The sequence below is a fragment of the Falco rusticolus genome, chromosome Z, assembly GCF_015220075.1.
Source record: "Falco rusticolus isolate bFalRus1 chromosome Z, bFalRus1.pri, whole genome shotgun sequence".
NCBI lineage: Eukaryota > Metazoa > Chordata > Aves > Falconiformes > Falconidae > Falco > Falco rusticolus.
In genome coordinates this window covers 70193266-70481623 of record NC_051210.1, presented here as the reverse complement: position 1 = coordinate 70481623, position 288358 = coordinate 70193266, and the positions used below count along the sequence as shown (strand labels likewise).

Sequence of the window (288358 nt, the reverse complement as noted above, 5' to 3'; positions counted from 1 at the left end):
TTCTCACCACCCAAGCAAGCTTTTGTTTTTGTTTTGTTTTGGTTTGGTTTTTTTTTCCCAGTAGGCCACATGGGTATTGGCCACATAGAGCAGGTAGGGAACTGGATCTTTTAATCACTGAGCTCTTTGGGTGCTGTGGAACACAGTTCATCCATGGGGACATACGGTTCAGGCTGCCACTGTAATGGCCTGAATCTGTACAGAACCAAATGACTTTTGGGAGGTTCTCAACACCTTTAGGTTCTGCTGGTTTAGTGCATGGGACACGCCCACCATCACTGGTATTTGTTCGTCAAATTCATAGATCTCAGTTGCCTGGAAATCATTTATAAATTTGTATAAAATTCAGCAATTTGTTTCATATAGAAAAAAAAGTATTTCAGGAAAGCATTGAAATGCTGCAGCCTGATATCTTTGAGGAACAAAATTCAAGCAGTCGACTGTGTTCCATTCAGTAGTGTGCATGGATTTACTGCTACTAAAAAAACCCCTAAGGTTAGCTTTCCCTCCCATTGGAAATGAAATACATCACTTGAAAGACATTTTTGCTTGTTTTTCAGGATAACAGTAGAAAGTTTTGGCTCAGGGTGGTGTTTTTTTGTTTTACTCAGCTCTCCTAAATCAGTTATTCACCCTGATCTACTCACCAGTGCAAAATTTCCATAGGCCCAGGTCCTGCTGCTGTGCTCTGGTGAAGGCAAATGGGCTCTGGTGTACATCTGCATTGGATCTGTACTGCAGTAACGTGGCACCAAGTGTAGGTGTGTGCCTTTTGTCCTTGCAGAAACAAGCATCGTGCCATCATGATTTCAGGACTAGGGTTATCTTTCGTTAAGGTGTTCTGGGTTAGTTTTTGCAGGGTAGCTGTAGTAATTTTCAAGACCAGACTGACGGCAAATGAAAGCAAGCTCTGCAAGGCTTTTCCTCTGGAAAATACTAAAACTTATGGGCAAGTTGGGTGCTAGGCAGTTCATAGACTGACTATGGGTCTGTGTATGGATGGAAGTCGGTGGCTCAGAGACCCTGCAGTAGCCTCCTGTTCCCCGCTGATCTTTAAAAGTGGGTATAGAGGCAGCAACTGTGGCTTGTACAGTGCCTGGTCTGCTGAGTGTGTGTGAAACAATGTGCAATAAAAATGATGGATAGCAAATGTCATATTGGGTTATAAATATGCATTTTTCATGGTTCAGGGCAAAAATGCATCAATCAATAGTAAACACATTCTTTTTTTGCAACACCTGTTCTAATTAATTCTGGATAATTAGTTATATTTTTTTTTTATTAAAAACAACAGCAACATGAGCATTACTTATCTTCATTTTCATTTTGATATCACACAGGTCCTTTTGGTTTTGATTAAGGACTTGTAAGCTCTATAACAGGTCCATAACATAGGTCAGAGAATTCGTCTGACATAGTAAGAAGCTGACTGTTCAAGAACAGGTTATCTTGATTTGTTAGTCTTGTTTTTATTTCCTTTATTTCTCCCCCAGTAAGAATTTAATTATCCAGGGGTGGTTTAAATGCAAATGCTGCAAAATAATGTTAAAAGTGGATAGTAATTCTTCAATCTCAGTGTGATAAAGTACTGTTATTTAAAAATGCTTAGCCAATATGCAGCATTGGAGCCACATGTTACTATTATTCAGTCTTACAAATGTAGCTCTGTTCAGGATGATTCTCAAGTATGTCTGGAAGTAGTCAAAGTTTTCTCATTTATATGCTGCAACACTTATAACCCAAATACAATGGGTTCAGAAATTTTCACTGCTAGGGAGCCTTCAAGAGCAACATCAAGCTTGTTGGGTTTCTGTTGTGCCCATCTTTTTACCATTGTCCTGAACAGCAGAATTCAGTCCTGATATAGGCAGCTAGGGATGTCTGTCCAGTGGGCAAGGAAAGGACAGGAATGTTAACTTGGGACACCAAGCAAAGGGCTGATCAGAGAAGCTGATGATGTGGGAAGCCTTTCATCCTACACTCGAAGAGGCTTAGGCAGCTAACTCTGAAGGAAGGTGCCTCCGACTCTTCTTGGCATTCACAGCCATGAATCCTTTCCTGCAAGTAGGTGGGTGGCCAAGCCTTTCTCACATAAAGTGCAGCTGGAATAGGAGGAGGGGAAGGAGCGTGTGGTGCATTTGCACTTCTGGCAAACAGCTCAGTCAGCAGAGATCTGTCTGAAATAAAGGAGGGTTGTGTTCAGGCTCCTGCTCCAGTGAATATTTAATTATCTATGCAAAAATAGGTAATTATTTTCTTTAGTCTGGTGGTCTTTCAGTTCAGCAAACCATCCCAAATCAGTTATTCACACAGTTCTCATTCGCTCCAGTATCACAACAGCTTCAACAGGAGAGACAGCGTTCCTTCAAATGCTCAATAGCCTGGTGGTTAAAGCATTTTCTTGGAAGTTGCCTTTAGATCTCTGTTTCAATTTGTACCTTGCACATTTTTGAATTTGGTTTATTTACATCCCATTCCTTTAGTACTTTAGTTATAGAGCACTTTGATCTGCTCCACATCTTTATGTTATATCTTATATATCTTATATATATATCTTTTATCTTATAAAAATAAGAACATGGTTCTGGCATCATCTTCCATTTTGTGAGTTGTGAAGTGCCCTTACAGTACTCTTTTATCCTTAAAATGCAGACACCGCCTCATGTGTGAAATCTTAAACTGTGGTTTAAACCTGAGCGATGAACTGAGCTACACCGTACAGTCATGATCTCTGCACATATGTGTGTGGCCATCAGCAAAAATGGATTTACCTCAGATACTTTCCTGAAAAATTTAGGGTTAAGCATACACAGGGCAATACAGATGTGCATGTCTCCTGCACTCTGATATGGTAGTTGATATGGCTTGTGCCCTGGAACAGTATAGTTGCAGCAACATAGGTCTCTGCTTGAGCAAAAAGTAAGTACTTGTAGAGGTAAGCAGAGCACTGAAGGCTTAAATTCTGCATGTAGGTACCCATCTCTAAGTCTTTCGAGTGCAAACAAGAATGTATTGTAGTGTGTCCTGATGGTTCTGAGCAGTTTCCTGGAGGATGTCAGAGTAGGATTTCGTGTTACTAAGCTTCAAGATCTAGAATACATAGTGAAACAGTAGGAGCTTATTTTGTTACATGCTGCAGAAGCAGCAGAAAACTGCACCAAAGAACCTTGAAATTTAAATGTAAGATGAAAACAAAGAAAGAGTTAGTTAATTATGGTCTTAGCACACTAGTTAACCTAAGCCTGATTATTATCAAAGTTTTGGTAGAATGTGTGGAACATGCAGTGAACTGAGGTAGGAAAAATGGGTTATTTGTCTGGTACTTACAGTATGTGTGAGATATGCTACTGGAGAAAGCCAAGAGACATTAGAAATGTTAACAAGTAAACCAGGCTGTCTGACAATCTGGGCAATTTGGAGGTAGACACTGATATCTTGATGCTGAAGGAGGTAGTACCTAAAGGATACTAAAGGGCATTTTCAGTATTGGTCTCCCTTGTTGTTCCATTTGTCGCAATATTCAACCATGAGGATCAAATAAAATCAGAAGTAGTTGTATAGCACCTTATCTCAGGTGACTGCACAATACATATTATTACCTTAGTATCGTATTAACTTTTGAGACTTAAGACAGGGTTCATTAAAGGCAGCATATTGTGCAAGGACCTAATAAGAAATACCATAATGTAGAGAATATCATATGCCTTGCTCCCAAAGGGATTAGAACTCCCAGATCTGGAGGAAAGGGCCTGTGTTTCCCACCACTTCAGTAATACTTTAAATCATAGTCCTCTAACCTAATCCATATCAGCTGTGCTCTGAGCAGGCGAAGACACTGTCCTTCTGATAAGACTCATGGCTGTAACCTGTAGTCTGACTTGCATGGAAAGAAATGAGTTGTCTCACTGCATGTTTTAGGTCTCAGTTCACCCTGACACCTGGAAATCTGCTTTTCATTGAAATCAAAGAATAATTTCCTAGGAGAATGATGCATTGAAAAGTACTGAGGGGAGGATGTCAGCATCAACTTCATATTTTCTTGGATTTCTCTGGTTGCCGAAGATTTAGCATTAGCAAGGCATAGCTTTTCTGTTGAAGATGTCAGGGAAATGACTTTTCTTTCTTTGGTATCAGGATGCAGAATTACGTTATATTTAGCTAACTTGTGCTGTAAGTTTTGGGTTTATTTCAAATTTAATTTAATAAAGGTGGGTCCATTGCAGTAGCTAATACAGATTGATCTGAAGTTGTGCAGGAAAATGTTTGAGGATATAATCTCTGAAATACTCTGTATGGAACATGCACCTGTTTTCAATCTACCTTAAGACTGCTTTTTATGTAGTTTCTAAAACTTGAAATGGAGAAACATTAGTTTTTAAGAGAAAAATAGTCAATGCAGCATATTTTCAATATAATTAAATGAACCTTGTATACATGTACAATGTGGATTCCAGATTCTTTAAATTTTACAGTACTAAAATCTGGTAAGGTGCCAGAAGAAGTTAATTGAGAAGGAGATACTTCCTTAGAAAACGCATAATATGATATCTGTGCTTTAAAAGAGAAACTCATTTCTGATCCCTATCAAGCACAAATTCAACAGATTCCACAGGATGAAACCAGAGTGTTTTGTGACAAGGCTGCAACAAAAATTTACAAAACCAAGACTGGGCTAAGAGAGGAAAGCAGGAATTAAAAAGCACTTAGAATAACCATACTCTGCTTATGCAAGCAACTGTGAGATGACATCAAAATACTTGTCAGGCATTAAAAAGGCCTCCCAACAACTTCATGAACTTGCTTATTGCATTCATTTTACAGATGGGTTAAACTGAGAAAGCATGAAATTTAAATGGCTAGGTCCCATGAGGAATCATTGGCAGAGCTGGGAACAGAAGCTCTCCTCCACAACTGCTACCCAGTATTGACAAGAGCAACCATTTTAAAATAAAATCTTTGAACTTGGCTAAAAAATCATAACTTTAAAAAAAAAAATTGAGATAAAATCCTCAATGTTTCTTTAATAAAAAAAGAAATTGGTTTCCATGTCCAGAAAAATGGAGAGAGGGCAGCACTAGCTGAAAAGAAGATGGATTTCTCAGAAACTATTATCGGGTTTGTTGTGAAGCCATTTCTAACCTTTATGCTAGAATTTCTGGTTTTACTAAAAAGACCAACTTTTTCCCATAAACTGGAGTGTTGGTACATCTGAATTTGTACAAAGGAAAAGATGGGAAATAGAAGGTCAGCCTACCCTTGGATTCAGAGAATACCAGCAAAACCACAGTTTTGGTATGGTGCCAATGTAAGCAGATTTACACCAAATATCCTATCCGGAGTGTTCATAACAAGTTGTTCCCTGAACAGAGGAACTGAGGATTCCTATGGATTCCTGATCTGTTGTCAGTACAACGCAGGCCCTGCTGCAAGACCCCTGGTTCCTTCTCCTTGCCCTTGCCACAGGTGTCTCTCTTCTTTGTGTGTTTTGTACAGCTTTACTGGCATGCCCTCAGTTTTGTGGTGTTTTCCAGTCTCCCTTCTCCTTTAATAACCCCAGGTCTGGCTCTTCACTTCTTTGGGTACCACAGCTCCTCAGATCCCCCATCACAAACTGATGTCCCTCAGCACCTTCTCCCCACCTCTATCCTGCTGGTCTAGCACCAGGCAGCATGTGCAGTGATGGGTCAGGTTAGCTGCCTGGCCTACCCTGCTCAGTAGGACCAAGTGAATGAGGAATTAGAGCACCTTGTCTTACTGTCAGCAGAGGCAGTAGTAGCAGATCTCTCTCTCTTAACAGCAGTGAACTTTCTGTTAAATTCAGCTAAGATTGGTAAAAGTATTTGGCTACTATTGGGGGAGACCTGGGAGACAGATGAATAGCGTCATGTTCATACAGATATCATGGCCACATAAACATCATTTCCCTATGCAAAAAATAAGGCACTGGTTTATGAATTACGCTATTCAGACACCTACTTGATTAGTATTATAAACTACCTGAATCAATAATAATAATAAAAATAATCTAATGAACTTGTGATAACAGGGCTATGTGCAGAAATACAAATGGCAGGAGTAAACATACCCATGCTATCAAAATTCAGTGTTCTTCATGCAAAGACAGGAGAAAGGAACCTGTTCAAGAAGCTCTGAAGCCCTTCGTGATGGTGTGGACAGAGAAACAGGGGTATTCATTTATTGTCCAATAAATCAATGTCTATGATACAGCAGAAGTGTGATGTATTTCTGTGGAAAAGTGCCCTTTTCTCATTGGAGATGCACAGAAGTTTCAGGAATCCAAAAGAAAACTCCCAGTCACCTCAGCAGACTTTGAAAAAGTACAGAAAACCTCCTCTTATCTTCCTGTGCACTGGTGTCACTATTCCAAATTATTTTGCTGCAGTGACAAACTCTGGATGGAGAAGAAGCTAAAGCTAAAATAAAAACAACCCCACTAGTTCTATTTTTAAAGCACGACTCTGCTGCCATGGATTTGCTCCAAGAAATTTTTGCCCATCTGTCCACAAAACAGTTTGCCCTGGCCATATTTCTATCCTACCCATAAAAGACATTTCACATCCAGTTGAGTGTCATTAGCTGCCCTTACTGCACCCAAAGTTCTGATGTTTTCTCACCTCCCACGCTTGGGACAGAAAAAGACCCCATCAAAAACATCAGCAACTTTAATGCCTCCTCTGCTTCCTTCCTTTTTACATTCTACAGATATAAGGCAATGAAGCACAGCTGTAACTAAAAAGCAGGAATAGCTGTATCACCATTAGTGATTTGACTTTTGGGGGAAATACTCATTTCAGGACCGTGAGATTGCAATAGGCTTCAGCGGGTTTTTTGCATATTTTGCTTTGGTTTCCTATTGGGAATATATCAGTGTATGGTCTTGATATAGCTTTCTGGCTTGCAGATTACAATGCCACTACTGGAAAAAGATTTAAACCTAAAAAACATGTTTAACCTATTGTGCCTATATTATGACAAAGTTTTATTTGATCTTGGCAGGTCAAAAGTCTTTGGGGAACCGTTGAAAACATCTTTCTAAACTTATTATTGTCAGTCTAAAACAGGCCTCAAAGACTAAATAACTGCAAGCTTTGGTGTAAGGCAGATGTACATTTGTTAGACACAACATTATGCAGCAGAAATAGAGCATCTTAGATTAGCCAGTCTGAAAATGTTTTATATTGTTCTGATGTAAGTGAGATTATGTGATATCTGGTAACAAAATGTTTAAATGCATTTCTAGTAGAGTACATAGATTAATATTACAGCCTTATCAAAGTTGAGAAGCATTCTGGATTTTCTGTAATAGCACTAATGTATGCCAGTGGAACAGGACAGGGCCATGAGAGGTACCAAGTAATGGGCCAAAGGAAGGCAGAGAGCCAGTTGTGGCAGTTCTCTCTCTAATCACTAATGGAAAAAACCTGTACTGAATGCAAAGGTTAACACTGAAGAAATTAGCTTAACCACTGAAGTTAAGATTGTGGAATTGAAGAGCAAGTCATACTGGAAACGAACAACAAAATGATGTGGCTGAGGTGAGTCCAACATATCTGTGAGATCCAGAGCAGAGAGAGACCAAGTATTCCAATTAACCAAGTGTTCAAACACACTCAAGTTCAGCCTGTGATGCCATTAATATTTCTGAACTTAATGTATACAGAACTGGCACTCTTAAGGACAATTATAGAAGGTCTGGGCTTTGTAACTTAAATAAACTTCTTTTCTTAAAGGATACAAAGAACTGTAAGCCCAGACATGACCCAGCTCTGGCATACAAGGAGGCCTAGAATAATCAGGAGGCTGAAGTGCCAGGTCCTGTGCTCAAACTGATCTCAAAGGTGTTAGCGAAACAGCAGTCTCTCCTCTGCCACCTCACGTGGTACACACACCACATCTCATGCTGGGACTAGCAGGAGTTGTCAGAGGCACCTCTGTCCAGGCAATATCTGCAGCTGGAGGTACACAGAGGTGTTGCACGGCTGGCAAGATGTTAAACCTGCCCATGAAGTGAGCTCCCTCCCCTGGCTGGTCTGGTTGCGCTGACGCTCTCCGGATTCCTCAGTGTCCTTGGCTTACTGGTGAGCTAGTCCTGAGACATCAAGGACGTTCATGCATGGTGCAGACAGCTGCATGTCTGCTCTCGGGAAGGTAGGATTTATAGCCTGGACTCAGCATTACACTGATGCAGTCACATGGCATCTGGATTGCAGCTGGTTATGGAGCAAGCTGGGAGTGTTCACAGGACTGTAGAGGTGTTCCGATTATGCATGTGAAGATGATTTTAAGGAGCTCTTCCACAGAAAAGTTGAGGGTTAAGAAATTCTCCAAAAGAAAGGAAGAGTAATAAGTATCAGTTATCTGCTTTGTTGGCTGCGCTCCCAAAAGGCCAATGAGCTGCTATTCTGTGTATTTCTTCCACGTCACCTGAACAAAAATGAAGCACTGTGAATTAATTACACTCAAAAAAGCTCCTGGGGTTGGGCATTTGGTGTAAACTCCCGGGCTTCTAACTATTAGCACAGTCCTCTGGCGAATTCAGGGAACTCTAGCTGTATATCACCTGTATCTCTGGAGAGGGAGAGAAACACATACACGCAGATTAAATATTCCTGAAGAAATTAGCTAACAAAACCCTCATGGTAGAATTGTTCATTGAAAATAAGTTTTGTTCTCCATTTTGAGTAGTAAAGTTGCTTTTAAAATGCTGGGATTTAGAAACTATTTTATATTACCTACAGAAAATGTCCCTATAATTCATCATTTAATTTTGCCAGTTAAAGAACACATTTGTGCAGCCCAAAGGTTGTCACTTAAAAGAAAAATGATCTGTTTAACTCTTTCCAAATGCTACATTATTTTTTAATATGTACTTTAATATCATATTGCAGGTCTTTAGGTAATTGCATCTTCAACTAATTGCGTCATGGATTTATGACATGTTTTGTATGGTGCTTGTTCCTACAACTACCTCCTCAGTTAGGATTCATTCTGCTCTGCTGTAATTATGTAGCAATATGGTTTCGTACAATGTTCTTCTCTGTTTGGTCCTTAATGAGCCAAACCTTTCACTTCAATTTCTGCATTTATAGTCAAAGAATTGCAAAGTAAAGAGCATTGGTCTAAAAAAGGCTTGCAACAACAATCGTAATTTGAAAACTACTTCAGTTAATGCACTAATACAGATGCTTAGTGTATTGGGAATTGCATGTATCTTGGTTCTTTTGTATTTTCCTTTCATGATATGAACTCATGGGATTATTTTCTAGAAATCTATTGCATTAAATGCCATTCTGCAGCCATTAAGATTATTTTTTTAAAAAATAAGGTTTATTTCTGAACCAAACCTGTTATTGACTAACAGGTTTCCCTTTTAAATTAATAGACAAATACAGTTAGACTGTAATACTGAAGTGGATCTACCCAGCCTCTGTGTGTATATGCTGCTTAGAATTTGCAGTTGTTTTCATTCGTGTTATTTGTAAGACACCCTTATGCCTAAGTATCCTATTAAAATGCACCCAGTAATAATAGTATAATCCCTGGGTTATGGTCTGCACACAAATGCAGTTTGCATATGAGTTTGTTATCTGTCAAGTCAGCTATTGCTTGATAGCATACATGAGAAAATACATAGTGATATACATAGGTACCCCTTGCCTTGTCACAAATACAGACAAGCATTAATAATTTGACCCACCCATTGTTTAGAGTGATTGTGTTGGCCTGGGATCAATTGCTTGGAAGGCAAAGGAAAATCCTAAGGAATTCAGAGAGTTGGCCTTCTTTCTGACAGACAGTCCAGTTCCACTGCAGTCTGTATACACTGGTGGACCCATCTAGGTCTCTGTTTAATAGCCTTGAACGCTTAATATTGTGTATTTCTAATGCCATCATCATTTACACATTGATATTAAACTTACTCAGGTTTATCACCTGAAGTAAAATAAAGACAACTGCATTGAAATGTTAGAGGTTAACATCATGGTGATTGATCTGGATTTCAGACTATCACACACTGAAATATGATCTTTTTGATGAATGGTATTCCTTAGGACGAAAGAACATTTTTGTTAATTTTTGAATAAAATTAGAACAAAAATAAAACTGAAATTCACCCAGCAAGACAACAAAATGAGTGAGTGATCCCACTGCATTAATACTTATGTGCTCAGAAATAAGCATTCATTAAAATACCTTCTTGAAGGGTTCCAGATACATTGCTTGATTTTATCTATGTAAAAAATGGGCAATAGTTAATAATATAGAGTGTAGTGTCTAATGCGGAGGTGGTGTATGAAGCTTCCTATTTCCTAAAATAAGAGCCTTGAAACCACAGAAGGAAAACACATAGGGGAAATGGGAGAGCTACTTGAAATGGCAGACTTGCAGAGTGGGACACAGCAAGAAAAAAATTACTGTTACTGTCTGAAAATATAATTCTGATGTTGCATTTTTATTTGCAGAGGATAACAGATTAATTTAAAATAAAAAACTGAAATGGGAGAATAAAAACTTGACTTCCAAAGTAAGTGACTGCTATGCACCGTACACTCATTTTTATGGGCTTAGTACTTGGCTCTGTTTTCCAAGGGCAAGCCTGTGTTCTAGCTGAAGTTGTTTGAGATATCTCCTGCATCAGCAGTGAGAGCAAAAGTTTCTGCTCCTTTGCAGTGAGTTGCTCTAAGGTTAAGAGGGTTTTTCTACTGGGTAGTTCTGTCTGTTACAAGGTGAAGGGAGAAGAAATGGCAGAGGACTGGAAAGTGGAAATCCATCCACTGCCCAGAGTCCTGCTCCTGGGTCAGCTACCATTCTGGGTTTTTTATGGAGGAGTCATGACAATGATGGATGTGTGTAGGAAGATTTAAAGTATGAGACTGGCAGGAGCTTTCAGGGAAAGGAAGCTGTATCAAAATATCAAGTAATCTTAGAGACCCTGAGCTTGGCATGATTCTCTTCCACATAGAGTAGGGTCTGTACAAAGCATGTCTTAAGCATCCATGCTGGCTGTTCTGTGTAATGTTTGCTCAGAGTCCTTTGAGGAAGTATCTGAATGTCCCAGGGTCAGTGTGGTAAAATGGCACTGAGAAAAGGTGCTAAAGCAAAGGGAGAGCTCTTCTTCTATACTAGAGCTGTTCTTTTATTTTATATTTGCCTCCTGAACCTCTGGACGTGTTTATTCTCTGAAGAGAAATCATCTTCTTTATCATCAGCTGAATTACCATCGGCTGGAAGGAAATCCTTCACTGGTATTGCAGTAGGAGCAGAGAGCTGTGGTCAGTCAGCTTTGGTCTGACTGCTGTCACCAGCACTGTTTTTCACATTAATTTCAGTGACTTTGCTGGCATTCCACTGACGTGATTTTAATATACTATCATGGATACGAATTCCATGTGCGCACAGTCTGGGCAGGGTTTGTTTGTTTGTTTCTGTTTTGATGGTTTGTTTGTCTTGGAGATTGTTTTAGGGCAGGGCTGACATCCTCACCCTGTCCAAAGCAAAGGCAGACTGTAGCCTTACTGCCATAGTGCAAGGATCCCATTTGAATCTTTCTCCTCTGCCAGAACAGGCAGCCAAGTTATATCACGGAATCTGACAAAAAAACTTCCTCAAGTTTCTCTTTGTTTTTTGTTGTTAGTTTTTTGTTAGGTTTTTTTGTTTGTTTAATTAAGCCATCTTGAAAGTATGCATGCCCTACCATATGCATTCAATGGAGAATTAATTTCACCATTGTGCATGCAGGTTTGTGCAACTTCTATATATACTCTGAATCACGATTTGAATCATGAAGTTTTCTGCTTTCTCTGTTGAAAGAGTGCACAATACACAACAGCATCAGTTAGACTAGGTGAATAACCCCATTTTTTTAATGTGCGTTGAACAGGCAAAACACTGAATTATTATAAATGTTACAGGGTTTTATGCCATATTCTTGATGAGCATGGATTCTGCTTCGAGCATAACTGTTTGCTACACAAGGTTGTTACAACATCCAGCCTTTGTGGCAGCTCTGTATATGTAACTCAGCGGTTCTCCATACATTGGCAATTGTAGAATTAGGAACCAGAGTGAAAGTGAACCTTTCCAAATGTGAGTAAGAGGGGAGTCCTTGGAAGGCCTCCTTAAGGAATCATAGAATGGTTTGAGTTGGAACTTCCATGGGCAGGGACACCTTCCACCACACCAGGTTGCCCAAAGTTCCATCCAATCTGGCCATGAACACTTCCAGGGATGGGGCATCCACAGCTTCTCTGGACAACCTGTTCCAGTGTCTCACTGCCCTCACAGTGAAGAATTTCTTCCTAATACCTAATCTAAATCTACCAGCTTTCAGCTTAAAGCCATAAGAGTTAAGAGGGCTGCATGCAGAAGTAACTGGGCTTTGTTGCTGTCTTCGTACCAAGGCTGGGGAACTGATTTGAAGGCTGTGGTACTTTGCTTCTCTGCTTTCAGTGCAGAGTAAATTCTTCCATGTCTGGTTCTGCTGCTGTTTCATTCAGTGTTCCTTTCAGATGGGTATGCTGTTTCTGTTCTCAGGAGCATGGACTTCTCTACTTCAGCCTGCAGTGCTGCAGTAGTTTGACTCTATATGCCCTTTGTGACAGACAGCCAATATCTGGGTATTTGAGAACAAGATGTTTTTTCAGCACTTTCAACAGCAAAAATTCATGTGGCAATATGTTCAGCTGTTTTCTAACAGAACTGGAAGCAAATCCAAAGTGTTTTGCTGCTGTTGTGAATCATACTAGACACGATTTGACTGATTTTTTTCTTAAAACAGGCAATGAAACACTTCCTGTCCCACAATTCCATCTGCTATACCAACACAATGTACACCATTAGTTTGATCATTTCTGTTAGCTGTGTTGGCTAAACATATTTTTAAGGTCTTCAATCCTTTCCAATCTCAGAGGGAAAAAAGTCTGTTATAAAACATGTTATTTTGGATCATTGTCACATAATTTAGTGGTTTATGTGTATATTATGTATTTTCTTCAGTGGAGAAAATTCACGTGATAAGTTCCAAAGTTTACCAACAAAAGGTCATAATTCTGCGCTACAGAGGTCAAGAACTTAATAAGCATTACGTAATTTTGATTTTTGATTCTAACCTTGAAGCATGCTTGTAGTGACTTTTGGTCTTCCATCTCATTGATTGCAGCTCCAGTCCCAGTATTTAAACAGACGTGAAGAACAACAGGGATTTAGAAGGCATTTAAGACAGCCAGAAGGATGCAGACATTTCTGGAAATGGATGCAAGTGAAGCATGAGACGAGACTGCAAAACCCAACTGACCTTGTTACCAGTTACTGTCTCTCTCTTCCCCACACAAGCAGACTGTAGTAGATTAACAGAAGCCAAGAACCTGATTCTATGTATCCCAATTTATTTTATTTTGTAGATAGGATCAAACACAAAGCATTTCAAAACACAGATTGGTTTAGACATCCACAATTTTTTTTGATATTTGAAGAGACTAGCAATGACTCAATCTTTCTACCTGCATTAGGTCATTTTCTATCACTGTTCAATACAGCAAAACTTGGTGTTGTGCCTGTCCACTTTCACAAGGCATTTTCTGATGCAAAGCACAGCCTGCTGAAATATAGGTCAAATGCAGTCTGAAATGTTGAGAAGCAAACTTCATTATTTATAGTTAACTCAAATGGTGCTATGCACTGAGTAAGCAGAGCAGGGGGCAAACACAAAGAGCTTACTGCCTAAAAACCTGGGATGGGGAAAGGAACTAGTGAAAAAGCAGAGCAGCATAGAAGCTGTAAGCATCATCCTAGTTACATGGATTTTTAGTCTTTTGATTTCGAATGGAATTCTTTTTCTGTAACTTAAAAATCTGGTCAGAGAGGTTTAGGCAGTGATTATAATGAAAGACCGAGAATATAAATTTGAAAATGTCACTTGCTTTGAAATACTGTTTTTCAACATGATTTGTGATTCAACATGACTTCAACATGACTCTAAAATCTATTACTGAAACACAAATATTTAAAAGCTCCAAATATACGTTACTTTACTTTCTTTTGGTTTTCTTTCATCATTGTTCACTGCTGTTGCCTGATAGCAACGAGCTGAATGTAGCTTTCTATTCACAAGGTGCCTTAGAAAACTCTGTGCCTTGTAGCACATTAGCTTTCTTCATCACATATGCCTGGTGCAACATGATACCTTGCAACTCAGTGGAAGTTTCAGATAATGTTTTTTTTCTTGCAAAGTCCCATTTCTTAAATCAAGACACATTCTCCCTGTGATTTGTTTTCATTTATTTACAGGTTGAAATGTGAGCATACACATTTAGTACTCTAATTGCATCTTTGTTGTCCTGGTCACAAAAGACATTGCATAGCCATCATGGTAACAAAAGTAGATCTCATTTTATACTTTCTGCTAAACTTGCACATGTCTTGGTTAGAGAGAGAGGGGTCCCTCCCAGAGGACATAGCTGAACATCCACACAGCATTAGCCAGCTTCACTTCAAGATGAAATTAGTAGTAGAATGGATTTCCAAAAGAACACTATTAGTATAGAAGAGCGCCATAAAATGATTTAAACTGGTGAAACAACAAAAGGGAGGAGCTGTGGGTTTCCTATGACAACTAATTTGTTGTCTGTTCCTCCGACTCATGGTGTCTTGTAAATTTTTATTGTTTTCCTTTTTAAGCACGTGAAAGGATACAATGGACTGAACTTGTGTGATCAAAATGGTGTGTTAAGAGTAGAGGGGTTTTTTGTGTGGTTTTTTTTTTTTTTAAAGATACTTCTTTTTTTGGTTGCTAAAGATCCCATCATTGCCACCATTGTTGCTTCTGCCAGAATGGTTGAAGAGTGCCGGAAGCTTGAAGAGTTGTACATTATGTATTAAAGTTTGATCAAATGCTGTAAAAGTGCAATACTCAGGAGCTTTCACTCACTAGTGGCTTCAGTGTTAGGGTTTCTACCTTGGTACTTCTATCTTGTTTGGGTCACAGATTAGATCGCTGATTTGGGACAGCTGTACTTCAGTCTGCAGAGCACAATCAAGCAAGTAAATGCACACAGCATTTGGAGGATGAATCCACAAGGCTACAGTTAGCTAACTGGAGTAAAAGCATTACACCATGCTAATGCTTGGGTTTACTGGTGCTGATGCTTCGGTGCAATAGGATGTCACCAGCCTTAGTTGTAGTGCAAGGGATTACAACATAAGGAACAGTGATTCCTTAAGTAGATCTTCATTAATGACAGAAAATCAAAGATACTCTGGGAGGTTTGGAGCTTGAATACGGCTTAACATAGTATCTCTGGGATTTTTCCCACTCAGGTTGAGACCCAGTTTGGAGGAAGCATTGGGAGTGATTCAATCATTATTAGTAAATATAAGGTCCAATCCTGGTGTTTTATATTCCTGTAATTAGTTCTCTTTCAAATACAAGGAAATAGTTCCAGCTGCATTATATTTCCTGTTGATGTTGATGGACTTGATTTTGATTTTGAGAGGATTTTTGTCAGTAGTCAAATGTAGTTTAGCGTAGTAAATGGTGCCTCTGCAGTGCTAAGTATTGCTTCTCTGCTCCTTTGAAACTACACAGTTCAGCACTGCACAGAAATAAATTGCACTTAAACAACCAGAGTAGGGAGAGGTGCTTTTCCTGCTCACGTGGGACAGCATTGTCAGGTTGCTGAAGTGGTTAAAGGTGTTGCAGGTGCCTTAAAACCCCATTCCACACTGGCAAGGAAGTCTTTTTCATTTTACTGAAATATTTTTGAAAACAAAGATATACCTAGTTAATGAAATGGGGTTTTATCTATTTGTATAATCTACTGTGTTTAATAACTGTTTGCAGTTAAGGAAATATATTTAGCTTTCTGGTATGTGCCAAAAAATCCACAGTATTTAATTTTCTCAGGAAGTTAATGTTCCTGGGATGCATTTGTTTGTGATGAACAGATTGCTACTGCCTTCTGGGGTCTTTTTATTCATGGACTGTGTTTGGGAAGCTTTTGCTTACTTCCAGTTCTCCAGAGCCTGCAGCTGATTGCATCTCTGCTTTGCTTGTGAAAACAGATTCAAATGCTCAATTGCCCATTACTAACAGGCAACATAATTGTAGGCAGTGTTGTGCTCATAGTCTGGTAATCGGGGCCTGTTCTCTGAGGTCTTTTCTGTAAAGGGTAGGTGCCACCATGCATACATCCCCTGGTGCATGGCAGCATATTACTTTGCCCGGTGCTTATGGTGAAAACCAGCTACACGTGCACCTCCTTACAAGAACTACAGCATTTCTTTTTAGTAGTGGCTTCCTCACTCACCTGGATGAGTTTGGATCAAGGTGTACTGCTGTCACTCCAGGACGAAAAGCCCATTCTCAGGTCTCCTGCAGCTGAACAGGCTGTGCATCTTGTGTGCACAGTTAGGTAGCTACATCAGGGTTCTGGTTACGTCTGCACACACAGGCCAAGATCAGAAACCTGACTGTGTGAGCTCAGATGTTCAGACCACACTTCCCAGAGTCATGCCTCTCCAAAGATAGGCTAGCTGGTGAAACACATTCGGGTTTGGCTGTCTGCATCTCTAGCAATTTTTCTGCTTGCAAAAGAACTCTAGTTGTATAAGAACTGGAGGGGTTAGAAGAATAGAACTTACAGAACAAAATACTTATAGAACTTCTAGAACAATAGACCTCCCTTGCAGTGGTACAGAAGCAAGGCCAGCACCTGCCAGCATCGTTCATGGGATCTGGACTGTTTCTTATTCATAGTTCATCATACTTGGGTTTTTTTCACTTCAGATGGAATTTGACAATGTTCTGACTATAAAACTGTGGTTAGAGACTCCCTGCATCTTACTGCCAGAAAGCAAAAAGGAACTGTACAAGATAGGCCTTGGGAGGCGTACCTCAGCTGGGGTGTGTTGGTAGTGGGCTCTGATTTGGCCTGGGCTACTAGGAGAGGGAAGAGGGCTGGAGTCCGGGGGGTCCTACTTCACTTTTGTACTTACTTCACCTCTGTTGAAACCACAAAGCTACGTCAGTGAGGCTGCACAACAGACATCAGGCCAGGGACTGCACCATGGCAGGAGCACAGAAATTCAGTCTGATCTTACTACGGCAATCAAACCAGAGGAATGACAGTGAAGAGCTGATGTTGCTACAGAAACTCAATTAGCAGAATGACAGTGGTATAGAGATGACTTTCCTATGAGATCTTCTGGCTATTGTGTGTTTAATAGACAGTGCTGGGCACTGGACCATGACCTTTGGTATTGTTAAATTGTTAGAATGGCACCAGGCATGACTTCTACCTGGGTTAACTCTCCTAAACTGTAAGTGGCTTGGGAGTTCGTACAAGAGCAGGGTAACTCCAACGGGCAGTTTGGTGGCCATGTGGGTTTGATAGCTTAGACTATCATGAGGAACACAGAGGAGGTTTTCAAGTGGCTGTGTCTTTAGTTTCTTGTGAATTTTACTAATATATATATCTATACATAGATAGATGGATAGACAGACCAATAGGTAATATAAAATATGTTTAACATTAATTTAAATGTCATATGTATGCAAATAGATATATGAAGAATTTTAAATAACATTTTTTCCCTTTTTCATTTGTACTCCCCAGAATTCCCACATGCTTGAGAAAGTGGAAGAACCACAGTTAACATACATTTTTATCGTAGTTTTCCAAAGCCAAAACTAACTGAGCGGAGGAAAGCTTAATGGCCCTGGAGGGAGTCCTAGAATATTGTTTTATTTATATTAGAAAATATTCTTTGCTGCAGTCATGGAGTTTGCAGGCTGTGCTGCACAAACATGGGTAGCCCTGTGTGGTCATGAATACATTCACTGTAGCAAGACTGTAACATTTCATAGATGATCTCTGGGGGACGCTGAAGCTGGAAATTTCAAGGGCTCAGGGACCTAATTCTCTTTTATCTTAACCCTTCTGTCCATTATTAAGAAATTGGCTGCTCTTTTCTTGATTTTAAGAGGAGGTGACACAATAAAACTGTTTTGCATCACAAGCCATTCTGAGCTGAGTTTGTTGCCACCCAGACACAGATCTCATGGTTAGGATTGAGTACCTCAGGAGCACAACCCTATGGCAGTACACTTGGAAATGGTAAACAGGCTGTTTGTGATCAGCAGTGGTGCAGCAGTTGGGATGCAGCTATTTGAGAAAGAATGTCCATCTCTTGGAAGTCTTACATATCCCTTGCATCTCCTTTTAGTCTAATTTATCTGTATTGGCTGAGCTGCCCCAGGAGTCCTCAGACAGCATGTGTACTGCTGTATATTATTTTCTATGATGCAAATGAGAATTTTGTTTCATCTTTCTTTGATCACTCAGGCTGTAAACTATGTTTTGGTAAGTTATAATTCAGGACCTTTATGTGCAGTACAACCTATATGAATGACTAATCCTAATGCTTCATGGAATGATTATAAATCAGAAACGTGTCAGTTGCTAGAGTTTTAGAAAGTCTGCTTCTGTAGTTGTTTGGTGTAAGGCTAAAAATCCAGATCCTCTCACTCATGTAAGCTCCTGCATTCAGAGATACTTTAAGTAGCTTTCTTCCACTGATGCCCATCATCTGCCATGAGTGTGCCCTCAATCCTCTTGCTGAGAGGAAGAGTCTTGTGATGTGTAAGCTTTTCTCTGCCTGAATACTAGGGTGTGTCTTGATCTACAGTTTTCAGTTTGCTTTGGGTTATTACTGGCTTCAGGACCATTCACAACAGCTGTATGGCAGATTGCTTGGACACCACTCCAGCTAAAGCAGCATTGGCCGTGAATTCTTACATTCCCCTTAATCTGTGTCATTTTGTTTAGCTGAAAATTATCAAGACCTCTCTCTATATGACCTATACTCTATTTTTAAGCCCTCCAATTCAAGCTGTGCATTTAACTGTGTTTAGGTACTATGAGTGGGTTTCACCTCCTCACCTAACTTGGCTATGTAGAAGTGAGGCATCCAGGCTTAGGTAGTAGTTAGGCTCCCTCTGTAGTCAGTATCAGATACTTAATTTAGCAGATTATTTTCTTTTGGATCTACCTTTCTAGCTACCTAGATGAAATGCCTGTATGACTACCGCAGATTTAACAGAGGAAAAAGAGGCATCTAACTCTTAATCTACTAACTCTAATAGCTCCAAAACAGACAACATTAAGATACTAACTATAACTTACAACTGGCAAAATCCTAAGAGATGCTTGATCCTCTTGACTTAGGATAGGAGGAAAAAGTGCATTTCTCTGTTGTATGTCACCTCTGTAACAGCTTCTTAAAGAAATTCTGAAAAGGAGCTTTTTGTTTCTTTCTTTCTTTCTTTTCATTTCCCAGATGGCATTATTGATATTAAGGCACAGAAGAACTGCAGGTTGGCTAAAATCTGACTAAGTTTGTGAACAGTGAAGTTATGACCCAGATCTCCCTCCAGCTCTCTTGGTCAGTTGCGCAGTCACCCCAGTCTACAGGCGGGTGCTGGGCAGCTGTGACCACATCAAAAGCTGGTGTACCACATGCCAGAGCAGGCAGCTGGAATGGGAAGCAGAGGTTGTATATCTACAGACATAAGTTGGGAACAGAAGAATTCAAGTGACAAATACAAATTATTCCAAGGAACTCTTTTTGTAAATCCTTTACCATAATTACTGATTTATGTGAATGATTATAACTGACACAATGAGAGTACTGTAGGAAATAAGTATCTAAGGAATACAATTGCTTAAAATAAACAAAAAAATCATCTTAATATTGAAATTCCTGGATGTGTTATGATGCTAAAAAAATAATCAAATTCCTGCTAAGGGGTCTTTAAATATGAATTTGATGGGAAAGGAGGATCTATTGCATCTCCAGATGGGAAGTATGAGCATCAAATGGGAAGATCGCACCTGTTTGTTCTTCAACCTCTAATGTAAGGTTCCTTCTATAAAATATGGCAAATGCATGTACTTAATTTATTAACTGTTTATAGGCATACTTGGTCAAGCCTTTAGCCTTAGTTTTTTGTTTTGGTTTATCTTAGCAGCTCTGATCTTGTTCATTGCTTAGTTCTAGCTGTGTAAGTAGTAAATTCATTCCTTCTGTCACTCCTGACTTGTGCCTGCTCCTTCTGAATCTTCTTCCATTGGCATCTCTTTCTGGCCTTAGACTAAAAGCATTAATTTACACAGCATTTGACAAAATATTTCCAGAAGTCTGTTAGCATTATTGTCTTCCCCTCCAATGAACTCAGCACTTGTTTGTACAGCACGTACTGCATAAAGTCTAAAAGGTGTTGAATATGAAGGCTCCTTTGGTTTCCAGAATATATCTGTATCATTGTATCTAATCAGAGTTGTCTTTCTCATGCCAGGCTGGTTAAAACTGAATTGTCACAGAGCTCAGTGAAAACTAGTTGTTTTTGCACGTGCATCTTTTGTAGCTGTTTTTATAAAACTGGCTTCTGGATTGTTTGGAAGGCGGTCCCAAGTATCTCCAAAGAAGGAAAGCATTACAAAAAGTAGAGATGAATACAAATATTAATGTTGCCATTGCCTGTTTAGAAGCCATAGTATTTGACAGCATCTGGGAGAAGTTTCCTGAGTGCCTATATAGTACAGGCTGCAGATTCTAAACTGGAAATTTTGTGAAAGCTGAAAGAAGTTGCTGTAATATTTTTAAGTATTTTGAGGACATCATATTGGGATCTAATTTGTGCCTTCTCGGAATGAGAGTACATTTAACTCCAGCTACGCTAAAAAATTTATGAAAGTGTCCTCTTGCTAATCCAGCGCTTCCAGTTCATGTCAGCATTGGTTACACTGCAGTGTTTGACACACCTGCACCAACTTTAAACCTGTTGAGGGAACTAGGTAAGTACAGAGACTATTTGGCCAGGCACAGTTTTGCTACTGAGATTTTGTTGCCAGCTATAGCTGAGGTGTAAATTCAAGTCCGGCTCGAGGATAATTTCAGAAGATGCAGTCAGCTTAGCAAAGGTCACCTGGGAGGAGAGGGGAGACTGCTGTTTAAGCAATAGAGCTGACACAACAGCTATAACACACTTCCCAGTAGCTGAACTGGAAATGCTGTCCTCTACTTTTAGCATTACAAAAGGTTAACCTGCCTTGTTGTGAAAATCCTTTTGACTAGCATGGCTAATCTATTGAGTTTCCACAGCCAACTAACACAGCCATGTGGCATGGCCCACAGCCAATGCCTTTGACCCTCCTGTCTGAGTGACCAGTTGCCCATTGATTAGGGGATGAATTTATTCAAGTTCAGTCTTATTCCTGTAGGTCCTGTAGCAAGCTTGACTATGTGTGAACATATGTGTAAACACATATGTATATACGCATCTGCTTTTAGCGAAGACATCCTCTAAATTCCCTGTAGAACTGGAAGTCAGCCTTCATTTTAAATATTGTGAGGTTAAGCCCTCTCTCCCCTATCCTGTCTCCTCACCCTGAAAAAAACCTGTACATTCCTACATTACATCAGCATTTAGGATTCCCAGAATAATGAATAACAATTGTATCAGATTGTCTGAGTGCAGCTCATGCCAAATTTGTGCAACAATTAGAAATGCAAAACCAAATGTTGTCACGTTTCTAGTATGAAAACAATGTAGAATGATGGGAGAAAAGTGTCCACTCTGAGCTTTGCTTTGCAAAAAACCCCTCAAAACCTCTAGCCCCAAACACTTAATCCTGCTGAATTTTTTAAGCACACACTCAATCCCATGCGTGTGAATAAACCGATTGGTTTTGGAAAATACATAAATGGACTTTAAGCATTTGCTTAAATGGTTTGCTGGAGGTATCATTAGGGATCTACAAGACAGAGCCCTTTCTATCTGTCTGTCAGATCTCTCAATGGCATTTTTAAGAGCAGCTCACTAAAATTTTATGTCAAAGCTGATCCAGAATGGATACAAATTGCAGAGATTTTAGGTAGAGAAGATGCATGGTAAGGGTGCACAGAAATCTGTTAGTTTCCTGAGACGTAATATCCTTTCGAAGTATTGAAACAAAGCTATTTGATGGATGATCAATTTACTTGAAACACAGTAGCCTGGCCCATCCAGAGAGGTGATATCCTTGAATAACTTTTGACAGCACTCCCAACTGTTCTTTGAACAGGCAGAGAGAAGTATGTCAGATGCTGTGGTTTTGCTCATGTTGAGCCTCCTCCAAGATACCACTTATGGGCTTCTGAGTCAGTGAGGCCCTTGCTCCCTACAGGGTATGGTGAGAGCACAACGCACTCAGGCCTCCAAAGTCACTCGTTCAGGGAGGAACTGCATTTGTGGTAATCAGGATAGCAGAGGGAAAGACAAAGGAAGTAGCTTAAGGAATTAATCTGAAAAAAAACTCATAGTTTAGGGGTTTTGTTTGGTTTGTTGGTTTTGGTTTTTGGTTTTTTGTTGTTGTTTTTTTTCCCGTTTGTTTGTTTCTTTAGGGTTTTTTGTAGTCAAGGAAAAGGAAGGAAACAATGTAAGCATCCAAAGAGGTGTGCATAGGGTATGTCAAATGTGCTGAGCCCTGATGTAGGTAGCAGTTTTAATTCACTGATGAAACTCCCCTACGTTCATTTTTATCAGAACACTGACTAGGATAAAATCATAACACAGATTCCTTACTTGTTGGGTTTTTTTCATATGTCCTTCAACCAGTACAAGGGGTCCAGTCCCTGAAGTCAAATGACATGTCAAATTCATAAGAACAATCCATGACATTCCAAGAAATATTGTTGCAAGGTTAACTCACATTTTATTGCTTTGAAGAGAGAGAGACTACAGAAAAAAAAAAAAACAAAAACAAACAAAAAAACCAAACCAAAACAAAAATGGGCAGAATGGGCAGACACAGATTTGCTTTACAAAGACTGATGATGCCAGTTAAAAAAAAAAAAAAAAAAAAAAAAGAGTAAATCACACTACTCCCTCTACTCCACCATCTCTCCAAATAAGATAAAGGGGGAATACAATCAGTTTATTTCCTGAAGGCTTTTAATGTTCTGCTTTTTCAATAAGGACTCTGATTTTTGTCATGCAGTACATTTTCTAACAACAGCAAAAGGGAAAGAAGACATACTGTACCAGGATGGTACTGTGCTAGCCCCACACCTTTATTTCTTTATGCATGTTTTATAGGTACCTGGGTGATACAGTCGTACTGACAGCATGGTTGTGGGTCTGACAGAGAAAGCTCCAAACACGTTATGGAGTTATGTAAATCAAAAGTAATATATTGTAGATTAACATGAAGTCTAAAGGCAATCTGTTATTTAGCCCTGTTTTACAGTCTGAGTTCAAGTGAATTACTGGTTATACATAATGTGCTAGGAAAGAAGTATTACAAATGTCTATTACACTATGTCAGTTCAAAACGTGTTGGAGTTCAGTAGCATAGAGCACTTGCCAGATTAAGATGCTAGTTAATTTTGTCAAAGAATATTGATAAGGAAGGTAATGAAGGAGAGACCAAATCTCAACAGTTCCACTCGAGAGTGCTGTTCACAAGTGGAGTTCTATTAAGGTCACTCTCAGATGTGGAATCCAGTGTTTCTATGTGAGAAAAAATACATCTTTAAGGTTTGGCTGAGATGACCGTATAAAAATTAAATGATGGCAAATGCCAGCTGTCAGTGTTTCATACAGAGAAATCCTAGTAGCATAACCTTTCTATAGGAAGAACATATAAAGTACCACAGAGGATTAAGGAAGAGAAACCTGAAATGAAAGCAAAATTCCATGAATAGCCCCTTCAGTCAGAGATTACAATAAAATGTCAACTGGCTTAATGGGGCAGGTCATCTACCACTTCCAGTAAATGTCCTAATTAAATTTGTTCTCTGCAGAGAAGCATTCTTGTTCAGGGGTCACTACAGCAAACTGAACAATCTACCTGAATTGAATTGCTACTACTTAATTATGCTCTTCTGGAAGGTGCATAGTTCTAAGTAAATATGTGGACCTCATTGCACAGCATTCACATAAATCACCTCAAGGGTATATGAGGAATGATTTAAAAGTATATAATCCCCTTCCTCCATAACCTCATGTTTGATTTCCTAGCTAGAATTTGGGAAGTATTGAACATAGCATCTGTAAATATGAGCTGCGATTTAAAAATTGGTGGGAATCAGTTACGATTTTCTGCCTCTCTAGCTTTTTTCCTGTAGACATTCAAGTGAAAGACTTTTGCTAGAGCAAACAAGAATTTTAAATAATATATTTTGAACTGCCTAATGGGTAACTGTACTGGGTTCAAATATTTCCCCAGCTGGCTTCCAGTCCCAGTTTTAGGCCTTCTGGCTCTTAGCCACGTGGTCCAAGCCACCCAATTTGCCCCAGTCCTTTCCATTTTTTCCCCCTATTCTTGCTAGCCCTGCTTCTAGCCTTTGGGTCTTGTCTCTTCAGGTTAAAATGTGTGCTGCAAGGATAGCGGGTGGTAAGGTGGTAAGTACACATATGCTCATGTGTAGCATAGGCTCATTTTTTCCTGTCTTTTAGATTGCTCTGAAGGTCACCTAAAGCCTGAATGTTACTTTGCTTCCTGGCAATATGGATATCAAATGTGTTGGACAATCATTAATATAATCAAAAGTCCAGTTGCCATTGCAAGTCCAAGGCACTTAGTACCTTAGGTGCCTGACGGTTACTTAAAAGTATAGTCAATAACTTTTCAGTCCCATTACGTGTAATGCTGTAAAACAGCAGCATGAAAATAATCCCTTTTCTCAACTTTTCCTTCCATTGCCTCTTGTTCAGCAGATCAACATGCCTTAGAATATGTCCTGCTGACCCGTTTATCTGTTTTGCAGCAGTGGATATATTTTTAAGCACCTGGAGAACAGGAGCAGAATCTGAATCCTGTATTTCTGCAGGGCAGGACAGCTCAGCTGAAAGATCCAACAAACACCCAGTGACTAGTGGATTGGGGTGTGTGCTGGGGACAGGCAGGCCAGTGGGTCCTCTGCAGTTGCTGCCTGACAGCTGAGCAGATCAGCTGAAGAAATTGGAACCAGTCAGAGCTCAGGGAGGAGGTTATAAATCTGGGGGCTGATATCAAACCTATGGGCTGATTAATTGGGATGTGGCTGCTGAGGAACTGGTGCTCTACTGGCTTTGGTGGCAGGCTGCTGTTTTTTCAGTCCACTTGGAAAGCTGAGGAGGTAGTTTCTGTTTGCTCTGTGAGTCTTGTGCCAAGCAGCTGTTAGCACTCTCCTCAAGCCCGGAGTATCCAGGTAGGTGTTTGGAGGCCGTGTTGTAGGAAGAGAAAGCTGGAAAGGACCAGTTGGGCTGTCTAAAACTGCAGGTGCTGCCTTACAGGCAGTCTTACTTAAACTCCCTGATCTTAGTCTTAAATGTAGGGAGCTTTTCTGCTTCTGCTCCTCTTGTTGGAAAGCTGCTTAATTGTTTTGGGGGATGGAAAGTAGAGGAAGCCACACCTGTGTGCTTGTGTGAGTGTCAGCTTCTGCAGGTGCAGAGGTGGGTATTGAAGTTGTATTGCCAATTGACCAGCTTGCTCAAAATAAGCAAGATCACAATGGAAATGTTTGCTCTAAGTATTTTGTTCACTAAGTTGTATGGTTCTTTTTCTGAAGGTGATGCAATTCTTCCTGCTGCTTTCATATAGAGATTTACATATCATACCTCTAAGGCTGCAATACAGGAAGATGTTTCTTCTCTGTTCTTTAAAGTTCAAACAATACAGACATAATCTTCCTTCTTTTGTGTGGATTGGGTCCCATATGACATTTTAAATCATGTATTTTACACTTGCTAAGTTTTAATTTAAAACATTTTCAAATTATCTCAAAGCCTAAAGATAAATGAATAAATAATGACATCCTCCCCCAAACCAACAAACAACTAATGTGTTTACAAACTTTTAAGAAACTTCCTATATCTAGGGCTGTGCATGAATGGTTGCAGGACACGTGCCTGACTTCAGCTGAGCTCAGACAGACACAGAACTGAGCCCAGGCTGTCTACTGGTTATCAGCAATATCAACCTCAAATGTGATTATGCCATGATGTTTATGACAATGTATTTTTGTAAAGCCAGCAGATAGTTTTGATGCATAGTTCTAACTGATCTCCTTCTCCCAGCTCTGTTAACTGGCTACTTTTAAACAAAATGAAATTACTTTGTGATTTAAGGAAGTGAGATTTGGAGTCCTAGTGTGCTTCTACTTAGCTTAGTGAATGGACATGTGTCTTTTTCCACTCATAATGCAAGAACAGTGATTAAAAAAAGTATTTTGAATGTTTGGATGCCAAAAAGGAAATTTCTATTTTGCCAAGTTTCAATTTGGTTGAATTTGGATGGCTGAATAGCTAAGTCCCTACTGGGAAACACACGGGTATTATCAAGAGATCAAAACCAACCTTAACCACAGCAGCATCCTTTAGCAATTCTGTAGCTGCTGTATAAATGACCTCACAAGGCCAGCTAGCACATGTCATATGGTCTCCTCTCAGTGTCTTGTCCTCTGCTGCCCTTTTACTGCATTTCTTCTTAGCAAGCAGCGTGGTTGCTACTTAGCTCCCCTGTGCAATGTGTTTCCCTGCTGATATGGAAGAGGGACATACTCTCTAGCTTTTTTACCTCCTGCCTCCCACTAGAACCAACAAGAGAATTAGGATACAGGAAACCCTGGTGAGTGGGTTGCATTGGCACTTTTGTGCGGCTTTTGCCATACTCTCCTTCTACCTGCCAGGCTGGCTCCCAGGCTGCAATGTCCAAGGTTTTCTTCTCATGCCTGGGGCTGCAGCCAGCGGTTGCTCACCTGGAGCCTCTCAGGGCAGGCCCCTCTTGTGCTCACTTGCCCAGATCACATATGTAGTCTTTTTTGTAATTTATAATTTAGCAGTGTATGTGGCTTGTCATCAGGCATCAGCCAAGGAAACAATGCAGGAATCTCTGTTGTTAATACTTTTCTTGCTTCTTTCTATATGACGCTTTAAAGTACACTTGGGTTTGTTTGAGCTTTTTAGGTGTTACTTTCATTGCTGCCAAGAGGTTTACAGTTTTCATGCTGACTAGCTGAATTTTTGACATATTGCTCTAAGCTGGCAAATGTCTGATCAACAGTTGCCTAGATGCAAGAAGACACTGATCTTACAATGTATAATTCTATGCATTCATAGCAAACACAGTTGTTTAAGAACATTTCTCAGAGTTACAGTAATACTGCCTGTCAACAGGCAGACTGAGCTGCACTAGGATTCATTTACAGCACAATGAACTTGGAGGTGTTTCCAGTAAAGTTTAACCCTTGACTTAGTTAAACAATATTTTCTTTACATGCTTTGGTATAAGCATTATTTAGAAATGAAGCAATGTCCATTTTTGCTAGCTAAGATGCTCCCCTACTGCTTTAGATGAAGATATGTAAATAAACTTTAATGTAGTTAACTAAATGTAACTTGAGTAGACCTTGGTGTAGTGGTTGTGTGTCACATGCTTTGAATTTAGAAGTGGAGGTGATAAGATGTGGGCTTACGTGTTTGGTTTTGTACACTCATGAGGTTTTACCAATATGTCTGATTCATACTAGTATTCCCTGTCACCTCAGAGAGCAAAGCCCTTACTGTAAAACTTCTATAAATAAATCAGTTCCAGCTCCCTCCTTATTTGTGAAGGGAACAAATGTTGTGTGACTGTTTCCCATTTTACAGCTTAGCGACAAAAAAGAGAGTGCAACTGCCAAAAGGGTAGGGCCAGGTTGCCAAGAGGCTTTTCATCCCTCCTTCCTTGTCCCAGCCTTTGTGCTGATTAGCCAGGGAGAAGGAGGAGGCATCTTCCTCCAGGCAACTCGCTGCAGATGTTCTACTTAGCTTTATACGACACAGGTAAATGCAAGCCATACTTCATGAAAAGGCTTTGTTTTTCCTTCCACCTATTGTGAAATAAATAGGAGAGATGAATAGTCATGGCACAGCAACAAACGCTGGGAAGGCTGGATGGATGGGTGTGATATGTTCCCTTCTTGGCTGTGGAATGAGTCTTAGCGCTGGAGCGTATAGTCAGGCAGAAACCAGGGAGTCATCCTATGGGATGACTCTTCTGTCAAAACATTTGGGGTCATCCCAATGCCAGCTGGGGTTTTGTGTGTGACACAGAGGCTCTTACCCAGGTAGTCCCAGTCAAGAGCAAATCCTTCACCTTGCCCTATTTTGGACCCTGCCCCCTGGCACTTTCAAGGGCACCAAAAGGCACAAACACAAGATTGACTGGAATGGGATTATTTATGAGAAACAACATTGTAATTTTTCAGAAGTCCTAACTGGAAGTTGAAAATTGTTTTTAAAAAATTGAATATCATATTGGGGAGATACTAAAAAGATGGCTCCCCATCTGCCTACCTGGGGAGCTGGGCTCAGTTCACTTGCCGTTTGTAGTATGAAATGGAGCTGGTAGGTGCATCCATGCCAGCCAGAACAGAAACACAAATACATTGATTAGTATTTTTTTTTTCCTCAAAATCTTTTCCACAGTATTTTTGGTATTTTACTTTTTTTCCTATGATTCAGGGTATTTTTTATTATAGTAGGGGTATTCCAGTTCCTTGGCAGTGCTAATACAAACTCCAATTCCTAAAAGAAGTGTTACAGGGAAACTCTGTAGGAGATTCCATAAAAGTTTCTTTCTCTGCAAACTCATTCTTTACTTGATCTGGCTTCTCTTAACTTTGTCATTGCTACAGCTTGCTGAATCTGTGAGCCTTCGTAATGGTGCCTGTCTCCTGCTGAGGCTTCTTTAGGTTAATTCTGAAGATTTTTTAATGCACGTGTTTGGATTTTCTATCTAGTAAAAACACCTGCTTAGCAAACCACATAAAAAGACACAATGGACTCAGCTATGCAGCAAACTATCAGGTCATAGTCATTATCTTTGGCCCATTAAAAATCCATGTTTACAATGAAATAATATATTGCAAACTATTACACTTTTCTAATGGTAACAGAATATCTGAGTGACATTACCAATCTTTGTATTTACTTTTGCTTTTTCTATTTTGGAAAAGAGTTGAGTATCCTTGGCGTTCTTATCTGAAAACAGAAAGTGAAAACAATGGATTTCTTGAACACTTTTCTGCAATTTACAGAAAAATGAAGTTCAACTGAATTTAAGTATTCAGTTGAAATCTCTCAATGAAAGTCACTGCTAGTATGCAGTCATCAGTTCTACCCTAGGGAATAAAACTCTGATCTTGTCAACAAGATTAATTGTGAGTGTAAGCAGGTTTCATTGATTTCTTAATTTTCAAATGAAAATGGGTAAGAATATTGAACGGCTCTGCTTATAAAACCAGCTACCTAGCTCCCTCTTGAGTCAAGATCTCTGTGCTCAGGACAAAGTGAAATACTTGTCTTTGTTTTGGAGAATATATTTAAAATTTGCTGGATTTATTTTGTATCTACTGATGCACAAATTACATCAGAATCTCTGCCCTGTTACTTTGTAGGTCTCAAAGTGATGCTTCTCTGCAGCGGATACACATTTTAATTTTAGTTCTTTGGTTTTACATATCGTGGGCTGAAATGTGTCCATTCTTATGAACTTTATTTTCTCACATGCTAGTTTATATAAAAACAATACTCTGAAACACAAAATCAGGGGGCCAAATGTTCAAACCCACAACAAACAGTATAAAATGTGGTGGAAAATATCTTTTGCAGAGTTCCCCCTATTTTTGTAACAAAATGTCCATATTTTAGATCGTGAGTTACATGCTGAGTATCTGCTAGTGATATATGGCCAGGCTTGTAGGAAGTACAGTGTATCAGTGCTGCGTGCCTGTTGTTTCTCTACACAGGGGACACGTTGGTGTGGTTTAACCCCGGCTGGCGGCCAAGCCCCAGCAGCCGCTCGCTCACTCCCCGCTAGTGGGGTGGGGGAGAGAATCGGAAAAGGGAGAAAACTCGTGGTTTGAGATAAAGACAGTTTAATAGGTAAAGCAAAAGCCACGCACACAAGCAAAGCAAAACAAGGAATTCATTCACTGCTTACCATCCACAGGCTGGTGTTCAGCCATCTCCAGAACACCTGCCCTGGTGACCTGGGAAGGCAAACGCCATCACTCCAAATGTCCCTCATCTCCCTTTGTTCTCCCCCCAGCTTTATATGCTGACCCTGACATCGTGCGGTCTGGAATACCCCCGTGGTCAGCTGGGGGCAGCTGTCCGGGCTGTGCCCCCTCCCAATACCCCTGTGCCCCCCCAGCCCCTCGCTGGTGGGGTGGGGTGAGAGGCAGAACAGGCCTTGGCTCGGGGTGAGCGCTGCGCAGCTGTAATGCAGACAGCCCCGCGTTACCAGCGCTGTTTCCAGCACAAATCCGTAACACAGCCCCACACCAGCTTCTGTGAAGGAAATCAACTCTGTCCCAGCCAAAACCAGCAAAACTGCGCAGAATGAAAATCATACCTTGATTGTCTAATAGTGGGTAATGCACGCAAATTAAAAAAGCAGCACTGTTTTTCCCTGCTTGCAAGAGGAAGGGATTAATTAGTGAAAGGCATCTCCTGGGGCACTAGAAAGACTGAGGGGAGCTGGGCAGTAGCTCAGACTTGCCTGCTGCATTACCTCACAGGTGCTGTTGGAGTGTGGAAGGAACACCTCCTGGCCACTGCCGCCTTCATTCCCTCTGGAGAAAGTGAACCTTAAACCAAGGCTTCAAGGACTTCCAAGATATCTTCTTTTGCTTTGCTTGTGCTTTGCAGGGTTTTACTTTGCCTGTTCCTCCCTGCTAGATTTCCCACTTCCATCTGGTTCTGGCAGCCTCCAAGGGGCTGTGAAGGGCTTCTGTGGTATGGGCCAACTGAATCCAGAGGGGATTTTCTGCCTTTGGAGCCTGTGCAAGACACAGTGCTGCTTTCCCAAGGAAGTGTGAGGGGAACAGCTCCACATGGTCAACATTTCCCACACTTGCTGCACGATGAGGAGAGCCTTGAGAGGTGGGACATAAAGATCCCACCCCTCTAGTAGACCACTGGCTACTTTTTGGTGTTCAGCCCTGACTAAACATCTTAGGAAGAAGCCTGGTGTTAATTACGTGCTGTGCCTGGATCCCTGTCCAGGCTTGTTTGAGACAGGCTGTGTTCTGCCTGTGAGAAGAAATGTCGTGTTGGGAAGGTACTGGGCTCAGCCTATTTTCCAGACAGCAGAATCCACTATTTTTCTGTTTGAATTGTTTGCTTATTTAAGATTCTTCTTGTAAATATTATTCCCCAGGGAAAGGGCCTTTTTTTCCCCTGTTAAATCTTACCACCAGCTACTAGTCTGCCCTATAAATGTAATCTGTATATAAAATAAAAACAGGACCAGATGGGGCAGACACATCAGTGTTTTAGTCCATATTTCTCTCTTGTGACGGTTTTTGCCTAGTAAAGCTTAATGACCTAATGTCTTCTGGGGAGGTTACGCTGTAGTGGTATTGTACCTGCATAAATCTTTTCCTCATTCATTTTACAGTATGGAAGTAATGAGGACTGTTAACAGGAGATATGGCTCTGGCAAGATTTTTATTCAGCTTTAATTGCTCTGAAATTTGAAATCTAGAATGGCTTTTGTTCTTTATTAGTATAATGGTGCTCTTACAGCTGGTAAGAATAAAGATGGCTGGTCCTGCAAACATTGTCCTGATGATTTCTATGCTAATTAACTTGTGCTCTGTTACTGTCCTGTCAAGTGATTGTTATGAATTATTTTTGACTGCATTTAAAGAAATATTAACCGCATGCATTTAAATACACAGAAGTTTGGGTAGTAGAAAGCTGTATACCTTTGCACTTCCTGTGTGTATTATGCTCTATATGTAATATAAGCAGAAATGTATTAATGAACACAGTTAAGTGGATATAAAGAATGCTATGTTGTACAGCTGAAAGAAAGTGGGTCTGAGAAGCTTAGTTTTTAAATTCTTTTCTTTTGAATATTTATCTTTATATGTTAATTCCTGTGCATTGAATTCTGGAAGTTCCTTTCCTGGCACAAAAATGTTCCTGGGTGTGAAAATACATATATCTCATGTATCCAGCAAAAGAGGATCCTGTTTCTTACAGACCTTCCAAACCCTAATGTAATAATTTCTTCAAAAATCAAAGGTACCTCTGAGTGTATATGAGTACACTTATGAAGTCAACACACATTCAGATGGCTTTGATTAATTCTGCAAATGATAGTTGTTTTCAGAAAATGCTTTTGAGTATTCTGTTAAGTAAAAATAGTCTGAGTGTGGTCACTTGTGTTTTGCAGGGCTGTTAAGTTTTAGTTATCAGGGATTAGTTTCTAGCTTTTATTGTTTCTTATCTGTGGCAGTCATGCCTGCTGTTCTGAATTTATTTTTATTTCCTTCTTATATTACATTTTGTTGACAACTTGTTAGATTTTTCATTTCTAAGTAAAGCTTTCAGTCTCATGCTTTCAGCAAATAAATTTTAAAAGTATATTGGTTTTAATGATCTCACTCACTTGGGGAGTTGTTGTGTTCTCGAAATGATTTGTGTGGTCTAACTGAACTGGTGTAACTATATTTAATACTAACTTGATTACCTGTTCTGTGCTGTTTTGCAGATAGATCGTACACTCAAATGTACCCACATGCTTCCAGGGACTCCACATGCTCCCATTGACTGTGGTAAGATTTGCAAGCAATGTATCTAATTGTACTTTTCATTATGTAGCCAATAGGCATGTAAGTTAATTGCACGGACTTGCTTTTGTTTTAAGGATATGATAAAAATTGATTTTCTCTCCTTCTGACACTCAGTAATTGGGCAGCACAAAACTGCTTCAACAGAGATGAATGTCCAATGTTTTCAGTCACCAGCATTCCCACTACTTTAACAGTGGAACGAATTTTTGGCATGATGTATAGTTAGTTAGGTGATATGTTAGGTGATATATTTAGGCTTGCAGATAGAGTCTTACTCCTCCCTCTTTGAAGTGTACTCTTAGTAAAGCTGTGGGTTTGTGCAATACATGGTTTGCAAGTTACTGTTCTTTCCCCCCTCTTTTCTCTCCTCACCTTGAAAAGCCCAGACTGGCTGGCAGTTAGCAGCAACAGAAAGGAAGTGCATTTGGTCCTGTGGGCACCTCTCTACCTGATTGATATAAATATACATTAGAACAGTTCTCAGAAATTGCTTTGGGGCTCACTGAAAGCAATCAAGTTAAAAGCATAGATTGCTCATAAAAATATCTCACATACCCCATTAAACAGTCAGTGTACCATATTTTTCTGGCTCTTCCTTCCTGTGAGGATGCCTTGACCTGTTCACTGGCTTAGCCATGTAAGCTTTTTCTCTGTTAGCCCACCTTTCTCAGCACCTCAGTGTACTGCCGTTCTCCAAGTCTGGCCAGTTTGCTACAGCTCCCCTGTAGCAAGCAGCCTCCACTTGCCATAGGCAAAGCTGATGTACTCTGTGTGACTCTGTATCCATGTGGCAGGAGGTCTACATTGTCAATGTTTATTGCTCTTGGCAGATTACATACAGATATGGAAATTAGATTATTTGATGATGATTAGTCATAGCAAATGGCATGCATGTTGGCTACTTGTGACTTGGTACACTTTCCAGCTTCTTTGAGCTGCCTGATCCAACACGGTAAGAAGTAATGCTACCTAACTCCTCTAGCTTGGAGCTGTGCTTCAAACTATGTACATGTACAGAACTTTAAGATTTCTGTCAAATTTAGGTGTAGCAAATGACAAAGTTACTTCCCCCAGATGTCTGTCCCATTAGCTTGTTGGAGATATTTGCCCACTGCAGTAAGGCCAGCAAAAAACTATCCATAACTGTGGGGACACATTTACAACTGGGACACCTTTAAGTGACTCCTACAAGACTGAGCATTTGCAGCAGGGAAAGCACCATAGTTCCTTGGGAAACAAAAGCACAGGGAGTGGGCTGTGGACCAGTGTTACACATTCTGCTGATTTGCAATTGGTTTGCAGGTTGTTTTCCAGATGGCTATGCCAGGGGCAAACAAACATGGCTCCGATCTTCTAGTTAATGTGGAAGATCCGGGGTATGTTTTTGCTATCTATCTCTGCTTAAGCATGGAAGATTGTAAGAGAAGATCTGAATGGCATTCATAACGTTCATCATAGGGCAGCTTAAGAAAAAGCAAGAAGAACTAAATCCAGACTTTTGGGGGTCCATGTTGATCTCACAAAGCTAGCAGAGAAGATCATATGGAAACTATTAGCAGACTGCTACGAAACCTCCAGCCAGGTGATTGATTGCATCTATGGCTCGGGATGGCTACAGTGACTGAAGATGATGGGCATCCAAGTATTTCCTGTTCCTTGCAGTCACAAGGGGTCGTGTTCCAGCCTCTCTTGGTTTAGGTGTGTATACACCTCCCAGTTGGATAAAGAAACTGCAAAGCTGTGGGATCAGCTGTCAGTACACAGGGGAAGGGGAGTCAGTGCATGTAATTGAAGGAGGTAGCTATGATGACTAATTAATGACATTTTCCCCTCTAAGTCAGGTAAAATTAAAACTGTGGTTTTAGTTAAACCTGGGTGCAATCAGAGAAGATGGTCATTTGGATCATGAGTTTGGATCAGCTTCTCTTGATGTTAGCAACCAGTGGAAAACTTTGGAACTGAAATCATATGTTGGAAGATTTTCAGAGCTGGGGTTTGGGTTTGTGCATTTGTTTGGGTGAAGGTCATTGCTGAGTTTTGAGAGGTGATGTGACCAAAACAATAATAACTTATTGTCTAAGGCATTGTTAGTGATCTTTGAGGTCTCTGCAGTCCTATTGTCCCTGATGGACAGACTGATGTTGAAAACCATCTGTCCTCATGTTACTAATATCCAAGATGTGTTATTTTGGTCACTGAAGTCCTGTGAAGTGGCTGCATGGGCTGTGTGGCTGAACATGGTAAAACATACTCAGAGACATTACTGAAGAAAGTCCTAACTGGCATATCCAAAAGAAAGTTTGAGTGGAGTGAGCTGGATTTAAAAAACTGTCTCAATTACTTTTTTTCACAAATAGACTTGCATAACCTAGAAGCTAGGTGTTTGCTGATTTGTGTCTCAAAGTAACTAATGTTTGGGAATAAGCTGTGGCAGACATACTGACTTTCATGCTAAGTCATGGGCTGTAGTGGGAGAAATTAGGGAAAAAGGATAAACAGTGTTATAAACAGAATACGTGATGGTCTGTTATGCTACATATTCTTACTGGCATGTATTGGTGTGATGCTATTAATCATAAACAGTAGACTTACCTGTGAGTTGTGGTTTTTGAGCCAAATGACTGGCCAAAACTTTTTTGCCACATGCTATTAAGTTTTAGGAAAGCTGAGTGAGTCACACCCATGAGCTGGAGAGCCCTGTGATAAACTATGCTTTTGAAGTGGCTTGCTGTGTGCTAATACACCAGTTGTCTAAATTGCTTTTGAAAGGTGTCATGTTAAAACAAAAAAACCATAAACCCAAGCCAATAATCTGTTTGTCCTCAAAATGTGACCTACTAAGCCAAAATCATACCCATGTATGGCAAACAATAATGGGTTATGAGAGGGGAGTTTGACACTCATTACAACTGGAGATGGAAACAATATGCAGTCAAAAATCCAAGAGGGCACATTTCCAATAGTATTAAAGTACTTGTTCCTAGACACAGTAGATCATGAGATATTGGATCTTAATCTCCTAGCATTCCTATATGCAAGAACACTATTTCAAGACATTAGAAAGCTTTGAGAATGTTTTAATGATTGTTCTCCTTTCACTGACATTATTTCTGGCTGATTTCTTAAAAGCACTCTCAGGCAGTTGTTTAAATAGTTGTCCTTCAGCATGAGCGTATACAGTAAATAGTGGTAGGCTTTTTGAGGAAGCCTTAACTTGTCAGTACAGATACCATGACTAAAATGTAGTCTCTTCCCTACTTCTGCCAGTTAAAATGCTTTCTTTCATGCCCACTTACCATGCGTCTCCATGGCTGTCTAAAAATTGTGTCTTCTGCAGCTAATGTGCTCACTTCAGTGTAACAGTGGCATCTGGCTAATGTATCACAGCCACCAACCATGCTCAGGTTATGAAGATGCTTTGGGCCTTGTACTTCTTAGCAGGTGGCTGGGAGGGCAAGGGTACCACTAAAAAGCCTCTCCTAAGTATAAGACTTGGACTTGGCATTATTGCCCATATTTTATGTTTGCATCGGCTGGGGCTGTGAGTACGGCTGTTTTCTGATTGAAGCAGAATTTGTAAGACTTGTGTGTGCTGCCTCTGGAAGCCTTGGCTTGCTTGGCTGTTCCTGAGCTATCAGCAGAAGTCATGTGTAGACATACTGTGGGTTCTGGACAGTCCTCCCTAAGACCTGTCCTGCTACAGCTTAACTTCTGTACATGCCCCTACTAGCCTGGGTATATATATCTCCCCTGCAGCAAAGCTGAGGTCACGGCTCCAGACTGCAAGAAAGATACACTGGTGCTCAAATACAGAGTAGCGTAACTGTCCTTGGCTCCAGCTTTTACAGGGCTACTCACTGCTCAGGACATTTGGAGCTTGTTTTCTCAGCCAGTCTAGATGATTTAAACAGGTTTGGCAGCCAGGCAACCTTGAAATCCCTGAAGTCAAATTTTATTTTACCTTGAGAGAGATTGTGAAAATAAAGCACAACTGATGGAGCAATGGAAATCTTTCAAAGGAAGACACATGTTCCTCTTGAAGTGATGCATCCTATCAACAAATTCTTTGCTATTTCTAGGCCAGGATGCTTCAGAGCTGCAGACTGTGTCCATATCTTACAATACAGTTCATAACTTACACTGTCTTAGTCTTAGGAGTTATTTTCAAGGTTGTTTGGGTGAATAAAAGCTTAAGCATGTGAAGAAATTACCCCAGATTATCAAGTTTAGCTTATCCATTGGTTATCTACTGATGTCAAAATGGTACCATTAGTTTCATTTGCAAAGGTGTCTGAGTACCTGTGTGGGCTAAAGGAGCTCAGAGACAGTGGCAATGGCTGTCTGTGTAGTGCAGTCCAGAGGTTTTTCTGAAAATGGTGATGTACGCCTGAATGCTAGTAAGTGATCTTCATAGTTTCATAAGTGTGTATACATTTTGTCACACTTGTGAATGAACTAAGCTGTTGGAGAAAATGAGTGTGAAATTTAGATCAAGCTGGCTTGCAGCCCTACCTTGCTTGTCTGTTGTTCTGAAAACAGAAATGCAACACCTGTGAGGCCAGACAATGGTGGGACAGGGTAGTGTTGACCGTGGCAATGTTCTTCTGCAGGTCTCATGTCCAGGGAATGGCAGATGCCGTTTGAAGATGACCTCTTGTTGCCTGATCTCAGTTTCCATCTGCTTAAACAGATGGCAGTCTGGCAGGGAGGGCACCAGTGATTTTAATTCATGCACAGGTTGCCACTGCCTGACCTGCATTTACTGCAGTGATGAAGACTGGCTTCTGTGAGATGAAAAACCTACCTACCACTTCCTCCCCCTCAGTAGTGCTGGTGCCTAAACCACTGAGGATGTTAAATCAGTGATTTCTTTTCAGTAGAATGATCCCAAGACATGTTACAGGCACAGTGGTGAGTTGCTTTGGTACAGTCCTCCTTAGATATGTGGTAGCAAATCCTGCATTTGCAACCTTCCCATGAGCTGGTGGGCTTTGCCTGCTTCTGGAAGACATAGAGCAAAAAGTGTCTATATCCAGCTGCCTTTGTATTTCCCAGGGATGATACAAGCAGTAAATTTTACAATACCCTAAATTAATCCAAGAAAGGTTCACTTCATTGAATTTTAGAGGCCGTGAAATTGCTAGGCATTATTTAAACATATGTGATACTTCAGAAGTGTGCACTGACAGGAGCTGATCCATCTAGGAACCGCTATATTAACGGCAACTTCCAAAGGTGCAGATCTGGTGTGAGAAAGTGCAGGACCGTTGCATGCTAGGTAAGCTCTCATTTTTATACACCAAATTCTTTTTACTGAAAACAAAATAGTCTGACACCCACACAATTCCTTTACAATAGTGCTGGAAATGCTCTGCTCTATTTTGCATTGCTGGCTGCCATGCTGCATATTTCCTGTTGGTTTTTCTATGCTAAGTATATTTTAATGAAATTAATGATTTAACCACATTTCAGTTTAAATCAACTGACTGGAAATTATTTTGTTTCCATGTCTGCTTTCCTTAATCCTGGTTCGTAAATGGGTATTGGGAGTTTTGCAGCTCAACAGCAGAAACCTTGTATTCAAGCATCTTTGGTGTCCTTTTGAATGAGAGTAAATTCTGGTAGTACTTCATGGTTCTGACTGAGACTGGCCAAATCTTGTACAAATCAAGAGGCAGTCTCTGCTCTAAAGAATGTATATTCTAAAAAAATTCTGTCAAACTGGATTTACTTCCCATTTTTTCATTGCCTTTGTTTCAGAGTCTATTGTGCTTTTTTTATTATTATTATTATTAAGGGTTACTATTGGCTCATTCATCTCAGATTCAGTTCCTGGTATCGTATGTTTTTCATAAAACCAAGTGTATGTAGTCAGGCTTGCAGAATTGAAATGTGCCTGTTTTAAAAGTGAGTTTCTGAGTGTGTGATTAGGGAGACTGTCTTGGAAATGGCATTCTCAGGCTCAAAACTGAGAAAAACCAAGCTCATTGATACCAACTGTGATATTAGGACCTAACTTTTGATTTTTTAAAGTCTGACGTTTGTGGTGCTGAAGAAAACATATGCAATGGAGTTTTATACTGCTATCTTGAAAGAACTATGCTAGAAATTTAGAGTGAAATGCTGTCAAAAAGAAATCCTGAGTACTAATTTAATTCAATTTGTTACCAATACATGTCACCACCATTATTAACTCAATTATTAAAGCTGACAGTCGCTTGGGCATTAGAGGGGCTATGGAAATTCCTCCATTCTGTGCATGCAGCCTTTGTGAATCTAGTAACTCTACACTTTATTTTGGAAAAGAACAGAAAGGTGACAAAACAGTGGAGGCATCTAATATGTAGAAATGGCTTCTCAAGCAAAATGGATACCTTGTGGTTCCAATTTTATACCTGCAAAGTTCAGATTTATTGCGGTTCCTATCTAGAAGCGTGGTTATATGTCCTTGCATCTGCCCTGTCTATTGTGAGTGCAGCTTTGAAGGGAGGTGAAGTAGGGAGAATTTTAAGCTTGCTTTGTGCTTCTTGGTGCCATTTGAGGAAAAGGTATTGCTCTGCATAAGACTATGTTCCAGAAAAAAAGATCATACCTCTTTATAGGAACAAATAATGAAAATCAGTATCAACTCTAGTTGGCAATCTAGTATCTCCTTTGTTATTCCAAGAGCTATTTAACTTCCAGGATTTGTAGAAATACAGCTCTAACATGAAAACTTAATTTCAAACTGTCAAGCTCCAAGGGGTGTTGCAACAAATAAAGGATATACAATAACAACATCTATGCTCAATTAAGTTCAGGCTACAGACAAATTCTGCCCTTGGAAATACAGTGAAGCTAGGAACAACAAACAAGTTAGTTAATCAATTATTCGTTAATCAATTACAAATCACTGACCATGTCTTTTTACCAAACTTTCAGACATCTTTTTTTTTTCTAGGACTTACATCAACGGCATCTAAAATACTGTAATTCTTGTCTCCTCACCATGAAATGCCTTTATGAGGCACAAAGGGCTGTTTCAAAGTGAAGGATTTGCTCCTAGTGCATCACCTATTCAGCACAGGGAGCTCTGACTGCTTGGTTTAGCTCCTCAAGTACTGGAAGTCAGTCACATACAATTGTTCAATAAGTGTTTGCAGGGCCCATTTTCCCAAGCAGATTTTTTTCTAACCCACAGAATAAGTAATTCAAGTCTCCAGGGGTGTCTGAGACATACTGCTGATTATTATTGTGCTCTACCCACTACTTTCTAGACCTTCTGAACTAGAAGCAGGAGATTATATCGTTGTGGCAAGGCAAGGGACCACACACATGTAAAGAAAGCAGGGGCAGTTGGGGAAGGAAATTCAACCTTGTGCAGCAGGTCAGACTAAAAACCTGTGTGTACCAATGGGAAGCAAGGGGCTACATTGATACTGAGCTCTGCTGATGCAAAGGGGTTATTTTCGCCTGTCTAGGAGCTGGTTTTCTCCCTTTTCACATCCAAGCACTTGCTGGGAAAATAAAAATGATTCATAAATGGAGGAGAGACTTGATCTGGAATATTTGCAAATTCAGCTCTTGCAAATCTTTCTTCCCTTTGTATCTTTCATGTACCATTTTCTCTGCCTTGCTTCTGCTTCCTGTGTCCACAGGGTCAGGTAGAGATACCTGAGCTGACTTTAATGATCTAGGAATACCACTGAAAGCAGCTTAGTGTCAGCAGCCGAGCATGCCAGACTGACTCCCTGGTTCTGGTAAGAGAAAAAGGCCTGTCCTTTACCTCCAAGTAAGTGTTGATAACATAAAGCCTGAGGGACATGATCCGTCCCTGCAGGGTTCCCAGATCAGGCTCTGCTTGGTCTCTCACTTCCTCAACCACGTCCGCTCTCAGTCTCACATGCTCGCACCTTCTTTTTTTGTCTCTTTGGGGACATGCATGACAGTAGGGCTAAGAATACTTTTGGCCGAGAGCTTCAAAGCTACCGCAGGAGACAGATGCATCATTCTCATTGAAGTTCATGGGAGCTGTGTGTCTAAATTCTCCATGCTGCTTGAAGAGTTTCTTTGTAGTGGCTGATCTACCAATACGACTGGAGTACTGTGATCTGAATAATATGTGCAATCAATGATATCAAACCGACAAGCTGCTGATATTATCCTGGATGCTTGTTTGACTCCTACTTTGGGCTGCCCTGTGTAGCCTGGAATGTCCTGGCTTTGTGCTGTCCTCTGCCCTTCCCGTCACCTGCCTCACCTGAGCTGCCCTCCCTGCCTGCCTGCTTGCCAGCTTCCGCTCTGGAGGAAGATCCTCCCTTTGCCTAGCAAAGCCCCAGTGCGGAGCTGCTATGCAAGGGGAGATCTACAGGGTCAGAGTATCCTGGCAATGGATAAGTTTTCTGGAAGTGATTGCATGTCCTTCATATCAAGGGGGAATATCAGAGCCCCATATACTCCAGTCCCTGTCTCTTCGTAGTGTCCCTAGATAATCTTGGCCTCACTGGGGAAAGGGGGCATGGACAAACTCCTGCCTCGCTTCTCCCGGAGGCTCAGTGGTGTTTTGATGCCTTTTTTGGTATAAGTAAAAGACTGGCATGGTATTGCCCATCACTAGTCTGCATATAATTAAACTGCTTTCAGCTTTCTAACTGTTTTACCTGTGCTTTAGTCATACAGCCATTATTCTTAAAACAGCTGAAAGATGTATTTGTTAGCATCACTGATCCTTTATGGTTTTCAAAGACTCCATTTTATTGAGAATAATAAAAGTGGAATTAGGATGCAAGTGTCTCTGGTCTTGGTTTTATGCATGGATTTAGTGAACACTGTGTGCTGCTTTGTCTAAAACCCCTTGTACTGCGATACTAACAAGAGTAATGCTAGTAAGGGAATTTAAAGGGAACAAATCCTCATTTCTCCATTAATAATACAAGTGGTACCTGATCTGGCATTTCTCTTCTTTCAAGTCATCACTCTGTCTTAAGTTTCTTGCAGGTTCATTTGCGCACACACAAAAATATGTTCCAAGCTTTTTGTGAAGACTGGAGATAGAAATATCTGCATTTTTTCACATGTTCTTTTCTAGTGAAATCTGCTGCTTGGATCTAAAGGGCAAATCTTTATGATCTGCAGTGCTGGAAACCTGAAAATAAAATCAGTTTTGATTTTTGCATTTTCCCTCCTGTTTGGACAATGCAAAATCTCGTCATCTCCTGTCTAACAGCAATAATAGAAAAAAGCCCAACACATCCCCCAAAAGAAAGCATGACATTGTGAGAGAAAGATCTTCTTTTGAACCTCTTTTCTAAACATATCACTGTCTCCTAGCACTGTGATGATTTTATTAAGTTTTTTCTGCATTTTCCTGTTTGTTTCTTACCTAATCAAGCTGCTTAGATTGGGAGCTGTTTGAAATGTCTTTTATAAGAAAGTAACTGAAAATTCTGCATGGTTGTTGAAGCCTTCTAGGTTTTGTTGAAGATGTGCTACTGCCAGCTCCTGGAATGACTCATCCCAAGGGAATCACAGCTGTATCAACAAAGCACTTATCTGTACCTGAGGCCTCAAATACTGCAGACATTGTAAAATATATTTGCTTTCTGATAGGATTTTGCTTTGTCTTTATATATGCAAAAAAGCTGCAACAGACAATATCATGGGTTGATTCAATTAATGATGTATTATACATTGAAAGAAATGATTATTCGGCTTCAGAGAGGAAAGGCTAGTTGGATGTCCCGGGGTGGGACCTGGGCATGTTGCAGATGGCGTAGTAATGTGTGACTGTTCTGTAACTTTAAGGCACCAAACTTTTTAGCCTTTGATTGTCTGTAACTACTGTCCAATTGAGATGACTGCCTCTGTTCTGTAGGTATGAGGGGAAGATGCATGTATAGAGAAGTATCATCTGTCATGGAAGTACCCAACAATGAAAGTGTAGTGGCTGGAATTAAACCTATTTGTTCTGTAGCTGATTTACTGGAAAGTTGCTATATACGTTTATAGTTCTAGGAAGTGTCACGATTGCGTACTGTCGGAGACCAGCCCATTTTGAGATTGAAACGCCCTGAGAAATCTGATCTACATTTGAAGTTGGCTCTGCTTGGAGCAGAGAGATGTACCAGGTGACTTCCAGAGGTCCCTTCCAGCCAGAATTATTCTATGATTCTGTGGAAGGTTCCCTGATCTATTCAGGGACGTTATTCTGTAAAGCCTCCATCTGGCCATGTGTTAATCTTGGACTGCATGGGCTACACAGAGAACATCAGTCTCTTCCATGCTGAATCTGGCAGGTGAAGAAAGAAAAGTTACAGTATGTTTGCAAACCACGTGGCCATACCGCACCTTACAGGTAAACCTAGAAGGGTTAGAAAAGGCAAAAGGAACATCTCAGCTCTGAGAACAAAGACATTAAGAAATGCAGTGAGTGTGCTTTCCCGTGGTAGAGCTTCATTGTCCTGCATCTGACCAAAGATACTGGGTCAACAAGTGATACTCACTCAGCATCAGTCTATAAGTGATAATGGATTAAAAGCATTCCCATTTTTCAGCTACAGCAATAGAGAATTTGTACATGATAGCGGCTTGGAATAGGAATGGAGCATCCAGCATTTGTATTTGGCACATAAAATGACAGAAAAATAATGACTTTGGAGCAAAACCTCTCCTCCCTGAAGCTGAAAAGCTGTAAACTCACATCTCGAAGTAAAAGCAATGTCTATAAAATCTTTCCCATTGTATGGTATTTACTGGATTATAGTGAGGCATAAGGATCCTAGCTGCTGTTTAATAGATTTAACACAGCTGCATAACCCTGGAAAATGTCATGTCCTGAACCTTCTTGTTTGCTCATCAGATTCTGTGGGGAGAAAATAAAATGTCCTGCAATAGGAAGGGAGCATCTGCCTAAATTAGGCAGGTCCACAGTCCCATTAAACCCCTTTCTGCTCAGCTGAGTGTGTGGTATGCCGTAGCAGGCTCTTATCAATGAAAGAGGCCAGACTTTGAAGAGCACTCCCCAAGGAACTACTTAAATATGATACTTAAACAGAAGCTTTGAAAACTAGTGGGAATTGTCTGTTTGTTTTCTTTAAACTGTTAATCAACATCATCTGTTCTTACTAATGGGCAATTAATAAAGACAATACAAATTCCCAAGGGAATAATACATGTGACTTCCAATAAAGCTATTGCAATAGATGCGCAAGTGCAAAAACAAATCAAAAGCTTCTCAGTCTGTGTGACCACTGCTATGGAGCACAAGGGCCAGGGGAGGTGCAGGTGACAGCAAGAAAAGGAGGAATTCCTTTCACAGCTATAGCAATTGTCCTGATTTTGGCCATAACATAATAACTATTTTTCTTTGATTAATAGGACTTGCAAAACTAAGAGGGTTAGGTCTCTGTAGTTCCCTGCTCCACAGTATCTGTCCACACTAAATTTTTAATTTTTTTGTTACTGAGGCCGTTACTTCAAATTTAAATTGCCATTTATTCATGTTGTAGAATAGGTCACACTCCAAGCACTGAGAAAATGCTAAATGGAGTCAAGAAAAAGATGAGAGTGTGATGAAGATGGGAAATGTGTAATTCAAGTAATGGAAATGAGGCCAGGATGATTTATGTGAAAAAGAAAGTTTGGAGGAGGATTGGAAGGAGATTGGTAATCGGGGTATGGGTGATAATGTCAAATGCTGGAAGTGGAGTAAGAGTGTGAAGCAGCAATAGGAGGAAAAGAAGGACATTCTTTTCAGTTCATTTTAATTTTCCCACTTCTTAAAGTTAAAAAACCCCAAAGCTTTCTGAGTAAAGAAAAAAAACACACCAAAACAAAGTTTCAGTGGTGATCATGGAATTGGTACTGAATTTGCTTAGGTCCATTATTAGCAGTTTTTACATGACAGTATTTCCTCAGCCCTGGCTTAGGAACAGAGATCTATTGGACCTGGGTTACTGCAAGCTCTTGGAGATCCACTCTTTCACTCTCTAGTACAAGGAATTGTTTCCTTTTTGTGCAGTAAGTCTCTCCCTCCTGGGACAAGATGGCTTTTCTCAGAGTCTATTAGCTAAGCTGCAGGAAGGACTAAAATTAATTATTGAAGGGGCAGGGAGGTGTGCAAAACAGGCTGGAGATTGTCCAGCACAAAGCTAGCAGAGAGAGAAACCGGAGACAGCAGTTTTATGAGACAAAAAGAAGAAAAAAATCAGAGTCCCACGTGAAATCTGGATGTTGTGAGAGGATCTGTGGAAACTCAGTAAAACACCTTGGTTTATAGTTTCTTTTCAGTGGCCCTGATTCATTCTCACTCTACTGGCTCTGTCCAGGTAGTGTCATACAGACGAGATAATGGGGTAATGGAAGTTGTGCGAAGCAGAATATTCAAGTGATACATGTAGATATAGTTTTGTGATACCATAGCTAATAAATCATGTTGAATGTACTACTTTCTAGCACTCCTCTGTGCAGGTGTATATGCTATAAGATGGCAGACAGCACATGCTGAAAATATACTGTATCTAATGTATATGTTTCTATGATTTATCTGTGTGCTTTTCTGTACTGTACAACACTTTGAGACATTTTTATAAATTATGGCACTCAAACCCATACGTAATAGTACTTTAGTATTTACCCTCCCGTAGCATCACCTTGGGAATTCAGGGGATATAATACTTCCTTTGGAGGAGAAATATCTATCTATAGCTGCATCTGCAGCAGAATTTGTAGCACTTGAAGGGAATGTGTTAAAAAAACCAAAACCCCCTGTCTGTTCAGACTTACACTTAAATATTTGGGTTTACACTATATTTAGGACTGGCTGGCTGTCAGCCAAGACAGAGCCTATCACAAATCTAAATCACTAGCTGGAAAGATCATGTGAATGGCAGTTAATTATTTTTTTTTCCCAAAATACATCTTTTGTCAGTACATCACTTGATACTGTGCTGTTAGAGTGTATGGAAAATGGTGTTACTGTAATTTCTTCAGAAAATATCTACCAGGCTTTTTTACTCACGTTAAGGGGCAGTTCTGTTAATGGAAGATTTGTTATTTCCACCAAGACAAGACATGTTGTTTGCTACTGTGAAACGTCCTAGTGCTCAGCAGTATTTTGCAGGTAGAGTTTGACACAAGAATGAAGGCAAGATGATGGGCTACTTCCCCAAGCTGTGACAGACTTACAATAGGACTCCCAAGCAGATTTTCAGTGCAACTCCAGGTGACTTGCTTTGCTGCTTCGTCTCATTGATGTGGCAGTAGAGGCAATTCACAGGTACGTTGCAAGGCCAGTAATTACAGACAGAAAGGTCTGAGCACTGAAGAGCTAAGTATCAGCAATGTTTAAAGCCCTCCCTCCCCAAATGTGTAGTCTGTAATTTTAAGATGAAATGGGTGGTTTAACTGTCCTGACTGGTTGGTGTGGATCTACTATTTATTATAAGAGATGATGCCTCTCTCAGTGGGAATTGCTATCCCCCAAATCCTCCTGACCTTTTACAGCATGCTTATGGCCTCTTACTTGGGAGCCTGGTTCCCAGTTTCCCTGTCTTTCAAGGTACTTTGCCTCTTTCTGTGCTACCCTGTGCTGCAGTCATATTAATTAATGTATGCACGCCTTCTTCATAGGGGTGGACAGCGTAACTAATCAATCCTCTGAAGAACTTGTGTGTAGAAAAAGTTACAGAAATACAAAGTTTTATGATGACTTCAGATCCATGCTGCTCACTTAGCAAAGTTAGAAGGGAACAATGTGCCTTGACCTTCACTTGGGCAGATGTTGGTTCTTCTCTGGCACATATGTATCTGCTCTTTTTCTCACATATACACAATGTAGAAGTTGGAGACTGAGGGGAACATTTTTAGAAGACTAACTGCAGGAAACTACGTATGTTAGTTTGGGACCAGTAATCCCACTTAAGCATTTGGATGCCTTCAGCACCTTTTGCACTAAGATGTTTTACAAAAGTCTTTTCCAGGTGTTATGGGCCAGGCTCTGTTTTTAAATGCTTGACAAAGGCAAGGGAGTTCTTGTGTCAGCTCTTGGAGAGGCTTTATTTTAAGTTTTTAAGTTTAGGCATAGAGGAAGATTTCCCCTGGAAGATTTGAGCCAAGAAAAAGCACTCTCCTGCTGCAGCGTCTAGCCCAAATAATGGTATTCTTCATCACCCTTACGGCACTGAATGCTCTCTGCAGGCATGCAGGGCTGGCAGGAAGCACTCCCTGACCTTCCTAAACTGCAGGCTAACCTACCCAGGAATGATCTTAACTTGATACATCACCACCTTGCTCCCAGGGCCCCACCCTGTGCCTGCAGCCATCTCCGGGTAGAAGGCAGCAGCTGGTTAATAGTGCGGAGGAACAGTACATGATTGTTTAGGACAGGAAGTTGCAATATCCACTTGCAAGAATGTAATTGCTTTTGAGCTGGAACAGGGCCAGGACGGTTGATTCCAGCTGGTAGGAACAGCTGCAGCTGTGAAGGCAGCCAAAACCAGGCCTGCTGCACGGAAGGGAAGAAGAGAGATGGAGCTTGCCAGCAACCTTCTGAACCCAGAAGTGTGCAGGGGAGGGCCCTACTGAGATGCCTCATCCTCCCTGCTGCCCTGCACCGTCCGTGGGGAAACCTGCAGAGGAGCTGGCCAGAGACCGCAGCCAGCCCCAGCCCAAGACTTCTGGCATTCAGAGGACTCTCCTGAGTGTTGCCTGGACTCCAGCTACCCGTGCTGATCGCCTTGTTTTCATCCACCCTCCCATTCCCTTTTGTTCAGCTTCTTCAGCTCAGTGTCACTCCACCCTCATCCCTTTGCCTACCTTTTTCTACAGCAGCTTTCTCCCTTTCCTTGGCTAAACCTTCTCCCCAATCACCCTCTCTAATGCCAAGGAACTAGTTTTGTGTATGTTGTGCTGTCCAAGGGCTTGTGCGTTTCCCACCACTAGGTCTCTACTTGGACCATAAGGTCATTCTGTGGGGCCATTCTGCTGTTCTCTTGGTGTGGCAGCAAGCACAAAGCCTCATTCTCCACTGGTTCTTAAGGAGAAATGAAGATTATAAGCAACAATGAACTTTGTTTGCATTGTGATAGTGTCTTGGGAATCTGACTGTAGATAGAGCATGGTGGCTTAAATGCACAGCAAAACCTAACTCTGTGTTCAAAGGATTTTGCTGCCTTTGATACTGAATGTTCTTTAGGATAGTAACTGACCACATGAATCCAACATACAGATTAAACACAATCGTGCACACAACTATTTTATTTTTTTTTTAACTTGAAATCCCTATTTGAAAACCTCAACAGAAAAAACATGGGTCTGAAGTGGGTATCATGCCACTCTGACAGAACAGTGGCTTGATTTTGTGGTTGGGCTGTGAAACCACAGGTTTTGCACACGCAAAACCTTCCCAGGTTTTCTCCAGCTGCACTTAGATTTTCCAGGGTTGGTTTTGCAAGTAAAGAGGTGTGTGTGACTTCTAAAGTGTTAGAAAGCTTAGTAGGTCTGCCAAGCTGTCTAATGATGTCTGCCATGTGCAAGCATGGAAAATAAAAATGCTTTTCCCTTAGAAAAATCTCCTGTATTGCCTGGAGGCTCCCTGTGATCAGCGCTGCTTCCCACCACCTCGCTGTATGCCAGAGAAGGCTATTGCCACAGGATTGCTTCTCCTTCACCATAGTGCCAAGTCTTCAGTTAGCCCCTGTAGCTTCTCCAAAGGCAGGTCCTTTACCCTTTGGCTCTCTTGAAGTATCATGTTGGGAAGCTGGATACTTGATACAGTTTCCTAGTACTTGGGTGTTTTTAATTCACTGTAGTCTTCATGAAAAACACTTTGATCTTACCCAGCTACCTTAGCCTGGTTTAAATTAAAGGAGAGTTTTGGGAAGAGTGCCAGGAAAAGTATTTACAGCATCCAGTGTAGGCAACACAGTTACAAATGTTTATAAAAGAGGCAGGTGAAGAAATTACAGAGAGAGAACACTTAATCTAATCACAGCAGGCTCGTATCTAACAGAATCTTTTGTGTTTCAGCTGACTTGTCATTGCCCCAAAGCCCTTGCCAGGGTTTTTGCTGCCTTTTACATCTGCAGTTCAGGGAGTGCCCTTCGGTGCCAACTCTGTCCTGTGTGAAGGGATCAGCTCTGTAGCAGCTCTTTCTTACAGACTTTCTCTCACTGTCACTCATGGTCTCACCCCCAGGCTGAGCCAGCTTTATGTTATGTCCTCCATGAGTTTGACACTGCTCAGACGGGAGCTGTGGCCTTAGTGCTTCCCTTTGGTGGCGGGGCTGGCAGTGTCTATGTTTCTGTGGCTCACAGCTTCTGCCCACTGTGCCTTTGCATTTCCTGCCAATGTGTATTGTAAAAAATGTACTTGCTCTAAACCGATAAACAGGACCAGTGATGATGATATCTAGCTTGTGACTGAGATTAGGCACAGGGATAATCAACCACATAGGAGAAATAAAGGTTATGAGACAATTAGCCAAACCAAATCTAACTCTCAAAAGATGCTCTAACATTCACTTTCACCCAGATTAGAAATTAATATTTTCTCTGTCAAACAAGGTTTATGGTGAGATCATTCAAAAAATGATAGGCTCCGTTTGAAGATAATTAATTCTCAATTAATTCATATATGGACATCTGAAAGTACAAGGCCAAGTAAGATAAGAGACAATGCTATAGAAAAAATTGTGTTGCATGGTGTTCCCTTTCATACCTGGGTGTCGCCAAGTGATTCTGTGACAATCTTGCACATGGAGAGACAGGGGACTCATCCAGGCATGTTGCCTATACTTGCTGCAGCCTCCTTGGCGTAAGGCATTGGATCACCCTGTCTGGCACCAGCTGCAGATAGCTGCATGGAGTATTATGAAAATCATCAAAAAGAGTATTTATGATATTTCTTGATCTACTATCAAGATCCATTGCCAAATTTAATAGTTTTCCTGCTAGTTGGATATGCCTAATAAATAAGAATAAATGTAAGAAACCAAGATAAAGAAACAGCCTGGTCGGCTCATTGCTTTAACATATATTCTGGGAGGTATTGTATTTTTTCCAGGTTTTGAGTAGTTGTTGAAAATGTCCATTGATACCTCTTTGCCTAGATCTCATTCTTGTGTTCTTTGCTGTATGTCCTGATGCCTCACTTGGGAGCTGGGACTGATGTTATATGGTGAAAAGACATGACTCCTTTTCCACATGCAAGGCTGTAACCCTCCTGTCCTCTACAGTGAGTTTTGAATACAAAATCTCTTCCGGTTGAAGTAAGAGTTTGTTCTACAGCTGTTGGCATTGACTGACTTCAGTTACTCATCTACAGAGGTTTGTAGAAATGACCTGATAATGTGCTGTGACCCATTAGGTCTCTATAGCAGCACAATTCTGGGGAGAATGCAGAGCATCCATTTCCATGAATGGAGCCTAATTTTTAGACCAAGAATAGAGATCTTTTTAAACATTGACATACTGCTATTCAGAGGAACATGAAACTACTGACACTCCAGAGGAAATTCACTGTAGTGTTAAATTTATAAACATGAAATCCAACTAGTACTTCTCCAAAGGTTTGGTTACCAGCATTTCTGTAGCTCCATGCACTGCTGAGAGAGCAGCAGAGACCTTGCAGTCCATGGCCACCTCCTGTCCCTTACTGATTGCATGACACAGGCAAAATGCATTGGTGTGAGCATAGAGGTAATCCAGATCACTTCTTTCCTTACCTTTGAACAGTTATTAATTACGGAACTGAATCACAACCATTTACATGCAAATAAAAATGTAGTAGAAATCAATAGCAGCAAACCGTTTTGTTCAAGTTCATTCAACATCAAAGCCGAAATTCAGTTCAGCCTGCTTTGTGTTTAGTTTCAGGGATCAGCAGGAGATTGTGATTTGTGAAAACTCATGTGAGTGAGTTGGCTTGCCTTTTTATAATGACTGCACAAAGCATGTCTTAAATTGCAGTCAATGGTAATGTTTTGAAATTCATCCTACAATGGATAGATACAGAGTTGTCTGACTGGGTAGGAGAAAGCCTTCACAATCCATACTGTAGCACTACAATGTAAGCTTTTAAATTACACATTTTATAGAATCATATGGTCACAGAATGGTTTGGGTTGGAAGGGACCTAAAAGATCACCTAGTTCCAACCCCCCTGCCATGGGCAGGGACACCTTCCACTAGACCACGCTGCTCAAAGCCCCATCCAGCCTGGCCTTGGACACTGCCAGGGATGGGGCATCCACAGCTTCTCTGGGCAACCTGTTCTAGTGCCTCACCACCCTCGCAGTAAAGAATTTCTTCCTTATATCTGATCTAAATCAAACCTCCTTCTGTTTAAAGCCATTCCCCCTTGTCCTGTCACTACACACCTTTGTAAAAAGTCCCTCTGCTGCTTTCCTGTAGGCCCCCCTCAGGTACTGGAATGCCACTGTAAGGTCTCCCCAGAGCCTTCTCTTCTCCAGGCTGAACAACCCCAGCTCTCTCAGCCTGTCTTCACAGGACAGGTGCTCCAGCGCCCTGACCATCTTCATGGCCCTCCTCTGGACTTGCTTGAACAGATCCATGTCCTTCTTATGCTGGGGCCCCCAGAGCTGAAGGCAGTACTCCAGGTGGGGTCTCACCGGAGTGCCGTAGAGGGAGAGAAGCATCTCCCTGGACCTGCTGGCTACACTTCTTTTGATGCAGCCCAGGATTCAGTTGGCTTTCGGGGGTGCAAACAGAATTCTAATCGCTTTACAAACTACTGCAGCTTAAACATTATTTGCTGAAGAAATTTTGCCCAAAACATGAACCAGCTTGTTCTGGTGGGTACACAAATGAGCAGGGAGGAGCAGCAGAGGGTGTGGGGACTAAGCAGCTGGGGCATGGTAGACTCTTGTATTTGAAACCTCAGTCCCCGGGGAGTGGAGTATATATGGGCAAAGGAAGAAACGATAGATAACCAAATTGTTCCGAAATGTGAACTGCTTAGGTATTTCCTTATGAATTGCTTTCTTGTGTATACTATTGAATAACCTGATGGTGAAACATTGGCTTTAAATAAAATCTTTTTTGATGCAGTCTTCCAGAAACATAGGATGTAGACAGCTTCAGAACATACTATGATAATAAACACCTAAACCATATGTATTTACCTGAGAAACACTTTCACTTCAAAAGACTCATAAATGCCTCACTGTAACATTTCTGGGTTTTACTGAACATGTGAGCAGAAAATACAATAAAACAGTATTCTAAGTGGGTTCTTTGTGTTTAAGGAGAATGCCATAAAATGTTCTTTTAGGTCTTATTGCTTGAGCAGCGATGCCGTTGCTCGTTACCTATCTGTCAACTTCTCTGAAATGCCTCTCTGTGAACATAAACAAGGACTGAATTTCCACAGTTTGCTAAGAAGAAAAAAGGCCAGTATTAATTATTTATTGTTTTTTACTCACCAGTCTGTTCTATTCTAGTTTAAAACACATCTGTTTTTCCGCAAGGGAGGTAGTCAGTTGAGAGTTTGCTTCTGTGAAGGCCTTTTACAGCACTTGAGAGGAAACTTGTCCACTGGCATCTCCTCCTCACAATGTCTGCTACCCATCCACAGCTACCAGAAAAACAGTCAAAGAAATAAATCTGTAAAAAGCAGTGAGTGCCTGTAAACAGCTCCAGTAGAGCAATAGGGTCCAGATCCACCCATACCTGTATTCAGATGGATAAATGATTCAACCAGCTCCCTAAGTGTGTGCAAGCTGGAAAGAGAAGTAGATGTTACCACCAGAAAAGCAAAGGCTGAGCAAATATAGTGGCTGGGGAGGACAGAGGGGAGCTGGAAGCACTCTGTCCTGCTGCTGTGCCTGCCGAGGCCCAATCCCACTCACGTTTCACTTTCACAGCTCACACTCCATGCCCGTCGTGTAGGGAGTTGGCTATGGCACAGCCCATAGATGCTTTGCTCCTCTGGGGACTCTGTGGCAGTTACTGACTGGCAGGAGCTGGCCTGCTGCTCCTGGGTGGGAGCAGAGCCAGGCAGGGGACCCTTAGACCCACAGTAGCCTAATGACATTCTGTCAGTACATAACCTAGTGTGTTTGAGGACTTGCATGTCCTCTGTCCAAGTGAAAGGTTTGCCTGACCTTCTCATCTGTCCCAAAGGATGAATCTCATATGATGGGTTTCTGATAACCCATCTGACTTTGATGCTGCTGCTGAGGGATGGACTAGTGGGAGACCTGTAATATGCTTGACTGCCAAGAACTCAAGCAAGTTTACTTAATTGAAGGTTTCCATCAAAATCTGCTGCAGTCAATGGGAGACTTGCATCTTGACTCTAGAGCTTTTTGGATCAGGTTCCAAAGGTTTATTTCTTCATCGACAAAGGGGAAAAAAAGAGATTCCACAGAGTCAGGCCTGGAAGAATGACAAAATTTGGTCCTATAACTGTAACACTAATTATAAACCAAGTTACATGGTTATATAGCCTCTAATTACCTTGTAATCTTCAGTGCTGTGTGAAAAGTAATATCTACATACCATGCAGACATATAGTATGATTGCTGTGTGCTATGGTTCTTTAAGTACTTACCCTTCCAAGGGATGTCTGTTGAAGAGTGGAACAAAAAAAATCATGGGAGAATAAAGTTTAGCCCCCAGGAGCAACTTCCAAGTGCATTGCTGAAACTGCCACAGTTAGGTATGATATAAACTGCAAAAATGCTGACTAAGCAGGGAGATGGGGAAGGGAGAAGAGATAATATGAGGTAGAAGAATGTGAGATTGGAGGACAAGGACCCTGAGCTCAGATACCTTAATTTGCAGCTTTCAGCTGAACATTTTTAGTAATGCCAGGTTTAATTTTGTGCTGTTACAACAGTGAGGGCATAGCCAGACAGAGGAGAGCCTAACAGGCAGGACATTCAGCAAGATCAAGAGGATATATGCGTTGTCTAGTCCCAGATTTATGCCTGTATTTTACATTGCACAGTTGACATGGCCTTAATACAGCTTCTTTGTGCATTGATGCCAGACTTGTGGGATTCCTAGGAAAGGAAGCAAAGGTGCTTGCTTTTGCTGACTATTGGTGAACGACAGGTTGTATCTGAAGGCATTCAGCTGTTGCCTGCTTGGGTGGCACCAGAATTCTGCCAGCAAGGGCTCTGCTCCAGTGTGCAAAGCCAGTGCATCAAGTGCATCTTGTTTGCATGTGTGGGGCAGTTGTTACTGCGTGCAGCAAAGCAGCAGGATTGAACACAGCCTGAAGGACACGTTCATTATAGTCTGAGTTCTTGTGTATAACAGAGCAGTGCAGCTCAAAGACAAACTCCCCTCTCCTCTCTTAGCCATGTCAGAATTAAAATGTGAAGTAGCATCCTTCATAGGTGCATAAGTAGAGATCCAGCTGCCAACATCTACCTGAAACTCATACGGGTCCAACCACTGTTTTTTACATTAGGGAACTGAGGTCCTTGAGTTGTGTTATGAGGAGGAAACATGGCACCTTGCATTGCCATTGCATCTAGAGGAAGTGACAAGGGAAGAAAGATCCGTGCAGACATGACATTGCAGCTAAGAGTGCTACAGGAGCCAGGTTAATGCAGAAAGCCTCTTGTGGAAATCATGCAGCATTTCCTTCCAGAACAGGAGTTCCCAATATGCAATTTTTTTGGCCACTGGAGTCCCACAAAGCCAATTATGAGTAGTCTGTGAAGGGTTTTCAGTTATGGATATTTGTGATGGAAGCAGCAGATCATCAGTTTCACAGTCTCTTCCATCATCCCTGGGGCTGGAGCCAATTACACCTTGAACGGACCATTGCAGCTGTCAGTCAGCAGATGATGTCAGTCAGCAATAACATATTTGTATATATATACACACATAATATTATATATGCATAATATATATTTATATATATATATTATATATATAAATAGTGGACCCTTGATACAATTTTTAAAATGTACAAGAAATAAAAAATGTGTTGTCTGGAAGTCCAGGGCTGACCTGCCTTTAAAAGGAATATTCAGAAATCCTGGTCTAGTGGGTTGGGCAGAGCAAGTGCCTGCTAAGACAGAAAGGGACTGCCGTGTTACAAAACATTTGTTTGGATCTACCAGGATAAAAACATTCTGACTGACAAATTGTAAAGGATAAAGACAGCGGTAATTTTATGTGGTGGCCCTGTTGTGTAGAATTTGCAGTGTCAGTCAGAAAAAGCGTTTTCACTCTATGTGCATTGCCCAGGACAGAGGACAAATGAACGAGAGATACCATGGCAGTCATATGTGCCATGTCAGAGGAAGCCAGTTAGTGACATTTGTCCACACTATCATCTTAATGATGTCCTGGCTACTGCATACTTGCTCTTGTGTAATGCTTAATGCTTCTCTGTTCTCTGCGTGGTTGTCTTTGTGCCTGACTGATGGCTTGGGACCACGTGTCTCATCATCAGGTCTTGCTGCTCTGGAGCTAGCACATAAAATAAGCTGCTATTGAGTCCACTCAGGTCCAGCCTGAGCGCAGGCCATTTGTCCATAGTAGCACTCTATGCCTGGAAGCAGGAGAAGTTTGATTCCTATACCTGCAACCCCAGGCAAGGAACACTGTGGTGACTAAATCTATCATCTAGGATCTTCCAGATTTTTGGTTAGCCCTTCTCAGCTGAGACACAATGGCTTGTGTGAGTGCTTTGATTCACATTTGAGCAGAACAGGGTCACTTCAGCTGCATGTTGATTTGAAACTGCTCCACTTTCTTCTGAAGTGGTCTAAGTGCTCATGTGGCAGTTATTTCTTCTTAGCTGGGAATCAGCAATGGACAGCTGGAACATAACTTAGACAGCTGAGCTGTCTTGCAAGTAACCCTGTGGTTTGCCACTGCACGTGAGCACCTTACAATTAATATAGCAGTTGAACAGAGAGCTTAGATACTTTTCACAGCCCTGGCAGGCTTTTGGTTCCCTGGAGGCGAGAACTTCCTGAGGTGCCTGAAAACATGACCTGGCTCAAGGCAAGAGGTTTGAGTGGTGAATAGTCATTGGGTCTGATGTCTGGCCTCCTCCCAGGCCAGCGTGAATGTGCCATTATTAGTGGCTTTGACAGGAATCCAGCTCAGTGTCTGCTCTCTGGTCTGACTCCACAGACTCTCTAGTGTGAAAAGCTCAGCTGCAGAAAAGCAGACCGAGTGAAAATGGTGAGCAAGTGCTGACCTATCAGTGGATAATGTTCTTCCTATGTTCCCAGGCTCCATTCTCTGTCCTGACAGGTACACATGTCTATGACAAGCAGAACTAAATAGATAGAATATGAGCAGCTAATTCACACCTAATTGTTATATTTGAAGCTACAACATTGCTCAGGTCATGCACACTCTGATCGACTGGAAACATGGTCATGTTTCACTTTGTTTCAGTAACAACACATGGTATCCTAATTCTGCAGTTGGAGAGTAGGCAAGAGACCATGCTATGTTGGCCAACGTACATGTAGGTTTATGATGTAAATGTTTCCAGTTGCAACATGGAATGTTTCCCATCCCCTGTCCTCCTAGCTCTTGCAAGCAATCTGGAAATATCTGCAGTAAAACTATCTATGCCCATTGTTGTCCTAAGCCACTTACAGCCTTACTGCTGTAAACAAAACTTCACAGCACAAGGGGGTGGTCGCACTGGGGAGAGAAATCTTTGTGGGCAAGGGATCCCCTATTGAAGGTAGTCTGGGAGTGCCTTTCAAAATGTGGTGGAGGAGCATCAGTTTTCTGCTTCCAAATGCTGCACTGCTGTTTTCTATTATTGGTAAAAGTAGATTCATTTTTACCCTAGAGGGTGGGCTTCCATTATTTTAATTCTAACAGTTCATAGGCTGCACCAAGTTTTATTTTTAACATATGTTCCCTGGTATATCAGTCAGAACAAATTACACCACTTTATAGAGTCATTTGACCCAGTACAGGGCATTTTTTTATATACTAGTTGTTTGGAAATGTTAACACTCCAATGATCATGCATTTCCTTTGAAGTGAACACTGGCCTGGAGATCAATTGCTGAAATTAGCACCTTGGTTGTTTTTGCTTTTTTTCTGTCTGCTTGACAGACTTACTTTGTAACATGTGAGTTCATTGTTTTACAGCTTGGAGGTTATCTTTGACATCTAAAAGGGCAAATCACTTCATTTTCTTGTCTTGCTAGTTGGGGGTTGGAAGTAGAGAAGCTCTCAGTCTTCAGTCTTCAAAATTTCCCTGTCTGACAAATTTGATTACAGCAATTTTGATTCAAACAACCAGGACAGATATTTTGTTCTTGGGCAGGTAATGAAACATGGAATCTTCAAAGCACCAAGTTTGTAGGTTATTTGTCACACAATGTCACTAGTAGGTTGCACTAGAAGTTGATGTAAGAGAAAAATCTAGTGAGTTGGAGTGCCTCCGTGTTAGATTGGCTAACATAGAGCACCAGCAAGGCTGCTATTTTCAGGCAACACCTTAAGCCCTGGAAATCAGACCTCTTTATGGAGTCTCAAGGCACCTACAGTCATCAGTCACTTTAAAAAAATCCTGACTCTTGTTTGGATAAGGCTTAAAGGGTACCGCAAGGTTATTTTCTTTCTTGTTCCCTGCTCTCAGAATAGAATATGTTCCTGAGGAGCTTAATCTTATGGAAAAGCAAGGTGTTTGGTGGGTTGCAGATCATTGCTCAGACAATTCATACAAACCTTTTCATGAAACCAAGAAGGAATTACACCTCCCCCAAACATTTATCCCCTTTTGCTAAGAATGTTTGCAGATCTTACCTATGTTTGCACAAGAAAAGACACATGCCTCACTGTGATTTATTTGGGGTGTGATTTGTTTCCCAAATATATAACACAATATTCCACAAGCTTCATCCATTATCTCATGCTCTGAGGTGATGGCAACCTACGCCCATCAAAAAGATTCATCAATAAAACTTTATTTGGAATGCAGTACTGGAGCCACATATAGCGGTTTTGTGAATGTATCAGAAAAGCCAGCTTTGTGGCAAATACAAGATACCTCCCCAAAACAGCAGCAATACAACCTTTTCAGTACACAAATGACTACATTCCTTAGAATATGCCTGAACAGCTTAAGATAACATGAGGATGTGTCTAAATCTCTGTCAAGTTAACTGTGTCAGAAATTCGACACAAATCCTTCTTTATGAGGTCCAAAGTCCAAAATCAAACCTGGAGGCCATCAAAGAAAGGAGTGACTCTACCTGATGTGAGATAGCAGGAGGGAATTCAAATTAGTCACCTACAGTAGTATGAGAGATTTTCTCATACTTTCTGCTAAAGCTTCTGGAGTTTATTGATATTGCCAACAACCACTTTAGTTCTTCTGTGACTGTGATGCATTGTGACCTTGGCAACTGTTAAGGAAAAAAGACTCATGACTCATTTGAACGCTCTTGTGAAGTGCTCTGTTAGAGGAAGAGACTTTCTACTATGCAATAACTGTGATTTTTGGAGGAATGTGATGTGGACCTGCTTGCCTTCTCCACTTCCTAGGCTTAGTGTATCTCTGGAGGAAGAAGGTCATTGTACTGATTTGAAAAAAGAATCCTGAACTGATGCTAATTTTGAAAAAAGAATCCTGAACTGATGCTAATGTGGCCAGCCTGGGCAAAGCCAGAAGTTTAAGACCCTGGTCCAGGATGTGCAATTAATCCTTGGAACTCACTTCCTCAAGTTGTCATAGAAGCAAAACAAACTTCATGATCTGAAACAATTGTATTTGTTGAGATCATATAGAAATTTAAAAAGGGAAATAAAGTCTCAGCTGTCAATTAAGTGCCTGTCCTTAAATGGATGAAAAAGAAGCTTTCTGCAGAAGAGATTTCTTGTGCTTGAATGGTGGCTCTGGTCATCGCTGGAAACAAGACGTGAGCAGGATGATTCACAGAAGCAAAACCTCTCCCCATGTGTTGCACTGCTGTGTTTACACATAGGCTACAGAAGATGTGGTGGTGGTTTGGTTCTGCTGTACAAAAGCCTTGTGCGGGAGCCACCTAGCTAACACCAGGCCAAAGCCCTGGAAGTCTTTAATTTACCAGTCTCCAAAAAATAGGGGAAATTATTCTCAGGTTTCAAACTTTCTGAACTGCTCTTTGATTGTTAATTGACTTCGGTAGGACTAAACCCAGGCAAATACTCGAAAAATTTGCTGAATAAGGGTCTGGGGAATGTTAAGCTACCAGCTGGTTCTAATTTGAATTACTGTCTTAATTAGTCACTCAGTTAATTTTGGCACATCTAAAAGGTGCCCTTACTTGGAGTAAGCTTTCTCTTTCTTCTGACTGGTCTCTTGTTTCTCAGTCCTCCTCCACAATTTAATCTGTTCTTCAAACAGCAGTATTAGAGCAAGAATGAAGAGCGCTCTGCCCTTGTCAAGACTGAACTCTGTATAATTTTCCTCCCTTCCTGAATCATCTATTTGAAGGATGCAAATTTAGGAAGTTATTTTTAAAATATTATCTCTGTGATGGAATATGGCATCTTTGATGTGGGTGACCCATTCAAAAAATACATTCTGCTGGTAAATTTTAAGCCTCTCATTAAAGTTTAATCATGACTTCGTGATATAGATGTCAATACATTTTATTTTAACTTATATGTCATAGATGGTTTTGGGTTAGAAAAGTATCTGGCATTTCAAATGGTCACACATAACTGTTCTGGAAGAATAAAGCTCCAAAAGTTTATTGGAAAAGTAGCTGATGTTTCAGTGGTCCCATGCGACTGTTCTGGAAGAATAAAGCTCCAGTATTTTATTCTGCCACTGTGCAAGACTGTGGCATAACTTCTGGGTCCTATTCCCCAAAACTCTGCATGTACCCATAATGGGGCCAGCACAGGAAGGAGATGTTCCTTCCTGATGGGAGAGTCTGTGCATTGTTCTCTTGCTACCCTGGTGAAAATGCTATGTGATTCTTTCTCAGTTTGTTTTAATTTTTATGCCTTGTCAGCTCTTGTACATCCCTGAAATATTCAGAATGCAATGAAATAGATGTGATTTGTTCTGGAGCTAGATGAAGCTATTCATAGGACAGCGTATAAGAAAGATTAAGCCAGCCTCTAGCAGTTTTCCTGAACTGTGTCTTAAAAAATCCTAGCACATCATAGTTCCATGATTTTTAATAAATTAATGAGCACCGTATGTGAACTCTTGCTTAGCACATGTCACAGAATTTAACCAATGCCTTTTTTGTCTTAAGCATGAAGCTTCTGTTTCAATTCAGGTGTACATGTCTGAAGGGTCCTGGTGAAAAACTTCAAGTGGCATAGAATTCACTAGTCCTACACAAATTGTTCAGCGGTTAATTACAGCTGCTGTTTTGGCTAAACTCCCATAGTTAATTTTGAGGAGATATTTTTGTGTCATTAGATATGTGCAGAGAGTAGGCTGAGGAGGCCATGACTGAGCTTTCGATACTGTGTGGTCTTTCCTGTGCTGCCTGACCTGATAGACTGTTTTGAAGCCCCCTTTTCAGTTTCACTCAGTAAATCCGCTAGGTGAAAATATATGGTTACAATTAATTACCAGGCTAACTTAGACAAGTAAATGGAACTGCACTATGAATAAATTTTACCCATTGTTTAGTTTTTAAAATCTTTGCTTCTCTTTTGATTAAGCACAAAGTTCGCAAGGTTGCGGCAGCTCCAGAAAAAGCAGAGCCCGAGATCTTTTACATTGTCAAGTGCCAAGGTTCCTGCAGTTGGGAGACAGCTTAATATATATGTTTTCCAAAAATCCATTTGGTAACTCATTTATCATCAGTTGATCCCTCCTCCAATTTGACTGAGTCTTAACTGAAACTCTTCCCTAATGTTCCCTTATCTCCATCAGCTTTGGACTTTTAGCCTATGTGTCCAAATATAAACAGAGAGGATGGAAAGGAAAATGGTTTAGTTAGTAGATTAAGTTAACATGCAAAAGTAGGAGGAAGCTGTAATTTTATTTTGTATTTTTAATTTATAGCCATATCCTCAAGAATAAAGCCTAGGTTCAAGAATAAGCTCATCTGAGGTACGTGTATGAGCAGTTCAAAAAGAATGGTGGACTTTGGCAACACATCTGCCCTAAAAAGTCAAGCAACAGACTGTGAGTTGCTTTTTATTCCTTTTTTTGACAAAATTTTTAATGTAAGAGTCTAAATAAACATAAAGAAAAAAAGAAAAAAGCAAAAGGCAATGTTCAGTATTTTCACCCTTATAAATGAGTTAAACTTCTATTGCGACTTGTGGTCCTAAAAGCAAGAGGAACAGTCAGAATATAACTAACGTAAAAAAACCTTTTCCCTCTGGTGACAGTGACAGCATGATTTCCACAAAGTCACCTCCAAATGCACCATTTGAAGTAAAACTGTTCACCAGATACTTGGCTATTGGGAGTTGTCCTACAGAATTTCAAGCAAATGATGGTCTTTTTTTTTTCTGATAAGTTCATTATTTTTATATAGTAAAAGAATAAAATGTGTTTGATCCTGTGATAAGAATGAATCTACTAGTGTAGACTAGGCATCCACACTGAAAAGCAGAAACTTAGTGAAATCAGATCATATTTCTTTGTTCCTTTCTTACTCCAATGGATTTTAATTGACCCAAATCTGTGCAAGCTGCAATGTGTTCTGATGGATTTTTTATGAAAAAACAGGTTTTTATGAAGACATATGATATTTCTCTTTGGATTACTGCTAATACTTCATAGTTAATGCTTTCTATTTCTATTAATAATTCTAGTGTTTTTATAGTATGTGTTTTCTAATGCTGGCTTTGTGCAGCTCAGTAAAGAGGAGTTGAAATAGGAAATTTCCCTAGTTTGGAGCAGGGGAGATTTACTTTACATATGATTTTAGAAACTTTTATCCACAAAAATAAAATAATATTACACTGACCATTCTGAAAAAGTGAACACACAAATCATACAGAAATCATCCACTAAAATATGTATTAAAATACTGATACACTTGGTCCAGCTCCATGTAAGAGCTGGTTTAGGGCCCGACCAACCTCCCTGTGGCTCGCTGAGCTGCTGGTTTTCCTTTGTGCCCACCTAGTCCCAGGTATGCCACCACGTTTTGGAACAGGTGAGATGGTTGGAGGGGCTCTTCCGTCTTACTTGTTGCAGAAGCCAGTTTTGAGTACAGGGATCTGAATACTGAGAGTGCTTTCACCAAAGCAGCTTGTTGGGTCCCTGGGTAGGAAGGCAAATTAGAAGGAAATGACTGCCTTTACCTTGCCCTGTGTGAAAATGCAGAAGGTTGCCACTGTGCTGCCCATGAGGTGGGTGAGACCAGGTACTCTTTAGCGTGGAGCAGAAGTGTTTCATGGCCACAACATAAAAAAGTAGCATGAACATCGAAGGCACATGTGAGACAACAGTTAGGTCTATGCTTTTAGCTCCACTAAGTGGAATTTTAAAGGCTTGGGCTTTGATGGATACTGACTTTAATGAAGGTTTCCATCTAACTGTTGTTCTGTATTAGGGATGTCTCAGAAAGCACTGTGATTAAAATCTTGATACTGTGCTGTGAAGACCTGGGTATAATTTCCTAACATCTGACAGCAGCCACCTGATCTCCAGCTACTGCTGATCATTTGTTCCCACAGAGACAACTGTTATCATTGACATTTCTAACATTTCTTCTCAAGACTGAATACTTCGCAGGCTGCATCAAACAGCAAGTAGTTTAAAGGCAGATCTTGCCATTACATAGCAGGTAGAATGTTTTTTTAAGCTTCTACAGGCTCTACATGTGCTCAGCATCAAACTAATCAGACTCTGTTATGCGTACTGCTACAAGTAGATGAACATTTTGGACAGGATGCTTAACAGGAATGTATCTGTCAACGGGTCTGTCTCTTGTTTTAGTTGCAAGAAAGCTTTATTTTCTTTTCTTCTTTTCTTCTAACAGAACCAAACTACGCAGAAGACACCCTTTGGAACATCTGCTTGTCTAGATGAACATCTGACTCAGGCTGCTTCTGCCCCGTCTGCTGGGCCTCTGCTGCCACCCACCGTGGGTTGCAGGGGAAAAGTTCCAGGTGTGTGATCAGCTGCAAGTCTTTTGTATCTGTTACCCAGACAAATTGCAAAATTAATCACCCAAACAATGTGATTTACTCGGTATGCAGAATTTTGCGGTGGAACAATTGTTTTTCTATAAATGAGTGAATCTTTAAATCTTTTAAAGGGCTATTTGCATTCAGAGGAGTTGCTGGATATTACTGCTTAAATTCTGTAAAAACAGAATTTTAAACCTGCTAAACTGAGCTTGAATTATAATCTCTGGAAATACAGAGTAGCTTGGGTCATCTTTTCCTTACATTAGTCTCTGAAATAGTGTAGGCACCTTTGAAAATGTCATCCTGTGTTAAACTCCCATCAGTTGTCCCTGCTCCATGGAGAGCTGATGTTAGTCACTGCTCTTTGCTCCGATGGAATCCAGGACTTTCCAACTTGAACCATCACATTTGGGTAATGACTTAAAATCACTCATGTCTGAATAGTACTTGGACAATTACATTAGTTACTTAATTATTAACCCAGCAGTTCATCCCAGCCAGTTCCTCAAAAGCGGTGCCTTGTTTGTCACTGGCAGGATGCTGCTTGCATCCCCAGAGGCAGGAGGCAGCTGTCATCCTGCCTGCAGTGAGCCTGGGTGAGCTGCTGGGCTGGGGATGGGCTGCTGCACCACTTCTGTGGGCACTGTTCCACCAGCAGGTCTCTTCAGACCTGTTCTCACGTCAGCTTTCCCACACAGTAAACTCCTCTGATATAAAACAGTGCTCTGCAAATTTTATTGTCTTATGTCAGTAGTACATGCCAAAACAGTGTTAGTGATGAATCAGTTAACAAAATCCTTCACCCTGTCCTTTTAGTGTCCCACCTTCCACGTAATGTTTGGGTATATGGGCTTTTTAAAGGCTCCAGCGATAACTTTCATGAGCAAAGACGTGCACAGCCTTAGATACATGTAGGCAAGAGAAGGTCACTGACAGGCTGGGAAAATCTGCTGCCTCTTCACTGACGGCAGTCTAAAAATAGTATTCTATCTAGTCTGTATTAACTCCTTAATGTCCTCATTCCTTCTCTTGTTCATGTGCTTGGTGACCTATTTCAAGTGAGTGGACATTCCGTTTTCCCTTTGAACATCTCAGAAATGTGTGATCTGTTGCCTCATGGCTTTTAGCATGTTTAGTCATGCATTGAAGCGCAACACTTGGTAAAAAGCCCTCACAGATGTTTTTTAAGGAAAACAGGCTCTGAGATATTCATGCCTTGAGTTCAAACACCCTCATCACAATAAGCTGTGGTCAGAGTTCTCCAGTGCCCAGAAACAGGACAAGGAGAGGAGGGTGGAGAGGTGTGTCTCCTTCTCCCTGCGAACTGCTGAGTAACGACTGGGCCTCTGGGCAATCTCTCTTGCCCTCCTAATGCCTTGCGCTCCCATATCTAGGAAGGGAACAGCAGTACAGCTGCACACCATGAAGGTTCTGCTGGGAGGTGACAGTAAAAAATAAACATCCTGTTGTGGCTGGCACAGCTCCACAGCTTTGACTGGGGTTCACCTTAGGCAAGTGTGACCTTGGCATCAGGGAAAGAAGCTGCTCCAAGCCATGCAGGGCAGGAGTGTCACATTGCAGGCTTTTCTCAGGATGATCAGCAGGCACTTAGTTCTGCCCTGCAGTGCCTTGCTGGGCTGCTCTGCAAATGGTAAATGCCCTCTCTGAGGGCCAGTCCTAGGGAAAGCTGTCCAGATGAAGTGGACCCAATCTACACCCCAAGGCTGTGGTACATCTAGCTGATAGTTCATGTTTCTGGCACTGCTGATGGCCCATACCTGTGGCCAAGCCTGTCTTTCATTCTCAGTATGAAAGCATCTTCCCATCAAAGATGCCTTCAGCAGCACCTGCTTTTCACCTGATGCATTCTGGAGAAAGCAAAACCTTTTTCCCCTGACTGTTCTGAAGGTACAAGAGAAATGCCCAGCTCCACTATGAGTTACGTCACTTTAGATATGATTCACACATTTCTGGCTGCTTCCTCCTGTGAAACTCTTCCATTTGGCATTAGAATGACATAGGGCTGGGAAAGAAAAGTTTCCTCTTGGTGGGAGCATGGATTTTGATTTGCAGGTGAAAGGGCAGTAAAACCAAAATATTATAAGGCAGAATTAAGACCACGGATTAAACATTTCTCATGTAAATTGTGGGGAAAGTTTACCAGTCACCCTTACTGTATCCCCTTCAGCCTCTACAGCACAAAGCAAGAAAAAGGACAAGATCCACAGGGAAAGGACATGATCAGATTGCTGCTAACAACAGTTTTATTAACAGATATGTCTTGCAGCACAAGTCATTACTGTGCATGCTTAACTGAGAATTTGAAGGTCACTAATGTGAAAAATGCATGGTAAAAATTTATTGATAATTTGCAGGTGATCACAGAGAAGAGTGAAAAGCTTTATGTGCTACTAGCATAAAACAGTTTTCAATCCAGTGACAGCATTGATTCCTTTGAAACCCCTCAGGGTCAATCCTGTAAGAGTGTCCTCAAATGCCCAGGATCCACACGTCCCTTTCCATCTGGCTCTTCTCTCAAAACAATTTTATATTGTTCTACTGACTGCAGTGCATGTATCTCCCTGCTCAGATCTCCATGAGAGTAGAACTGAGTTAAGGGACTTCCAGATAAACTTAATAAAGTTTTGAGTGAGACCAGGTGACAGGAAAGCATTTGAAAAGGAATATTTTAAAGGCATTTAGGGAAGAAGTTGGGGCAAAGAGGAAAACATTAATAGGACAGAGAAAATAAAATCGTTATTTTGGGGATCCAGAATTAAGTCAGCATAAAGAAAGGTAAAATTACATCCTGAAAAAAGATGCAGAGCATAAAACCATGTGATTGTGGTTTACATGTTCTAGGTAGGGAAAGGGAAGAAGGGAAGTGATTTAGAAGGGAAGTGATTTATCTAGCATTACTAGTAGGCTGCTAGCTATGATCATTGAAAATGGGTTATTATTCCTAATTTTAAAAGCTGAATGGGCTTTTTGGATATGTGTTAACTCAGAGAGTGACTCCATATGAGTGGTGTGTGAGTGACAGTTTGCCGATTCCAATCCTAGTTGTGTGCGTGACATGGTCTCTCATTGCCTTTTTACCTTTGGTGCACTGGAGCTGTTCGCTCTGGATTAAAATGTGGCTTGGAGTTTATGGAGAGTTTGAGACCACCAAAGGCAGTGGAGTCGGTGTTATGTTGGTCTAATATATCTGGGAAGCATTTGGATATGTTCACATGCTTACCTTGGGGCTGCTGAGCCCCGATGTCTAAAAGAAAACTTCTTTTGTCCCAGTGAGGAACCACCCAAACTCTGCTCAAGAGCCAGAATCTCTTGGTCTCTCCTGGCTGAAACTCAGTTTTGGGGTTTTAAGGGATAAACACACAGGGCCAGATCACCAGCCGTGACATTGGTATTTTGCCTGTGGATGGGCAGAGCTGGCATCACTGGGCAGGGGTGATCAAACCTGAAGGAGCAGAGGATGTGGGTTTCAGTGTGTTGGAGAAGGGCACCAGAGCTGTCCAGTCTTGAAAATCAGACCGTCACAAACCTGAGCAAGAGGTGATTTTCAACCATCTGGATTATTAGTATTTGATGATAGGTGAGTATGCTGTTTGGATTTCTCTCCCTTTCTTTAGCTATCTAGTTTTAATGAAGAAGTGCTTATCCTCGTCAGCCCTTTGGTGCCTGTCTGCCCATTCCTATTTTCTCAATGGTAAGGAGCCCCTCACAACTTGTATTTTACTCGCTTTGGGGAGTTTGGAGAGGGCACATCCCTGTCCTACAAAGAAATGGTGGTACATAAGAAAAGTGCACAGGCTGTCATGGTGCCACAGAAACAGACCCTCATGTTTGCTCATCCTTTTTGAAATAAAGCATTTTGTAGCAGCAGTGCTTGTGTTCTCATTGCCTCCCACTTGAGCATAGCAATTCTCAGTCGGGTACAGCATCAGATTGCAGCGGGGTTGACATGTGGTAGCAAGGATGATGCTGGGGGGCCTGAAGGAGGGAGAGCATTGCTCTAATTTTAAATCACTGAACTGGCAGCTTCATCTTAGATCATCTTACCCAGACTCAAAGGATATCGCTGTGATCTATTTAACTGAAATTAACCTCTACAGATACGAGGCAATTACATTCCAAACTCAGCAGTGAACTTCTGCTAATCAGTCCCCATTTGACACTGTCCCTAGGTTTAGGAGCGTTACTTTCAAGCTGTGAGAAAAGTTTTTTAAGCTCAGCCAACTTGTGGGCTGCTGAGTGTGTTGCACAATTTTTAATTGAATATATTCTGCCATGAGATGGTTTTGCAGAGCAGGCTGAGCCTGGCTTGTGGTTGAGCTCACCTGGCTCCTGGGCACTCTTATCCTCAGGAGGGAGGAGTAAGGTAAAAACCCTCCTTGTGTGTCCTCTTCCTGTGTGCAGTGAGTCCATCCACCTCCCACAATCTCTTCCCTGTGTAGTGCCAGCGCTACCATGGCCTCAGCAGACCTGCCCTAAAGGTAGGCAGGAAGAGACTGGGAAAGGGCTGAATCAGCCATCAAAGCAATTCATGTTCATGGGTCATGAAGGAGGACAGAAAAAGGAAGCCACCTTGTTCACATCCTCATTTAACAATGACTTACAGACACAGGAGAGGAAACAGGTATTGAATGGCAACAGCAGGTGCCAACTCAGTTTACTCTGTTGTCTGAATAGGTGAAACCAAGTGGTTGTCTTCAGAGGGTGGTAGAGTGTCCTAGAGAAAGGATGTGTGGATAAAAGCAAGCAGGTCTGCTTCTTACTCCACACCCTATCCCACAAGCCTCTGTTAAAAGATCTTCCTAAAGAATGACATTTGGAAATGGGGACACCTGGTCACTTAGAATCTTGTGGGTTTGAAGAACCTGTTGAACTTACTGATATTTAACTGTATCTAAATGTCCAGAAGCTCCACATTTAGGCAGTTGTCTGGGGACACAGGCGAATCAGGACCCATGTGTTAGTGTCCACATGGCCTCCTGTTTTATTGTAGCGGTTTTCCAGACAGGCAGCTTTTCTGAAGATACTTTTGGATTGAAGCTTTTACCTTTGCTAATGCTCACATTGCTGTGATCCTTTCCCTTCTTTTAATATTCTGTGACAACCTACAAGCTGGTAAATATTCTTTACGTGGCCTTAGAGTCTGCGTGGAAGATTTCTTGTTGCATCTTGTTTTCTGATTCTCATCTGTGGTGTTCCTTAAACTGTATTTGTTGAAGGCTTAGGGCAACAAACTACTGTACATTCCAGTAAAGACCTTGCATGACTATAAGGGAAGGTAAGTGGGAGGAGATGTAAGTACTGGCTATTTAAACTTACTGCTAAGCCTTCTCCAGCTCAGCTCCATACCCAACAGGTTCACTCTCACCATCAGACCTTATAGGTGCTGGCAGTGGTGAGTGTTTTGCATCGTTCTCTCTAGGCTGCTACAGGACACTTGTTTTTCTTTTTTAAGTTTCCTTGGAAGTCCCCCTACAAAGTGGGTCTCAGCAAACCTGTTTCTGCTTGTGTCATCTTCAGTCCAGGTTCAGATTTTGTCTGGAAGCAGCTCAGCATTTTGTGTACCTCAGCCCATGTATAGAGGAAAGCGGCTTACTAAAGTCAAGACCCATCACCAGACCTCTGTATTTCTACTGAAATAGGTATGATGTGGGAAAAGATCAGGCTTTGTTTATTTAGGGCTGAGAAAAGATCTTGTTATGGCTGAGACATAAGGCAGCAGGGTATATACATCTAAATGTAATGCTGCTAAGGTGCTTGTAGAAGCTCAGAGCTGCCAAGCATCCTGATTGCATTCTAGTGTCTAAACCAAACACAGTGGAAAAGTTCCTTTCATTAAAGTGCTTTAATGACCTTTCCTGGGGTCACACTCTAGTCCCATTCATTTGGGGATGTAATTCTTTTTTTTTCTCTTTTTCCTTTCACCAAGTGTTTAAAAGTTAAAGTTCATTGTGAATCTTGGATGAATTTCTGTACCCTTCCGAAAGACTGCTGCAGGACTCCACCTCTCTGTTACCTGTCCGTTGATGCTGACCTGCTACATACCTTATTTTGTATGAGCTCTCAAATAATGCCTGCTTTGAGCTCCCTGCTGATGTTCCCCATAAAAAAAAGCTTTAAGAATCACAAGAGCCTGGGTAAATATAGTAGAGTATTGCTCTTGTAGGATGTGACTCCTGTGTTCTAAGTCCAGTTTGCTCATTGACTCACTGGATGACCTTGGAGAAAGTGTACTGGAACAGGGATTGACTTCATCAGGCTGGTGACTAACTCATCTCATCTTGTACTGGTAAAAAAGGGGCCTCTGTGTCAGCGAGATACCCCCAACCAGACCTATTCAGCTGGTTTCAGTGCTTGTTGGACTTTACTCTGAGTTTTCTTTGAAGAAAACAATGCCATCTTTTATGATTGAGAGGAGCAGAGTTTGTCAGAACAGAGTGATATAACAGAGAGACTTTCATCTGCTAAAGATTCAATCCAGCATTGTTGGGAAAATCTAAATGAAGCTCCTGCAAATGTTACTGATATATATTGCAATATTATTTGAAACAAGAAATGTCTGCACATTCATCTCCATGCTTGTTCATAAAGGACTACCCCAGAAGCTTACATCTCTTACCCTTGATTATGAAAGAAGTATCTAGTAGCTTTTTTTCTATGCCATATTTTGATAGTGAGCTTGGAGAGTGCTTGCATTGGAAAATTGCCCAGAGAGCATTTTATTGGTCGCATTCAATTTTAAAATTGTTTATATGTCCCTAAACCCCAGGTTTACAGTATTTAATATTACTAATGGGATGGTAAGTTTTCTAAGCATTTATCAGCATAGGCATATCAGAATGGAAATAGTAAAATGACACATTAATCTTTGAGTTCTCAATATGTCGCCACAGAAACACCCGCTGCCCATTATCCAGCTGTTATGAAAATACCAAGTTCTTAATAACAGACATGTTGGAAGAGAGGTAGAAGTGCTGAGGAATGAATATTGCAGTTGGCTCAAACATCCCTCTCCTTGTTCAAGTTCAGTCACAACCAGTTTGGTCTTGCGGGCAGCACTGCCTGCCTCCCATGGAGACAGGTCATTGCCAGGCTGTATTTTAAAGGGAAGATAAGAGACAGTTTGTTTTGTTTGCTTTAAAAAAAAAATATAAAAAAACCCCAAAGCCACATTAAATACTCTTATGTAGGATACTTGGTCTGTAATAACAGCAGAGCTCCCATTGGCTTCACTGGCACTAGATGAACCTCTTGGGAGACCTGACATTTATTGCAAACACTGGTGGCAGTTTTAAGGGCGAACGGGAGATGAAATTGTGGGCTGCCCATGATTTGCAGAGCTGTGCTTTTGCAGTTAACACCGCTTCAAGGCTTGGCCCTCTCCCTGTTGCTCCAGGTTCTGACAATACCCGTAGCCTATTCTCCAGGGTATGAATGTGAAAATGGACAAACTGCTCATCTGAAATTCCTGGCTGACATCTTTACCTGATGAAAGGAGAGTTACCATCAGCAGCATTTGCACCTGAGCCTGTATGGGCCTAAATCCTCCTGCCTCTCAAACTGCTTCCCACAGGCTTCATTGAGTAAACAAAGTTTACTTAACTGTCACCTCATTAAACAGCCTGCTTCCCTCTGGATGGTAAAGGGTCTGGAACTGAATAATACATGTAGAAATGGGCTTCTGCCTTTTACTACAAGCAAAAATAATTGGTCTCTTTCTAATAAGTAAATCCAAGGGAAATTTATTCCCTTATGACTGGGGAGGTGGAAAATTTGTCTGATACCAAATCTTTTGGGATACACGAGAGTGATAATCTTTCCTTAAGAAGGAAGGCCCTTCTCATATGTTCTGTAGCATATGTAGGAACAGGCAGTCCAACCTGAGTAGCTCAGCTGTTTTTGGCTCCGTTTACTCCTACAAACTATCCTCTCGTGAAGGAGAAGAAACAACTGTTCCCCAGCTGGGGTCAATGCACTACCCTTGCTTGGACCAGAAACTGTGCCAGAAAGGGTAGTCCACCGTGCAGGCTGATGGCTCTGGCAGCATCTTATCCGTAGGTTATGGTACCAGTATTTTCCAGAGGCTCTTAATGAGCAATGAAACTGCTGCTTTATAACTTGTCTTCATGCAAGTGGTGATGATTTTATTTGTGGAATAGGCAGTGGAGTGAAACAGAGAGTCTCTCTTTTAATCCAAATGTTCTCAGAAATAGAGTGTAAAGGAAGTTATATGTGGGGTTTGTCTGTTTTAATATGTAGCTCTGCTTTTTTATGAGGAATGCACACACACACTTTCCCTGATAAACGAGGGATTTGATGTTAACTGGTACATATTCAAGTTTACAGTTATTTGGCATGTCTCTTTAATAGCACTGTTGGCCCATCTCTTCCAAAATCAGATCCCACATGCAAAAGTGTGTTTAAGTCAAACTTTCTCTGTGAGCCATTTATTTTAAGCTCCACAGAGGCTTTGCAGGTGTGTCAGAAATAACCAGAGCTCACATAGCTGCAGGAAAAATAAAAAGCTCTGTTTATTCACTTAGTGATCTGGCTGCTTGTGTCATCCATGATGTCAGACAAAAAGCCAGCATTTCTGTTTAACTCATGTTTCCAGTTTTCACAGACCTGATATCCTTAAGTACAACTGATGCCTGCTGTATATCATACAAAGAGTCAAAAGGCATATCTGAAAATCACAGAAGTTCTATATGAGATCTAAGCATTCATTCAATGCCTGTGCATTAACTTTACCACTCGGGGCTATCCCACACAAGCATGTATAACAGATAGTAGCGAACCTTTAGGTGCATTTTAGAATGGAAAAAAGCCCCAACTACCAACCTTGTAGATTCTGTGATGTTACTGCCCAGAGCATTTTATTCAACCAGAATAAACACTGTGCTGAGATGATGACCTAGTGGAGCACATTGCCGGGGAAATCATTAATGCCCACACATTTGTTCTGTTGGGCACCATGGCCTAAGAATAAAAAGTCATCTGCGGTGATGCATGTGCACTTTGCAGGGATTAGCCCATCTGTATCTTTCCATTTTTTATTCGAATGCCAGCTACATGAGTGTTTCAGCACTCGTGATGATTACTGTGTTGTGCATCTGCTAAAACTAATGAGGCAAGGAATTTCCAAAGTTCAAACATTTTCTTCATTTCCTAAAGCTCAAAGCTAGAACACTTCTGGGAACTGAATGCAAATTTCTGAATTGAATTAGGAGGAAAATTGGATTACGAGGGTTTTTTTTTTTTCATGTTCTAAGAAATGAGAGTTAAATGTCCTACCACAGCAAGACTACACACAGTAAACCACAATTCAGAACTAGGTAAACAAAAGGCTTGATTTATGTTTATTTCTGGATGTGCGGAATGAGTCAAAGCATCATCTTCTCACTGAAATGAATGGAGTTCTGGTTTGTTTTTTCTTACTGTGGATATGGTACCTGTTTTTCTCTCAAATAATCCAGTCCATTGTTGTATATACATATTTTTTTCATTTAATAAGGATTAGACTTGCATTCTAGGCATACATCCCTGTCTAGACCTGTCTCTAGCCAAGGACTAGGCTGCTTTTGCCAGCTCTGTAGTCAGCCAGTTTGTTTTCCTGACCTGATCACCTTTTCTAATATAAGCTAACTGCTGAGGCTGCCTGCAGCAAGGCGCCCATTTCAGCAGAGGGCTGGTCTAGGCAGGGAAGATACTGTGTATTGAGGTGGTGTGTGATTTATATTTGCATCCTTGCTGTGCATTAGATGTCTGTGGAAGTGCGTGCAGTGAGCAGATGGTATGGAGAACAACTCCACCCTGAAAGTGCCAAATATCATCCACCTTTGAAAGCAAAGGAATTTCCTTGTATTGGCAACTGCAGGGTTGCACCAGGGCTGGTTTTGTTCTTGCTAAGAAGAAAGTAACTATTCCCTGTCACAGTACCCTAAAGTAAACTCTTACCCATCCATCAGCTGACCATTCCCCTGTAGTGCCCAATAAGAGCTGGCAGGGCCCAAAGATCCCAGACTCTATAGCTGCTTGGATGTTTTCAGAATCAGATTCCTAGTCCAGAAAATCTCCTAGTCCTAACTCACTCTTAGGGAAGGTTAAATTTTGGGATTGCTCTTGCTCTCAAGGGAAGGCAGTGTCCCAGACAGCTGAGGCCCAAGCTGTGCCAGACATTTTCAGAGGAGCACCTTGCACACCTGCACAGAGGCAGTAATGGCAGCCACTGTAATTGCAGTAATTGGACGATCCCTGGTTAATGACATCTTACAGAGGTTCAGCCACAGCTGGATAAAAGGAGATTTTTGCTAGGCATAGCATCTGAAACTTTAAGAACAGTTTCTGAATAAAAGACATCCCAAAATACTTTCCTTCCCTTGAGTGAGTGCAGTGCAGTTTCCCTTATCATCAGAGGTAACTTCCTAATGCCCTCAACTCCTCCTCTCTTCTTTTCTGTTCATCTTCAGCTTTCAGCTTCCCTCTCCCTATCCACATCTCACCTATGTCCAGTGCTAGAAAACCTGCATGCTTGTCTCTGAGAATGGTGGAACTGCAGCCTGAAGTGTCTGAAGGTAAAACCGGCTCATTTTGGAAGCTCATATAGTTTCATATTCCTTTCCCTTCCAATAGGGTTGTGCAAAGTATGATACAGGGTGAATGAAGCTGGACAAAAAAATGTAATCACTATCTTAGAGTATTCACTTTTCTGAAACATGTCTTAAATAAAGAGAATCCTGCAAACTTCTATAGGAATACATTCTTAATAATGTGAATTTTCCACTTAGATTCAGCAGCACATTCAATGGTAGCAGGCACGAAGCTGAGCAGTAGCACATTTCTGGGTCATACCCTAATGTTGACAACAAGTTTGCCCTAAGTTTGGAAGCATCTGGAATGATGTGGTAAGACTGTCACAGTACTCCCATGTCTCTAAGGAAATGGCTTTTCCAGTTCTTTTGGCAGGAAGAATATCTGAAGGACCTTAAGGAAGGGAGCTCCGTGCCTGTGGTGCAGCTTCACCTTGCTCAGTGGTATCTCCCCACCACAGCTTTGCTCTGCCCTGGCAGGCAAAAGCATAGCAATTCTAAACAATTTTTTATAAAGCAGCTTCTGAAGCCCTGGGACAGCTTGAGAAGAAAATCAGGATTTACAAGACCTAAGTAGGAGCCTGAATGGAGATTAGCCATGGTCCTTTCAGCCTTGCAGGGATTGCTGCAGAGAATTTGTACATCTGCATTTCGAAGCTTGTGGTACATATGTTTCTAATGGTCTGGGTTGCATTATAGACTGGAGGTCTGAATTGGGATGCAGACTGGCATGTCTGACTGCATAACAACATTAAGACGTGCTCCAGTTCCAGAGGGCACATTGTCCTGTGTTTGGAGGTGGCTGCCATGTCTCTACAGACCACTTCGGTAGCAGGCTGCCACATGGGCAGAACAGGTGGCTGTGGGTGGTGGTATCATTTACCCACTGTCATTGGGATGGAGTCACCACGCCATGCAGTGAACAGTGTCAGTAGCAGTTGTCTGCCCAAGATTATGATCCACATAGGCATGGGATTAAAGCAGATTGCTGGTGACAGCCACCTGAGTGCCAGAGTCCATAAGCTGCTCAAATGTGAGTGATACTGTGGTAGGAAATGGGCTGTAGGTTTTGCTTTCTCTCTAAAAATATTTGTATTCAGTATGCTTCACTTAGCACAACACAGCAGAATACAAGCTGGTAGTGATGAAGAAACCTACAGAAATGCTTTTAGCATGCTAATAAATACATATACCCTGAAGAGGAAACAAAAGTAACTTCAGGGCCAGCATAGATTGCTCTGCAAACATCTTTAAGAAAACCAAACCTGGGAATATTTTCCATGTAAAATTCTTTAAAGATGGAAGGGAATAAATGAAATACTTCTTTCCCACAGGAACGAGCTCTGTTCCATGTATTTCAGCACAATGCAGTCTTCTATTGACTGCAGATGTAAAAGCAAAGCTGGTGGCTGGAAGGTACCCAAGCTCCAGAACTGTGCTGGGCAGGCATAGAGGTAGCCCAACAGCAAGTGACAGCAGGAAGAGACAGCGCTGCCTGGTACTGCTGCAGCTGCTTGGTGTGGGCATCACTGCAGTAATTCCAGGACCAGATGACCAGGGATCTGTGTGAGGCCAAATATTCTGTTCACACAACTTCACAGAAAGTCTTGGTTTAGCTAAATCTGTCAACTTGTAAACTCATCCTTCCATCTCCCAGAGTACTGGGGACACTCTTTGAATCGTATAAATGTAACCCAACGAGTGATGTCAGTGGGAAAAGCTGATATTTAGCAATAAGCTTACACGTGGTTGCTATGAACACCAACTGAAATGTTAAAAGTACAGGATGTTGTAGTAGTACCAACCTGCTTTTCCTCTGCAGGTAACCTCTAACTATGTTTCTTTCCATGTTGGGTCTGACAGTATGTGACTGTTTCATTAGGAACCATTGGATAAGACACAAAATTACACCAGGGGTTTTGATAGAATCTAGGAAAAAATTTCTTCACCGAAAGGGTGGTCTAGCATTGTAACAGGCTGCCCAGGGAGGTGGTGGAATCACCATCCCTGAAGGTGTTTAAAAAGGTTGTCAATGTGGTGCTTAGGGACATGGTTTAGTGATGGACTTGGCAGTCCTGAACTAATGGTTGGACTTGATGATTTCAAAGGTCTTTTCCAACCTAAATGATTCTATGATACTGTAAAAACATATGAAAACGGTCCTTTTAAAGTTTTAAATAGGATTCAAAGGTGTCTGTACACAATTCTGGTATAACTTCCATTACCCTTGAGTAATACACCACCAACTTCAGTTCACAGGTTTGACTTAACTGAGTAATTTTCCATGATGCTTTATGGAAGAACCACTTTGACAGACGAATTCAGCTTTGCTTTGTTCCATTTTTATAAAGAGATCAGCACGTGAAGTGATTTTCATAGAGCTCATAGGAGCTCAGTTTTACAAGGGGCCAAGAATCTCTGGCAGGCATCTGACTACCATCAACTCTGTATTTTAACTATAGGTTTCCAGGAAATAGACAGTACCTTGGAGAATTGAACTCAAAATGAATCTTATCAGGGAACACAGCATGTTGGCTCTGAACCTGTAATTTATGTGAATTTTTGCTACTTTCACTGAACAGAAGGATGCTCGGCACCTTCCAGAACGTTAAAGAAGAGTCTGGACAATCTTGTCAGAAGTGTTTCATTATAACAGTCTTTCTCTATCAGAGGTTAAGGATATTGAGTAAATTGCAGAACTGACCCTGAACATGGATTTATTTCATAGAAACTTAAAAAGATTGGTGACACTTAACAGCCTTGTTTACTGCAAAAACTGTTTCAAATGAACACTTACCTAAATGCATTTGTTCCTGAAGGTCAGCACAAGGGGAGGAACAATATGTCCACTGATGATATCCCTCAGATATGTCTTCTGCTGTTTATTCTTGCCTCATCTGGATACTGTACCTTGTGTTAGTGGTGAACCACAAGAGGAAAGCTTTTCAGAAGCAGTGAGTGGTCTAGCAGCCTCTCATCGTTCTAGGATTGCATGGCTGGTTTCTGGTGCTGACACAGGCATCTGCAAAGATCATCACAGGGTTAAATGCACATCTGCAAAGATCATCACAAGGTTAAATGCTACTCTTTGATAAATAGTCTAAAAAACTAAGACAGTGACAGAGCCACTTGACATTCAGCAGAGCTTCCATGGTTAAGCTAAAAGATTTTAGCTCATTTATTTGTGGTAGGTAGTAGAGCTTGAGGTTAACTACAAAACCAGCCCCAGCTGTCAGCAGAATGAACACTGCCATTTAAGTGCTCTGTTTGAACCTGCCTTTAAATTCTGGCCTGGCTGAAAAGCAGGTGTGCTATCTCAGTAGTCACGGCTTAACAGCAGCAGAAATGCGGGTAATGCACAGAAACCTGTTAATGATGCCGTGTATTGCAAGAGTTCTGTCAATTTTGAAGGCTTTGGGTATTCCTGGGAACTACCAAAAGTGAAGTGCTTCAGACTCCAACTGCTGCTTTTTCTCACCATCTATTGTGTATGCAGAGGGCCAAATTCAGAACTGATGCAACTCTCCTCATTTTTTGGGATATGGCTGAGATAAACTTTGCCCTTTTAACTCTTGTTTTTCTTTCAAAGCTGTGTTGAAATACTTTGGTCCTGTGTAGCTTTTTATTACAAGGAAAACATACTTGCTCTGCATCTCTTCATGTCACCATTTTGGTGTACCAACCCCTTGTTTTCTCTCCAGGCAGTCTCTCGAGAGGCTGGAAGAGTGTAACAGCTCATTGACTTGCAATGTGATTAATCCTTGGATTAGTCAAAATATGATGCAAACAGATCCTGACCCAGTGCTGAATGCTGTTCTTGCCTGTGCCTGCAGTGTTAGGTACCTTACAACTGTCTCGAATTGATCAGGACATCCGGATTTTGTAACCTCATTTTGTAACTGTTCCTCTCTCTTGAATTCCGTCCTGTGAAGTTCTGAGGATATGTAACAAGAAGCCACCCAGTTACTATTCCTTGCAGCTATCTGCCAGTGTCACCTGCTTCTCTGGCATCATCATGCAAGCATGCACTGTCACACTCCCCGCTGGAATCTCAGCTCGCGAGTTGAGATTCACACCATCACTCAGCCTGACGAAAGTGTTGACTCCTGGAGCCAGAGCTGTGTTTGGGAGCACATAAAAGCACCAGAGTCCCCTACGTCTTGGCAGGACTTCAAGGACTATCCCAACGAAGAGATCTTGACAGCATAGTTGTAAACTCCACAGGCCCCAAGGGCTCAAACACCATGATATTTATGCTGCAGCCTGGATTGCCAAGATAGTATCACTGTTATGCAGACATTGGTCTCTGGGTAAGAAGTAGCATTTCTCACACCTGTTAATTGGCATTTGAAAAAATTGAGACTGACTGGAGTGGGCAGTGTGACTAAGAAAGACAATGCATTCAAAGGGTCTATCCGGTGTTTCTTCTGTTCTCTGTTCAAAGAGACTTCAGATGCATGGGTACGATGAGTATCTGTGAAAGTCAGTATTAACTGAAGGAATTCCTTACTGCATTATTGACATTCCTGATATATTTACGACTGTGCTTTTACACTCTTTCCAGACTTTATTGCAACCTCAATCTCTGCAAAAGGTAAGAAGTCCAGAGCTTTTAAATTAGAAACAGGTTTAGTAAGCACCTTATTGTATGACAAACCACTGTGAGATTACATGCAGGCTTTCAAATTAAGCATAATTCTTCATGCTCCACTCAGCTCTATTATAAAGGAAATCCTGTATCTAAGGTACGTTCTCTACTATGTTTCACCAGACTGGTCTGGTTGTAGTAGTAAGCCCAGTATTTTTGTATTAGAAGGCAGTTAGTAGAACATTAAAGACAGAGAGGTGAAGCTGGAGGCGTTTTGGCCGGTAGTCTGGCACTTCAGGTAGCACGATGTGAGTGCAGAGGCACTGACATCAGTTCATGAAGTGTCGGCAACAGGTTTCAGACTCAACCTGTTGAAGTAAATAGGGCAATCAACACCTTTGGTAACTAATTTTTAAGGTCGCTTGTGGGCAAAAACCCTTAAGAACTGCAGAAGACATTATTGCACTACTCAGCCCTGATCTTCAGTATCTTTCCCTGAGAATCGCCAGGGTTATATATTGACAGAATGTTTGAAAAACAGTGGACCACAGAGGGCATAATTCTATGACCAGGCAGACTGCTCCACAAGCAGAACAGAACAGAATACGCAAGATCCCGCTAACAGCTCTTAGCTCAATCCTTCTGCTCTAAAGACCTGATTTTCTTTCTGAACAAAGCCATTTTAGTTTGGAACAATTCCATTCGTTTCAAACAAGTTACAAAGAAAATGAAGCCCGTGTCGGCCATATGAGAATCTCGGCCATGGGATGGCAAAGCCCAAGGCAGCCCGAAACCATCCAGCCTCATCACGTACCGGGGACGCTCCCGCCCGGCGGCCAGCAGCGACTGGCCGGGCTCTTGGGAAAACGTCTCCCAGTGGGTGCAAGCACAGTGGGAACCAAGGGTACCGTTTTCACAGGTAGCTGAGCACAGGCATCCTAAACCTGAGCATCTGCAGGAACTGTGCACTAACGCCGCCGCTCGGGCTTTCTCCTGGTTTTGTCCCTCTTCCCAGCAAGAGCGGGGAGCGGCGCCCCAGTACCCCCCCTCCCACCCCTCCCCCGCATGTGCCCTCGGGCTGGTTGCTCCTGCCGCCTCTGTTACCCCAGGCAAACCGATCCCATTTATTCCACCTTCCTGCGCCAGACCGCCCGTTGCAGGCGGCCCGCTCCCACCCCCGGGCACCCCGGTCCCTGCGCCGGCCGCGACCCGCGACCTACGCCTGGGTGCGCGCACCGGGAGGGGGGCGCCGGGGCCGGGAAGGGAGCGGGGGGGGGGGGGGGGGCGGGCAGGGAAGGGGCCGGGGGGGCGGCGGGCAGGGGGCGAGGGGGGGCGGGCAGGGAAGGGGCCGGGGGGGCGGCGGGCAGGGGGCGAGGGGGGGCGGGCAGGGAACGGGCCGGCGGGGCGGCGGGCAGGGGGCGAGGGGGGGCGGGCAGGGGCCGAGGGGGGGCGGGCAGGGAAGGGACCGGGGGGGCGGCGGGCAGGGGCCGAGGGGGGCAGGGGCGGGGGCCGGGCCGCGCCCGCCACGTGGGTCCGCGGGCCAGCGGCGCCCCCTGGCGGTCCCCGGGGCGGGGCGGACCCGGCCTCCCCCGCGGCTGCCGCCGCTGCCCGGTCGCTCCGCGGCCCAGGCTGGGCGCTGCCTCGGCGCGGCGGGTGGCGCGGCCGGGCTCTCTCCCCGGGTCCCGGTCCGGTGCCTGCCCCGCGTTAGTAAGCGGGTGGAAGCGCTGGCAGCGGCCGGCTGCCCGGCATCAGAACGGAACAGCGCAACAACGTCTGCGCGGTGCTAGCGCGCGGTGCGGCTGCGCTACCGCAGCCCGACAGCTGCCCGTGCCTCGGCTGAACGCTCTCGCCGCAGCGCGGCCGTGCGGGTTGTGTGCGGCGCCAGCGCTCGGCGCAGCCCGCGTTCGCCAGGCCGGTTCGCGCTGCCTAGGCAGCCCCTGCCCTTGGAAATTGCTGCAAACGTGTGTCGAGCCAAAACTTGCGATACTGAACACTGGAAACGTTGCCCCTGACCTGAGCGTTTGCTCTTGGGCCAGTTTCTCTGTTAACCTGGGGGTTTTCAGCCCTTTCTGACGGGTAGAAGCTCTCACTCGCAACTGAAACCCGCTGGCAGCAGGCCTGCTTGCTCAGCCGGTTTTTGACGAACTGCCAGCCTGGACTCCTGGACTTGCTGGGGCTGAAGTGATGGTTATCGTACAGATGGTATTGTTCCTTCTCCAAATCATACACCTTGTGCATTTGCAAGTTTTTGACACCATAGTAGAGCACAAAACTATTCCAGTTGCTTCCAAAGCAGTATAAGAGAGCACTTATTTTCTGTTCCAGCTGAAGCTTTATTCAAGAGAAGTGTCCTCTGCACACGGCTCGAGGCAAAGACCTTGCTGCAGATATTTCAATTCATCTGAAGGTTGAGCATAAAATATTAGAGAGATTCCTTTAGCAGTGTTGAAATAGCATAACTGAACGTATCTGATGCTGACCATGCATATGATATTCGCAGCAACTGACTGACATGCCTTCAAAAGATCAAATTCAGCCGTCCTTGCATGATGTAAGATAAAAATCTGGCCTAGGATTTAACTGTAGCTGGTAATTAAGTTTAAAGAACAATAATGCCCCGCAAACCTCTCCAGGCCTACAGTAAGCATGCTGGAATCTCGGTTGCCATTTCTGCAAACTGTTTACAATTCACATAGCTCTGCAAATCCAATCCTGAGCTCAAATTGCTGCTCATAAACAACATAGCAGAGATTTGATGTATGAGGGCATGTTCTGAATTCCCCTTCGCTAGTAGTAGTGGGGCTGACTTCTAGCATTAAAAAAACCTCTTATGTCTCATTGCAAGCAGTGCTCTGTTAACTACTTGAATACATCTCTCAGCCATATTTATTTGATTTTTTTGTGACTGGTGGCAAGAAAGCAGATGTAACATGCTTTATTCTCCTCTTCTTCTGCTAGCTGCCTGTAAATGAGTATTTTTCCGCAACTGGAGGCAGGGCAGCCTCTGTTAACTGTACCAGAATTTCTCTGGCAGTCCGTCAAAGCCAGATGTTGTTAACCTTCAAAGCATGATACAAAGCTGATCTTTCAGGCTGTGCTCTTGCTTAATCTTGACACATCAGTGTTTGTGAGTGAACCTTGGTACTGTAGTGGTAATTGAGAGTAAGTAAACCCTCCTGTTACATGTATTGTATTTTTAAGAGGGAAAGGAAGGTCTTTGCAGGACATTCCATTCAAATAAGAAAGAAATAAATTACTTCCCTGCATTTACCTGACTTAACAATATACACAAAATTAAGGGCTCTATCCCCAATTATTAGTTGTTTCATGAAGACAGATGAGCACCCCCCGACACATATGTTACCCTGGGGGACTCAAGAAATTTTGCAAAATACATTTGAGCAATTCTAAAGAATTGTGTTTGAAGAAAGATTTAGGGGAAGGAGAACTGGGAGAAGAGAACTCGAATGTACAATACTGAAAGGAGAATTGTGCAAGGTCAAGAACAGAAGCAGGTCTCTCGCATTTTACCTTGCTCTCATTTACCTCTGTTTAACCTGATACATGTTTTATGAGCTCACTGAAATCAGGGAGAAGGCTTCTGTCCTGAGCTGGGATAGTTCCCAGTGCTCATTGATTTAATGTTAAGTTATTTCTAAGAGAGAAGGAATGGGGGCCTTAAAAGAACCAGAGGTATCAAATAAGCATTCAAAGAAGAATACTCGTCTTTCATGCAGCCTGGTCTCAGAGCTGTAGAAGCTGGTTGTTGTTGGCCTTCTTGGATTGTTTTGTCCCCCAAGGGTGGGTTTGCTCTTCCTGGGGCAGCCACTGGGGTAAAGGATGATGTGAAAGTGTGACAGAACAAGGGGAGTTCAGCCTGAGCTCTGTGGCACCACTGCAAAATGGCCTTCTTCTTCACAAGAATGATGCCTTAATCGCAGAACATTTTCATTTTCATTATGTCTCTCATGTCCATGTCAAACTCATTTTAGCAAAATGGACATGAAGCTTACACTTGCTTGTGCTTGGGAGGTGGGTAATTAACACTTCATGGGATACATCATCTGGCATTAGGGAAGTGTGTTAGCAGCACAGCACAGGAACCGATCAGTGAGTCTGAGTAAGTCTTATCGAAACGTTGGTAGAAGCTGGGTTGAAAAATTAGATCTAGTAGAGATATAGATTTACATGCCATGTTGGAGAAAGTTGGGTGTGACTTTACAGGAAGAAAATAGCACCTGCGGAATGTGTTGGAACTCTTTGAAGAAGGTCTTGGTTATGTGAGCATGTGCTCATCTCCAGAAGGCTTTTGATAAGATTTTTCAAAGTGTCAAAAAAACCCATGATGAAGAACATGACAGAATGAGATTAAGGGTCCTTCATGGATTAATAACTGGTTACAGGTAGAAATAAAGAGTAATAATAGAAGTTGTTTTTTTCAGTCCTCTGGGGATCTGTCCTGGGACCCGTACAGTTTGACATACTCATAAATGATGTAGATAAAGGGAGTGAAAAGGGCATGACAGATTTTGCCTGTGATAATAAATTACTCAGGGCTGTAAACCCAAGGAACAGCTATGAAAGACTACTTGCCTTGCAGAAAGGTCTCATACCATTGGTAGGCTGTAGGATACAATACCTAGTGAAATCCAGTGTTGCCAAACATGAAACAATGCACTTGAAGAAAAAAAAGTCACAATGATGGATTCAGCACTATTTCTAATCCCCCAATAAGGAAATCCATAACATACTTCTATGAAAATGTCGGCTCACTTTGCAGTGACAGTTAAGCACAGAATAGTAAGAGTTACTAGGAAAGAAAAAGTAAGCAAAAAAGGGAACACCATTATGCTGCTACAGAAATTTGTGGTGTCAGTGTATCCTGACCACTGTTTCCAGTTCAGAAGCACTGACGCTGAAAGGATGTAGCAGAACTGAAAAAAGCAAAGACATTTTGAAGGGTGGCGAAGGTGAGCCAAGATTTACAACATCTGTTCAAGGATCAGCTAAACAGGCAAAGGATCTGCTGCCTGCAAAACCCATACATTAGAGAGGGGAAGAGAAGAGATTGCTATAAAACTGTGAGTGATAGAGAGAGGGTATATAGAAAGAAGATTCACTCTTTTCCATTCTTTTTCATATTAATACCAGAACTGGGAGACATTGAATGAAACAAGGTAGAGCCAGACTTGAAGTCAAAAGGAGGATTTTATCGTAGGCACTGAAGTATGGAAAACATTGGCATAGCTTTCTGAATGCCAGAAGTTAGCATGGATTAAAAATTACAATTAACTACCTGAATGGAAGAAAATGCTGTTTGACATAAAAGTAACATTTCTGGCAGAGGAGTTTCTGAGCCAAAAACTGCTGAAGGCTGTGGGAAGGTACTCTGGGAAAGCATGTAACTCTGCAGGGGCTCTTTCTGGAGAGGAATGCTGAACTGGGTGCATCTGTAGTGTGGCCCATTATAGCTTACTTACACCCTTACGGCCAGGAGAAGTAGCAATGGGAAGAAAGAAAAGGAAGAGGCAAGCACAGCGAACAGGCTGTACAAGACGCTGGTAACATGCTGAAGTTGTCAGCCCGTGCTGATACCTGGGCTCCTCTACCTTCACCGCTGTTTTAACCATGTCACAACACACAAGATCACAGCTAGCAGAGAGAATGCCTCTTCTACTGCGTCTGCCCGTGCTGCCAGACTGCAATGGAAGAGCACAAAGGGTTTGCACTCTGGGAAATGCACTCAAAGCAGCAGGTGACTTTTCGCCCAGTCACTTGAGGTGCAAGTACCCCTGTGTTTCTCACAATTCTGTTTAATGTTGTGTTTGCAGGAGTATCTATCTCCTTGTATTACTGGGGGTCTGAGTAACTGCATATTCATGACGATAGCCTTTCTTTCCCACTAGATGTCTCACGAAGCCAGTGATTGCAGTCATCCTGCTCAAGTGGCACTTCTTTCCGCTCCAAAAGTTTATCATCTTTAAAATAAAGGGGTTTACTAAATATAAATGCTTTATCCATCTATATGCTGATGCTTGAGATAGTGCTTCATGGTAAGCTTAATATTCCAAAACTAATTAATAATATTTAATAAGATTGTTAGTTAGTTTTGGAATTATTATGAATTGATTATTAATAAATATAATAATAATTAATAATATTTATTAATCTATATTTCAGTAGGAATTTATTGTTACAAGCTGGACGTCAAGCAGGTTGTAAATGTCTAAATGTACCACAGGGAACATGAATGAACAAACCAGCTTAGGAGCTGGTGCTTCTTGGGCTGTAATGTGATTCTGCACAGCTCACAACACAAGGGTTCATTTCAAAGCGGGTCACATCTTGTTATTATTGTTATTAGTGACGTTGGGGTGGGGGTGGTGTTTCTTTTGGGGAGTGGCCTTATCTAATACAGAGATCCCCACATACATACAAGTTACTCTGCTTAGAGTAGAAAAGTCCGATTATTAACTCTTCCACTGAGGATATGGAGTTTTAGTTGCCTGATTGTCGGTATCCTTTTGTTGCTCCACCCATAGCCAACAGTGGCTGCTCCTGCTCCAGGAGACATGATGGTGCTGGATGCATGAGCTGAAAACGGTTGCAATTACTGATTCTACAACTAGCCCAGAAATCCCTTTCTGAGGTTTCTAGGCAGCTAGGTTTGGGACCCCCTGCTTTGAATGTTGATAAACCACATTTACATTGAAAAGGTGAATTTTGTTATTCTTGCATTAGGAATATTGCTCAAGAAATGGCTTAAGAATTCCTTTCTCATTTTTTCCCCTTACAAACGCAAAGAATGATAAAAACATTTTACTGACATCCTTTACAGTACGGACCAGAAATACAGGCCATACAGTTGCTAATGCACGTATTCAGAAAGGTCTCTAGAGCTGTTGAATGGAGTATTTGCACCAAGTAGCATAGTTTCTAGAAAGATACCCAGCCTTCAGTGCAAGACTGAAAATCTATTATCATGCTAGGTGTGTTGTTCAGATAACTAATTGCTGTTGTTTTTTAAAATGTGTGGGTTTCTCCACACTGAATTTGTCCAGCTTTACTTAGAGACTGACTTGATCGTGCCCTTGCATGTTGGGCTAAAGACTGCCGGAACCAATATCAAGGCCTAGGAACAAGGTTACTGTATTTGCTTTACATGGTGATACACTGTTCAAGACCAATCATGGTAGGTACATGGCACAAGTTTATAAAGAGATGTAGAAAAGAGACTGCGGGAACCAGATTTAGATGACTAGGAAGAAGCTTACTTTCGAGAGCCTTGACTATTATATCTTTTGGAGTGCTTCTCCCTCCAAGTATCTGTTCAGTTAGAGCATGAGAAACTAATATAAAAATTATTTAGAGTAGCGTGTTTTAGTGGGAGGGGAATCCTTTGTGTTTTCACAGCCCTGCCTGGCAGAGCCTTTGGTAAAGTTCAAATGAAGAGTGAGGGTTGCCTTCTTTAGTTAATGTTTCTCTGAAATCAGTCTCTTTTTGGGGTACGGCAGCTGTGTAAACCCAAATAACTGGATAAATCCAGACAATCCAAAACAACTGCCCAAGAACTTTCATGGCTATTGCAGTGTTAAAATAAATAGACTAACAAAGCTTGTCTTCTTTGCTGGTAAGATTTTTAGTGCTCCTTTTTTTCTGCAAGCATATCACAAAGTTGTCTTCCCTCTGGAGAATGAAATGCTTTCATATTTTCAGCACATTCTCAGCAGCTGCTGCCAAAATCTGGACTTTATGCTTCTACTTGCACCATGTCTCAGGGGAGACTTTCTAGCAGGCCCGGGTTGAAAGAGGAAAGAGGTACTGGAGACTTTGGCTGCACTGTGCGTACCGGGGTGGGTTGCCAAGTAGTGATAAGAAAGCAGTTGAGGAAGTGGTTTAGATACTGACCTTCAAATTAGGAAGGAGCAAAATCTGGGACAGCAGAAGGAAATTCAGAAAACTGAAGGAAGAAAAGAGCTTGTGAAAGATGGTTGAGACAGGAACGGAGAGAAGATTCTCTTGGAGTTGGGAAGGTTTTGAATAGACCCAAGTGATCTGGTTAGTTCAGCAGCATTGCAGGAAGGTGCGACAATGGTGGGAAGGGGCTTTCCTGGGCAGTAGATCTGACCTCTAGTGAGACACCATCTCATCTAGACCCAGTCCAGCTGGTAGTCTGGAAACGACCATATTCTTGCCTTATGACCAGTCCCATCGGAGGACTTGCTCAGATATTTGCTCCTTTGCTGATTGCTAATGTTCTGATGTTCAGCTGAAGTTTCCTCTGATGCTTTTTGCAACCATATGTTATGCCAGCCCTGTCCTTTATTTAAAATAAACTTCTTTCTTTCTCTCATTTTTACCACCAGAATATAATCATAGACAGAAATCATTCTCTCAGCCATCATTTTCTTAAACTGTTTAGTTCACTCCTGTAAAATAGTCTCTTTTTTTTTAAATAGAAAATGCCTCTTCCTTTAAACATTTTCTATTTAAATCTAGTATATTCACAATTGTTTGAAAACCATTGTCGATTATCTGTAAAACCAGCATAACACATTTAAAAAGAAATGAGGCTATATTATTGTCATTTTTTTTTAAGTATGTGTAAACATACCTGTTTTCTCAGATAGAAAAGAGTCTATCCCAAGCCTTTGTAAACTAGACTTTGAAACTGAGATATGTTAATTAAAAGGATAGTATTTTTACCACTCGTTTTTATTCTGTGTTGTGCTCTGGTCTCTCTCTATGCAAGTATTTTTTTAACAGATTGTCCTTTTCCCATTGTATGTGGAGGATTTGAACTCCTATATCAGAAAAAAAATTAAAATTGCCTAATGGAAGTAATATGTCAATTAGTCAGCTACCCAGTTACAGCATTTTGCATTTTAGTGGGAGGTAATAGTTTCCTTTTTTTTCCCCACTGAGGTTATTTTACAGTTTGGAAACACATTTTCTTCCAGCTATATCATGAAAAAACACCTGAGTAAAAAGTGCTAGAAAGGCATCAAGTTTGCAGAGTTAAAAAAGAGTTGTTCTCTTCCTTTGGGGGTTTGTTGTAATTGTTGCAAAAGGCCTTTTGGGGTTTTGTTCTTGTGATGTAGACATCTAGATGAAAAAAACAGCTGTATATTACTGGTTTCATAAATACACTCAAGCCTGATCCAATACACAGTAAAAGCAAAAGACTTCCATTAGCTTTTATGGGCCTGATTTGATGCCCTTTGAACATTAGCATATCCTCCAGTGCAGCAGTTGACAAATTGCTGCTGATTGTGGCCTTTGAAAATGGAGCATGCCGGGGCTTTTACCACTTCTACCAGGATCCAACCGAGTTAATCATTGCGTATCAATATCCTTTTACAAAGCTAAGTAGAGAAACATTTGCTCTATAGTACATTAGTTGTTTTTCCCCTTGCCCGTATCGCCTTAATTGCACTCTCCCTTTCCTATTTATTATTTATCTCTGTGGTTGTATTCTTTCAGCATGCATAACCTGTTGGGATATAGTTGGTATGAAAGACACCATAGGATATAAAGTTTTATAGCACAAAGAACTGTTTTTAAATGTTGGACATATTGGCCATTGATTTCATTTTTATTGCTCTCCAAAATCATAAGCCACTTCAACAGCAAACTCTCATATCCTTAACAGCAAATAAGCAAGGAAGAAATGAATAATACATTTTATTTATGTTGCTTCCTGCAGGTTCCATCTAAGCCCACCGGGCAAATATTTAATTTTCATTGCATTGTGTAGCTAGCAGTTGCACATCCATAATCTACTACAAAGTAAATAAGATACTTGTATTGCTGCATTAAAAAAAAAACAAACAAAAACAAAACAAAACAAAAAAACCTCAAAAAACCCCAAGAAACAAAACTGAGGAACTGTGCTTCTGGTGATAAGGCTTTTCTTTTTGTTTTTGAGTTTATTTTTACCCAGAGATCCCACTATGGACATGTATGATGAGTTACACATTCCAGTGGAGGTGGGTGAAATTAAATTGTATTTAGGCATCTAAGGAAAAGGTTTTGGATAGCCAGACCATTGATTTAGGTATCCAACTTAACTGGCTTTGACAACAAGACTTGATGTGACTTCTTCGCAGGTGACACACAAGTGTTAGAACAGCCTCTTGCTAACTCCTACCACAGACACTGGACATATGTACTACACAAGCCTTAAGAATTCAAATTGAGTGTCTTGCTAGCACTCAGATGGCTATCTGGATGTTAGTAAAATGAGGTATCATTCTGCAGCACACTTCCTTTCCAATCCATCGTTCTTTTGCATGGCTCATTTCCTCCATTCTTGCTAGCAAAATGACCCAAGGATAATTTCAGTTGGTGGTTTTTTAACAGGTGCGGTCTTATCTAGACTTTGCTGCCATTGCTGGGAAGCAGATTTCAGGGGGTATTATGAAAATAGTTGCACAGTTTTAAAGTACAAGACAAAGCAACAAGACAGAAAAAGGAAGAGGCATAGATCAGGATAATGAACTGGAGCACCGTTGTGGCACCTTTTCAGGCAGTAGAACCCTTCCACTAAGCTACAGCCAATTGCTTGTATTAATGCAAATGCTTGTGTTCACACTTTGCGGTTCCTGTTCTGCCTTGAGTTCATCTATGCTAAGGGTTGGGAACCCACTTCAACTTAAGAAAGATTCGGAGGTGGCCTTTGAGATGCCTGTAACCACTGCTGTGGCACAGGTGGGGCAGAGGCACCACCCAGACCTTGAAGACCAGAGAGCTCTGAACTCTACTGACTAGTTCTAACCCTGCATGGCTGAGTGGCCATCAGAAGGTGACACCTCCATAGCTCAATTTTCTCATCAGCTATGTGGGTGTAACCCCTTCCTAGTAAAACGCTTTCAGCTCCACTGATGGTGATCTAAGAGCTGGTTTGTCAGCACTAATGCAGCATGAGGGTATGTCCACCACATTCTAGTGACGTTGTGGGTAGACGCTGCACCTGAAACAGCTCTCTGGAAACAATCAAAAGTCATTCATCAACAGCGTAACGTTGAAACTGATCTGAGGGAGTTTTCTTCTACAGCCAAGTGGTAGCAAGTATAAAGGCTCTTCTAAACACAATGTAACATGTATAACAATTCCTTTTCTTTCAAAAAATTGACTTTGTGTTTATCGTCTGTGATGCTGGCAAGGCAGAGCTGAACTGTTGGTAGCCAGTCCCCTATGGTAGCCAAGGAAGGCTGGTGTTATCACACTGAAGCTTTCCTCCATGGTTGCCTGTAGCACCCAGGAAGAACAGTACAGGAGACCTCTCACAGTCCTGTGGAGGTCTGTCCTGGGGGCCCTACTGAACCCTCTTTGCCCTTCAACACACCACCATGTTTTTTTCTGCCACACCCAAAGGGCTGAAGTAAAGGCTGTCACTGAAATACAAGGGTAGCTCATATACTTTGCTGCTGCCGTTACCAGCTATTTGTATCAGTTACCTTCAGCCACGTTTATAAGCTTTCCTTCCTACCTCAGGCTGGGAACTTGCTTATTTGCAATGGGAGCTGCAATGCTGAGAGATCTCATGACTCTGGTACATGGGGCCCTTGTGTGGGATTGCAACGTTTGTCGTATGGGTTGTACTCATACTTCAGATACTCTTGAAGGTCAGATGAATTCGCAGTTAATTTGGGGGCAAGAAATTTCACTGAGTTCTGTTTTTACTAGTATGGATCCTCCACCTGTGATTATTCCTTCATAAGCTTAACCGCTCTTCCAAAGGTTCCTTCGTGTTGACCACAATTAGTAACTTTAAAAGTCGCACCCCAACTCTGAAAAAAAATCAAAGCTTAAATCTTGCCTCATGGCTTCTCCGCCTTTTTTCTCTGCTGCTCTTCTGACCTCCCAGTACCTTCCCCAGATCATTGCACTAGTCAGCTACTGTCATTTTCCTGATCTCTTGCAGGAGAGTGACTTCAACAGGCTGAATCAGTACTGAACTGCACCAGGCAAGTGCCTTCTCAGCACTTGACATGACGTTCACAGAATAGGAAATTAAAACTCAATTTCTCTATATCTTCCTGTGCATCTTCTGCTTTGAAAGGGGTGAACTTTGCATGTCCTGTAGGATTCTGCCACTCACCAGCCCTTAAGCCACTGGAGATTTATTGCCAGGTTCCCTCGCTGACATACATGTTTCCCTTGACTGTTGCAGCAGAAGTTAGGATACAGCTTTGCCGAGCAAGCAGTGATATTGAACAACAATAGCACTATACATAGTCAGAAGTATTTTTCCAATCAGCAGCTCTTGGCAGCACAATGCCCCCTCTCATCAGGCGATGCCTATGGATATGCAGGATACAAAGTCAGACTGTGTGCAGGGGCTGTTTAACAGAACACACTATGCACTTTACCAACTATAGGCGACAGCGGAAAGGGGAGCGGGGCATGGAAAGTCAGACTGAGAACAAAACTGAATTCTTAGATACAGAGTCCAAATCTCATAACAGCTAAATTTGTCATGCAAAAACCCACTCAGTAAGAGCAGTCTCCCTGAAAATGCACTGCAGGAAGTGTTCTGACACAGAAAGAATATGTATTTGTCCTATTTACCACATGGTAAATTGGATATAACACAGCTTTCTATCCTATAGTAGGGAGGCCCTGTGCCATAGGGCAAAGGATCACCGAGTAATGCTTGAGCAGTGGTTTCTGAGAAAACAGCCGCCCTGGAGTGATGGAAGGTTATAGAGCTGCTCAGAAGTGCCTTTCTCAGCAAAGGCAATCAATCCATGGGATGTGCAGGTGTGTAATATAATAACAATATTTAACAACAATACCCCTCAGAAATCTCTCTTGTCTCTACCTCAATGTTACAGAAAGTGTGTGAGAAAGGAGATGTACTTGGGAGTCTTTTGTTTTTTCTCTGAGTCTGGGCAGAAGTCTGAGACTGAAGACCTCAGAGGCACCATCCTTCATACAAATGCTCCTAAATTCCTGTTACAATTTGTTGAGTCACCTTCCACGTGAGAACCAGTCTAGTACATCCCATGGTCCTCATGTTTCTCCCAAAGTTACAATCATTATCTAACAGGCCCAAGGTGGGAGGTGGTGTGCAGAGTGATTGCGAGATGTTGTCTGATGATGATGGCAGCACATCCAGCTGGGTGCCATGGGTGGGTACTCTGCCCTGCGAGGTTGCATTGTGGTGATGAGGTGATAACTCATCAATGTGTTCTGTCTCCTCCACAGGGAGTAAATGAGGTAATCGCCCACAGGGGAATTAATGTGAGATAATCAAGATAATGCAACTCCCTCAACAGGCAGCGACCCTCCTGGGCAGACAAGCCTTCTTCACAGTATGATCTTAAACTGGTGCAGTGAAATGTGCTTGGGACTGCTCTGCTTTAAACCAGCTGTGTCTACTGTCCCGGTAAATGGGAACTGCTTTGACTGCTGGTGTGGAACAGGCCTATCATAGACTGAAATACAAGTGTCCACAGAGAAATTTGCTTGAGCTCAGATGAAGAGGGTCTGTGTGTGGACAAGTCCAGGCAGCAAGGGACCCCTCTTGGGAGTCCCGGTACAGTGTGGCCGTGCAGTATTGTTGTTCAGCTGTAACAGCTGGGCTCCTCCAGGCAGAAGAGGAGAGTGCCACATCTCCTGTGTGTCCACAACCCCACTGGGACTCCCAGTCTGTGAAAGACACTTCCATTTCCATATGCTGGGCTTTACATGCAGGTTTTTCTTTGTTGCTTATCATCACAGCTGCACATAGCAACAAATGCAGCCTCCTAGCATCTCTGTACAGGAGGGCAGGACCCTTCTCCTGCAGCACAGGAATGCAGCCCCAGGCTCATTATCTTTTGGAGAGCAGCAGAGGAGAGAGAGAAAGCAGATATTTCCCCAAGTACTGAAGCTCCTTTTCACATACATTTTCCAGTAGTAACATCACCTGTTAGCTTAGTGTACTTAAATGACTAGAAATTCAGAGAATATAACAATGATGCACTGACAAAGACACTGAGTGAGTCAGCTGGAGCTAGTCCTGCTAAAGCAGAAAGTGCTTTCATCCTTTATTGCTATCACACGCTGTTGTGTGTGTCTGTGTGTGTATTTTTAACAGCTTGAGGGTAGAATAAAACTAACTTTGTTCCCTTGAAGAAAAATATTAACCATCTGTGACAGAAAGTATATGTCCAGCAATTGCATTCCACATATATTTTCTTTGCTTTTGAAATTATTTATACAATTACACCACCCACAGCTTCGTGGCCCTTTGCACTAAATGAAAAAGTTTCTCTGTGGATAGGATTCACTCTTTTGTCTCTGTCTCATCTACTGTGTGTGGGAATTGGAGAATCTAGTATATAAAATACAGTGCAATAACAAAAGAAATGACAATTGATGGTATGAGAAAGATGCGATTTATATGGCATGAGTACCTCAGAGCAAAAAAGAAAAGAGATCTTTTCTGGGGAGGGGGAGATAAAACAGAGAAACAGAGAACAAGACATAAATGCTGTAATAAAATACAGAAATAGATCATATTCCTAGGTTTGCTCTTCTGATTAATTCCTAATATGAAAATACACAAGATTCCTGGTGACTTAAGTTCAGTCACAACATTAGTTGCTTTTCACTGATGAATTCACATTTTGATGGCCTGGACTTAATTTTTGGTTTTTATTAGTAGCTGGTTGATGCTGGTAGCCAAGTAGAAAATAAACCTGTTATCTTGGAAAACAGTAAAAAGCAAAGAGAACTGACAGTTGCTGCAGATAACCCAAGTTAGCTTCTCGTTTTCTCAGGGAATGGAAGAAGTTTCATTTTTCAGGACTTTGATGCCACCTTGCCCTGTGAGCGAAAGCAGGGTGAGTGCAGCCACGTTCAGCTGTACAGGTGCCAGACAGAGCACTCCAGCTAGCAGGGCTCCCTTGAACTTGGACATCCACTTTCTTAATCGCTCATTTTCTTTCAGTGATTTTGTGATAGCATGAACACTTCCTTGTGAAGCCATAAGGCCTCTTGACTTGCTGGTAAGCATTAAGTTGTATTGAATAAGGGAGAACCCAACACTTGTGCAACCCCTGACTTCCCTCCCAGGCTCAGAAGGTGTGTGCTTGTGGGTTCTCTTATGGTAATCCCTCTTCTCACACTGAAAAAGTGGGGTAATCTCAGGAGTACAAGTCTGTGCATGGACGTTCTGTTTGGTTTTTTTAGTGATACGGCAAGGGGTGGATGTCTCAGCCCTGGAAACCTTCAAGGCCAGGTTGTAGGGGGCTTTGAGCAACCTGATCTAGTTGAAGATGACCCTGGTCATTGCACAAGGGTTGGACTAGATGGCCTTTAAAGGTCCCTTCCAACATAAACCATTCTATGAGTCTATTATTTTTGCTAGGCGAATTCCTTTAAACTACATATTTTATAGTTACAGTGTCAAACACCACTTTATAACATCAAGCAAGACTGCCACAGACATTGTTGGGCTGTGAGGGGATGTAAACAGGACTGGAAAGGTTTCTTCTGACTCCCCTAAACTGCTGTCCTCAAAGTGGGACTGGGGAGGCAGGGGGACTGTGAATCTTCAGAAATAATATCGTTGGCTTCAAAATAGTGTAAAAAATACCCAGAAGAATCAATTTGCTTCCTACTGAGCGCCTTTTGCTGTTGGATTCCTTAGGATTTGAGCAGAACACTTTTTTCCCCTGCAATTTAAAAGTACAGTAGATGTGTTTTAAAATTAAATCTTTAATTCTTCACATGATCACATAACTTCAGGAGCTGAAGCCTTACAATGCACATGAACAAGCTGGGCAATCTGACAAACACGCAAGGTGTACTTCATCAAAAAGATGGAAAATCCCTTCCCTCCTCTCCAGGCCAGGCAGCAGCAGAGCTGGGACTCAGCCTTTGGTAGAGTTGGTCTCCAGTTTGTTTCTGGAGCAGCGTGGCTGTCTCGTGGTTCCTAGCCAGGAGAGAGGGGTAGTGAAAGAGTAGCCTAGATAATGGTGTGTTAAGAATGCTGCTATTAGGTCAAAGAAAGAGGAATATTAGAAAAGACTCCCACAAAGGCTCTACTGCCTGTCTACCTGAGTATTACAGTGTAGATGGGCGCTGAGCCTTTCCCTGTACCAAAGTGGCCCTCTCTTAGGTGGCTAATGCCCACCCTCCTGTCCCAAACATGCCGCTCTCTTCCCATGCAGATTGATCTCAAGTCAACCAGAAGCAAGCAGAAAAAAATCCACTTCAGACAAAATCTTTCATGGAGAGTGAGGGAAATATTAATTCACTGCACAGTATCGTATTACTTTTCTTTGCTGAAATATGTATTCAGGCTTTATGGTCACCCCAAATTTTTCGTTTAAAAATTGGGGGATCCAGAGTTCCTATAGTTTTTCAAGAGAACTGTGGTTCTGAGCTGTTTCGTTTACCTTTGTCTTTGACTTCCTATTTTTAGCACTTTGTCTTGTTCCATGCCCTCTGACGTTACATACCCTGCACACTTTACAGCCCTGGCTCTAGGTTTTCCCCCTGGAATTTGCTCCTCTCTCGTCCTGCTCCATCTGGCACTCACTTCCTCTGCCTATCAAGATGCATCCTCTTTTGGAATTTGCCTCACAAATCTTCCTGTGAAAAATAAACCCACTTATGGACTCTGTCCATGTGCTTTCATCTTTGCCTTAGAAACAAAATAGATTTTATTTTCTTTGTTAGTTCCTTTTCTTTTATCCTCTGTATTTGTACAGTTTCTCTGTTTGTAGGTAAGGTTGTGCTAAGTGCTTGCACTTGTCTCTGACCAAGTTTTCTCTACATTTCCTGACTCTCTGGATGATAAAGCCTATTATTACGTTGTGAATGCTAGTGCCACTTCCTTGCATGCAGCTTTCACTGGTGTTTTCTTTTTGTTCTTTCCTCCTAGTGATTCATGCTGGATATGTGATTCCCTTGATAATGCATTGACCATGCACATGGTTAATTAAGTTAGGTTAATTAAATAATATTTGCATACACCATTTTGGCAAAGTGCACAATATTAATCTTGTTTTGAGATGATGGCTTTCACTATTTAATAGATTAACTCATTCACTGAAGATCATGTCATTGATCTTCAATGTAATCATTGAACATTTCACATCTCAACCAACTGGAAATACGTCCATTTTTACCAAAGTGGTACTTGCTGAGCTACACAGGCTTGCAAGGGAAGAAATGGAGAGCTGGGCCATCTGAGTGAGGTCAAGGACATGCCATAGACCTAATACCCTACAAGCACGGCAAAATTTGCAAGAGTGTGTGTCTAGTCTAAGTCATGGCTCTCCCTTGTTCTGGGGAGAAAGGGAAGAACAATACAGCCACTGCTGGTTACAGAGGCCTTTCTCCTTAGCGCTTCCTTCAGTTGAAAGGCAAACAGTTTAGTTGTGGTATCCTGTCTCTGCCCGTCCTTTCTCTGCCCAGTTGCATGGGAGGAGCAGCAACCATCACAGCAAGTAGTTTTGTATCTCAGACTGGGCTGCAGTGCTCCAGGGTGGAGGTCAGGAAGGACGGCATCAGCTATACCTACCAGGCAGTGCCAGACTGTGAGGGAGGGGAGAACTATATCCTCCCTTTTAGTTTATTTAGGCAGATACGAGTGAGCAGAAGGTGTCAGTCCTTTTGTTGATGAGAAATGCTTTTGAAAAGGCAAATGGCCCTGTTGCCTGCAGCTGTGTTTCAGTTTTGCTGTTTATCTATGTGCATTTTCCCTTTCTGTGCTAGTCATTTTCTGGGGGTTATTTTCTCAGAGTTTTCCAGCCTTTTAATCCTCTCCAGCATTTTCAAAAGTAGAGCCTAACTGACCCATCGAATCTAAGAAAAGAGAGCAGTCCCTTAGGGCTGGACTGTGAATCTCCAATCTAAGCTGAGCTGGATGGGAGGAGCAGCATCACCTCAGGTGGAGAACAAAGTGTAGACTTCAGCCTTACCTCCTTCCTCTGTTCTGGAAAAGCTCATATCTCTAGCCAACACACACACACACACAGCCCCCCTGCCCCTGTTTGTGATCAGCCCCTGCCAGTGGCTGCCTTCTGCAGAAACCGGAGGAACTCATTCTTCCCCACTCTACTGCTTCCCACGTCCTTATGTGGGGCAGGCACCGCTTTCCTTCTTGTGGTATGGAGAGAATGAAAGCCTTTTTATTTCCTTTGCCCGCTAAGTTAGAGCTGCGTCAATTTAGTTCTCAGGCAGCATGTCACACCAGCAAATAAATAAATAAACTCTGATGATCCCCTACAGCTTTCACAGCCCTGCACTTTAGCATTTGATTTCTGAGGCTCCTGCTGCAGCTAATTGAAAAGGTCTGTTTACATTTTGCTTCTAAGAGCTCTGCATGACATACAAACTATCTTGTGTACCTACAACATGGGCAGGGATTTTAAATGCTTATAACATGGCTCGGTGTTCATAAGTATTTTACCGGAAATAAAGTCCCTGAGCCCAAGCCTCCAGTGCATGGTTGCATGTCTGAGTCCCATTTTTGTTTGAAATCCTTCTTACTCATAAGAAGACAATTAGACAATTTTTTCACCCCCTAGAACAATTTTGCTTTTTGTTTTTCTAGAGTTCATGAACAATGAGTTTACAAAGAGAAGTGGTTACAGCGTGTGATTATAACCAGCAGCTGAGCGTGTCTGGAAGGATTGTCACGGCCACAGTGACACCAAGTCTTTTGCACTCAGAGGTGACAGATGTGTTGATGGGGTTCACATCTCTGTGTTATCGCAACTGCTTCCAAGTTAGGACCCTGACTGCGGAACAGCCTACTACCATGCCGGTGTGTTTGCGTGCAAGCTGTGGGTTTTGTGGTGTGGGTTTGGGGCTCTGGCACCACACGGTGCTGCAGTGCAGCTGTGAGCCACAGCCTGAAAACCAGAGCATCCTGGGGAGATCAGAGGAGGCAGGGCAGTGCCAACACCCTCTTTCTTCTGTGGCTTTTTGGCTGTGCTGCCCAGAGAAAATAGTATTTATTTAAGAATTAAAGGCTGTGTCAACTCAGTATCGGTTTATTAGTGAGAGGAAAGTTCACAGTATTTGTTTTCAGCAGTAAATATTGATGTAATACCTCTCAAAATGAAGATGAAACCATTTTAGGCCCTTAATTATGTGCCGCATAGGTGTCATGCAATAGATTTTGTTAATGAAGATCCTGATGAACTGACAGGCTATGGAAGAGGGAAACATGCAGTTTATTGGGCAAGGAGTTACAAGAGTGAGCCTGGACTAACTGACGTTCTATTGCATGTGAGAAAACAGCATTGTATGGATCTAAGTGGCTTTCTTAACAGAAAATAGCATGGCTTACTTCTGGGATTGGTACAAGAATAGAAATAAATCAAAGAAAAATTATTTCCAGAAAGCTACAGAACAGTATTCTGAGGAAAGACACCCAAATATGACACCAGCAAAACAGGGTTCAATAAATTTTAAATTGGCTTAATCCAAGAAGCAGCATGATGTCTCACAGATACGATACCTTGAATGCAAGCTGCTATTATTTCTCTTAACAAAGTGCCTCTGAATGCCCGTAAAGATCTGACAAATTTTTATGGGATTAAGTTTGTTCTGTACTTCTTTCTTTTGAAAATATTTTTTTTTCTGAAGGTGGCCAAAGGGCGGACAAACACATGTATATCTTGCCTGTGTAAAATAAAAAATCAAAATAGTTCATAACACTAAATATCATGTCAGAATATTTTTAATTAATAGGAAGAATTGATCATCATTGTCTTTCACCTGGATGAGGTGAGAAAAAAAGAAGCCGTGAAGATTTTGAGGAAGGGTTTGGAAAACATAAGCAACATCAACACTGGAATCTTAATTCATGCATAGTCTGTTCATCTCTACTCCCCATGCTGTGGTAGGGTAACATGCTGGAGCCAGACCCTTGCTCGCTATAGGAGGTTGTGTTTTCCTGAAGCTGATGCAGTCTCCAGGGAGCTGTCCTGATTTAAACCCACAGAGGATCTGACCTAATATATTACAAAAGATAATATAATGCAGTTGATGTAAAGTGTACATGCATTTATATCCTTATTGGCTATCTGTCTGTTTGGCAGCAGCAACGCTGACATCAGGAAAGGTGACTGCAAAACAAAGACATTGGTGGCATTTGTTGCTGTGGCACATCTAGATGAAGCCATGAGTTTAGTGTCACATAGAAAAAAATGACTCAGTATCTCCTCTTCATAACATCCTTGGACTTCCTGTACCCAGCGGGTATGAAATTTGACTCTTTTATGTAGAGGGTCCTTTTGTGAAAAAATAAATATATAATACTGCTAGTAACTAGATTACTGAAAAGTAGCCTAGCTCATTCCATTTAATCTATAGTTATTTATATGCTCTTTATCACCGCTCTGTCTTGATCCTGATTCTGAATTGAAAGATGGTAGGATAAATCCAGGATAGCTCCACTGATATAAGTAAAGATAGATTACTCAGAGTATAAGCTGTTGTATCTTCATTTTTCTGGCTGTGTAAAGGTCAGTATTTACTTCCTTCTCCAAAGAGGGTAATTTATCTAATTTTTGATAGAATTCATCATTTACTAGAACAAAAATGTGAAGCAGGCTGATATTCTATATGGTTAGAGCAACAATTTGTCTGGGATTCCTTGTTCTGTCTGGAAATTTTATCTGGGCAGAATTTAAGAACTTTTGCACATTTTCTATAATTTCTGGGTACCAGCCTTAATATAGCAGCAGGTCTGATGATGCTGATTAAGTATCCACATCCCATCTAGTACACATGCTCTTTATACAAGCAGAGCAAGCATTACACACGTAGATGTGTTTCTGAAAGGAAAAGCTGTGCAAAACCACAGCAGTACTAACAAAATTGTAATATTACAGAGTACTGTAATCCAAAACAACTTTAAAAAAGATGTGCCATGTTGTAACAAAGTCCCTCAAAAATGTGAAGTTCTCAATTCTTATAATACAGAATCTTAAAAAAAAAACCCCAAACCTCTTCTTTCATCTTCCCCCTTAGCTCTTTATTTTCAATATCGCAGCTTATTTAGTTCAGCCTTAACTTTACCATCCTTGTTACACCGTATCTGTGCAGATACTATGTGGGAAATCCTATAACTCTATAGCATATGCATCTGAAGAACTAAAGAGAGCAGTCTTTAGGGGGCTGGGTGAATAGCTTCCTCTCTCTCTTGTCTTGATAAGCCAAAGCATAATTTGTTGCTGCCTAACTTTTTATTAGAAAGTAAATTTGATGGATTTTTTCCCAGCGTTCGCTTGAGATTTCTGGACTCACTACACCGAGTTTTGCTAGGTGCTGTGTTGAGACTTGTGTAGCTCAGAGACCTTCACACTGTTCAGTAGCTGAACAGCAAGCCCTACGTATGTGCGTAGGTTGGAATATAGGAAGGGAAGTTTCCCAGCTATAGCAGCTGCCTTTTCTGCCTGGAGTTTAACAGCAGTAGTAACAGAGTGGCTGCAGCTTCATGCAGCCCCCGGCAGAGAGGTGCTATAAATTATGCCTAAGCCCCTCAACATTGACCTGGCAAATGCAAAGTCCACTAAAGTCACTAAAAGTCTTTCTCTTGGCTTTACCACCTTTGGATCAACCCCAGTAAGGCAATTGCATTAATAAGGTCTGCAGAACTAGATGTTTCAAGTTACAAACAATGTGTCTCATTCATATCGGATCGGTAACAACAAATGCTAAGTCAGATAAGGGAAGAACTCACCTTCAAATTACAAGCAGAACATATCTTTCTTTTTACTTTCTTTGTCAGAAAATAAATCAATAGGTTCATGTCAAGGGGACAGCTGGCTCACCATGTCCCTCTTCATATCCTCGCTAGGTAAGGAGGTCTTAAGCTGTGCTCGGTGGTGTCACACACTGCTCTGCAGGACAGAGATGGGCAACAAGCTGATACTGGGAGGAGACTGCATGGCCTTCTCCAGGAATTTCATATGTAACTTGGAGTCCAAACCCACTCCCTCACAGTGACTTCACCTCTGCCGTGGGTAGCAGAGAAGTGAGGGCAAGATGGTGAGCGCTGAACCCGGGGTGTTAATTTTGGGAAAACGAACTCAAGATGGATAGAGTGACAGCTGCACATGGTCCTATACCCCACACACCCTACAGCATGATGGGAACTTTGAGTGGAAATGCATGCATCAAACCTGATCCTTGGCATTAGGCAACTGTGCTGGAAAATATCTGGCCTTGAATTTCAAAGTCAAAGGAAATTGAAATGCATAGACAGGCCAGAGGGCAATAGTTGAGGCAGCGTTAAATGCACTAGCATGGATATAACATGTGATGTGTGTGTACAGCTTCCCTGCACAGAAACCATTACCCACTTTTGGAGTTATGATTACATTAACAGAAAGGTACCCACAGCTTCTGGAACTGCATTACAGACCAGCACCATTTTCTTTATAGTGTTTTGCAACCTGCCTGTTTTGCAACAGCTGAGACCTGAAATATTAATCTACTACATAGCCTTGATGAATAAAAGTGAGGCTGGATTATGACTTTTCCTAGTCCATAAATCTGCTGCTCTATGACTACTCAAAAGTTCATTTGGTCTTGTGCTCTCTAGGAAAAAGTCTCCCGTGTGCCACACATTAAAAATCTGGGCAGTTCATGTGCCAGCTGTTGCCTCCAAACAGTCATGCCTAATAACCACAGATGAATTTGTCCCTCAAGAATCTGGTAGAACCTTGGTATTACCCTATGCAGGTGAAGCAAAGGGAAATTGCTATATTGTGTAAAATACCTTTCAGCCCAAAGAATAAGAATCATGGTTTTATGACAGAATGAGCATCTCACTAACCCATTGGTTTCATATTTATGCAAGCAGGGGGCTTTTCTGATGATAAGAAAGAGGTAAGATTATTTCAAGTTAGGCTTACGAAATAAATAACACAACTTTCTTGTTATATATCAATTTTCTTGGCCAAAAATTAAGAATTTAAAGGTTTCACAGTTGCTTCACCAGGTAATCTTATCTTGGTGGTGCAATATCTTAATGGTCTATTGATTGAATCTTGCTACCTGCTATTTTTAAAGAAGTAGTATTACTCTGTTAAGGCAAACATGAAAAACTGCTTCTAAAGATCTTTAAAAAGTTTTATGATTTTTCAAAAGCTTCTTAGAGGCTTACCAAGCTCCAAGACAGCTGGAATTAACTCTACAGTATTCTCTCTGTGTTTCTGAGACAGTGAATTAATCTGTGGGAAGTGAAGTTCCCAGTGGTCTTTGGAAAGAGACACAGGAGGAGCATCTTAGATGAATCAGTGCACAAAATTAGCTGGAGACCTTTTACCTTTTACATTCATCCAAATTGGGACACCATGTGATGCCTACAGTGGTTTTTTAATGTCAAGTCCCAGAGATTAACTGATATTTGAGGGAGTGTGTTGCATCCAGGGTGGTCCACTAAAAAACAGAAACTTCAGAAACATGACTGGACTCCTACAAGGTATGTAGTGTCCACTCTGCAGCTTTCTCCTCGATACTCTGACTTCAGAAATATTCAACTTAAAACTTTTGCTGTTTCCTCCAGTGCTTACAATTCCCTATGGAAGGAGCAGAAGAGACTGAGTGAACTAGCAGATCCTGTGATGTTCCACTTCTCCTGCAATGGCCTTTCCAGAAGTGCCATTTCTTCTGCAAATCCATCCTTAACTGCTCCTTTCTGTAAGTAAGGAGAGTGGTGAGATTCATGGAGAATCAGGTAATTCACTGGGGCACAATGAATAGGTATCAGTGAGTAAAGGAAATGAGGCTGCATATGTTCATCCTTCTCCCTGTCACTTGCTTCACAGAAGTGTCATCGATTTAAGGGTGAAGTGATAAAATTGGAGCATGATTCTCCCCTTCAGACTTCACTTTTCCATAGCAGTGATTGATGAGAATCACATTCCTTCTGCACACAGAGCAGAAGCAGGCAATAGTGCGCTTGCCTGTAGTGCACAGGTACTCCTTCCAACAGAATAGGAATTAACAGCAGATTTGAAACAGCCATGAAACATGGGACTTTTAATCTGTTATTTTGCAGAATTCATCCCTTTCCCCCCTTATTCACTGTAAATAAAGCACGCAAGTCCAAAGGTGCATGGAGTTTACTGTAAAATCTGCATGTTTCTTTGTGATACATCTCTTCTTTCCTCATTGTGAAATCCTGATCAGGAAAGTAGAGGAAATACCCCAGGGAATTATACCATAAGCAGGAGCTACATACTGGTCTGTGAGGTTGACGGATGAGAGGATGGGAAAAGCACGCATATTACATAAAATAGAAAACCAATGAAAGTCAATACTTGAAGTCATATTCTTTTTGAGAGTAGCAGAAAGACTGAAATGGGAAAATTAATATGAAGATGGCGCCCAGAACTCCTCAAAGCTCTATGGACCATACATTTTTCTTTATATCATGATCATAAACTGAAAAGAAAAAAGAAGCCTATATTAGGCAATACATAATTTCCCCAGTACCTCCCATACTTGCATATGTTTGGTGCAATCAGGTTCTGTGAGTGTCTAAAGCAAGTCTGTAAAACAGTTCATTTCTTCCTTCTGCTGCTTTTCATTACACTTACTGTGGGTCTGAAGTCTAGCAAGAATTAACTTGTTAACAAGAGAACGTGTTCCATTTAATCACCCGGAATACAACTGGCAAATACTGACCTATCTGAGATGAGATGGTGAGAGGTGAGAGAGATGCATAACAATATACTTACATTCTTTGGGAGCATATTCTGGAATTTGGGTCTTCGAGCTGCTGCTGTTTCTTTGTGAGCTGAATAAGGGACAATATAAAGAACTTTCTGAGCTCAAAACAATGCTTTCTGCAACATTACCAAAACCAAAGAAGATAAAAGGAAAACAAAGTTATTAAAACTGGAACCTATAAATACACAAATAACTCTGATAAAAAGGATAATTCAACAACTTTGTCATAAACCACAAGCATAAGGTCTGGCCTTTACAAGCTACCACAGCTACCACTTATGTTGCTAGCCCTGTTTCCCAGTGGCTCCTTGTTCTTAGGAATCGGCCCATCTTGAGGTTGAATTTGCTCTGAGTTATCTTTGAGGCTTACTTGGGCATTTGTAGCATACTGGCATCCTAATCCATAACCAAAGCACTGTAAAATTATTTGCTATGTAAGTAAGAAACAGTACTGTTTACAAAAAGAAGCTTGCAGAATAAAATAGGTTGTGAACATGTAAGACTAAAACATCTATTTTGGAGTGTTGCCACAAATTAATTACTGTGTTCACTGCTAATCACACTTATTTTAAATCTTAAACAAAGTAATAAAGTTGGCCCACAAGCAGAAGAAAGGAACATTAAATGTTTATCCAGTGTAATCTTATTGTTTTAACAGTGCAATGCATACTAATTCCTAATTATAAATATACTGCTGATACTTAACGAAGTGTCATCCTGTGACTAATAAAAATGTGTAGCATAGTAGGAAAGAGCACTTTATAACCTGCTAAGTGGCATAAAAAAGTGAAAATGAGTAAGGGCAAAAGAGTGAGACAATAAGGAACATAATAGTTTATACCAGCCAGGTGACTGCTATGACTATTATTAATCTGGTTGCTCATCATCCTCCCATTCCTCCCTTTTGTTCTCAGCATTTTCTTGTTGCCTGCTCAAAAGTTTTGGGCACAACAAGGACTTCTATGTTATCTATTTGTCTCTGTGTGTGGAACTACTGGTCTTGACTGGGGTTTATAAGTCTTTGTACAGTACAAGTAACCAGTGAAATGTAATTAATAAAACCAGCCTGAAAGTAAGAAGCAGGGAGATGGGGACAGACTGGACAGCCTAAAGAAAGAAGACTGTAAGGACTCTCATCTGATGCAGATGTGGTCAGCAGAGGCCCTTCTTTGGAGCACAGTTATTGCTTGCAGGTGCATGGGCTGCTCATGTGTATTGACGTTCTGGCTATGCCACAGCCAATCTGTATGAGAGACAATGGAGGAGAGAAAGACTCCGAGTCCTTGGGAAGTGTAATGGGCTTAAACTGTCAGCTGGGCAAATAAATATGTGGCAAATATTTATTGATGTGACCAAGGCAGAAAACTGATGCTGCTTTGTTTGGTTTTGTATTTTCAGCACTTAATATGTGTAAATGTGTAGTATGTCTTTGATGTATGGTTGTTTCTATATTAAACTGTGAGTAAATGCAGGCATAGTTTGTTTTGGTTTTTTGCCCCAAATGAGTTAAATCTAGGCTCCGTAGACTGTCTATGGAAAAGAGAGAGAAGACAAGAGCCTTGAAGGCTCAATTCAGACCCAGATCTAATATAAGTAGATGGTGCCAGCAGCTAAGAGCCTAATAAGATAAACTCATCCCTTCACCATTTCAAGGTAGTTTAAATTTACATTAATCTTTATGTGTTTCCTAATAATACCCTAAAGCAGAAACCCTACCAACTCTACAGGGAAATTAGAGTTCCCATTACCCTTGCTCCCTGAGATAGTTGAGCAGCCTGAACTTCCTTACTGACCTGCTCAGATGTATGCTGGCTGTAGGGCCACATTTGCCTGTGGGTAAAGCTGCCCTAAGTATGTGTTGTAGACTTCTTTGGTGCCCTAGGCACTAAAACGCTCTTAAACACTTTCAGTTACTACCTTCTTGTATTGGTCAGAAACAGGTCTATCCAAGACACCCTCATTAAGCCAGAGGGAATCAGTGTATGCAGAGGAGTTATGACTTTAGATGGCATATTGTAATATGCACTCCAAGCACATCTATGACATTTTGTAAATGATGAATGAAATAATAAATGTGAACAGCCATTATATTGCAAGGTAATTAATTATTTGGGTTTTTACCAGTTAGATATTTATTATAATGATTAGTGGAAGCAAAAAAATATACATTCATGAAACATTACTGTTTTCTAATTAAATTATAATAAGATACAAATTACTGTGATTCATTTTTTATTGCTATAAAACCAAATATGACCTGCTAAAATAATGTTTGCTGGTTTTAAGTGACATTTACATTTATGAGGTTTGTATTTGAAAACCAGTAAGTAATTGTTCCTCTGTTTTCCATAAATTTATAAAGTTACTGAAGTCAATAAAAAGATCCTTACTTCTATATAATCCTATGTATCACAAATACAGATTGTTATAACTCATAGTCGGTACCTCATGTTGGAATTAATACCAGCATGGTAATATAGGTACAACGACCTTGGCATACTAAGAGGGTATTAAAGGTCAAGAGTTTATGCACTTCTTTCAAGCAGAACCTATGAAAAATTCCTGATAAAAATCTATAGTGGATTATGGATGAATTGACACAATGCCACATATCCGGAAATCATCTTTTACAAAGTTGCAGATTATTGAGATAAAAAGAGAGAAAAACAAAATTTTTGAGGCTTTAGTTAAAGAGAGAAAAATCCATTCTTCATAATTATGAAAATATATACATTCCTAATTTCCTAAACTGAGCCCTACACTGTCATCATAAAAAGAACTATAAAGGTGTGAAATAACCCATTTCATCATAGATTACTCTGTTTTTATACTTCCACCTCAGAAGACTTCACTGTTTTTCTTCTGATCTTATTCTGGACTAAATGTGTCCACATATGGAGCTACTCTGGAAAATGCTATAATTTTACATGTTCCTTTTAACCCAAATATCTTCCAAGTGAAGACAAGCCCCAAGGCAAAGACATGGCTTTCCCCCCCGCCATGAATCACAGTGGAAAAGCCTGCAAACCCCACTGGCCAGACTTCCACAAACTCCAGTCTCTCCATCTGCTCACTTAAATGCCCATAGAGAAAGGCTTTTTCACTTCTACTAAATAGTTTGGGGTAAACATCCTGCTTTAGCTCATTCCACAGCAAACTGCTTCCTCAGTGATTTATTCTAAAACCAGGTGTTTAAAATAATCCTAGGGATCTATTTTTCACTAAGAATGAACATGGTCTACAGACCTGCTAAAAACACTTTGTTTCATCATGACACTTGATGTGCCAACTATGAAATTTACCCCAAAAATCCAGTCCTGTTACACTGGACCTCCAAAACCTGAAAGGGAAGCTATGGCCATGTTTGAACATCTGGTGCTTTACATTTGTATCTATTTTTATCTTTTCAAAGAAAAGTGATGGTTCTTGATTTCAGCACTTACAAATCCCATGTGACACACCAGTGTAATGCAGTTGCAAGCTGAATCGAGTCAACTCTTCTGGATGTAGATCTTTCAGAAGGGTCTGGGTACACCAAAATGTGAGAGAGTGTTTCTCCTGTCTGCCCAGGACATCATTCCTTGCATTCCTGTTCCAGCATGCACATGTGTTGCCTCTTAGAGAAGAGATATGAGCGGAAAACTCTGCTCTGTGTTGTATCCCTTTGCTTCCCAGAGTAAGAAACTATGTGGATTAGAGCCCAGTTCCCCCTTGTGTCTATAGTCTGGGAGAAAGGACAAAATACTTGAGTTGAACACAGGTCTAGTACATCCAAATGCATGTGCTGGCTTAGTTAGTGTCTTCTCCAGTGGAGTATGTTCAGTAGATAACGATGGGAAACTGTCTCCACTATCACTAAGACTCCTGGGCTTAAGGACTTCCAAAAATCAGTCGTCTGAAGTGTCTCAGTCCTTATCAATAGCTATATACAACCACTGGTGAACCAGGCACATGGTAGATAGTTTACAGATCGATGTACTTTCGATGGCAAAAAAATCTCATCACTGGCATAGAGATGGCTCCGAGGTTGGATCCAATCACAGACCATTGATTAAAGCCGAATCCAGACAAAGGAATTTCAGGTGAGGACAAGGAAGAGCAAATAGATGAATATGGAGCCATGGTGTGTCATTAGTAATAGCAGTGCCCCTCTGACACAGTAGAGTCCTCCAAGAGAAAGGTAATTTTTTCATCTGTAAGAGAATGATGTATCTCAGAAGCTGGTCTGAGACTGGCAAATGAATCCCTGCCAAAACTCAGACTGTCAGAAGTAACATGGTACATTTCACTCACCCTGCCTTCTCCCAGATTAATGAACAGCAAAGGCGTGTGTTTATCCTTTAATAAACACAGTTCTAATTTTCTAATTAGTTCTAATTCTAGTTCTAAATTTTAATTCTGGTTTTTAATTTAATTCCACTAAAATAACAATAACAAATGTGTGCCAAGCATTATTTATGTTAATCAGTATGCTACTGGAAGACAGCTGAGGACTATGCCAACGAGGAGAGTGTAAAAACCTTACCAGTGAGAAAGCCACCAGGATTCATTCTGTTATTAGGAGGGAATTCAATGGGCTTGCAGTGGATTACCTGTGTTGGTAGGATTTTCAGGAAGAGCACCTGTCCATACACCCACTGAATATCCCATGCATCCTATCAGGAGGCAAGTTTCCAGCTTGCATGGCTGCAGAGATAATTTTTGAACACTTTAACTAAAATTGAAAAATCTGTCTGAAACTTACAGCTGCCTGAAACTCAGCGGTATGAACTTTTGTGATCCAATCAATCTGGCCTCAGTTTGTCCAACTACTACTTCATCACAGATTACTTTTGGTAGATAGGAATACGTGAAAGAGAAGACAGACTACAGTGGCCAGTATGAGTGCTGCCAGAAAAGAAAGTCAGAGGAAAGAAGACATAGAGATAGAGGAGTGAAAGAAGGAAGGAAGGAAGGAAAGGAAGGAAGGGAGGAAGGGAGGGAGGGAGGGAGGGAGGGAGGAAGGAAGGAAGGAAGGAAGGGAGGGAGGGAGGGAGGGAGGAAGGAAGGAAGGAAGGAAGGAAGGAAGGAAGGAAGGAAGGAAGGAAGGAAGGAAGGAAGGAAGGAAGGAAGGAAGGAAGGAAGGAAGGAAGGAGATCAAGGAAGAAGAAAAGCAGAAGTAGTAATGTGTTGGATGACAGCATACTGTACAAATAACAATAGCTTGGACGATATGTAAAGGAGAGATGTAGCTTTTAACCACCCCTGGCCATGATCTTTCTGCTTTTACTGATGAGTGAGCAGTCCCATGTGACTTGTGGGCAAATGTGAAGTCCAGAGTTCATTCTCTGTCTTGTGAACTGCAGTTTAACAATGCGCTGCAGTCCCTGACCCTGCCGGGAATTCCTGCCATGGGCCCTGCACTTCTCCCACACGTGCTGCAATTCCTCCGGCTCTGCAAAGGCAGGCTGGTAAGGGTGTGAGAGAGACACCACTGGCATCTCAAGTACGCTACTCGTCATCTCTAATTCCCACACCCTTGAGCATGCTCTCCTATTGGGGATCACTCTGAAACTCTCATGCTGTCCTTTCTAAGGGGACCAGGTTTCTGGCTCCTTGCTGTGTCCCTGAAGGATGCAAGGGCTGTCCTCTTCATCGTCTCCTGTGAAGACTTTGATTTCCTCGTCCAACTTCTTCCTGAGGTGCTTTTGCAGCATATGGACTCCAGCTCCCTTCCTCTGATCTTCTGTCCAAAAGGACTTAGTCACCATTTCCTTGTCTCCTCTCATACCCCAAAAGGGTACAGCTTTCCTTATTTTCCTGTCCCAGCATTGTTCCCTCAGAAAGACAGATTTTCTTCTGATCTCCTGTTTTTTCCCCATGTTACAAAATTACAGCCTGGAACTCATTGAACAGAGTATCAGTGTTAGAAATTTAATAAAATTAAAAAAGGGACTGTATAAATATACGTAATTTATATGGACATCAAGCCCACTCAAAGTTATCGAGGTGAACAGCAAAACAAACAAATGAAGCTCATTTCCAAACCAAAGCCCACACAAACCCTCAAGACGTAACAGCTCTGGTGTTTCAGGGTTTAAAGTGATCTCCAACTGGCCGAGATTAGGATGAGACCTAAAGCAGAGGGCAGATAATCCCATATCTGCCTAATACGCATTTTCATGCACCTTCCTCTATCTGTTAAATTTCCAGGGTGGGATACCTGACCAAACAGATTTGCTCTTTTGTCCCACCAATGCTATATCGCTCAGAAGGGATGCTTTGGACTTCTTCTTGGTTATCTCTTCCTGTTTTTTCATGGGATCCTCAAACTCCACGTCCCCCCCACGCCTTCCTCCCCCACCCCTCCCCCTTCCCTCTAATCTCCGCAGGGGTTTCTATATTAGTCGGAGTGGCTGGATAGGTCTCAGCCTCCATCTGGGTGGATTAAATTTAAGTTTATCCTCTTAACTCTGCAACAACTTCCTCGCTGAATCGTCTCCCTAGCGTCACCTTCGCCCCGGCACTACGCTGCCGCTTCAGCCCCGGCCCTCCCAAGGAAACCAGGGAAAAAGGAAGGAATCATGACCCCAAGTGTCAGTGCCGTTGCGCCCTGGGGAGGGGGGCCGCCGGGCTGCGGGCCCGCCGGGCGGGACGGGGCCGAGGACATCCTCTCGCGAGGGGGGAGAGCAGGGAGGGTCCCCCCTAAGGAAGGGGTGTCACACCGCCCCGCGGTGCCCTGGTGGTCCCGGGCGCCCACGCCGCGGGCAGGGCCGGCCGGCCGAGCGGGCACCGACGGCACGGGCCGCCCCGACCCCCCCCCAGGGGCAGCGCCGGGGCCGGGAGCTGCGCGGCGGCGCCCCGGGGGGAGGTGCCGAGCCGTGCCCCGCGCCGCGGCGGCCGCCCCACGGGCGGCGGTAATCCCATCAAGGGCCGGAGCCAGCCTCCTCCCCCCTTCCCTCCCCTCCCGTCCCTCCCTGGCCGCCGCGGGTGCGCGCCCCGCCGCTCCGCTCCGCTCCGCGCCGGCCCCGCAGCCCCGCTCCCCGCCCGGCTGCCGCTCAGGGGGAACGCGCGGCGGCGACCCTCGCCCGTGGCCACCGGCCACCGGCCCCCGCTTCCCGGCTCGGGCGGCGGCGGGGGAACGCGGCGCACATGGAGGTGCCGGGGCACTGCCGCCGCCGCTGCCTCGCCTCGCTGCTGCTCCTGGCTTCGTGCATCGGGTGCGCGGCGGCGCCGCCGCGGAGGAGCATCCCCCGCCGGCAAGGTAGGGTGAGCGGCGGACCCGGTCGGGGGTCCCGGGGGTGCCCGCTCGGCGCCCGCCCGCGCCCGGCGAAGTTCCGCGCCCCGTTGGAACCGGCGTTGCCGCGGGACGGGGGCACACGCCGGCGGGGCAGTGCCCGACACCGGGAGCGGCTGCCGGCCGTCGCGGGGGTCCGGGCGCTCCCGTGTGAAGTGAACCCGTCCGGGAGCGGCGGGGGCGGTGGGGGTGCCCGCCCCTCCTGCAGGCCCCTGCGCCGCCCGCCCGCTCGCGGCGGGGAGAGGCTGCCTCGGCGGCGGCGGGGAGACGCCCGGGGGGCGCGGGGGTGGCAGAACCCGTCTGCGATCCATTTTCTCTGGCGTTTTACACCCGGTACCGGTGGGTTCGCCCAAGTTACAGACTGGGACCCGGCAGCTGCTGCCGCCGAAAGGCACAACTGTTTGCCGTTTTTCCCTGGAGCCGGGGCCGGTGGTGCGGCGTGAGCAGCCCCGGTGCCGTCAGGGGGTCTCCTGCCGGCAAGGCGGTGCCGTGGCGGTGGCAGTTGTGTGTGCGGTACCGCGTAACGTAAGCACCGAGTAGTAAATGTGACAGAAAAATGGCTAGGGAAGCAATCATTCCATCAAAGAAAGTCGTTGTGCTGTCTCAAGCATGCTGTGGGGTGCTGCAAGGTCCTGCCTCAGGCTCAGCGTCACCTGCAGCCTGCGGGGTTGTGTGTGTGTGTCCGTCCCACGGCGGGCGGGGGGATGCGCACGGTGATCAGGGTGCTGGTTGTATGGTCCTCAGTGGCTCAAAGTTAGAAACCGGGGCTCTGGGCTGCTTTTACAGCCCTTGCGGTCTGCAGTGCATGAAACAGTCAGGTAAAATGTAAACGGCGAGATGGGACACAGCGCGTGGTGAAGTTTGACGTTCTGCACACTTAAAATATGCGGCGTTAAGAGAAGATGCTGATGCCTGAGACCGTCTTAAAGGCTGCGACGATCCTGGAGGCTCTGAGGCCACCACCGATTTTTATCACAGAGTTCACCGGGATGAGTTCAATGGAAAAGATAACAGGTTTAGTAAGTTCTGCCTCAGCTTGCAAAACGTTTCCAGCTTCAGACCCTTTTTTTGCATATATCCCGCAGCGTTACAGGATTTGTACTGTTGCTTTTTACACTCAGTATTGTGCTGCTCTTGTGAGAAGAAAAAACCACAACACAAACCACAAACGCCTGTGCAGTTGGAAACTTAATACTTAAATACAGCCTGAGCTTAAAGCCCATACTGGACAGATGGCTAATTTTACTGGTCTGACCTTGTCTCTTTGGGATCTAGTCCCATGATCCTTGGTTGGCATAATAGCTGCCGTGAAGTACTTCAGGAAATAAGGCAGACAGTAGTTGTGAATGAGATGATTAGTAGCTTGCATTAAAATACTAGGTGTGTGAAGTTGGTGTGAATATTTTTAAAGATTCCTCCGCTCTACTGGAGCACTTGTTTCCCCTAATTGTGGCAGGATGACAGACCTGGGGGAATGTATTTCTGTGCACGTTGGATTAGAACAGTTTACAGCTCAGAAACAAATTGTTTGTGGTATTGTGGAGAAGATTAATTAACACACTAGCATTGTATTTATCTTACTACACATTTTACGTTCATTATTTTATAACTTATTTCAGGTTCAGTGACTGATTCAATCATTCCTTTTCTACTTCTTCGCCAGTTCTATATGGGAGCAATTTTTTCAAAATCTGTGTGAACATTTGAAAATGCACTTGTAGCGAGATTTGAAGAGGTAGATCCCCCAGACAGTTTGTGTGCAGCAGTATATGATTTTAATCCCATCTGCATTCTGCCAAGGGCTATTGGAATTGAGGGCTTCCAAAAATCCCATGGCTGGGTACCCACTGTGAAATGTTGTTAAGACGCTGAGAGCAGGTATAGTTCCAGGTAGCTCACGTCTCTACCTTGTTCTGCAGTGTATCACATGCTGGGAAGCTAAGAGTAGAAAGGAACTATCATTTACTCACACATCCAAAAGTAGTGGGTGAAGAAGAGATAAGATAGTAAAAAGTTAATATTTTTTTTTCTTTCACTTTGCCCTTTTATTAGCAATAGAAATGAGACTTGTACAGGAATTGTAACTGAGGTGATAGCAAGAGGTTATATTGAGAGAGAAATAATAAAACCAGTTCATCTTCAATAACTGGGAGGTCCTGTGGGTCAAAAGAAAAAAGATACTCAAATGCATCTCCATTTTTCCAAGTTTTTCATACAGGGCTCAGCTTACAAAGATCAGTTTTGTCATCCCAAGAAAGCAGCAGAGTGAGAAATTTGTTTGTGACATTAAAAATAAAGTATATAGTAAAATGGCCACAAATGCAACTTAAATTAATCTTCAGGGGAAAAAAAAGCTGTCATGCTCAAATTTGAAACATCCTGATGACTGCTAAACTCATTTGAACATTTATTTACAGTTATATGATACATTTACTAGAGACAAGGAAACGGGATGACAGACGCTTTGGGAAGGGCTTAAAACAAATCCTTAGACACCGTGTGGTGAATAGTGTAGCTGGGAGCCGATTAGACTGGGGTGTGCTGCGGGTTTCACATTGTTTTTTTGCAAAGCCTTCTGCAAAGACTCAGGTTTTCACTGCTTCTGTTTCAATTTTTGGTCAGCCAGTTGAAAGCTGGAGAGCCTAAACCTAGCCCCCAGTGTGTAATAGTGTTGCTAATATAATCACAATGATACTGAATTTTAATCGTTCTATGATTTTAGAGAATTACAGACGAAAGAACCAACCATTTAGCTGATTTCCCATGAATCCTTTTTTTTTTTTTTTTTTTTTTGAGTATATTATGCTTGCCAACTAATATAAACAAAGAATTGGGCTTGTATTGTATCTATTTCCCAGATGTCCATAACTGTAGACATCACTGGCTTTGTGTGTAAATGCTGGAGAAATCAGACCAGTTAGTGTCTGAAGACTTTACAAGAGTGTAGCACTCAGTATTGGGGCCAGATTTTCGAAAGAGCCCAGATCCCTGGTCAGAACTACAGTAAATGACTTTTTTTTCCAAAGAACTTGGCACTACAATGCTTCAATTCTTCATAAAATCTGGCTATAATAAGAGCTGCTGGATATGGAACACTTGAAACTCTAGCCCTCTTTAGGTATCAACATAGGGCAAACTACCTTGAAAATCAGGTCTGCAGATATGGAAAATATAGCAGTCTTTGGTAAAGAAGGTGCTTATTTGAGTTTTTAAATATTACAGATTTTTTTTGAAAAAATAGAGTGAATTGTAATTCACTGTTGTAATAAATCCCACATGTAAAGCATGCAAGGGTGAGGTTGATCTGCTGCTGAACATGAACTGTCTGGGCAAAGGAATGAGTTTAAAGCCGAATGATTCCTAATGTAAGGGCTGCAGAGCTGGCAGTGGTGCATGTCTGTGAGCTAAAACTAATAAAGAAGATGTGAATAATTTATTTGGGGAAATATTAATATCATCCTTTTGTTGTTTCTGACATAGGCCAAAAGGCAGGCTATCAGATGACAGTGTTTGATGCCTTCTACACGAATAAAACCAACCAAGCACTAATTATATACATATTTGTTGTTGTTTATCGCATTTGGGAAGAAGCTGTGTCACAATGTTGTGTGACATTTTCGTTTTTATTTGACTTGCTGTCATACCTCTGGGGTCTCTACTCGGGTAAATCTGCTAGTGATGACGAATACCATTGCCACCTTGCACAGGTATGAGCATTCCCCCAGTACCCTCCAGGGCAGCGGTGGGAACGCACTGAGGTTTTTCACTTAGCATGTCACTGTTAATCACTCATTTTGAAGTATATTTTATGATTTTAATTAGTCTTACTCACAGCAAAACATGTTGGGTCCTTTCCATCCTATCTTCCTCTGTAAAAGAAAACTTTTGATGTATATTTCTCTTGGGCACCATTTTGCCAGTGCCACTTCTAAAACTACTGTAGACTTCCACCAGTGTTCAGAAAGGTAAAATTAGACAAGACATTTTTAAGAAGCGGTGGAATTATACCTATACCAGATACTGGGGTTCCCAGTGATGCTTTGGAGAAGAGGGGTTGTTTTGGAGTTAGGGAAGTAGAGTGAGCCTTGGGAAACCTTTCTATCCTGAGGCTGTCACAGACTTGTTTTGAGGGTTTGTCAGTCATTCCCAGGCCAGATTTTCAGTTTTTGAAATGGGGTTAGAGTGCTTTTGTGCTTTTATCCTTTTCCAACGATGCCACATTAGACAACAAAAGGACTTCTGTAGGGTGCTCAGTCAAGGCTGCTAGGCATTACCTTAGTAGTAATACATAGGTGAGGATGCTTCCGTATCTTCCAGCATGCCTTGCAGAAGAAAACACCCTCTCTTTCTCTGGCAGATACACAGTGACACTGGACTAGGCTACAGCAGACACACAGTGACACTGGACTAAGCTACAGCACTGTGTAGAGTGTACAGGTCCTTAGGAGTGAGCACATCTGATGATCAGATTTACCTTCTTAAACTTAGTGGTAGGGATTCTGAGTGTCGGTCACCCAAAAGACATCCTGAGGTGCAGGAGAGTAACCTGGTGTCTTAAAATGGAAGATATCTGTGCGTAACTTCTCTTCAGTGCCCTATAAACTCATTAGCTGAGAGTGTTCTTAGGAGTTTCCCATTCCTCAGGTCATGGTTATATTGGGGCTCAACCTTATACCTGATTCTGTTTATATCCCTTTAATGTGGTCTGAAAATAAAATTAAAAAATAAAATAAACAAAAAGAAAAGGTGAATAACATTGTTACTTTGTGATGGAGGCTCAAAACAAGACTGATAGGAACGTTCCACAGCTTTTCCACCACAAGGAAGTGAAACACCAAAATAATGGTTATAGAAAGGTTTTCTCCTATTAAAAAGGTACTAAAATATATCAAAGATGCCTGTAATCTGAGTAAATTACCATGAAGAGGTCTCTGCAGACTTTATTATTTCATGTATTAAGGAGTGTACTGTTTGGTGCCATATCTATCAGTGAATGTGCAACAGTGGTCTGTGATCATGCTAATATAAATTTTCTAAACCACAGACACACAGGAGACTGTGTTAGCTATGTGATCTTAAATAAAATTTCCAATATCTCTGTGCAAACAAATTGTCTATCTAAAAGATCCCACAAACCAAACCCCAAACCTGTTTTTCATAATTCCAACCGAAACAAAATACTTTTGGGTAAGAAGAGGCAAGATTTGATTTCCTTTTATGTTTTAGTTTTAGTGAAGATGCTTACACATGATAACCAAATTAGTTGCTTCATATAACATGAACATCCAAACCACAGCAAAAGGTGAACTTTACTCTTTCAGACTTTTCAGTGTTGCTGAGCTGAGGACAAACACAGCGAAATTCAGCTTTGAGAGTAACTGCTTCAGGAGGACATAAGCCACCGAAAATGGGAGGCTTAGGGGGAAGCTCCATTACAACCAGGTAACTAACTCAAACCTAGGTGATGATACACTGTGTGGTGATCCATAAAACTCTACAGGTGAGCGGTGTATAGTGTGACATGCACCAGTTCTTCTACCAAGGATATGCAGCGTAACTACATCCAGGAGTAAGAACTACTCATGAGGAAAGCTTCTCAGGATATTGGCCTCCAATGAAAGAGAAATCCATGCAATATTGGTCCAGGGAGCCTTTTATTCAAAAGCGAGAGGATAGCTATGGGGCCACGGGAGAAACTCTTTCTTCCATTAGTGCCTTGCTGGCCATGTCGTTGGATAGTCAGAATGCACTGGCTTTGTTTTCTTAAAAAAGATCTTTCATTCAGGCATTGCCAAAAGTTACCCAGGATGATTTTTAGAGCTAGAAGAGATTAGCCACGTGCAAGTGCTAACACATTCTTCACCTGGCTTTCTGGGTGTGTCACCAAGTGGTGATAGGGTATCTCCATTTACGTATATTAACCTTATAGTTAATAAACACTTTTTCTAAAACAGTGCAGATAGCAGTCCCTTAAGAGCAGTCCTTCCGAGAAGCGGACCATGAGCAGTTCTGAGTATCCCCGTGTCCTCAGAGGATAGTCAGACTGGTGTAGCTCAACAGAAAGGTATCGTAGGCTAGAGGAATCCCGAACCAGATTATTATTCACATCTCTCTCGATTTTTAAAGTAATTTAAAATTGCTGGCACCTGTGAAAATGGTGGTGCAGTCAAATATCAACACCTGTGTACATTTGGAACTTGCAAGTTGAATCGTCTTTCTAAAATGAGGGGAAATGAGCATCTTATGATTTGTGAGCATGGTGCTTTCAAATACAGAAATCATTCCAATTCTTTTGATGTGTCAGAAGCATTACTGCACATACAAAGTTTTAAACCAAGACTGGCTTGTGTTGCTGAGCTCAAAAATCTGAACAAAATCCTAAGGGCAAAGATTATAGAGAACTTTTCTCAAGTTAAAGCCTTTCATGCACAAGACATTTCAACTAGAAGATAATTTTAGGAAAAAAACATCAACAAAACCCCTTAAGCTGCAAATGATGGAACATGAATGTCTAGGACCAAAACTTTTGTGGTTCAGTTAGAAACAGCAGAAGCTAGAACTTGTTACTTGGAGCAGAAATGTGAGCTCTGTTTCATATTCTGCTTTCTGGATAGTCACAGGAGAATGCAACATGTTTCTAAAAATAAGCAGGCTTTTTATGATGACTGTTTACAGAGATAGTCACATTGCAGCTGGTACTCCAGCCATGAACAGGGACCAAAGTTCTGCTGGCATTTTTAGTTCTCCTTCCCATTTCATGACAGTCACATTCCTACATGAACCTGTTGTGTGCAGGTTGCTGCTGTTCTCATCGCAATTGAACAGCCATAATGGCAGCACTGTGGTATGGTGAACTATGCAGTCAAGACTTACAGCTGCCTCCATATATGTGCTAAAGGACTTAGAAGGCAGAGATGAGAGTGTTCAAGCCATTTACCTCTGTGGAGTCATAAGATGAAGTAATCGTAGAGAGGCTGGTAGAAGAAACCTGCAGAACATAAGGGGTTCTTCCAGTCACTTCTGGACGAAGGACTAGACAACACCTAAAATGGGCAGAAAGGGGTAAGAACGAGCCATGTGAACAGTCTGATGCCAAGAGAAGGATGTGGCTTGCACGGTGAGGCAGCCCTGGTAGGGGCTGGGGCCAAAGGGTCGGACTCTGTGGGCTGCAGAAGCCACTGTGCTGGCGGAGCAGGGAATGCTCTGAGAGGGTTAGGGAGTGTTAGATACTAGCTTTGTGGACATCATAGCTGTGTCTGGGTCATTCACTGTTTGTTCCCTTATGTATTTAGTCTTTATGCCGGGATATATTTCCGTGTCTCATTGTTTCTTGCAGCAAAGAAAGTTTTCGTCCCTCCCAGTCGTTCTCCTAGCTTTCACATCCCACTGCTGGTTACTGGCGCTTTGGATACACAGCCATTTCCCGCACTAAATCCATGCAAGGATTCAGGTTTAAAAAAACCGGTCTATTTCAGTCACTTAGTAGAGACAAAGAATTTCCTCTGTGTTTTTTTTACTGATACTGCTGGTGAATGGAGAGACTTGCTGACTGCAGAAGGTAGTGAAATTATCCCATTTCTTATGGAAGGAACTGAATCAGAGGAGAATTTCCTGCTCCGTGAGAAGATGCCAGACATCCTCCCTGACACGGCCTTCAGCAGCCCTTAATAGTATCACAGTTGCAGTGGAACTGGTTTCTCCAGTCAGCTTGGGATGGCTGCACTGCTGCGGTGCTGGTGGGGTGCTGGTGGACGTGCCCTTGCAGAGGAAAGGCCAGCAATGTCCTGGGATGCAGCAGCAGGAGGAGTGTTGCCAGCGGGTGGAGGGAGGTGATTCTTCCTCTCTCCTGAGCACTGGTGAGACAGATCTACTGTATTGGGTCCACTTCTGGGCTGCCCAGTACAAGAAGAGACATGGACATACTGAAATGAGTCCAGCAAAGGGTTACAAAGGTGATTGAAGGACTGGAGCATCTCTGGTATGGGGAGAGGCTGAGAGGAACAGTTCAGCCTGGAGAGTAAAAGAGTCAGGGGGATCTTACCAATGTATCAATAACTATCTGGTAGGTCGAGTCATGAAGATGGAACCAGGCTCTTCTCAGTGGTGCACTGTGACAGAACTGGAGGCAATGGTTTCAAACTGGAAGCAGGAAATTCCATTTAAATGTAAGAAAAAACTTTTTTGCTGTGAGGGTGACTGAGCAACCTTTTGCATTTAGCTTGCTTTTAGCTCTCCTCCATCCTGTCGTGGACTGGACAAAGCAGCAACTGGACCAACTGCTCTGCTGGCTACAGAGAAGCGTGTGTTTGCTCTAGCCATGATCAACGCAAAGATGTTCGACAGGCGGTCGCTGCCATTTGACGTGGTGTAGCTATATGAGGCCTGTGCTGAAGCCTTGGAGATAAGCAACCCACGTGTTTATTTTTGTCCTACTGAGGCTTGACCAGATCGTTTGTGTCCACCAATAATGAGTTCCAAAGCAATTACTTAGGACTTGTAGGGATTGTGAGAACCCAGGATGCTGTGCGTCCCATCCTCACTCTGCACGTTTGTTGCTTGTCACATGATCAGCTTTGTCCTCTTTATACTGTAATCTTTTTGTGTGTGTGTCCCCATAATACATGTGTGATTGTTGGGTTTTTCTGTCTCACCACTTTTCCCGAAGATCCCCTTGAATTTTGTTTCTTGTACCAAGTAAACTGTTTCTTCAAGAGCTGTTTTGTATTGTACGTTAGTGAAACAGAAATTTGTAGTAGATAAAGCAAGGAGATTAAGAGACATCAAGGACAACATTTTTCAAATACCGTGAACGATTTTGCCATGGTTCCCATTGAAGATGATAAGCTTTGAATAGTGAACACACGGAAATTATACTCGTGTTGACTGATGTGAAAAGAAATTTTCAAGTTATTTATTGGGTATTGTAAGAGTTTAAGTGGCCTTTTTATTTATATATCTATTTTATCTATATAATGAAGTTGTATTTTTTGATAATAAACACAAAGTCTTTCATATGTGGTTCTCTTATGTATTTTAACCATGTTGTAAATGCTCAGAAAATATACCAGGCTTTTATCCTTATTTTTATAATTTCATTTCAGAACAGTAATAGCCTGCTTAGCAGAGTTTATTTTCACCAGCAATGCTTAAGACCCAGTTAAGAACTTGAAGCACTGTGTGGTCAACTTTGTTAAGGCTTTTCTGTTTCTGCTTCTGATACTGTTTGGAGTGCCATGTTTTCTGCAGCTCCTCCAAGGTTCATGCTTCATAGCACCTCAGATGTGTAACCCATGAATGAAAAGAGAACAGCCTTTTTTATTTTGGTGAAGGTGGGTTAAATTCTCTTAGACTGGTGCATGAGGGGATGGAGCAGCCCTGAGGTAGGAAGGCGGAGGGAAATGCTTGAAGGGAGAGGGATGGAGGAGTGGGGAGGTGGCAGGGCACGAGAAGGTGTGAGACCTTGCCCTTGCCACTGGCAGTGAGCTGCCCCTTTTTCTCAGCGGTATGAGGAAACTGCCCCTCTGGATGACACAGCTTTCCTTGTGTGCAGCGTTTCCCGTGTGGCTAACAGGGTCTGTCTCACCTGGGCAGCAGGTGCAAACCCACTGGGGTGCCCAGCTGGAAAGCCACAGCTGCGGGCTGCTGCTGCCCGTCAGCTGTGTGGCTTTTTGACCAATTGCTGTTCCCAGTGTCATCCCAGTATAGAAAACTGTGGAAGGAGACAGGGTCTGAATGTAATGCCAAAGGATGCTATCAGCATGCTGGTTCTTACCCAGCCTGTCCTACTGATTGTTAAAGTCTGTGGCACAGACATGCTATCATGCTGTTGCTTGATTTCAGCTACTTTCTAAGACTCAACTTAAAGCTCCGAGCTACTTTTTAAAAAAAATTATTTGAAAACTCATAAAGCAGCTGGTAAGAGGTCAGGCAGTGTCAGGGCAGGCAGGGCCCTGGCAGCAGGCAGGACTAGCTGCAGCTTGCCAGCTGCTGGACACATCTGCAAGGACAAGGCAGCTCTAAGCCCCCAAAATCGCAAGCCAGGAAAAATGTTGAGCTTTGCATTCAAGCAGCCTGTAGGCTGAAGCAGGGAGAGATGACCCTCAGGGCTTCCCTTCGCTGGGAATAGGGACCTGGCTGTCACCTCTCTCTGCCAGACCAAGGTGCTGTGGCGATGTCAGGAGTCGGGGCAGCCATGCCCCAGTGCTGGGGCTTGGACAGCTGCAGCACAAGCCCGGTTTTGGAGGTGTGAGAGCTAGATTTTGGCTTAGGCATCCAGGAATGCACATGAGGTGATGCAGGTGGAGCGCCATGGTGGGGCTTATTACAGGCATCTATACTGCATTTATATTGGAAGTGGAAAGCTCTCCCATTAGTAGAAATTTTTCACCAAGTTATCTCAGATGCAGTTATGCACCTGTGTTAGACAGACTGGCCCCTGATCGACCAGTAATTATTAAAACACAAGACTGTAAGGGTTATCCAGAGATTTCCCTCTCTGTTCCTCTTGACAGAGGCAGGACAGGTATAAACTAGGCCTTTGCTCAGAGATAATGGTGTCTCCTGCTTTTAATAACCTTCAGCACCAGGAATTCCCCCAAAGCGGTTCCGGTGTGTAGCCATCCAAAGCCAGAAGATTTTTTTTTCTATATGTAGCTTTTAAAAAAAATATTTAAAAAATCAGTGTCTGCTTTTCCTTCACACACCTGGAAGTCACTGTGCATTGCACAGAGCTGCCCTCCTCTCCCTTTGCCCACAGTTGGAGCCTTCCTGGGAGCAGAGCCTTGCTCCAGGCAGGAGCACGGGGAGGGGAGCGTGGCTTCTGGCCTCTGCCCTTCTCTTCCGTGATCTGCAGAGCCAAGGCAAAGCAGGAAAAGCCGTGACAGAGTTGCCACTGACATTGTGCCTCTTCGTTTCTAATGGGATTCATGGTGTTGCACTGTAGCTTAAGTTCTGAGCTTTGCCTTCTTCATTCCTCTTCCTTGGGTTATAAATACCGCAATGACGGTCACCTCAGATGTACCTGGGGAAGATAACAGATGCTATATACTGCAGCAGAAAAACATCACGTGGGTCCAAGCCTGCTATTATTATAGTGTTGAATGGTTTTGTTCATCGTTTTTATTACAGTATTTTTAAAGGACTAACTGAGGTTGAGTTCATCTCTCCAAAGGTTTGTGCACCGCGATCTAGGTCAAAACCTGTGACACCTCTTCATGGCCAATAATATTACTTGTGGTCTGTGCACCAGTGCTCATTGTGGCAGTGCGCAGGTGATCCAGTGGATTTCCCCTGTGTGGCAGTGGTAGATGACTCGTTCAGAGCAATGACTATCAAGATTTCTCCATTTTGATGTTTTCCATCTTGTTGTTGCTACTTAGGGTGCAGGACAAGGAGAGACTGGCTGAGATTTTCCAGTGTCAGGTCATCGTCATAGTTGTGGTGGCTGGGAGATTCTTGCTGTCTTACATACCACCGCTGGGCAGTGGGGGCTGGAAAATACTTCAAAGAGATTAAAAGATGGCACATTTTTTTCATTTAGGATTTCCTGACCTTTTCCGGTTTGTCATGCTGTCTTCATTCCACTGCAGTGTTTGCATAACCTCGTTCAGAACAAAAAGAAACAAGAAGAGGCTCTGTTGCTGTTTATTGTTTTACAAATGAGAATGTCACCATTTTTTCAGTGAAAGAGTGAATGGGCCATAATATACTTTGTTTCACCTCTAGGAATGGATAGACTTTTTTCTTGAAATAAAGTTGCATACATAATAAAGTTGCATAATGTTTGAAACAAAAGAAATTCAAAGGAATTTATCTTTCTGGAAACTGTTTGTTGGTTTTCTTTTTTTTTTTGTTTGTTAGTTTATTTTCTGAAAACTTGCATTTAGAATTAGTTTGAATTGTCTTCCATGAGGTTTTTTATTCCTGTTTCCTTATATTGTGACGTGTTAGTAGTGACAACCAGCATTTCATCAATAAACTTCTGTTGTTTCATGGGACACAAACAGGAGACACATCAGCCTTGAAAATAAGGAGTCACTCAGTCGGTACCACTTAGCTGTTACCTACAGAGATTAAAAAGTAAAATAATGAAATGGTTATCTCATTTCATTAGCTTATGCCCTATCATTAATAGTAGTACAGAATATGTAGTATAAAAATTTTAATTTTTCAAGCCACGAACTAGTAAAGATGAGATGAAGAATCTGTTTTCCCCTAAATGAACTACCATATTATTACATGTGGATTATATCAGTGAATTATTTATATATTATTTCAGGACTTGAAAGTACCTGTAGCTACCTACATGCCCTGAAACAGCATATACTTCCAAAAAGGAAAGAGAAGATAATATAGAAAATATAATTAAAATTCTAAAAGAACATGGTCCAGCCCCAACCCTTTCAGATATTCCATTAATGAATATTTTAAAATACTCTGTTTTCAGTACTATTTTAATCAATTTTAAAATGTAAATACTTTTCGAAATTTCCCCTAAAGTAGTAGTATCAGCTGTGACGAGCTTTATCTAACTCGTCCAAAACACTTCGGATATGAAACTTGTGAACACAAGAAATGTATTTGTTTTGAATGGGGGTGGTAGTGGTGGTGGTGGTTGTATTCCCCACCCCCCCCACCCCCACCCCGCCCCAACTATTCATCGCTGTAGAAAGATTTTGGGGTCACTTCATAACTAGAAGGAAGGAGGAACTTGCCTGTGTCTGCCTGAGCAGTTTTCTTGCAGAAGCTGGAGGAAAGCATCCAGCCAAAGTGGTTGCTTCTGAGCTGTGCATGAGGCCAGCATAGTTAAGCTGGCTGGGGGCAGTGGGTAGATTAATTTGAAGTGTTCCTATGAAGTACCCAAGCCAACTCTGCTTAGAAATGCAAGGGTAGACATGGAAGTGACGTATCTGCTGTTGAACTCAGTGATGCCAAGGAACACCACAAGGCACTGGTATGTCGAGGCACTGGTGTGTCGTTGACTGGCCTAGGCTGGGAACTGTTCCCTGAAGGCACTTTGCCTGTGGCCACCCTGATGGTAGCCTGTGGTTGTGTAATTCATGAGCAGAGGCTGTTGTATGTGGCAGTGGGAACCACAACGGGAACGACACTTGTATTGATGGGATAAATTTTTTCACCATTTTTAATTTGAGCTGCTTTTGTGAAGCAAAAATTTAAATAATGGTAGTTATTGTAGAATGGTAAAATTAACTCCATCTTAGGGGGAGGGCTCACATATTCTTCAGCTCAATTCTTGTTTGGTGACTTCTTCTCTGGTTCAGTTTTTGCATATTTTTAGAAGTACAGAACCAAAGAGATCTATAAACAAGGAACAAAATAGCTGTAAACATAAAAGTAAATACAATGTTATCAGCTCAACATTGTTTATCTACAGCTGAATCCTCATTAACTTCTTGTATTTGATACACTTTATACGATGTCTAGTCATAATATGTGCAAGAGTGCTCCCCCTTGATTAATTGTTTCTTTGCATGGGACCAAAGTCATTGCTTCCCTTATCAGTTTCATTAAAGCATTTTGGCCAATATCATACTTTTTGTGCCTAACAGGCCAGAAGGAGAATGACTGTGTTTGTACAAAATGCATTTAACTTTTTAAAAAATATAAATTGGTTCCTTGTTCTTTATGATCAGAGCTAATCTCCGTGCCTTCTTAGGTATTGACCAGATCCAATAGCAGAGGATGCTTGCAGGTGGGATCATCACTGAGACAGATCTTCAGCGTATGTACGAGTAGTAGATACATTGCACCTCTCATGTGTGCTCCTTCCCATCCAGCAGGCTGCAGAAGGGAATAGGCTCTGTTAGGATTTTGCACTGTGCGTGGTACAACCAGACTGACAGAGATTTCTTGCTGAATTTTGAGAAGAAAGGTATTTCTGACCTGAATTGTAGGAGGAACTACCAATACCAAAAGAGTTTTACCCTTGAAAACTATTTTTATTTTTTATAGTCTAATCATGACCTCTGACATAAAGATGTAAATGTTTAGACCAGTTTTAGTATCCATTCTTAGTGTGCCTAATACATGATCTGTAAAATCTTGCAGAATACCTCAAGTGCACATTTATCTCAAAATAATTTGTTAGTAAGACAGCGGTATGTATTGCAACAGTTGTGATCAGCTGACAAACTGCTTTGATGTAGTGTTGCAGCATGACTGTTTCATTGCCCTGACATCAGCTTGTCCATGGCATAAACTTTTCTGTGTCATATAGTGCAGCCACTTTGTCATGGTTGCAAAGGGAAAGTCCTGTCCAAAAATGGACATTTTATACTTTCTGCCGGGTTGTGTGAAATTTGGACTCTGGTGTTCAGAAGTGACTCTGAATCCCTATATGCACATCAATAAGCTGCACGGTCAGGGAGTGGTGGCTGCAGAGGACTGTGGGGACTACCACACTGCAGGAGATGCTCGTCTCTGCCTTGCCTTCTGTCCTCCCCAAGAAATAGCTCTGTGCATGGGGCAGGGCTAGCCCAGGTTTTCTTTTTCCTCTCGGCTCCCAGTTTAACCGGGAGGCAGCACGGTCCACGGCAGGGTGAGTGTGGTAGTGTGGTGTTCCTACTTGTTGCACCATTCTGTCACAGGGAGGGCAGGACACAGCGGTGCAATGAGCAGGTCCTGCACACTCATTAAACCATCGTTTGACCAGTGAGCGTCATCTGAAGCTGCTCGCAAAGGCAGTGCTAGGTGCCCATGGTGCTGACACCTATTTCCCAGGCATGCCTCCTGCCACCATCTCTGTTACATTAAGGGAATTCCCTGACTTCTAAGGAGAATTCAGCAAGGAGGATGGACATACAGACCTTTCCAGCTCCTTGCTCTCATTTTCCCTGGCTTAAGTTTCTGTTTACTCCTCCGGTGACAGTTTATAGGCCAGTGTAACTGAGGTCAGTATTGGGCTCTCTGTGTCTTTTTCATCATCTGCAGACTGGAGATACTATTTTTTGGTAGGTCTGCATGAGTAATTCATGGTGTGGCCCCTTATTAAACAGATGTTGCCTCTCTGTTGGCAGATAGTCTGTACATGGATTGCATTCTTTTCAAATCTATTTGTTGCTCCAAATTATTCACCAAATACTTTCTGTAAATAATTTTATTGGCTTATAGTGCATTCACAACATGAATTTGAAGCTTGCCTTATAGGAGTATTTGTCATTGCTGGTTAAAACTTGTTATTTCAGCAACTGTTCCTCCCAGCAAACTGGTCTCATAGAAGCCTTCCCAGAAAGTGATAAAAGGATGGCACAAATGTGCTAAGTGTGAATGTTTAGGGGGTATTCTTCTTCCTTTACTACTGATGCAGCTCTAATACTAGTCTGCCTCACTGGGTGTTGTGAAGATTGGAAAGGTGTGTTCTGAATGTGAAATGCTGCTTAAGTAGACAGTGATACCCCAGCCCTGACTGCTCTTCCCTACCTCTCCTTTCAATAGCAGGTGATGCATGGTAGTGTATGGTCCAGCTACTGCTGGGTGCAGGGCAGGAGGCGAGCAAAAGTGTTACTCCTCTGTGCTCATGGCCCTGAACCAAGCAAGGATCCATGAGGCTAAGTCTGTGCTAATAAAGAAAATGCGTGAGGGCCCAGACAGCAAGTAGCTTGGCATGGTTTTCTTCTCATCCGTATGGCTGAACTACTTTCCTTCCCAAAAGGTGTCTGTGCTGACTTACAGACACCATTTGTGAGCTGTTCTATCCTCCAGACCATTCCTAGGAGGCTGAACCTGTGCCATGGAGTGTACAGGCAATATGGGTACGGAGGTGTCCCTGTCTTTGGGTCCAGGGTAGTTTCCGGCATCTCAGGAACGTGTTTAAAAACCTGCGGGTTGCTCAAAAGCATTGCTTGAAGCACTATGTGGTTATCTGTTTACTTGAAGATCGATCCATTTAGGATATGCTCAGCTTCTCAGTGCCCCTTCCCTGGGAGCTAGGGGAAAGGAGGTGCTGGTGGTGTCCCTGGAAAGGTGCTGGGAGGGGAATGCAGCTCCCTGTCATACCGTCTGGGAAATGCAATAGGGAAACTGGGAATCTGGCTGGTGGCTTATGTTTACGGGGTAGGAGCCTATTAGGGCAGACTAATTCTTTTGCATGCTCCCATCAAATCAGGTTGCATCACTGCGGGTAAGGAGAACATTTCATACAGGTAGAGCCCTAAATACGTTTTCCCTCCTTAATGTCTAAGTGCAGTGCTGTCCTGTTATGGCTACACAAACTTCTTGGGGATGTTGTAACAGTGCGTTGGTCTTCAGAACTTATTTCAAGTTGAACTGATAAGTTAGATCCTTGGGATGTGTAGAAAACACAAACCTCTAGCATACAGTGGGGAGTCGATTTTTCTGAAGGTATATATATATATATATATATATATATATTTATCCCCTGTTGTGTTGTTTCAACAATAAAAGGACAAAAACCTAAAAAATTCTTGGTGAGGAGCCCCCTGCATGCAGCCCTTGTGCAGTCTTGCCCAGGAGACAATCTGCTGGGAATTTTTTTTTAGGTAAGAATGGCTGAAGCTTCAGGTATAGAGACCAGATGGTGAGAGAAGTGGGGGTCTCTTAAACCTCATTTATATATTTATCCTTTTATGATTGCACCTACCACTGTCCAGGATTTCTTTTAGCACTGAAGAGAAATAAATATATGAAAGGGCCAGGAAAACAGAATCATTGGTGTTAACTGAGGGGTGTGGACCCTGACTGGCCACACTTGCTCACTCCAATTAAGTAACGTAAAGCAGAAAGTTTCCTAGCAGTGGGAAAACGCAGGGTCAGTTTGAAAAGGACCAGATTATCAGTTCTGCTCTTGTTTTAACTACTCAAATATTGATGCTGATCAATACTGTGTGGAGTTTGTAAAGCAGTTAAGTTTTGTATTTAGCTTCAAATCAAATATGTTGGTGGAAGTGACAAGTGTAAATCTGATGTAGGCTTGCTCGATGCCTAAAAATGACCTTTACAGTAGCTTGTTTTCCCTTGATATTTGGTCAGAGTTAGTGGGGAAAAAAGGGGGAAAATAAAAAGTTTCCTTAGCCTTTACTTAAGATTTTCATAGGTAAGGGTGTGCAAAAAAATAAGTATAGTAAAACTGTCACCTTGAAAAAAAATGTTAAAGTGTCACAATCAGTCCTCTATTACAGTTGCTTGTTAGGTGGGTTTGGTTTCAAAAGCACAGATGATGGTGGTTTGGAGAAGTTGCATTAAAAATCTTGCTTGGGTTACAGAGCAGACATGCTCTTCTGCGTGCCCTTTCTCAGATGGTAAGTGCAGTTACTAACATGTTGCTGGAGAGGTGGAGCTCAGGGTTTTCTTCTTCTACAGCCTTTTTTTGCAGTAGATGAATCAGCCATTGTACTGAAATGCCAGCCTGGACCATGGGAAGAGGAGGAGATGCGTAGGTGCTGTGAGACCAGTATAGCCATACAAAAATACCCTCCTCCTGCTGCAACTGGTGGGAGATGGGGTTGATTGTGCCAGCACTGAAATTGTAACAGCAAGGGATCTCATCGCTGTAACCTGTGTCTGGAGAGGGGCAGACGGGAACTGAAGGGCCCTTTGTCCTCTTCTCATCAGGCTAAACTTGGTTCTTACTTAAATCATTGCCCTTCCCACCTGTAGCTGTCATGAAGGAGTTGAGTTTGCAGAAGGTGGCAGTGATGGGGAGAGCGCTCAGTGGTGGGAGAGTGGGGTCTCTTGGCCTGTACAAAGCAGCAAATGGCCAAAGATGTTTTGATTTTGGTTTGGTTTTCCTCACACTGGGGTGTTGCTGTGGATATGAAGCCTGGGGTGGGTGTAGGGTGATGGGGAAGCTGAAGGTGTCCATGAGGTGTCCTGAGCTGATCAACAGATCCTTGCCACTGAGAGAGAGGATGTCCCCCTTTGGCCCTCTCTCCTGGTATTCCACTGCTGCCTCGGAAGGCAGAGGTGGAGAGGGAAAAGGTGCACCCAAGTAAAATCTGAGTAGTGGGCTACGTTAGACAGTTTGGAATGAGGGCAGCACATGTCTGTTCTTAGGCAAAGGAGAGGTTTTAAGTCCTGTGGCTTCTTACACAATGTCATTTTGTTTTGAGCAGACAGACTGGGACCTCCTCTTGATATACTGCTGGATTCGCTGAACTGCACAGCGTTCAGTGTGCAATGGAGGATGCCAAAGCAGCATGCAAGCACCATCACAGGATATACGGTAAGCGATCCCCTGTACTGCTGGTAGAGGACTGAGCAGCCTCGGTAGCCTACACGGCCTCAGACTACACATGCCACACGGTGAAGCAAACAGGAGGGCCCACTCTCGTAACAAATAGTACCATTGCCCAGAAGCAGACAGGGGACAGTGAGCTTGAATGGATTGAGCTGTAAGCTTAAGAAACAAGCAGTTCATGTTTTAGAAGCAAACTATGATGGGAATTTGGGTTGGATGCCAAGGGCTTGCAGTGGATATAGATTTTTTTTCCTGTTGTTTTCATGTAAGGATCTTAGCACTCTCTGCAGCTGATAAAACTGTAGAGCGGAGCAGGTCGATATTACACTGTGCAAGTGAAGGGAGATGCACGGTGATGTCAGGGCCATTCAGATCCTTTGACTTGTACTTCCAGCCTGAGGATTGCTTTAGCAGGAATGGCTTTTCCAAACTGCACCTCTAAACCTTCCCAGACTGGCAGCAGGTACAGGGGAAAGAGAATTTCATGGTGTCTCTTCCTCTGATAAATACTGTACTTCATACCATCCCTGGGAGCCCAGCCACAGCCTTAAATATCAAGAAGTCCTTTGTTTTATTCCCCCCTACCTCAGTGGTGAATTTTCCTTAAAGTCAAGTGATTTTCCGGTTTTACCCAGCTGTTTTATAGGGGAGGCTCTGATCCTGTCCAAGCTTCAGACACGTTACCTTCTGCCTACTGGGCAAACCAGAATGGCTAAACTAAACTGGGTACTGTGGTTTAGTGAGCGAGCAGAACAACCATGAGCACTAATCTGCCACTCATTTTTATTAGGCATTGTTTTAACAGGTATTTTATGGCAGTGAAACTCAGTCCCAAAATGGAAGTTAGTGCAGAATGAGCACCAAAAGCTGCGGGCTATTGAATCGAATTCATTGTTTTCCCTCTTCAACAAAAAACAAATAGCAATTGTTTTTGTTAGGATTTTCTGTGGAAAACTTTGAAATTTACAGAAAAAAATCTAGTTTTACATAAAAACATGGGATGCAGAAAATTCCTACCTACCTTCATTATTAATGTATGCTGAAAGAGTTACAGAATTCCTTCCATTAGGTATTTCTGGTACACATGCCCTTTCATCCCATGGGCTTCTGAATGACAGTGATGCAGCCCAGTTGCAGAGTTTTTTTATTTTTATTTTTATGAAAGTGCTTGTGGTCTAGGACACCAAGAAGTACTTGCTTTGGCCAGAACCTGCTGCAGCCAGGCTCTGTCTGTAGTTAGGTCCATGTTTTTTGTGTGAAAATAGAGATGCAGTAAATGGCGTTTCTACAGGTGATGATATTTTTCAAACAGTTGCAATACTTCATAGTCAGAAATCATGAATAGTTTTCACTTTTCATGCAGTGGATGAAGCTTCCAAGCCCCAGTTTGTTTTTAAGCCTTGATCTCATGTATGTCATAATAATAAAATCGATGGCAAACAGCGTGGATAGTGCTCTACTCAAACCATCTGCACTTCACGTTAACTTTTGATGCTGTGGCATTGCAGGGTCTCTGTGCACAGGAAAGCAGACTCTCCCTCGCTTGTTCGTTCCAGCACATGGCAACAGACATGGAGGGACGTTTATGATACAGCAATTTTTATAATGACGTAATCATGTACTGTCAGTATCTTCCTCATATAAAGTAAAATGCCTAACTTGTGCAGACCAATCCCACAAATCTTTAGCTGTTCATGCCGACCATGGCCAAATGATGCATAATTAAAGCTGTTGGTTCAAGTCTGCCCTAAAAGCTAGGCTGTGTTTCACTTCTGTTCCACGTATAGACTTAAGATGGTGTCCTTTGGCCTTACTGACAACTTCGTGCAAATGTGAAGGGAATGGTAAAGGGCGTTAGCTTTTCACGCATTTGAAGAAGAAGGGAATCAAAGGCTCAAATGCTGTCCACGATGTGATAACAATGCATTTGCTTTTAAGTCATAGAAGCATTGAGTTACTGCTTTAACTGACTTGACTCTATCTTCTTCCCAAGGTCTTTTACTCAGAGGTTGAAGATAACAAAGCAGTTAAACAGCTCTCACATGATGTTCCCCTGAGTTTGGATATGCTTAACACGGTGAGTATTTCTTTTCATCAACAGTCAGAAGCGCTGGAGCAGAGCATTCAAGTGGGAGCTTGCAACTGTCTACTTGTTGCTGATTTGCAAATTATGGTGAGGATCCAAGTCCCAGATCTGTTCTGGGTCTTGGGCAAAGGGAAATCACAATGTTTTTCTGTAATTCAGTCAGTGTGATACACTTTTGTTCCTCATTGTCTGATTAATTTATCATGTAAAACTATTGCGACTTGCTTGCATCTTCCTAATACTGTCCTTTGGCATCTACTAAAATAGAAATTTTGATTTTGAATATGCATTTTCTGTGCACTTCCACACATGGAAGGGGAATTACGTGACTATGCACAGAGATGCAGTATCAGTGTATGTGTATTGTAGTGTCTGACACAGGTAAGTTTGCGAGTTAAAGGAAACACAGAGTTTCCAGTGTATTTTTGTCTCTGTGTGAGACTGTGGCCTCCTGAAATACAGAACTTAATGTTTAATAGTGCTGCTTTAGTTGTACACTAGTGCAACTTGTCCAAGTTCATCCCCTGGAAGACTTCCTCAACTTCTGGGTTTTTTTGTTCTTGAAAGCACTACTTTTCCTCCTCACCTCCTATCTCACCCCTTTCCTTTAGTTCTGTTTCTCCTTTTATCTCTCCTTTGCTTTCTTACTTTGCTTTATTTCACTCTCCCTTTCTCTTTCCTCCTTCCCTTTTGCTGTCCAATTTCCCCATCCTTTTCCACTTGTGAATGAACACTACCCCATCCTCTTCTGCACAGCTGAGAAATTAGTGCCATGATGGAAGAATTCCTCTGTGCTTCTGGGTAGTTTTAATAACTGTCTGCTTTTAAAGGGTTTTCTCAAAACATGCTGATGCTTCCCTACTGCAGAGAAGCTGTCTTTGAGTTCTGCAAGGCAGGAACAGAGATTTTGCAGCCTCCGCTTGGACAGAAAGTGCAGGAGCGTTGAAGGTTGGGTGCTGTGAGGGGATCAGTTTCATAGCACACCCTGCAAAGGGCTGTCTGTCCACGAGACAGGAACATTACTAGCACAGGAATCCAAGGCTTATGTGTGTGCACAGGGGGACATTGCAGTCTTTCCAGTCTTTCTTTGGTGATCCTTCTTCACAGTTCAGTTTTTCCCACCTTTCCCTTCTACTCATCTTCATTCTCCTTTGTTGCCTCACCCCTCTTCCTTCAGCCTCCCCATGTGATGGTCAACAAACTGAGTTCACTGATATTTCCTGATCCCCTCTGGGCAGTGCTCAGAAACCTTCCCCAGGAGAAGTGTGAGGGGGATACTCAGAGTTCCTGCAGTTTTCTGTGACTCTGGTTGTCAGTTCTGATTCTTGCAGGTTTGTGGTATCACAGAGAATGAAAGAATATTGTTGCCATGATATATTATTTCCTTATTTATCCATTATTTTCTCCCTTTGATCTTTACCTTCGTATTCCTTGTTTTGTTGTGTTTTGTTTGGTTTGGTTTTTTTTTTTTTAAAAAAACCACACCATTCTTGCTAGTAGTGCCCACAAAGAACAAACATTGGATTTTAGGGCATTGGATTTTATCTTTATCCTGACAGCAGTAATTCTGACTCACTGGGAGAACAGTACTGGCACAAATGAGTGATAACCACATAGACTACTATATGCTGCAGTATTGGCCTTGTTTTAATTCACTGACCCATTATTTATGTGTTTTTGCCATCACTTTTTAGTGTGTTATTTCGTTAACAAGTCCTGTTTCACTTTTTCCCAGGGTCAACTTGAAGGACAAGCAATTTTTGTAAGTATTGCTTCACATGAAATTTGGTCACAGCTGTGATTTCAAATGAATGAAATCGAATGTGCCTGACCTGGTCTTTCCACAGATTCACACACAGAAGTTGATCTCAAATGTTGATTCTAATTAGCACGTATAGAGGATCTTTTGTAGTCAAAATGTGGCAAATAGCAGCTAAAGCTCAAAATCTGGAGGCGAAGAAGGTGGACACATGTAGGTGCAGCAGCTCTCTTTTTAGCAGTGGATAAGCTTTTCTCTCAGTCATCAAAACTATAGATGTCTTGTTTTGCTGGGGTAAATTTGTCTAAAAAAATGAGCTGCTGTATCCAGGCAGTGAGGACTAAAGAGGGACAGGGGCAGCTGGGCAGTCAGACACACAGTGGCAGGGAAGAACAAAGCCTGCCAGCTGAAGAGGGGATGAAGAGGAAAAACCTAAGTCAGTCCAGTGAGAGCCGAGGAGGAGGAGGAGGAACGATGGAAGAGGCCAGCCATGCACTGCCCAGGAGGAAGGAGTGGGAGACTAACAACTAGCATAAAACAGGTTTGAAAAAAACTCCCAGCTCTCGTAATGGCTTTGCAGATGGTAAATTATTCAGAGTAATTATTTCCAGTCCTGCACTCAGTCCAGTCTGCTTCCTGTCGTCAGCAAAGGATGGGGTTTGTTGTGAGGGGGGAGCAAGGAGGAGGTGCTGGGGTTCGGGTAGGGTAAGCACAGCGATTTCTGTGTTTAACGGAAGTTCCCAACATCATCAGCCTCTTGAAAACCTTGGTTTCTTTCATTCTGAGTGCTGTTTTAGGAATGGAGAAATCCCACAAAGTTGGTGGATCTCATGCAGAAGTTTGGTTGGACTGTAGGAGGCTGATGCCCAGATGAGACCTCAGGATGTGCTTGAACCAGGACTATCTGGTTCAGTCCCAGCTGAGCTGAGTCTGGATTATGGCATTTCAGAGTTGAGGTTCCATGCTGGGCCTTTTTTTTTTTGCTTGGTAAAAATAACACTTCTGAGGGGTACTTGGGGAGAAGTACGACTGACTGCAATTAATCAGCTCCCAGCTGTCATTAATCCTCAGGAAGTGGTGTTTTCTCTGAAATGCTTTCTGTTATATTCATACCAAACTCAACAGAAAACTGCAATAGTTTTGTGGTTAAGTCTGCATAGGTCATGTTTCTGTCACTAAGCCTCCTCTCCTGGTGCCAGGTACAACGCTGCTGCGTTCTCCGGGGACTGTGCGAGACTGTCATAGCAAGAGCAGAACTGCGTTGCCTGTTTCTGCATGTGCATGTGCCTGTGCATTTGCAAAGGGGATACGGTATCATAGCTGTATTATATCATCTTATAATAGAGAACATGTGAGAGCGGCCAGGAGAAGTGCAGGTGCCGTACAATTTAATAAGGCATTTGTTCTACTGGGCATAATGTTCAGGAAGTCGTGCGCAAATAATAAAAGAAAAACAGCAAGAAAAATTAGTAGACTTTAAAGGTGGGAAGTTTTGGGTCAGGGATACAGCTATGGAGAGCAATAGCATTCCCTATCAAATCACCAAACACACCAGTACAAAACGAGGAGCGAGCAGCTGACACCAGTAGTGCAGGGAAGGAGCTGTCAGGGGATCAAGTGCCACTAAACCCAGCTCGGTTTCTGCAGCTGTGCTGTAATCCAGGGTCTGGTGTTTTTTTGGATTAAAACACAAACAAAACAGAAAACAGATACTCTTTGGAAAATATTTTGTAATCCTCGTTTCTTTGAGGTGGCTTACTGCACAGCCTTACAGTTTCAACACACGTGGAGGGAGGGCAATCTGTGTGGCAGGGCAGGGGGGGATATGCAGTTTCTGGGTACATCTGGCTCCTCTGCCACAGAGAAGGCATTGTGTTGCTTCACCCTGTTCAAGAATGTGGGGTTGTGATGAAAATACCAAATGTCACTTTGCAAGGTTTCAGCAAGAGTGTTGTGCAAGACAGAAAAGGGAGGTTGGTGCCTGGTAAAGCCCCACCAGCAATGTGATGTCTGATTTGGGGTGTCACGCTTCAAAATGTAGAGCCAATCTGAGTCGAGAGAAAGACTAAAAAAGTGATGGAGGCCTAACTCTTCCACATACTACCTAAATTCTTTATTTTTGAGTCCACAGTGTCTCTTCTGGGATGAATAAAACTTGGGTTTAAAGACCCTTCTTCAAAATGGAAGCAAAAAAAAAAAAAAAAAAAAAAAAAAGATTAAATAGGTACTCCCAGGCTCCCGGACAGGGGCGTACAAGGAAATGTGTTTGTTCTCCAGAATCTCATTTGAAAGTGTTCTGTTGTGAGGTGGGTATTCCTGAGATTGCACGAGTCAGGGCAGCTTGGTGATGTCCTAAATCTTTACATCTTCACTAATGCCTTGATCCTAGAAGATCAGAAAATATTTGATATCAAAGATACCCATTGTATGTCCAACAGCTGTGTTCACGGAGAGGACATTGCCAGGAGAAGGAGGCAGGTAGCCAAGCAAGGGAGCACTTTGCTGAGGTTTTGGGGGTACCCGTGTTGAACTTAAATAACTAAGTAGATGTTAGGACTTTGAGCTTGGTTCTTGCAGTCAATGAGATTCATTCTATTTAGTTTACTCTAGACTTGATTCTGGAGGTAGTAATATGAGGCATGTGCATCAATATCACACTCTCTGCAGAGGCCAGGTTCCTGAATAGTGTGAAAGCAATAGAACACATTATGAAGAACTTTTTTCTCGTAAGAATAAATGTAATTAAGGGGGATGCAGGCAGGAAGAAATGCACACAGCTGAAATACAGATGGACAGTAAGTGTGGCATGGAGGATGGAATGGCAGGAGCAGAGTCATTAGTATTGTCACGGGGAGGAGGTGCTGGGTTTTCAGAACTGGCTTTTCAGATCACATTTTGAAAGATCTCAGTCACTTCAGCTACAAGACTGAAAGACTCAGATAAATCTTTCAGTGTGCGTGTCCTTGCTGTCTCTGTCTGGGCAGTTACTTTTCCAGCGTTGTTATTGTCTCTCTCAGATGAATTCAGATCATTCAAGCAGATCAAGGGTGAATGATGGAAAAACAGGGTAATCATCAGGTGGTGCATGTTAATAGGAAATGATGGAGCTCCAAAACCACAGCTAGAGAATTGACAGATGGCAGGGTGTTGCCAAAAATGTTGTAGTAATAACATAAGTTCCCTGAAGAATAGAGGGGGAGACTTTGTCCAAAATACTGTCGTAAGGAAATTTAGCAGTTAATAAAATTTAAGGATAGTTTACTGTTTTTCTGCAACTGGAAATGCAAATTTAAAGTCTGCTCCAGTGTGAAGAGAAAGGTGATCTCTGCGTTTTCACATGCACTGTGAATAATGTTTTTAATATCAGAGAATGAAAAATAGAAGACAAATCCATGTAAAACATTTTTTTGTAAGTGCCTTTTTTCACACCAAAATGGTCTGTATTGTAGAACCTGGTGTTTCTGTTTACTTGTATATGCTGTCAAAATTCATAAATCTGGATTTACATCTCTCTACAGATGGACTGCAGGTAAAGAATACTGAATTTCTATACACACACGCACATGCTCCATTAAAGACTGGATATAAATGTCTGAAGCAGATTCATGCTATGTGCAGTAGCCCGTGTTAGAATGTAATTTTTTGGTGACATTTGCTAATTTCTTGGACATTGGAGCAGGCTCCTCTAAACAGTATTCAGCAGCACAAGCTCTTCTTGTGTAGGTTAGCATCGTCACCCTTACAGTAGTTGCCTGTGGGTTAATCTTTCTGTATTTATGGCTGAAGGACAAATACGGGAAATGCTGGGTTCAGGTCAGGGCTAATAGCTGGGCTAGGAAAGTTGTGAGAGGTGATGGGAATGGTCTCCACTCTGTGAGAAATTAAAGATCATCAGTTCACACTGCATCAGCTTGCTTCGTTCTCAGGAGCTTCTGTGGTCTCTGGATTTAAAAGAAAAACAAAAGCAAAGAAACAAACAACAACAATAACAACAACAACAAAACAAAACAACAACAAAAAAAAAGCAAATGCACCAGACTGATATGGAGTGCCAGCAAGTGGCTCAAGGGAGGGAATAGTATGTGACTTTGACTTCACCAGGAAAAAAGCCGGACAGCGAATGCAAACAATCTGCAACCTTGTGAGTTATGCTGAGAAATAGGTCCAGGTCATCCCTGCGGATTCCCCCGGGGTGAAGCTGCAGCTTGAGAGGAAACACATGGTGCTGTTTGTGTTTGTTGCTTCTGCGCTGGGCTGGGCTGGGGACAGTCCTCCTAGGAGGTTACATGGAAAATGCCGTGTAAGATTCCCAAATCCCAGCTCACAGCAATGTTCTTAGTTACATGGAAGAGCTTTCACAATGTTCTTGTCTTGTCTCCTCTTGACTCTGGTAGGAAGTTGTTATCGGTGATCTGAAGCCAGGCGTTCCACACCGTGTTAGTGTTGGAGCATATGGCTGGGCAGGGAAAGGACGACCCAGCATGCCCAGAGATGTGACAACCTTATCCCAAGGTAACACCCAGTATATGTCTTTCTGTGGCAAAACTGACAGGGCACACACCTGTAACACAGCACATCGCTTGCGCCTACATCTCTGTCACGTGCAGTATGGTAATATTTCACCGTTATTTTTCCACAAGTATGGGATTTTAGAGGGGCATCAGCTGAGGGGAGAAGCTTATGAGTTTGGTTCCCAAGTCTGTGGGTGCTAGGTTATTGTGTGTATTAGCTCGTCTACTTCTGTAATGCTGTTCCTTTGCGTTTCTTCTGGCTTAGATAAGTGCATGCCCCCTGCACCACCCTATCAGCCCCAGGTCGTGGTAGTTTCTGATTCAGAAGTTGCTTTGTCCTGGAAGCCCGGAGTGAGTGAAGGAAGTTCTCCCATCCAGTACTACACAGTGGAGTTTATCAGGCAAGTTTGCAGTGGAGTCTGTGCACTAGTTTATTTTTGGGTTTGGGTTTTTTTTTACTTAAACTGTACTATTAAACTGCATATGGATTCTTCTCATGGTTTGTTTATTTACTGTGTATAGTACACTTAATTTTTCTCTCAATGTGTGTTGAATTGTCATAAAAATTTAAAGACAAAACCAGAAATAACCTGATTTATAAAATTATCAATAGGTTGTACCTTCTGATTGAAGAAAATAAGGTCTCATTTGATCTGTTCCCTCTGATAAAGGCCTGGGTGAATGAAGTTTGAAGTTTCTCCTGTCATCAGATGCTGTTGAGAAAAGCGTGTGTGGCAGAGTATTTCCCTTGAGCAGGAGTACCCTGGTCTGATATAGGAAATAATCTGAGAACTGCAAATCCAGTATGCTGGGCAGTTTTACCTGACGAAAGACTTTTGGGTCTTGAGCTTGCAGGACTCAGACTTGCTTTGTTATCCTAATGCTAATCAAGTTTACAGGAAATTCTGGCCTTTCAGTTTAGATTTTTCTAGGGTAGATGGGGTGTTGGTGGGGCTTTTTTTTCTTTTCTTATGTTGGACTCTCTGAAATTTGCAGTAATAAAACTGAACTGTGAAAAATTGCCCATCAGGTTGCTTTTATAAAAAGCGTATGAAGGGTCAGGAGGAGGTGATTATATCTGCATGCACAAACAAGTATTCATACCTGACTGTTCGTATGCTTGTATAAGCTAGTATGTGCTTAGAAATCTATTTATTTTCATTTGCTTGTGCCTGTATTTACCATTACAGTGAATGCAAAATTCAACCTTTGGAAGTTTAATCCTTTGGGTTGACACTTGATGACAGGTCTTAGTTCAGGTTCCTGGATAAGAAGAGAGAATTGCTTCTTTCACTACTCCAAACTGTAAAGGTCAAAAAATCATTCTTCAGAAAAACACATTGATTTTTTTAAAAGGAACTGTTGTTGAAACAGACAGAAGGAACAATTGGTTTTCGGTGCTCAAAGTGTGATTTCAATGTAAAAGATACTGATGTAGAAAAGAATCTCAGTTACATGGAAGAAAAGAATCCCCTGGCTGAAAGCCTCCTTGTGAATTCACCTTGCACTTTGAATCAGCATGTCTCATACTTGGTGGGAAGCCATCCAGCGTTCATTGCACTGGGAGGCAGGACATGAGGGCTGAAGATACGTTATGGCCATCATGTAAACTCAACTGTAGCATTACCATGAAACTTTCCTATTTTTTGAACACAATCATTATCTGAGCCTTTCCCTCTTCTCCCCGTCTCTTCTTGCTCATTTGCTTGGTCAGTGGGGAAGGGATTTTCTGGCAAAAACACTACTGTCACCTTTGTCCTTTTGCTGGAAAGTGGAGCCTGCAGGTTTATGTACAACCCCTCATAGCATGAGGGGCTTGCTAATGGAAAAGGTGGGTACCATTGTCTCCATCTGATGCATTGAAAATGCACCCTTGAATGTTTTTGTTCAGCCAGGGAGTGGAAAGCTGCCTTCACTGTTTAAGTCAAAAGATGTGATTAATTGAAATTTCAGTGTTTCATGGGTTTTAGACTTTGGGAAAGAACTTGCTAACAGCACAATGTTTTGATTACATTGTTTAGTTTGCAGTTTAAAGCTAAACTGAAAGGTTTTTTGTTAATTTTGGGATTATAGTCTCTTAGACTTGGAATTTTGATTATATGTTTGCAGAGAGTTCAATGAGCCATGAGCCCTAATGGCAGTTAGAGGTAAAGATTTAAGTTTAAGCTTCATTGTCTTTGCTGCATATAGTTTTAACTACTGTAAAACGTATTGACATGAGTTAAAGCTGTTACATTAAACCAATGTAAAACCGGAACAAAACAGTGCAAGTAAAATTTAGAATGTCAAAGAAATACAATATTATCCCGTGCTTTTGCAACATTAATTACTTTCTTATTCAAATGTGTAATTTCTCTTGGGTGCAGCACAAATGTCTAAACACTATGACATTGTTTAAATAATTTCCATCCCCTTAGAGCTAACTTCTTGACTTTAACCCTAGAAAACCCATGGTAAGGACTGAGATTAGGAAAAACCACTCTTTGCATTTGCTCAACTGTGATACGGAGGTTTAAAACCTCATGAAAATTCAATACATTAATTGTTTGCCTGTACTATAATCGGAATCAGAGCTAACCTTCACTCTGCTTCTGCTCGGGGTCTAAATTTGGGCCTAACTTAGGCACTTGCTTGGGTTTCCCTTGGGACCTTTTGGTTCACTATAGGCAGTGGAAGGATGCAGGCCCTTTCAGATATAGGATGAGCTGGGCTAACTCAGACTGAGATCTGCTGTTGACTATAAGGAGATGCTTAGGAAACCATAATCCCAACTTGTCTAAATGCTAAAAATCAGGAGGGCAAATGTAGGTCTCACTGTTCACTGCACAGTTCATAGGGAATGTGTACAAGAACGTGTTACATCCAGAACAGCTGATGGTGTGTGTGTAAGCTTGCAGGATCAGTGTAAATAGTCTGTTGGTTTATGCTGGGAAATACTTTATGACAAACAACATTCTTATGAAAGCCTCCAAAGTGAGACCCTGGACTTAAACATACTAGTTTGGGTGTTTTTCCTAAAGGTACTATGAAAAATTAGTTCTCAAAAATGTCTTGGATATTTTCACCCAAATACTCCAAATACTCAAATCCTTAATCTGTTGGATGCCTACCCAATCTTCTAAACTTGGAAACTAACCTATCCAAATTTTTGTAGTCAGCTAGCATCTACAGATGTGTTCCAGCAGTGTGTGCCCTAAAAAGATGAGGTCACTTCCTCTTCATCTCCTAGATACATAGATGAAGTCAACAACTTTCAATATTAATACTGACATAAAGGGAAAGTTTTTCAGTGTTTTGGTAGTAGCGCGAAACTTCAACTACAATGAACTGGGCAGGTTCTGCTGATAAAACTGGGGAGAAATATCAGTATGCAGATGTTAGGGTGGAACAGGTTCAGCATAGTGTTGTGGCCAGGTTTCTTGATTAGTTTGAAGCCTTGCCCCCCAAAAAGATGTATCCCTAAATACGTTCTGTGTTGAATTATTTGTCCCTGGCACTACACTGAACTAGGCAATCGTATTTGCTTTTGTTTGTAAAAAACCTGAAACAACAGATCTGACTGGGGAGACACCCTCTGATGTCCAGCAAAAACACTTTTAATACTGTTTTCCTGATTAATGCATGAAACAGGTTTATCTGCCTCAACATTTTCCTCACTGTTTGTGAGCATTAAATCCTTGAAAAGGTAATTAATGAAGGAAGAGGAGTGGAAGATGTATAAATTAAAGAGGAAGTGTGCTTAACAATGTTAGACAGCATCAGGGGAATATTTAGCAAAAGAATGAGATTAGAAAATTATCTACTTTTCATTTTCTTAGAGTTGACCTGGCATGTTGATTGATATAGTTCATAGAAATAATCACACAAAATGTCACAATAATGCTAATAATAATAATAATTACTAAAAATAATATCCTATAGTGCATTATTTTCTACGGTGAGTCTTCTCCGTAGTGAAAAAGAATGTGTTGTACTTGTCACCATATTTATTATTTGTGGGAATATTTTTTACAAAAATTTGTAGAGATAAATTTGCCACTTGAGTACAAACAGCAGGAAAGAACAATCAAAAACTTTATCCAAATTGGATTGCTAGCAGGTGCTTCACTCTGTTAAATAATTTCCAGATGATTTTAAGAGCAAGCTCAAGTGAGTATAAAATTGCTGTCCTCTGCATCAGAAAGGTTTCCTTTCTTAAGCTGAATCAGTCCCCAGATTACAATGTAAAGTGATAATCCACATGTTTTGGGTATGTTTGGGGCAGAATTCTGCCTTTGGTTTATATCCATCCAGTCCTATTGACTTTACCTGTATGTTTATTATCTTAAAAATGTGGACTTTGTCACTGGGCAGATTATTACTGCATGGCATTGTATGTTGCAGATGTACAGCTGTAACTTCAAGAGCGGAAAATGCCCATGGAAGTTGTCTGGTTCCCTCATGCACAGATTCAATGTCTGGAGCCGCCCTGCGAGGGCAGAGACCTGTGCTGGGGAATGTAGCGCTGCAGAAAGATAGGAAAAGTGGTATCCAAATGAGCCCTTCCGGTGTAAAAGTTGACACAAGCTGAAATTTGATGCAGGAAAGGACCATGGAGAAAGTTTTAAGCCAACATTCCCAGTTTAGAAAACACAGGAGCTGGCTAGCCCTGGACACAGTCACCAGCTGAGTTTGTTGTGTTCCTCTCCCCATCTGTTCGCCATTTTTTCATCTTGTACCTATTTGTTCACAGAGAGAATGTTCTGGAGAAGTAGCAAAGGTCAAGTGATATATCTTCCTCTGTCCCTCTCCTTCAGCTGCACATAGTTACTGGTTTGCAGACATTTCCTTCATTATTCACTTCTGCAGAAGGAAGTCTTGCGAGAGGGAGTCAGCAGAGGCGAAGCTGGTCTACAGTTTGTGTTACCTTCTACATCTATGTAGAGTGCAATACCTCCTTGGCGTCCCTCTGTCAGAGGTGTGTGTTTCCATTTGAGTGCAGACATTGGCAGGGTCTGTTGCAAAGAGACTGTGAGGCAGCTCTTGAGCTAGCAGGAATTCCTTGGACTGGAATTGGAGCCAGAAGGAGATGTGTCCAGGAAAATTAAAAACATTACTAAACAAGCATGTGGAAGGAAGCGATGTTAACGGCTTTCATTTGGAAAACACTATATATTTTCATTTTGGCCCAGGCATCAAACCTTGAAGAAGGGAAACAATGAAAGAGTAGCCAAAATAAATGCCCTCCTGTCTATGAGGAAGTGGTGGTGGAGGGTGGCTTAAGATGGTCTGTTCAGTTGTCATTTACATCTTGTGCATTTGTCTGATTTTACTTTTATTTTTAGCAAGACAATGAAATGTTCACATCCTGTGTGCTGTTGTGCATGGGAGCCAGGCAGCTGGGAGCTGCTGCTTTGTCACTGCGCTTGCCCGGCTGGCACAAAGCAATGAAAGCTCAGTGATCGATAAATCTTGTATTGGCTGGTAAAAGAAAACATACATTAGCTTTGGCATTTCCTTCCAGCTGTAAATAAACAAATGCAAGATGCCTGCCTTGTGCTATAATTTTCATTGGAAGACTGCTGGAGACATTTGCAGCTAGTCCTATGTAAACACTGGTAGATTAAGGGAGCACTTGGAGGTTATTTCCTGTAATAAATATCACAAGGACATCTTAGAAAAGGACACTGGAATAATTTTCTCTGAAAGTAATTTCTGTCCCTATTTTACTTTCATAGGCTTCAATTTGAATACTTTGGGTGGCCTAGACTTAACATTTACATTTTAATTTTGTTTGTGTTTATTTACTTTCTCATTCTGTTCTCTCTTTAGTAAGAAGACACCACTTCTAGAGGGAGTATAAATGGTGTGAAAGCATCAGAATACTCTCTGAAAGTATTTGAAGTAGCCCTCCCTTTTCCAGTGTCCCTCTGCATATGAACTTAAACATTTGAGACCGAACTTTTGTACTGATTTAAGATGGATTATAATGGCCCTTAGAGCAAGCATTTATTGGCAGCTGGCTTCCAGTATGAATCAGGAGTTAACCACACACATTGTCCAGAGGCAGACATGGAAATTTTGTGGCAAAATCCACATACGTAGGCCAGGTTCTCTGCATTATTGTTCTGTTTTGGGTTTTGTTTTTTTTTTTTGAGGGTGTTGGTTTTTTTTTGGTGTGTGAAATACTGCTTTATAGAGCCAAATAGGGGATTGAGAACTGCAAGTAATATACCTCCACTTGAGAACTGCAACCCCCAAATCCATGAAGACAGATAAACAGAACCTGATTATTCAAACCATCCTCTAAGCTACCTCTTTGGCTTTATAAGCAACATCTGAATATTGTTTTTGTATCACTGTATAATTTTGATATCACAGGCTTTGCAGCTTAGTAACGAATGGTTGCATAGTCCGGCCTCTTAAAAGCGAATGATTTCAGTGATCATTTAATAGGCTTATATCTCATTTATTTTGCCTATTTCCCAGGATAATTTAGAGGCAATTAATTTATAAAGCCAACTTTAATTATTTATGATCTTGGCTTTGTTTGATCTTGAAGGCCAGACCTTGACAGCAATTGGACGGTAATAAGACAGCAGATCCAGATGGAGTCCATGGTTCTCAAAGGACTTGTCCCAAACACCAAGTATCAGTTTGCCGTCCGAGCAACAAACTCCTATGGATCCAGCCCTGCCAGTGCCCCAAGTGATGTCATCCGAATGTTCAGTGAGTAGAACCACCTTTTTGTAGTTAAAACTGTATAAAAATAAAATATATCTGTAAATAAAGTGTATCTGCGGTAGCCCATGGAGGGCTACTGGTGGGAAGCGTCACTCTCCAAGCACAGGCACCCCCAGTCTGACATCCCTGCATCCTGTCCATAGAGCTTGCAGCATCCTGTGAAAGTCAAGCCACAATCAAAGATTTGAAAAGCACGAGGGAGAAGTGCTCTCATGCCATTTCTCTGCTCTGGAGGTCATTGCCAGATATTCTTGGATCACTACTTACTGACTTTTGTGCTAGTTTCATGCAGAACTGATAAATGAATATCATGGGGAGAAATGAGAGAGATGAGTCTATTGTTCATATTTTTTTTTCTGTTCTTTGAATCTAAACCTTATGTATTACATTTATAATTTAAACAACTTGCGAAGACCAAAGCAATTCTATACTGTTTTCTGAGGAGTAAGGCTCTTACAACTATTAAGCACAATTGTAGAAATGATGATATGAAGAAGTGAGAATATCTTTTTGATCAAAAAACTGCATAGCAAAAAATTTATGTGAAAATGCATTCAAACATACTTGAATAATCACAGCTTGTTAACTATTATAGTGTACATTTGTACAGCAATGTAGGCCATGCACACTGCAATAAGGGACAGGTCCTGTGCACATCTGCTGATGGCCTTCCTTGGGATATAATCCTCTGTCAGTGCTAGAGTCTCTGTGGGCTGACTTGGAGGTGCTATCGCTCCTCATCACCCCCAGAGTCATAGCTGTATGTGAGAATCCCAACCAAGCCGACACAGAGCACATGTGAAATTGTACAAATCACATCTGTTGCCACTGAGTCGATGCAGGAGGCAGAGCCAAGGCTGGCAGGGTATGGGGACTAACTGAGCTATATCCTTAATGTTCCAAACTTTTTACTGTGTTTAAAGGGTTTCAGTACTTTTTTAAGTTCCAGTTCTGGAGTCATTTATAGGGGACAGAATACCACACGAGAAGATACCTGCATATAATTTTAGCAGATTAATGAACTGTAAAAAAGAGCAAAAAACCTGTTTTATTTCCTTTTCTCATCTGCATGCTCCACTGCAAATAATCTTTAATTAACTGGTAGAAAATGAGCAGCTGGTATTCAGGTAGGATTGTGCACTCTGCAAGAAGAATTTACAAGCAGTGGAAACATGGACCACCTCCTTAGTGATCCACCAATCTAACCTGCTAAGGAGTTATTTCTAAATTGCCTCCCTATCTTGGAATCCCTTGTTTTCATTGACTGTTATGTAGTGGTTTCCATTCTTGTTTCCCTTTTGTCATAAATCCCTTGAACGGTTTCCAGGAAGTTTGTTATGACTGCTGAACCTGTAAGTTTTAACTTCTGAAACAAATGCTTTTGAAAAACATTGAGGTGCCACATACTCTGGGGTTCCTTGGCCCCTGGATCCTCCAGACTCAGCTCCTGCTGCCTCAGGCATACTTGTGTGCTCCTCACTGTCCAGTTTATCTTTGGATATGAGTGGCTGCATTCTTTGGTCAGAAAAGATGAAGTGTTTACCACTGTTAATAAGGATGGAGTAGTCTTCATGCTGCACTTATTGCTGCAGTACTCTAGGAAAGGCACTTGATCTTTGGAAACTGCCTGTTCTGCAGAGACCTGTTGAGATGGCTCTGAACCATGGGTTTTTGTCAGTAGAGCTTGGAATCAAATTCACACCCAGTGTATGTAAATGCTGATTTCTGGAGAGATGCGTAGGGGGCATGAGCTTGATTCTCTGTGCCTGAATAGTGAACGTATTATGCCTGTTGCACTGCTCTCTAAATAGGCTCAAAACCCCTGTGCTGGTCCATGGTAGGCACACGGGTGCAGCTGTGACTGAGAGCTTGGTCCCCCTGCACCAAGGAGCTGGCAGTGCTTGGTGGAGACCCTCCATGAGTGGACAGAGCTCCGCCAGCTTGGGGCCACGTCATGCCTGTGATGTGCTCCAGCCCTGCACCAAGTCACTTGAGCTTTGTGCTACTGGGGCAGGCTCTGGGCCCTCTGGCAAATGCAAATGTGGTTCCTTTGCCAGTCTGCTCTTGGTTTCCAGGATGGATTTTGTAAATAGGCTTAAAGGCTGCAGTAGCCACTATGCATGGAAGCCTGTGTTATCCCGCAGGTACCTGTCTTCACAATCACCTTTTTGCAGAGCAATGAGTGATGTTCAAAGGTGACAGAGGATGCATGCCTTTAGAAGTAAGTTCTGCAGCTTTCTAGAAGCAAGAGTATAACTGAGTGTAGCAGCTCTCACTTGGCTTTGCTTGCAATGTCTGTCTAACAAACTGGGTTTGAGGTTAACCAAATACAGAAGCACATTGTGCTACTAAAAGCCAAACTTCGGTTGTGAAAAAATGTTCTTGATTGAAGTTGTGCATAGCCTAAAGATTTATTTTCCCCCAAAACACTAAAAAAACCCTGAAGAGTGATTTAAATCATTGACCAGATTCATGTAACGAACAAATGCATGCTATGCTCAAGTAAAACTCACTCCCAGTTCACATGATGTATCTGCAGGTGCCTCCCCCCTTCTAATAGCCAGAAAGCCAGGAGTTACCTTCTTTGGCCCAGTTAAGCATTCACTTCAGTTGCTCGCTCAGGTGTAGATATTTGGTGGATTTAAGGACCTCTAGGTCCTGTGGTTTTCAGCTGTTCACGGCAGGAGGGCATGCACTTCTCAGGCATCTCCCAGACACCTGACAGTCCTCTGGGGATGTCTCAAGTACCGTAATGCATCTCATGTGGCACCAGATGCCCAGCTCTTTCAAAGTGTCAGCAGACACCTTTTACCCACCTATTGTTGCTGGAAGAGTTTCATGACAGTTGGCATGAAACTGAAGCATCTTTGCTCTTCAGGGTGCACATCACAGGAATTACTGTCTTCATTATTACCACAGTTCCTCCTCCCATGTAAACAGTGAAGCATGCCACAGATATTTGATGCTATTTTCTGACTGACTGTGTATTCCTCAGAAATACCTGAAATATCTTAGGAAGCTGGCAGAGTTCATACAGTATCTGCCTCCTTACATTTAGCCCACATAGTGCTGGCACTAAGGTCCCTAGTGTGTTTGGCTTTTAAAAAATTGCAGCTTTATGCTTGTATATCCTGGGATTTTATGCTTATTTTAAAATTATGTGTTTCTGATGCTTGTTTTAACTGAAGAACAAATTCCCAGTGTTACCTCTGATACAGTGGACCTTCTAGGCAGGCTGAGACAGAGATGAATCCTGCAGACACAGTCCATGCTACTTGGGGATGTTTTCTGCTGGGGTTTATCTCATTCTCACATGTAATTGTCTCATTTTGGTTTTAAAAGGTGGCTGGCTTTGCAGTACTCCTGACTGCATTGTTTCATGTCAGCATAAGAAACGGTTGTCTTTGTTTGCTAAAATGTTCTTCTGAAGGGTGGCTGACAGTATCACCTAATGTGACAGACCTCCCAAGGTCTTTGCAAATAGAACATGTGGCCTTGATTATAAGCAGTTACACGTGCCTTAACTAGTAAAAAATGCATCCTTGGTTTTTGTTACATTGCTCCATTTTCAGGGAGGAAAGAGAAGGCAAGTCTCCCCAAGGGTTCTGATCTATTTGGTTTCTTTTTTTTTTTTTTTTCTCCTAAAGGGAAATGATGTAATAAATCAATTTTTGTTGCCTTTCTTAATTAAAAATGCAGATTATGGATATTTCACTTATGTGTTTGGGTTTTTGCTCTATCAAATCTTTCAATGTGTCATGGACAATTTACTTGAAAACAAAAGATTGTACATATCCAGTTTAGCAACAACAAAATAAACTATCCCAACAAATCAAACAAACAAAGTGTCATCACCTGCATTGCTTAAATATCCTTTGTCTCCTGGGGAAACAGATGGGGTTTGCACTGTGCCTGGAAGGTCACCAGCCTTGGGCTTTGCCAGACCAACAGAGGAAGCGTCTCCTGTTAAAAATACCCTCCTGCTTGTCTCCGCAGCAAATGTGACAAGAGTGGCTGCTTAATCGGGGTAGATCCCTTCCTCTGGTCCTGGCTGTCACCAGCAGACTCATAATGAGCAAGGCATTGGCGCAGGTGCTTAAATACTCTGCATGGTGCTTGCATGTGTCAGCTGAGGCTCAGGCACAGGAAAAGGGCAGTCCCTCGGGCCCAAACCTTGATGTGAATGATGGTGATGTGTCCTGGAGACAGCAAATAGAGGCTTTCCACAGAACTGTTTCCCACAGATCTCCAAAGGCTTTACAAAGTCAGCGTTTGTATTTATAGGGACGGGGACAAAAAGCAAGAGATGGGCCAAGCGATATGCAGTGCCTCACTGTGAGTCACTGACAAGAATAAAACTAGATTAAATGCCCCTGATGTATTTTGGTTGTAGACCTGTGAGGGGTTCTGAATGAAGGTGATCAGTCTTTTAACACTTCCATTCAATCTCCCTGCACTGCAGTGCCTGGTGGTCTACTTCCTACACCCTCCCGTGCCTCCTGATCAGTATGCTGGGGGCCACCTGATCAGCAAAGCAAAAGTTTGTGTGGCTTTGTGTTTGTTTTGAGAAAGATTTCTTTGGTATAACTAAATCCCTGATCATTTGGAAAGAAGCTGTCTAAAGTTCGCGACCCCCCACAGGTTTTCCGACTAATTGTAAGACAGGATTATAGGACCTGGTAGAGTGTCTTAAACAGGCTTCATCTCCGTGTACACCGAAATACTGGTTTAATGAAATATAGCATGCTTATAATCTCTGTAGTCATTATTTTGGTATTTGCAGAGTACCACTTTGCTTTATTGTCCCTGATTTGCCACCCATTATGAGATGAGCTCTCCACCAAAACAGCACACCAAAACCACACAGTGTTGTTTGTTGCTCTCCACCAAAACAACACCAAAACAAAACAGCTTTTAATGAGCTTGTGTGTGGGTTTCTTTAAAAGTCCTGTTATCTTCTCTACTTTCTGTTTGTTTTGCAGTTTTATTGCATCATGTTGCATGTGACTATCATGTCATACCCAGTAAGCAAACACCAAATGTAGGGAAGAGCAAGGCAACTGAGAAGCCAGCAGGCTGTTAGATGATCTCGTCATTTGTGCATTTGTGTGTGTACTCACTGGTATAAATTCGGGTGTAGTTAGCAGAGAGTACATCTCCATGACTTCATTGCTCCCAGGTGCATTATGTGTTACCAAAACTGCTCACAGATCAGCAGGTAGAGTAATGTAGCATGTGCTGGCTGAAACTCAGATGGAGCCAGGAAGGAACAAAATGGTGATCTGTGGCCGTGCTGGAGACCTCTGGATATTAGGAAGTTACACTTCTTCTGGGAAGGTCTTTGAAGAAGGGTCTCAGAGCGGTCATTTCTACCAGCCACAATAAACCATACTTTACTGGTCTACAACCAAATATTCCCTGGTTTAAAATAGCAGGTACATTTCTTCCTCTAAGGTCTTCTGTTGCAAAAGCATGGAACATTTTGGTTTGCCAGATGAAAGAGGCACATATTCTGCTTGGGGAACTGCCTTTCTCCTAGTCTTGTTGCATGCTCTTGGCTATTGATGTAGTTTAGTGATAACTCTACTCCAGTCAGGAGTTACACCTCTGTAAAATTGGCATGGCATTAAAATCATGTCTATACATGTAAGAAAGTGTATGTATCTGAATGGGAATCCAAGACCCAGTATTTCCTTTGTGTGAATATAAAGATACTTCATTCTCTGTATGGCTTAATTCCTGTCATCCTTATTGAACCTAAACCGAATTAAGCCAATAGAAAGTTTGCTTGAGAAGAGAAAAAGTGTGGTAGAATTTGAACTACAACAGACACTTATTTTCTAGTTTGTGACTTCTAAATTAGAAAATGGAGTTTGTGTATCACAGGTTGTTTGTATACAGATTAGATTGTTTTCCCTGACACATGATTGCTATTTTTTCTTTCTTTTTCCTAACTTATCTTTATGGCTTCTGTTACTCTTAGGTAAATTACAGTTTCATCTGTTAGAAGAACTGAACTAGTTCTGAAATAGTTTCAGACACACAATATAAAGGCAATAAATAATATTGCAAACCTGACTTAAAAGCAACAGTATTCCAGTAAACTGAAAGTTGCTGCATCTCCTGGGAAGCTGAGTTAGTGCTGCGCTCTACTTTGTTCGCTTAATTTCTGTAAAACTGGAAGTCATATGTATAATGCTTATGTTTGAAATTTTGCACAGTTACATTCGTTAGTAGAAATGCACGTCTTATAAAATCACTGTTGTCAAAGAATAAGATTTTATTGCAGTGATGGATGTAAGAGGTCAACCTTGCAGTTGAACTAGGTGATCATTTTAGGTCCCTTCCAACTGAACTATTCTAGTCTAGTCTAGTCTAGTCCAGTCTATTCTGTTCTATTCTATGCTATGCTATGCTATTCTACTCTACTTTATTCTTCCTACCTTTCTACCTGGAGTAAATTCATCCTTTTGTGGTGATTAACCTGAGTGACTATACAAGTGAATACTAGGAGGAAAAGGTTTTGCCCACCTTTTGATAATACCTATCGTTTTCCATGTGATGGAATTTATTCTGATGAATGCAGGATTGGGACCAGTCCATAAATGTGCAGTTGGTTTCTCCAAGAATAATCCTTTGCCTGTGTAATCACAACTAGCAGAAATAATCTGGATGTAGTTTGTCTGGTTGGCCTCATCTCATTACCAGCTGTAAAGCTATCGGTGCTCTGCTTAGCTCAGTTGGTAGGACTCTGTGCTTAATACTTCTGTTTAATATACAGTTAAATTGTATTATTTACAGATCATTAAGTATACGTGTTAGAGGGGAAAGGCTTGTACACATTCTCTCCCAGTCTAGCATGCTGTTTTTGTTGCAGCTGTGTACGCCTCATTACCTCTACCATTTACCTCTTATTTTTCTGTATGCTGATGTCATATGTAAAGCCTGTTCATAAGCAACTCCCACAGAACATACGGTGGGTAGCCAGTTAGCCAGCCAGGCATGCATTCGTGTCTGGTGCACGTATGCATGGTTTCATAACTGTCTGCCAGGATTTCTGGGTTGCAGTCCCAGCAAAGGAGGAGACAGTACAAAAAGATCTAGACAAGTGCTCTCCTGCCTGAATCAGATCAGTGAGATATTTTTCCTTTATTCTCCACCGAGGTGGGAGATCCTGACCCCAGTTAGACTGGCTCAAATGCCTGATAGCACTGCGCCCACACTGCTCCCTCTGAAACTCTGCTGAGTCTCGTTAGCTTTCGATGCCTCTGTTGGGTAGTTCAGTGGTGGCAGTGAAGCTCTCACAACCATCAAGCAGCATTTCCTGGGCTGTCAGGTCTCCTTTCTGCAGACAGCCACTGCCTAGCAAGTCTTTGCATCTCTGCATGTTGCTGTGTGAAGGACCTGATAACTTACTAGGAAATACGTGCAGCTTGTGGCTGCCAAAATATGGTCAGCTCACACAGAGGCTGTGTAAAGTAAAGGTTACCTGCGCTTTTTTTAAGTGATCACAAAATATTTTATGGAAAAGGCAAATGTGAGAAGTCAGTTGTTTTAATGATTATCTAATGTCTGTCTATTCTTATCCTTGCTGAAGTGACAAGTAATGATAGTGATGCAGTTACCTGTATTATCTTTCTTCATGACTTCTGGTAAATTTTAATAACTAAAAAGCATAATCCATAGTTCAAGAAGAATTTGCTATGTACAGTGCAGAAAACACAGATATTTTCTGCGAGGACCCTCTTACCATCTAAACTGTCTGTTCCCAGCCCAGAGTCCTTCACCGCGCGGTTCAGCGGTCCAGGGAGAGGCAGAAGCAGATTCTGCACATGAAAAAAAAGTTATGTTTGTGCATGTGTCTTTTTTTTTTTTTAGGTGCTAAATTGCATTTTAAAAGAAAGCCTAAAAATACACTTAGGATGCTAATTTCAGGAGCATTGCAGCCAGTCATAAGCAGAGTGTGCCAGAAAAGCCCGACCTGGATGCATTTTGTCTGCTCTGCCAGTTATTTGGTGGCCAGTAGGGCAAATATGGGACTGTATTATTTATAAAAGGGAAAAGTTTGATCTAAAACCAATTCAGTTATTAAAATGTTGTCCACACCAAAAAAGTTCAGAGCTGTTGTCCTGGAAGAATCATGGATAAAAGTCAGTTTGCAGTGGGAGAGCTGAGCTTTGCCTGCTTGGTTTGTTTAGTCACTTATAAGTGACTAAATTAAGGTCTTCACTTTGTTTTAAATTACGTGTGTATCACTTGGACAGCGTCTCCCATCTCCAGGCTGACACTTGCATCGTCTGTACAGTATGAACATTAACACCACTTCAGATTTCATTGTGGTGAATCAGGGGGTGGTAAAGACCTAAGTTGCTGTGTGTAGCAAGAAAAAAAATAAATGAAGTCAATGTGCCAGTTGTGTCTTTTTAGGCTCTGAGGAGTTAGGAAGTGGAAGCTATGGCCATCAGTATATCACGGACACAGTGACTGGTGATGATGATGGATTTGATATTGATGACTCAGACTACGACATTTACATAGAGGAGGTAAATTTCAAGATTTCACTTTGGCATTTCTTTTTTCTTTATAGTTTTGATATTTTAAAGTGTCCGTTCTTGTCAGGAAGTTTAGTATCTGATATTGTGTGCTTAGATGTAATGATGTGGTTGTCTCTTTTTCTTTGGTGAGGATGAGTTGCCTTGGATCTGTATCTTAGAAGGTATTAATTTCATTTCCATAGCTTTAGGTTTTACCTAACATTTCCACTTTAGGTTTTACCGAGTTTTTGTTTCTGTATTTTCTTTCAGCTCAGACCGCTTCCTGCTATTAAAGGAGGCAACAGAAAATTTCTGGTTGAAACTAAGGTCCCACCAGGGTCTAGTTCCAGGCTCCTGTCACGGGTCCTTACAACAACTTCTGAGCCCACTACTTCCACTCCCACCACCACACGACCTTCAACTACACCGAGGGCAACTACAGCTCGGGCAGCAAGGCGGGGCAGCATGTCTTCTGCCGCACGCTTCTTTGATCTTTCCTGCGATGAGACCATCTGTTCTGCAGACAGCTTTTGCATCAACGACTATGACCGTGGTGGCTCACGCTGCCACTGCAACTTGGGAAAAGGAGGAGAGACATGTACAGAAGGTAGGTTTCTGTGTGCCCACTGCTGCTGGCTTCTCTTTGCCTGGGGCAAGGAGTGGCTGTGCAATGAACTGACCAAAGTGCACTTCGGGAATAGCCAGCTGGGCTTAATGGACCCCTAAGGACAGCAACACAACAGATTCTACATCCCAGTTCAGACATCAGCCCCTTTGCTTCTCTTTCCTCAGCTGGGCATGAAGAAGTCATTCTTTAATAAAGCTGAATGCAGATCCCATGTGAAAGTGCACAGGGGAGGTTAATTCTCCTCCCGCCACCTAGGAGTGGGTTGGTGATGGGGACAGGTGTGTTGGTAGGCACCCAGGCCTGGCAGAGTCCAGCCATAGCATCCACATCCTCCAGCAAGGACATTCAACCCCTCTTTGACCGTTACCTTTTGCCTGCAGCTGAAGCCCTGAATCACCCGCATTCCCAGTGTGGTCCATTGGATGATGCTGATCCTGCAGCAGGGATGTGAGACAGAGCCCTCACAGTAAAACCATCTCCAGAGGAGGCTTTTCCCCATGGTCTGCAGGGCAGAAATTCTGGAGTTGTGGGGCAAGGGAGGAACAATACTCCTTCCCAGTTCAGAAAGTATGACCTGAAGCTTGGGTCAATGTGAGGAGGTGGTGTTGTCTCCGTCAGGACTTGCCATCAGGACTTGCCACTTATCTTCTCACCTCCCGGCAGGGTACCTGAGCCAGAGAAAGGGCTTGCTGAGCTGAAGGAGGCCATCAGCTTCTCCCTCCCTTGCCACTCTCCTGTCCTCTCTGCAGACCTAACCTTGCCCTGGCACTGGGTCTGACACTGAGCTGATCACCTGGTGGGCCAGTCAACTTGCTTTCCCCACCACGGGAGCAATTTTTCTTCTGGTTTGGTGGCCAAGGGCTCAGGTGACTGCCAGAGCTTGTGCAAACAAGGTGTCCCATTGCTTGTAGTGGTGCTGTCCTACCAGCTAAGAGCGAGCTGATCTGTCACTCTGCATGCTGATCTGACCTGCCAAGGCCCTGCCGCACAGCAGAGCATCAGGGACACACATTTCTTCTGAAGGCTAGTGTTAGGCATTCATGATGCAGTGTTGTGCACTGGGGATACAGACACCAAGGGTGTTTGATCTTCCCCTCCGGGTGCTGGAGTAAAGAAAGCTCATTCTGAAAACAGTCTGTTGTGACTCAGTCACATGGAACAGCTGCAGATGTGATTTTTGGCCTTGATCAAGTGTGAAAAGTCAAAGATTTATTTGAACTGACAGCTGTATACAACTTGTAGAGCAGGTTCGCAAACATCAGGCCAAACCCACTATTTTTAACAAGGCAGCACACTATTCCTTGGTAAGCAGTAGCATCATGTACCAATATTCCCTTGTTCTGAATTTCTTCACAGCAGTCAATATTATTAAACAATATATTAATCTGAATGAAAACAGTCTTTTCTTTGCCATCAGCAGCTGCATGGAGCTCTGGTCCAGTCAGCTCTGTTTGTGATCAGGGCATGAGTTAACTGCCGTCTGCTGTGGTTGCATTCAGGTTTATAGCATCCGTTCTCTTCACCACAGCCTAAAATGTATGTCTTGCAAACAAAAAAGCTGAGATCTGTATCCAGATCCAAATATTCAAGAAAAACCTAGTCAGTATTTAAATAGCAAAAATCCTTCCTTCCTGATTAGACTTAGATCCACTGCAAAAATAAGAATTCAGGCCTGAAATTGTGTCTGTCCTCAGAGCTTCTTAGGAAAATGAGCTGCAAAGGTAGCAGTAAGACATCCCTCTGGTTTTCTTTTCCTGTGCTGAAGCCAGGGTGCATAAGACTACAGGGGGTGAGGATTGATAATGCCGGCTGACAAGAGCAATGTGAAGGACCACCATTGCAGACAGTGATGGAGAGATGCTTTGCAGGGACTCTCTTCTCCCCATTGCTCCGTTTAGCTTCTGCCTTGAGCTGGCCTGAGGGAAATGTTGGAAGAAGCTGGGCTCTTATCAGCCATCCAAGGATTCTCCAGATGCTGGATGCAGCAGCTATGGAGCAGCAGTGACTAATGCGGTGTAGAGTCTGGCTGCATTGCCAGCATATGTTTTTATTGTCCCACAAAACAGAAAATTACTTTGTTGTCTTTGTGTTCAATGAATTCTCAGAAGAAGATAAATATAAAGTTGATGGTTTCTGTCTTCTGTAACAAGGACGAAAATCTGGAGAGGGTTCCACTGAAGTCAGTGATTAAACTGTTGAGCAGTATTTGGCCCCGCATACCCTGTTTCTTTCCAAGTCCACCAGGTCCTTGGGAATAAAGGAATTAGTTATGAAAGGTGGTGGGAGGACATAGTTAACTGATTGTTGGCTGCTGCTGACTAATGGTTGTCTCTGGAGGAGCTCTGCCTGGTGTTATCTAGTGCTAAATGTGTATATCCATTTTTATATGAAAGAAAACTTGCTTCTGTCTTTGTTTTTCAGATATTATTATCCAGTATCCTCAGTTCTCTGGCTACTCATACATCACCTTTGAACCACTTAAAAACTCCTATCAGACATTTCAAATTACCCTTGAATTCAGGGTAAGTTTAAGCAATTCCAAGCTCACATAGGAGCTTTAAATCTTATTTGCTTATTTTGATGCTTTGTACAGTGGAACAAAAACTTAGCTTCAGTATAGCTTATAATTCAATTTATAAGATATACTTATAAATTGAGCCTATGCATAATCTTCATCTCTAAAGATCTGGCTTCACCTTCAGTGAATGCAGATGAAGTTGGTAAACTGAGCTTAAGTATTTACACCCATTGTTGGTAGGCAACGCATGACAGGATCCCTGGAACTAGCAGTACTGATGTTGCAGACCAGTAACAACATATGTTGGCAAGGTTAGAGCTCTGTGAATAAGCTACAGGCTGAAGTATACCTGGAATTTTTTGTGAATTACAGTTTGGAAGTGGCTTGAAGTATCTCTGCATATAAGGAACTGTGATCTTGTACTGACTAGGGTACTGCCCTGTATTCAGAGTTACTTTCTAACCCTGCAAGATTTATTTTCCACCCCTGAAGTTTGGGGCACTAGCTACCAATACATGCAAGATACTGGACTACTTAAACTACATGTCTGAAGTTATGGGGTACATCCCACAGTGACTTGTGTTAATGCAGTCTGTGTATTATGGACAGAACTGGTAGGGATGCCTATAGGGAGGGTGGCCGAGCTCTCGGATGCGTCCCTGCTCCCACGAGAGGCAGACTTGCCAGCCTCACAGCCTAGGAGTGAGACTGTCACCAGAGGAGCAGCAGTCTGTGGCCTCACGCAGTGAACTAACACTTCTCTGGCGATTTGTCAGTGTAAAATGCAGGATGGCTGCGAAAAGCCGCTGTGTCAGCTGCCGTGCACATATGGAGGAATCCTGCCTGCACAGGTTGTTCGGCTTGAAAAGTGTCAGGATCACTGAAGGTGTGAAGCAGGGTGTGTGTATTCATGTGCAGTAAGATATGTGTCTACACTAAACAGGCTTCCTAGGACATCCTTGTTAGACTTTGTGCTCAGAGGTCCCATATGGGACACGTCTGACAGTCTGTAATGCTTTCAGGCTTGTTTTTAAGTATGGTAGTATCATACTGTAAATAGATGTTCTTAAACCCCTTAAACATTAAAGCAATGTTTTTCTGGATTCTTCAAATGCAGTATTCAAAACTGATCAGCAATTTCTGATCCTGCAAGTTAAAAACCCCATTTGAAAAATGCTGTCCCTTATCTGGAGAAAAATCCCCCAATGCTGCTTGCTTTTATCTGTTACTCTGAGGCTTGGACTTTGATTTTTTATGTTGATGCAATGATTGCAGGCAGAATCAGAAGATGGTTTGCTGCTATACTGTGGAGAAAATGAACACGGCCGTGGTGATTTTATATCTCTGGCAATCATCCGGCGTAGCCTCCAGTTCAGGTAAAACCTCCACCCTACACCAGGTGTAAAGAGAAGCGGCGATTGCTGCCTCCTGGTACTGCTATATTTGATAAATATCTGCTGTGTCTTCGACTCCTTCCCCATGCAGTGCACGAAAAGGACCGTATTCTTCAACATTTTTTTCTCTTAGCCTTCTTTAGTGTGTGGACATGTGCCCTGCTGAATTCAGTTTTCTTCAAGGCATTAGTCTGGGGTTCATTGCTATGTTATCAGGAATGCCAGTGAGCCACGGTATTTGTTAAGATTATGGTGTATTGAGCTGTACATAGTCAATGCTTTTTTTCTTCACAGCAAAAGGGCCTGCAAATAATGTAGCAAAATCATAACTTTAATTCCAGCAAAGGGCCTGGAACTTCATCCTGTATCCCTTGTTTAGATAAGATTTGCAGGTATTTTAATTGAAGACGGAGGGAGTTTCTTGCAGTCCCATAGATATGAAGCATGTGAAAGAGTATCTCAAGGATCTCCTTACTTGGGAGGGTGAGTCCTCTGAAAGTGGGGACTAACAAAGTGGGTGATGTGCCCTAGTTCTGTTTCTGTTCACCTGCACTGAACAGCAGTCAGAAAATGCTCCACATCCAGCTCCACAGAGGTGCTCCTGGAGGTCTCTTTCTTAATCAGTACGGAGCTTCATATAGAATCACAGAGTTATTGATACAGTGCTGCCTTTTACCAGGGAGCTAGAGAAATTCCCAAGAGAAATTACTGTGATAGCAGGAACTCAGATTGTAATACCCTCCATCCTGAAACAGTTTCAGCTGTTGGCAAGCTTTGCAATGCACTTGGTGTGGCCAGAGAATGCAAAATCTTCTCCATGGGAGAAAGACAGATAATGAAGTTTGAGACTTAGAACAGATCATATGTGGACCTGCTGTCTAATTTTCCTGTGGTCTGCTAATATGCAATGTGAAACAGAGAGGTTCCCAGGAGTGAAGGGAGTATTTTGAATCTAAAAATTACTTTCAGTTATTTGGTTACTGTAAGATTGTCACCTTGCCCTGTCTGTCTCATGCTCCCAGGTTCAACTGTGGCACTGGAGTTGCAGTCATAACGAGTGAAAACAAAATCAAGCTGGGGAACTGGCACAGCATCACACTGTTCAGAGACGGGGTGAATGGCTGGCTCAGGATGGACAACGATGCTCCAGTGACAGGAAGGTCTCAGGTAGGTAACCCTGCACCTGCAGCTCAACCTTGGGCTCGCTCGAGGTTATGATAACATTGTTTCTTGCCAGAAGAAGTCTGATCAGATTTTAAAAGTACATTTTTATTTATCAGTGTTGGGACATTTAAGTGAACCAAGATCAGTGTACAGATTACTCTTCCACATATGTATTCTAGAAATCACAGAGATAAATATCCCAGCGCTGAATCCCATCAGTTTCCCTGTTGTCCTCCATACTTGCTGTGCTGCCCTTCTCCTACACTTCAATAGTCTCAGGTACAGGCTGCTGTTAACAGTTTGGCAGGTTTTACAGCTACTGTCCCTGATTGCTTTGTTTTTCAAGCCTCAGGGAGCTGCTCTGCTTCCTCAGCCACAAAAATTAGGTATGCGTGTATATATGTTTAAATATAATGTGCATATAGCCACACAACATTTGTATACAGAATTGTAATGACATGTATGCCATGGACATAGATTTAAGTACAGTAATGGAGACAGACATTGTGTCTTCACTTATGTTAACACCAACAATTTCGTATGAGGCTGCCAAGAAAAAATATAACAGAGGAAGATGTCTGGACTTGCTCATCAGTTGCCAGGCCAGAAAACAGAAGTGAAGTCACTGAAACAAGAAGGCAGTTGGAAATTATTTCAGATGTCTTTCCTTTTCCCTTTGATAGCCATTATTAGCCTGCTATCCCTAGCCCAGCAAAAAAAGTGGCTTCAACATCTTGTTACTTTACACTTTCATTTGCAGACACACTGAAAAAAATGCTGTGCATTGAGTTCTCCTCAGCTGGAAATGACAGAGGAAAGGGTTTCAGTATCTGTCAGGTGTTGATACATGTTACCAATGCTATGAGGGTGTGCAAAAGGGCAAATGTGAATCAGGAAGGGTATGTCCAGTAGAGACCAACGCCATTGTACAGCACTTCGGTAAGATGGCATCAGGCTATGCAGGACTATGGTCACCCAGAGCCGAGAAAGATGAAGTTGAAGAAGAAAAGGTGCAACAAAGGGCTAGTAGGAGGGTTATGGTTCACACAGTCTATTACAAGAAGAGTTTAATGGTGGACACACGCTTTTCTAGCTGTAGCTGCAGCAGAAAAAGGTTAATTGCTCTAGGTGGTGCTCTCCACCAGAACTTGCTGCTTCTCTAGTATTGTTGCTCCAGTGTCCTACCCAGCCGTTCCAAGGTAGAATGACCTGAATTATTGTCAGCAGAGTGGCAGTGTTTTCTGACCTCGTTCATTTTGACTTGACACAGAGAAGAGAACCTTGACAGACAGAGCCGGGCAGGAGCATCAAAGGCGACAGGAGATGGCAGCGGGTTGGAGGCAGGCTGGAGAGCTGTATGCCCACAGCCCTGGCATGTGCCCATCATGAAACCCTGTGGAAATCTGAACTCTTTTTAGCTACAGGCTCTACCTGAATTATTTTTCCCAGCTGAACTTGGTATCTGTTTGACATGTTTCTACAGTGCACTGTGCAGCAAACACCTGTAGACTCAATAAACTTGGCTTATTTAGCCTGGCAAAATATAGGCTGTAGGGATATAATTTATTATTATAAACACTATGGAGGCAGGGAAGGAGTGAAAAATCCAGAAAGATTTTAGGCTAAAGGTCAGTGCTGTCAGAAGGACACATTGGTAAAAACTGGCCATGAAAAAGTGTAGGAATTTTGAGTGTTTTCTTCTAAAGGGCAGCAATGTTTTAAAACAGCCTCTGAGCGCGAGGCAAAAGACATATATTCTGATAGATCGATGGAAGGGATTATGACTTCATTGCCCACAATAGCATTAAGTTTGATTCAGTGGTCCAAAAATGGTCTGTTTTGTTTTTTTTCTTGATCCTGCCTGTGCACTATAGCAGTGCTAGTAAACTTGTACGTGTATAATACTATAGGCAGGTTAACACCAAAAAAAAAAAAAAAAGAAAAAAAAGATGGGGAGTAAATTTAGTGCTGGAAAAGTGAGCTGAACCATACTGAAGTTGTAATTTTATTGGATTTTTGCCTTGTCTTTGTTTTTGCTGGTTTTTCGTTGGGTTGGCTTTTTTTGTCATTTCATTATTGTTAACACTAAGCACTTGCTGGGTTCTGTCCAGAGGGCACTATCACATTGGTCTGTGTCCCTCAGCACTTAGAGTTTAGAAGACAAACAATTCTGACAAAGTAAATTAAAGTATTGCAGCAAAAGATCGATCACAGTCCCTTCTTGGGACATAGTGATTTTTAAGTTTTTGATTGTGCTTTTAATAGTCTATATTATCGCGATGGATGCGGGTGCAAAAAGTAACATTTAAAGAGTGATTGAAGGAATGAGTAATGGAAAGGAGTTACCAATGAGCAACTTCCATATCCTCTGATACAATTCTTTGTAGAGAAAAAAATCGGTACGTACCCAGTGTGGCTTAGTTAGTTATCCTGTGTTATGTCTGTTCTACATGATGTCATGCTCTGTTTTCCCTTTAGGGCCAGTATAGTAAAATCACATTCCAGACTCCTTTCTACGTTGGTGGTGCCCCCAGCGTGTACTGGCTGGTCAGAGCCACAGGCACCAACCGTGGTTTTCAGGGCTGCGTTCAGTCACTCAGCATCAACGGGAAGATAATTGATATGAGGCCCTGGCCATTAGGGAAAGCTCTCAGTGGTGCTGATGTCGGTAAGTGTAATGGTATGGGGTCTTTAATCAGCGGTAAACCAGGGGTTACTGGCTGTTGAAAAAAATTGAGCAATAGTCCAGGTCTGAGTGGTGGAGGGTGCTGTCTCTATTTTTGGCATGGTATTTCTCTGTGCCTTTGCACATTGGTTTTGCTGGGTCTATAGTAGGAGGGTTTATCACACTGTGCAAGTAGACGTCACTGTTTAGTATACCAAAACCCCCTGTGGACACGGTTATCCTGCACAATGCATAGTAAAATCAGTACCTATGGGCAAACAGGAAACTCAGTATTGGAGATTTAGTTACATCTGCACCAGTATTTCTACCAGCACAGGATGCCTCTTCATGCTCCTGACTGACAGTCACATCGTCAGGAAATCAATAGTGTGTACACTGTGTTTGTATTTAAAACCCAACAAAACGAGTTTTGCCTAAAGGCATCATTGCACTTGTCCAAAGCAATGCAGGGATATTTCAAACCTACAGCAGTGCTGTGGCCATTACAAAGGACTTCTCCCCATTAAACCCCATTACTGCTGAGGCAAATAGGCTTTCCTGGTTACCATCATTGTTTTCATTTCCAGAGTCACAGTATGTTTTAAAAAACACCATGGAATAAATTCTTTCAATAGCTTTATGAAGTGGTATTATAATATTATCTCCCCTTCACAGATTAAAAGATGGAGAAGTAGGGAAGTTGATAAACTGATCCTGTCTTACTTATTCATCAATATTTCACCCACATAATGGGCACTTGGAAAAATAGACAGGGCAACAAAATCCTTGCTTTAATGACCCCCCAAGTCTAAACAGTCTAAGAGTAAGAGTAAACCGAAGTCACAAAGCAAGTGGTAAAGGGCAGGAAATAGATCTCGTATCACTGAACTCTGCATGCCATGCTTCAGCCACAAAGTCATCTTTCTTCTCTTCTGTAGCTGTGCATTTGGCAACCCAAGAAGGAAGTGATTAATTAGAAACGTCTTAACAATTGCTCTGTATTCTCTAGAAACCATGACCACACTTTTGTGCAATATAGGGGGAGAACAGAGTGGCCCAAGAAGCAGATGTTGAAAAGACTTTGGAATCAGAAAGTAATTTCACGATAGAGTGAGAATCTATGGAATTTAGATAGACAGATGAAAGTCCTGCTGAAGTTCTCTTGAGTTCTAATCTCTGTTGCCTTTTGGGTTGCAGCTAGCTGCATTCCCATCCATGAATGCTCCACATACTACTGCATTAGCAATCAACATCAATGAAAATAAAGGCTGCGTTCTGCTATGTGTGACTCACAACTGATAGAGCCTTACTGTCCTTATGTGACTGCACACACTTATATGAAACTCTGCAAGGGGAGACTTGCTAACAATATGCCGTATAAGTTAAGCTTAAAATAAATAAATTGCAAGTGAACTTTACTAGGGCTTAGGGCTGGTGTTTGCTAGCCAGTCTTCTGTTTCTTTTCTATTGGCATAGTGTATAAATCATCCTGATTTATACAGGTACATGGACCACAGAATTGAGGGTGGGGAGGAGAGGGCTCCATCCCACCCCTACGCCATCTCTGCTGGCTATATCTTAGCTCACCAAACTGTGAGATAAGGGGCTGACAGGGGAGACAGTGCTCGTGGTTTGGAGCAGGCATGACAGGACCTTGGACTCCCGCTGGTCTTCATCTACCCTTCTTCATCTACCACTGCAGCCAAGCAGATGCAGCTGTCAGGCCTGTGGTTTGCCTTTTTGGTGTAGTCACCTGTGCTGGCCCAAAGGCAGTCACTGACACTGTGAGAGCAGCCTGGCCATTACAGTGCAGCCCAGAAGGGGAAAAGGTGGCTCAATGGGCACTGTGAGCACCCCTGCTCCCATGGCGGGGCATGGGGCAGCTGTCTGGATGGCTAATTGTCCGCTTCCAAGTGGAAGGAGAATTTGTTCCCTTCTAGGAGGCTTGTACATTTTGTTTATGCTCCTTGTGTTAGCCCTGGAGCTGTGTGTTGTGGCTGCTGTACACAGACCTTCCCTCTCTACAATGATAAATTGTAGATGTAGAAGTCTCCTAGTAGGAAATTTGTAGATGTAACAAGTCGGGTCTGGCAGGGAGTACCAGGTGACCCAAGAGTACTGCTTTTGTCCTGAGTCAGTGAGAAAGGTTATTTTCCACCGTGGACAGCAGAGTGATCAGGGTGAATCAGCACATCAACCATTTACATCTGCATACTTCTCTGTGCTTTTCTTTCTGGCAGTGGGATGGGAATTCAGACTGTAAAGCTGGTGCTGTACTAACACGAGTACCTTACTGAAGATTTGCAGAGTCCTGGTCTGGAAACCTTCTTTACAGTCAAAGTGCTGTATTTAAACAAAACAAGAAGGACATACTCCCTTCCTGCAGTAGTTCTGCAAGACCTCTCTCAGTTATCTCAGATAACAAAACTCCAGTGTTTACTGTCAGAGCTACCTCACAAGACTTGTGTCATCCCAGAGGGAGTATTTCAATGTGCCTCAAAATAAATGTGTAATTGTTTATTATAAACATTTAGCCCCTGCAAAGGATGTGCTTGCACTTCTATAGCACACATGTTTAATTTGGCCTTTCTGAATGTATAAGATCAGTTTGTTTCTATCAACGAGGGGAGAATTATTTAATCAGAAACCAAAACAAAGGAGAAATTAAACAGAATCAACAAGAACTTCCAGTATATGTACATATGACCATTGCATAATCGACTATATAGATAGCAGTTTTAAAAATGAAATAAGTAAATTATTTGTTCAAACAATTTCAGCTTAATTCAAAAAAGAAGAAATCATCTCCTTGTTATTTTAGTTGATGTGCCAGTGTGGTAGAAATGCTTCTTAAAGAGGCCATATGCAGATGATGTAGATCCCTTTTAGTGTAGACAAGAGGACTGACAACCTCATTTTAGTTAATAAGATTAGTTGAAGGTGATTAATACTTTCCATGCTTACTATGACGTGTATTTACAAAGAAGCACTTAAGGTAATTGAAATTGAGTAAGTCACAGTGCTTGTAAACAACCTACAGATATTTCTGTTTTATGGGAAAATACAGATACGAACAAGAGCAGAAGAACAGTAATCAAGGGAGTGATTGAGAGGTACAACTGTCATGCTTTGTAAGTAAGGGCTAATTTTTACTATTTTTAAGGCCTCTTGCTGGTCTGGTACTAAAAACAAGTGCTAAAAATCAAGTTGCCTTGTTTAAATTGCACACTATGTAACAAACTGGGAAAGAATCTAGGCAGGAGAGCAAATTGTATTGGTTAGTAGGAATGATCAACAGCCAAATAAATCTTGTTTGGCAAATTTCTCTGCTAAATCAGTGTTCTGGCTCTCTGTTTAGGTGAGTGTAGCAGTGGCATCTGTGATGAGGCGTCCTGCATCAACAGTGGTACCTGTACTGCAAGCAAAGCAGATTCATACATTTGCCTTTGCCCTCTTGGATTTAAAGGACATCATTGTGAAGAAGGTGAGAGGATGCTGGGCTGCTTATATTTCTTTGTATGTGTTATTTAGTGATCAATGTCTTTTCCACAGTGAGGTCTTATGCTATTACATGGACAGAAGAGAGTACTTGTTACTTCATCTTTTTTAAAATTACATAGTGAAACCCTCCCCCACCATTCACTTTGGGGCTACATCCAGCTCCTACACAGCCAGTGATTCTCAAGCCTCTTTGCTTATTAAAACTAAGGATAATTAAGCATCTCAAGCTTACTTTTCAGGAGTTAAAATAATGTACCACTCCACAGGTGCACATTAACTCTAAAAAAATCCCCACTTTCTCCTAAAACCAGTGTCAGTTGTATATTCTGAAAGGTAAAGGACTCAATACCAATTTCTTGCTGAAATTGCAGATACAAACAAATAGTCAAATTCATGCAGCATCATATTCTATGCTGCAGAACTTTTCATGCCACCTCCCACTGTGTGCATGCTTGCTACTTTGGAAAACACTGTGCTGAATCATTGAAGAAAAGGAGCACAAGGCTTTATAATACAAGTACATCCCTGGAAAAGGAAGGGATTGAGGAGTGAAACAGTGCTGGCTAGGAAAAAAAAATATTTGGAAAATTAAATTTTTAGGTTGTTTTTCTTAGCATTAGCTCTGAGTACTTTACAAAGGGAACTGACACTGGTTGGTAGGAGTCAATCCCTTACCTTTGAGCCTCAAATTACCTGCTTGTGTATTCTGGATTTCCAGCACTCACCTTGGCCATACCTCAGTTCAACGAGTCCTTAAGGTCATTTGCTAGCACACCCTGGCCCTTGGAACCACAGAATTACCTTTCCTTCATGGAGTTTGAGATGACGTTTCGTCCAGATTTAGAGACTGGTGTCCTTTTGTACAGCTACGACACAGACAGCAAGGATTTCCTCTCCATTAACTTGGTGGCTGGTTACGTGGAGTTCAGGTTTGACTGTGGCTCAGGAACGGCTGTTATCAGGTAAATGGCGTTGCTGGTGTTTCTTTCCCAACAGTGCCGCAGTGCTGATCCAGGGGAGGAATGGGCTGGAAAGAGTAATATATAGCCTATAATGAGGTATGGCAGCCTGTCAGCCTCTAGCGCCTACTTCTTCTAAGGAAGCACAGAAACACTAGAGCTCTATTCAAGGGGACAGGATTTTCTTCCTACATAAGTATATGTTTCAAAACTTTATTATCAACATTACCATGTTGTGACACCATCTTGCTGCAGTGTTACTTTTGTTTCTGTATGTTATTGCAGAAATTCCCTTCTTGCCTCCATGACATTGTACCCTAGCTAGTTAAGGGATCTATACATACTTTACGCATATACTTTCTAGCCACGGGGTTGCACAATATTGGCACTTCAGTGAGCATCCTCCTCCCTGGTCTCCAGTGCCAGGCAGTGAAGTATGGGGCTGTGGGTGTCACAAGAAGATACACCTCCACTTCCCCCCTTTCCACATAGTGCTGTTTTGGGGGGCATCTGAGGCTCATACCCAATTTATGTAACTTAAGCAGTCTAAAAGATAAATACATGGTTTATTTATCGTGACATGGAAGTCAGCCAGGCTTCCAGGCAAAGACAGACTTCTGAGAATGATTCATCACTTCCTAAAATTAATGTCTAGGATAGGAGCAACAAAATGCCTTAAAAAATGCACATTCTCTCAGTGTAACTGAGTGCCCAGTCTCTGGACTCTTCTGAAAAGGCGATGGGACGAAGGTAGGCACTCAGTACTTGGATGTCATCCAAGAGGCTGCCAGTTTGACCAGGCTGACCTAGTATTTAGAAATAATTTCTATAAAGCTTATGCAAAATGTGCACACTGCCTGCAGGTCTTGTATACTGTATGTTTCCGGTGGATGGACATGAGGGATTTTGGCTTTACTGCGATTAGGAGAAATGTACTGATTTTCCACTGAATTTGGACTCAAGCAAACAAATCCATTCAGACAACAAAGTGAGAGATGAAATTTCAAGGGAGCAAATGCAAAATAATGCACAATCCTAACAATGCACAGCTGTGGCAATACAGTTACTGTTGTCAGATAGAGAAAGATCCTGGAGTCACCATGGACGGTTCTGTGAAAGCAATAGCTAACTGCTTAGAGACAAATATAGAAATGTAAACACAATGTGGAGAATTATTAGGAGTGGAATAAGCAACAATGCCTCTGCAAAAACCCACAATGCACTTCATCTTGAAAAACTGCTGCCATTCTGGTCACTTCATTTCCAAAGAGATTAGCAAAATTAAAAAAAAAAATATATAAAATAGTGGTGTTGATATCCGGAGGAGGGAAAGAAACAGTTTCCACAAATACAGCAGGACCCTTCAACCTGGAAAAGAAAGAGTTTGGTGCAGCCATGATTGTGATTAGATTGTGAATAGCATGGAGATAAATAAGGTATTTTTATTCTGTATTTTTTCAATTAAAAAATTAGAATTAGAATGAATTAGAATCAGAATGCATTAGAATTAGAGTTAGAGTTAGAATTAGAATTAATTAAAATTAGAATGAATTAGAATTAGAATTAGAATTAGAATTATTAAAATTAAAATTAAAATTAAAATTAAAATTAAAATTAAAATTAAAATTAAAATTAAAATTAAAATTAAAATTAGAAGGAGCCCAGTTAAACTGTAAACCAAAAAAAGTAACTAACAAAGAAAATAAGACTTCTTTTTTTTTCAGACAGCACATAAATAAGTTGTGGAAATTAATTGTCACAGCGTGTTACAGATGCCAGAACTATAAATAGGCTAAAAAATACCCAACAACCATTAGACAAATTTGAAGAAAGCTCTGCTGCGGGAGATCAAACAGGGTTGTACGGATGCAGTCTCTGACTCAGGAAATGGCTAAGTGACAGGTTGCCAGAAGCTGGGAGGATATGTCAAGGGAAGAATCACTTCATACTCGCCCTGTTCTTTTCTCTTGCTGAAAAGCAGCAGAAATAGCTTATGTCAGAGACCTTTGCTCCAACCCCAAATGGCCCTTCTTACAACAGCCTTCAGACTTTTTCTGCTTACAGCCATCTAATTCCTATTATTACCGGCAAGTGTAAGGTATGAAAGTAGACATAAAATTTTTCCCCCAAAGAATATTGTAGCTTTTCAAAACACCTTGGACTAAAGTTTAACCAAGATGTAGGCTTGTAAAATGTAAAAGCATGTGGCTGGGAGTGGAAACTGCCCCTTTCAACTGGAAAGCAGAATAGCGAGCAGGACGCCAGCTAGCACCTGGGTCATGTGCAGTGGGAAAAAAAAAAAGTGAGGTGGGATAGCTGGGTAACAGGGGAGACTCATGACACTGGCAGTTTTCCCTGAAGGTTGTCAGGATGTCCTGTTCAGGCCCTTTTGCTAGATAATCTGGGCATCTCACACCCTGTCATCAGCTCTGTCAGTGATTAAATCAGATAAATAAATTTCCAGGGTTGTGTGCCTGCTTGGGCAATATCCACTGAAAAGTCTGCCTTGATCTTCACCATACCGCTTCACATCTACCCTTTGTCCTAAAAAGGGATATAACTCTGGTCATCCTGACTATCTCTTCCATAGGACAGGCTGTTAAATATTATAATATTATCAGAACACAATTATAATGTCTTTATAACTAAGGATAAGGCAAGCTCATTTGTGTATGGCAGCAGCAGCAGTAGGAAAGCTGACGCTGATGAAGCATGGGTTTTGCCTGAAGTGACCTGGGGTGGAAGCAGTGTGGTGTGTGCAGGGGGCTCAGGAGGGAGCAGGGATGCCAAGCCAATGGACTGATGCAGAACCTGAGCTATTTAGCAAGTTGTCTCAGAGGAGAATTTGTTTTCCACTGGGATTTCCATTGACCAGGCATTTGCAGGATCAAGATCATCATGATTTAGTGTAGTTTTTAAGGTTCAGTTTATGCAGAGAGGTAATCCTTAATGTCACAGCACATGAAAGGCCAGAAGTGTTCAAGAGGCTGCAGAAAGTGTTACCAAACTCATGCTGGTTTCAAAAAGCCTGTGAATCCAAGAAATAGTTTGCAACTCTAGAGTGATGACTGCAAAGCTTAATCATCCCTAACTGTAATTAAATCTAGCAGAGCATGATGATGACCTAATCAGCAGAGGAGATAAAATGAATGCATTGCCACTTACTAGGTAGCCAAGCCTATCTGGTTCTGTTCTATGTATATATTGACTTCTTAAGGTGATAAAATTCTGTTGCCTGTTGATTTACCCAAGACAGTTAAACCCTAAATGCTACTGCATATGAAAAAGGACAAGTGAATGGCGTCACTCGATGATATTTTTAATGGAAATTTTCTGAAAAAAAACATCGAAGTAGTATTGCCAACATTGTCCAAACAGATGAAAATGGGCTTTGAGAAAATTTGGAGGAGCAAAATAGATACAACAAAAAGATTTCAAAGCTCAGGTTGATTGCTCAGAAAAAAAGAAAAAAAAAAAATTGTTATTTTCACATCTTCAAGATTATATACCTTTTTTAATCAACATTTGAATCACTATTGACTCACTATTTCAAATCACATTTTTTTCAGTTCTTTCAATCTGAAATGTTTCTTTTTTGCATTTTTAAATGTAAGTAGCCTGAAAATACAAAACATTATTTCCCCCAAAACTACTTTGTATTTTTTCATTGAAAGACAGAACATCTTCAAGTGTCCTAGATAACATGGTTTCTGATTTTTCCAGCTTGACCAGTGAATCAAACACAAGTTTTTGTTGCTCCTGGAGGAAAGACTGCAAGATAACATTTAGATGTAAAATCTAGATATAAAACCAATGTAGTAAATTTGAAAACAAGATACAAAGTTCTGTAGAACATGCAAAGGGGAATGTGGTTTTGACCTTTATACTGGCTGCTATTCATATTAGTCCTGAACTAATAAAGATTATAAGAACAGTTTTGAAATGCTTCCTTTGAGACTGGTGAATACTTTGCATAACTGAGGATTATTGTTCCGACCTAATATCTCATCATATCGTTAGGATCATATTTTAGTTACTTCTCCTTAACGTACACCTGCCAGGCTGTGCGCCTGTGTCCGTGTGTGTAGAAGTCACTGTAACAGGCTGCATAAACAGAGCTGATAAGCCAACACAAGGTAGTTCTGTTTTAAAAAAGGATGAAGAATGTGGGTCTAGACTGACCATTAAGTGGGAAGCTTTATCTCCAGGCTTACATCATATACAGCTAAGAAAAAAATTTGTCTTTATGCATTATAAATGACTGAGCAGAATAATTAGTTCATAGGTATATTAAATGCATGCTGATTATAGGAATGTTTCACTTATAAATAAAAGTAGAGTGCTTGTTATTTGCTGTAGGAACATGGTCTTATTTTCCTTTGCTGATAGGGCTCAGAAGTTATGTTGCTTCCTTATAAGGAAAGAAACACAATGATTTGTTTTTATTTTTTATTTAAAAAATCATCCCAGAGGACCTGACTTTTTAACATGACATTAATATTTGAAAATACTAGAAAAGCAAAAGTGTAAAATACTTGAAAGTTTTCTTCCCCTTAAAACAGGAGTGAAGAACCTGTCAGTCTGGGTCAGTGGCATGAACTGCGAGTGTCTCGCACAGCGAAGAATGGCATCCTGCAAGTGGACAAACAAAAGCCAGTGGAAGGGATGGCAGAGGTGAGCGTATGACATGGCTTGTCATGAATACGGTTGTTGGACTATAAAATGATTGCATAGTAAACTACACAGGCTTCTGGCAAAAAAAGTTCTTATAGGCTCAAAAAAGTATACATGTTAGGGCAACATTTTCTTAAGCCCAAAACTGGAATTTTTCACATGAAGTCTTCCCTCTGAGGACAGGGATCCTTGTAAAGGCAGATGAAATCTCAGCCTTATCCGCTCTTGCCATGTAACGACTCACTTTTTTGTGTTTGGTTCATACATGCTCTTGAGGTTCTTTTCTTGGTACTTAGTGGTTGTCGCTAGGTCTGTTGAACAATGTGTGCACTATGAAATGCATCATCTGGAGAAGGAGGATACTGAAAATTACGTGCACAAAGTCCTGTTTTTACCTCTCTCTGAATATTGTGCTGGAAAGGTGAGCCAAAAGACAATTGTTTCTTTGTCTTTTCCTTGCAAAAGTTGTTATCAGGACAGAGTAAGGGCTGGAATACTCAGGCAGTTGATGACTTGCATTTTTTTCTTCCTTCACCAAAAGGTCATAGTGAATAAAATTTGTAATAAGGTGAAATTTTGCTTGTACTGAGCAGTGTATTCACTCTAAACACTCAAATGCATACACAGAGGTACTTTCTTACCCCAAGAATCTGAGGCTAGAACTGCTTAGAAAATATCTTTTATTCTTTACTATTGGGGAATGTGGCCAGAAAACCAGACTCCAGATCCTGTTAGCAGATGAATCTGCAGTTTTTTCTGTAAACTGGGAAACTATTTAAAGCTTAGACTTCCCTTGAAAAATATAAACAAATTGCAATTCCAGTTGTCTGTCAAGGAACAAATTGAGCAGGGAAACATTCAAACACAGCAGTCGAGATTTTAGATAGATGGGTCAAGATGAAGACTCCTTTTTTTTTTTCTCTAAGTGCTACAGTGCAGCTGCAGAAGGAGCTGCCAGCAAAGAAATCACAGGTGCTTCTACAGGACTGGAATTACAGTTATCCTGTCCTTAGCTGTTAAACATCTTTCAGTTCACTCCAAGACCCTGACTAGTCCCATCATGTATCCTGAGCAACTGCTTCTGGTAACTAATGCAAACTTAATGTTTCCTTCATTTAGCCCTGTAACTTGCTATGGATTATCTTTTTACATGTTGGTAACATTAAATGAGTCTCTGTTGCATGGACTTTGCTCTGATTTTAACTTTATGAACCTAATTCTTGTTCTAGATTTATTTCATTATACCTCAAGTCATTGCAAATAGAGCTAGATATGCAGTCAGAAATGACAATGAGTCAGTCTCCTTTCTTCCTTCAGTATTCCAGTTTTGAAATACTTCAGATTTTTCAGTTAATTTTGATTACGATAAAGCATGGTCACTAGAAAGTGTCCTACAGTGGCTTTCTGAAGAGAATTGTACAAAGAAATGCAATTAACGGAAGTAAAGAGGCATTAAAGTAAGCTATAGCATCTAATGTTGGCTAATCTGAAGTTACAGGCATGGTTCTAGCTACTCGAATAAAATGTTATTCTTATGTTTATTGCAGGGGGCTTTCACACAGATTAAGTGCAGCTCGGAAATATTTATTGGCGGAGTCCCTAGTTATGATGCTGTGAAGAAGAACTCTGGGATCCTCAAACCCTTCAGTGGGAGCATCCAGAAGGTATTTGCCCAGAGAAACACGTGGGAGGCATCCAGAGTACACTTTAGGTGGAAACATATCCTTATAGCACTTGCAATGGAAGTATTCAAAATACTCCCAAGATTTCACCTCAGGAGCCCACCACAAAGGGCTTAAACACATATTTCACAGTGAGAAGTCATTCTAACTTTAATAGGCAGTAAGTATTACTACTGCCAGTCTCCCTATTGATTTCCCTCCTGTATGAATAAGTGAGCAGAAGCCATATGGGATTGAGTTCAGGATGGTGCAAGATTAGAGTCCTCAGAGTGCCCTGTGGCATCGTATATAAATAAATGAACAGAAGAAATGCTTCAATACTTAAATGTATGCAGACCGGGGCAGCTAAATGTCTGATTTAACAAATACAGTTATGAGCAAAAAAGAATCATAGATTCCTAGACTCACAGAATGGTTTGGGTTGGAAGGGACCTTAAAGATCCTATAGTTCCAACCCCCTTCCACGGGCAGGGACACCTTCTACTAGACCAGGTTGCTCAAAGCCCCATCCAACCTCCATCCAGCCTGGCCTTCAACACTTCCAGGGATGGGGCATCCACAACTTCTCTGGGCAACCTGTTCCAGTGCCTCACCACCCTCACAGTAAAGCATTTCTTCCTAATATCTAATCTAAACCTACCCTCTTTCTGTTTAAAGCCATTCTCCCTTGTCCTACTGCTACATACCCTTGCAAAAAGACCCTCTCCATCTTTCCTGTAGGGCCCCCTTTAGGTACCAGAAGGCTGCAATAAGGTCTGCCCAGAGCCTTCTCTTCTCCAGGCTGAACAACCCCAACTCTTTCAGCCTGTCTTCATAGGACAGGTGCTCCAGCCAGACACTGATGAACTTCATGGCCCTCCTCTGGATCTGCTCCAACAGGTCCATGTCCTTCTTATGTTGGGGGGCCCAGAGCTGAATGCAGTGCTCCAGGTGGGGTCCCACCAGAGCGGAGCAGAGGGGCACAGTCACCTCCCTCGCCCTGCTGGCCACGCTGCTTTTGGTGCAGCCCAGGGTACGGTCGGCTTTCTGGGCTGCAGGTGCACATTGCTGGTTCATATCCAGCTTTTCATCCGTCAATAACCCCAAGTCCTTCTACTGTGGGCTGCTCTCAATCTATCCTCTGCCCAGCCTGTATTTGTGCTTGGGATTGCCCTGACCCACGTGCAGGACGTTGCACTTGGCCTTGTTGAACTTCATGAGGTTCACAAATTAAAGTGGATTCCAGTTCAGCTAGTGTATTCTTGTACCACACAGCAGCTGCACACCTCACTGCCTTCCCCTCTTACGTTTTTACATGGGGCACATGAATGGAGGAGGTATTTTCCTTTGTTGGCAGACATTAGGGATGATGTTCCAGTGCGGTCAGCTGTTCATGGATGCAGCTCTCTTCTGGGTAAGAAATCTGTAAATCCATAGTAAGTCCTAAAAACTAATCAAAAGTTCAAACTGGACTTACATCCCTAGGCATACTTGGATAAAACTGCAAGGTTGGTCCTGAATCCTCAGAGTTTTAAATTATAGAGTTATTGCATCATATTTACTTAAATAAAAAGCTCTAACAGTGCATCTCATAACAATTGATCAAGGGCAGGAAGGTAATTGCAGTTCAGTGTAAGTGGTCTCATCACTTGGTCCAGCATTTTTCACTCTTTGTTAGCTGTCTAGCAGAAAACATGAAGTTCAAGATAATTGTGGGAGTTTGTAATAGTGATGGGAACAGGTCAGTCACACGGGCATCATCGGAAAGGTGGTCTTGACTAAATACAGTGCATTTTGGGAGGGCAAGATAGGGACCCTAGAAGCAATTGACATAGCTCACACTTACAAGGTGAGTAGCTGTACCCTAGAGTACAGAGGCACTGGTAAGGACTGGGAAATGCTGGGTGTGAGCCCACCCTTCTGTGCTGTAGTTAGGAAGGAAAGAGGGTGGATTTGCCTTCCCAGAGGCCTGACTGGGCTGTCAAGGAAGAGTGTTGCCTGCCTTTCGGGCACTGGGAAGCTATTAATTGACTGCTGTGTATACACATAGTAGGATTTTGGAGAATTGTATAGAAATAAAGCTACAAACATCGCCAGGTACTGGAAAACATGTTGTGTATAGAAGGACCTAAGACCTCAATCCGTGTAGTTACTCAGATAAGGGTAAGAAGTGACCGCTGTAGTCTGCTAGTTCCTACGTGAGGGTGAGATTTCTTGGAGTACCTGAGTCTGAAATGATGCAGAAAAGGGCACGATGAGAAGCTGAATATAAGTTTAATCCCAGGAATGAGACATATGTTTAAGAGTAGCGTCTTGTTAACCTCTGGTTAGCCAGAAGTTAGAAGGAAGCTGAAAAGGCAGTGGAGGCTTCACTGACCCATTTTTATAACAGGACTGGATGTTTTCCTGCTGTTGTTTAGAGCTGTTTCAAACAGAGTATGCACGATGCACACCCTTCCCCCAGTAGGACTCCCTAAGATGCATCAATTGAGTTATGTAGGAGCCAGAGTAACTATTACCATTCTCACTTCAGGCCCTAAAATCTGTTTGTGAAAATGGACTTCTTGTTTCAAGGTCACTGGCATCAGAAGCTGTACCCACATGTAACCTCTCTGCCAAGTTATCAGCTGAGGTTATAAAAATGTCAGGTTATATTGGAGAACTTAGGCTGCTGACACATTGGAAAAATCCCAGCGTTTAACAGTTCTCTTCAGTTTATATGCACATGGTTTTGTGAGGTAATTAGTTATGTTTTTCATCCATCTTAACTGTAGCTTCTTTCCGGCAAGATGAGGTACTAGAAAGCAATAGACAATGTGAAAAACAAGCTGTTCTACTTAGTATTTCTGTTGTCAACATGTCTTCTGGGGGGTTTCCTGATCTCAGGAACACTCTTTCTCAGCAGTGTTCATCTAATTTTACTGTTCTAGCTCACAGCTCAGCTACAAAGCATTGCACCAGCATTCAGATACAGAACTGGTGAATCCCACACAGCTTCACCCCACATGGGGGTTGCCTAAGGCTGTTTAACAAAACACAAAAGAAATTAATCTCCAGTGGGTCAGGGTGAGCAACAGAATGAGTTGGACCTCTGAGACTGGAAAACACACATTACAATAAACAGTTTTTTAGCCAAGTTTTGAGGGTTGTTTCTCTGAAGTCTTTTAGATGGGTCTTCTGACAAGCAGTACAACACTGGGAATTTGACAGTTTTTAGCATATGTTTTCCTCCCCTCCCCCTGTTTTTTTTTAACACATAGATTATCTTGAATGACTGGACAATCGATGTGAAACAGGATTTCACTTTTGGAATCAACCTAGCAAATGCTGCCCACCCCTGTGTGAGCTCACCATGTGCAAATGGGGGCACCTGCGTTCCCAAGAAGGACAACTATGAATGTGACTGTCCCCTGGGCTTTGATGGGCAACATTGCCAAAAAGGTAATGATGGCTGCATTTCAATCCAGAGATCTGGAGTTGATCATAAAAATAAGTGAGATTTAGCACCTACAGCTGTGGTTTTGCACATCCCTTAAAATAGAAACACTGGAGGCCAGAGCTCCCTTTGCATCCGTGCACATTCCATTTACCCAGGGATGAATTCCTTCTGTTACTTAGGAACATGGTAACTGTTATTCCAGCACAGAGCTGTGATCCATAGATAGCAGCCTGGTATCTGGTTGCTTGTGGTGGCCAACACTGAACACTTCATACACATTTCTAATTATGCAGTGCTATACAAAGGGGGAATTCCTGCCAACATCCCCCAGCCAGTGATTATGTTACATCATGAAGCATGAGCATCGATAACCCTGGTAATTTTATCTTCCCTAGGGCTCACAACAAATGCTGTTCTCATATACAGAAAGGTCTAGTCCTTTTTTAGACACTGACTACTCTGATGGTAATTTCACCATCTGCACAGATCTTGCTGTAGTACAGCAATGGAGACCACCAAGGAGGGAAACCTGCCCAGATGCACATTATTCTTCTTTCCCCAGAGCCACTGTAATAGTACAAACCTTAGATTCAGGAAAGTGTTCAGATTGTGTGGTGTCAAAAAAAAATGTCCTTTGGGTTATTCCACTAGATGGAGATGTTTCCCTTCTATGAGACTTGAGCTTGAAAAATTTCTGAGGGAGGATTTTGTAATGTAACAGTGAGCTCAGTTCAAAATAGCTGACTGACATTATTGTCCTCACTCACTCCTTCATTTCTCACAGGCACAAACTTCAGAGTTGAAAGTAGTGGTTTTGGTTAAATCATGATGAATAGATTGAGCAAAAAGACAATATCTTAGAACAAAAACAATTTACTAAAATACAATGCAAGAAACCCCTTTGCTTACGTTGTTGTGGTCTAGCTAATAGCTCGAGCAACGTCATTTATCCTGGCTTCTTTGTAGGGAGGAGGGAGAATTGTGATATTGGCTTGCTAGGTATATGCAGGGTGCTAAGCTCCAGCCTTCAAGATAGTATCTGCAGCAGCAGCAGCAGCGAGGTCTCCAGGGGGAGTCAAGGCAAGTGAATGCTTTGCAGCTTGCGTGTGTGGCTGCCTGCCTGTTCAATGAGCTCCTGTGCATTGCTCGGGCCACAGCCCCTCGCCACTTGCCTGCTTCCAACCTGTGCTAAGCCCCAAAAGCAGTGTGCCGAGCTGCCTGCCACTGCACCTGCCTTGTGGCACTGCTGTGCTGCTGCTCAGCTGGCATGCCACTGCTCTCCTCCCTCTTGTAAGATGTGTGGGTGTCCAGGCTTTCACGGTCAGTCTGACGGGCCTTGTGCCTTTGGCTGAGGCTAGATCCTGGGGGTTGCTTCCTATGTGCATCCAATCATTTTCAAAAATGTACAAAAGCATGAGTCACCTGTTTTTGTGGTTTAACCCCAGCCAGCAGCTGAGTACCACGGAGCTGCTTGCTCACGCCCCACCGCTGGTGCGATGGGCAGGAGAATTGGAAAAAGGTAAAACCCATGAGCTGAGATAAGAACAGGTTAATAACTGAAATAAATAAATAAATAACAATAATTAAAAGATAAAAAACAGTAATAACAACAATAATCACAATAATAATTGTAATAAAGGGAGGGAGAGAAAGAAATAAACCCAAGGGAGAAAAAAACCCCAAGTTGCTCACCACCTGCTGACTGATGCTCAGCCAGTTCCTGCTGCCTGTGGCTGCTGTTCAGGTGCCTCTCCCCCCCCCCCCCCCGTGCAGCCTCAGCTGCCACTGAAAATCCAAGTTTTTGCTGAGAGATGTGCAGAGAGTATGGAGGTCCCTCCTGAACCACAGTCCACAGCAACCTTGATGAAGTGGAACAGATTTCTCAAAATAATTCTTACCTGTGTCTCTTCGGTAGGATGTAGACACGGCTAAGGCAGGGTGCATGTGTGTGTCCACTTCTGTTTCAGGATGGGATTTTGGTTAGTGCACTCAGCTGGTATGTGAATGGCTGCAGGTGCAGTCTCCATCCTGCTTGGTGGTAGGCAGCTGTAACACTGCCCTGAAAAATAAAAGTGCTTGTGAGGGACTGTGACTCATTCTTCAAAATTATACAGGCCACTTATAAAACTCAGCTTAAATGATGCTGGTATGAGGTATATGAGATATTGATTCCTATCATAATGGATTGTTGGCTGAGGACTCTAATATTAGAGTTTCTGCTGGCCTTGCTGGGTTTTATATCTTCTGTCCAAGTTGTGGGAAGCATTACAGGTATTTTTATACTTAATTGTGAGATGGAGTAGAACAGTGAATTACTGCATTCCCCTGGTTAGAGCTGATCCCTGGGTAAAGCATGGTGAGTCGCTGGGATCTGAAAACTAGGACTAGCAGATGAGTTTGGTGCTGGTCCTACCTGTCTGCACCTTTGTGTGTTTTGAGCAGGCAAATATAAATACTTGGAGCAAAACAATAATAGAAAAGTGCTACCTTTATGGATGATTATAGTTGCTTATGAAAATGGGAAGCAGGGATCACACATTTGCAGAAAGGTGGGCATGAAATTGGATGAAGGGAGATTCTTATGCTATAGAAAAATAAAATGAAAATGTTCTTGTTTTGTTTTGTGCTGACTCACTGCAGAGTGTGGAAGTTACTGCCTAAATGGTAAGTACTGCAAATGATGTGAAAACTGCTCAGTCATTGTGCATCTGTATCTGCTCTAGCAAGCTGGATTTCCATTAAGCCTGGCAAGCTTCTGTCAATAAGCCAGAATACTTTCTGGGGTTGTATAGTACTTCCTTAAACATCATCCTGTTGATATTTTAAATTGCATCCAGAGCACCTGCTAAAAGCAGACCAGTGGCTGTGAAGCTGGTCCATGCATCTGCAAAGCAGTGGGGCCAGCTGTCTGAGGGCTTTGTAGGGGTAGGTGCTACTTCAAGCTACCCTGCAGTTCAGAGCTTACTCCCACTTGTCATGAGAGCCTCTTTGCTGAATTGTGACGAGCAGAGAGTGAAGGTGTTTGGTCCTAGATCTCCTTACTGGCCTGTTCCCTTCCAGTTGCAAAGATCCTGCATGCGTCAAAGGTACTGCTAAAATTTACTTGTTTTTTTGCAGCCAAATTCAGTGCAACAAACGAAGAGCATACAGAAGAGCAAGCTGAGATAAATGGCCATCAAACTTCATAGACAAAATCAGAGTGCTAGAGCAAGGGCAAGGGCTGCTGCATGGCACAGGCACCTTCCACTGCTGAAGGGAAGAGAAGCAGGGGTCTAGTGCTGGTGTGGGACGTGACAGAGGAAGGGCTTCTTTCGTGCTCCGCTGCCATCTGCCATGGTCAGAAACTGTCCAGTGCAGAAAGCATCAGACCTGGTGAGGAATGTCTGGCCCAGTGTAACACATATTTTGCAATCTTCCAGCGATGCTGGCAGGCTGCAGGCTATGGGCCACCTGTGGTTGTTTCTTTAGACACATTAGACAGCTTTCCTGATTTTGCTATGGATAAAACAGGCGTTTGTCACTATCTAAAATTCTCAGTCTTGGCACTTAGAGCTAAATTTCATATTGCTGTTGTTGGCTACCAGACTACACCAATTGTTGCATATCTGTATTACAGTGAGCTCTTAAAGCCCAGTCGGCCTCTGCATTGCGTAACGAAAGCAAGCATCCATGCCCTGAAAAGCTTGAAATCTCTATAGATGGGATTAGCTGTGGGTTGAAGGGATTAGTTCTCAGGAGGAAAATAGGATGAAGGCAGCTCTTTTAAGGAATTTATAGAATTGGTTTATATTAATGCAGCAGTCAGTTGTGAGCGATGAGCAGCAAGCTGTCGGATGTTCACCCAAAAGCTCTGTTTAGGCCAGTGCTTATAGCCTACCAAAGGCTGTGTATCAGGGATGCTCAGTGATTTATATCACACGTCAGAGTTATTTTACCAAAGTTTTCTCCATGGGCAGCCATACACCAGCACCAGGTCTGGTTGCAATGTGTGCTGCTGTCCCAGCAGCTGTACACCACAGCAGTATCAGGGGGTGTCCCTAGAGAAATGGGAGATGCTGCGTGTGAGACACTGGTGAGCTCTGAGCAAAACATCCTCCAGGGCAGCACTGCAGCATATCAAATATATCCGCCAAGAGGCTTTGCAGCCTCTGTCATACAGCCTTTAGTGTAGTCTCAGTTGCTTTCAATAGACCTTAAAGGGATTAGGGTCATCCTGTATGTCCTCCCTGGAAACAGCCTCCCCCCAGCACTGCACCCCAGGGTTGAACCCTCAGCAAGCAGCAGCCACTCTGTGCAAAGTCACATACACAAAAGGAGAAAATGGACAGCTGACAGGTCACCTGTGCTGTCTCCTGACCTCACTTTGCAGGGGTGAGCGGTCCCAGCACGTGTTCTGCAGCTGGTGCTCCATAACGAGCCGAGGAGGAGTTTCTTAGACTAAGAACAGAAGGTGGTTGATGGACAAGATTTGGCAGGAGGGTGGCTTGAACCACACAGAGAATCAAGGAATGTGGAAGTGGGGGTAAAAACAGAATTTGCAATGTTTTCCTGGTACTTCATATTTTACTGTGCTAACATTTATGGTGGAGCAATACATTAGGGCCATGACATGAAGGCTGTAGGTATAGGGACTGTCACCAGTTTATAAACTACCTCAACTACTGCTGCTACATTTAGGTATGAACTAGCTATGCCTTTTTGCAAACCAATGTGGGTTCAACTCAGTTCTGTGCCACCAGCAGGTACCTGCCAATGCAGGAGTAAACCAGTCTTGTCTCTTCTTTTGCCTTCCATTTCAGTGTCAGCTGGCATTCATCTTCAGTTTTTTATTTACTTTTCAGCCATTACAGAAGCAATTGAAATCCCGCAATTTATTGGTCGCAGTTACCTCACATATGATAATCCAGATATCCTGAAAAGGTAATGCATCTCCTGTGAACATAACTATTCTCTTTGTTAACCGATATAATTCTAGGAGCCTCATGTGGGAGGGTGTTGCATATTTAAGTGTTTTAAGCTGTATTTGGCATATTTCTAAATTTCAGGGAAAATAATACATTTTCTGTGCTTATGGCTCAGTTGGTTATAATATCCAAACATCCTGCAGCCTGTAGAGTACTGGCATGCACAGCATATATCTGGCATGGAGAAGGACTGGTATGTGCTCTCTGAAAGTAGAGAGGCATACAGAGGCTGTATCTGTAAAGAGACTACGGATTTTAACTCTTGCTGTAGCCTAAAATTTAGATCTTCAGACTTCTTTTTGGCTGCTCTGTATCCTGGAAGATGCCCAAATTCCAGTAAGTTGTGGGTTATTTTAACGAATTCCTCCATCTGCCTGTATTTCAGCCACTAGCTAGAGGAGGCTTCACAGATGTCCTCACCTGCAGCTCAGTACCACTCACCTACCAGGACTTTCTGATTTGCCCTTCTTATACTTCTTCCACTGCCTTCTGAGGGCACCAGATCTCCTGGACATTTTCAAAATGTGTTGTTAAACTCAATTTCACACAGAGCTTGGCGAGAAAACATTTATTTTTGTGGAGTAACCAAGTGTTTGGGATTCTGCAGGGACAAGTTAAATTCCCCCACTCTGAAATGCTGGGAATGGAGATGTGAACCAGAGTCTCACAAATCGGCATGTAGGCGAGTTGCAAGACAGTAGCCTGCAAGACCAGCAGAGAAGAAATACAGCATCATCCGTTACATGTTTTTGAAGACTGTCCCAGCTCAATATTTTACTATTATTTCCTTCTACATTAAACAGGGTATCAGGATCAAGAACAAATGTGTTCATGAGGTTTAAAACCACAATGAAGGAAGGTCTTTTGATGTGGAGGGGAGATGGTCCCATGCGACCTAACAGTGACTTTATTTCTCTGGGCCTGCAAGAAGGAGCATTAATATTCAGGTAAACTCTCTCTGCCTTATTTGCATTGCATGCGGTACACTCAGGGGTCGGAGAAATTGCCACAATGCATCCAGTGCGCTTGTCCTTTTGGTGTAGTGTGAGACAGTTACATCGTAAGGTTTTGTTCAGCGATGGGTCCCATTTGTCTGGGACAGGATGTGAGTTGAAGAGGTGATGTGGAGCAAGTTTGCATCATTCCTGCTCCCTTCTTCCCTCCCTCCCAATTTTTAAAACATCCACTTTTAATGTGATTTTCTAAAAGTCACTTTATGAGGGTATGAGTACTGTCAGAAACTCCCCCAATGCCTCTTGAAGCACTTGCCATCTCAGTTAAGGAAAGCAGGTGTTGGGTGTGCAAAGAGAGCAGGGGTCAAGGAAAAGCCCTGCTGATGCCTGTGCTCGCTGCAGGCTCACTCTTTGCTGCAGAGTGCACATGGCAGCAAGGGTCACACCTTGCCAAACCCCCAAATATCCCACCCTGTGACACAAACCCAGGTGTCGCCAGGCTTTGTTACTGCCACCAACCACAGAACTGCTTATTTAAGAAACAATTATTACTCTCAAAAAGCTGAAAGTGGGAGTGTTGGGAGATGTTGGGCTGAACTCATGTTCTGTCTCCAGAATCGCTTTCACCCTTTCAGACACTTAGACTGTGCAGCTTTTTGCATGGTGCTTTTCTGGGACTCCTGCATTTTGAAAGCCCTGTTTTCTTCATGATCCCCTTTTAGGCTGTATAAGGCAAGAAACCGTCAACTACAAATGTCATCATTATTATGGATTGTTGTGAGACACTGTTGATTAAATGACAAAGATTTTGTTCATCATTTAAGCTAATTTGAAGCTATCTTTTACTTGACTTACCTGGTTGTTGTTTGCTACCATGGATGCATAGACAAATTGCACTTTTCTATTAAAATTAATTTATTTTAAGCTTCTTTTCCATGTGATTTTCTGCGGTTGGTTTTGCAAAACCTCTTAGATGCCTCACTGTTTTATAAACAAGGAATTGACTCTGCAGAAATGGTGCATTTCTTAGATAACTTTGGGAGGCCCTGTCTTATCCAAGATGCATGGTACTAAGTGGCTGATCTATTCTGTCTATTTTCTAGGCACAGTGCATATTTATTAGGGTTGTTGCTATCCCCCAGAGATGAAGATACACCACGGTTTTAGATCAAAACAGCTGAGTTTTATTGAAATAGCTGCACCTTCCACATGCATTTAGAAGGTGAAAAACTGCGATCCCAAATGAAAACTCCTAGCATACTGAAAGGGAGCACTGAACAAGATGGGGAAAGGGCAAATGCAGGAAAAAAAAAATCTTTTTTCTGGAAGAGTGATATTCATGCGACTTTCCCACCTTTTGAGAGGTGACATCAGAAGAGTGTCAGGGCTGCGAATTGGTCAGAAGTATTTTCCTGCAGCCTAAAATTAGATATCTGTGTTCTGGTCCAGTTTAAAATTTGAAACATACTTTTTCTCTCCCATTTTCCTATTAGATTCCCTGTACAGTGTAAATGCTGCTGTAAATCCTTTCTGTTGTTCCCTGCTTCTGTAGAAGCTTATATCACTGTTGTAGGGGATCCCCATTCATTAGGGATATGGATCTCATATTTGTAGGAAGAGGTCTAACAATTAGATACAATCCTGAGCATCCAAACCTTTCTGTAGCTCTTGACCTTAAAGACTCAGGAGAAGCCTGTACCCCCCGTGCCAAAAGACGAGCTGGCAGGGAAGACCAGCCTGGCTGAGCAGAGCTTTGGCTGGAACGCAGGGGGAAAGCAGAGTTTTCCATCTTTGGAAGAAGGGGCAGGCAACCCCGGAGGGCTATAGCGGTGTCGTGAGGTTATGCAGGGGGAAGGTGGAGAGGAGAAAGCCCAGCTAGAACTCAGACTTGCAGTTGCTGAAAAAGATGACAAAAAACACTTTTACTATCATGTTAGAAACAGAAGGAGGGCCAAGGATAATCTGCATCCTTCATGGGATGCGGGGGGGAACGCTGCCACAAAGGATGAGGAAAAGGCTGAGGTGCTTAATGCTTTCTTGCCTCAGTCTTTCACAGCAAGCCCAGCTTCCCTCTGGGTACTGAGCCCCTGAGCTGGAAGACAGGGTGAGGAGGAGCAGAATGGAGTCCCCACAGTCCAGGAGGAAACGGTCAGTGACCTGCTGCTCCACTGAGACACACCAGTCTGTGGGGCTGGATGGGATCCACCCGAGGGCACTGAGGGAGCTGGTGGGGCCAAGCCACTCTCCATCATATATCAACAGTGCTGGCTAAGTGAGGAGGTCTCAGAAGACTGGAGGTCAGCCAACGTGACACCAGTCTTGTAGGTACAAGAAGGGCAGGAAGGAGGATCCAGGCAGCTACAGGCCTGCCAGCCTGACCTCGGTGCCAGGGAAGGTTATGGAGCAGATCATCCTGGGTGCCATCACATGGCAGGACAACTGGAGGATCAGGCCCAGCCATCATGGGGTTAGGAAAGGAAGGTCCTCCTTGATGAACCTGATCTCCTTCTACAAGAAGATGGCCTGCCTAGTGGATGAGGGAAGGGCTATGGGTGTTTTCTACGTGGACCTTAGTAAAGCCTTTGACACCATCTCCCACAGCATTCTCCTGGAGACACTGGCTGCTCGTGGCTTGGGTGGGTGTGCTCTGTGCTGGGTTAAGAGCCGGCTGAGCCCAGAGCGTGGTGGGGAATGGAGTTACATCCAGCTGGCAACTGGTCACCAGTGGTGTTCCGCAGGGCTCCGTGCTGGGGCCGGTTCTGTTTAATAGCTTTATCGACAGCCTGTACGAGGGGATGGAGTGTCCCCTCAGTGAGTTCACAGGTGACCCCCAGCTGGGGGGAGCGTTGATCTGCGGGAGGGCAGGAGGCTCTGCAGGGGGTCTGGGCAGGCTGGAGCGATGGGCCCAGGCCAGTTGTGTGAGGGTCAACCAGGCTCAGTGCCGGGCCCTGCCCGTGGGTCACACCAGCCCCCGCAGCGCTGCGGGCTGGGGGCAGGGGGCTGGGAACTGCCTGGGGGGAAAGGGCCTGGGGGGGCTGGTCGGCAGCCGGCTGGGCATGAGCCCCCCGTGTGCCCAGGTGGCCAAGGAGGCCAGCAGCACCCTGGCTGGTGCCGGGAACAGCGTGGCCAGCAGGGCCAGGGCAGTGCTGTCCCCCTGCGCTGGGCACTGGCGAGGCCGCCCCTCGACTCCTGTGTTCAGGTTGGGCCCCTCACTGCCAGGGGGACGCAGAGGGGCTGCAGCGTGTCCAGAGACGGGCAGGGGGCTGGTGCCGGGGCTGGGGCACAAGGCTGGTGGGGAGCGGCTGGGGGAACTGGGGGGGGTCAGCCTGGAGAGGAGGCGGCTCGGGGGCACCTTGTGGCTCCCTGCAGCTGCCTGACAGGAGGGTGTGGGCAGGGGGGTCGGTCTCTTCTCCCAGGTGACAAGTGACAGGGCAAGAGGAGACGACCTGAAGCTGCGTCAGAGGAGGTTTAGATTGTATATTAGGATGTTAGGAAAAAGTTCTTCACTGAAAGGTTGTTAAAGCATTGGGACAGACTGCCCAGGGAAGTGGTGGAATTGGCATCCCCAGAGGTATTTAAAATGCGTGTAGATATGTTACTTAGTGACATGTTTTAGTGATGAACTTGTCAGTGCTGGATTAGTGGTTGGACTTGATGATCTCAAAGGTCTTTTCCAACCTAAGTGATTCCATGATTCTAGACAGGTATCTTCATCCTGGGTAAAAGGAGGTGCTTGTTTGAGACTCACTGAACCTCTGGGGAAGAGTCATATTTAGGATAAAAATTTTGCCCTGGGCAGCTCACGACTTCATGTGCTGTTCTCAAGTACCTTATCCTGGCCATCAACTTCATTCCAGGTTCAGCTTTTTTGTAATAGATGATGGCATTTGCTTTAATCTCTCTAGCGTGGTGCAGGCTGAAGGCTGACAGCAGGCTGGCTCAGGCTAATTCATCCTGCTTATGTAGGCAGTTGAGCACTCAGAAGCTCACTGTGTTGTAGCATCTACTTCCCCTTCAGGAAGGTTGGCCCACATTGCTGGGACCCAAAAATTAAGATGCCTGGAGTGTAAACGTGATGGGAATGTTATGTCTGCTGAGTAATTTTAGTAGCAGCAAACACAAAGTAATAATCCTCTACAACTGAAGCAGGGAACTCTATGATTATCTCTGTTTTTATTTATTAGGCTTCATCCTTTCTAACATTACAGGTCTCAACCTTCCCTGTAATTCAGATGATTTATAGATCTGTTATAGGTCATGTGCTTATTTGGTCTTGTAATTATTTATTTATTAACCCTGTTTGCAGCCTCCCGCTGCTGTCTCCCATTTGGCCAAAGGCCTGTAGGTCACTGACCTTCATAACCTCCTGTTTTGGGGAGAAACTTCCATGCAGAGGCACCCTACTTGCTCCCATGGGATGGTGGTGGTGGTGGTACCTACTCTGATGTAGGCAGGAGGGGTTTTTTCCTATTGCCCCATGACCCTGACTTTGCAAAGTAAGTGTGTTGCTGCTGGGCTTCCAAAGGATTCCACTGGTCCCCCCAGAGCTGGAGCTGTAAGGGGAGCTCTGGGAGCTGAGCAGTTAGGGCACAGAGTATGGATGTCTGAGCCATTTGGCAGCCAGCCAGCCTTTGCAAGGGAGGTAGTGACATTTTAATTTTTTTTTTTTAATTGTAGCTACAATTTGGGCAGCGGCATTGCATCCATCACAGTGAATGGCTCTTTCAGCGATGGCCGGTGGCACAGAGTCAAGGCTGTTCGGTAAGTGGCCATGCTTCATCTGGAAGGCATTTTGGAGCTGCCCTGCTGTTAAAGGTGCTAGCTGGTGTGTCTGGATGCTGGTCAGGTGTGAATCACTGTGGCTTCACGCTCTCACATCACTTAGGAGTTAAACTGTTAGCAACTTGGCTGTTCCAGGACAATGTACACAAGATTATTGTGTTAGAGGTTACAGTGCCAACTCAGTGCAGCTCAAGGCAGGCTGCCAAAGTCACACAGGGCTATTCTGGGGCTGTGACAGACGTTCTATTAAACCCATACCATTTGGGTTAAGAGTATTTTTTTTAGTGTCTGCATTTTTAAATTCCCTAGTGAGCATTTTTGCTGGCTGGCACAAGCACTGGAGCACGGGCAGTGTATGGCTACTTTCTCGATTTGGAGGAGGTGCAGACATTTTGCAGTGTATATATAGCTCATATTTATAACTCATTACCTCATGGGAGGCAAGAGTGCCCAGCATAGAAAGCACACATCTCTCCATGAGATGTTGGTTCCCTGGAAATTGCAGGCTGACATTAGCACAACTTGTTACCAAATTCAGTGAGAATAGGAACCCATCAAATGGCTCTTCTGTCAGCATGGTTATTGACCGTATATAAAATGGAAGCAGCGTAAAAGCTTTAGTGAGAAACAAAACTGTTCATATTTAGTTTGCCTATTCCTTCCCTAATGTTGAAGCTTTTGCTGTTTGCTTTTTATATTACTTCTTATTTTTGACATGTCCGACTCTGTCCATGTTCACTTCTCCCCCAGCTGTGCAATTTACTTCTTTCCCAGTTTTTTCTGCCCTGTAAATGTGTCCCACAGCCTTTGTAGTTCTCTGACATCTGAGTCTCTGGGGAGAAGAAACACCCCAATGGGTCTAGATTGCTGTAGCACACTGCTGTCCATGGGGCTCCCCAGCGTCAGTCCCAAGCCTTCACCATGAAGTGCCCTGATGAGCACTTAGTCGCCCAGGTCACCTGGCAAGAGGGAGATGCTGCTGCTTCTCCTTCCACCTGGCTTTTGGCTGGATGTATTAGAGTTTGTTGTTCATTTCAGGGATGGACAATCTGGCAAAGTAACCGTGGATGATTATGGTGCCAGGACTGGTAAATCCCCTGGGAAGATGAGGCAGTTAAATATCAATGGGGATCTCTATGTAGGTAAGTGTTTGCTGTTCACACCAGGACACAGATGCATTTTTGTGTTTGTTGTGTTTGGCTGGCTGCAAGGCAGAGCATCCCCACTTCATCCGTCTCAAAGTGAAGGCTTCACGCAGCAGCCCCTGGTCCCCCACAGCCTGTTTTTTGTAGAGAGGCCTCTCTGGGTTGTAGCAGGTGGACTGGTATGACTGGTATGAGAAGGGACCAGCGCCATAGGGTGCAGTACTTCCAGCAGATATATAGAGAGTCGGTGAGTGACAGCTGCAAAGCCTGCACCTCATTGGGAATCCGGGCACAAGCTTATTCAGCTCCCAACTGATGCCACAATTTCTGCAATAAATAATTAGCATCCTAGTTTATTAGCTCCTGCTTATCTCTTCTGTACTTTCAAGTGCTTAAAACTTACTTAAAAAAACCCACATAGCAACCTGTAAATGAAAATTAACTTCTGAGGTCTGCTAGGAAGGCTAATGGCATTGCTTGGCGTGCAGTCTGCTAAGCAGGAGCAGACACCTATGTCGGTGAAGAGTTTCTCATCACTACCTTTCCCCCAGGTGGCATGAAGGAAATAGCCCTGCACACGAACAGGCAGTACATGCGGGGCCTGGTGGGCTGCATCTCCCACCTCACGCTTTCAACTGATTACCACATCTCGCTGGTGGAGGATGCCACTGATGGGAAGAACATCAACACGTGTGGGACCAAGTGACAAGAGAGGAATCCTGGTGCTGAGGACCTATCGTGTGCTTGTGTGTGTGGCTGAACGTGAGCTGGCTGCCAGAGCCCTTTACAGCCAGCCCACATTCACCATCTGGGAAGGTGACAGAGCCAAAGGGACCCACGCCCCCCACCACGTCCCCCCCCAAAAAAAAACTCCAAACAAAAACCCAAAACATTTTCCCGTCTTCTTTCTTCTCCTTTTCTGAACAAACCAAACCAAATATTTTGTGTATGAACTATCCCCTCTACCTGTTAAGTTGTTAAGTGTTTAGCAAACACTGAAGGTTGTGCATCGGTGCAACAGCAAAGAAATGTGTGATGTTACAAATAGCTCAATGAGTGTGTTGTGATCCTTAGGTTATCTTTTGTAGTATCAGAGAAAGAAGCCTTGAAACACATGCATTCATCCCACCCTGCAGTAGTACAATGACTGTGCTGTTCAACAAGTACACCATCAGGCAGTGTATCTATGCATTCAGATACACGTCCCAGAACAAGCGATTCTCCTTACCACTCTCTGATTTAGCTGAATTGTATTTCATCCTGTGTAAATAACAGCTACAGTGACTGGTTTCAAGATATTTTTGTTTGTTGAGGAGGAAAGTTCTTAAAGTCTACTTTTTTATTACAAGCAACAAAATCAGTGAACCAATTTTGTAGAAATAATTTTATACTTGTATATTTTTTATAGCAGCAGCAGACGTGCTTATGTGGTATAACTTTTAACATTTAGGTGTACTACACAACTAGCTCTTTGCACACTTTCCTAAAACCTGTAGTAAACTGTGGTTTAAACTTGTTACATAGGAGGCTTAATGTCTGTATTTTACAGTTTTGGTGGGGATATTTGTGAGTTACGACTCATTTTAAATCTTTTTGTTTTGTAAATTTTGACAGTTTAAAATTGTACATTATGAAGCTTTCCTGGCTTAAACAGATTAAAAGATAAGGAAAAAACTATAAAATGCTTGCTACTGTGGTATTATAAATCACTTTTTTTTTTTTTTCTGAAAAACAAGAAAAGAGATGTGCAAGAGACCTTTGTGGGTCACAGTCATCTTAAAATAATATGTTTTCTAGGCACTGGACCAACACTTATGCAACCTTGATTGCCAAACTGTAATTTAAGCAGGCAAAGAGTGTTGTCAAGACACTAAGGAAATAGTCCAGAATGTCATAGTTTGGAGATTTTTCTTAACTCTTCATTCGAAGTGGATCAGTGAGCCATCATGGGGGGAGAAGACAAACCTGCCATGCAGCAGGATGCCCCATGGCTTGCCCCGTGCTGGCAGTGGGAGAAGCACAAACCTCCCCAGTGGTGCAGGGTCATCTGAATGCCTGTGACCATGAGATGGTGGAATTCAGGATCCTGCATGGAAGAAGGGCAGTAAGTAGGATTGCAACCCTGGACTTCAGGAGACCTAACTTTTGTCCTCTTCAAGGACCTGCTTGGAGGAATCCCATGGGCTAGGGCTTTGGAAGGTAAGGGGGTCCAAGACAGCTGGCTAATAATTCAAGCATCATGTTCTCCAAGCTCAAGGTAAGTGCATCCCTATGAGTAAGAAATCAAACAAAGGGGGCAGGAGACCTGCATGGATGAGCAAGGAGCTTCTTGCAAACCTCAAACAGAAGAAAGAAGTTTACAAAACGTGGAAAAATGGACAGGTCACTTGGGAGGGATATAGGAATGCTGTCAGAATATGCAGGGATGCAGTGAGGAAGGCTAAGGTTCATTTGGAATTAAATCTGGTGAGGAATGTCAAGGACAACAAGACTGGCTTTTTCTAGTGTATCAGTAGGAAAAGGATGACTAGGGAAAATGTGTGCCCCCTGCTGAATGAGGTGGGTGCCCTGGTGACAAAGCACATGGAGAAGGCAACATTACTGAATGCCTTCTTTGCTTCAGTCTTTACTGCCAAGGCCAGCCCTCAGGAATCCCAGACCCTGGAGGCAAGAAAGTCTGGAGAAAGGAGAGCTTTCCCTTCGTTGAGGAGCATCAGGTTAGAGGTCATTTAGGCAAACCTGACACCCACAAATCCATAGGCCTTTATGGGATGCACCCCCAAGTGCTGAGGGAGCTGGCAATTGTTATTACCAAGCCACTCCCTGTCTCCTTTGAAACGTCCATGGAGAACAGGAGAGGTGCAGGAAAGCCAGTGTCACTCCAGTCTCCAAAAAGGACAAGAAGGTGGAGCCAGGAAACTACAGGCCTCGGGTCATCCTGCCCTCCATCCCTGGAAAGGTGATGGAACAGCTCATCCTAGAGGTCGTCTGTAAGCATGTGGAGGAAAAGAAGGTTACCAGGAGTAGTCAACAAGGATTCATCAAGGGGAAATCATGCCTGACCAACCCAGTAGCCTTCTGTGAAGGAATGAGTGGCTCATTAGATGAGGGGAGAGTGGTGGATGTTGTCTACCTTGACCTCAGCAAGGCTTTTGACACTGTCTCCCATAACATCCTCACAGGTAAGCTCAGGCAGTGTGGGTTGGATGAGTGGATGGTGACAGGGCGTGAGAACTGGCTGAAAGGCAGAGCTCAGAGGGTTGTGATCAGCAGCACAGTCCAGCTGGAGGCCTGTAGCTCACGGTGTTCCCCAGGGGTCAGTGCTGGGTCCAGTCCTGTTCAACTCATTCATGAATCACCTGGGTGAAGGACTGAGCACACCCTCAGCAAGTTTGCTGAACAAGATGATGCAGAACTGGGAGGAGCGACTGACACACCTGAAGGCTGCGCTGCCGTTCAGCGAGACCTGGGCAGGCTGGAGAGTTGGGTGGAGAGGAACCTCATGAAGTTCAATGGTGCAAGAGTGGGGTCCTGCCCCTGGTGAGGAACAACCCCACGCACCAGCACAGGCTGGGGCTGACCTGCTGGGGGGCAGCTCTGCAGGGAGGGACCTGGGACTGCTGGTGGGCAGCAAGTTGCCCATGGGCCAGCAGTGTGCCCTGGTGGCCAAGAAGGCCAGCGGGATCCTGGGGGGCATTAGGAGGAGTGTGGACAGCATGTGGAGGGAGGTGATCCTGCCCCTCTGCTCTGCCCTGGTGAGGCCGCATCTGGAGTGTTGTGTCCAGGTCTGGGCTCCCCAGTTCAAGAGAGACAGGAAACTACTGGAGAGGGTCCAGTGGAGGGCTATGAAGACGACTAGAGGACTGGAGCATCTCCCTTCTGAGGAAAGGCTGGGAGAGCTGGGCCTGTTAGCCTGGAGAGGACTGAGAGGGGATCTGATCAATGCATGCAAGTATCCTAAGGGTGAGTGTCAAGAGGAGGGGACCAGGCTCTTTTCAGTGGTGCCCAGCAGCAGGACAAGGGGCAACAGCACAAACTGCAGCACAAAAAGTTCCATCTGAATCTGAGGAGGAACTTCTTTACCTTGAGGGTGCCAGAGCCCTGGAACAGGCTGCCCTGAGAGGCTGTGGGGTCTCCTTCTCCGGAGACATGCAAAACCCGCCCAGACATGTTTCTGTGCAACTTACTGTAGGTGAACCTGCTTTAGCAGGAAGTGGACGAGATGATCTCCAGAGGTTCCTTCCAACCCCAACCATTCCATGATTCTGTGATTCTGTGAGTTAAAAGAACCTGATGTGGCAAAAGCAATGGAGATGGAGGTTTCTGCTGCATGTTTACTATGCCCGGAGTACTCTGGGCTCCTTGGGAGCTAAAACATGTTCCCAAGACTTGTCCCACCTACAGCTGACTGTGAGCAGCTGCAAGCTCGAGTGGAAAAACATAAGGTAATGGCACATGCAACTGCCAAGGAGACCCCAGCTCCTCTTGTGCATGCTGAAAGGGACACCCTGGTCACTTAGGTGAAAGATCTTGTGCACCTTGTGGATATAGCAGCAGTGGTTAAAACCAGCTACAGACACTTGCTAGAAATAGAAAGAAAAATACATGGTGGTGCCAGCATGTAGTGTGCACCTGTGCTCTGCCCCCTGTTCTAATCACACTTCAGAAAAACTGTCCATAGAAGACATGGACAGCTTGCAGTGAAGCTGGAGACACTCAGTGCTGTCCTCCCAGGAGAAGCAAAACTTTCATTTGGCTTGGGGAGCCCCATGGGGAGAGAGAAACCTGTGCACAACTGGGGAAACAAAAAAAAAACAAACCCAAGATAAAAGTATGTATCATCAAGATGTGGCTTTAGAATGAAAACAAGTAGAATTTGATGCCATGGGATGTGGAGAGGAATTGCGCTGAGTTTGAAAAGGAGTAAGAACTGAAACCTCTGGAGACTGAAGGTCTTGCTGGCTGCTCACTGCAGCAGCCCTGTGGTGGTGGCTGCTGGAGAGGGAAGACTCATGTTTAATGAGCTTCAGGGGTTTCCAAGATGGTAGTGAACTGTCCTGACCTGGTGCAGAGATCTGACAGGCTGTACCCCTGGTCCTGGGGGTGCTGTGCTGCTGGTGATGGGGGACAACACTGGTCCAGAAATGGCATCATCCTCCGCTATGTTACATGTGCCTTGCCTTTCCCATCCTTTCATTTCTGTCACAGGGTTTGGAGAGTGATTCCAAGACAAACATCTGGCAGGAGAGGTCTCTATTTTAAGATAATTTACTGCAGAATAACAGGCATTTTGGTAGAAGGCAACACTTCTCCAGAACAAAAGCTGCTTTTTGAAATGCAGGGTAGGGGGAGAGCGGGTAGGAAATACCTTCATTGTTGTGGAAAAAAAGAGCAACAAATGGCAGCTTCCCAGATGCCTGTTTCCAACTGTGTGTGTCACCACACAGGAATTTGGAGCTGGTGGCATCACCCTGCTGCAGTGTAGACTAAGCACAAGCAGCACAGCTGTGTGGTGCCAGCCAGGCAAAGGGGAATAGCAAAGATGCTGTGGGGCTTGAATCTTCTAAAGAAAAGAAAAAAAGAAGGTCCTTTCTGCATCCTTTTAAAGATAGTCTGAGAAACTTCCAAAGAAGGAAGCATCCCACATCCATGTCTTCAGTCTCTCTGCTGAAGCTTGAGGCTGGGTGAAAGGCATGGGATTTCACTCAAGGGGCTGAGCAGGAAATAGAGGCCAGAAACTCAGGAACATCTGACCAGATGTGGAGGGTCAGCCACCTCCTCACCCTCTGATGCTGGGCCAGGGAAGGAGAGAAGAAAGGTATACAGTGCATGGCAGCGTGCTTAGTCATTTTCCTAGGAACTGGGCTGGATAAGCTGCTCACTGTCTCCAAGGCTGTTTATTAATCACGTTATTTATTGCTTGGGCCATATCAGATGCTCAGTGTGACACTGTGCTACTACAGGATGAGCTCTTGTCCTTTGACAAAGCCATGTCCTTTTTCTCACAGGTACCTGTGCAAACCAGCAATGAAACCAGCAGTCCCAGGTGTTTGTGTCCCTCTTTGCAGTTAAATCCCCCTCATAAAATTGCAGTTCTTAGCTTTCTCTGTAATATTTGACATTAATCCCAAAAGACATTCCCCTCCACTTTCTAAGGCTCAACACCTGCCTTGGTACCAGCTTTGGGTGGGCTGAGTCAGGCTTTGTGCTGGGCACTGCATGTTGGGCAGAGCTGCTCCCTGCCTGCACCTTGCCCTGCCTAAGGTATAGCACATCTTGTCGCTCTTCACCACTTCTCCATCTCTCAGGGGATCAGCCTTTTGGGAATCAGAAGTTAGGTTTACTCAGGCCATCCTAAAGCAAAATACGGAAGGAAAAAAAAATAAATAAGGCAAGCAAAGGAGATGTCAAGGGGAACTAAAGCCAAACGAGGCTTAGCAGTGGTCCTAATGGTAGGCAAATTCTTGCTGCACTGGTGTGTCCTGGGTGGTCAAAGGTGAGGGGCCAGGAGCTCTTTTCCATCCCAGTTCTCCCAGCCTGGCCCAGCAAGCAAAGAGGCCAAGAAGAGAAGGGGCTGCCAGGGTTTGAAAGCTGCCCATGACCAACAGGCATTAGCCTGTCACAGTTGCCTGTTAATGTTACTGTTTTGTCAGCCAGGCTTTGCTTTTAAAAAGGTGAATTTCATGCTGTTCATAAAGCAGAATCAGCCAGATGGGATATGCATCATTCCAGCTCTGCATATGCAGCTTCCTCCATGGCAGCATCACTCCTCAAGGGGCAGATCTCCTCACTGTAAAGGACTAGATAAAATGCAGCTGTGGCTTACTCATGGAGAGCAGCAGCCACATCCCATCAACCAGATAAGTCTTTTTTATTGACATTGTATTTCTCTGTGTGTGTGTGTACGTGCATTGTTTGGTTTTCCCTTCTCCAAAGCTACTCCTTGCTCTGATGTCCAAGTCGGGGCACTGCCTGCTTTAGCAAGTGCATCCCTCTCTCCCACTCCACTTTTCCATTGGTTTGAGCCACCACGGGCACTCCCAGTCCCCTCATCTGGCAACGTTCCTTTCCCTGTGCTTGGGCATCTCACACATGAGTAACAGCCTGGCACTGGCAGATGCAGTTTGTGTAGCTCTGCGAGGTCCTGGCTTTCCGCTCCTACAGACAGGACCCAACTCGCCTGCAAGTGCCCTCTTCCCAGACTCCCTGCAATGGAGACTGCCTGGCAGTGCTGCGACTGACTGCCCTTATTCCTTTCAAATATCCGCTCACTGTCAGAGCATTTTTCTTTGTTTATTGTGCACAGGACAAAGACAACATTGTTCTTCTCCAGCCGCTATTTCTTTCTTAAGTTTCCCTCAGCCTTCCTTTCTAGGAAAACAATGGTGCTGGTCCTGTCCTCACAGCTCCTACAGTGTTTGCCAGCACTGTACTTTACTGTGATGTATGGGGACACCATGGAAGAAAAGGAGCTGCTGAGCACTGACACCCCATGTTCAGGCTCAAAACCAGCAGCTTTCCAACCCTTTTTTTCATTTTGCAGACCCTTAAATGTTTTGTAGTGGCAATAGCAGCAGTGCCTCTGGTTGCATTTTGTGAACATGGTGGATTTTAACTCAATTTTCCTGTCTTTTGAAGACACCGGAGGGCCATATTTAATATGTGATTTATATTTTCTCTTGCTTCCTTTTTTTTTTCCTTATTACAGCTTTTAAGGTTGGTGTCAGCAAAGCAGAATTGAAAAATGGCATCACTGGTTTAGATCATATTTAGGCAGTTTTCATTTGAACTGATGCTTACCAAAACACAGGTTTTTAATTTTTTTTTTTTAAGAACTAACAATTGTCTGGTACACGGGGACTCTAACCTTTATTTATACGTTGAGAGTAACTTTTTGCGGCTGCAAATTTGGGGAATGCTGGAGGCTAATGCTACAGCCAGTGGCATGTTAGGAGCAGGCAGCGCTGACAGCACAGGGAGAGTCAAGCAGAAGATAAGGATGTGTGCTGGAACAGGGCCAGGAAACAAAGACGGTTCAAGTCCCTCTCCCCACCCTTGTCCTGACGGTGAAAAATGGGGCAGTTGATGCACTCCATCTTTACCCAGACTTTACCCAGTTGCTGATTTTGTAGCACAAATTATTCTCTTTGAATGGCTGTGATGCTATGTGAAACTCAGACTGGTTTTCATTTCTTTGTAGAAGTGCCTGTATTTGTAGCTCCCAGGTACCTCATAATTGCTCCCAAAATTAAAAGCTCCAGGTCACAGCCGGTTTGGGGTATTTCACCTGTGTCATGCATTGTAAATGTGACATGGCAGGATATTACCAGGAACTGATTTCTGTGCTGGTTTCATGACTAGAACCCCTCTGCTTTGCCCCAGGGGTGAATCAGGACAGGCATGGGGCCACACGCCCATGCACCCCACAGGTACACCCTGCCTGTGGGCAAGGCACACTGCACACCGCAGCTCACCATCTTCTGCCAGGGTGGGGATGGTGGTGTCCATGGAGGGGTCAGACCTCCCAGGGCCACAGCTCTCAGCTGCTCTTGCACATTTGCTCTGCAGTGGCAGAGCACAGCCTGGGCTAACCAGTCTGCAGCTACTGTGGATGTGACACAGCTCCGTCCCTGTGAAGGAACCTTTTGCTTCCATGTTCCTCTAGTGCTGCCATACATGAGTACCTCTATGCCAATGGACGGGGAACCTCAGCTGTCCCCGAGCTGCGTTACATACCAAACCCAACAGGATTAGTCTGGTTTTGCCAAGGTTTGAATGAGCTGTATCTGAACAACTTGCAACATCTTCAGGAGATACCACAAAACCATCAAACTTTTTTACTACTTTTAGATCTGAGGCCCAGATGATGGAGTGAGACCTGTCTTGAACACATCCCTCATGTTCGTGCAATGGTGAAAGCAGTTGCAGGGCTTGGGAGCACAGCTGTGGGATTTCACCTTTGGAACAGTTGAAGCCTTTCTTCATTTCTACAGCTTTATGTGTTTCGGTCTTTCCAGAGCAATACTCTTCAGTCCTGTTTAAAGGATTTTGTACCTTTGATCCCACACCTACCCAGTGCTCACCGGGGCTCACACATCCTGCCTAGTTGCTGTCATACCAATAACCTGCACGAATTTGCTATCGCAAGACAAGGAATTGACTTTCTGACTTTCAAGACTGCCTCCAAAGAGATGGGGGACAGCACAGTGTTACCATGTAATGATGGCTTCATGTGCCATGCTGTGATGTGGCACCTGCCTGTCAGCACACTGCTAAGTCCATGTGCCACTCCCTAATTCAGATGCTGTGGTTAGATGAGCCACAAAACTCCTCGGCTGTCACTAGGACAAGAAGTAAGTGCTGTGACATAATAGGCCTCAAACATAAGGCCCATGTTACAGCCACCATAGAAGCTGATCATCTCCATTCCACTAAAATGCACTGAGGAAGTGTCCTACATCCACAGTGTGCAGCTTGGGCCCCTTCTTCCTGCCACTATTTCCTTCATCCTGGAACAGAGATGCCCACCGCACAGACCTGTCCACCATGAACAGCCTCCAGCTGCTCATCTCTGCAAGCCCTCAGCCCAAGTCCGCAGGGAAATCATATCTCAAAATCTCAGCTGTGACAGAGCCATAAGCTGAGGAGGACACGATTAAGTCAGCCTGACTTCTTCCTATAATCACATCGCATGGGAGGAACAGGAGGGCTTCAGTGAACCATGTATGTACACGCTACAGCATGCTGTGCTTAGAGAAGCTGCTCAGAGAGTATCTGCATCCCCACCTGCTCTGCTGATCAGAAAGGCAAGGCTGTGCTTGCCAGATCCTGTGGTTATTTACTCTGGCACAAAATTAAAATAACTCTGTTTGTACTGGAGGATGAGTAGAATTTAACTCTTACTTAAAAATAAACATGCAAGCAAGGAATATGAAAACATATGAGTGTAAGAAAATATATTTATTAAATTCCATGACAATACTATGGTAAAATTGTTAAATACATGCGTATTTTTAGACACCCAAGCAATACAACAGGATTTACAACAGCCAAGCAAACTAGGTTTAAAATGTATGCAAAGTCAGTATCTTAGTGTTAGGTTAGTCCTAAATGTCATCTGCCACACTGGAATATTATTTCCCCAACATGATCCCACGCTTCCTTTTTTCAAGCATGCATGTTTAACTGCTTAGCTAATAAATCTTCATGTCAATACACTTTGTTGAATCAGCATTTTACTTGCTATGCTACAACTTGATTAAAGTGCCTCGTGATGATTTTGCTTAAATTGCAAAAGAAATATTTTTTCAATAGTGGATTTGGAAGGTGGAATACTTCAGTATCATTCAGCAACAGAAATGTGTTAAACAAATGATTAGATTTAGTGTGTTGGGAAGACTATTATTGTCAGCTTGATTTATTCTCAAAATTAATTTCTATAGATAATTATTTCAAATTGGCAAACAATATTTCCCACTAGTATTAAACAGAAGTCCATTAAAATCTTTATAAAAACAGAACATAAAAACATCTCTAAACAAATTATTCACGCTGTAAAAAATATGGTATAAAAAGAGCTAAAAAAAATTGAACCTGTTCACAGTATATAGTTTTAAATTTACAGCATTATAGTACAACTTTTTTTTTTTTTATTAGGTGACCTGTATGACTTCACCAGCTCCGCTGTTTCGTGCACCACAACAGGATCAAAGTCCAAATTACTGCTCCCCTCGAGTAGCATTTCAGGTACAAGTCGATTCAGTTAGCTTCTTTTTTTGTTATCCCCTGCTTTACAAAATTTTCTGACATGCCATGAAGCATAATATTTTGTTCATCCTAAAGCACTCTTGAATCACAGAAACATTGACAAAGGATTCTTCTATTGTATTACCACTAGAAAGTGTGAGACCTTGCCAGTTTTTATTTTACTTTGCCATGCTTGAGCTATTTCTTTCTTGAATTTTTCTTAGGCAAATAATGAAAATGAGAACACTTAATTCTTTCCTTTGTCCCTGGGTAAGTTTTACTTACTACATTTCGCACAACATGAGACCAAATGAGTTACAAAAGTATTGAACCTTCTCGTGGAAGTTGTGCATACGCTTCCACTGGAGCTTGCTTTCACGTAACAACAATCGAAGTGCAGACTTGGGACTGTCCAAAAACCTAGCTAGAGGTTCTGTTGGGTATCACATTAGAAAGTAAGGATGTCACCTGCTTTGCTGCACCAAAGTCACCTGGGCAGCACTGGCACAAGGACAGGGTGAGACTGGAGAGGGATTAACGCCACCCCTGCGTGCAACACCCTGCCATTAGACCAGCTCACCTGCATGGCGATGCTGAGCCCCTGCCCCCTGAAATACAAAAGGTCTCTGGAGACCTTTTTTGTTGTAAAAGCAGGACGAATTAACAGACAGATTTCTGGGGAAAAAGTACTGTAGTACTGTCACACACCCTGGGACAACTTGTAAAGTTACAGAAACCCCTGCCAATACCATATGAGGTTTGTTTGCATAACATGCAAAAATGGAACAAACACTGGCTATCTTAGAAACACTAGGGAAAATCCAGAGTTATATAAATGGGGGAGGGAAAGGAAAAAAAATTGTTAAAGAAGAAACTGTTTTCCAGCTTCTACAGAGATATTTAAAACCTTAAGACAGGCCTAAGCATGAGGAAATTAGTTTTTAAGCACTCCAACATTTCTGAATCCATGTCTGGCATTTAGGCTTTGGGACTGGGTTTCCAGGCTTGCTAAGGAAAAGGCAAAGAAAAAGCCAACAACAAATCTTGCAAACTGCCAACAGCATCTCTGAGCATCAGCCACACAGGGCACTGCTTAATGCACAGCAGCACAAACTCCATGTAGCCTGTCGGCAGGAGCGCAGGTGGCAGCTGTATCCACTTGACAAAACCGCGTCCCAGAAGGCATATATTCAAGTACAGGGCTCCGAAAAAGTTGCTTTGGGCATTGCAAGCCAACTTCCTCTGCAATATGCACCTAAGTACATAATGATGTAAAAGTACATATGTGCATAAGAGGTTAGGACTTAGTGTTAAAAATATTAACGTCATCTGCACGGAAGTCTTCAAAGTCTGTGGTAGAACTAAAGATGCTATTTACATGGGATTTACATACCTAGATTTATGGTACACGAAGCCTTGTGAGCAATCTGATTCTTTAAATGTTACATTTTTCCTATGTATTTCAAATTCTTTTACTATATTTCTATCTACTGTTAGATATACCAATATTGTATTTACAAAGGAATATTTGTCTAAAAATAGAGCACACGATTTCTCATTGCCTTTTCAGAGTGATGTCTAAACACCTTCTCCCTCCAATGCATCCAACTGCCTTCATGTTTGCCGCTACTCATGTACAACTGAGTTTCCTGGAGGACAAGACCACAGGAACCACCACAGCCCTAAGCTCTACCCAGCTGAATGGATCAAAAAAAAAAAGAAAAAGGTAGCTTGAACGTGCCCCTTTAGAGCCGCCTAAAACTCAAAGTCAGCGGGAGCTTGTTGCTGCTGTGTTCCCAGCAGAGGAAAGCTCAGGTGCCCCACATAAACCAAAGACAAAGAAACACGGTGCATTTCCCAGTTGTGCCATGACAGACAACATGGCTACTGGTTCCCTCTGGAAATGGTTTATCTACTACAAAGCAGCAACTACAAATAATAAAGACAGCTACCACAGCAAATGTCATTCACTGGGTCCTACATCTGCCTATGCGGCCAATGCATAGCAGGGGAGGTAATTCACTGCCTGCAATATTAGCTTACTTTTTTGTTGATATATTAACTAGTAGTTCTGTGAGGTATATCACATGCAGATCTACCATTCCAAAAGTTAACAGAAAAAAACCAAGATCACAGATCCCCACACATGTCAGAACAAAAATAATTCATGTGTCAAATAGGAGAGTGCACGATGTTACATCAAATGTGACTGATGTTCCACGCATACAGTGAACAGTACAAAACCCCATTACAAACCCCAAATTGTCACATATGACAGGCATGGCTCAAAAATAAAAAGCAGCAGTACTGATGATTTGCTTCAGAAAGAAATTGCTTGGCATTAACACCCTACATCTCTGAACACTGATCCAACTGGAGGACTGAAGCACTGAGTTGAGAGTAATAGTGTTTTGGACACAATCCCTTCTGGTCATATCCCTTCTGGAAGTTGTGTTTTTTTGGTTTGTTTTTCTAAAAAGCTGAAACTTCTATTCTTCTAGAAAAAAAAGCACAAAGGCAGAAGAATTACAACAAAATAGATCTTCAATAAAGGAGTAAGATCTTCCAGAAAGTGATGGTTAGGAAATGTAGTACTTCAGGATCCTAAGACATTTTTCAGAAATTGTTTCACTGAAGATGCTAGGAAGCCTGAAAGCACTAGTACAAGGGGTCTGATCCCCTCCGAAGCCTGAAGTTTTAGTCTTACAATTGTTATCCATGCACTTAAGAGGCTAAACAGCACCATGCTTTGAAAGTGAATTCGGTACGAAGACATTCCTAAAGACGCTTTGCTGGTTTAGCATGGCACTAGGGCTCAGAAAGCAAGTTCATTCCCTGACTGTCCTCGTCATTTGTTCTTACGGCTCCACGCACCTCAGGGTGTCTTCACATGATCACAAAATCAGCACACTGCCTCTCACTACCCATTTGGTATTTGGATTCACTGCTGAAGATTTAAGATAGGCATTGGAAAGGAGTTGTTGCTGACAGCACTGAACAGGCTCAAAGGAAACCACAGAAGTGAAGCAGCTGAGCTTTCAAGTGCTGGAATGAAAACTGCTTACTGGTTCACAACCATTAAGCAACAGTAAATGATGCTACATATGCTGCACAAGCCTATGTCTCTCCCCCCTTCACCCCACTCTTCTGCTGCTGATACAAAATGATGTGTATGGTAAGCCACAGCTATTAACATGACTCTTCTGCCCTACATTCTGGAAGTCAGAACACTAGTCAAATAAGATACATAGTCAAAGTTTAACATGAAAAAAAAAAGAGCGATGGATAGATGAGAGTGCTTTGATAACATCAAGGCAGACCCTGTTATTTGTGGACCTTTCCTCTACCTAATCACTTAGAAATGAAGCAATCTAGAATGCTGTTGCCATTACTGAATACTCAGAGCAGCACAAAGGAAAACCTGAGTATGTGATGCTTGTGTTTAAGTGATTCACTGTGGGAGCACTGTGAAAGGTGTTAGGCTGAGAGCTCTGTGTGTTCTCTGCAGCTGCCCTGGCTTCCAGTCAGCCAAATTAAAAATTGCTAGCACTCTCAAACTTCAGTTTGGTTTTGTTTCTTGCAATACACAACAATATGAAAGCACAGTTACTGTTCATGTTCAGCTGTTCTGCTACACAGGTTTTTTTTGTTTGGATCACCATACAATACTGATTGCTCCTCTGCACTGAGAAACTCCTACATAAAAATCCCAAACCACTACCCATACACTCTGTCTGTGACATCTTCTGCTTTCAATTAAAAGCATATGGCAGCACAACCCAAAATTCATCTTAGGAGATAAACACATTAAGCCAAAACTGCACTAGTGAAAAGAAATCAGCTCCAAAAGCCAGATCTTGAGAAAGGGTTGTTACTGTTAGGAGTTAACCACCTCCCAGCTATCAAGCACAAAGGGCAGAACTGCTTCCTTTTATGTATTAGTGTTCTGAATAATAGGCACTAATAGATTACGTATGAAACTTTCCCTTGCAGTGACGTCTGGTGACAGATGGCCACCAGCACTTTGCACTGCCTGTCTTGGCTTTTCACTTCCAAGATTCAACTCAAAAGCAGAATTCTGTCTGCACTTTCTGTTCTTTCAGCCACACCTTGAACTCTGTCAGGTCTGCAGACAGATCTATTTTTACTGGCTTCACAGTTCACTGTTCCAGGAGACACACACAGGCAGTTGTTACTGATGGCGATCTGGATGCTATTTAGTGTTTTGCTTTTTTGTCAGTTTTGAAATCTGCCTGGATTTTCATTCTATGGAGATGGCAGAGACATACCAACATCTGAAACTGCACAATCTGTGGCTGCAACCTAACACTTGGTTTTATTTTGCTGGTTAGGTCACGTAGTTTGGAGACCAAATGTCTGCCAAGGTAGCCATCTTCCTGGTCTGCTCTCACACCTTTACAACTAGCAGCTTAGCCAATTCAGCCGCCTTCTCTCTTTTGGGATCTTGTTTAGAAAAGCACTCCACCATCTTATTTCCTCAAAAAACCACAAAGCAGCTAATGAAATTGAAATCTAAGAAAAGATTCAGTTAGGACTTTATGGAGACCCTTTTTGATCAAGCTCTTTAACATCTGACCTCTCACCACTGTGTTTTACAGTAAGGAACAGGTGAGTTAGGAAGCACTTTCTTCTGTAAGCTAGTGAAACTCATGTGTGCCACAGTCTGAAGTTTACACAGTGAAATGTTACAATTACAGCTGCCTAAAGATGCGTACACTAAAACAAGCATTTTCAAAGACGATTGTTCTGAACACTCCTTTAAGCACACAAATGTACACCATTTCAGCTTCCTTTGCATCACGTGTCTGGTAAAGGAGAGGTAGAATTGGCGGCACTAAAACCTCCTTGGGTTTCTCCCTGCCACTTGAGAAATCCCACCTTGTACTCCCAGGTAGGATTTGTAGAGAAGGTCCTGGGTAGACACTGAAGAACAGCCAGGCAACAGGTGGCAAAGCTAATAAAATAAAGAGCATACAAAGAGCAATTTGTTCTCAAGGAGCTAGTATGACTGCATCTAATTTTGCATGACAAACTGCTTGGACAGGTAATGTTAGGAGACACTGATTTCCCCATGGCTTACATTACTGTATAGTGCAAAGACTGCTGAACACTGGGGGTGAACAGAGTACTGTACCACGTTGAAGCAGGAGAGCTGGAGCTATGAAATACAAAATGCATTAGTGCAATATATTAGGAAAGATTAACTCCTTAACTAAAGGATAGAAAAAATATAAAGCATCCTAAGTTTTTTTTTTTAAAAAAAGAAGTTTAAAACTTTATGCAGTTCTTGTTGAGGTTTAAATCAGTGTTACACTTTTTTCCCCAAGTTTGTACCCCTGAGTCAAACATTGAATAAACATTGTACAGTAGGTACAGAAACTAGTGTCTAGTCAAAAAGCAACAGATGTGAATGGTCATTGCTTCAGAAGTGTTAAAACAGTGACAATACCCTTCTGTATGGGAGAAGAAAAAAAAAATAGTACTCTCATTTGTTCTTAGTTTATAACTAGGTACAAGATGTCAAGAGTTTCCAACCACATCACTTCCATGCATTGGGACGAGGTTTGTGATAAATGAAACCTTCAGTAAGGAGACGTGTTGGGGCTGCATCATTTGGGTATGCACAGTTGAGTACAACTACAACAAAGCAAAGCAATAATCCCCAAGTTATAAGTTGCATGAGACCATATTAATCTTGGAGCACTATGTGAAGGTAGGCAGAGTTCTTTGACTATGATTATCAGGAGCTTTAAACTCAACACCCCTTATATCCAATTTATTTTACTTGAGTAATAACTGAATTGCTGTAACTTTGGCCTCTTGGCCTCTATTAAAATGGAACATTAACACTTCCGCTAACTTAAACGTGGTAGCATTCAGCTCACTAGAACCTCTGCTGACTGTCTCCAAGAATAATTCATGCCTTTTGCACTTTTCTTCTTCCTTTCTTTACAACATTAGGAATAAGAGCTTATTTAGAAGGCAGGTTCAGGTGCAATTAGGCCTCACTGTTAATCATTTGGTTTGTTCTGAAAAAAGTGTGTAAAGGACCACGCTATGTTACTGGGTTTGGGAGAGTCTTCATCATCTTTTGGGGGAAGCAGAAACTGTCGAGAATTAATGGAGCACGGGCTCCCAAAAGATGCATTTTCATTGTTGCTTTCAACTGATCCAGGAGAGTCTGGAGTGTCCATGTTCCAGACATTTGTGTTTGCTTGAGGTCTGTAACCTGCAATTTTATCCAATTCTTCCTCTGCAGGTGAGCAACTCTCTATCTTCAGAGCACTGATAGGCAGCTGCATTTGTGGCTTATAGCCTGCTGTAGTCACCAAATCTATTTCTGGCTCCTCCTCTTTATTAATTTGAGGCTGATACATTGACTGGATGTCAATGTAAACCACCTGAGATGACCCCACAGGTTCATCCATAGGGGCATTTGAGATCTCCTCTTCAATGATAGGGGGGCAGTAGGACACAACCACATGGTTCTCCACTTCTGAGTCAGAGCCATCTTCAGGCACAGTGGCGTCTGCTGCCAGGGACATCATCTCTGTGTCTCCAATCTTGGGAGCTGCAGACTGTGTTTCCACCACTTCAACACTATTGGGGGTGCATGGGTTCATTTCCAGTGTTTTAAGTGTCTTGTTCCCCTGAAGGTAGAAAAAGGAGGAGAGGCTAAGTCAAAAGACCTTGAAGTCCTGAAAGTGACAACTTGCCCAAATTAAACCACTGTGTTGACTTGTGGCTTGTACTCATCCTACTGCCATTAGTACAGTATAAAAAGATGTAGTTTAGTTCTCATTTTCTGGCTCATCACATATTTCTGTTAACATTAAAAGTGTTTTAGCCAACTTAAAGAGACTTCAGATCTTGCAATAAATGTTTGAGAACTCTTTCCCCAAATCTTGGCTTTGTATAACCCATTCCAATAGGTGGTTTAAATGTTATGCCCAGTTCCAGCTACTGTGTCTACCAGGAGGCTGGGATATGGCATGTACACCTCTCCACACTTTCTACTTCTAACTAACACTATGACAAAGACTGGTACATTTCTCCCACATCGTCATCATGCACTGACACTTCTTATTCGCGCAGAAGGAGAGAAATGCAGCAGTCCTTTTCTAGTTGGGACATTGCAAGTAACTACATTAACAAGAAAGCTTTACATAGCACTTGACAAAAGTTACTCAGTAACTTGTCCTGTTGCCCCCTGCCACAGAGTTTTTTTTCTAGAACTGGAGCAGAAGACTCAAAGTTTGCAAAAGAATTCTTTGCTTGCCATACCTTTCAAAATACTACATTTAAGATGAAGGTTACCTCACAGATATTCTTGTGAAACTGCAGTGCCTTACTGTTCTCAGGATTCGGGATCTCTGGATAAAATGTTTCTTTAATCCTTTAAAGAGGAAAGAACAAACTTTTAAAAGTTAACAAGCCCTGAAACAGATTGCAAATACACAAAAGGACGCAGGACTTTTCCCTGTAATTCAGAGTACTGAAGACATCTGGCACAATGATTTACTTCATGTGTGTTACACTTGCACTGAGTATTTAATGGAAAAAACAGCAAACCTTTTTTTTTTAAACTAAGGAACTTGATATGCCACATTTATGGAAATTTGAAGATGGGATGTCTACCTGTGTGTTTGTGGATGGCTCACAAATTATAGTATGTTGCCAGCTTATTTCCATTTGGGAACTGTTTATCAACAGCGCTCACAGAAGACAGGCTCCTGCAAAACCTTTCTGCATTCCTCACTGACCTCTCTCCAACCCACTTTCTCCCTCACCTTCTAGAATATGTTTTTGCCACTCACTTTTCAACGAAGCCCACTGACATCTTTGGGTACTTGGGAGAAAACAAAGAATAACTAAAATAATGGAAAACTCTAGCACTGAAGCAAACACATCCAGAAGAAGATCAGAACTGAAAGCAGGCACTTACCATTCCCTCTTTCGGTAGCAAAAGATGCTGGCCACCACTCCAAGCAGCACAACCACTGCCACAGGGATGAGAATTGCAATGATTAATCCTACAGCTGGGGGATGAAAAGACAGTAAATATATATTTGAAGTTACCAGCAAGTTTTATGCCTTTTCTAACATGTCAACAGATTAGAGACCATTTCATTAAGCTCACCGAACACTGGCCTGCAAACAGTGACCTGTACCATACAACTTCCCTTTGCTGGAAGGGCAAAAGTCCACCTGTAAACAGAGCTGATTCAGTGATAACTACAGGTATCAGCAGATGCTTCTCACTGATTGCTTAATTGAGAAAGGCTTCACGTGCAACACAAGACTGATTGCCACTGTAATTCTTTTCTCAGTAGGCACTGGAAATGCACTTCCATGTTACCTGACCTGGCCACATCTCTGGTAACGGCTCTTATAGGCCAGCAACTCATTGAACAAACAACACTGTCTTTTTTATGGTTTGCAATGCTTCTAATCCCCAGGGTTTAGCTCAAATACATTCCCATTGCCTTCCTCTATTGATGTTAAGTGCCTTGAGTTTGATTTTTCGTGTATTTTAGTTCAGTCTTTCATATGAAACACTTCCTTTTCCTTTATTTCTCATCCCCCAAAGTCAGTCTCTCCCTCTCTCTCTCTCTCTCTCGCTCTCTCTTAAACTATCTTTCTGGGTTTGTTTCTGTCAGGGGATCGATAAAACAGAATTCAAAGCAGAGAGGCATCTGTTTGTAATTCTGAAACTGGTAAATATTTCCACAATGTCTTTCTTCCCACCATGTATTAGCAGATATTCATCATGGGAAACCTGACAAAAACAACTAGCTGCTTGAGAAGACTCCACCATATTTAGTAGTAGTTTAAAAGTTATTTTTCTTGCATACATTACCATTAACTACAAGGTAGCTATCACAGGATACAACCTTTTACTAACTCTGAGCTGTAACAATGTTAGTATTTAAAAATAACCAACTAAATAAATTAAAAATTAGACTGTAGGCCCGAACTACCTAACAGGACCAGGAAAAAAACCAAAATAAGCTCAGGTTTATATACATTGTACAGCCCCTGTACTGAAGACTATTAATGAACAGGGATCTTCAACTTACAGTCCTCCTTTGTCACAACATAGAGGCTGTTTGGAGGGCTCAAACCACCAGCAGTGTAGGCTTGTAGGTCCAGCTGGTAACTTGTTTTGCCTTGAAGATCAAGTATTTTCAAAGACTTCTTTGTTAAGTCAGTGATATTCTTAACTTTAAGTTCTGGATTCCCTGTTTGTTTAGGAGCAGTAAGAAAAGTATAACTTTGTAAGAAAGGATTCACAAAGACAGCCTCAGCTTTAGCAAGACTTTTTTGAAGTAAGCATATGAAACATGAAGAACACTCTGCGTAAAGCAAAACTGATATAAAGATTCCTAGCAATATTGCTTGCTTGGACAACACCAAACAGCACAGCAGTGTGTTGTGGCTGCAGATTGGCTCCAGTTTCTTACACTCCTGCTTGATCTTTTACGTTAAAGTGAGTCAGTTCTATACAGAGATGTCCTTACAAGATGGGTACTGGAAAAATATACCCAATTAAATATAGCCATGTAAACTCCCCTGTGTCTCATCTACCTAGGGTATCTGTAGACAGGGCAGTGTGTCACATTGCCACTTACTCACTGCATAGCTTTATGGCCTCTGAGCCAGGATTTTCTCTGACTTTTGCCTTATATTAAAAAACAACTGTGCTAACCACACAAGGAGCTGATTATTTCAAATGCCTTTGTCATATATCAGGGGCCAGTGAGTAATGCAACTGAATTATGATTGAAGCTTCTTTTTTTAAAGTGAAATGAAATTATTAAAAAGCCAACCCAACCCAAACCAAAACCTTGAGCAAGGAAGTTGCAATCTATAGACTTCATTTACCTGATTCCGAAAGCCTAGGCTTTAAAGCATCTTTTTCACCTTTTGCAAAGGAAAGCCGATATCCCTCTAAAAACCCCTGACAATCTTCAATAGGAATGTCTTCCCATTTTACCAATATAGAATCTGAAGAAGTTTCTTCTACAGTAAAATTTGGTGCACGTTTTGGAGCTGTAGGGAGAATTATGAAGGAAAAAGCTAGTAAGAAACCACCTTATCATTAAAAGCTGAATCCGTGTAAGTGGTTAATCAGTTCAGGGCTAGCATTTTCAACTTTTTCCTGAATACTTTTCCACCACTATCAAGAACATATGTAAAGACTTAGCAGATGATACTACAAAAATACAAGTATGTGGCTCTTATTGTTATTAATTACTGCAGTATCATCTACTAACTGAAGCTGAAAGAAAAATCTCTTTGGGCAGCTTTCTTACAGACCCATACATGTAAATACTCTTCCTCCTGCAACAAACCCCAGAAGATTGCATAAACATTCAGAGCATACAAATTATTTAGCTTTTAAAGGCTTTAACTCTGTGACTTCATAGCTTGTCTTCAAATTAAACACACTCCACATTCCTAGAATGGAAATCTATCTCATCTTAAAAGAACTACTCTTAGCAGGCACCACAAGTCTTTATTCCAATAGTTGTACCCCACTGGAAGAGTTACAGAAGATATTGTGTAAGGCCATGTGCATCAGGACTTATGTCTGACATTTAGCACTGATACACTAGTGCTGAACTCATGCTTAAGAGTGCATCTGTTTTTGTCTTGATGGTTACCTTTCCAAAGGCAAATCTGAATTTTTAGAATTAATGCTCTTGTGCAAAGTGAATACATTTCTCATTTCTTACTAAGTTTCTTCTGCATGTTCAATGCCTTTTTAGTCCCCAAAAGTCTTTATCCTTTTACCTTGAAAGCTTCCAATCTGTTGAGAACACATATGGAAAAACCTTCTGGAAAACTGTTCAGGACTTTTACAGAGATAGAAATGGCTGAAGGTTCAGTTTCTGGTAAAATAGCCTTAACCTCATCTTCAACTTTAGCAATGAAATAAACAATGGCATTTCCAAGGGCTCAGATTATTTCAGCAGCTCAGTTTTCTGAACAAACTGTTTTAGCAGAAAACACATTAAACTTGAAAGTGAAATGGGTTCTGTAGTTACAATACAATACAGTTGTGGTGTTAAAGGGTAAAACCATGTTAAGACACCTGGCAACAGAAAGCATTCAGATGCTAATGCATCTCCAGGCAAGCAAAGCTGAGCCCTGGTTCAAACTGCAGTTATCCAGATGGGGTTGGTATGGGAGGGAATACAAGTGCAATTCTCAAAGTGGCTTCTACTCTAGGATCTAGTTCTGGACTAAGAAGTGCTTTTAAACAGAAACGTTTATATTTGCTGAGCTGTACAAACTGCACTCAGAACTTTACTTTGACTTGATAAATCAAAAAAAGTTGCCCCCTCTCCTGCGGTGGTAGGGACCACTGCCCTGTGGTTCAACTCTGAAGACCAGTGTCTTCAGAGCAAACTTCCGCGACACCGTGTGCCACCACACAAGCTGGAGAACATAGGGTTATTGCATGCTGGGAACTGGAAGTGGCTGGAGAAATGTATTACAATTCAATACAGAGAAAAAGCAGAAGTCAGTAGTACTGTAGAGGGATTCTGGTCTCAGTCTTCTGACAATGCTGAGCTAAAACCACAGTCTAAATTCACTTTGTAAAGATCATGAATGATAACATGCACTTACGCAGCTCTTTCATATACCCAGTAATGTTTTTCAATAACTGATATCCACTGGATTTGCAGCCATATAGTGAGAAGCTGTATCTCACACCAGGTCTAAACAGAGCTGCAAGAGAAAATTGCTGTAAGAAAATTTCACTTAAGAGGAGTTATGCTTTTAGCTTTCACATGATGCAGACTTATATAAACACATAATAAAAGTTACAAAGTCTTAGACCACAGTGTTAGGTATAAATACTATTCCTACTTGCAATTCCTACAAAAGCTATGCCATCAGATGCAGTTTGGAAGCAGTAAGAAAATATAACCCAGAGAAACTCTGGTTCTAAACAAATAGGATACTAAACAAGCTACTCAAATTGCATAAATTGATCTTTTCATAGGGAAACACAAACTGAAGTTACCAGAAACAATCCCCTTTGTTTTCTCCCAAAGCAGACAGGTAGATCCTGCCTCCTCCTCAGAAATACAAATGCATTTTGAAATACCCAGGCTTATTACAGCAAGAGTACAAAAGAAATTCAGAGAACTCTGAAAAGTGACAGCGAAGCACTTTAGCGATGAACTCCATGCCTGAACTGACTACAAAACACAGATATTCATCATATTTCTGCTTCATGTGTCTTTGGTGAGGCATAGAAGTTTGATACTACAATGTGTAAATAATTTACCACTTCCCGGGATTTTCTCAAGTCAGGGTGTACACTACTTTCAAGTTTTTTCCCAAACAAAATGCCACTGTGAACTCTACAGTCAAGTGGGTTTTGCAAGAGTTCAGATGCAGCCTGAGACTCTCCTGGCAGGACTAAGCACAGAGGCGGAATTGCCACCTTGAGCCCAGCCCTAGCAGCCTGGTAACTCCCACAATGTGCTGCAAGAAGCATCCCAGGGAAGAGCTCAGCACTAGAGCGGTGCATTGTTGGACAAACATAGAGTCATAGAATCATTTAGGTTGGAAAAGGCCTTCAAGATCATCAAGTCCAACCGTTCACGTCACAATGCCAAGCCCACCACTAAATCATGTCCCTAAGTGCCACATCTACACATCTTCTAAATACCTCCAGGGATGGTGACTCAATTACTTCCCTGGGCAGCCTAACATAGTATTGTCTGCTTAGAAAAAGCAGGCTTTAGCCAGCACAAGCGAAAACAACATGGACACAGTGTTGTAATTACAGGCAGGAAAACACATCGTCCCCCTGCCCAGGTCCCACTCCCCCCCAGCTTTCCTATGTACAGACCTCCAAGTTGTTTTCTTTAATGAAGACCTTATATATACTCTTCTAAAACCCAAATATAAACACTTTTAGACAGCAGGTAAAAATCCTACATCTTTCTTGGGTCCTCTCTTTCCTCTTCTGCTCCTACTAGTCCCATCACAGCTGAGTTTCATTTCCCTGATCTGCCCACCAGCATCTAGAAACCTGGAATGTGCCCTGTTCCAGGAAACTTCAATTGCTGACAGCAAGCCAACACATGGAGGTCACACTTAAAAAAAATCTCCCTCATGTAAAAACAACAGATAAGTCTTCCCCCATCCCAAGCAGCACTGTTTATGTTTAGAATCCAAACAAACCCCCAATCCCTAGATTAACCATTAGGCTGAATTAGGAAGTTGTTGGGTGTAGCTAGAAGAGGTAATTTCAAAACAGTTAATAAACATAGGATGATAACAGTTATGTCAAGACCGATACTTGGATTTAGCAAGGCTGTGTAAGAAATTAAAATAAACACAGTACCAAGAAGGGGTTCATTTACGCATATAGCAATGCAACAATCTTCAACCTATAGCGTTGGTGTTGCTCTCATTCCACTTGCTGCTTAGGCTCTCAACCAGAAAGACCAACAAAAAATTATTTCTGACTTACCAGACTTTATCACTGCATCTGTTGTATTTGAAGGAAATTTCTGCCAGTCCACACTACAGGGTTCAGAGCCAGATGAATGACACCATTTTACTATATAGCCACAGGTCATGTTGGGGTAAGAATTCCAAGAAATATAAATTCCATTCCCCATTGCTATGGCCCGATCTGTTTTGACATTGTCTGCAATAAAGACGACACAAAAATCCATCAGAAAGCAGACACTTATCTGTAGTCCAAGCTGGAAGAAAGCCTTCCAGCCACAGCACAAAGGTTTTATAAATGGCAGTCATTTCTAAGAATGAAAGGCGTGCTCCTGGTACTGTGAAATTCGAAGTGGTGTACTCAGCTATGCCTTCTGAAGTGCTGGAAATCAGATGTAGCCTGCAGCAAATCCCTCAGCCAGCCATAAGAATAATGACGAGAAGTGCTGCAGCTCAGGACTGGCTCAAAAAGCACTTTTTAAAGGTAAAGATTTACAGCAGATGTCAGGTTCAAATCTGACTTGACACCAATTTGGCAGCAGCCTCCAGCTATAAATTCCTGCTGTCATTTCATCAAACAGTTTGCTTTGTGTTTCTTTCAAAGTGTCTTGCTGTCACTTGCCCGACCACAGACAACCATTTTTCACTGAGAATCAACAGCAAAAGTCAAGTGCCCGGTGAACTTTATGGAGGCTCCAGTCTACCAAGGGTGAATTAAAAGAAAAGAAAAGCTTTTCCTTTAGTTTATTTTTCTTGTTTCTGATTATCAAAGGTTTAGCTGCCCCTGAAGTGATCAGATCTGGGAACAACTTCCAACTCCTGCAACTTCCCTCCACAGCTGTCCATCAGATGGGACCCTGCCAAGCTAAGGGATGTTTTCCAAAGGCCACCACAACAGTGGTGGTCCCACAACAGATCTGCAAAAATAGTCTCAGGGTTAAAGTTTTTCCTTTTTTCTGTGTTCTCATTTATGCTCCCTATTGAGTCTATTATTTCATGTTATTAAAGGCATAAACTATGGAGGGCTGAAGGGCAAGGGCAGTTTTTAAGAACCAGTGCTGTGAAAACTTTACTCTCACAGACATGCTGTGAATGTCTATTCAGGACTGTCCTGTGAAGGGCTGTCTATTTCTAGATAAACTTAACATACAGCTAAGTGTACGTCCTGTTCATGGCAAGAAAGACACACATGACTAAAAAAAGCAAGTCAACTCCAGAAGTCTTTCAATATCTTCCCCTAAAAAACTACTATGCATCCCGTGAAACTACACTTCTATGATGCTGGAAGGGAGCATATCTCTAATTAGACTGCTTTAATTTTCCTATTTACAGGAAAGTTTTTTTACTGACAGTGAACACATGCTCTCCAAAAAATGCTTAAATACACCACACTCTATTTTATTTCCTGAGCCAGAAATTCACCCAGGTCAGTACAGCTCATTTTCATGTATTTATAGCTGCAACCTAGACTTGTAGAAACAACTACTAGCACTATAGCACTACTGTGGTAGAGGAGCCTGTAACAGCCAAATTATATGCCCCAACTCTCTACAGAGCACTTTTCAGAGATGGTGACAAATTAATTAAGGCAGAATACCCTTTGTTTGTGTTTTCTGTTCTCACAAAACCTCAGCAGATCTAAAGCTTCAGAGCCACTGCTCTCTTCCAGGCATTAAAAGCACTTACAGACTGTACACAGGAAGGAGCCAGAAAAGATGTTTGGGCAGACATGTCATCCAGTTCAGTGAATGAGTCATCTTTCATGACTCCAGTCAGTGACTCAGATAATTCCTATACCAACTTCGGAGCAAATCTTCAACAAGTACAAGTTGGGTAACACCAAAGGGAACCTCAGACATCCAAGAGAAAACTATAAATGAATGCAAAGCTCCAGCTGCCATCAGCTGTCCCACACCACAAACCTAGTACAGAGACCTCACTGACTCCCACAGTCTTGCTCTTTCACTGCTAAAAGAGAGCTATAAAAGCATTTTAATTTATTCAGCTGTCCCATACAACTACTTTTCCCTCCAAGGAGCAGACTAAAAATACACTTTTAGGTATTGATGCTTTGGAGAAGCACAAGAAATTTTAAGAGCAATACTTTTTCTTCTCATAGAAACAAACTTGTTTTTTCTTTCACTGTGCATCTCAGTCAAAGCACGTTTCTTCAACAAGAGATGTCCCTGTCTTACCAGAACCAAAATTTCCAAGACAGGCAACTGTGACACCTGTTCGCTGGGTAGGAAAGAAGCAGCAGCACCATACATGCTCCTGGCAAAGAAGCAGAGAGGATCTCGCTGTGTAAATCTGTCCTTCCTGCAGAGCATTGGCCAGATCTGGAGCTGAAGGTTTGGGATTTTGGAGATTACACTCTTTCTGGCATGCAGGAAAGCATGGACTCCCACTAACAACATGCAATATTATCTTCTCTCCAAGCTCAGTGTTCGGAGCAGAAAATCATAATCTGGCTCAGCTATTTCCCTTTACAAAAGCCCACAGCAAGACTGGCAGTGCTTCAATTGGTAAGCTAAAGTCCTACCTCCTTTTCAAATACCAGCTCCTAGCACAAGGATGCCAACACTTTACCAACCAGTCCAATTAATATTCTCCTGCAGAGCTTGCAGGCATTGAACAGACAGTTCTCCCCTTAAAAAGCCACACAATACTCCCAAAAGGTTTTTTTTTCTGATTCTCTTTAGCACGTAACACTTTCCAGCATCTCAACAAGAACACACAGAAATACACTAAGCTCCCTGAACATCAGAGATCGACACTAATGCTTTGAAGCCTCATCCTTGCTGTTCCTGGGATGTGTCCAGAAAAGTGCAAATAGCTGCAGAGACTGCACACTATCACCCTCTTTTTATGTAGAGAGCACAACTAATTGGCGAGATACTACCCTAAAAGCAAAGCAGCATTTTTTTTCTTCCCCCGCCCCCCCGCCCTCCCCCCCAGTAGATTTGGGTGGGGAAATAAACCAGAAACCAAGCATAAACAAACAAAGCATGTCTCTATCTTATTTTTCAATAAACAAACTCGCCCAGGTTCTCCCCAAGCTTTGAAGGTGTTTAGCTCTCTGCTGGGAGCACTCACTGCTTGGAAGTTCCACGCTCGTTATCCTTGAAGGAGGAGATGATCCTGCATGGTTTTTGGCCACAACGCTAACTACACAGTCATTTTTTCCAAGTTTTATCTCAGTACTGTTTGAGGGTTCAGTGACTTCCTTATACTCCAGTGGTGTCTCTAGCAGGTAGCAGGACACTTCATGAGACAGTATTTTTCCATTGGCCTCAGAAAGGGATAAAGGCTATGAACAAACAAAGAGTGCATTAAAACCAAAATGGAATAAACAGAAGAAGACATAGGATAATATGAATTTAATATCCTGATCTAGTCTGATGACTGTATAAGACTAAGAGGCAGAAAAGATAGTTACTCAAGTGTGACTGAGAATTAACACATAAGTTAGTAAGTTTTTAATTTTCATATGTATTAAAAATTTAATTCTTCATGTGAAATGCTTCTCAATGCAATGTTTAAATTATAAAACTTTAATAATACTCTTATTTGGGGAAAAGTATTTGTCTCAATGGATTGTTCTATAGAATGTTAAGAAAAGCAGTCCCATTTATTGACTATAAACCACTCATTTATAAATTTGTAAGGGTATAGTTTTTCATAGAGTTATAATGCATAACATTTTAAAACTTCATGTATCCTATGTACCTTCCAGAAGATTTTTAGACTTCTTCCAGAAGGACTTCTCTCCCTCCAGATATCTGGTCCCCTTGCCGGAGCTAAGGAAAAAAAAAAAAAAAAAAAAAAAAAAAAAGCTTGCTTTTTTTCCCAAGTTGCAGAGTAGACAACTTACCATCTATTAAAAAGTTATCTTTTTAGATGGCTAATTTTTAAATATATGGTTTCACAAGTTCAACATTTTATCATCAAGGAATTAAATAAACTTACGGGCTTCCAGTGTTGTGTGCTCCTCTATTCTGCTCCAGTCACTCCACCTCCAGAAGTGGTCAGCAGACGAACAACGCACCCTGAACTGGTATTTGGTGTATGGGTGCAATGCGTTCAGCTGAGCTGTGTAAATTGAGAATTTTCCACCAGGCATGGAGACATTGTGCTGTTAAAAATTTACAGAAATCAACATGATACATATGCGTATTTTTGTTTCTAAATAACGCTGAAAGTCAATGCCTAAAAAGGTGATTTTTTTCCCCCAAGAATACTGACAGTGTGGAAAAAACGCTGTAGTCAAGCACTTACAAAGAAATTAAAGAAGAAGAAAAATATTTCCTACTCAGTCACCCTAAATAAAGAAAAAATTTTCAGAGGTCTGCCAAAATAAAGTCATATATAGCACAGAAATTGAAATATGACAGCAGGTAGCACCTTTGAGATGTAAAGCATGAAAAGGAGAGATAACACTGATGAGCATTCAACAGGATGAGCTTTGCACACAGTGGCAGGCTGTTGCTTCCCATCTATCTCGTCCAGTCCCCTTGCTCCCATATGCAGCAAAACTGCTCGCATGAGGCAGGCCAGGATTCTACCTTCGGTATTCAGAACCTGCACTTCCACTGTGCACATGCACATCAAACTTGGTGGACAGTGGCCTTTTTCCCAAGACATAGGCACAGAAGCATGCTGCAGTCTGAGCAAGATGTTTCTCATGCCACCTTCTTCCTAGGCAGTCATTTTTCCTTCAAAAGATAGTGTTCCAAGTCTTACCCATGTGATGTCAGTTCACAGCTCTGATGACAGGATTAGTCTCTCCTGTTTCTCTTAAAATGGTGCAAGTCTAGGGAGTATTTCAGTTTCATGATTACATAAAGGAACCCTAAGTCTGGGAATACTTTTTACTGAATCTAATTATAATACATGTGCATCACAGCTGCCAAAACCTGGACTCCAAGTGACTTGAAGTGCGACTAATTGTGCATTTCTAAAGCCAAATGACAACTTCAAAAATATAAAATAAGCCAACAATCTCTCATACAGATGGAAAAGCTTCTGAAAACATCCTCAAAATGCCATGTAAAAACCCCATAACAATTTCACAGCCACTTTTGTTTATTACAGAAAACTCTTGGAGGTCTTTTATTAAGAAACCAGAGACAACGTGACAAGGCTGTCAAAGCTTCTACCAGGCTGTTTGCTGTGTTTGAAGATATCTGTAGCTGCGGCCTGATACAAGTGCACTGAATCAAACTGCTGTGGCAGCGTCAGACCTGACCATCTCCCACTGCCCCAGATGACTGACTTGAACTGGCAGCAGTTTCACAAAGCAAGTGTGTGTTCCAAGCTTTAAGCAGTGTAACTCTCGCTAGACAGAACCGTGCAAACCTACTTTTTTAGCAGTTTAAGCTAACTGAGCTCAGGGTGGGTGATACTCAGCTGCTTGTTTCCCCTCCTGACTGCTCCAGAAGCAGTAGCTGTTGGGACCAGAGAAATGCAGACAGCTGTGGGTGATGGTATCTCAGACTATATGCCAAAATCCAATACAGCTCATCTGTCAGAGCTGTTTTGTATATCTAAAAGCCAGTTCCTTCACCTGTTAATTCCAAAGATATCTATGATTTTATTTGTAGTATCTAATCTATGAGTATACTTAACATGTCGTTACAGAGAAAATACACAATCTTAAGGCTTCCACACTCATTAACTGCTTTGAAAGTATTTTAAAGAGTCTTACAGAGCATGCATTAATGATTACTCTATTATTTTAGAGGCAACATACATAACGATTATCTTCAGTCTCAGCTGCATCACTTCTGTGGCTTGAGTGACTTTATTCAAGGCTGTGCTCAACAGGCAACTAAATGCAGCGGGTAATAGAATACTCCTAAAATCAAATACCTGTTGTAAAAAGCCACCTCTGAGGCTAATGTGTTCAAATAAAAAATTCAGAGTCTGTGCACCAAGACCTGATAATTCAGCATGTGCCTATCCAGGCTGGTCTGAGATACCCCATCTGAACACACAAACACAGAATTTGGGTGTAAATCTCAGGCCAACTGAGCATGCAGTTCTGTCATCAGGCTTACCCAGTGACAGAGATCACCTCCACACTGTTAGGCAATATGGAAGAAGAGGATCTGTTCCCGCCACCTACACTCAGTATCTGCTGCTGGTGTCTTAAGTTAGTATCCTAAGCTCCTCTGACAGTCAGCAGAGTAAATATGCGGCTCTAGTCAGTGACACGCAGCATCAAAGACAGGCAGCACCCGGAAGCCTGAATGCTGAAAAATCTGAACCCCACCTAGAAATACCACCTTCTCTCCAGCTGCAGAGGTCTTCACTGGGGATCACCTGCTGGTACGGATATGATAGGAAGAATCCTTCCCTATCCTGTCTCTACATCACTGACATACAAGCAGGTTTAGCAGCTCCCTGTTACAGCCACAAGCACGTCAGCTGCTGACAGCAAGCAAATTAACTGTACTCTGACGGGAGAGAAAAAAAAAAAGAAATTGAACTACAGACTGCAAGAGGCAATGTGAAGCATTCTGGAACATGTGAGTATTTGCACCAGGAAGGACAAACCACAAGGACTGTTACCTAAAGAGTCAGCATAAAGCTTTATGCATCCTCTCCAAGTACCAAATGACATGGCTAACTTGACTTCTCTCTAAATTGTTTAAAATCAACTAAAAAAAAAAAAAAAGAAAGCAGGCAACAATGGAGACGAGCAGAACTTTTTACAATTTTAGTAGATGAACTTCTAAGCATTACTACATTAATCATTTAATAAGATGATCAGAGTGAAGCTCTTAAAAGAGAAAAGAATTTGAAACATGATTAGTTCAGTGGAAAAAAATCAACATCTCAGCAAAAAAAAAAAAAAGAAAAAATCCATTAAAATCAACACTTACCAGTTTCCGCTCATAGTGACCACTGCTAATTTCAATTTGACACAGAAGCCTGATCTCAGCAAAGCTGCCATTTATAAACCAACGCAGACGGACGCTTGTAGAGCTATTCCCAGAAACAGTTAACTTTTCTGGAGTTTTTGGATGAACTTCAAAAATAAAGAAAAAACCGTCAGTTCTAAGAAAAAAACATTCATTTTGGTTCAGAAAAATCTGGTTTTAAAAGATCAAAGAGAATCAGAAGGATAAATAAGTGATCCGATCAGCAACTAGGACAGCTGGTGCTTGGAAGGCACCCGCAAGCAGTCTCATTCCTGACGCTTTTCTCAGCTATCAAACCTGGAAACAGTTTTACTTAAGGCTGAGCATACTGGCATGTGTGATAAGGAGCTGGAGAGCAGAAAAGCATTTCCCCTCCTACTGACTTTATCAAAAAGCGAAACACGAGCTAATTCAGAAGACCACAGATGAAATCCACTCAATTTTGTTTACCTTCTGGGAACTTTTAAAGTTAGAACTTTAAATCTGCAGACTAGGACAGGCTAGGACTCCTAAATGACCTCTCCCTCCCCTAAAAGAATCCTTCACAGAATTCTTCAATAATATTCAGTACTACTATTCATAGCTATCAAAGAAAAAAATCTCTACTGTTGGATTCAGTCCAGTTACCCTTAAGGAAATATGTACTCTATGTTGGGAATGAAGTGGACAGTTAGGGAAAGAAGGGAAAGGAAACAAATAGGAAATCGCAGTCATATCAACTGGGTACAAAACAGCCCAGTTTATAATTAACAGAAACAAATAATGCTTTGCTAGGACCTGCCAATTTAATCTTGACAATTATAATCTCAGCCTAGTTGAACTGGCACACCAAAAAGTCATGCCATCTTCATGTTTAAATTCAGTTTTTTGGAGAAAATGGCAGAATACTGTAACCATAAGGAAACCTTGAATCCTCAGCGGTGGTTGTGAAGGCAGATGGAAACAGATGGGGAAGACAGCACTAGAAATGTGGTCATCTTCTCCCTTTACTTAAGGGAGTTCAAACTGAAGGTCTAATGAAAGAAGTTGTTTCTTTTTACAAACCACAACAGCAGATGATCATGGCTATTATCAATAGCAGGTAATACCCTTGCTATCACCTTTCACCTTTTAGTGCTACTTTTCTTACGTTCCAAATCCTGCTGTTGTAAAACTGTGTAAAATTTTGCCCTATAAGCAGACACTGAAATACAGGGTCAGGGTCACTTACAGTTCATAAAGTTACACCTAGATTTTAATTACTGATGTGTAATAGAATATGAAGTAATACATAAACAGCAGCTGGCTAATTATTAGATCACAAGTAAATTTTTATCCACACAGCAGTGCATCCAATCTGGTAGCATTACTGTCCAAAACTGGCACCTCCCTGTCCACCTAAACATTGCCTCAGGACATGTCCTAAGCTATTTTCAAGTTCAAATTATTGAACACAGCAAAATACTGGTGACAACAAAGCAAAATAATCACAAGTATACCATGTCAGATCAAACCCAAAACAAACAAATGGTTAGTTAGCATGCAGGAAAAAACATCTTTTTGCCTTTGTAGTTTTGAAGTCTTACCTCTTTGAGTTAAATCAACCATAAGTGATGACTCTGTTTGCCCGATGGGATTGGAGACACCTAGTATGAAATCGTAGGTATTCTGATCTGCCAGTACTGGAAAGCCACAGACACGCTCTCTGTTCATTTCATTGACTTCACATGAAACATTTTTACCAGATATTCTACAAAGTAAAAAAAGGGGGGAACAACTTAATTTTTGAAAAAGATAATTTTTAGCAACAGGCAGAATTCTAGACTGAAAACACAGTAAAGAATGATGGGTTCACTGACACATGGCTTACAGAATGATTTGATTGCAGAGGCATATCTAACACCACAACGCAGGTTAAAGTGGCATCAGTCATGACTTGCCCTGTTCTCACGTGAAACTCTTCTCTTCCACTAGCATAACATTTCCATCCTCACTTCCCAAAATCCTGGAAAACAGGTAGGTCCTGTAAAACCACCTCACAAGTCACAACTAAGATTCTGATTTAAAGTATCTTTGTTCAGATCAGCATACATTTGCATTTAAGGAATGTTCTTAATTGCTTTCTGAACTGGGGAGATGCGACACACACACACACACACACACACACACACACACGTTACATCTTTCTATCAGCCCTGCCTAATCTAAACTAAGGTTTGTTACCTGGGATACACCCACTAGTCCTAGCTGTTTTTAAATCAAAAGCAGGAGAGGCAGTCTGGTAGCAGCCAAGACTAGTTACATCTTTAGAGGTAAAATCTAAAGTTTGTACCTGTATGTATGTACGTATATGCAAGTTGCTTTAATTACGATCTGTGTAAACCTCTCATTCAGTAGCACAAGTTTAATTTCTTCCTTTGGGCATTTTTATTTTGTTTGAGCTGAGTTCTGAGCTCTCTCCATGCCATACTCTCTATTTCAATAGCTCAGTGTGGGCTGAGTACAAGGAAGATAATATTTACCCTGAAATGCATCACATTAATCTTTTCACAGCTTTGGGCTGAGCACAACAAGTCTGAACGACATCCTCATTTATGAGTTGAATACGGGCAGCCAGAGACTGGAGCTCCTTTCCTTTGAATACCTGCTCTGTTTTGTCCACCTCTTCGCACCCTACCCAATAACTTTCTTAGCACCAGCATCCGGGACAACACCTGTGACCATATATCAATCCCCATTGCCTCTGACTTGTTTCAAAGCCACCACGAGACTCCATTTCCCATCAGTTTGTGTGACTCAGGCCTCTCCTGGCTCCTTTCCCTGACTGCTCCTTTGCCATTAAGGGGGAGCCTTCTCACCATGAGAATTTTGTTAACCCGTCACTAACTTCTAATCATAACCACCAAGGAATCCCATTTGCAAGTGCTATTCCAAAATGATTCTTCATTTTTAAGGCTTTACATGATCTACGCTAGTGGGATATCAGTGGATGAACCCAGTGTTACTTGTCCCTTTCAATGTTTTGCACATGCACTTTGCCTGCTCTACACTATCTAGTGCTTAATGCTTGTAGGAGAAGGCTTCTGCACTGCTATTTTCTGCAGTAGCATTTGGGAAATGCCTCATGGCCTGTCTTACAATTGTTCCTCAGTGAGCTTCTGTCATCCTCCTTAGCAGAAGCTCAGTAAATGTCTCATAGATGATCTGACACAGGTTGCATATACAAAATTTTAGAATGACTCCTACTATCTGCCTGCATTTTCATATTATTCTTACGTACATGTTGGCAGCAGCTGGACACACTAAGCCCTTTTCTTCTCTTGAGTACATAATGGCATAAACCTTTGGGAAAAGTCATCCTTAACTCCCACTGGAACTTTGCAGAGCTAGACAACGGTTCCCAAAGTTTAGTCTAGTTTCAACCTCCACAAACTCCTGAAAGGTACTCGAGGCTCTAAACAACGGAGTCTATCTCATTTAAATAGCCATGGTGCAGGAAGTCACAGGCAGCAATGGATATATCCTAGTTCTATCTACCATTTTACTCATCTTAGTGCTGAACTGTTTTACCTTTCAAACAAACTGTATTTTGTTCTTCGTTTTCCATATAGTCCACTGGGTCTGCCTGGTTTCCAGGTGCATTTTATTATCAGGAAGTTGAAAGTTTCACAGCTCAAGTTTTGAGGAGTATCAGGGGCATCTGTAGCACAAAAGAAAACCAAAAAGTTAGCCAATGTTTTGCCATTCAACTTGACAGTTGGGCCACCAGCTTCCTGCAGACATCACCATTCATGTTTGCTGGGTCTAGGAGTGCCTTACAAATACATGGTAATAGTTACATGATGACCACATAAACAATAGTGCCTTAAAACATCCCAATAAAACAGATGGATTATTATTATCAGCCCCATCTGACTAACACTTGACTCTAGGCTTCTAAGTGGGTGGGTAATCTGGTAAATCATATGCAAATATGTTCACAAGCTCCAGGTTCTGACCTGGAAGTGTTTCAGTGAAACTCTGCCAAGACTTTTCAAAAATTCTGAGCGTCAGTTTAGCCGCTGAGCACTGCAGGAATGCTGTCGGCTGTGCGTCACATTTTCTTACATGCCAGCCCCAACCACTGCTTTTAATTCTCCAAGCAAGTCATGTCAAGATGTTCCCTTTAGCATGAATTCCACACTGAATTTGAAAGTCTAAACAAGCCCCAAATGGCTCACTCTCTTCACCATCGCTTTGGAAGTGCCCATCTCTTCCTTTTACAGCTTATTCTTTGATCCCATACTAGGGCAGTGTTGAGTGCCTTCCTGGAGATGATGGGCAGTGATCCCAACAGAGAGGGTAACCATGCTAAAGCAGATTAAGCAGAACGTTTATTTCAAGTCTCACACACTTTTCTTCAAAAGGTAGCACAATAATAACCATGTAGCTGTGCTAGAGAAGGGGCATTAACACAAGAGGCAACAATGGCAGGCTTCAGTTCAGATTAAGAGCAACGGGCCAAAAGGAACACTTGCTTTGCCAGACCTAGGCTTACCTAAGGTGGTATGCATACACATTTATTTCCTCTACCTTTTCTTTCTCAAATGTCTTTCATCAGCAAGAGCATCATGACAAGTCTTCTCACTTCCCACTAAGTACGTATCACAAAAAAAAACACTGCCAGGAAACAGACTTCACCACATCCCAGCTCTACAAAAACGACTGTATGGGAAAAACCTATAGGATTATTACAGCCTTTGTTCATGAACCACTGACTTATTCACCTGGAAGATTCTCCCACAAAAGCAAATACTGCACAAAAAATACAAAAATGGCATCTCAGTGAGAAGGCATAAAGGTTGGATTCTGTTTTGCATTTGGTATCACATACTTAACACACAAAGTCAATGACAGGAGGCACAAGCTGGAGTTGGAAACATACCTTTAAAATTAGTCCAGTCTCTCCTTTCCTTTCCCCCAACCCCAGGGACCCTAAGCTCAAAGGCAGGCATTTCTAATGGGGAATAGGATTCTAATGGGTAGCTACTGGAAGATAGCTCAAAACCCCTGTGGGGAAAATACACAAAGCTCTGAAGTGACTAGTTATGAAAAAGACAAACCAGATACTTTCAGTAATTTAAGAGGTATCTGTATCTGGAAGAGGCTGGCATGGTTACACAGAGAAGTTACACAGTGATTCAGTATCTTTAAAGAAAATACTAGCAGAATGTTTAGAAAACATTCCAGGAAAGAGAACTGTCAGATGGGTTCCTTTGCTGTGATTAGCTCCCACGGAGCTACTGCTGGGGATGAGCATCTGTTGTTAAAAGTCTAACTATTTTATTGTCTTCACTCAACTGGTTGGTAAATTAATGTTTTCACTTACAATTCTTGCTCTTACTCTCACCTTGTCATGGATCAAACCAGAACAGATGTAAACCTAATGTGACAAGAGACTGGGGATCAATCTCCATATGGCAATAAACTACTAAGTGTTCCAGAGCATGAAGAAGTGCCTTAGAAAAAGCCATCAAGGAGACAAGCACTGGGCCAGTGCTCTAAGAGGAGAAGGCTTACATGGGTACCTCCTCATCCTCACGGCCTTGGCATCTTCTCCATGGGCTGGAATTTCCACAGTGAAATCAAACAAGTACAATCTCACTTCATCCTCAGAAACCAAAGGCCAGGGGGAAAAAAGCCACTAGTGTCCTAGCTAGTCCTAGCAGAACCCTAAGAATCTCAAACTTATTTTGATTTTCCTAATCTTAGTAAACATAATGATACATACATCCTACGAACAAGACAGTTCCATCCATCTCATCTTCAGACAGTATGCACACTACATTTGTCCCACTGGTATCTGAAGCACTGGCGTTTAGTACTCTGATTGCGCTGCTCCGACTGCTTAGATGTATCATTGGGTATACTTCTGGTCCATAAGTCATCCGTTGTATCTGCTGTCCTTCTTCATGGACACAACAAATTGTCACATCTGAACCGACTGCCACCACAGTGTCCTGAGGAAACACCCCACTCCCATTGGGCTCGGTATCTTTTCCTAGCAGAGAAGGAATAACAGAAAACAAAAACAAACAAAAAAAACCCACATGAAAAAATTGCTATAAACATGGTGCTGATCAGCTAAAATCTGACTAAGGAGCACTTGAATGCATACAAATCAATGTTTACTAGGTTTCATTAACTAATGATTGCATTATTTCTCTAATCAAAACACCCCCAAAAAGCAGCTTCCACCACTGCCTAATGCTTTTCCTCTGATTTTGGCTTACTTTCCATAAAGCAATCAAAGTCCATGTGGTAGCAAGGGAACAAACATACCAGGGACCTCTTCTACTGGGCTCCAGTCACTCCAATCCTTCGGGCCAACAAACTGTGTTACATTAATATAACAGCGAATCTTCACGTAGTGCGATGTACACTCCAAAGGCATATCTGATGTCCAGTTCCAAGAAAGAATGATGTCCTCATGAGTCAGTTTTGAATAGTAAGTTACCTACAAAGTTTTCCCCCCAAAAAAAACCCAAGAGTTTATGAACATCTGTTAGTAATGACTTACAATCTCTCAGATGTCAACAGAATGGCAAATTAAGTGATGTAAATCATAAAATCCTGATGCATGGTTGCAGTGTCCCACCTAACTTTCAGTTGTGCTCTGAATTTACTTTCATAAAAAACTAAGATGCTAAAGAGCCCATCAGCCAGGGAAACAGCCATCCAGAAACACCAGAAGGTGGACATCTGAGGGACAGCTGGAAGCTCGCCAAGCATTTCAAAAGGTATATACTGTATCCCCGTATCCTGGGCCTCTCCCAGGCAGGGATATGTTCCAACTTTTCAATATGAAACTCTTCTAATATTAGTCCCAGGCTGCTAATTTTATCTTTTCTTCATTCCTACAAATTGTAGAACAGAGGTACAAATTGACCTGGAATGACTGTGGTTGAAAAAAAAACCAAACTGAACAGTCAAGAACCACCAAGACTTGAGACCCTGTTGCAGAAGGAAGGCAGAGATAATGGTGAAAAACACCTGCCAAATTCATAAGAAAGGTCTAATAAAACGCCCCAACCCTCACAGATTAAAAAATAAATAAATGCTGTGACTGTGAATAAGTACTGACAGTATAGCAGACAGTGTCCTCATAACTTCGAAAATTAACAAGAAGTTACCTACTGGAGGCACAACTACACTCAGATTCTGCAAAGCTCTACAATTTTCATTATTCTCAGCTTTCTTCAAATGACCTCCCAGAATACTATCACGGGCAAAAATCGTGTATGTATTTTACATAAGGGAAGAAAAGGACTTACTTGTATGACTTTTTCCATGGCTTCTTTACGGAGTATCTGAATCTGCCAAAAGGCATCCAGTCCGTATGGGAAGACTGATCCACTATCACTCCACTTCAGATTTAATGTGGAAGTTGAAAAGTCAGGTGTTAAACTAAGAATGTGTGGAGTGAAAGGAACAAACGCTTGAAAAAGAGAGGGGGGAAAAAAGCCATTTTCAAGTCATTAGTCAGCAACAGCAACCTTACAGGTGTTTAACAGCCACATCTCTCTACTCTGCGCTGGCTAGTAGCCATACAAACATGTAACTCAACCTCTGTAATTAGAACAAGATGGACTCCGTTATTACTTGAGCATGACAGTTCCCAGAAAAGCACAGGTGCTGATGAGTCACCAGGTAGCATTTTCTTTTAACATCTCAGCATGCAGATGTGTGAGTAACCGATCATGAGTAAGACTCTTCATAATGCATAGTAAGGAAGGCATCCTATCTTTCACAACCCTCATTCAGTGCCACACAGATAAAGGAAACATGGCGACAGTCTTTGAAGTGTACAGGAGAACATAGCTAGGGAGGATGATGGAAAATGCCCCAAAGAAAGAAGTGGGTTTTGGAGACCAGCAAGGAAGAGGGAACTTGCAACGATAGTGAGAGTAGACAGAAAGGAGAGCAGAAGCACAGGATGGAAGAAGCTCACGCAAAGGTCTGAAGAGGATCATGGAGAATGTGATTTTAACCTAGAATAAATATGAAAAGCATGACATGGTGATAAGGACAGGACAGGGAGATTAAATAGAAGCACCTCTTCCATGAATGAGTGACAGTGAAGCAAGAGACTGAGAAGTAGGCAAGGATTATGGTAGTACAATTCTTATGGCAGTTCACTGGGCCTGGTGCAGGATAAATTCTGTTTCTAAAATGTGTCTTTTATCCAACTTTGGTCCTAGCTGAGGCTCTAAGAGCCAGCAAAGTCAGCACGGTCAACACACTACCCGGGATAACCTGTGATAAACCTGAGAAACTCACCCTGCCTGGAGTCAGCAAGGTGCTGGAGATCCCAGTGTGTTGTTTCCCACATATTTTTGAGTTGTGTATTGCTAAAGCTCTTGAGCTGCTCTCAACTGAAGAGAGAACTGTGTCAGAAAACTGACTAAAGTCAGAAGTGCTACTGGCTTTAGAACTGGACCACATTATAGGAATAAGCAGGCAAACCAAAACCAAAGACTAAATTATAAGCCAGCATTGGTAGATGGTGTTTATGTCCAGCTTCTTCCTGTGGGAGGAAGGAACTGCGAAACAGTCTAACTGATCCATGACTCCAATATGATACAGCCTACCTCCCAAGCATAAATGAATTTGCTCAGTTTCGCATACATTTGAATAGAATGGGTAAGTCTGGCATATATTAAGAAAATATGATACTATCAGAAGTGACATATGTAATAACTTCCCTTAAAATGTGAAACTGCAAGAATAAATTACTTCATTCTGTAGCTATTCAGCATTTAAAATGAGAGAACAGGCACTAAGAAGTTTATTCTGCCTTTCCCAAGCCAAATTTGACAAATACACTTTACACACCATGCAGGTACCTCAATATGTAGATTACAAACTTGTTTACAAATCCTTCTTAATTTGCAATTATGGGGGGAAAAAAGGGCGTGTAACAGTATTGTACTTCATTTTCCTCCTCACTATCTATCCTTGATTACTGCTATAATCTACAGATAAGAGGGGTTTTTTTCCCCTGAAGGGTAAGAGAAAACAACCTGTTACGTGTAGTAGATCCATATGGACTCAGCACACCACCGTTTTACATACAGGAACACTGCCAAAGAAAACTGCAAGCTTAAACACTGCTGGAGCATTGTTCATCATAGTATCAAGGCCTTATGTACACACATAAAACCGGAAACTTACAGATGTCTTTCTTGTGAATTTCAAACTCTTTGGTAGCAAATGCAGTTCCAGAAATGCTGTTTGTGGTTATTGTCACTGTGCTGGAGCTCTCTGGGACCGGAATCTCAACCCTTTTCTCCTTAGTTTTAAAACACACTGGAGGGGGGAGGTCACTGCAAAGACAGAGAGGATTAAGCAGGTATTTCAGCTGATAGGAAGCTCAGGCAAATTAAGTCCTATTCCTAGGATACTAATAAAACAAAATTCTCTGTATTATAACACAGAGCTCCATCGAGTTTGTGAAGGAGTGAGACTTGCACGGGCTTTGGTTAGTGCCAGATTGACAGGCATTCCCTTGTCTTTCAAGTCACTTTTACCACAGAATAGGCCTTGCACTAGCTGTATAATGCAGCTACCTAGCTGTTAAGAGAACACTTCAAAGTGAAAAACTGACTTCTTAACTAAAAGACGCATTTCTGAAATCTACAGTAACCATATAAATGAGTGTTTCAAAATAAGCAAAATAAAAAAATCCAAAACCCAACAGTAACACACATATCCCTTTATGTTTACACTTTCCCTCCATTTCCTCTCTAAGCGATGCCATATGTGTGTGAAGAGCAGGTTTACCCACCTGTGTCCCCATCTTAGAACAAATCTTCTAGCTCCCCTCTGCTGCTCAGCTTGTGGGGAAAGAGTAGAGGGTACAGGAGAGAATTGCTAAGATCCCAGATCTAAATAAAGTCTGTGCATAATGTTTGTGCAGTGCTCAGCACAATGTGATCTGGCATTTGTCTGGAGGTTGTAAATGCATACAGGAAACAATAATGGATAGGTCAAGTCCCTTTGCTCATTATCATTGATAGGCACTAGAAAGGCAAAAAGTTTGGAAAAATCCAGACCTTCCCCTTGGGGGAATGATGGGAGGAAGGAAAGCAAAGAGAACAATGCCAGACTTCCTGCTGAGGGACTGTTAGTCACTTATGAACTGGAATAGGACCCTGGAGCTCCCATCAGCTGGAGTCAAGAGCTTGGGTTGAACTTGTAAGATTTACACAAGACTCTGGGCTAGAGAAGGCCAGCTGAGACTTGAGCGCTCAGAAAGGCTATTCCTGTTCTGTACTGAGATATTATTAGAGGATGTTTGGGCAAGTGAAAAACAAAATCTCTTTCCCTCAGGGAGGTCTGCACTAAGCTCAGCTCTCAGCCCCTCTGCTTCAGGGACCCAAGCCTGTTCTGTTTTGCTAAGGAGAAACATCAGCAGCTACCTGACCGCTCTTGTTTAGAGGGCAATGCCTCATGAACTCTGCACTCCTGAACTCTGGTCACAATGTCACTTATAGGTGGGGGTTTTTTTTGTATAGAAATGATAGCTGGCAATGCAGGAGGAATAACAAGACACAGAAAAATCAAACATGTAGGTGGAAGAAGTGCAGCCAAGCTGTGGGACCCCAAGGACAAGCCTGGGCTGCCTGCAGAATTTACAGGAAAAAGGACAGTACAAATATCTGGACTGGGGGCAGGATCAAGATGTAAAAAGGATTTGAACTCATCCCTAGCACGTGATAAGTACTTGGCAGACTCAGAGCATGGGGAATTGAACATGTAGTTCTGATTAGTGAAAAACACACTGAAGATACAAGTTTTTGTAACACTTCTCAAAATTTTCATCTCACATTCACTTTGGAAAAGCTATTGTAATTGTGGAACAATTTTACGTTTCCTCTAATACAATGCTTTCCAAACAGCTTTAAATTTATCAAGGTTGTAAGACAGTCACCAAGAGATTTTTCATGTTTTTCCACATGTGAATCTCAACACTTATGTCATATATTCTACCGCTTTGGCCCATAACATCAAGATTCACTTCTTCCAACTATCATTTCCTTTTGGACTGAACCTGGTATGAAGATGTCCCTCATGAAAACTCTGAGCAAGGGCTAGGCAGATACACAGAGAAGTCTAAGTAAATGAGAGTATCTTCCAGTCCTTTAAAGACAGCAAGCAGATTTTGGCAGAATTGTTAGCACGAAACAACACTTTGCCAGAAACCCCACCATGGCCTGAGTTAACAGTGCCTGGAGGAGCACCACCCAAGGAAAATTGATGGGGAGATGCTGGGAAACAACAGCATCATAAATGCCATGGACAGTGACTGAGGAATAACTACGCTTTCATAAAATTTTGTAGTTTTCAACCAGGTATACAGCTGACTTACTTGGTAGTGTAGCAAAAGTCAGTTTGTCCATGTCTTCCTTTCAAAGAGACATCCCAAGTACAGATCATTTTACGTAAATTGTGTGTTACACATTTAAAATTCCAGGGATGCCCCAGAGAACCTGAAATCATATAAGAAATATGGTCACAAAATGAAGGTCAAAAATAACGAACTGTAAAACAATTGCTACTGTTCACATCTATAGCCATTCTTTTTACATTTCTATTGCTTGCATGCTGGCCAGTATTTTAAAATTGTTGAATGACTTGTGTGCCTCATTTCAGACAGCCACAGACTGCCAGATTTCAAGTGCCTGAAATCTGGGTTTATACTTGTGTGCAACAACACAGGCAGCTGCCTCTTTCCACAATAGCCATTCCTATCCTAGCCTAATAAGCAGACTTTGGGCCAATGGCAAAACCACAAGCTTTGACGATAAAGAGTTTTTTGCTCTTTTCCTTTGTCCCACATTGAGGGCAATTAATAACAGAAGGGCAATTACTGATAATGTGTGAAATTGTCACAGACAGCTGACATACACAGCAAGAAGGTCTGAATGCTGACATTTACACAACTGCATATGCAGACTATCACAGTTGCATTATGGAGAATTCAGCACCCAGTTTTGCACTGGTTTACAAGATGCCACTGCGTGCTAGAAAGCAGAGACCAAGCCTTGTACTACCTCCATGCCTAGGATGCTGTGGGACCACAGAGGTGATGGTTTTGGAACATACATATAGGAGGAAAGCAATGCAATTAAATGGTGTCAGTAGAGAAGCTACAAAGAAAAAGTAATCAGTGAGTTACATTGCAATAAACTCACCTATCTCTTGGCTATATATTAAGCTTCTTAAACATAAAATAGCTAGCGCTAAAAGGCAGCAGAGGCTTGAATTATTCCACATCCTTCTACTGTTGGTTTTCAAAACAGAAGCTTCAAGCAGGAACAAATGTCATCTTCCAACAAACTGGTCAGTTCTAAAATTAAAAACAAAAACAAACAAAAAAAACCCTTTAAAATTCCAGAGCTGGTACTCCACAAAGGCCACTTTTTGTTCCATCTACTTTTCATTTTCAGTGCTCCTCCTAGGCACAGCAACTCCTTTTTCTATGTTGTCTGGCAAGCAAGACGCTTGATGAAATGGCACATTCACAATGGGTCTTGTTCACCGTGAATAGAAACGTCCCCTGCTTCAGTTACAGGTTTAAGGGGGCAGGAGAGCCCACGTGTTTTCCTCCCCACTCTGCTCACTTTTCATATTGCTGCTACTCAAAGCTACAGGATATCCAAGACACTGCAGAACCAGATCTGATCACTCAGGATCACTGGCTCAAACCAGTGTTAAGTAATTATGTCTGGAGGAAAAAAAACCCAGAAAAACAGAAAGAAAAAAACAAAAGGCAGCCATTTCTCTAACAAAAGGTACTTGTTGCTGTAAACCTTAAGGTAAAAATTATCTAGACTACTACATTTAATGTGTTCTTTGAAGATTAAGGGGTTGCATGTTTTCCCAAGAGAAGTCCAACTGTTTGGTGGAAGCTGGGGAACACATTCAGGTCCACCCACACATCAGCCACCATCAGGTTTCGTTCTTAAAAAGAAAACTGCAGGAAAGCTCACCCTAAAGCCTAGCCAATCCTTCCCAAGTCCATTCTTTCCCTGCCACCTGAAAGCTCTGAGACTTGAGCAGCCTCCCAGAGACTGTAGCTCCCCTGTGGAAGGGGCCTTCTCCTGGTGACCAGCAGGAGCTGGGCCGTTTTGCGTTAAGAACATAGCTGAGCCAGCCTCTCCTGCAGATCCTTTTTGTAAAACTTCCGTTTTTTCCAGGCTACTTCTTCTAAAATTCTGAAGTAGAAAGGCTCCTGACCATGTCTTAGAAATCTCTTCCAAAGCTAGAGGTACCCCATTGTCAGAATATCAGACTTTGTCGAAAAGCCTCCGTAATTTTAAAAGAAACCTCTCTTCACTGAAGTCCTCTGTGCCACCAGGAGTGTGCTTCCTCATCCCTGCAATATGGCCATGTATTTTTAGTTACTTTTTTTTTAAGGAGTTCTCCCTCAGGGTTACAGCTGGGAATGGCCAAAATGCTCTCCTGTCCCTCACCGTTCTGCACTGTGTGAGGAGAAACACATCGGCACTATGTCAAATAATCCAGAGCTGTTCACAAGGGGACATTTTGCTTCTTCATCCTGGTCTGCAATAACCAGGCTGAGGGAAAGGCCCAGAGAGCACAGCACCTGAGAGAGACCCTGCAGTAAAGGGCAGTTTTACATCTGGAAGGAAGAAACACCCTTAAAACTTAACAATTGTTTTGTTTCCACCATGTTCTCAAGCCATCTGACGACCTCGCTACAAACATACTGATTTAAGCTATACTACCCGCAGACATGTTCAGTTCTTCTTTTCTATATTCCTAAACTGTAATATCCACGCTGTACAACTTCTTAAAGGCCAAATAAAGAGTGAAATCTGACAAACCCATGCTCAGGTAAAGCTGAATCAAGAACCCACCAGCACATGAAATATAATAACCTCTGTGCCATAAGCCCCCTACTGCATTTTGGTGTCTCTCAGGGTCTTCATATCCTGTCTGTCCATGTTACTAATGAAAATACTGGATGTTACAACCAGGTTTAAACTTTGCTCACAAACCTCTAACTTAATCAAAAATGTGAAGACCATTCAGACAGGCCTGGGAGCTACATGAATAAAATGACTGATTTGTGACATACATGTAAATTACATCTGTTTGTTTATGAGTTTGTTATGAGTTTATGAGAAGTTCATTTCTGGTTTGCACAAAAGCTCAAAATCAAAATTTCAAGTTTTATATCTAAATCACTTGACAGTCCCCTATCAGCTAGTGGAAGCCCAGGAAAGAATGGAAAAGAAAAAGGGAAAGAACTGATGCCACTTGAAGGAGAGAAAACTGCCTTGTGAAGTTAATTAAATCCCAAAGCTCTCACTTTCTAAACTTATTATCTGTACAGGATTGTGCAAAACTTGTTTGGTCATGCCAGGTTTACAAGACAGATTCAGCAACTATATGTATGTGTGTGTTTCAAGAAAATCTTTTGCTTTGCTGAACACTCTTTCAATACATAACTTACTGAGTAGTTCCCCTAGTGCAGAAGTTTTAAGAGTAACATCACAGCAGTGAATTACAAGAAATTTGAGTCATAACACATTTTTCTAACTCAAGTACAGTTTTAATTTCTGTTTCAGAGTCTTCATGTACTTTCATGCAGAGTATGATGAGTTTCTTGTAAACCACAATCTTTCCTAAGAAGCATAGACTGCCTGGTTCTTGTCTTCTCATACACATTTTACAGCTTGCTGAAAAGTTGGCCATTTGAAGCCTCATGTTGCATAATTAAATGCCATTAGTCAGGGGAAAAGAACCCCATTTATAGGCTTGTTTTAATTATAAAATTACAAAATAATTGAAATAATTTAAAAATAGGAATTTCACTTTCTTTGGATGAAAGCTGCCTTCCATCAGTTCAAGGCTAATTTGAACAAGGCATGGAGGTTTTTCCTTAACCTGGACAGAGATGGAAAGCATGTTATCTTCAAGGCAGATGTACTCTTAATATGGAAAGGACAATGCAAGAGTCAGAGATACTTATTTAGGACAAGAGAACTCTGAGGAAGAAAAAACCTTGACCAGGGCTGGCTGGAGTGCAACAGGAGCACTTGCTACTAGGTGTACATGCTTTACATTTTAAGTCTTTATTTTTACAAAGTGGTATGAAGGAGGCCAGCCTGTGCTCTCCACCAGGAAAAGCAGCTGCAGCTAAACCATTTGTTCACCTTGAAAAACATCAGCAACAGCACATCCCATAAAATCTCATTTCCTTGGGCAATCCGTATGTGTCACTTCACTGGCACTATCATTAGTGCCCTCGATGTGCTACGCAACTCTCTCATACTCATTTCAAGCGCATTACTTTGTCCTGTCTCCAGCTGACAAAGAACAATTTATCCTCTGCCTTGCAGCAACCTCTTACATAGAAGATGACCAATACCAGGTCTCTACTAGCTCCTCCCTTAAAAACTCTTGGTTTTTTCACCATTTCCGAGTCTCACTTTCCAGATTTCTGATCATTCCTGGAACAAGTATTTCTCCGTGGATCAAACTTGCTGTATCCTCAGCTTCAAAGTATTTCTGCCCCCTGCGGCCTGAGCATTATCAAGCACAACGAAGGAACTTTTCTAAGGCAAGCCTATGTGCAGGATGTGTTTACACAGCCCATGCCGTGTTTGCTTTCTCCCAACATTCAGACCTTGTTGACTCAATTTCAGTGTGTGATCCTGTCCCTGCTGTATAAAGCTGCCACGTAGCTGTTTATCTAGTACTTCAGACTGCAATTTCATCATCAAATGGACTGCAAACCTCCTGACTTAGCATGAGTATATTTACAGACCAAATTCATACCAAAGGCCTTGCCTGACAAGGTCTTTTTACTTTTGAAATTTTAAAATAAGGAAAAATCCTCCCATAAATCTATTCTAAGGAACAACATTGCGTGTGCATCCAAAAAGTGTTCACATGCAAATTAAGCAAAGGCATGGCAGGCTTCACCATGTAATTGCCAATATTTAAGAGCAGCTACTAAAAGCAGGATTTCACAGTAACTGTTGGAAGCTACAGACATGGAGATGCCCTGACCTCTGCTCAGGGCTTTACGTTGTGCAGAGGAACTACCCTTGGGCCTGTGGTGAGAACAAAGTCATTTTAACAAGCTTTTTTTATGTAGATAAGCTGAAAAAGAAACAATTCGATCCAGATTCTTCAACACTGAAGCCAGTGGATGGTGGCCCTTATTTAAGACAGCTCAATACCACCTTTGGACTTTTAGGTGACTTTTAAAGACGTTTTGATGCACACGGTGCACCTACTGGTGATCAGACAGGCAAGACAGGGGAAAGTACTCCAAGCCAGTAACGTGTGCCTGGGAAAATATCTGTGGACACCAGCCCTTCAAAACATTGTAAGCTGTGAATAAGGCTAAAGGTTCTGTGACAAGCTGAGAACATCAGGGCAGCACTGGCTGTTTGACAGGAACATGTTAAGACATTACCAGCCTTTTTAACCTTAACCTCTCAAAGGGAAAAACAGAAGATAACTGGTATCTCTGCTACTAACTGTGTTTCATATTATGTATTTAGCTGGTTCTGCATATCTGACCAAATGCTCTATTCTCTTCAGAGGGGAAAAAAAAGTATTTTCTTAGCCAGTGGTATCAGATCATTTCTCTAAACACAGAAGTTCTCCAAAGCTCTGTTGTACTTATGAGTTTTCTGGTCTTTGAATGTATTTCATTGTCATGTGCTTGGAAACCACTCTGAAAACAAACAAACAAAACAGATAAAAAATCAAAAATCTTCTCGCCTGCTTTCTGCCTGCAGTCTGATCTACCAGTCACAACCCTCCAAATTTGGTTTTTAAAAGATCTGTGAATTGAGTGAACATCAGTGGCCACACATTTATGGCTATGTTTGTGCTCCACAAGCAAATACCTAAACAAAAATGGTTACAGTCAGCTTATACAAAAGGATTAGGGAAACTGTAAGCTAAGAATACTAGATGAAACCATGACACCAGTATAAACTTATGTATTAAACATAATGGAAGAAATATTTGTCAATAAATTTTCTCATTACAATTTATTTGTTTTTTTCTCCACAATTAAACGTATCATCATAACCATTTACCACCAAATGGAACATTAAAATCTCTCAAGGAAAATTATTATACAGCACATCACCAAGAAATTGTACAGCCTGATGGCAGGCTGCATTTTTGGCCATACTGAACAGCCATCATCCCAAATACAGCCAGGTAGAAATGCCAGTGCTAAGTATGTGTCTAGATCAAACCTTATTGTTAGAAGAAAAATTATTCTGCTTAGCAGGTGGAGAGCTCTCATTTTACTTGTCCCTGCCCAAAGATACTAATTTAACCTTCAAAGTGAAAGAAAACATGTCTACGTTCCAGAAAAAAAGGAAAATATCAAATTACACATCCTACAATTGCCAACAGAAAGCTTCCAAAAAAATTCCCCTATCTGAAAGGCCATGCCAGAAGTACACATTTCTGGGAAACCAAGCAAATTGCCAATACAGCTGACAGTAAAGACAATGAACACAGAAACAGAAGATGAACTGGCTTTCTTTAGAACAGCTTTGCTGATCCCACAGTCTTCAGTCATTGACTTTAAAGCTAGCTGAGTAATAAAAAAAAATGGAAGTAGAATTAATAATATTTATTTGAGGGGGTCTGGCTGTTTTTCAAGAGAGTACATTCTTCTACCTCCTTAAAAAAATTCCCAAAGTTGAGACAAAAATCTCTCTTTAGTAATCTAAATCCAGGCTTTCCCTCTCTGTTTTATAACATGGCACCATTCCATGTTCAAAAAGATTCGCAGGACATGAATCACTAAAACCCGTTTATAAATGAAAGCTGAATCCCATTTGGGAATCTGGCTTTCCCCAGTTCCGAGGAATTAAAGATTCTGCTATTTCTCTTTTTGAAAGCTGATAAAATAATTCAAGTTGTCTATCTGCACCAAATGCACTCTCCCAACCTGAAGTGGAGAATAAAGGAGCAAAGACAGGGTGTTAAGATACTACACAGTAAATATGCAGGCATGCACAAGGCCAAATCTTCTGTCCTATGAGACAAACTTCGTTTTGTTGGGTTTTTTCCTGTCAAGCATCAGGAGAAAAATCCCCTCCTCACTGCTTCCTCTAGCTTCCAAACAGCAGCATCACCTCCAAGATGCTGAGAAGCCACCCCAGGTACGCTGCAGCCACCTCAGCCTGCTTTGGCTCCACAAAAGTGCAATGTCAGCATGCTACACACAGGCTCAACGCAAGGATCAACACTTCAACAATTCACTTCCAAAGGTCCTGGCCACAAGCACCATCTACAAAGGCAAGTATTTTGGCAAGAAACATTACCAACAAGTGCCTCCCCAGCTGAGTAAACGTTTCACCTGGCTCATAATCTAAGGGTAATGTGCAGCTGCATCTGCTTTCCAGTATTTCGAGTTCTTCCTTTCCCCCGATCCTAGGACTATTAAACACTATGGGAATACAAATAAGCAAGTTGCAGACTGGGAGAGCTGGTGCGTACTTCCACGTAGTGATTAGCAGGAGAAGCACCCTCACTTGGCAAAGAGACAAGAGAAAACCCTTTGCATGGTATTTCCTGACCTGGGGAGGGGGATGCATGAAGACGACATACAGGGCAAGGATCAGAAAGGCCTGAAGTAATTTGCTTAAGAAATCCATGAACAAGCACCACAATTCAAGGGTGATTTTACAAAAGCATTTAGGACCTGTTGGATAGCACAACACACAGGCACACAAAAACTGAGACCCTTAGGACTTGCTTTGAGAAAGAAATGAAAATATATAGAAGAAGCAGATATCAAGATAGTTTAATCATAGCAATGGAAATAATTTTGAGAATGATTTGGAAAGTAAAGTGGAAGATGCCTTCAGGTTACTGATGTCAAACAAAACCCACAAAACAAGAACGAGCCAGGTGGCTTATGAAGAGACGTAGGAAGAATATCCCTGCTGGGACAGCCAGGCTGGAAAGAAAAAAGAAGCACAGTGATACTGAAGAGGCAGGGCAGTCAGGCAGAGCAGTGGACTGAAAGAAAGGGCAGAACAAAGCAAAGAGACTGCAGGAATCGATGATTTATTTTTACCACAATTAAAACTGAACTTATTAGATGACATTTTTGTTTTTTCAAGCTAAATACACATTATGCACGCTTTGCCTTTTGTTCTCACTGAATTATGCCTGTTTTCAATTAAACTGTATGCTAATTTGGAAACTGTTAGTCCTACTGGCGTCATTCTCCACACATTGCCCAGCATACACCATACATGAGTGGTCCCCAAGCCAGACATTGCATTTGATGTTCTTAGCGTGAGGTTTCCAGAAAAACGACGCTTTGAACAGAAAATTGTGTGTCTGACTCCTGAGTTTGGAAATCCTTGCCCATGTCAATTAGCCACTGAGTTCATGGTTAAATACAAGCACATCCATCCCTACTAGGAACACAGCACTGCACTCCAGATGGTAACAACAGAAAACAAACGCTTCTGAGAAAAGCAGTGAATCCTAATACTACCAAAAATAGACTAAATATGTTTTGGGACATCTGCAAGGCTGTTCACGATTTACTGTTGTTACATATCAGGCAAATGGTATTATAGATTACCCCCTAAGCCTTATTAGACGTCAGAGAAGGCACACTAGAGAGGCCTGGACTGCAGTCCAGTAAAAGTTGACTTTACTCTGCAGCGATTTCCTCAGTGGGATCTCTCCATCCAGCTGCAGAGTTTTGTCAAGATTGTAAGGACATAGTATGCTGAGAACTCACCTCCTCATTCTGAGGGAACTGAACCTGGGCAGCATGTTCAAAGGTTACCGCAGGGGTAAGAGGACAGACCAAGCATTATCAGATAAGCCCAACTTCCTTAGGAAGTCAGCTCAAATTAACAAGCACAGCTTCTCCCACAGAGGTGCAGATGGAAAACACCTAATCATCTGAACAAAGCAAAGGGGTGAAGGTTAAGGGACGCCACTGGCCAAAAGTGAAATGTTCATATTCTAGGATATTGTGCTGCACAGGACAAGGAAATGGCTCCAAGTCATTTACACACCCGTATATTAACCCATTCAAAATTTTTTTTTGATGCTTACTACAACTGGCAAATTACTACTGCAGTAAGGTGAAGGATTCAGCTTATGTGTTTGCATAAATCTGACACAGCTACACACATTTCCTGATATGCTTGAATTCAGTGATCTCACGGTCGACACACTTCCTTGAATTCTTGTGCTTTGCAATGCAGCATGGAACAAGTACATAGAGCAAAGGCACACAAGTCCGATTACTTCGCACATATAAAAAAACCCTATTATCATACAGGTACAATGCACAGAAACAAATGTACCCATTTTTTGCAGTTTATAAACCTAGAATCAAATTAAAATACACAGAGAAGGTTTCCCACTTTGCCAGTGCTTGCCGTCTTTTACTGACACATAACTGAAATAAAACACAAGCCAAATATTCCAAAGCATATTCCATTTTTTAGGGGGTACTGTTCATCTCTGTGTAGTTCTCAAGACAGTGTATCTTCTGAGGAAACCATTTGCCCACATTGTCAATTGCACTTTACTCATGCTGGTTCAAGGGCTAGACCATGTCACTCAGACTTTTACAAAGAGGGCTGCGGGAAAAAAATTGCTGTTCCCTAGAAAAATCATGTTATCTACATAATTCTGTCCCTGCCAGTTCTCTCCAGCTCACGCATCCTTATGAACTAATAAACATTAAATAAGTTGACCTTATTAATGAAGGAGTTTATTTTCCTTAATTTGGTAATGTCTAAAAACTTACTTTGAACTGCATGACCTTTAATATTCTTTCCATCACAGGAAAAGCCTAATTGGTTTTATAAGAGAACACTGATAATTACTGAAACAATGCCAAGTGTCTTTTATTTAAACCACTGGCAATGACCTGAGGGTTGGAATCCTTCCCTGTTTACAATGAAACCTGTGGTATTCAAATTATTTTTAAGGTACAATGAACTGAATCCAAAGAAAGTCTGACTTCATGTGTACAAACAGCATATAAATAGATCAAATGCTGAAATGTGGCTTTCACAATAAATAATATATTGAGAATAATGAGCAATAGTTATGCAATATCCTTTTAGAGTGAATGTAAGGAATGAGAGTCACTTACGAGAAACAAATTGTTTAGTAATCGAGGGAATGGCCAACTCCTGAAACTATATATCTATATTTTCTCATAAATTCCCATTGTATTAATCTTTCTTGATACTGTAAAAGCTTTCATGCACCGCTATATTTTCACTCTTTGTAAGTACCAGACATGTCACATGAAGACATACTGCAGCATGTTATGATGTGTAGCCTACCCTTCCACCGGGGTGAGCAAATGCTTTCCTTGGTGCTTCACTCCCAAGTGGGTACTCAAGCCCTGCCACTCCCCTTCCAACCTCTCCGAAGAAGGAAGGTTTGCAATGTAGTACGACATTATCAGAACAAATCTGCCCATGCATAATTACATAGCAGTTAGCATTTATTTCTTTCATATACTGTTTTCATTATACCTTATTTGCCTCCAGCCTTTCGTTTATGCATATACATCCGTATCCTCCTCATAAGGCAGCAAAGTGCAGGAATAATCTTAAGTACTCAGAAATACAAATATTGACTTCTACAGTTGATAATGCACCAGAGCTGGTCTCTTTCCTAATTAACTTCAACAGACCCAAGAGAGACCACTGCCAGACTATAAAGAAAAATACTAACTCTTGCATTTGTGCATGCATGTAACACAGACACAGCTACTGGAAACTGACATTCTCCCACATGCACACCCGGTCACGGTACCGGCACCCGCTTATGCTCTTGCTGCTCACAGCCTTGATTGGAGCCATGAACCCAAAAGACATGCAGGCACAACTAATCCAGTTGTCTGAAGCTAATACCACTTACTCCTCCTTGTCTGCTTTGCTCCTCTCACAAAGGTTTCCAGGTCTCTGCAAGGGACCTCGGGTCCACTTGTGGATCAACTCTCACAGCAGCACAGCTAGCAACCCAGTGCCTCAACATAAACTGATTCATCCATATTATCCTTTCTATCCCTCTAATAGACTTTGACACCTTCAAAATACAGACAGCCTCAGCTTAGTTTTAGTGTACTCCTCCTTGTTATCCCCAGCTCTACAGTCATGCGTCACTTCCTTAATTGTATTGCCCTAACTGAAATAAATCACTTACTGCAATGCCAAAGGCACAAGATATAGTTGGATTACAATGAAATTAACACCTGACTTTCCATTTGAAATAATTTAGGCTGAATATTCAGATTAGGCAGAACATTGTTTTAAAACAAAACATATAAGAAAGTTCATATTCTGTTTCCAGTTTCTGCTAAATTACTTCAAATCCGATTCAAATAGACTGAAATCTCTCAGCCCACAATACTGAAAAAGATTCAGAATACTCCAAATGAGAAGTTTACATCTTGTCTGATGGCTGATTCTATCTTAGAAAGTTTCTAGATTTTGCTTGATGTAAATAAACTAGCAGCTCTATAGCTATTTCATGGAAGGTCTTAGAATGGAAAATACTGCATACAGTACTTTTCAGAGGGATCAAACACCCGAGCAAACTCTGCACCATTAAAAAAACGCTCAGCAAAAGGAACAAAGCAATGAAAAGCTGAATATTTTTAAACAATATGCAAGATGGCTAGGACCCACATGTATAATTAATTTTTGTTGCTGTAAAATAAAGCAATGCTTTTCTGTCATTCCTTTTAGAACTTGGAAAAAGCAGTGAATTGAGTCCCTGTAAATAACCCACCACTAAGTGCTGAGCCAGCAGTGTCTGTAAGGCTAATGATGCCGCACCTCATTTAAAACTGAAAGCAGCTCATAGAAAATTGAGACTTCTACTAATAGGACGTAGAGTGAGTCAGTTCCACAAGTTTCTCCTGACCTGATTCACACTTAGAGTTAAGAATACAAAGCAGAAATTTTCAAAGCCACAACTAAACTTAATCTCACATCTTCACATCATTTTCACATGACCATCACTACATCATTGCTAACTTACATCTGCCTCTTCCCCCTCAATACTTCCTTAAAAGCCAGATTCTTCTCATAAAGATTTCTTTTTTTCTTTCTCTTCTCAAAGATGACTATAAAAAGGGGCTACTGAGAGGGAAAAACAATGCTGGATTTTACACACACAACTCCTTCCAACTTTGCTATCTCTGTTTAACAGGGCTCTTCCTTCCTGCTATTATTAGTAAATCTCATGGTTTACATCTTTCAGTATTGAGCGGGCAGATGATGTACAAAAGAAGAAGGGCTTCTTACTCACTAGCTTCTGTCACCAATAAATCCTGTATTCCTTTGGAAGGTTGTTCATCACATTTTTCATGCATTGTTGCTGATATGTTTAACTTTTTTGTTTCACAAATCAGCAATGAAGCAGTCATTGTTTCCAAAGTGCTGAGCAAGGCCAACTGTGGGAACAAGAGACGTGCGACAATTCTCAATGGTCTCTCTGGTGGCTGCACATTGAGGTGCCCAGGCACAGGGAGAGAAGACAGGGGCAAAGGGAAACCTAACTGCAGAGAAGAGAGAGCTGATTGGACAACTAACATTTTGCTGTAGTTATACGAATGACACGTTCTGCTTCAGTTTATTTTTAGCTTCTATTCCAGTATTTTCTTCCTTAGGAAAATTTCTGTTCTTTATGCATTTAATCAGGTCTACCCAGATACACAGTGCGTGCATGACTCACAAGGCCAAGCATCATTCTTTTAAGCTTACCTGTCTAAATCCAGAGACCAGAAAAACCTCTAATGTAAATTTCATGGTATGAAACACCAATGCCTCACTTTTTCTTCCTTTTGTGTAATGCTATTCTACAAAAACTTGTGCCGATCTCACTGCAAAGCAAATCATTAGAAGCCACATAGCATTTAAATGTAATACCACCTCAAACATCTTTGGAGAGTACTCCACTTTCCACATTTCTGCATTTTTCCATATTAAAGAGCTATATACTGGATCCATACAAGATCATAAATGCTAAACATATTTAGATGACAATGCGTATGCCTCAGGAACATCAATATATGACTTTAGAATAATAAATACAGAAAGTCTTTGTGAGCTACACTAGAAGAGATTAAAAAGATCAGAGGTACATACACATATTAGGAATACAAGTGACAAGTGGGGTTTTTTCCAAATAAGAAAATTTAAAATAATTTAAAAAATCTGCTATCATTAAAGATGTAAAAATTAATGCACATTACTTCAAAAGATGAGATCAGCTGGAGGCAATTATTACCAGTACTTGTAAAATTCTTTAAAAAGTGATCAGTTCCTTAAATATCTGGGTTTAGACTGCAGCATCTCATACACCTTAATTCTCAAGTCCCGTGAAACAAGCAGCTAAATGCTACCAAGAGATCACCTGTACCCTCTGATGAGAAAGCATTTCAAAGCCATGGAGTGCTGCTCATGACTAACTGCTGATTTATGTAAGATAATAAGCCTCAGTAACCACATACATACACACATTGCTCCTGAATTTGCAAACGTGTAAGTATATGACTAATTTTATCGTATGAATAAAGGTATGCATAAAGTTACATTTGCACCATTGGCAGGACCGCCGCTGCAGGAGCCTTGACAGGCTCAGTCCTTAGTCTTCCATACAGGAGAGCTGAATGCTGAACTGGGCAGTCACATCAGGTACCTGAAGTAAAAGATTCATACATAATCCATTGTGAAGAATGCTACGCTAGAGGATCACTCATCTGGAATTATAAACATACTTTCTGTCTTTAAGGGCGTACAGAGGAAAATTAACAGTTTTGCCAAAAACCTGTTAGTGACCTAATTCTATGGGCAGCTGTTGTAATGCTGAGCGCTTGCTCCCGTTTCTGTCTGCAGGGATCACTGTCCAAACTCCAACCCAGAGTTACCTACTGGTTAGCAGGCACTCATACAGCAGGGCAAAAGGATAATAGGCAAGAATCTAACATTTTCCAGGATAAATTCTCCACATACTAACACCAGCTGCACCACTCATTAATTGAAACATGGGGAAGCAAACAGAAAACATTCCATTTTCAAGGTATCAGCTGTCACAGCTCAAGCAAATAAATACATAAAAGTCACTGAAAATAAAAAATCCTTGCAACTTAACACAGATAAAGCTACCTTACAAAAGCACTCAATCCAACAGCACAAGAGAAAAACAAGCCATTCATTAGCAGCGGAAATGGTTTAATCCAGTACAAAGTCGATTTGTACACAGGATCAAACTTGGAGCAGTTTGGGTTTGAGAGATTGTCTGTTGCTGCAAAGCCTAAAACAATGCAACTATTTAGTTCAACGAGGTTACTTGATCACAGTTCTCAATTACCTACACAGAGAAAGGATTTAAACACAAACAACAATACATGAGATATGAAAGTCAATGCCATGTAGTAGACCTCCACCAAAAAGTGCACATTGTGAGAAGTAATGCTAATTAAGTGCTGGCAAAGCTCTTCAAGGATGGGATGAACAGACTGAAATAAAAAATAAAATTGTACACACAACTAAAAATATTCTAAATATGGGCTCAATACAAATCTTCCCATATTAAAGTCTTCGGTTCACACTACACCAATGTCAGGCTAGATTAGCATAAATCTTGCATAGATTTCATGCTAGTAAGCATTTTAATGGTGAAAGAAGACAATGTTCAAGGGACGAGCCACAGATTTTGAGGTAAGATAATAAGGGTCACACGACGGCTTGCTGGATTTACATCCAGACTGATCCTGTCATTTGAAACATAAGGCAACATTTGGTCAAAAATATCTTCTTCCAAAAATTTCCTAGCATTGTGAAAAAGAAACAGGCCGATCACATTTGATTTGGAGGAGCAGGCTGTTCTATATTGGGAATCGTGACAATGCTATTCTAGCAGATGAATTATGAGTTACGTGCCTGGAGATCTGTACACTAAAGACTTCTCATAGCCATGACCTTTGGAAGACTGTGGAGCAGGGGGAAGGAGGGGAAAAGGAAGAGGAACAGGTAGACTCTAGGGAACAGATATTATTATCCTTAGAACCAGCAGGTTTCTATGCTAGCAGAAGTAAGAGTTTGACATTCACGTCCACCTCACACACAGTATTCCAGTGCTTGCTGCACATAACTCAAGACAACGCTGAAGTCTACAATATAAATAAATCACATTTTTGTTTTCTTTTTTCTCTCTCCTCCTCCTCTATCTGTGCCTAGAATTGAACATTAAAAGCTTCTCTCCTTGGTTTTAGCTCCAGAGTAGCTGTAAAACCTCAGAGGTCAAACATCTCTTTTGCCGCAAGTGCTGAACTTGATCCAAAACATGAAATATTGTGAAAATTAGCTGTAGTCGGAATACTTATAACATACATTCACCTTTGGGCTTCAGAGTCTGCAGAAGCCCCACCTATAATACTGACCACTATAATTTTCTTCTGAAGTTCGTTTGATTTAAGCAGCATTTTTGCCCTGCAGTAATATTAAGACCAATTATTTGAGAAAGATATTTTGAAGCTCTGTCCTCACTGATTTTATAGTTAAGAGAGGCCATTAGATCACCCAGTTCAAGAAGGGCAAATCCATAGTCAGCCATACAAACAGGGTTACATCACATGATGTGCAGCACTGCTATCTTGGTGCAAGAACTTCTGGGTGACCACGTGAAGTCCTGTTTGGAAAGAAGAAGGGCTGCCAGGCTACGGCAGGTACCACCAGACAGCCCCAAAGGGCAACTACGTGCCCAGGCCAGCCCCATGATGAGCCATGTCTCATGTACCACTTGTCCAAATCTCCCTCTTCTCTGGGCTCTCTAAGACATGTGGGACGTGATCTGCAACTCTCAAACTTGCTAATAATTTGAAATGCAGCTTATTAAGTTACAGAAAGCATGAATATCAGAGATGCTCAAACCACTGTGGTGGACTGCAATGTGGAAGTATCCTCACTCCTTGCCTACGCGCTGCAGACAGACTCGCCTTTATAATGTTTGGGACCAACGTGTCCCAGTGTGGACCAGACCACTTTGCAGCAGGGGGTTCAGGTCATCACCTCACTCCAAACCAACTCTTTCTGTGCTTCTACATTCAAAGTAATGAAATAAAGTAGTTTGTAAAGCTTTAGGCTGAAATGTGTGGCAAGCCCAAGGGCACAAAATGGTGGGTATTTGAGGGCATAAAGCCATCTGGGATAGAGCTGGCTTGTCCTGCTCACCATGCTAGCCAAGCTTGCCATAGATTACATCCACAGATCCAGAATAAATATTTAACCATGCTGTCTACTCAACTAAGCTTGCACTTCCTCTTGGAGGGAAGTAACTGATTTATTCAGGGAGCAGAACTAGTTTAGATGGATGGCTGAGGCGCAGAAGCAAAACACGGACATTTCTGAACCAGCTCGACAGTGTAAACCACCTTCAAACACCCTTCTTACTTGTAAGAAGTTTGTTTTATTATGTTTTATTATACCTTTATTATACCAAAAATAATGTTTTATTATACCTTTAAGCAACTTGTGCAATAATGACAAAAACTATGCAAGCATAAGAAGCATTCCAGCATACTTTTCCGACAGTGTTTATCACCTAAAGAAATCATACAAATACTTTGCTTTATTTAAATTTCATGATTATGTGCTACAAACTACCAGGCTACCTTGATACAAAGCTATCAGAGTTCAGTCAATATTACAAAGCTATTACCAATGCAGCTATAGGTACACAGCAAGCGCAAATATGTATGTCTATTTTAGGAATATATGTATATTCCAAAATACAGTGTTTTTGACTGATGATCAAAATGCAGTAAGCTATACAGGCAGAGAACACTGGTATAATGTTGCTCATCAATACAGCAGCATCCAAAAACAATCAAAAACCCGCAATAATTCCCTAACCAATGTTATTGTCTCGGTAAAACCATTTGGCTGGCAAGGAAAATGCTGCAGCATAAAAGCATCCCCAAGAAAGTGCTGCTTTATCTACTTAAGACCTGAGGAAATTTCAGGGCACTGAGGCCGGCTTTTTGGTTATGCAGAAAGCTGCCCCTGAATTGCTGGTTTTACAGGTGAGAAAGGAGACCCTGCTCCCTGACAGGTATGCCCAGGAGAGGGGGAAGACATCCATCTCTCAAGTGCTCCCCTAACACGCAACACAGGCTGCCCATCCTCTGCTGTGGGCTGTGCTGCGGGTCTGGTTTTTGGCAGGGTAGGAAGCGAGGCAGAAGGAGCAGGGAATTGCTACAGTGCTGTCCTTGTTTCCATGACATGTGCTTTGAGAACTTGTGCTCCCTGAAGTAAAAGGCATAATTTGGACTCAACAGCTGACAACTCAGCAGTTCTCTGCCTGTGGGATAAGGGAAAGCTGCTTCTGTTGTAGCAACAGTCTTTGACCTCACTCCAATGCCCGCTCCAGACCGTGCAGTGAAAGGAAGGGAGACATATGCCCTTCAAAACCTTACACCCTGACCAACAGTCATACCAATGGGTTAGAAATTATTTTTAGGTTAAGCACTTTCTGCTTGCAGTGAAACCTGCTACTAGGAGTGATTCCAAGAGGCGGCAGCAGGGAAAGGCAGACAGCAGCAAAGTGGCAAAAGCCCCTGCTGAGAGTTTCTGGTGCTTGCAGGAAGCACAAGGACCATCTAGATGCACAGCAGGAGGGCTCACACAGTCTGCAGATTTAGGGATTGCAAATTTTCCTGTGGAGGGAGGACAGCAATGATCGGCAAAAAAACTGATGGTGCATATGAAAAACAGTCCCTGAATATTCTTCTCAGTGTCAGATCTGAACATCCAGATACCATTATTCAAATTACCATCTGCTAGTTTATAGCCAGTAAGGCAGGCAGGCAAAGAACACGGGAACCTCTGTGTTCGCTCATGATCAGTATCCTAGCTGCCCCTACACCCCCTCAAAGGCAGGTAAGAAAACAGCTCTGGCCATCCAGGAATTTATATGGCCCCCACCACCACTGTGCTAATGACTCTGGAACCAGAGATCCACAAGATTCTGAAAAATGAACCCTGAAGACATTTAAGCACTTATAAAAACTGTACTTTTGATGCTTAAAACTAAAAGAAACATGTTCCAAAATCCCATTTAACTGCAGCTAAGTATTGGGGGGGTGGGGGAGGGAAAAAGAGAGGTGATGATAAATTTTGTATGCATCAGCATGCACAGGTGCACAGTCTCATCTCTGACAGGGCCACAACACCTGCCTGATGCTTAGACACTCAAGATTCACGAGGCAATTATTCCCTGCCTGTGTCTGCTGATAAAATGTGTGCAGAACCACAGAATCAGGTTCCTCAGAAAAAGCAGAAGCCATTGCTTTTATTTAGACACACAAAACAAAAGCAGCAGTGGTGCTCCTTTTCAAAGGCAGCGCTGCCACCGCAGCACTTGCTGGGACATGGGAAACACCTCCAGCCACCCCAGAGACTACTCAAAAGTAACAGATGAGTCAGGATAGAGACCTTTCCAGACTTTTGTAGGTGGCATTTCTCTCCACGGCTTAAGTAACCACTGACTTGGAGCAGGACTTCATGTCCTTGTGAGAGGGCACTCGCTAGAAGCGAGAGACCATGGGCTCCAGGTCCTGCTCCCAAGGATTATTTATATCTTTTATATTAAACTGCTCATGGAATGAAATACATCAACCAGCTTTGGGGCATACAGCACAATCACCTTTCAAGCACTATGTAGAAGTAACTTACTATTCTTGGTTTTAGACAGAACTTTTATGCCTAACTGTCAGAAAGGAGTCATAACTAAATATCAGGGGGAAAGTTGCACCAAAACGTGAATTATTTCAACTAATTCTAGCTAGTTATGGTAACAGGACTAAAATCTACTTACATGCCTGTTGTCCATGTTTCCCTGCATGAGAATCAACATCTAAATCAGAGCAAGAGGATCCCCTCTCAAAGAGCCACCAGTATCTTGCTTGAGTCCTTTTACCTATGCGAGTATCTTTAAACCTCCTTCATCAGACCTTTTCTTCTACTGCTAATTAACATCCCCTTACCTGAATCATCTCTGTATTTCAACATCAGTCTGAACCTAAGATGCCAGTGTTTCCATTGCAACTGTGTCCCAGGTCAGTATGTACTATTGAAAATGGAACAAAACTAACTCCAAGAAGTTTCCCGATTTCTTGTTTTCTCTTCCATTATTTAAAAGCTGCCTTTCAACAGCTCAAATAAGCTCATTACAAGATAATATAAACTATCATTTAAAACTGTATCAGATCATTTTTGATTTCATCCAACAAACGTACCATCACAACAGGAATTGCTGGATTTAGCATCCTCTGCATACCTCTGAGCTCTGGCACACAGTGTTAAGTGGGAAAGAACTTAATTTACCTGGTCCCATCATCTATTGGGTCATCTGCAGAAAAACACAATCCATCTGGAACAGCTTTGTGATGCAACGTACTCTGCAAGATAGAGTCAGTATTTATAAACATCCAGATTGTTTAAGACTGCCAGACACTTTCTTTGTGAGGTACCATTTTCTCTTTCAAGTGGAATTCTTCCTAAGATTCTGATTTTAAATACATCTTCTCACATCACATCTCAAGGCAAAAAACTTGGTGCCAGTAACTTGCTGCCAGTTGGATTAAACAACCTAATATCCATGCCCTAAGAGAGCTGTTTCTAATAGATTTACAGATTCTGTTCCAGCACTACCTATGCCTATCAATACATCCAGATTTTTTTGGAATGTTCACTAAAGCCCTGAGCTGACCGATGTTGAAACAGATGTGACATTATAGCCATACTTCATAACCTACCATGCACCTGAAAATTAAAGCTGCATGAATTCCCTCCTAAAGTAGCAGCAGCAGCTTTGCCACCTGTGAAAGTAAGTTTCTCTCTTTCTTGGACAGCATCTCCACGCATATGGCTGTTCCCACATATTTCTGACTTGCCTTCAGCAAGTCTGAGAGAATGCCCTCACCTAAAGGTTAAGTCTCTTCCTTTCCTCAACACACCTGTAAAGGGATTTTGCACAATCTAATTCATAGATAGTGATTGCCACTGGTGGCTCAAAGTTACTAAAGCAGTATGTTTGGAGAGTGCACAATGGAAACTGTTATCACTTAATAACACTGATAAAAGTCTGAATAGGTGAAGCAGTGATAAGATGAAAGGATGCAAAGACTAAGTAAACAGAAAGCAAAATCAAACAAAATCAGGTGATCTATTGGCTGCCTAAAAGCTATACTCCAAACCAGCTCCAAGTTAGTGATTTTTAAGCTTTCCATTTGTGGACTTCTGCAACACTTTCTAGTTTAGATACCTAGCCCTGCAACCTACTGACACTAGACTGTCTTTTCTTAGTATACTCAGCAGACCTCTCAGAAGTAACCTGCAGACCCCTATGCAGGTAATGACAAGCAACCCACACCGAGCAATACCAACCAACTACAGATAAGGCACAGCTCGGTACTACAGATCCACTCCCTGCATTTGCTTCTGTCTCTTCTGCATCCTAATCCTTCCCCTCATCAAACATAATATTTGGTTTGATCTTGATTCATATTGGGACCAAACCCAGGAGACTTCTATGTGCATGCTTACCTTTGTCACCAAAAAATAAAGAAATCAAAGCTTATCTTTATCACCAAAACCATACAGCATACAATGGTTGAGAAGTTAAGGACAAGCACAGACTTTGTGCAGATCAAGGCATTCATGCAGTCTTCCTTCCAGGACATGCAAAGCTTTGTATATAAAGCACATGTGCACTGATGGATCTACATGAAAAAACATACCATCTCTGCTGGCATTGCCACGTGCTGATTTGAGAGGGACCATGGCATGGCATGGACTTTAATCTTCCCCACAGCTACTAAACCTGCTAAGTCTGATTAACAGTCTGGATTCATGCTGTGGAGTCCAACTAAGCCTTTAAGAAGAATTTAAAGAATTCTTTTCCAGTAAGGAAAAACGGCAGAACGGACTTCCAGGTGAGATGTCAAAGGCAAGTCACACTGCCTTACTTAGGTAACAGGCTGGGTTTCAAACACAGCAGGAAAATACCCAGTGCCCATGCTCCCCCGAAGGGAATTTGACAGGACACGGCCAGCTTGATTATGCAATATGAATATTTGACTTATTTTTGCAATGGAGGTTTTATGTGTGAAAGTCTGTGGAAAAGAATCAGAGACAATTCCTGCTCAACAGCTCACAGCTCTCCCCGGCAGCCGATGATTACAGTATCTATCCAGAGCTTTAGTCCCTTTTACAGCAAAAATCCCAAGGATCCACTAATGATAACAATTAAAAACCAAACAAACGCGTATATCACCAATTCCTACTGAAGCAACAGGCAGCGTGCCAGCAAAATATGCCCAGTTCAGATTCACTTACACACGTTGAATTTTAACAAGGGAGTGACGTTCCTTCCAGAACTACCTCGGAGGCTTAGAGAGATCTTTTTTAAACACAATCTCTAAACACATTAGAAATTCAATCACTCAAAATAGATACAGCAAGCAGCCACTGCGCCGGTGTCCCTGTACAGCCAGCACGCTCCCAGGCGTGCAGCACGTCTGGATGCCCCCCGGCTGCAGAGGGGGCTCCGGGTTCCCCCTCCCGAACTCCCCTTTTCTGAAAGGGCGCTACTCATTTTAAGAAAAAAATGAGAAGCACGACAGGAGGCGTAAATACTATTTACCCGCTGCTCAGTCCTTGCACCAACCAACCTGCCGGCCAGCAGAACGAGCTGTCGACAAAACACAGCTTCTATTCCAGCCGCCGGCTGCACAGGAGCCGCCGGTCTCCCCCCGCAGCCCCGGGGCTGCTGCGGCTGTCCGCGCCGCACCGGCCCCGCGCCCCGCCGCCGCCCGCCCCGCAGCCCCGGCCGAGCCCCAGCCGCAGCGCCCGCGCCAGCGGAGAGCAGGGAGGCGGGCGGGGGCGCGGAAACTCCCCGCGGCCCCGCCGGGTCCCGGCCGGGCTGCCGCCCCCCGCCCGCCCCTCCTCGCCGGCACCTCCCCGGGGCGGGCGCAGGCAGGGATGGAGGGGGCATCTACCGCCGCGCCCCTCGGGCCGCCCCCTCCCAGGTGCGAGCGGAGCCCCGCCGCGGGGCCGCCGCCGGGAGAAGCCGCCCTGCCCGGGGCCCGGCACTCACACCGCCGCCGCCTCGCCGTGCCCGGCGGCAGCCTCATGCCGCGAGGGGTGCGCGGGGCTGCCCGCGGCGCGGTCCGGGCGGCCCAGCTCCGGCGGGCAGCTGTGCGCAGCGCCGACAGGAAGGAGGGATGGAGCCGGGGAGGAGGGAGGGATGGAGGAGAGGGGCTGGCGGGCTGCCTGCGGGAGGAGCCTGCGCCGCGCACCGCCCGGCGCCGCCGCCACCCCCGGCCCTGCCCCCGGGGCACCGCTGCCTCCCGCCGCCCGGCAGGGCCCGGGCTGGCCGCGCCGCCGGGGTCCTGGTTGTAACGGGCCGAGGCTACCGAGCCTTTCGGGCCTGCGCCCGCCCGTGGCTCGCTGCCGGCTGCGCTGCTGGGCTGCCCCGGCCGGCGGCTCCTCGGCGTCCCCGGCGGGCCGTCCGCACCAGGCGGGTGAAGCCGCGCAGCTCGGCTGGTCGTTCCGGGCCCTCTCCGTGGCACGGTCAGATACCCTTCTTAGAAAAGCATCGTTAATATCTCCAGCACTGCCAGCCCTCCGGGGTTCGAAGCAGTGGGCCTGGCCCTCCAAACCCAGGGGAGATTCTTGATTCATTTTATCTTTGTATTTGCCTCTAGTTTTTGAGGTCTGGGACTTGACCTCCAGCATTTCTTTGAAGCCACAACAGCTACGTGCCAGCCTCTCTTTTAAATGAGACTTGAAATCCTCACAGCCCCACAGTCTCAAGGGTCAGGCAATTAAAAAAATATATACCACGAGACCTGTAAAATCAGAAGAGCTGGCAAGCCTGTGGCTCCTCTCTCGTTCCCCAGTAAACCACAGCAGAACGGGCAGAAAAAGTAACTGCTTGGTTTCCCTCACATTTTTCTGCCTAAAGAGGTTTTCCTAGTTGCTGCAGATTGTTTTTCTCAGAACCTAGATGATAAAGAATGACAAATATTTGTATGGAGGTCTTGGGCCAGACTTGTGTCCCATCTTGGCTAAGTAGATGATGTCAGGTCCCCAAAGCCGGAGTCTCCTGCCATCCTGCACATTCCCTGCTCAGGCTGAGTGAATAAAGCCTATCCTGTAGAGAAGAAGTCTCCCACTGTTTCTTCCCCTCTCCAGTGTTTTTGCTCAGGCAAAGAGATTTGAAGCTTCAGTAGGCTAGCAGGAGGTGCATGAACCTTGTGTTTAGGTCATGCATTTGAACATGAGCTCAGGTCTCTTCTAGCTCAAAAGCGTCCTTGACTTCAGGTCTTGTGTCCTGGGATAGTGGTCTATCTGTTGACCTGTGTCACCTCCTCAAGAGGAGGGACCGAGTCTCCTTATACACATACTGTTCTTGGGAAAGAAGAGAGTTTTTTAAAAAACAGCATTTGGACAGAAACTCTGGGCTGTGAATCCGAAGCAGAAGATGCTGTCTTCTCCTGATGCACATTGAAACATTCATAAATCCAAGGATGGACAAACTTCAACAGAGTTCTCTTGGGGGTCTTCTATCTAGTAGGTTTAAACAGTTACCTTTCCCATACATCAGTCAGCTCTTCACAGTCCCAGATCTCTCTCTACTGGGAAGGTCTGCTAGAGAGCTAATTCTGTAGTCCGAACTTCACTTCAGGCATGTCAGCTGCCTAAGACTGTTTTTGCATTTAGTTCCCGGTTCGCATTCTAGCCCAGAAGCAGGCAAAACACGATGAAACTGGGATTATCCATAGCACCAGAAGGCTTGGGGAGAGAAGATGGCTGTTTCAACGTATGTGACCCATCAAAGGGAGGACTCCCTCTGCCTTTCTCCATTTCCAGACCCCAGTGATTGGAGCCTGGTGCCCTCCTAGAGGGTCTGCATCCAAGGCTCAGAAGGATGCTGTTTGCATCTGTGCCACAGATGACAGCATCACAGATGCAGGTTTCCATCCACAAAAGTGACACAAGAACTTTTGTTCAAAGGCACTGAAAATGTTAAAGGAAATTGCACCACTTTTCTTTTTTTGCAGCTTATGTTATTTCACCTCTAGTAAAGGCTCACAAGCACCTCACTTGTCAGGAAGCCCTGTATTATTTACATGGTACCATGTGTACCATGAGTAATTGAAGAAGATCTGACTCATTTTCTATATGATGAAATCAAGTGATAGTAATTTTTAGTATTTTCTGTTTTTAATTAGAAAGGCAGCTTTCCTGTAATTCACAGACATTCCATACAGAAACTGGGGAAAGATGTGTGAGCAGGTTTGTTTTATTTCTAGGCAAAAAAATGCGGTTGTGAAATTAGAAGAAGCTGCCAGGAGAAATCAAAGGTAGGGGTAGTTCCCCAAGTTATTTTAAGGTTTTGATATTGTATTAATGACTCAATTTGTAATGACTCAGTTGTAAGTTAAGAAACTTTCTAGATCTGATGCTATTTAAGACAAGTCTGTATGGTACAAGTGTCAGCGTGATAAAGCTACAGATGCTTGATGTCAGTTATCTCATTTTTATAAAGTGAAATATTCTAATTTTAATATGTGTCCCCTAAACAAATGACTGGTCTAATTACCCTACGACTTCTGATCTGCAGAAAATAGGCTGTTTGTGCATCCTGTCTTATCATGAGACCTTCCTTGTAAAATACCATAGCTGTTGTATTTTATAATGAAACTTATCTGCATGTCGTACCTATATGCAGAATTTGTTTTGTTTCCTGCGTTATCTCGAATTTCCAGAAAGCTGAAAGGCAGGTGCTGTGCATGCACACTGTGTCTGTATGCACTCAGAGTAGAATTTTGTCATACATTTTAACAGTAGCAGGGCCATGCGTTTTAACATCCGTGAGAGAGGAAGGCTAGTTCTAGTTTATCTTAGTTTATCTCAGTACTTAGCATTACTTAAAGAACAACATATCTGCTGTCTAGGTCAGAAAAAAAACTTCTTGGGGTATGTAAATTCCAAATGAAAGTGAGAAGACCGGCTAGGACATTTTCATTAATGAGAGTTTCCTGGAGCCATTTAGTCTTGTATTTAAGGGTGTGTTGGTTATTTATGGCAGAGAAAAGGAACGGATGTGTTGATGTTCTGGAACTTTTCCTTTGTGCATTGTTTCCCATTTCACAGTTGTATTTGGCACCCACTTTCCTCCAGCCAATAAAGACTATTAAAGAACTTCCTTTGCTGAGAAGTTGTGTGCACATTTTACAAACCATACAGTTTAACCAGAAGTGTGAGAGGTAGTACTCCTACCAGCATTTACAAACGCCAGAGGTTATAAATATATAATACTGCCAGCAAAGGTCTGCCACTGATTCTTTTTATGGACTGTTCATTTCAGTTTTCTTATTAAAAAAAGAAAAAAAAAAAGAAAAAAAAAGGGAAAGAAGAAAAAAAAGGTTATAGAATACAACCAACAAAACGAATTTGAGTCTGACTGAATATATTCAGGAAAGCAAATAGCAAAACTCACACTGGCTGTGATAAGAGCAGGAGTAGCCTCTGTTCATGCCAAGAATAACCTCAAGTACTGTGGATAATACATGTGTTTTGGTGTGCTCGCAAAGCAGCAGCTCTTTCCTATGAGGTCTCAGTGGAAGCATCCCTGTGTTGTCAACTGGCACAGACCTATTATTGGAAAGGAGTACACTGACCCCAGAGAAATAAACTCTCTGTAATTAATATTTTTCAAATATAGAGAATTTTCTTAATCATTAGGGACCTGTGCCTGTAAACCCAGTGACATGTTGGCAATATATTGCTAAAGGGCTTCAAAAAATTCCCTGGTCTTTCCTGTCTGCAGGAAAACCTTATGGTCTATTGTGGTTTTTGTGTTTGCAGGGAGAAGCAATGAAGGACTTTGATCTACTGACCTGCACTAACTTAGATAGTGCCATGAATTTAAAAGAAATGGAAAGAAAAATACCACGTGCCAAAAACAATTAAATTGAAGGCAGTTGCATTCCATTTACTAGAAAATATTCTACCTCAGATGCCTGAAAAATACATGGTGTGGAAACACTGGATTCACTGCCATTAATAAGACCCTTATGGTGAGCAGTAAAGGTAAGGCTTCTCCCATGCAGTCCAGAGATGCTAGCAGGTGGATCTCACTGCCATGTACTGGCCAGTATCGGGATCCTAATGTCCAAGTGGTCTGACCAGGGTCATTTGTGTGGAGGACAGAAGACAAGGGGCACCACCTGTTGAATCCTCTTCAAGTATGTTGGGCCTGTGTTGACTGGCAGCAACAATTTTTTTAGATCAGGTCTTTTATATCTTTCTGACTCAAGCAGTTGTTATGCAATGATTTTGCCTCAAACCTTTGCTTGCCTTATCCTCCAGGAACCTTTGGAAAATTTCTTATTTCCTCATTTTTCCATCTTTATGGCTACTGTCTGTCTTCCTCTTGGGAAGATGTTGTCTGAGCCCCTGTCATCAGACCGTGGTTTGGGAGGTGATGAGTTGCCTGTGCTATGGCTTTATCAGAGCAAGGGGACTGAACTTCTGGTCTTGTCTTGTGGTGTTGAATGTAAACATACTCTGCACTGTTCCTTGATTTGTCTGCTGTTGTTCATATCCATCATGTCCATTCCTTCCACCGTTGTTCCAGGTGTCTTCTGAGGATTCCACATACAGGCATTTCCATTTGTACATCATTCGGATGAGTCTTAATACTTCAGTCACAAATGTCTACAGTGGCTACAGTAAACTAATGCCTGAGAAGGGACCTACTGCTGAAGTTCCTCTGCTAAAACGACCTGCATGCTGTAAACTGATGAACAGTTGCAGGCCTGCTTCCCAATCTAAGTATTTGTGCCATCCTGCAGTTAATTACACTGGCAGTGTAAAGTTCAGCACATGCTTATTCATCATGTTGCATACATCCCATTGCTGAGTTCCATAAGTAGCATGAGGTCAGTGAAATAAGACACAGCATAGTTCTTGGAAAGAGATTAAGCTAAATATAATTTTCTGAACAAATGGTAACAATCCTACTAACTCTGGAAGGGTTGGTAGAATCAGTTCTAGAACTAAATCTGATTTGTGGATGTGAAATTGAAGAGGCTTGCTTTGCACAGCAGTAGAAGGGCCTAATTACATCATGAAAAAGAAGATTTATGAGATTCAGAAGCTAATTTAGATTTCTAATAGCCAGAGAAGCATGGGAATCTTAAAATAAAAGATACTGAGAACATCTCAGACATTCATATACTTTTAATATTGCAAGGCCCTCCTTTGGCATCACAACGTCAGTGTATAACATACAAACATACTGCCATGCTTTGCCTTGCAACTCCCAGCTATGCTCGTTATTTAGCAGTTCTTGCCGCTGTGGTGTTGGCTCTATTTCTAAGACAGTGCCTTTCCAGTCAGTCTTTTGGCTCACCAGTTTATCAGCTGGATATTGCCTTGCTTTCTCTATTTCTATGAGATCCCACAAAGAAATGCCCTCAGTATAACAAAGCTTAGTAAGCTGATGCTTCAATTTTTCCGTGCTGCAGTCCATGACCTGAACATGGCTGATGTGTGTCAGATGAATTTAAAGGACCCTAAGCTGTTATGAACTTTACACGCACTCCAAAGCTGATCTCTACATGAACAGGAGCCATTCAACCAAAATTCGTGTAACTCAGCTGAGCTGCCAGCTTCAATGAATCCTGAATAAGCGGCTAGAATTTTCAGAACTCTCTCTGCACCACATTTCCAGGCAGCAACAGTCTGACCCCACTGAACCATATCCAGGGAAAGAAATATGCCTTCTCCCATACTACCCTTGGACTGAGCTGTAAGCCCACTCACTGCTTGGAACCAAATTTCTACGCATCAGCATAAAAGTAGCAAGACAAAGACAGCTCTGCTAGAGAGGAGGTGCAGATACATAACATGCTTTTGGGAGCATTTGAAGTTCTGTATTTACCTGGCTCATGGCATTTGTCCTGTCAGTCTTTCCTTGACGTTTTTCAGATGTGGGTTTCAATACTGCTTGACACAGTGCATCAGAGCTTGGGATATTATAGTATTAAATACTGGGCAAATAAGATACTTAAGGTGTGGCTTTGGACGACACAATGGCAAAAAACATTTATTAGAAGGAACTTTATCCTTTCTGGGCCTGATTTTAGGAATATTACTGTTTGGTGTGTCTCAGTTGCCCTGGTTACCCTCCATTCTCTTGCAGGCTAATAAAAGGTCTGTATTTGTACATAAATAGAAATTCTAACGCTAGTAAAGATGATAATTCCAGCATATTTGAAATTCAGGTTGAAAGTTGTTTTCATAAAAAGCAAATTATTATTTGCAATTAGGTTAAATATGGTGGCAAATTCTGTACCCATTCTGGAGTTTCCATCAAAGTGGACCTATTGTTGTCCTCTGTTGTGCTTTTATTTTTATACAAAAACATCTCTACTGGTGACGTACAATCCTAACCTAGTACCCACTTAATTACATACCTGCATACATCCTCACATCCTCCTTTCTGGTGTAACAAACTAGTTTGCAGATTGATGGCAATCTCAATCTGCCTCAACAATGAAGCCAAAGGAGCTGCTCACCCACAGGATGATTTGTTGTAGCATCAGAGCTGTAGCATTAAGCTTCTTAAGGCAGAAAACTATTTTCTGTAAAACACATCTTGGAACGTGTGTGGACAATACTGGAGACGCCAGAAGTATACATACATGTTGAAAGTTGTGTGACTGAGCCTGCTCTGTCTTGTTCCCCATCTTTGCCAAGATGGATGTCTGGGCAACTTCCTTCCCCACTTAGGTCACCTGAGATGCAGAGAACAACCATCCCTGTGTCATAGAACCCCATTTGTCAGCACTGAGCTAAAACAGTGATTCACCTTCACACTTGACTCTGTTCAGTGCTCCCTGCTCTGAAGCATAGATCACCAGCGAGGCAGCAAAACATGGTATGTGCATGCATGAGGCACAGGCTGATTTAACGCACGTAATGGCCTAGATTAGGATTTGGCAGGTAATTTTTCTGCCAGCAGTATGAACTTGAGCGTCTATTGTTATATGATCCTCTACTGCATTGTGTTTGCATAAATATTTGCATGCATCCACACAGTAAGAGAGATCAAGGAAACAATTCTTTTTCTTTTTTTTTTTTTTTAATTAATCTCCGTTCAAGGTATTTTTTGGCTGAATAGTTCTCCTGCTGTGAATTACACTAAACACAAACATCAAGCCACTGGAAGGCTGGTAGGAGGTAGGAATAAACAGGAATAAACAGCCAAGGTCAAAAGTTGGGGGGCTGGAGGGCTGGAATAAACAGCCAAGAGCAAAATTTGAAGGAGCACTCCTGCCGTGTGTCAAACCACAGTCCTGGGCTCTAGGCTATGCTTAGTCTGGGAGACATGGTGAGTTCAGCCTTCAGCTATGTGCCTTAGACACTAGACTGTAGTATTTCAGGCATGGCCAGGGACCCAAGCACACTCACAATAGCCAAGATGGACAGACAGTAGGAACCTAAGGAAAACAAGGAACTGTGAAGCAACATAGTGATAGCTGAGGGAACAGAGCTGTATCCCTGATTACAAAGATCATTTGGACTGATATGTGCTGAGATATGGGCCTGTTTTGAGCCCATATCTCAGCACAAGAGCAATGGTGCATTGGTGGACAAGAAGCTCAACATGACCTGGCAATGTGCGCTTGCAACCCAGAAAGCCAACCATATCCTGGGCTGCACCAAAAGCAGTGTGGCCAGCAGGGCGAGGGAGGTGACTGTGCCCCTCTACTCTGCTTCTGGTAGACCCCACCTGGGGTACTGCATCCAGCTCTAGGACCCCCAACATAAGAATGACATGGACCTGTTGGAATGAGTCCAGAGGCAGACCATGAAGATGGTCAGGGGGGTGGAGAACTTGTCCCATGAAGACAGGCTGAGAGAGCTGGGGTTGTTCAGCCTGGAGAAGAGAAGGCTCTGGGCAGACCTTATTGCAGCCTTCTGGTACCTAAAGGGGGCCCTACAGGAAAGATGGAGAGGGTCTTTTTGCAAGGGTATGTAGCAGTAGGACAAGGGAGAATGGCTTTAAACAGAAAGAGGGTAGGTTTAGATTAGATATTAGGAAGAAATGCTTTACTGTGAGGGTGGTGAGGCACTGGAACAGGCTGCCCAGAGAAGCTGTGGATGCCCCATCCCTGGCAGTGTCCAAGGCCAGGCTGGATGGGGCTTTGAGCAACCTGGGCTGGTGGAAGGTGTCCCTGTCCATGGCAGGGGGGTTGGAACTAGATGGTCTTTAAGGTCCCTTCCAACCCAAACCATTCTGTGAGTCTATGACTCTATGAATGCTTATCTCCACAAACCTCTATAACCAAGTAATTTGGGGACCCACATGGAAACTACCTTGCCTGGGTGGAGTATCTGGCTTTCAGGAGAGCATACACCCAGGAATCCTTTATTAGGCTAATTCCAATTTTAGAGATACTTCAGTGAAACCCTGGTAAAGGTGATTTGTTTTGGCATGCTGGCTGTTGCAAGCTCCAAGTGCTGAATGCCTCTTCAGCCTGTACTTCTTCCGTGTTTTATGCATGGTGCTGCTGGGGAACGCAGCCTGGAGCTGAACTGGGTAAGTTATGTGCACTGCAGCACTCAGTGGTTTAATGTTCCACATATTTTGGTTAGGCTGCTAGTTCTCCTTCATTTGAATTAAAATTGAGAACTCCAAAAAAATCAAAGCTCAGGCACACCCTTTTCTGAATGTAAAATATGTAATTACATCCATACAGACATCTAGCAGACAGAGGAAAAGGCTCACAGGAAGCAACCTGCTGAGCACAGGGCACTTGTTGTAGCCAAATGGAAATTCCTGTTGTCTCATTTCTTTTCTCAGTATTGCTTTCCAACATATCTCTGTAAGCTGAGGTTTTGTTGTCTTCCCTCTTTTGATATGTACCAACAGGCAGCAATTTCACCATGCCTTGTTCCAGACCTCTGGCCATACGTGTACTCTTCCTTCTTATGCCTGTAATTAGCAAGACCGATGCCAAGGAAGACTGAAAGTCTTGACCTTGGAGATGTAGAATATACACACAATGTGAAGTCACATTTAGATGGAGTCTTTCCTGGCTTTGGCAGTGATGGCACTAACACCAATCTTTTCTGTTACATGTTGTGCTACCTGCTCACAATCCTCAGGCATCCCCAAACGGCATTGCATTTATGACCTGAAACCCTCTTGTGGATTTAAACACCAGAGAGTTTTCTCTCTCTGAAGTCTCATGGGACAAACAACAGATGTCATCGTATGTCAGCGAAAACATCACCTCCAACTGCAGAGGTGGTTAAAGGCTTGTTTGGGAAGTGGAGGAGCTTGGGTACAGTGGGCAAGGGTGCTCCAGATGTGTCCCATGTCCACAGGGTGCTCTGACCACCTCATTAGGCTAGAGGGCACTGTCCACTCTGCTTCTGAAGCATGGGCATCCTTAAAAAACAAAAGTAAATCTGTAGAGGCAGAGAAGGCTGAAGCAGAAGTGAAGGTGATTGTGCAAACGGTAGTGCCTGGGTAGGGAGGGGGAAGTGCAGACTTATGATACCTGCTCTGGGACATGCATTTTTTGTGTATTCAGGTGCAGGAGCCATGTATTCTTCACACAGAACAGTTAGGCTTGCTGAGGAAGTTGGGAAGAAACGTGTATTTACCCATGACAGTTACACTATGATTCACCCTGTCCCTTATTACGGGCAGCAACCTTGACCCATCTTGTGCAATCCTACTGCTTTCCCGGACTTCAGAGGAACACAACTCTTTGTATTGAGCTATTCCAGAATGGCCTAATTCCTCCCACAGAGAAACCTGAACAGGAGAGCCCTGACAGAAAGACTTATTGAAGTTTCCACTCCGTCTACCATTTAACATAAACTGTGCCAGTAACAGGTTTTTCTTCAAGGTCCAAGTGGTAAAAACTTCCCCTAAATCTTCCACATCTGGAGGAGGCAGGAGCTGCAGCAGCCATTGGTATGTGCGAACCAGAGCTCAGCTGCAGTGAAAAGGTGACTCTCAGGAAGCAAGGGCTGATCATAGTGCTTTGGGCTGGGAGTACAGAGCAGCACTGTCCTGCAGTGACACCGAAGCAGGCATCTCACAGCTCCCAGCTCCCATACCCCCAGCTCCAGAGTGAGACTCCAGAATTAGAAGACAGGCTTGTATGCTCCACAGATGACAGTAGCTGCATAAATCATCAGGGTTTTTGCAAGAAGAGGTTGCCAGAGAGACTGCGGTCTGTCTGTTGTTATTGCACATGGATGTGAAGTCTGTGCTGGTAGCGCAGCTGGCTCTGACTCCAGAAAAAGGGAGTGTACCAAAGGCTCCAGGGAGAATTTGTACCAGTTCACCTGTGGGATCAGTTCCCACAGCTGGTAAGAGGAAGAACAAGAACAAGGCCTGCTTCCAATAGGTACTATTCAGCACAGTCTCAGACTGACTCAGAAACAAGCATCTCAGTTTAAGAAAAGAAAGTTGGGGGGGTGGGGGTGGGGGCGGGCAGTGTTAACTCAAACACCAAAAGATATCTTGCTACAGCTCTGCAAATGCTGTTGGCCTGTCTTTCCTTGTTTTGGTTGGGTTTTTTCCCCTTTTGTTCCCCCTCCTATTGCTCTTTCATTTATTATTCTAAAGCTGGTTAAAGGGCTTCTCCTGCATTTTCTTACAGAGGGCTACCCTCTGTGGCCACAAGAGTCATAGAAATTTCCAGAGAGCTAGCCCTCATTTCATACTGCAGCAGTCACTGACCAAATGTGATGCTACTCCTACCTTTTGAGATAAACCACAAGCTGCAGAATCAACCCACTAAATATCCTCCCAGACATGCCTTAAGTTTTCTCCTCTAATTGCAGTGCTGTATGGGGAAATAACTTTCACAGGAAATCTCTGTACTGGAAACAAATGGGAAGCATGGGACTTTCAAGATTAGTGAGGAAAGGTTATCTTTGTGTTTAGCTAGTCATTTGCAGCTTCCAGCAGTCTGGAAAGATAAAGCTGTGTGGCTGTTAAATTTTATTAAGGGACATAAACCAGCTCCATATTTATTAGCACGAATGTTTAATATCAAACCTGGCTAGGCAAAGTGAGTATGAATGCCTTCTCTTCGATGTACGCAGGAGCAGGTCAAGCCTGTGCAAACCTTTGCTATCAGTTTTAGTGAGGAAAAATTTGAACTCTCTACCATATGACCTATGCCCTCACAAAGCTTTTCCTGAAGAAGACAAATGAAGCAGAGGCGATGACTTTAGTGACATTATCATTAGAAAGACTGGTACTTTACCACTATGACTCATTCCCCATAATTTTACTCCTAAAAGCCAATTAATGATGTTTAAAAGATGTGTGTTAATGCTTGTTCTTGCAAACAAATGTAATTAATGCATAATTTGTGATTTTGCAATTTTACTTTTGAAATTAATGCAACACTGAATAATCTTTACAAGTTCAAGATCAACACATTTTGCTTTTTCTTGAGGAAGGATTTTATGCATGAAATCCTCTTTTTTTTAGGAAAAAGAAAAACAGTATTGGGCAGCTCCTGAATAATCTTAACGCATTAGTAGCAATTGCTAACCAGTCTGGGTACAATCACCGTATAAATTTCACATGTTACTTTAATTACAAAAGTTAGCTTTCCTTTAGTTCCAGGCTGGTACATTTTCTGTATTATTTTGTTTTATTACTATAAAAGTATTCAGTTTGGTTTTACAAAACTCAGAAAGTGAGACAACAATTAACTCTATTAAGGGAACATATTCCACAAAATTTTACCTTTGCAGCCTGCGTTTTTTGTGACCTTCAAAATCTCCTCTTTGGACCTAAACAGTTCAGAAGAATGAATCTATAGCATCTAAAATAACCCAAAAGTACTTAGGTAATGAAGAATCTGTGACATTCCATGAGCAGAAGAGGACCTCCATTACACTATTTTTGTATGACTCCTTCATCCAGCAAAATCTGAGGTGCTGATGGCTTGTGAAAAGCAAGAGAAGATGTGCAGATTCAGCTCCAGAGAACAGAAAGCATGCAGAGCTGCCTTAGGCATCAGCAGTCTCTGACTCCCCAGTGTTCTTTGGAGCGTGATCCTATTGACATGATTTTGATGACAAGAGGTCGGAATCTCTACAAAGCACATCTTTCGGCACTGTTCTCACAAGTTTGCAAAAGACCTGTAAAAGACCATGTTGTTTCCAGGTGAAGCCACAGGACTGTGTCTCCTGGGGTGTTCCAGCGTCCTTACCATATTTATCTGGTTTTCCACCACTTCAGAATAGCAGAACTCAAACCAGAAATTGTCCAAGGAAAGTGCGAGTTTACTGTTATTTTGTAAAAAAACAGGAGAAAATGGTTTCAACTAATATAATTTTTCCCTACCAAAAGGTTTGTTAGGAGGACTCTTCTGATATATATTTGTGAAGGTTTATGTAGCCAGAAGACAAAGAACTGAATAGGAAGAGAAAGGAGCATGGAAATACAAGATGCAGAAGCACTTGCCACAAGCACCTGAGAAAGTTTGACGAGAACTCCTGTGAGTGCTCACTGAAAGAAAGAGAGGCTTATGAGCAGCGGAAGAGATTTCATCTCTTAAAGAGTCCGATGTGCCCAGGCATACAGGCTTACTAGGGCCTTGCAAATAAACTAAAATAGAACTATAGAATCATAGAATCACTTAGGTTGGAAAAGACCTTTGAGATCATCAAGTCCAACCACTAATCCAGCACTGACAAGTTCATCACTAAAGCATGTCACTGAGCAACACATCTACACGTTTTTAAATACCTCTGGGGATGCCAATTCCACCACCTCCCTGGGCAGTCTGTCCCAATGCTTGACAACCCCTTTGGTGAAGAAATTTTTCCTAATATACAATCTAAACCACCCTTGGCATATATTGAGGCTGTTTTCTCTTGTCCTGTTGCTTGTTACCTGGGAGAAGAGACCCACCCCCACTTGCCTGCAACCTCCTGTCAGGCAGTTGTAGAGAGCAGTAAGATCCTTTCTGAGCCTCCTCCTCTCCAGGCTGACCCCCCCCAGTTCCCCCAGCCGCTCCCCACCAGCCTTGTGCCCCAGCCCCGGCACCAGCCCCCTGCCCGTCTCTGGACACGCTGCAGCCCCTCTGCGTCCCCCTGGCAGTGAGGGGCCCAACCTGAACACAGGAGTCGAGGGGCGGCCTCGCCAGTGCCCAGTGCAGGGGGACAGCACTGCCCTGGCCCTGCTGGCCACGCTGTTCCCGGCACCAGCCAGGGTGCTGCTGGCCTCCTTGGCCACCTGGGCACACGGGGGGCTCATGCCCAGCCGGCTGCCGACCAGCCCCCCCAGGCCCTTTCCCCCCAGGCAGTTCCCAGCCCCCTGCCCCCAGCCCGCAGCGCTGCGGGGGCTGGTGTGACCCACGGGCAGGGCCCGGCACTGAGCCTGGTTGACCCTCACACAACTGGCCTGGGCCCATCGCTCCAGCCTGCCCAGACCCCCTGCAGAGCCTCCTGCCCTCCCGCAGATCAACGCTCCCCCCAGCTGGGGGTCACCTGTGAACTCACTGAGGGGACACTCCATCCCCTCGTACAGGCTGTCGATAAAGCTATTAAACAGAACCGGCCCCAGCACGGAGCCCTGCGGAACACCACTGGTGACCAGTTGCCAGCTGGATGTAACTCCATTCCCCACCACGCTCTGGGCTCAGCCGGCTCTTAACCCAGCACAGAGCACACCCACCCAAGCCACGAGCAGCCAGTGTCTCCAGGAGAATGCTGTGGGAGATGGTGTCAAAGGCTTTACTAAGGTCCACGTAGAAAACACCCATAGCCCTTCCCTCATCCACTAGGCAGGTCATCTTCTTGTAGAAGGAGATCAGGTTCATCAAGGAGGACCTTCCTTTCCTAACCCCATGATGGCTGGGCCTGATCCTCCAGTTGTCCTGCCATGTGATGGCACCCAGGATGATCTGCTCCACAACCTTCCCTGGCACCGAGGTCAGGCTGGCAGGCCTGTAGCTGCCTGGATCCTCCTTCCTGCCCTTCTTGTACCTACAAGACTGGTGTCACGTTGGCTGACCTCCAGTCTTCTGAGACCTCCTCACTTAGCCAGCACTGTTGATATATGATGGAGAGTGGCTTGGCCCCACCAGCTCCCTCAGTGCCCTCGGGTTGATCCCATCCAGCCCCACAGACTGGTGTGTCTCAGTGGAGCAGCAGGTCACTGACCGTTTCCTCCTGGACTGTGGGGACTCCATTCTGCTCCTCCTCACCCTGTCTTCCAGCTCAGGGGCTCAGTACCCAGAGGGAAGCTGGGCTTGCTGTGAAAGACTGAGGCAAGAAAGCATTAAGCACCTCAGCCTTTTCCTCATCCTTTGTGGCAGCGTTCCCCCCCGCATCCCATGAAGGATGCAGATTATCCTTGGCCCTCCTTCTGTTTCTAACATGATAGTAAAAGTGTTTTTTGTCATCTTTTTCAGCAACTGCAAGTCTGAGTTCTAGCTGGGCTTTCTCCTCTCCACCTTCCCCCTGCATAACCTCACGACACCGCTATAGCCCTCCGGGGTTGCCTGCCCCTTCTTCCAAAGGTGGAAAACTCTGCTTTTTCCCCCTGAGTTTCAGCCAAAGCTCTGCTCAGCCAGGCTGGTCTTCCTCCTGGCTCATCTTTCGGCACATGGGGACAGGCTGCTCCTGAGCCTTTAGGACTTCCTTCTGGAAGACTGCCCAGCCCTCCTGGACCCCTTGGCCCTTCAGAACTGTCTCCCAAGGGGCTCTGTCAACCAGCCTCCTAAACAGGCCAAAGACTTCGGCCCTCCAGAAGTCCAAGGCAGCGCTTCTGCTGACCCCTTCCTTACTTCTGAGAGAACTGAACGCTTTATCATTTCATGATCTGTATGCCCAAGACATCCTTTGACCACCACATCACCCACCAGTCCCTCCCTGCCTGTAAACAGAAGGTTCATCACAAAAGGTCCGAGTCTGTCACTGGCATCTTGTCTGAATGGGAATCATCCACGACACCCTGTATTTTAGTTGCTGAAATGAAATGGGGGGGCAGGAGAGGCAATATGGCTTAGAAGGCTCATACAAAACTACCCAAAATGCTAGCATACATGCATCTTAGAAATGGCCTCGATAGAAGCCGCTGAACACTGAACAGTTGCTCAATCTCCAATGTGATGCTTCACTTTTATCCTCAATGGTTACTACGACAGTCTAAAGAGCAGGCAACCAACTGGGAAACTTAAATACACATTGTCCAGTCTTCATCTACAAGTAAGTCTTGTGTAAATATGCAGATTTGAACAGGTTTGGATTTTTTCTTTATTCCTCATTTAAACATTTTAAACAATTTACAAGTGTCTGTATGTATGGCATGAGGATTTTCACAGGCAATTTCTTTATTGGAAACTAATGGAAAGCATTAGGCTTTAGTGGTTAAGGTGGAAAAGTGGAAGATTACTCTAAGTTCAAATGGACAGGCCTTTGCAAGCGCAGTGGTTCCCAAATTTTGGCATAAAATACTGCTGTGTTTTTGTCACTGAGCATAGTCACTGTAAAGACAATGAGATAAACTTTAAACATGATGGGCACCTACTGTTTATATTTCTTTCTGCAAGCACAAACCAACAGTTCTGAGTTGAGATCCTCCCACTGAAGTAATGTAGGAATGCTTGCACAAGAGTACCAGGTGGGAAGAAACAGACAGGGAACAAAAGAGGAGCAGAGAGACCAGATGCGCCTGTCACCAACTTCTGAATACAACCACTTTCATGTTAGAATAAGGGAAATGTATTTTTTAAAAAATTTCAGTGTCCATATTCTGTTACTGAAACATATTCTGTTGCAGATCTTGATGTACTTGTGGAAATGTCAGTGCAGAGTGTGGCTAAAAATATTTTTTAAACATTATCTGAGGTGCTTTGCTGAATTTAAACTTTTTCAGCAATAATCTTACTCTTTGTCTTCTGTTCATGAATTTTTAAGAACACTGTACTTTTGACTTCTCCTGAGAGACATAATTTGATCGTGAGAGTCTTGAGCTTTCAGCATTCAGTGATGCCTACATGGTTTTCATTGGAGTCAAGAAAAGAATTACACTGGTGGTTTTCATAGATGAAGGCTTAGAATAAGATAGGAAGTTTTGAATCATTCTAGATTTAATGACACAGACAGATGCCAGCTTGAATGTCTGAAAAGCCACATGTGGAGATATGCAAAGAGATGAACTGTAGCCTTATAAAGACACTCATACATGATTATCAGCAAGATTGTTATGGTCAAAAGTTTATTAAATTATGTTTATGCTATTTCTTTCCTTTAAAAAATAGACAGAAGTGTAGAGTATATTTTCTAAAAGCCTATCAACTCACATAGAAATCATTATGACGAAACGACCCTGAACTTCTAAAGAGGTGAAAAACCTTTTCTGAAGTCCAAAATCTTAAGTTGTTTGAAGATCATTTGTTTGAGAGATGATGCCTGCAGCAACAGATCTAATGCAGAGGGAACCTCCTGAGGAAGCCTGACTATATTCAAAGCTTCCGAATGATTCCAGTAAAAGTCCTTGTACAGAAAGTTCCAGTTCACTTCTTGTTTACTTGGTTAGCTGCTGTAGAAGAGTCACATAGGATTTCCCTTAGAAATCACATGTTCTCATATTGCAGCATCCTTGAGCCAAACGCATAGAAAACCTTGGGTAACCTTTTCATCCTCAATATACACAGGGAGAAATAATCTGTTTTCAACATTTTTGGCCCCTGCATTACATAGATAATAGCCAAATAATGACCTATTTCAGCATATTTCTTCCTGTACTCTAAACAGCATCTGTTCACTTTCTGTCTTATCCTTAATACACAGTACTTTATAAGCAAGAGGGTCATACATGTAGTAACATTACATGAGTGTAGTTTACAATTTTTAATATTAGTTTGCAGGAAATTACCCTGTTCCAGATGCTGTAAGCTGTTTTCCCATGCCTACTGAGATAAACAGACCTGAGGCTAGAAGAGGCTTTGAACAAGTTTTTGGAAAGCCTGGCTTCCATATCTGTTTCTTTCTTAGGCGCCTCAAAGTCACACATTGCCTTTCCCTTGAGCATTTGGCTTTCATAACTGATTCTCTGAGCTCCCAGTACAAGGAACTGCCTTAGGTCAGTGTTCTTATTGGAAAAGGAGTCTAAAGATAGCCAATGCAAAACATGAATGACACAGATTTGTACAGATTCCTACTAAAATAAGGGGAGACGATGAGAATGCCATTTTAAATGTCTTAAGTTGGGTATTTGTCAAGAGAAGGGGAGATCTGAATTCAACCTCCCACTCCAAGGACTGTGTATGCTCTGAATCCCATTACTGTTTCACATAAATAGCTTAAGCAGGACCAGAACCCAGGTTTCCATTAGCCCATGAAAGTGCCTCCATTACTGCATTAAGGATTCAGGCGACTGCTGCCTTTTTCCTGCTTGATGAGACTTGAAGTCTTTCTAGAGAGTGACTTGGTTTTCACAGAAGGGGGTGAAAAAGACATCTATTGCCCCTGTCACACACACTACTTAAGGAATTACCTGCCTCCTGTATGCAGTTTTGTTGAGCCAAAGGTGTAGGACACTTCAGATAACTATTTCTTTTGCAATCTACACAAGACAGAGATACACTTACACTTTTAAGTACCTATGGCATTGAAAATATGATACATACTCAGAGTACTCCCAATAAAAAATGCTGAAACATAAGTTCCAGTTCACATTGTCTTGGTGGGTTGTTGAGAAAAATTTGTACAGGCTTTCCACTTATCAAGTAATACCTGTGAAAGATTTTCATTCCCCTTGTGAGGAGAGGGGCTAGTGCACTCACAGCTCAGGTAAATAGGTGAGAATGTGATGAGAATTTCCACTGGTGTTTTACGGACACCAGATTTTTTTTGTGACATGGTTTATTCATTTTCATTGGTGTCATCACAAACTTCTGTTTATATAACCACATGTGAAGCACAGCCTGCTTAGGTGTAATTTGTTCTTTTTAGGAGACTGTTATGATAGGTTTTCTGTGTTCATCATTTCATGCAGAGTAACTCAGAAAATATTTTACATTCTTGAAGGCTTTCTTACCAGTCTGCTTCCACAAAGCAATAAAAATCTTTGCATTGACATCAGATTGATACTGATAGAATAACTCTTTCAGAATAGCAACAGTGTTCTTCAGGATTTCATGTTAGTACTAAAGGCTTTGTTCAAATCCTCATCATGGAAAAGATCCCTTTGATTCCAGTGAGCTTTGGATAAGCTGCTTGGACTCTGAGAAGTTTTTCTTCAGTAACATAGATTCATTAACTTTGATAAATGCCTGCAAAGTAGGCATGATTGTTCTCAGCAGGTAAGAAAAGTGGCACAATGAGAAATTTTAGTGATTCATTGAAGATAACAGTCTAGATAACAAGTCTATGGCCACACTGGAGATCAAGGTTGTCTCGCAAAAACGGGGCACCTAATTTTTATGGAGTTAGTAAAATCATGTCTCCTTCTGCATCTTGAAATACATCCAGAAAAGAAGATCTGAACTATAAAAGCAACTGGGCTGAAAAGCATTCCTTCTTTTTGACTAATACTTTGCAGGCCAGGACCGTAGTTCAGACACCCATTGCCAAGGTGATCTGCATAGAAACTTTTTAGTAGTACATATGCTTCCCACATTTGTTGTGATTACAGCACTGAAGAGTTAATCTCTTCAGTAACTTTTTCATTTTTGCAAAGCATAAACTTTGCAAAAACACAGCATTTTGTTTAAAGGATGTGTTTAGTTCCCCTAAACCAACAGAAATTAAAGGTTTTAGAAACCATGTCAGGCTCACTGTATAGACTGTGCACAAACTTTGTGGTTACTTTGCCTCCCCAGTGACTCACTCTGAGTTGTTTTTATATTCTTAAAATATAGATTTAACTTCAAATTAAGTTCAGCTTTTATGGTCACATTTGATGCACTCTGTCTTCAAATCTGGAAGATATTTGTAAAATAATTTCTCTTCTCTCTGTGCCACTGATTCTTCCCAGAAAGCACTAGTGTATCTTTTATTTCTGTTTTCAATTGTAGATAGAAATTGGAAGAAAACTGCTAGTTAAAAATATTTTTTGTATAAAATCAGTTATAGGAGGAAAACAGTCTTCTCTAGATTTCTAAGGTGATATTTTCTTCATGGTTGCATGAAATCGTACAGAACAAAAAGTTTGGCAGTGTCTGGTGGTTAGCTGCGGTGGTATGTACAGGGACGGCTTAGGCACCCCTGCTTTAGATACAAAGGGATACACCCTTGAGCATGAGCATCCAAAACTTACACATGCTCTTTAAGGAAAAAAACCCACCACTATTTGTGCTGATTTCAGGAATGTGGCCCTGTAATAGTTAAAATTGCTACAGAGCAATTTGGCTCCAGGCATAATGTTTTAAATGCCAGAACCAGGAGCATTATTACTTACTACTGTGTGTTTCAGGGCAGCAGTAGGTGCATTTTCAAATACTTAGACAAAAAGCTACAGTCTCCAGAAAATAAGTGGGAATAACTTTTCTTTCATAATGGCAATTAAATCTGTCTCGAAATCCACAGCCTGCTGGATAATTCTGGGCAGATTAATTCCTCGCACAGCTTCTGCAGCGTATTACAAATGAGCAGTAAGCTACATCTCAATGTTTGTTATTACTTTCAATACTGTGTGTGGTCAGCCCAGCAGTACAGTGTGCATTACAAGCACCTACAACCCAGCTCACTTGCACCTCAGAGGCACTAGTGTTAGTGGCAGCTGGACATTCCCTGCATCTTTTTGGACTCAGTGAGTATCTACAAAGCTGAAGTAGAACCTCTCAAAATGTGAGGCTCTTCTTTTATTTGTTTTGAGATCTCAATGAGTAAACTCAGGAATGATGTAAATGGTGATATGGCTTACAGTTTGGTTTGCTCACAATCTGGGAGACCATAATCGCAATGTATTTGTCTGTTACACGGCTGTCTCTCATTGCATGTGGCTACGCCTGCAAGCACAAATCTCTGCTGGTGGTCTATTTCATTCCCACGTACTTCCTTCCTTCCCCCTTTCATGGTTTTAGAGATCATAATGACTTATGGCACACAATTTGCCCCAAACTTATTCTGTTAGGACACGTTTTTCATGCAGCTGTTCACACTTATTAAGAATACCATTTCAACTTACTGTTTCCACTTCATTTTGATTTACCAGCCTCAAGCAGCAGTGGGAGGGCTTTCACCAGTTGCCTCTTGGTCTGTCTTGTGTCATTCTAACCACACACTTTGCCCACTGAAACGATGGGGATTAAATCACTATTCATGTTCTTTATTGACCCCCATCATTCCTAACTATATCATACCCACATATCCTTGAACAGTATTTTATTTCTAAAGTTATTTAGTTTCTTTTTTTGTCTTTTAATAAGTAACCAAGTGTCACTTCTATGTAAAACAAAAGACATTGAAATGGTCTGGTATATCCTAAATACTGGACTTCTGATTTTAAAATAAAGGAACACACATTCTTACTCAATTTACCTCCTCAGATTGCCAGTAATATTAGTGTTCTCACTGATACACTGTCAATGCCCTGAAGTATTTCAGCTACCAAGTTTTTGGTATCTACAGTTACCGGCTGCAAAAGAAGCTTGTCTAAAATGCTCTTGTCAGAATAAGCCAATAGTTGGTTTTGTCTTTATTTATCTCAAGTCCCATTTTTATTTCTAGTTCCTTGAAGTCTCCAGTTATCCTTTGTATCATATTTTCTTTTTTCTGTAGGCGCCAAAATTATTAGTAACATCAGAATGACTGGTGAAGATCAGTTTCAGGCTCTCCAGCAAATTTTGTAATTGTGCCATGACTCCCAGGACACCTTAAGAAGACATGGAGGAATCAATCTTTCTGTCTACTCCCACTCTCATTTTCCAGAAATCACATTGCTGTTCAGCAGTTATTGCTTCTGTGTAAGGGATGGGTATATAAAATGTCACAAATGGGATTTTATAAACTGTAATGAGCAGGAAGTTTTGTGATACTTATTACTGTCTATTTCAACCTTTTTAAAAAATGCTGGAGAAAACACTATTTTCAGTCCAACAGAGTCAGTTTGCACAGACTTTAAGCTACCTCATCTCACCATTCCTCAAAGTCCTTTCCATCACCTTTCTGTTCTCAATAATTTAGTTCTAAAATTCCCAACATTTTGTTCTTTGTTGCTGAGAGTTCAAACTGCCTCTTAACTCTTCTACAAATGGCTCAGCTGTCTGTAACATGTCTATACTGAGAAAGTCATTAAAGAGCTCCCTCCCTCCCTCCCTCCGTCCATAACTGCATTCTTGTATCCTGCTCACAGTCGATCTACTTTTCTTCCTGTGTTGTAATTCTCATAAAATACTCCCACATTATACGCATTTTCCTTTTGCTCCATTTGGTCCACCGAATCCTGCAAAGTCTGCAGAGTCTTTTTTTGGCCTTATCACACTTAGTATGAGACCACCTTGGAAATTATGTTCTCACTGTTGCATGCCTGTCTCCAGTTACGCTCCTGTGAGCTGTTCGGTGATCCCTTGTTCCTTATACTTAGAATTTTAAATTATCTTCTGTGGTTCAGTCTGTCATGGCATCTCTTGAAGCCTATTTTTAATTGCTACCTATTCCAGCCTGTCTTTCAGATACCTCCAGGACGTTGTGTTCTATCTGTAACTTGTCTACTGAATTTTCTTAACACTTCTGTGCTATCACTCTGTGATCAGCTTTTGTGCTTCCAATCTTTGGCTTGCATCTTGAGACAAAATGTGCAATCTGATTACTAGGAGCCACCTCTGTAGATAAATGGATGTGCTTGAGAACATTTTTATTAAGAAACTTTCTATGCTGTTCAACTGCATCCTTAACTGTGGCAAAGCCAATTAATCTAATGTCATTATTAATTGATACATGATAAACATTAGAGCCCTCTCACTGTCTTCCACATCTTCCTTTTCTACTTCTGTATTGCAGCTGTCCACCTCTATTTTGGTGCCACACTTCGCAAGGTTCTTGAAGACTATTATCATAATCAGCACAGAATTAATTTTTTATGTCGGTAGGTGTTTCTTCGCTGAGAGCACATTTATTTGTTCCCAATGTACTGGATGTTCGACTAGCTTGAAATACAGCCAGTTTGCTTGGTTTGCCCTTCAAAGGTTACAGAAGTTGAGAATGTCATTTCAGTGAGTTGATAATATATCAGTGGAAATAGACATAATCTCCTCCTAGACCTTCTTCCAGCACCCTTGCTGCTACAATAAACAGTGATACTCCTTCCTAAGAAGCAGGTGTAACCTTAAACATCTTTCCCTCCATTTGGTATAACCCTTATGGACCACCTGGGAATGATACCTCTCTTCCCATGGCCATGGCGCCACTTACAATGAAGTTTACTTCCATTAAACTGTTGATTGTCTTGTCTGAGTAAATCAGTATGGATTTCATGAACATTATTAGCAAGGCTATCACATGCGTGCCATTCTGTATTTGCTGCACTATAGTTCGGAGTACTCCTGGCCTCTGTAACAACATTCCTTGTACGTCTGGTAAGGATTACCATGTAGCAAAGCGTATTTCTTGCAGCAAATAAGCTTCACAGGAACATAAAGAACAAAGACCCAACCGATAAAGAACACAGAACGTGAGCACCTATGTCCTTGCACTCCTTTGAAAATTACAGCACTGAACGCAGCTGTCAGAGACTTTGAGAAGTCTCACGGAAGATACACTTCTGTGCTCTTTTCTGCCAGTTCTTATTACATCAGAAGAAAGAGAGATACTGTCTTTTACAGCAGATGTTATTCCAAGATTCCTTTTTCTAATAAAATCAACTGAAATCGTTTGGACAAGAGACAGCATGCTCTCTTCAATGTCGTGTCTAGGAGTCTGTGGGAATTCCTGTAAAGCAAAAAAACCATATGTGTCCTTTTAAGTAAAACTAGCATGAATGCCTTTTCTCTGGATATCTGTCTATACATCTATGTCTGACTATGCATATTTGCAGGGTGGTATTGCCAATGTCATTCTAATTGAACTACTAAAAGGAAACTATGACTTAGAATTTCTCCTCAGAATGTCTTTATCTCAGATTCCATTGTTTGTAATACTAAGGCACAGACATACTTTCCTGCTGTTGAGATGCCAGGATCACAGCTACAATGAAGTAGGAAGTGAAGCACTGCTAAAGAAAAGCAGGCCGTCTGTGAAGGACTGATGCAGCAAATTATATAAGCGAGTTTTCATTTGAGTGGATATTTAGTTTCTTTGTTTAACAGAGATGGATTTGAAAACAGCATTACAACATAGCTCTATTCTGAAAAGCTCTGTTGAGTCATTATCTCAAAACTGATAATGGTTCTGTGCAATGCAGAAGACTTTACAAAGTCCTTCTACAGAGCAATTGGTAGCCTAATCCAAGTTGTCCCCCAAAGCTGCACATGGAAAGCCTCTCTGTGTGCTTGTCTGCCAGGCTTGAATTGGAGAGGATATTCAAGTGTTTCCTTGCTATATCCCCAAAGTGCCCAACTGTGCAGGATTTTGCAAGGCTCTTACAGGTAGACGTAAAAGAAGGTGAGGTAAACAGGTGAACAGCCTGGCATTAGCAAGAGGGGCAGCAGAAGGAAAAGCAGCTGTCTGAAAAAGCCTTTGCTTCACATGCCGACATCCTGAAGTACCCACGGAATATGTTCTGCTAACACTCTGCACTACAAAAGCTCTCAGATTTTAAAGGAGAGAAACTAGTGAAACTGAGGAAAATTCTGAAACAGGGAAGTACTTGGGATGCTTCCCATGCCACTTTAATAGCTGCATTTGTAATGGATTCTTATTGTAAATTATTATATGGCAATACAACCACAGGATATACATGATTGCAAATCTGGCCGCTCTAGTTTAAGAATTGTTTCCATAGGGCAACAGATGAGTAGAGAAAATAAGACCTTGTAAAAAGCAGGACACTAACATGGAAATTAGGTCTGAGGTCATTTTCACATCCACAGCTGTACATTTTTGAGATCGCTGGTGGTGAATACTGCAATACTCATCACTGAGAATGTGTAACTCCTTCTTCACCTAGACAGACATAACAGGCTCTGGTTTTGAACACCCAGCATCTTTTGCCTGTGACAGACCTAAGAACCGGAGGTCCAGATGCCAACACACAGAGCCAGGAGTCCTGGAGCTGCATACAGCTGCCCCAGTGGAAACAATAATAGGATGTGTGTTTGCCAGGCTGGTCACAGCCTCCCTCTCCCTCGGGCTGTCAGGTTTAGTGGGATGTGTTTCCTGTCACATGGTGGGGGAGTTTGTGTACCTGTACCTCCTATTTCTGCTCATCAGCATCTCAGCTGGATCCATTTGATCCAGATTAGCTGTTCTCATGAAAAAATGGTCTCCTTTAATAACTTAATAGCCTGTTAATTAAAGCACCCAAACTGTGGCCTGGGATCTCCTTTGTTTCAAGATTGAGAGCAGATCTTTCCTGTGTCAAATGAGGCAATTTTTTTCCATTTCTCCAGTAGAAATTATATCTCTACGTACAAATTATTGAAATAGTCTTTGGGCAAGAAAAAGAAATCTGCTTCTGTCTCTCGATGCTTAGGACAATGCTGGAGCACTGGGATCCCTGTCCATGCTCCAAGCAGGTATTTCAGCATTTTATGAGAAACAGAAAAACTTGAGCAGTCTAAAATATCTACCAGTCTAAAATATCTACATTAGAGGGCAGTGACTAGGGTGCTCTGCTGCAGGAGGGCAGGACTAGATATAAATTCTTCTCTAAATAACTTGGAGTAAGGGTATGAAACAAATTCTCCTATTTACAGGGACCTGCTCTTGCTGTCTGACTTTGAGTGAAGCCCAGTGCAGAGGCCCAATAGCTAACAGTAGGAACTTCAGAAATGTTAAAAACAGGGAGTCAAATAGAGATATTTTAAGCAGCCAGATAGCTACATGGCAGCTGACTTTGCTGCATTTCTTACCAGTAACATGGTACTGAAATATAGTCCCTAATAGAGAGGTAATTAATCGTCCTCATAAATTTACTCGCTGTGACTTTAGAGGCTGTGCTGAGACCTTTTCAATTCTCCCACAGTGATATTCTGTATTGTCACAGCCAGATGATCTTTCCTATCTAGACTGAAAATTTTCCTGTCAGGGCTGCCTGTTAGTGGATCCTGGTCAAAGCCTCAGGGTGTTCCTGAATGCAAAATAATCACAGGGAATGAACAACACTCATTGCTTGTGTGGCAGTTCTGGACAGACAGTCTTGAGATACCAAATGCTGGAAGGTGATGGAACAGCAGCTTGTGTAACTATGCTGAAATTGTTTTCTCATGTACAATATAACTAAGGCATATGTAGTGTTAAGGCTGTAAATAGTCTTACTATGTACTTCTTGGTCCAAAAATTTGAACGTAAGGTTTTTGAGTGGAACTATTCTTCTTACGTGCCCAAAAAGCTTATCTGCTTTTTCTGAGCTGAATGAAAATGAGACATTACTTCCCTCTACAATTCTTGCCCCATTTAGTTTAGAAATTCTGTGACAACTAATGATGAAGAATTAGAGTATAACTAATTATGTTATAGCTTTTGGAACTGTATAAAAGGAATCAGTAGAAAATTTAGGAGCCTTCATTACCCCCAAAACCTGTTGTGCTGAATAGGGTGTACTGAAGTACTTTGAGTACTTTTGAAAGTACTTCAGAATAGGATTATCGGATTAAAACAAACTTGGGAAATGGGTTTATTCACTGTCTAGTCATATAAATAAGCATAAAGTCTTAAATTTTCCTTGGCATTTTTCACAAGCACTGAATCAAGAAAACAAAAAATGTGAAGCATATCTGTGCAAATTCTCATCGAGTCAGCTATGCTATCGTTGAATACACTTAGCACTTAATAAAGAAAATAGAAGTGGTTATGGTTCTCACCTTGCTTTACAGCTGCTGTTTAGTGTTACACTTACTGTGATGCTCTTAATGCTTGTATTCACCTCAACAACCTTTACACACTTCTAGTAACCTCATTAAGAGCTGCTAGTCACCAAAAATATACTTGCGATTAATATGCTTTAGAAATATCCTGGATTAAGTGAATCTACTTTATGAAGTGCTTCAGTATGCAAGTACCAAAAATACATGTAGGCAACTACAGCTCTGAGTCATTTTTACTTTGTTGCCCATAAAGAAACCTTGTAAGGGAGACTGCTTTTTAAAGGCATGAAAGATAATGCAAGCCAAAAATGTTGTTTGAGAGGCTTTAATTGCTTCAGAATAGCACTATTATGTGAACTGAACACAAAAGAGCTACAGCTAATATTTGTATGCTGTTTGGCTCAGAGAAAATATTTACTGAAAGGAATAGGACAGGGTGCTGAATTTGATGAGGCTGGAATTATGGCCAGTAAACAGGATAAGCATTCACTCTGAAAGTCCATGCTTTCTGGAGAGAGTCTCTGAAATAACTAAGGGAAAAGAGAAACAGGAAGAAAAGGGAGCTCTGCCAGGCATGACAAGATGGTTTTGCACAAGGAGCAAACAGGATTACATATAATGAGACTATCAACTAATTCTGTGAGGCAACACCCACATAAATCAACAGACAAAGGGGAGGGAGCTGGAATCCGCAGTAATCGTTAATAGCAGCAACATATCAGTAATAAGAATAAGAATAAGGCTTCCTCCCTCAATGTGGAATACTGTTCTAGTTGTAGGATTATAAGTAAAAATATAACTGAATGTGGTGTCTGATAGAAAGTGTTTTTCTGTACAGCATATGAAGGACACTGGAGCTCGAAGCTCTGAGTTTATAAGGGGACTTTCTTTAAAAAGTAGCCAGAATTATCTTTTTATCAACTTTTATTTTGTCAGTGTGTTCAAGCAAGACAGCAGGACAAACAATATTCCTGTGTTGTCCCTTTTCTACAAATCACTGTTCCCTTTCTGATTATTTTTCTGGAAGCATATGCTCTTAAAGATATACACAGTAAGCCATCAAAAAAAAGGTAAATGTGGTTTCTCTCTGTTACCACAAAAACAGCTCCATAATTAGGAGACTTATGTGTTGTCATCATAGTACAATCTCTTCTTTGTTAGTGAGCTTACCTGTATCAGAGACAAACGTGAAAACTTCTGGAGGAATAAACTATCCCACCATCATTCTTGCTACCAAAGTCTTATCTGATCTCTGGCTTTCCTTTTCCTGTGTTGACACTGGTGGACTCAGAGTTCATCATATTTCCTGTGCTGTTTAAATAACTTCTTGGGCTGATACATAATTTTAAGCCTGCCTCTATATTTAAAATACTGACAGGAAACATTTACCTTACACAAATCATAGTAACTTTACAGTTCTCAGTTCATAGAGATTTAGCACCTTAGAGATATGTATAAAAACAAAATTAGGTCTGAAAACAGGGAACTCTGGACTACATAACATCTTCATTTTCTACCCACTCTTCAAACACACTTCCCTTATTAGGGAACCCTACTGCAACTGCTTGGGAAGGTCTTTGAATAAAACTTGGGATGTGGCATGTGCATTATGCTGAAAAGATCCTGTTGTAGCAAAGGGTGTAGATATGATGGAGGAGCATGAAAACAGTAACAACTTCTGAGAGAAACTGACGGTGAAAGCAGAGTTGTGTTGTGCCGTGACTGTTTGGGTCCAATGCTTGCAGTTATTTCACCCATATACACCTGAGATCTTCCATCACATTTATTCTGCATCTTCTCAGTGAGAAGACTGTTACTCCCTCATGCCAGGGCCCCAAAAATGATTTAGCCTTAGGTCAATTTCACATCATCTCTTTCCTCCTGTTGAGTCTAAGGAAACAGAACATCACAGTATTTCAAAGTATTATGAAAACTACTTTTTCCTATCAAGTAAGCAGAATTATGGATTATTATTAATCTGATGAATTTGCAAGGGAAAGGCTATGGAAAAGATCTAGGGTCACTCGCAAAAGCTAGTGGGACTCCTTAGTACTATGTGTCCTGGATCACAAGCTGCCTCTTTTGAGAAAGAGGAGCAACCTACACGCATAGGATTTCTCTCAAGCATGATGTAGTAGGAAGATGTAGGCCACATGTTTACCAAACACACTTGCCTATGAACATCCCACATATGAAAGAAAATCTATTTACCTTTTATTCATCCTTGTTATTAAATTTGTTTTCTCATTTAGTTTTTTAACTTTCTGGGTCAATGAAATTTAAAATAAAAAGTAACAAGAAGATCAGCTGAACCCAAACCAGGTTGCTGGCAGCTGGGTCCCAGAGCTGGAAAGAAGCCAAAGCAAGGTGATTTGTGAGTCTGCATACAAGTAATGCTAACAATTAAGCAATTTTTCTCAGCTATTCCTCTTGCCTAAGAGGCATGTAGCTCAGCTTGGTCCACAGACCCCACATCCTGCAAGTGTTAGTGCTAATGTGTGTTAATTCCTCAACAATTTGCAAGGACAGTAACATCCAAAGATAAGCTGAAAGTGATCTCTTCCCCACTAATGTCCTCTTACATGTGCAAGAGCAGCTTCCTTCCCTTGAACTTCATAATTCTTTCCAGGCCTCTGGATTTAATTCATAATGCATAGACGCTCTTCCAGATGTATAGAATCTTAGAATGGCTGAGGTTGGAAGGGACCTCTGGAGATCATGTTGTCCAACCACCTACTAAAGCAGAACTCCAGTTCCCCAGGACATGTCCAGATGTCTGTTAAAATCTCCAGGGTTGGAGACTCCACGACCTCTCTGGGGAACCTGTTACTGTGCTCAGTCACCTTCACAGAAAAAAAATGTTTTTTGATGTTCAGATGGAGCCTCCTGTGTTTCAGTTTGTGACCATTGCCTCTGGTTCTGTTACTTGACACCTCTGGAAAAAGCCTGGCTCCATCTTCTTTACAGCTTCCCTTCAGACATTTATACACATGTGATGAGATGTCCCCTAAGCCTTCTCTTCTCCAGGATGAACAGTCCCAGCTCTCTCAGCCTTCCTCATAGCAGAGATGCTCTAATCCCTTGGTTACTTTAGGGGTCCTTCTCTGGACTCTCTCCAGTGGCTCCATGTAGGTTCTACCAGCTATTGCACAGGGCTTTTTATTTTCAGTAATAGTAAATAACACCCTATGGGGTCAGTGAAACCCTATTTCCCATCACAAACATGCTGAAAGAGGTAGGGTTTGAAGAATTCCCTCTTAATTCATCTCAACAGTGTAAGAGAGGGTTAAAGTGCCTTCCAGCCTTTGATGTGGTCTACTCTCCAGCACTGCAGAACCTCTTTTAAAAACTAAACAACCAACAACCCCCTCAACCTCCACCAAACAATCCCACAAAAAAAAAAGCCCTCATGAAACTACCTCTGAGAATACTCTTGCTTCAAAAAGACTACTTTGCAGAAAGTTTATCTACTTCATCTTTCTAAATATTCCTTATAAAATCTCCAAGAGCAGCAGAGAAAACATGGTGCATGTTTCCAAGTAGGATGCCTTACCCTTTTGATTGAATCTGGTTATAGGATTTATTGAAAGGGAGAAACATGTTCCTAGGTCCAATGCGTTAAGTCCTGCCAACATACCATGTTTCACAAGTCAGTTTAGCAGATGTGACAGAATCTCTGTTTCTTCTTTGCAGTGTTATCCAGGGCAGCTTTACCTTTATTATTTCGCACTACATTGTCAAAACTAAAGGCATGAAAGTAGGACTTGTAGGCTTGATCTACACGTTCCCAGTACCACAGCTTCAAATTTTCCTTGGTACCTGCACCACATTTGGTCTGGTTAGCTAGCTGTCCTGGGCTTGGTTTTGGAGTACTTGCATGTCATGCTTCTCTTTTTAAAGGGACAAAAACTTTTCCCTTTCAAAAGCTGACTCTCTGTCCTGCCTTTCTGTTTAGGATTGATCCATTCCTGCCGCCTAGCAACCACTTGCCATTACAACCCCAGCCAAGACAGCCAGTAAACATCCGCTGGGTAAGAGCCTGATGCAAATGGAGTTAATGAACTGTTTGTAAGTACTGTTCTCTCTAGGTAGTACAGCCTGAAGATCCACACCACGTACACCTCTGTCAGCACTCACAGGAAAGAGATCTTGAGATTATCAGCAAACACAGCAACATGTTGCTGACTGATAAATCTGTGCTTGAGTAACTAGGGAAAAAATATGCTTCCCTTGACATAGCAAACACAGATCTGAATCTGGACTTGCTGTGGGCCCTGTGAATGCCATACAGCTAAAGAGCTGACAGAAGTAGCACCTACATTCATTCATTTAATCAGAGCACCTACATTTAGTGCTTGGTTATTCTAGGATCCTTCTATAGTCAGTGGAGAGGGGCACCAATGGAGAGAAATTTAAGAATGAATCTGAAAGAGTTTCTGGGCGTGCCTCTTTCTCCTTCCACCAACTTCACAGTGACTTAAGACAGCTAGAGTTCTGTCTTGGACATCTCAGCACCTGAAGCTAAGTAGGGTGAATCTGGGTCTACCTCAGGAAACCCCTGTATTTCGTCTATGTCATTCTCTCTACGCATGAATAAGCAAAAAATGTATAGCTATGCTGCTGTCATCTGATACTTTCTCCACATAATTTGAACCTGAAGTGTCCTAAGCATATCAGAGATGCATCTTGCATCACGTAAAACTGTGGTCAGTGTAGATGCTACTGAAATGTGAAGATTTACATAACACAGTTAACTCCTCCTGGGGGATCCCCTCTAATATTCTAATCCAGGTGTGTAGGCAGGAGACTGGGTATCTACTCTGCTTATTTTACTGATGAATTAAACTCATTCCGCTTGTAACAACTCTGTGTGCCAAACCAGTTCTTTATACTTTCTCTCCTAACACAAATTTTAGCAGAAATATTTTCTTAAAAGATTCCTGTCCCTTGCCCCATGGTGGGAGAGCTGTCTATTGTGCTAAAACTACTGTCTGTGTGATCATGTTATAATCTAGATCAACAAACAAACTTAATTTGAGAAAGAAATCTCCAAAACCTGAAGATCTCATAGACAGAAGACTGCATTCAAGAAGGCACTATCCACTGTAATAAATACTGTGATGGCTGTGTGGAAAAATCTGCTAAAATTCTCAGCTGGATTCAGATCAGGTTTACTCATTGGCTTTTTGGCAAGTGAACACTTGGGTCACGCAAAGAGCATTGTAAGCAACCTATAATATGGTAAACTGTATGTGGAATACTCTGCAGAACTCAGATAGGAAAGGTGGGATTCACCTCACTTCATGTTACACCTCTGCAACATGGATCTCTGCAGCTGAAGATCAACATCTTCAGCTCCTTTACAGATAATGGAGAGAAACAGCCTTTTAAAAATGTGATTAATTTCAGATTATAAGATGAATTGTGCTCTGCTAAGTGCCTGTTTCTCACCACTGACTGTAAGGAAGTGTGGAGTGTCTAGCTCAGCTGTGGACATCCGTATTGTAGCTAGCTACAGATTCCTCCCTGCTTTTCCTTGCAGAAACATTGTCACTGTTGCTTTTATGTGTATGCATATGCACACACATGCATGTGTATATATATATATATACACACAAAACCATACAACTTAATTCCAATATAACATACATGCCTGTATGTTAATCCCCATGTATAAGCCCATTGCCCTCTGATCTTCCTGCCAAAGAAGAATTCTCTTTATTAAGTGACCATGATATCAAATTAAGTGACCGTGCTACAAATTGTGTGAGCCTTTCAAAGCTGAGAAGAAAGCCAGCAAATCAGGCTTCCTTCTCTCGCCCAAGCCCTCCATCATCCTGCCAGGTAGCAAATGGCAGAAGACTCAACTGCTAGCAGCAGTTTTCTCCTTGCACTTAATAGCTGGGACTAGCTAAGCACAAAATCAGAGCAGCACCAAGTGTTTAAATTAGCATAAAAATCACCCAGTCCTTGGAGGTCCATGCTCCATAGGCAGTTTAAGCACACATCCTTGTAAGCCCCATTAAATGATGTAAGAATGTACAAACTCCAAACTGCCAATGTTCTCAATTTAACTGAGAGGAAATTGTAAGTTAGCTAATAACCATATAGTAAGTCAGAGGTTGTTTGCTGTGGTCACTGTGTTGCTGTGTATTCTCAATGCACAAACATTCATATCTCCTCCACCATACACACTACAGTGAACGGAGTATCCTTTCCTATGCCTTGAGAATTAATCCACTTGTTGCAGTCACATGTGTCTAAAGAGATGAAGGTGCTAGGACTTAGCCACCCTTGCTATCTATATAAGCATCTCTTCAATTGGCGTTATTCAGCCTGAACTTCACTGTTGCTCCTCTCTCAGCTTGCACACAGTAAATATGTTGGACCTGCAAGAGCCAATGGCATAAGAAAAATTCCAATACAGTTTCAAAAAATATTCACAGGTTGTCCAACATATGGAGATTTCTGAGCCCATCTAGCAGCATTGTACATGGATGCAGAAATACAGATGATTAAATAAAATTCTGGCCTCCTTCCTGCTACTTTATGTCTCTTTGGACTAAAACCAAACTCTGCAGCACACAACATATTGCTTGTCAGAGTGCTTTCCTAGCAGAGCAATTTGCAAACTCAAATTATGCATCACAACATTTGTGCAAGGTGGAAAGGAATTACAAAGCTAGCAACAAACCGGCACTTGTTGGAGCAACCTCATATAGGTTAAAGCTTACCTTTGGGCTGTGGGAATGCTGAAGCAGGTTCTCCATACCCCCACCAGTGTAAATGGGAATGGAGGCTACTCCATGCTTACACAGTCCTGGGCATCCCTCGAGTCTGATTGTTTCATACCTCAGTGAAGCCAAGTGCTTTTGAGGAACCAGTCTCAAAAAGCCAGACTCTTACAGTTTTTGCAGCAGCAGAATGGTCACTAATATCTCAAAAGCACCTACGTCCCCAGCTCCCATCTGAAATCCCACAGATACCAAACTGACACTTTAGATACTTAAATACTTTTTAAAACATGGCCTTAAATAAGACACATAAATACAAATCTCAGAGGCTGTGAGCCTCCATCCCCTGAACAAGCACTCTGCCTCCAGAACCCTTTCCATCCCCTTGTATTGTCTCCTATTGTCTCCCTGCAATGTCTGCAGACACCACGGCACCATTGGGGCAATCTCTAGTGGTCGCCTTCTCTGCCAGTTCAGTGTTTGTAGTTTCTATTTCTTCCTGTTTTTGAAGTGACTTGTCTGGCACAATGTTATTACAAAGTTATTTGCTGGACCAATGAAAGTATGATTAAAGCAAAGAATATAAACAGGCTTTGGAAAAAGATGTAATTTAAATCCTTGCTGATTAATTTCATTCCTTGGTAGACTACCACTGAATTTAGAATGAGAGGTGGGCCTCAGTCTACTTTAACATCTGAACCCAGAGCCACAGGATAAATTCATAATAGTTCCTGTCTTTACAGCAAAATAAACCACTCACTTCTTTAACCCTACACTTCCCAGAAATTGGTACATTCGGACTCCAGGGAGAACTGTGAGTTTTAAATATGTATTAATTTATTCTGTACTATTCTGTATCAATAAATTTTCTGGCATCTGGATACTTTGCAGTCATATGATGCTCAGCAGAAGACTTCACCTCCTCAGAGGACCTGGGGTGATGATGCTTCCCAAAGTCAGAGAGCATATCTAAGAGGCAGTCAGGAATTGCCCACTGGTGCAGATAAAGCGTAAAACACCTGTTCTTCTACTACCACTACCTCACCTGAAACTCCTGTCTCTCTTTTAGTGAGAGTTTAAAGCAGAAATAAAAACGTTGAGCTCACTGAATACAGTCCTCTGGGAAGTATCAAGTTTATTCATCAGGAGTCAATGTCAGCTGCCCTTCCTGGGAGGAGCAGGAGGGAAGAACCTGTAGGCTTTCTGTAATTTATTTGTGATGGGTCAGGTTCACAGAGCATAAAATAAAGAGCCTTCTATTAGGCTGAAGTAACCCAGTCACTAGTGCAAGGAAAAGCAAACAAAGAGCTTCCCTTAGCTCAGACGCTTGGTATTCTTAGCCTTTGAACACTGACTGACTTGATATTATGCATATATAGCCAAGCTCTGGCCTTCCCCACATTTGCCCTTTCAGTAGCCACATCCTGGCTAGCCCGCAATGCACAAACCCAGCATGGCCACCCAGGCTGGGAGTGTGAGAACGGCAGATGCAGGAGGGAGAACAGCAGCTGTGGGCAGCACGGGGAAGCAAACGCTGCAAATGGCATAAACTGCTGAGCAAAAGATGCAGACGTGGAGACTGCTGGAATCCTCCAGGTTGAGGGAATTCTCTCCCCACCAGCTTGGCTGGGAGCCACATTCCTACATTCTTGGCCCTGCCATGGAACAAGGCACTGTTGTAGAGGCAAAGGCCAGATGCTTTGTTGTGGGTTATGTATGTCAGGAGAGCTTGAACAGAAAGCCAAAGTTTTACTGTTTCTCTGCAGGCCATATCCTGGGACCTGAACTTAAAAACACTTAACAGATGATTACCAGATTAAGTTATTCTGTAGTGTCTTTTTATACAACCCACTGAATTTTAAACAGTTTCTCTTACAGTGCACTGAATTTGCTTGGATTAAACTATAGCCTTCGTTCTTGAAATGTTTCTGACGATTTAGAAATGGCAAGACACTGAAGCACCAAGTATAATTTTCTGCTGAGACTGCTAAAGAGATTTTATCTTGCAAACCAAACTGTGAGAATCACAATTGCTTCACACAAAATATGACAGGAGACTCACCCTTCCATCAGCAGTTTATATGCCATTAAAGCCTGTTTCTTTCAGGTGCTGAAACAGCAGAACAGATAAGAGTAGGAACAGACACAATGTTCTGATATTTACTATGTTTTAGCCAGCCATGTCTTAGGTGAGTTACTCACCCACCTGTTTTTCCAGGGGGTGAGAGATACGGGTGTTTGACATTTGGAAAGAGTGTTTTCATGCATTGATGATATGGCTCAGGTATAAAGGCAAGGGGAAAATCTGGAGTCTGGATACATTTCTTTACTATCTTCTCTGAAAAAGGCCTTTCCCTCTTCCTTTATAAACCACATGTGTGCTAGGGAATACAGAACTTGCCACTGCTACACACACCCACACCCACACCCCCCCAGTATCCTACCATATAGGTCCTTCCCTGGCTAGGTATGCGTAGAGGAAAGAGGAAATATATCAGAGTGTCAAAGTAAAACTTTCTGATTACCACACAGAGATCATGGAACCCAGAATATTTTATAATTTAAGCTTTTAATGCAGTTTTTCTTTTGGTGTAGTGTCCATAGTGGTTACAGTCCAGGGGACAATTAGGTTATGCTTATACCAGTGAACTACATAGTGCCAGAAAACTTGGGTGCATGTTGAAAATCAGCTGCCTTGGCCATTCAATTATTAAAGCAGTTGAATAGTGGGGTATGGCTTTAGCTGAGACCAGGTAGGGCTCTCCCAAAAATTCCCAGGCATGCTTCCAGGAATCAGTCCCAACTGGTAGTCTAGATACAGCCAACAGATTTTTGAGGGTAATAGAGCTTAACAGCATGGACACAGCTATTCTGCCCCAGTTAAACACAGTGCAAAAGAATGCTTTTTGTTTCCCAGTATACATTTAGCCTGAGAAGCCTGGCCTTGCCGTACTGAAGAAAACTGATAGAAATGGATTAGAAGGCTTGGCTTTCAGCTACTTTTTCCTTTCCCCTAGTTCTTCTGTCCCTCTCTCTTTCTGCAAAATCTGTCTATATGCTCATGCAGTGGTCCCAAATATGCTGAAATCTGTGTCTTAATTGGGTCCTGATGAGGAAAAGAAGGTAGGTTTATGTCTGAGGAGGGGCAGGAGGGAAGAGAGAGAGAGATGTTGATCATTGCAATTCTGAAAGAGCATGAGTGACAAACAACAAGAGTCAGAACGGATGTTTCTGGGTGTGTGAGGAGAACAACGGCATTTTCTCTTTAGAAACGCATCCATCAGAGGCTCATTTGCCATGAACTGATCCAGACAGTTGGAAATTTCTACAATAATTCATTTTTGGTTTTCTCATGAAGTGGACAATTACAGGACAACTCCAAACTTTTTTTTTTCAACCAGATTCCCTTCCATTCTTCAGCCTGAGGTGACTGGATCACAACTTTTGAAGAAAGTTTGTTTTCTGAAAGAAGATCTGAAGCAGAAGCCATGCAGAATCCTTTTCTTCATGGAAACTGTTCTATTTCTGTTAAATTTGATAACAGCTTGTTTTTACAAAATAAAACATCGATGCCAAAATGGAGCTGGCAATATAATTTAAAGAAGTGTTACCCTGAATATAAACAGGAAATGTTTAGAGTGCTGATCCAGTGATTAATGAATGTTTCCACATCTATATAGCAGCCAATTTTCCCTTTCCTTGGAGGTTACTCCATTACATAAGCTACAGAAGGGCCAGAACTTTGGTCCCACATATTGAAGTACACAAAAAATAGCATTTCTGTGCAAATGCTGGCATGGCTTTCACCCTTTGAAATGTATTACAAGCATTTTGACTTACTCTAGTGGGAGTGGGAAGCAAGCCAATGTCTGAGAGGTTTTTTGCTCACACCTCTTTTTTAGGGCCAAAGCAGCTTTTTTCTGGAAGAATCCTCAGGCTTCCCAAAGTTCATTCATAGACACCACTCCTTAATAGTTTGACTACAGCTTAGTGAGAAACCCCTCACTTTCCTCTCTCTTACACACCCTAATGTTTTTTCCTGGCTGGAAGGAAAAAAGTGAATTTGACTGAGTAGTTGTGTAGCCTATTGTATGGATCTAGTCAGACACCCACAGTAGTCTTTTTAGACAGTCCATAATCTAAATACATGTTAAAAGGGAGCCTAACAACAAAGACCTCTAATTGCCTGATCTAATTGTCTGACCAAAGAGTGGCAATTTACGGTAACAATAGCACAGAGCAGAACTTGTTAGCTAGTACATGCTGTCCCCAGACCAGCAAACCAGTGAAAAGAGAAAAATAAAGGAGTGTGTATTTATGTCATCTTCTCTATTCTTTTTGCAAGGACATAGAAACCTCAGGCACCCAAGGGAGCCCAAGACCTTCAGGACAGATGCTTAACTTGGCACTGTAAGTTGCAAGCCAAGCATATCAACATTTGTTTAGTGGAATTTCTGAGAAGCAGAAACTGCACTGACCAGAGCCTCTGTAGGCAAACTGAAATGAAAAATCAGGTGTAAAAAGAAAAACATGCCAGTATTTTTCTCCTGAACTCATAGGCAAGTTTAGACTTACCTAGACTTGAGAGCCAGCCAGGTGTTCCTGAGCTTCTGCAAGGTGTCAAGAGATCTGCCTTTGCTGGAAGCAGCAGGAGTAAGGAGGATTCCACAGGAGACAGGATTAAAATTCAGCATTTGGTTTCCTTTTCTCCATTCTTTTTGGAGAGGTATTTCTTTGGTTTCAGCAAGTGCAAGACTGCCTTCTTCCTGCTTTTGCTATGTGCTGGGCATATGAACTCTCCGGTAGTCTTATGCTGTGTGAGCAGGAGAAATCTCTGTATAAACATTCACCTACAACGTAAAGACCATCTGAGGTAATAACATGACAGAAAGATTCTCTTATGTAGGACGAGTTGTCTACCTCATAGCTTGCAGGAATGAAGGGAGTTTAAAGTTAATAACTTGCTGTGTAATAGTTAACTTGCAAAAACGTGATTGTTCATACCTGAAATGGGTTGTGTTAAGGGGGGGTGGCGGGGAGGGGGAAGAGACATGGCATATTTAACCCTCTTTACTAATGTTTAATAGACAGGGAAAAGCTATATGTAATACAAAGCTTTATTCTGCAGAAATACACGCATCATGTATATATTTTGTGTTTATTGTTTGTATGTACATAGCAACTAAATACCCTCATTAAGGA

General features: G+C 42.3%; 2 protein-coding genes across 10 annotated transcripts; one reads left to right on the top strand and one right to left on the bottom strand.

The window, feature by feature from the left end:
- Positions 1-109190: 109190 nt before the first annotated feature.
- On the top strand, positions 109191-187843 carry EGFLAM (EGF like, fibronectin type III and laminin G domains). 2 transcript variants are annotated; one of them, XM_037374021.1, is made up of 24 exons: positions 109191-109854; positions 127977-128086; positions 130095-130178; positions 131923-131949; positions 136341-136458; positions 136723-136858; positions 142999-143165; positions 151608-151723; positions 151985-152321; positions 154764-154864; positions 156136-156236; positions 157277-157421; positions 159897-160086; positions 163442-163567; positions 164303-164546; positions 169106-169217; positions 170765-170881; positions 174139-174319; positions 176958-176981; positions 179159-179237; positions 180085-180228; positions 184912-184995; positions 186055-186158; positions 186713-187843. In XM_037374021.1, exons 1-24 carry the CDS (start codon positions 109743-109745, stop codon positions 186865-186867), a joined length of 3114 nt encoding a protein of 1037 aa, XP_037229918.1. In that variant the 5' UTR covers positions 109191-109742; the 3' UTR covers positions 186868-187843. The 2 variants fall into 2 exon arrangements, with proteins under 2 accessions (XP_037229918.1, XP_037229919.1); XM_037374022.1 differs by lacking the exon at positions 176958-176981.
- An 8259-nt stretch (positions 187844-196102) lies between these two features.
- Positions 196103-250658, bottom strand: LIFR (LIF receptor subunit alpha). 8 transcript variants are annotated; one of them, XM_037372747.1, is made up of 23 exons: positions 250113-250222; positions 247765-247838; positions 241972-242077; positions 241141-241259; positions 229552-229706; positions 228726-228846; positions 226529-226680; positions 224629-224792; positions 223637-223811; positions 223086-223355; positions 220886-221015; positions 218902-219065; positions 217298-217443; positions 214380-214545; positions 214140-214210; positions 213507-213720; positions 210430-210609; positions 208566-208667; positions 206814-206981; positions 206009-206170; positions 204874-204967; positions 204246-204324; positions 196103-203578 (listed from the first exon to the last, which is right to left on the bottom strand). In XM_037372747.1, the coding sequence occupies exons 5-23, from the start codon at positions 229631-229633 to the stop codon at positions 202940-202942; spliced, it is 3279 nt and encodes a 1092-aa protein (XP_037228644.1). In that variant the 5' UTR covers positions 229634-229706; positions 241141-241259; positions 241972-242077; positions 247765-247838; positions 250113-250222; the 3' UTR covers positions 196103-202939. The 8 variants fall into 8 exon arrangements, with proteins under 8 accessions (XP_037228644.1, XP_037228650.1, XP_037228647.1 ...); XM_037372753.1 differs by lacking the exon at positions 241141-241259; XM_037372750.1 differs by lacking the exons at positions 241141-241259; positions 241972-242077.
- Positions 250659-288358: the final 37700 nt, after the last annotated feature.

Excerpts from the sequence above, each read along its gene's own strand:
- EGFLAM (XM_037374021.1), top strand. The coding sequence starts at position 109,743 with ATGGAGGTGCCGGGGCACTGCCGCCGCCGCTGCCTCGCCTCGCTGCTG. Across the intron at positions 152,322-154,763 it reads AGGAGAGACATGTACAGAAG|ATATTATTATCCAGTATCCT; the intron begins GTAGGTTTCTGT and ends TTTGTTTTTCAG. Across the intron at positions 180,229-184,911 it reads GAAGGAGCATTAATATTCAG|CTACAATTTGGGCAGCGGCA; the intron begins GTAAACTCTCTC and ends TTTTAATTGTAG.
- LIFR (XM_037372754.1), bottom strand. The coding sequence starts at position 229,633 with ATGTGGAATAATTCAAGCCTCTGCTGCCTTTTAGCGCTAGCTATTTTA. Across the intron at positions 224,793-226,528 it reads AATTCACAAGAAAGACATCT|CGTTTGTTCCTTTCACTCCA; the intron begins GTAAGTTTCCGG and ends CTCTTTTTCAAG. Across the intron at positions 219,066-220,885 it reads AAATACAGTTTGTTTGAAAG|AATATCTGGTAAAAATGTTT; the intron begins GTAAAACAGTTC and ends TTTACTTTGTAG.